Source organism: Pseudophryne corroboree, chromosome 1 (assembly GCF_028390025.1).
Source record: "Pseudophryne corroboree isolate aPseCor3 chromosome 1, aPseCor3.hap2, whole genome shotgun sequence".
In the NCBI taxonomy this organism is placed as follows: domain Eukaryota; kingdom Metazoa; phylum Chordata; class Amphibia; order Anura; family Myobatrachidae; genus Pseudophryne; species Pseudophryne corroboree.
In genome coordinates, this window is record NC_086444.1 from 749568259 (window position 1) to 749856616 (window position 288358).

The following is a 288358-nucleotide window of genomic DNA, read 5'->3' on the forward strand; positions in this document are numbered from 1 at the left end:
ACACACATACTTACCTATGTTCACACGCCGACCTCTGTCCACTTCTCCAAGTAGAATCCACGGTGTACCTGAAAATAAAATTATACTCACCTAAATCCAGTGTAGCTGTCCTGTTCTTTTTTGTAATCCACGTACTTGGCAAAAAAACAAACCGCATACCCGAACCACGCACTGAAAGGGGTCCCATGTTTACACATGGGACCCCTTTCCCCGAATGCTGAGACCCCCTGTGACTCCTGCCACAGAGGGTCCCTTTAGCCAATCAGGGAGCGCCACATCGTGGCACTCTCCTGATTGGCTATGCACGTCCTGAGCTGACCGCGGGTAACCTCACCGCTGACCGCAAAGTTCCCACCATTGAAGATAATGGAGCGGCTGTGCGATGCGCTGTCTGACAGCTCAGACGCGCATAGCCAATCAGGAGAGTGCCACGATGTGGCGCTCCCTGATTGGCTGAAGGGACCCTCTGTGACAGGAGTCACGGGGGGTCTCGGCATTCGGGGAAAGGGGTCCCATGTGTAAACATGGGACCCCTTTCAGTGCGTGGTTCAGGTATGCGGTTTGTTTTTTTGCCAAGTACGTGGATTACAAAAAAGAACAGGACAGCTACACTGGATTTAGGCGAGTATAATTTTATTTTCTGGTACACCGTGGATTCTACTTGGAGAAGTGGACAGAGGTCGGCGTGTGAACATAGGTAAGTATGTGTGTGTGTCGGCATGTATGTAATAAAGTTTTACTTTCACGGTGTGCGTGTCCTGTTTTTATTTGGGTTTTTTTTTTGCAGAAGAACTTCAGGTACCAGCGGGACCGTTTCCCCCTCGCATGCTGGTACTTGTGGTTCTTCAAGTACCAGCTTGCGGGGGAGGCTTGCTGGGACTTGTAGTTCTGCTGCAAAAAACAAAATTCTTTTATTTGTCATAAGACTATCAGCCCCCCATCCTCAGCCCATGGATGGGGGGGACAGCCTCGGGCTTCAACCCTGGCCCTTGGGTGGCTGGAGGGGGGGGACCCCTTGATTTAAGGGGTCCCCACTCCTCGAGGGTAGCCCGGCCAGGGGTGACTAGTTGGGGATTTAATGCCACGGCCGCAGGGACCGATATAAATGTGTCCCCCGGCTGTGGCATTCTCTCTCCAGCTAGTGGAGCCCGGTGCTGGTGTTAAAAATACGGGGGACCCCTACGTCTTTTGTCCCCCATATTTTTTGCACCAGGACCAGACGCAGAGCCCGGTGCTGGTTCTAAAAATACAGGGATCCCCTGTCAATTTTTCCCCTGTATTTTTACAACCAGGACCGGCTCAAAGAGCCCGAGGCTGGTTATGCTTAGGGGGGGGGGACCCCACGCAATTTTGTTTAGGGTCTTTTAACCATTTTTGTGCCGTCTGAAAAGTCGAATCCAGGACGCACTTATCCGTAAATTGGTCCGTTTTTCGACAGCGGGACTGTCGAATCCGTTTTTAATTGAATATGTCGAATTCCGGCACCCGCCGGCCGGGATTTGATGGTCGAATTGTGTTGAATTTAAAAAGGGGCGAAAAACAGCCGCAATTCGTCTGGAATTGCATATACCCCTATATGTCTCTCACAACACCATGCCTCAGTACATACAGTGCTCTCTCCCACAGCGATAGCTACTCGGCGGCTCATTTGCTTAGTGGCTCCACTTCAGCGATTTCTCCCTTTCCCAGTTCTTTCCATCAGACATAGTTGTCCGCCGGGGAGATCCTCAGCCACCCACATACTGTATGCCACTGCCTAACAGCGTTCTCTAGTCCACACTGTGCATGTCAGCATCAACAACACATTGTTCTCCTTCATTGCACCACTACATGTAGACCCCAGTAATGCTTGGACAGAATGGCAACTCATCTCTTAGGGGTATCACACTAAGGTGCATCATTAGTAAAGAATTAAAACATTGCAGGGACCAAGGGGAGACTTTGGATGAAGTAATGCATCCCTAGCAAATCACAGAGTCACTGATATACCCTGATTTTGGAGAGCAATGCTAAAGAAATACAGATGTGTCCACGGTTATCTTGACTAGTTTTCTGCGCCTAGGCACAACATGATTTATTAGCATAAACCTTTCATCTATTGTTCTCAGCTGCAATACAATACAGAGAACAATACAGCAGGGGATTAAGTCATTACAGCAGGGGATTAAGTCCGACTGGCCAGTCTCAGTTAATCCTATTAAAGGTCAAGATAAACGTGGACCCATCTGTAGTAGGACTTATTTTAAGGGCATTTCTTGCTGTGTAGAGGGGCACACGACAACTCACTATGCAAATCCTGCACAAAGGTGCAGTACTTAAGTAATATAAATAATAAATCCTTTACCTTTCAGTACCTATCTCCATTAAAAAGTTGATTTGTACAGTACAGGTATATTAATAATATACAGTTAGCACAATACCACAAGTTGCTTGACAGTACAAGGAGAACTAAGAGAATTGCTGAGAGACTTGAGAGGGAAGTGTTCAAACTCAAATCTAAATGACAGCGTTAAAATAAAGATGATCAGCATTTGTGGGCTACATGCAAATGAGGACAGCATTTGCCCTCCATGTAGAAACAATGTATTTGCACCCTTTGCATTGCAACATGGTTTGTCCATGAACAAAGTTTCTGAAGTGGGTAAGGGCCATTTTTGCATTTAAAATGGTGTCCTTCTTATTAAAACATTCTCAATTAAAAGGCAATTTATGCTTTCCACATATAAAGTGATTCTAGAAAAACGTTCTTGTAATCCTGAAATTGTTATCTGAACACACATACATATTTATCTGAAGCAATTATGTTTAATAATGCACTATTTCTCTATTACCCTACTTGATATTAAATAACATCAATGAATACATTTTATTTAATGTACAGTTTATACAAAGCACAAACTATATTTTATTTCTCAATTTTCCTGCAGATGTGAACGAGGGTATACTGGATCAAGATGTGAATACCTGGATTTATTTTACTTAAAAGAAGACAGAGGACAACTTGTTGTGATTGGCCTGATTGTTGCTATGGTGACACTTATTATTGTCATCATTTCCATATGCATCTGCTCTCAGTAAGATAATTGGTTAATGTGCACTTTATTTTGTATACTTTCGCTTGAATTGGGCAACATCATGAAATGTTTCACTTTATTACTGGCAAATAGTTTTTCAAAAAAATTCTCAGAAATGTTAATTTTTTAAAATAAATTATTATTGTAGGTGAAAGAAAAATTGTTTAAAAGTTATAGAATTATATTTTTTCCAAAAAAAAATCTGCCTTATTGGGATGTAGGGCCAGCCTATGTTCATGTCAGGCTGACCTCTGCAGAGTTATCCCCCATACTGTAGATACCCACTTTAGCATTATCACCCTACCTGTTACATACTGTATACCCATAACCCCAGTAGCCTTATCTCTCTCCCTGTAGCATTATGCAATCCCTCCCTACCCCAGTGCTCAAACATCTCTACGTGACACTATCCAAGGAACCATATATACCCTTATAGAGAGTGCAGTGGAGTATGTGACATGAAGCACAGATCAGTCCCCTCTGAGCAGGAAGTGGTAATCAGAGGGTCTAATGATCAAGCAGCAGCCTGCTCTGAGAGTGCATGGTCAGAACTATGGAGCAAAAGATCTATGGCAGGTGAGGCCGTGCCTCCCCTGCCTACCTTTTCCACACATCTCTGATCAGATCTCACCAAAATCCCAGCAGTATGTATTGCTGCACCTTTGTATAATGCCCAGATGAGCTCTTGGGCTCATGTATTGTGTTTAAATCTGGCTCTGGTACTAGACAGTGCTGCCTCAGCCATTTAACTCACTGCACGTCCCTGAATTATTATGATACACTCCACTTAAGGAAAAATATACACAGTCGAGTCATGTTATTATTATTATGACCACCTTCTACATTTGACGACAGCAGTGCGTAGCCCATGAAGTATATCATGTGTCGTGCGCTGGCTTGGTGGTTATATAAGGTGTGCGATAGGCCAAAGAACTAGTGGTCCTTAGGGGAAATTGAGAAAGAAGAGAAAAAGGAGGGGGGGGGGGGGTCACAGAAGAGTGTAGAAGAATGGGAGAAGATGTGAGGGGAAGACCAAGGGGATAGATGTGAGTCCTTGTTCGATATATGCAAGCATGGGGCAAAGTATAGATAATGCAAGGAGGGCATGAACTGTTACAGTGTAGTGTCGAGAGGGGTGAATGCCCTAAAGAGGGGGCAATGCCTTGTGTAGTCCATCAACTCCATGCAACATGAAGGCAGTGACACATCAAGCAGTCCTACGCACAGTATTGCTTTGGAGTGAGATGGCATCTTCTAAAACACTAGTCACATCTCTCCATGACCTCGTCATGCCCCTTCCACCTAAGAAAACTGATGCTATTATATCATGATGAATTCTCCCTGACCAGTGTTGTGCAGAGTACAGTGAGAAAGATATGTGCTTTCACTTTATTAACAATGACAATGCAAAAAGCACCTTTGGGTGACAGGGCACAGCTCCTGGTGTCCATTGTCCATTTCTAGCACTTCTAAATTTTCAGAGCCAATGTCAATTCCATCATCATTGACAGAGGCCGACCTCCCTGTGATGTGTTGTATGGGGGGTAATTCTGAGTTGACCGCAGCAGGAACTTTGTTAGCAGTTGGGCAAAACCATGTGCACTGCAGGGGAGGCAGATATAACATGTGCAGAGAGAGATAGGTTTGGGTGTGGTGAGTTCAATCGGCAATCTAAATTGCAGTGTAAAAATAAAGCAGCCAGTATTTACCCTGCACAGAAACAAAATAACCCACCCAAATCTAACTCTCTCTGCAGATGTTATATCTGCCCCCCCTGCAGTGCACATGGTTTTGCCCAACTGCTAAAAAATTTCCTGCTGCAATCAACTCTGAATTACCCCCTATGTGTACAGCCACCGGGCCTGCCCACTAAGATATAATAGCTGCAGCCCGGAACTAGAAATGGAATGCTTCTTTCCTTCCCTCTGATAGTCAAGTTTACGGACATTTAACAGAGCAAAAGGAAGCTCAAAATAATGAATAATAATAAAGGTTTGGAATGGGTCCATAGGGGTTTTCAGGATGAGTAAGGTGGTTAGCCCCACACCCCCATGACCAGCTCTCCAGCTAGAAGCTGTATCTTTGGATATTCTCAAAACATTCTTGTACTGCAGAGGTACTGTATGCAATTTAAAATATGCAGATTTGGGAATGCAGCAGGGGCATAACGGAATTGGAACAAATGTTATGCTCCTGCCCCTGATGTCGGAAACGTACATCAACCAAGGAGAATTAGTCATATTTTTTTACTAATTGGCTGCCAGGAACCATTCCCAATTACACAGCATACATACATACATTTGAATTCTCCTCTCCGGGAGAAGTCTGGAGTAAAATGCTGTGATTTGCATTGGATGCAGGAGGGTTGACTACTCTTCCGGGAGTGCAGGGGACTAATTGAACAATCAGGTGTCTCCCGCTGGATCTGGTAGAGTAGGCAGGTATGGTACACAGACACAGTCACCTTACTAAGCAATAATAAAGAGGGTTTCCAACTGATGCTACTGGGCAGCAGTAACTGAAATGGGTGTGCCAATATATTTTGGGTGGCCAACTCTCCATATAAAGCCATACTGCTAACTTGCTGGACACATGTGATCATCCCCATGCTAAACATACTTGGATTTTCTATAAAATGTTAAACAGGCCTATTCAGTGCCTTCACTATCCTTGACATGTTGTAAGAATATGCTAACATATGTTATATGCAAGTCTGGTGCAAAGTGATGAGTGCTCTCATCTGCTGCAGGTGAGAATGGATGCATGTGCCAGTACTGCTCAAATGACAGCTCCCCCAGCCGGCTCCAGTACTGCAGCCAGGGGCAGCAATGGGCAAAGACACCTGCAGCTGTAAGAATCAATAGCTGCAGGTGTTGGAACGGTCAGTGCTACAGACCATTTTTGCATTCCTTGGCATATCTGCGTACTATCTTTTAGATAACAGCACCGATATAGGCAGGATGTACTGCACACGAGAGTCATACATAGGGGTGAAGCGGTATCAGTGCATATAACGTGCGCTAATACCACTTCTCCCCCATATCGGAGGATCATACATTTACCCCTAAGTCCGGTAAGTATGCAGTGATCTCATTCTGTGAGGAGAGAAAAAAAGCTCAGCATCATTCCCAGAGTGCTGGGCATAGGTGTATCTAGAGAGGAGGGCACTTGTACAGACTTAGTGTGTGGGCCCCCTCCTCTCCCGTAGCCAGCAGTGCCATTTTTTTGGAGTCCTGCACATACGCTGTAGATTCTGGCACTCTGCCAGAGTCTCTAGTGCTCAGTGCGCTAGCAGCGGTTGTGCCGGCTATGGGAGAGGAGGGGACACACACACGGTCACCGATGGATGCCGGAAGGTAAGTATAGAACAAATGGGTGCACCCATTATAGATATGCCACTGGTGCTGGGTGCAAAATGTAACACGGGATTTATAGCCCGCTTTCACACAGCATTTGCCGGGTTACACCACCGGGATTTGTACACGGGAACATCCCGGGTTCAACCCGGCTGAGACCCCTTTCAGATTGGCGTCCCCAACCTGGCTTATTGCTGGGTCGATGACGTTGCCGCGCTAGTGCAGAGGTGGCACCAAGCGCTGTATCTTCTTTTAGCATCAACATGGATTACCCATGCACAATATCCCGGGTTGCTGTGCTCTCACGTGCAATAACCTGAGGTATTGCTGGCAGTCTGAAAGGGGTATAAATGTCATACAACAAACTGTATTACATATTGTGCTGTACTAATGAAACATGGACTCCGAACCTAAAGTTATAATGTGTTACCGTGATTTCCAAATATAATGTCACACAGGGAGCCACATGTATATGTGTGTGTGTGTGTGTGTGTGTGGGGGGGGGGGTAGGTTTAGGCTGTGGGGGGGTTAGGCTGCGGGAAGCGGGGTTAGGGCTAGGCTGCGGGTAGGGAAGGCTAGGGTTAGGAGGGGCATTAGGGAAAGGTAAGTATACTTGCCTTTCCCCTGTCCGGATTCCCACCATCGTGATGCCGCGTTCGGTATTCTGAAATTTCATACCCAACCCGTCACAAATACTCCAAGCTTGCTCTTTCTCTGGCTCCATATATGCCCCTGGATGGGGGCAAATCCTACCTCAATCACAGAATGAAAATAAAGCTGACCAGTAGTTGTGTGGAAAAGCTGGCAGTAGTTTCCTACAGTACGTGCCAAATAAAAAAATGAGCATTTGCCTAACGTGAATTGCAAAATGGTATGTTTTATTGCAGATTTGCAATCTTTAGCAGTATTTGCTCCCAACTCTAAATGAAGCTTCGTATACATGTTTATTTATAGTGTTAGAACTATTGTACAGTATATCTGAGTAAATCTTAAAACAACTGTTTTGCCCTGACCATATTTATAACATTTTACATTCACATAAGATTATATAATGTGCGTCATTTTTATAGCATGTGTTATGTAACTGCCCTTAAGTGAGACTCTAAGAGGTATATTTACTAAAGTGCGGGTTTTTAGAATTGGACATGTTGCCCATAGCAACCAATCAGATTCCAGCTATTATCTTCTGGAAGGTGCTAGATAAATGATAAGTAGAATATGATTGGTTGTTATGGGCAATATTTCCACTTCTAAAAACCCGCACCTTAGTGAATATACCCCTTACACTGTAAACACGAGTAATCAACATCTAAATATCTAACTTTAAAAATTATCTATTTATTAACAGTAATTGCAGAACAGCACACAGGAGAAAAATGAAAGCGAAGGAGATGGAAAACCTGAGTAATGATTCCACAAGAAAAATGGAAGAAACCAATTTTGCCTAGAGGTAAACGGAGGAGTCTTTAGGAACTAACTTCTGTTCTTACAATGTTTTAACGGTTCAATTTAGATTGACATTGTTACATTTGATTAATCTTAAAGACAATTTCCATTTGCGAGTGTTGGTCGTGTACAGTAAGTACATGTTAATGCAAAAATGTCTCATGCAGACCACAACACTCATATGCACCTGTCAGGAGGCATATAACTTGGTGCAAAACATGCACTGATGATGATGATGACATCACCAGCCCTTTTTTCATGCACAGAGAGACACCTTTCGGCAGCAGTTGTTCTTTTTAAGCCCCATAATAGTATCCTAGTTCATTTTCTGAACTATAGTTGTGCCTTAGTTAATGTTATTCTCCATGGTAGTGCCCTATTTTATTTTATGACCTTAGTAGTGCCCTAGTTCATTGTAGGGTCGCTAGTACACATTATCCAACACAGTGACCCCAATTCACATTATGACATGCAGTGTCTCCAGTTCATATTATGTCACATTACAGCACCCACAGTTCATATTATGCCACACTACAGTGCCTCCACTTCATATTGTACCACATTTCAGATTCCCAGTTCAGATTATGTAACATTATAATGCCCTCTTTATACCACATTGTAATGAGTAAGTCCAGGGGCATAACTAGGTATATTGTAGGCCCCAAGGCAAAAGTTTGTAAGGGCCCTACATATCACCCAAAGTGGGCCCCTCTCAGCTCTGGGCCCCATAGCAGCTGCACTCCCTGCACCTATGGTAGCAACGCCCTTGTGTAGTAGTACATTATAATTTAAATAGATTCTGTGGAACATAATGAACAATCTGATTACAAATCACACATTTGATCTTAAAATGTGATATTTTTCAGTGTATTTTCAGTGTATATCAATTTATATCAGTTACATTTTTATTCATTCAGTTCTGCTAACAAGATGCATGTACATTTATATTCCTCTTTAATCCGTCTGTGGGACCTTGCGTCATTACCTCTGGGTTAGAATGTGGGCCATGGATGGAGTTTGGCACTAAAATAGTTAAAACCTAAACTCCTCCCCCTCTAACCCCTTCTACCACCTACAGCAGCAACCCAGTCTTATTTTTAATGCCTGTGAGTGAAGGAACACTTTATCACTAGCTTTTAGTTAGGTTGTATTTCTATTATTTCCTATTTTAGCAGATACTAATGCCTTAGTCCCTGTTCATGGGAGACTCAGTGCACTGACAGAGCGGGAGCAACATAGTTTAGAAGGGCTAGTGTGATACTACCTTGTCCCCACTCCACAGTTAGCCTCTGGAGAGTCACCAAGCCAGAAACTGGTCCATGTGGCTCTGCCATTGCCGAACCACAATTCGAGGAGGCACTGGGTCAGGTAGGAGCAATCACAAATCACTTTGATGCTTCTGCAGGCACAACTCTGCTGTTTAAGGACTGTGGCAGTATGAAAATGCCATTTCAAACCCTGTTCTCAAAAGTCCTTGGCAGGCTCTGAGGCTCCAGTGCCATTTTCCACTACAGTGAGCTGCCTCAGCAGACTGGGGGACATGATGCAGGGAGTTTACTTCACCTCAGGGATAGAGATATGCAGTTTGTGGGATTATATCAGTGTCTGTTGATAATAACCTTAGATATACAGTATGTATGTATTTGTCTGTCATAACCTTCTATCCTATATAATAAAAGGCTAATACAGCGCCTCACCTCTATGGGGGGAATTTAAGTGTTTTGCACACCCCGGCCCCAAGCCACCAGGCAAACAGTCTGTACGACCTTCCGGTGGCCTCCAAATCACCCGTAGTGGGAACGACGACGACGACTTGCTCAGGTTCTTGGACGCTTGACTTCAATCTGACCCTGAACATTTGGTGAGCGGCGTTGTGTCCAGATGTGACATTCTTGACCTCGCAGCCAAAATAATTTTGCTGTTACTCCTATTCCACTGGATTTATCCAAAAGGAGGGCTCTCATACAGGCAGTTACCTCTCTTTCAGACTCCGGAGTGATTGTTCCTGTTCAGGTTCACCAACGTGGTCTGGGGTATTATTCCAGCCTTCTTTCTAGTAGACTAGCCATATGACTCCTTCCCACCAGTTCTCAGCTGAAAATGGTTAAACGATTACCGCTCCCTGGAGAAGTATAAGATGGAGTGTGTTTTAATTCCGGATTCTGCGCTGTTGGTCAAAGGTTCACGTCAGGACAGACAGATGTGCCGACTGTCTCTTCAAACTCAGCAGTCCCTACAATGGTAACTACATAGACTAAATCTGACAAAGTGATTCCCTTTCAATTTAGAATTGGATGTATGCCACCATGGATGTCAGCCTGACAGGTTGGGGTCATTCATTCAGAACGGGCATTTTCAGGGACCACCGCAGAATATACTCTCACCATCAGCATCCTGCAGTTGAGGGTGATCTGGAATGCCTTGGTCTAGTCTCCGCAGTCTCTACAATGCCATCCTGTTCGCATTCTGTCGGAATGCCAAAACTGTTTCCTACACCAGCTAACAGGGTGGAGCTCCGAGCTGGTAGGTGATGAAGAAGGTGTCCTACATCCTCCATTGGGTGGGACTTTTGATCCCTTGAATATCGGCTATTTACATTCCTTGAGTGGACAACTGGGAGCCGGAATTCCTTAGCCACCGCACAGTTCATCATGGAGAATGGGAACTTCACAAGGAGGTGTTTCTGGAGCTCGTGGCCATTGTGGGTAAGCTTGATAACCTAACTAATTTGACCCTCCTGGTTGGACAGGAAACTTCCACTGTGTGGCTCTTGATCAAGGGACCCTCAAACAGCTTTGTGGATATCATGATGGCTCCTTGGAGCTTTCACCTGGGGTATCTATTTTTGCTCTATCACTTCTACCCCTTCAGCAGACTTGGCAAGAGGGTTGTCTAGTTAATCTGATTGCTCTGGACTGGCCTCGTCGACAGTGGTATATTCTGCTTCAAGACATGATGGCTAAGGCTCCTTACAGTCTACCTCTTTGGCCAGACCTCCTTGCTTTGATGGCAAGATCCTTAAGGCCCAGATCTTGAAGGTGCAAGGGTTCTCCTGACCAGTGGATCAGACCATGGTTCAAGCTCACAAACTGGTGACTTCCAAAATATATAATTGACTTGGGAAGTTGTACATATCCTGGTGTGAACGTCAACCTCTGCCATAGCAGTCTTTTGCTTGCCATGTGTAACAATACTGACTGAATTTCTTATGTTCTGTGACTTACCTCAGCATATTCTGCAAATATGCATCTGCTCCACATACTAACTGCAGTCTTGATTACTTACTGATTAGCACCTGAATAGCAATTCCTCTGTGTGAGTAATTGCCAAGATCCAGTGTTCAGCAACTGGGTTCTCTGTTCATCACACCCAGCTGGCAGTAAAGTCTGTACATGCTGCTCCTGCATAGCTCTCTCAGCATAATGTGTATAAATTCTAAGTGTGTCTATTCATATTGTCTGCTTCCTGGTGTTTGGGTCTACTAGGCCTCAATTCACATCAGAGCCTAAGCCTGGAGTACTGCTGTGACAAGTCCTGATCAGCTGACTGCAACATCCAATGAATCCATACTGCAAGGTATAAAGGTAACTTCCTGGGATTACCAATTTGTCAGTACAACAGTCTCTATATGGGAAGTAACAGATCTGTACTAAGCTCCTTCATTCCAGTGACTTTGTATGATCCAGTACGTCGCAATTCCATTCCGGCTTCCATTGTTATATGGACTTTGTCTTTCTTCAATGCTGTCAGTGTTAATATTCCGGATCAAGCCCTGTGAACACTCCAGTCCGTTCCGGTTCCATTCTGGATGCTATTATATTTGAACTGTGTCTTTCTTCAATGCCATCAGTGTTAATATTCCGAATCAAACCTGGTGAGCACTCCAGTCCGTTCCTGTTCCATTCCGGATATTATTGTTATTTGAACTGTGTCTGTCTACAATATTATCAGTGTAAAGATTCCGGATCAAGCCCGGTCAGCACTTCAGCCCGTTCCGGTTCTATTCTGGATATTATTGTTATTTGAACTTTGTCTTTCTCAGTCCAATCCGGTTCCATTCCGGTCATCATTTCTGTGGCTAACCTGGTATCTTTTGTCTGCAGAGAATCATGGATGTTGTTCTTTAATAAAAAGTTTAATTTATTATTATATCAATCTGTGGGTTTGTCACTGCTAGAACACCGATTCTTTCAAGTACATGTACCATACCTGGTTAAAGCCTCCTCAATTCATTTATACTCCCTCGGTGTCAGCTCCGTCCACAAACACCTGTCCAAACCAAACCCAATCCTCAGGCGTGACACCATGCCTCTTGTCTTTTCAATAAGATGGATTGACAAAAGGCCTTCACCTTTCATCCCTCAAGGGGCAAGTTTCAGCCCTGTCTGTCCTATTCCAGAGAAGGTTGGCCACCACTCTGGAAATTCAGACCTTTCTTCAAGGTGTCCTTCACATCCAGCCATCATACATGCCACTTGTTCCTCCTTGGGACTTGAACTTGGTGTTGGAGACTCTAGAGTTGCAATACCTCACTTTGAAAGTTGTATTCCTTCTGGCCATTGCATCTGCCAGACAGGTTTCTGAAATGACTGCCCTGTCCTGCAGTCCTCCGCTGCTAATTTTCCTTTTGGATTTGGGTAGTTCTGATGACTAAACCTTCCTTCCTGCCTGGGGTCATGTTCACGTACCATCTCAATCAGGGCATTGTCCTTCTGGCCTTTCCGCAGGATTGGTCATCAGTCAGATCTTCCTTTCAGGCATTAGTCCGTGCTTTATGCATTTATTTAAACTGTACTGTTAGGCGTATGGATTCCTTGTTGGTGTTGATTGATGCCCCCAAGCAAGGTTGCTTAGCATCTAAGAGTACTATTGCTTGGTGAGTCACCTCTACCATCCATCAGGCCTATTTGTCCTCGGATGTTGTGCCTTCACTCCGTTCTCATTCAACTCAGGGCTACGCGGTGGAACAGCTGTTAGTGGCGACCTGGTCACCTATGCACACTATCACTAATTTGTACTGTTTTCATATGTATTTTGCGGGGGATGCCATTTTTGGGCAAACGATTTTGCGTCGGATGCTCCCCCAGCTTGCTTTGGGTATTCCCAAAGATAACGCAGCATACTCCAGATAGATGAAAGGGGAAAATGGCTTTTTTTACTCACCGTAAAATCCCTTCCTTGGAGTCCATCTGGGGGAAGCTGCAATCCCTCCCTTACTTGTCTGGTTTCTTACCAGTTGCTTTTGCCATTTGGCATTTTTTAATTGTCTATAGGTTTATAGTTTTTAGTTTTGTTCTTCCTCCATATAGCTTTGCTTAACGAAAACTGAGGTGCTGCTAGAGATGGGAGGGGATAGAGGGGGAGGAGTTTCATTTTTAACTATTTTAGTGCCAAACTTCATAGCCTACAATCTAACCCAGATGTAATGACGCAGTGTCCCCCAGATGGACTCCGAGGAAGGGATTTTACTGTGAGTAAAAAAAACAAATATTTCCTGTTTACACAGGTAACAATGAAGCTACCTGCAGGCGGGTTAGATGCTGCTGTTACAGAAAAGAATAAGCTCTACCATTGTGTAAAACAGAAAGACTGGCATATGGAAAAGATCAGAAAAATAGCCCATTTGAAAGCTGATACCAGTACCTTCTCTCGGTTTATGTAATCCTACAGAGTCCAGTTATTAATGTGTTATAATATTTATTGATCTATGAAAGAAAGATCTTTCAACTGTCTCAAAGCTTGAAGTCGAATATGCTGCAAAGGCTGTCAGTTTGTCTTAACATAAGACGTGTCAAGTTTTCAGAATGTACGGAGTGTTTCTTACCATATCTGCCACTATCTTTTGCATTCCCCTAAGCTTCAAGTGTCATTGCATTGGTCTTTATTGCAGTTACAGAGGTGTAGCTTAGAACCATGGCGTTTTGAGCATGTGTATGCTATGGTGCCACACCCTCCATTGTGGTGTAGGGGGTAGTAATGATCCTTTGTTGCACAGCACTAGCTTTTGTCAAATGTTTTCCAGCATACCCCCCTACACAAACCAACATGTACCCCCATGCAAACCAACATGTACCCCCATGCACACCAAGATGCCTCCTTCACATAATCTCCACCAAACAACATGTACTCCTTGCACAACATGACCACCCCTTGCACAACAACAGGATAGTACCCCGCACAACAGCATGCTTCGCCTGAACAACAAGATGCCCCCCTGCACATCAACATGACTCTTCCTGCACACCAAACATTCCCTCCTCCTGCACACCACACATACACCTCTCTTGCACACTACACATGCATCCCTCCTGGACCCCACACGTTCCCCTCCTGCACAACATGCCCCCCTCCTGCACACCTCACATACCCTCATCCTGCACAATATACGTTCGCCCTCCTGTACACCACAAATGCACCACTCCTGCACAACAACATGCACCCCTCCTGCCCACCAGCATGCCCCACTGCACACCAGATTAGTCCCCACATTACATTTTTGAATTGCCTGAATTTCCCAGAGTACCCTCAGAAGTTGAACCTGGCTGGAACACCAGCAGCTATCAGCCACCCATGCAGTGACACTGCAGCAGTAACATGACAATCATATTAGCAGCTAGTCTTCTGATTGGGAACTACTACACTAGTTTTCTTCCCCTGCAGTCTGTTATTAACTAGGGAGATCCGGAGTATGAGCTTCACCCATGCTAAACCCCTGTGCAGTTACTACTAGTAAATATAAGTGGCATCCATGGATATAGCAGATGCAGAAAAAGTATTATTTGTCTACCAATATGATATCTCTGCAGACCTCTCATAGATCACTGATGGCAAAAGGCCTCACGGGTCATCCAATCAGATCCTGCTTGTCTGGTAAATAATGTCACCACTGCACAAATACACAAACACAGAAATTGTCACATTGCACTAACAGTGATATCCAGTGTACCAGTGACGTGCAGTGGGGTGAGGCAGAGCCTTTTCTGTCATACTAATGTTTGTGCCAGAGTTTTGACTGTATAAAGTATATGAAAAATACAAATAATTTGTTTGACATATCTTCTTTGCATTATTCTAATCATTGTTATAGCCAAAACTCTAGAGTAAAAAGTCTATGGCAGGTGAGGCAGTGCCTCACTTTTCTTTCTTTTCAGAACATCTCTGATCAAAACTCACCAAATTTCCAGGAGTATATACTGCTGCACCTGTGTATAATGCCCAGATGTACCCTTTGGCTCATATATTGCATGTAAATCTGGCTCTGGGGCTAGCCAGTGCCCCCTGAGCTATTTAGCTCACCGCACGTCCCTGCAGTGTATCCCGCACAACAGCATACCCCCCCCCCCCCCCCTGCACAACAACACGACCCTTCCTGCACTACAATTTACATTTCAGTTTGAACACACCCCACGCAAATCTAAATCTCTGCACGTTACATCTGCCCCATCTGCAGTGCGGCATGATTTTGCCCATTTGCATGCTTTTTTTGTTTGTTCACAAACCTGAATAAGGCCCCTAGTATGCTATTAGTGAAATAAGAAGCAAGATTAGGGAAAATATACACAATCTGGGTAAAAAGGCAAAATACGACTCGCGCAACAATATACTTAATCTACTACTTTATACCTATTCCTTTGAGACAAAAAAATAGAATCTTTACTACTTAGTACACTATCTGCAAATGACATTTGAAAAAAAGTACTCAATCACTACCTGTGCCAGAACTTACAAGTCTGTCAGGCATCTTGCGCCATATGGCACAAAAAGTACACATCTGTATCCGGGACCTGTGAGTTACAATAATTGCTATGTTTTAATGAAATAGTGGTTTTCTATCATGGTTTTCTATGGATTATAGAATATAAAGTCTTGTTTAGCTACTTCCAAAATACCGAAAAGCAATTAGCGCGGAAGGCTTCAACTCTGATTTAGATGAAAGTGGTTACACCGTACAGTAGTAAGTGTGCGATATTTAAGTGAAAATAAGAGAATCTTCAATATAAACTACAGGGCCTGATATAGAGTTGAACGCAAAGCGAGTGTATCTGTGCATGTGTTCATATAAGCATCTCTGTGGATCTGCAGCCTCTTCTGTGCAGCACATACTGTACATCGGCCCGATATCTGCTTGCAGGGAATTCGCACTTTGCATACAGTCGGTTTGTAGAGGGCATGTGTGGGCGTCTAGATGCAAATGCAAATGTCTGGGGATTTCATACAGATTTCTTGTACCAAAGATAAGGTTGGTGCAAGTGAGTGCTGATAGTGATGGTGTCTGCTTTCAGCAGCAGATGTACAGTGGTGACACAGCCACATAGATGCAGCCCACTCTGTATACAGGTGGAATTCCACAGCTATGTTCAAGCAAGCAATGTGCGACTCTGAATCAGCCCCATTGCTTTTAAAATACAGTGCCAAGGTAAATATATTTTAGTATGAATAACAGATAAGCATGCTTCCCAAGTATATTCTGCCTGATTACCATAGCTGAACACAATGTAATCTACATAATCTATAGGCTCCCGAAAATCATGTGGCGCACTCAGACACACAGAAGAATGGGCGAGTCTCCCAGAGATGCCAGCTACTGCCAACCAGCCACCCAGATCGCACTGAATCGAGTTACCCTAGTCACGCCACCCTATTTTACAATGGCAGTAAACTTGCCATTGTACAGTGGAGGTGTGGCCACGATGACATCATGGCACAGTCTCCTTTGCCACATCACGCCCCACCCCATGCCAAGCCACATGGAGGGGGCATCCACAAAATCGGCATCTATGATGTAGCATTTACATTTGCTAGGCAGGTTACATGTAATAAGATATATTGTTAACTTCTGTGTGGCGTTCAGATGCCGATAGTCGTTCTCCCGACACTGGTCGGAATGTCGATGCTGGGATCCTGACGTGGATCAAAATGCTGGAATCCTTAGGGTTAGGCTATGGGGGTGAGAGGGTTAGGATTAGGCTGCGGGGAGGAGGGTTAGGCACCACCATGGATGGTTAGGTTGCGGGGGTGTGGGGGTTGGATGGTTAGGGTCAGGCTGCGGAAAGGGGTGGTCAGGGTTAGAGGGGTAGAAGGGGAGGGTTAGCATACTTACATTCCAGGTGTTGGGATGCCGTTGTCGGTATTCTGACTGCCGGCATCCCAAGCGCCGGGATCTCAATACCATCCTGTACACAGGAGTGACATTGGGGGTCATTCCGAGTTGATCGCAGCCAGCATCTTTTTGCTGCTGCTGCGATCAACGAATCCCCGCCTATGGGGGAGTGTATTTTAGTGTGATCGCTTGTGCAGCCCTGCTATGCTTAAAAAGTTTCCTGCAAAACAAGACCAGCCCTGCAGCTACTTACCCTGTGCGACGGATCCAGCGATGAAGGTCCCGGTCCTGATGTCAGACATCCGCCCTCCGTTCGTCTGGATATGCCTGCGTTCTTCTTACCACTCCCCGAAAACGGGCTCCAACGGTGAGTATCCACCCTGGAATGCTTCTCCGCTGTCAATCTTCCGTCCAGCGCTGCGTCTTTTTTTTTTGCTGGGCGCTCCGTCGCCTGGTGACGTCCGTCGCCAGGCAACGACGCGCATGTGCAATGTGCACTCCGTGCAAGCGCAGTTCCGACCCGTTCGCACCGCAGCGAAGAACCGCTTCATGCGAACGGGTTGGAATGACCCCCATTGATCAGTATCTAAGAAGTTTCTTGTTTTACTTTGCAAATGTGTCAAATGGAGCAAGTAATTTTGCCGTTGTCCCTTGTTTAATTCAGTTTTCAGGTGTGCTATGTAAATTTACACACAAAATAAAGGATCCCTATACCCACAAAGTAGAAAATAATGGATTTATAAATGAGTACAGCATATAAAGTCTTGGAACAGTATAAAGGTTTTGAATCATGTCTATTTTGCATTTCAGGGCAGCTTTTTCCTTTGTAAATTACTAACACATTTACACCCAGTGCCCTATTTAAATCCCAAAACACTATGGCCAGGATCTTATAAGCTGTGGTTAATTACAGTGGCTAATTAGCACAACCAGGCTATCCTTTTAGTCTTGCTGCCGCCACTTATTGGGGGTTTGGTTTGCCTTGGGTGGGCGACACCAAATTCCTGGTAAGTGCATCTAAAGGCAGCGAAAATACATAGGTCCATAGATTTTCGCAGATCCTATGTATTTTTGGACAAGAAACGGGGAGACAATAGGATAGGAATCGGTGAAACCCCACCCCATTTTTGTAAAGCCATCGTGGCTAATAGGATACCGGCCTATATCCACCTATCCCCACAGTGATCTATATTAGGGCAGATGTATCAAAACTATTTTTGTGAACAATTTACAAAAAAGGCACTTTACGCATATTTTTAATGCTAATTTATTTTTAATGCTATGTATTAAACTGTTAATGCACTAGATATTGCAAATCAATGCAATGAAAATTTTCATCCTGTAAAATATAGCCAAATATATTTCAAAATCTTATATTTAAAAAAAAAAAATTATATGAATTTAGAACAGAAAATCATTTTCAAATTTGAGCGCTTTAGTTTTTGGCATCTTATGATGGTGAGTTAGGTAAAATAGCACAGGGAGCATTTTGTGTTGGCACCAGGAGATTAAATGGATTTTCTCCACATGTCAAAATATATGATATACATTGAAAAAAACAAAAAAACTCCACTTATTTACTCTCATTTAATTTTAACACTGTCCTCACCAATTACTTCACCACTCAAATATGTTCACTTGATATCTTTAATGTATTATTTGCCATATCCAGGGGCATCAACAAAATTAATGAAAAATATTTTTCACAAAAAAAAATATACGTTTGACCAATAAGTCTGTTTCTACACAGTTTATTATTGTCCCCAGTTGGTGCCGTAAAATAAATTATGCACCATACCCTTAAATTGTTTCTTAAGAGATAGTTGAAAAAGTGTAAATCATTCTGGCTATAACTGGTTTTCGTGGTCTTATGCTGAGGCCATTTTACATTTTTCTACTTTATTGGAGGAAAATACACTTTTCAAATTGTAATTCATTTGATGCATACAGGTAATATAAACCCTTTTTTATCCTCACAATAAAAAGCAATGAAAAATGTGATTATTATTATGTCTGCCCATTTGATTTCAGAGTATAACTTTATTAATGCTTGAACATTAGATACACAAGTATATCAGCGAGTCTTGTGCTTATTATAACTTACAGGGTAAAAATATTATTAATGCAAATAACTTTCAAAAATAGTTACTGCATTCATTGAAGTAAGGTTAATATAATACTGATTAAAAAGATTTATGTTTCATTGTAATTTCTTTTGGAAGCTTTACCTGTCAGCTACATTTAGGTGGCAATATCTCCTTTGCTATCCACGGACTTTAATGTACTCCAATCTTAGTAGTAGTTAATGACCTATCTGCTTCTAGATTTCATAGCCAGTCATAAATTATCTGGAAAATTTAACTGATTTATAGAATTATATTTTCTATATATATGAGATTTAAAATTCTGAAGTTACTTATTTGAAATTTTAATTTAGAAATGTCAGGAATTTTGTATTCGGCATGATTTTCCAAGCACATCTATGGAAAATCAGTGCTTACATAGAGGTGACATCATTGTGCCTGTTTGCTAAATCTAGCCTGTCCACGTGGCTGGGTAAGGGTCACTTCACTGTCTCTGTGCTTCTTTAATCATAGAGAATGTATCACTTGTTTTGCTCATAGCACTGTAAAAACATGCACACGAGTGTATTACATTAACTGAAAAGTCATAGAGGTCTATTCATCACCCCTTAATTGGTACAAATGAAAATTTAAATTTTTAACCACTTTTGTAGAAATTAAGTTTCAGGGCCATTCATTAACAGTGTAACACATGAGATATCACCAATATCTCCTGGTTACAATTCTCCCCGATAATTTCCACAGCCCCCATACTTTAGTATAGGGAAGTGGATATTATGTAATTGATAAAAGTTCCGAAAAAGCATTTTTTTGGAACTTGTGAATGCTACTGTATGCCATCCTGAGATGGTGTACAGCTCCCGATAGTCATCTCAGGTTCCTCCCCATTTTGTCTCCTTGCTTTCGGGAGTCTTGTCCTTCATTACAGTTACTCCAGGTGCCCCATAGACATGCATCAACTGAGTCCTTCTGTCCTGTATTCACTGCACACTCTGAGCGGGGTGGGGTGTTTGCCATACATTGGCGGCGGAGAGTACAGTCTGTATAGCGTTGACGGTGGGGGCACATGCACTGAGCAGGGGGGTTTTACAGTGACAGGGGGCTGCAGCACTGAGCAGGGGGCTAGACAGCAGCGAAGGAAGATGTTACAAACAGCAGTGGGGCTGACGCTGGGGCGCGGGTTTGGGTACAAACAGCAGCAGTGTAAGGAAATCTTTAAGGACACTACAGCTGTAGGGGAAAACTATCACAATTCCTTATAACTGACTCTGCAAAAAGAGCAGCTTTTCGAAAGTTATACTTTAGTTAATGAGTCATGATCAATGCTTCTGAAATGCTTAATAAACTCGCAGCGAGTCCAAAACTTATTTTTATCATAATGAATAGACCCCATAATGTGTGTGGAGGGGGGTGAGAGGATTGTATGTGTTTCTTTGCAATTGATACCTTCTTTATCCAGTGTCGTAAAAGGCTGCAGTGCGCCCTGTGTCAGGCCCACCCACCCCCAGAGAGCATGTTGTCAGGATGTTGTACCGAGGGTGGGTTGAGCCTCCAGCACAGGAAAATACGGCACTGCCCAGAGCAGACTCAGGGCACATGGGGCGGCTGTACGGGCAGCAGGGAACATGCAGTGAGCGCCCTTTCGACGTTCTGGGCAGCACTGCAACAGTAATATTGTCTGTGCCATCCCAGACATCCTGCTAGACAGATGTTGCTGCTCCCAGGGCCGTGTGCCCTGGAAGATGGTACTACTTCCTCACCTCTAGTTACGGCCCTGTTTTTATCTGTACACATGATGCAGTCATTTACATTGAAGAAGCCAGTGTTCTCGCTGGGATGTGGTCAGGGCACAGAGGTGCAGGGGCAGTATGTTGTGTGCGTGCGCCGAAGGGGATGTGGCGAGCTGGGGGAAGGCATGGCCCCTACCTGCGTCACTAATGGGGGCGGTTCGGCCCCCTCCACATCCCCAATGGGGGCGTGATGTTTCGTCCGCGTCACCAATGGGGGGCATGCCAACCTGTCCTTGTCACTAATGGAGGAGTGTGGGCTTACCCCAAGCTCTCACCTTAATGTGAACAGATGCCGAGCACATGCGCAGTGCATCTATTCATACACTGGCAGCATGGCACTGGCAGGCTGTTTTAGCAGGGCGGCACTAAAGTGTCAGGGAGCGCTTTGCCCTTTAAAAATCTGGCAGGGCGCGGCACCCTGCTAAAACAGCCTAGCGTGAACACTATTCCTAATAAAGTGGCCAGACAGTGTATACACAATTGCTTAAAAATTAGTGTACTTGTGCAAAGTGTCCTGTTCTGTTATTACAGGTACAGATATGTGCTCATACCCTGTGGCTTCAGTCATGCCAAAGAGCCCCTCCCAGTTCCCCAGGTCAAGCATATTTCTCACCCAAAATGTACATCTTATTTTACAAATAAAACTGAGAGCAACAAAACTACTTTGTTAGATAGCACTGATCTGAATCTATGTATGGCTTTTTCTCACACCAAGTTCTGTGGTGCTTCATCTGTGACATTGTGTGTGTGGTTAAGGTCACAGCCCAGCATCTCTATTACATTTTTAGTGGTGTTTTACTGCATATGCAAGCGAATGAGTATAAGATGGTACGCTACACCTCTTGGAGCATCTCAGCCGCTCTGGGCTCTCGGGTTGTTTGGCTTATACATACTAGATGTATGAGGACACAGCTGTAGATTAGGCAAAAATATTATATGCGTTATAGGCAGGCTTGGACTGGCCCACAGGGGTACAGGGGAAACCACCGGTGGGCCCTACTGCCTGGGGGCCCACCTTCTGCTCTAAGGATCAGGTTCAACACTGTGCACTTGACTTCTACATTAGACATATGTTACCTTATACTGGACTATGGTGTATTTTCTACAGTGAATTGTACATTATCAGGCATGCAGCAGCTGAATTTACTGTATATATTTATGAAGGGGCCCAGACGTTGCACTCTCTAATGGTTAGTTAAACCAATGAGGTGGCAGGCCACACCCCCTCTGCAGACTGGCCACACCCCTAACATGGGCCCCTACAACCGCATTTCCCCAGTGGGCCCTACATGCCCCAGTCCAACACTGGTTATAGGTGGGAATTATTAAGTTCACAATCAGATATACTGTAAACTCCTGCATTGCAAATGATTAACTGGCTTTTCTAAAACCACTTTGAAGCATTTAAAATATTCATGAATGATAACTGACAGTAAACCTAGGCTATGAAAATTCATATGACATTAAGAATTTACATGTTAATACATTATAGTATTAATATCAATTGCCTTGATAATTACAGAGTATGTGTAGACACAACATTTAGTCATTGTTTCTTGACTAATATCATGATGATGTTTACGATGATGAAGAAGAAACTATCTTTTTAATATATACCTCTATGGAAAGTCCTTTTTTCTTGAAACATAAAAAAAAGCATTTTAATACAACTTATTATGAAACTCAACATTTTTTTAGAGTAAAGTGACAATCAGTATTGCATTTTATATAGATAACAAACTAGGAATTCGCTTCTAAATGGCCAAAATAAATAACCTAGATATAAATGGACCATGTTCTAGATAAATATTCTAGAGCAGTTAAGAAATACTTGTGGTCATACTGTATATTGCCCTCTTCTCTATTGAGCTCTTGTTGTTTGTTTGCATTTGTATAGTTTTCTATATGCTCTCTATGCCTAACTGTGTATTTAATAAATAATAAAAACCTATATGCATTATTATAAAATATGAACTAAATATTTAAACATGTTTTCAAGCTATCACTTGCCAATATTATTCGTTGTATTAACAATGTAACATATTTTTGTAGAACATATTCAAATATTTGAATAAACATTTTGTTTTTATTAAAATGCCTGTGTTTATTTTTTATTATAGATTTTTTTTTATTAACTACCTTGTGGGGAATACAGTACACAACACATTTCAGTCATATTCATAGAATGGAGAATAAAACATGCTGCTACATAGTGCCATCTAGTGGTGGAAATGATAATGTACTTATACAGTAATACAAAGATAAAATAGTAGGTGTAAATTAATACCCCTTTCACACCTCCAATGCCGGATCCCACCCGGGAATTGGAAACGGGTCCTTTCCGGGTGGGATCCGGCATTGGACGCTGCAGATGGCTTCCCCGACCCGGCAATATGCCGGGCGGGTTGCCATAGTGGGCGGGTGGGAGCCGGCAGCGGGGGCGGAGGCGGCACTGGGAGATGAAATCATCTCAGCGTCGTCTCTCCCTGTTGTAGTGAACGGGTCCTGGGTCGCATCGACCCGGGAGGCCATTTACGCTGCCATTGACCCGGTATTCAACCCGGGAATAACACTGCTTTATTCCCAGGTTGAATTGCCGGGTCGGGCGACCCAGGATTAAATTCGGCTATGGCGCTTTCACACCGCACGCTGACCCATGTCGACCCGGCAATATGCCGGGTCGATACCGGGTTATTTGTGCGGTGTGAAAGGGGTATTACTGTGCTGCTCTTTTCAAAGCTGTCAAGTCTTTGAGGATTTCATCTGCTGGTTTTAAAGGGACAATAATACTATTGTATATACCAGTGGTTCCCAAACTTTTTGGAATCACGGTGCCCTAGAGTATCAGAAATTTACTCATTGCACCCCTTGGCCAAAAGTATCTTATTCAGAAATTTAGAGAGAAATATTAAATTAAGTAAATTGTGTTATATGCCATCCTTCGGTTGACTTATGTGGTGAGGGGCAGGATTTGCTTCTGTTTGTCTACATATTACATGATTGGCAGCTACCGGCACTGTTTTTGCCTGTTACATTGACCATAAATAATTTGAATTCATCCTGGACCACCAATCCAAGGCACCCCTCTAAGTGTTACGAGGCACCTCAAACAGTTTTAGAAGCACTGGTATATAGTATTTTTGCAGCCAAAACAGCTACAGTATATACGCGGTGGCTTTGAAAAGTGGCAATTTATCCTGAAATCTTGAATGTCATAATAAATTATCAGTATACACTAATGTGTTTTAGGCTTTGTCCATATGGCCTGTTTTTTTTGTTGATAATTTTGAATTATCGTCTTCATTTTTGTGCTACTTATGTCCAAAGTGCGCAAAGGTGCTTATAATTACCTGAAAAATGTGTTGATGTCCCCAAATGTACAATACAGTGGTTAATATTATTTTATAAAGGTACTTAGATGACAAAGGGCCTGAAATTACTAAAATGACGCATTTTCTGCGGGCATCCTCAGAAACTGCGAACATCACTGCCTGTCAATCAGGCAGAGGCGTTCGCTGGGCGGCAATGCTCCGTTTCCTAGGCAGAGACGGAGCGTTGCGGGGGCGGAGTCGAGGAAACAGGGGCGGTGTTATTAAAATGGGGGCGTGGGCATGATCGCGGCAGCTGCATGACATCACATGCAGCGGCCGCAATCAGAAAGATGGCAGAGGGCCTCCTGCCGGCAAAGCCATGCTGCGCCGGCAGGAGGCTACCCTAATTCTGCGATCATGCAGGAATTGCGGTGCGATCGCAATTTCTGCTTGATCGGAGGGGGGGGGGGGGCTGCATGTTGGTCGGCCTTGCCCTGCGATGGGCGCCCCCCAGCATGCTAACACAAGGATTGCAAATTCTGCTACTTAGCAGAATTTGCAATACTTACTGAATATGGACAGAAGTGTAGCATTTTATTTTTTTTAGATTTTTTTTATTGAAATTTTACATCAAAGCATACAGGTAGATACCAATCCATCAAGCAGACAATTCTGAAGTTGTATGAATAGATTTTACCAACAGGTAAAAGATCGGGCGCTAACGGTGCTGCACCTCTAATGCTGCTGCTACACCTAATGGGGTAGTCACACCCAACAAATAACAAAGAAAGAAAAACGAACAGTAGCAGCGCTAATATAATAGTAACACATGAAGGATTGAGTGATAAAAACTTCACATTTAATATAATGGCAATTTAGGCCGTAATTAAGAACAAATATACCAAGCTCATAAAACAAATGAATTAAAATAATGAGGGTCTCAAAATTAATTGCCTGTAGTGTAAAGTCCGTTCCTATAGAATAAACTGGATATGCAGATGGGTGAATTAGATGGAAATAGACTGACTGCGCAGTCTGACCAACCAACTTTACCAAACCCGTTAGAGGTGAAGTCCCTTGGATATCTTTGATGTAATTCAAATGTCCAATTGCGGGTTCCTCATTAGATTACGGTGTCCTCCTCCTGGAGGTGATAAGCTGATGGATTTCGAAGACTTTAATCACCACGATTTTTCTGCACCAATTAATGTCCAGTTCTGGTCCGGATATAGGCAATGATGATGTATCAGATGATGACCCAAAAGAGATTTCTAGTTGTACTGGGGAGAAAAAAAAGGGGAGAAACAGAAGTAGGGAGAAGAGAAGAGTGGGGGAGTGTTAGAAAAAAATAATTTATTTGCATCTCTTGAATTACGTTTACATTTGTCCAGGTGTTAATATACAGCCTTTAGCTGGATTTACTCCTAACTCTTAGGGCCCAGTTCTAACCCACACACATATTCACACAAATGGTTGAAATGTTTCAACTGCACATGTGTCTGAGAAGCTAAAAAGTTTCACAGTGCATACGTCCTACGGTATGTATGCACAGAGGAGCAGTAGTGTTTGAGACACATGGGGCAGAGGCGGAACTACCGCCAGTGCAACCAGTGCGTTGCACTGGGGCCCGCCACTGTCCAGGGGCCCAAAGCATGTAATGAGTCAAACTGACTCATTACATGCCGCTGTGTGCTGCGGGCAACCGCTGCCCGCAGCACACAGCCGCCTGTACAGGAGAGGAAAGCAGCGCAGGCAGCGGACACGGGGGAAAGGAGGAGGAGGGAGGTGGGGGAGGGAGCGCAGCAGCGCTTTGTTATAGGTTGAGGTGCTGCTGCTGTCCCTCTCACTGGCGCACGCGTACCCAGAAACCCCCCGATTAACTTAAAAGATTTTTTTCTGATCGCGGGTTACGATCGTAGCTCCGCCCACTCGCGGCATTTTACCCGCGATTCGCGGGCCTGTGGGGAGGGGATGTCATCACTCCAGGCAGGATCCCTAGTGCTGGAGAGAAGATTCAACGGGCTTCCTAGCCCTGCCAATAAGAGCCATAAAAGTAGGTGAATTAATCCATCAAGGCAGCAGTGTACACTGTGGTTGCTAACTTTTGTGTGTGTGTGTGGGGGGGGGGGGGTTAAAATAAGTCTGTGCATTATGGTATAGTTCAGTTATACACCCAGAATATGCACATGTGCACAGATGTTCATTATGCTCAAATCTGCCTATTTGTCCTAGAGCTTGTCACATGGGCCCTGAAACGTTGGTTATTTCATGACACCTCAATATACGATCGATTATTTACAGGGGGCGCGTGTTGTGGCTGGGGGGGGGGGGTTATATATAAAAATAAATTTTGGCGCTCCCCCCACGATTATCCACCCCAGCCCACGCAGGGAGCTCTTACCCCCCCAGATCACTGCGGAGAATCTGATTCAAAACTCTGGCACCGCAGCATGCTGCCCCGTGTCCTCCTGTCCTACCCAACTCTCAGATGCATTACTAGGAGGAGGTGTGGCCATGCTGAGCCTGCTGGGACATCCCGGCCTCCTCCCGGTAATGCTGTCTGCCGTAATGTGTAAAAAGGGGGGCGCTGTCTGCCGTAATGTGTAAAAAGGCATGCTGTCTGCCGTTATGTGTAACAAGGGCACGCTGTCTGCCGTTATGTGTAACAAGGGCACGCTGTCTGCCGTTATGTGTAAAAAGGGGGATGCTGTCTGCCGTAATGGGTAAAAAGGGGTGGTCTTCAGTATGGCGACTGATGGGATCCCGGCGCACAGTATACCGGCGCCGGGATCCCGACAGCCGGCATACCGACACTTATTCTCCCTCGTGGGCGTCCACGACCCCCCTGGAGGGAGAACAAAATAGTGTAGCGCGCCACCGTGCCCGTAGCGTGGCGAGCGCAGCGAGCCCACAAGGGGCTCATTTGCGCTCGCCACACTGTCGGTAAGCCGGCGGTCGGGCTCCCGGCGCCGGTATGCTGGTCGCCGGGAGCCCGACTGCCGGCATATTGTAGTGAACCCGGTAAAAAGGCACGCTGTCTGCCGTTATGTGTAACAAGGGCACGCTGTCTGCAGTTATGTGTAAAAAGGGGACGCTGTCTGCCGTTATGTGTAAAAAGGGGGATGCTGTCTGCCGTTATGTGTAAAAAGGGGGATGCTGTCTGCCGTAATGTGTAAAAAGGGGGATGCTGTCTGCCGTAATGTGTAAAAAGGGGGACGCTGTCTGCCGTAATGTGTAAAAAGGGGGACGCTGTCTGCCGTAATGTGTAAAAAGGGGAATCTGTCCGCCGTAAGGTGTAAAAGGGTCTCTACCTGGTGTAGTGGTGCTACTGTGGGGCGTAATTTGAATAATGGAGACTACTGTGCACCGTTTTATGAATTGGTTTTATTTTGTGGCCACACCCCTTCCCTGTGAAGCCACGCCCCTATGTATTTTTGCGCGAGCCTACGGCACGCACTGCCCCTGTTTTGCATGCAGGGGTGGGGCTCCGATGCTGTTTCTTGCACACGGTGCTAAAATATCTAGTTACGGAACTGTTGCTAGGTATCCATTTCTCTGGCCCTGAGCAGGTACCCCTCACCAGATCCTCTCCAGGGGTGAGGGGGTGGACTTGGATGGGATGAGGAAGGGGGGGGGGGGTGGCCCAAAGCATTTTGTCGTGGGTATATTAACTAATGTTCACTTTTGGATTCGATTTTATGTTCAGTTTAAATTAGAGATGAGCGCCTGAAATTTTTCGGGTTTTGTGTTTTGGTTTTGGGTTCGGTTCCGCGGCCGTGTTTTGGGTTCGAACGCGTTTTGGCAAAACCTCACCGGATTTTTTTTGTCGGATTCGGGTGTGTTTTGGATTCGGGTGTTTTTTTCAAAAAACACTAAAAAACAGCTTAAATCATAGAATTTGGGGGTCATTTTGATCCCAAAGTATTATTAACCTCAAAAACCATAATTTACACTCATTTTCAGTCTATTCTGAATACCTCACACCTCACAATATTATTTTTAGTCCTAAAATTTGCACCGAGGTCGCTGTGTGAGTAAGATAAGCGACCCTAGTGGCCGACACAAACACCGGGCCCATCTAGGAGTGGCACTGCAGTGTCACGCAGGATGTCCCTTCCAAAAAACCCTCCCCAAACAGCACATGACGCAAAGAAAAAAAGAGGCGCAATGAGGTAGCTGACTGTGTGAGTAAGATTAGCGACCCTAGTGGCCGACACAAACACCGGGCCCATCTAGGAGTGGCACTGCAGTGTCACGCAGGATGTCCCTTCCAAAAAACCCTCCCCAATCAGCACATGATGCAAAGAAAAAGAAAAGAAAAAAGAGGTGCAAGATGGAATTGTCCTTGGGCCCTCCCACCCACCCTTATGTTGTATAAACAAAACAGGACATGCACACTTTAACCAACCCATCATTTCAGTGACAGGGTCTGCCACACGACTGTGACTGATATGACGGGTTGGTTTGGACCCCCCCAAAAAAGAAGCAATTAATCACTCCTTGCACAAACTGGCTCTACAGAGGCAAGATGTCCACCTCATCTTCACCCTCCGATATATCACCGTGTACATCCCCCTCCTCACAGATTATCAATTCGTCCCCACTGGAATCCACCATCTCAGCTCCCTGTGTACTTTGTGGAGGCAATTGCTGCTGGTCAATGTCTCCGCGGAGGAATTGATTATAATTCATTTTAATGAACATCATCTTCTCCACATTTTCTGGATGTAACCTCGTACGCCGATTGCTGACAAGGTGAGCGGCGGCACTAAACACTCTTTCGGAGTACACACTTGTGGGAGGGCAACTTAGGTAGAATAAAGCCAGTTTGTGCAAGGGCCTCCAAATTGCCTCTTTTTCCTGCCAGTATAAGTACGGACTGTGTGACGTGCCTACTTGGATGCGGTCACTCATATAATCCTCCACCATTCTATCAATGTTGAGAGAATCATATGCAGTGACAGTAGACGACATGTCCGTAATCGTTGTCAGGTCCTTCAGTCCGGACCAGATGTCAGCATCAGCAGTCGCTCCAGACTGCCCTGCATCACCGCCAGCGGGTGGGCTCGGAATTCTGAGCCTTTTCCTCGCACCCCCAGTTGCGGGAGAATGTGAAGGAGGAGATGTTGACAGGTCGCGTTCCGCTTGACTTGACAATTTTGTCACCAGCAGGTCTTTGCACCCCAGCAGACTTGTGTCTGCCGGAAAGAGAGATCCAAGGTAGGCTTTAAATCTAGGATCGAGCACGGTGGCCAAAATGTAGTGCTCTGATTTCAACAGATTGACCACCCGTGAATCCTTGTTAAGCGAATTAAGGGCTGCATCCACAAGTCCCACATGCCTAGCGGAATCGCTCCCTTTTAGCTCCTTCTTCAATGCCTCCAGCTTCTTCTGCAAAAGCCTGATGAGGGGAATGACCTGACTCAGGCTGGCAGTGTCTGAACTGACTTCACGTGTGGCAAGTTCAAAGGGCATCAGAACCTTGCACAACGTTGAAATCATTCTCCACTGCACTTGAGACAGGTGCATTCCACCTCCTATATCGTGCTCAATTGTATAGGCTTGAATGGCCTTTTGCTGCTCCTCCAACCTCTGAAGCATATAGAGGGTTGAATTCCACCTCGTTACCACTTCTTGCTTCAGATGATGGCAGGGCAGGTTCAGTAGTTTTTGGTGGTGCTCCAGTCTTCTGTACGTGGTGCCTGTACGCCGAAAGTGTCCCGCAATTTTTCTGGCCACCGACAGCATCTCTTGCACGCCCCTGTCGTTTTTTAAATAATTCTGCACCACCAAATTCAAGGTATGTGCAAAACATGGGACGTGCTGGAATTTGCCCATATTTAATGCACACACAATATTGCTGGCGTTGTCCGATGCCACAAATCCACAGGAGAGTCCAATTGGGGTAAGCCATTCCGCGATGATCTTCCTCAGTTGCCGTAAGAGGTTTTCAGCTGTGTGCGTATTCTGGAAAGCGGTGATACAAAGCGTAGCCTGCCTAGGAAAGAGTTGGCGTTTGCGAGATGCTGCTACTGGTGCCGCCGCTGCTGTTCTTGCGGCGGGAGTCCATACATCTACCCAGTGGGCTGTCACAGTCATATAGTCCTGACCCTGCCCTGCTCCACTTGTCCACATGTCCGTGGTTAAGTGGACATTGGGTACAACTGCATTTTTTAGGACACTGGTGAGTCTTTTTCTGACGTCCGTGTACATTCTCGGTATCGCCTGCCTAGAGAAGTGGAACCTAGATGGTATTTGGTAACGGGGGCACACTGCCTCAATAAATTGTCTAGTTCCCTGTGAACTAACGGCGGATACCGGACGCACGTCTAACACCAACATAGTTGTCAAGGCCTCAGTTATCCGCTTTGCAGCAGGATGACTGCTGTGATATTTCATCTTCCTCGCAAAGGACTGTTGAACAGTCAATTGCTTACTGGAAGTAGTACAAGTGGGCTTACGACTTCCCCTCTGGGATGACCATCGACTCCCAGCAGCAACAACAGCAGCGCCAGCAGCAGTAGGCGTTACACGCAAGGATGCATCGGAGGAATGCCAGGCAGGAGAGGACTCGTCAGAATTGCCAGTGACATTGCCTGCAGGACTATTGGCATTCCTGGGGAAGGAGGAAATTGACACTGAGGGAGTTGGTGGGGTGGTTTGCGTGAGCTTGGTTACAAGAGGAAGGGATTTACTGGTCAGTGGACTGCTTCCGCTGTCACCCAAAGTTTTTGAACTTGTCACTGATTTATTATGAATGCGCTGCAGGTGACGTATAAGGGAGGATGTTCCGAGGTGGTTAACGTCCTTACCCCTACTTATTACAGCTTGACAAAGGGAACACACGGCTTGACACCTGTTGTCCGCATTTCTGTTGAAATAGTTCCACACCGAAGAGCTGATTTTTTTGGTATTTTCACCAGGCATGTCAACGGCCATATTCCTCCCACGGACAACAGGTGTCTCCCCGGGTGCCTGACTTAAACAAACCACCTCACCATCAGAATCCTCCTGGTCAATTTCCTCCCCAGCGCCAGCAACACCCATATCCTCCTCATCCTGGTGTACTTCAACACTGACATCTTCAATCTGACTATCAGGAACTGGACTGCGGGTGCTCCTTCCAGCACTTGCAGGGGGCGTGCAAATGGTGGAAGGCGCATGCTCTTCACGTCCAGTGTTGGGAAGGTCAGGCATCGCAACCGACACAATTGGACTCTCCTTGTGGATTTGGGATTTCGAAGAACGCACAGTTCTTTGCGGTGCTACTGCTTTTGCCAGCTTGAGTCTTTTCATTTTTCTAGCGAGAGGCTGAGTTGCTCCATCCTCATGTGAAGCTGAACCACTAGCCATGAACATAGGCCAGGGCCTCAGCCGTTCCTTGCCACTCCGTGTGGTAAATGGCATATTGGCAAGTTTACGCTTCTCCTCCGACAATTTTATTTTAGGTTTTGGAGTCCTTTTTTTACTGATATTTGGTGTTTTGGATTTGACATGCTCTGTACTATGACATTGGGCATCGGCCTTGGCAGACGACGTTGCTGGCATTTCATCGTCTCGGCCATGACTAGTGGCAGCAGCTTCAGCACGAGGTGGAAGTGGATCTTGATCTTTCCCTAATTTTGGAACCTCAACATTTTTGTTCTCCATATTTTAATAGGCACAACTAAAAGGCACCTCAGGTAAACAATGGAGATGGATGGATACTAGTATACAATTATGGACGGACTGCCGAGTGCCGACACAGAGGTAGCTACAGCCGTGAACTACCGTACTGTGTCTGCTGCTAATATAGACTGGTTGATAAAGAGATGTCGTAGTATGTATGTATGAAGAAGAAAGAAAAAAAAACCACGGGTAGGTGGTATACAATTATGGACGGACTGCCGAGTGCCGACACAGAGGTAGCCACAGCCGTGAACTACCGTACTGTACTGTGTCTGCTGCTAATATAGACTGGTTGATAAAGAGATGTAGTAGTATGTATGTATAAAGAAGAAAGAAAAAAAAACCACGGGTAGGTGGTATACAATTATGGATGGACTGCCGAGTGCCGACACAGAGGTAGCTACAGCCGTGAACTACCGTACTGTGTCTGCTGCGACTGGATGATAAATAATGATATAAAAAATATATATATATCACTACTGCAGCCGGACAGGTATATATATTATATAATGACGGACCTGCTGGACACTGTCTGTCAGCAGAATGAGTTTTTTATAGAATAAAAAAAAAAACACCACACAAGTGAAGTCACACGACGAGTGTTTAACTTTTTCAGGCAATCACAATATAGTATACTACTAACTATACTGGTGGTCAGTGTGGTCAGGTCACTGGTCAGTCACACTGGCAGTGGCACTCCTGCAGCAAAAGTGTGCACTGTTTAATTTTAATATAATATGTACTCCTGGCTCCTGCTATAACCTATAACTGGCACTGCAGTAGTGCTCCCCAGTCTCCCCCACAATTATAAGCTGTGTGAGCTGAGCAGTCAGACAGATATATATAATATTATATATAGATAATAGATGATGCAGCACACTGGCCTGAGCCTGAGCAGTGCACACAGATATGGTATGTGACTGACTGAGTCACTGTGTGTATCGCTTTTTTCAGGCAGAGAACGGATATATTAAATAAACTGCACTGTGTGTCTGGTGGTCACTCACTATATAATATATTATGTACTCCTGGCTCCTGCTATAACCTATAACTGGCACTGCAGTAGTGCTCCCCAGTCTCCCCCACAATTATAAGCTGTGTGAGCTGAGCAGTCAGACAGATATATAATATATATAGATGATGCAGCACACTGGCCTGAGCCTGAGCAGTGCACACAGATATGGTATGTGACTGACTGAGTCACTGTGTGTATCGCTTTTTTCAGGCAGAGAACGGATATATTAAATAAACTGCACTGTGTGTCTGGTGGTCACTCACTATATAATATATTATGTACTCCTGGCTCCTGCTATAACCTATAACTGGCACTGCAGTAGTGCTCCCCAGTCTCCCCCACAATTATAAGCTGTGTGAGCTGAGCAGTCAGACAGATATATATAATATTATATATAGATAATAGATGATGCAGCACACTGGCCTGAGCCTGAGCAGTGCACACAGATATGGTATGTGACTGACTGAGTCACTGTGTGTATCGCTTTTTTCAGGCAGAGAACGGATATATTAAATAAACTGCACTGTGTGTCTGGTGGTCACTCACTATATAATATATTATGTACTCCTGGCTCCTGCTATAACCTATAACTGGCACTGCAGTAGTGCTCCCCAGTCTCCCCCACAATTATAAGCTGTGTGAGCTGAGCAGTCAGACAGATATATATAATATTATATATAGATAATAGATGATGCAGCACACTGGCCTGAGCCTGAGCAGTGCACACAGATATGGTATGTGACTGACTGAGTCACTGTGTGTATCGCTTTTTTCAGGCAGAGAACGGATATATTAAATAAACTGCACTGTGTGTCTGGTGGTCACTCACTATATAATATATTATGTACTCCTGGCTCCTGCTATAACCTATAACTGGCACTGCAGTAGTGCTCCCCAGTCTCCCCCACAATTATAAGCTGTGTGAGCTGAGCAGTCAGACAGATATATATAATATTATATATAGATAATAGATGATGCAGCACACTGGCCTGAGCCTGAGCAGTGCACACAGATATGGTATGTGACTGACTGAGTCACTGTGTGTATCGCTTTTTTCAGGCAGAGAACGGATATATTAAATAAACTGCACTGTGTGTCTGGTGGTCACTCACTATATAATATATTATGTACTCCTGGCTCCTGCTATAACCTATAACTGGCACTGCAGTAGTGCTCCCCAGTCTCCCCCACAATTATAAGCTGTGTGAGCTGAGCAGTCAGACAGATATATATAATATTATATATAGATAATAGATGATGCAGCACACTGGCCTGAGCCTGAGCAGTGCACACAGATATGGTATGTGACTGAGTCACTGTGTGCTGTGTATCGCTTTTTTCAGGCAGAGAACGGATTATAAAGTAAACTGCACTGTCCTCACTAGTAAACTCTCTCCACTCAGTCTCTACACTTCTACAGTAACAGTACTCCTCCTAGTCAGCTCCAGTAAATCTCTCTCAGTCTCTTATAATCTAAATGGAGAGGACGCCAGCCACGTCCTCTCCCTATCAATCTCAATGCACGTGTGAAAATGGCGGCGACGCGCGGCTCCTTATATAGAATCCGAGTCTCGCGATAGAATCCGAGCCTCGCGAGAATCCGACAGCGTCATGATGACGTTCGGGCGCGCTCGGGTTAACCGAGCAAGGCGGGAAGATCCGAGTCGCTCGGACCCGTGAAAAAAAACATGAAGTTCTGGCGGGTTCGGATTCAGAGAAACCGAACCCGCTCATCTCTAGTTTAAATTGACTGAAATCAAATCAATTCAAACTTCTTTTTCACTCACCAAATCCCACATTTACTAATATTCGATTTTGTATTAGATTTCAAAATCAAATTCGATGTTGTTCGAATTTGACTAGTGAATTTGTGTTCAGTTTAGGATATCCATTCCAAATCACTTATGAAATCACCTATATAATCGAATGCAAAATCGAAAAAAGTCCTAATTTATCCATATTGGCTCAAATATGTCACATGCAAGAAGTTGCTGTGGTTTCTCTATTTCTGGTTTGTGTACATCTCCGATGGTGGGGCACCTGCACATGTGCGGGACCTGTTCTGTGCATGTGCAGAATGGATCCTGCATCGTCACACACAGTGCACCCTACGCCACAGCCTGTCACTGTTTGGGGGCAGGGAATCTAAAGACGCAGGAGCTGCACTGTGTCCTTCTCTGAATGAGGCCCATAATTGCTACAGCCAGAGAGAACCACATGTTTGGGATCATTTTATTACAGATGTGCGCAGATCCTGAAGTGTTTCTTGAATTCTTTTAAAATTGATAAAAACATCTAAAATCATGTCATTTAGACCTGTTTCATAGAGCCGTTACAGTATTATTATCTGGCCTGATTCATTGACAGACGCCATAGAAATTGCAGCTGTGATTGTACATGTTGAGGATGAGCAAAATTATTTAAAAAACCCAGCAGCCCTGAAAAGTACAGAGATGCCCCGCGGTAATCATCAGCTCGATTAAACCAATGGATGCGCAGCATGGCATCCTGAACAGAGATGCCTATGCATGCTGCTTGAGTACGGATTTGCAGGTGAACCAGACACGCCCCAAAAACGACCACGACACGTCTGCACTTTTGCCACCACTCCCCATCAACGGCCACAAACGCTGCCTGATTATCTGTCAATCACTTTCATGAAGGAAAGCTGCAAGTGTTATCGCTATTAGACTTTGGCGCATGCTCATAATTGCAAAAATATCGGCATAGCATCCATCATCTCTACTCTTCTAATCATCATAATGAAGGCTTAGGGAATAGAATGTTATCTAGAAGCTCAAATCGTCTGTCTGTTATTCGTGTATTATTTTGGGAATTTGTAGTTAAATTTTGGATTTGATTTTCAAGTCGCACTTTAGTAAATCAGTGGATCCTATGTTTGTTTATAAAAGTACCAATGTTTTGACAATAATCGATTTTGAGTGGGATTTAGTTTTATATTCAATTTTATATTTTAATTTGATTTTACCTTTAGTAAATCTCCAAATGCAAAATCGAATGCAAGCTCACCAAAACATAAAATGTAGCCCCAGATCTCAGGAATATATTGTAAATGTACTGGACTTTCCTGGGATGTGCACTTATAGGCGTGTATTGCACAACTGGCGTAATTGCTTACATTAGAGGCCATACTCTGGAGGAGATTCTCCACCTAGCATGGGGCTGGTGCAAGTTTGAATGGTGCGTCCGTTGTTCAGGGTTGGACTGGCCCACAGGAGCACAGGGGAATCCCCTGGTGGGCCCCGCCCCTTTTTTCCGCCCTCGCACCGGGTGTTAATGAGGTGAGTGACGCCTCTACAGGGCAGTATGATGCTGTGAGGTTTACCACAAGTTATTGCAGAGGTTGCAGCACAGACAGAGATCCAGAGAACTGTGGAAGCTGTTACGGTGCAGGGAGCAGCTGTATCTGCAGTGTAGTATAAGGCAGGACACACATTATGCATAAGGTGGTAAAGGCTGCCGCCTAAGGGGGTCATTCCGACCTGATCACACGCTAGGTTTTTTCGCTGCGCTGCAATCAGGTCAAAACTGCGCATGCGTATGCCCCCGAAATGCGCAGGCACGTCGTACGGCTACAAAATGGATCGTTGCTGGGCGATGGATTGTACGAAGAATCCATTCGCGCAGCCGAACGCAAGGAGATTGACAGGAAGAAGGTGTTTCTGGGTGTTAACTGACCATTTTCTGGGAGTGTTTGGAAAAACGCAGGCGTGTCCAAGCGTTTGCAGAGCGGGTGTCTGACGTCAATTCCTGGACCGGACAGGCTGAAGTGATCACAAGGGCTGAGTAAGTTCAGAGCTACTCAGAAACTGCACAAAATGTTTTTGCACAGCTCAGCTGCACATGCGATCGCACACTTGCAAAGCTGAAATACACTCCGCCGTGGGTGGCAACTGTGTGTTCGCACAGCTGCTAAAAACAGCTAGCGAGCGATCAACGCGGAATGACCCGCTAAGGCCCTATGAGCTACCAATATGATGTAAAGTCGTGGCATGCTAGGGGAGGTGGGTGTGGTTTTTAGCTCTGGATCTGAATTTTATTTGATTGAAAAACAGCTAAAATAATATAAATTGGACCTGATTCCTACAGTATTATTAACTTTAATAACATTCATTTCCAGACAATTTTGTCCATCCCGCAGTGCACAAATTGGGTTAATTCAGACCTGATTGCACCTCTACGAATTTGCAGAGGTTCGCGATCAGATAGTCGCCGCCCATCCAGAGTGAAAATCCGTGCCATGCAAGTCTGCGTACGCTGTGCAAAAAGCTTTGCAAACGCCGGTAAGCGGCAAATCCGTTCGCAACTCACTCACCATCTTATGTTTTTTCCAGTCTGTGCAGTCTGTGCGCAGCCCAGAACTTACTCACACAGTGCAAAAGAAACAGGCCAGAGCTGATGTCACATACCCTCACCGAAAACGCTTGGGAACGCCTGCGACACTCCCAGAAAAACGGCCAGATACCAACTCCATATGTTCGCTTCCTGTAAATCAACCTGCGTACGCAGAGCGATCAAAAAAGATGCAGGATTTTTTCATAGTTTGGCCTTGCGCCTGCGCATTGCTATCCATACACATGCGCAGTCGTTCGATAATCAGCCGCTGTGCGATTTTGCACAGCAGCGATCAGATCTGAATTAGGCCCATTGTTTTTAAAAATATTGCTCAAAGGCTGCAGTGAGCTGACTGGCTAAACTAAGCAACAGAACAGCAATACAAACACATGCCAGCTTAAAAGAATATAGCACATCTATAAAACATTATGGCACAGCAGAGGTAGACAGGATGGCGCTTTAATAAACTATTGTATATGACCCCATAGGATGTTTTTTCATTAATCAAGACCTTATAGCCTATAATTAAAGCCCAGTAAAAAATGTATATATAATATGTTACCAATACCAACACACTTCTCCACCCAGCAAATCAGGCCTCAGGCCAATACAAGCGATTCAAGCCATAGCAACAGTAGAGCAACAGGCTAATACATGATATTAATAATTAGTGATGTGCACCGGAAATTTTTCGGGTTTTGTGTTTTGGTTTTGGGTTCGGTTCCGCAGCCGTGTTTTGGGTTCGGACGCGTTTTGGCAAAACCTCACCGGAAATTTTTTGTCGGATTCGGGTGTGTTTTGGATTCGGGTGTTTTTTTCAAATAACACTAAAAAGCAGCTTAAATCATAGAATTTGGGGGTCATTTTGATCCCATAGTATTATTAACCTCAATAACCATAATTTCCACTCATTTTCAGTCTATTCTGAACACCTCACAATATTATTTTTAGTCCTAAAATTTGCACCGAGGTCGCTGGATGGCTAAGCTAAGCGACACAAGTGGCCGACACAAACACCTGGCCCATCTAGGAGTGGCACTGCAGTGTCAGGCAGGATGGCACTTCAAAAAAATAGTCCCCAAACAGCACATGATGCAAAGAAAAAAAGAGGCGCAATGAGGTAGCTGTGTGACTAAGCTAAGCGACCCTAGTGGCCGACACAAACACCTGGCCCATCTAGGAGTGGCACTGCAGTGTCAGACAGGATGGCACTTGAAAAAAATAGTCCCCAAACAGCACATGATGCAAAGAAAAAAAGAGGCGCAATGAGGTAGCTGTGTGACTAACCTCAGCGACCCAAGTGGCCGACACAAACACCTGGTCCATCTAGGAGTGGCACTGCAGTGTCAGACAGGATGGCACTTCAAAAAAATAGTCCCCAAACAGCACATGATGCAAAGAAAAAAAGAGGCGCAATGAGGTAGCTGTGTGACTAAGCTCAGCGACCCAAGTGGCCGACACAAACACCTGGCCCATCTAGGAGTGGCACTGCAGTGTCAGACAGGATGGCACTTGAAAAAAATAGTCCCCAAACAGCACATGATGCAAAGAAAAAAAGAGGCGCAATGAGGTAGCTGTGTTACTAAGCTAAGCGACCCTAGTGGCCGACACAAACACCTGGCCCATCTAGGAGTGGCACTGCAGTGTCAGACAGGATGGCACTTGAAAAAAATAGTCCCCAAACAGCACATGATGCAAAGAAAAAAAGAGGCGCAATGAGGTAGCTGTGTGACTAAGCTCAGCGACCCAAGTGGCCGACACAAACACCTGGCCCATCTAGGAGTGACACTGCAGTGTCAGGCAGGATGGCCCTTCAAAAAAATACTCCCCAAACAGCACATGATGCAAAGAAAAATGAAATAAAAAAGAGGTGCAAGATGGAAATGTCCTTGGGCCCTCCCACCCACTCTTATGTTGTATAAACAGGACATGCACACTTTAACGAACCCATCATTTCAGCGACAGGGTCTGCCACACGACTATGACTGAAATGACTGGTTGGTTTGGGCCCCCACCAAAAAAGAAGCAATCAATCTCTCCTTGCACAAACTGGCTCTACAGAGGCAAGATGTCCACCTCATCATCATCGTCCGATTCATCACCCCTTTCACTGTGTACATCCCCCTCCTCACAGATTATTAATTTGTCCCCACTGGAATCCACCATCTCAGGTCCCCGTGTACTTTCTGGAGGCAATTGCTGCTGGTGAATGTCTCCACGGAGGAATTGATTATAATTCATTTTAAGGAACATCATCTTCTCCACATTTTCTGGAAGTAACCTCGTACGCAGATTGCTGACAAGGTGAGCGGCTGCACTAAACACTCTTTCGGAGTACACACTGGAGGGAGGGCAACTTAGGTAGAATAAAGCCAGTTTCTGCAAGGGCCTCCAAATTGCCTCTTTTTCCTGCCAGTATACGTACGGACTGTCTTGACGTGCCTACTTGGATGCGGTCACTCATATAATCCTCCACCGTTCTTTCAATGGTGAGAGAATCATATGCAGTGACAGTAGACGACATGTCAGTAATCGTTGGCAGGTCCTTCAGTCCGGACCAGATGTCAGCACTCGCTCCAGACTGCCCTGCATCACCGCCAGCGGGTGGGCTCGGAATTCTTAGCCTTTTCCTCGCACCCCCAGTTGCGGGAGAATGTGAAGGAGGAGCTGATGACGGGTCACGTTCCGCTTGACTTGACAATTTTCTCACCAGCAGGTCTTTGAACCCCTGCAGACTTGTGTCTGCCGGAAAGAGAGATACAACGTAGGTTTTAAATCTAGGATCGAGCACGGTGGCCAAAATGTAGTGCTCTGATTTCAACAGATTGACCACCCGTGAATCCTGGTTAAGCGAATGAAGGGCTCCATCCACAAGTACCACATGCCTAGCGGAATCGCTCTGTTTTAGCTCCTCCTTCAATGTCTCCAGCTTCTTCTGCAAAAGCCTGATGAGGGGAATGACCTGACTCAGGCTGGCAGTGTCTGAACTGACTTCACGTGTGGCAAGTTCAAAGGGTTGCAGAACCTTGCACAATGTTGAAATCATTCTCCACTGCGCTTGAGACATGTGCATTCCACCTCCTTTGCCTATATCATGGCCAGATGTATAGGCTTGAATGGCCTTTTGCTGCTCCTCCATCCTCTGAAGCATATAGAGGGTTGAATTCCACCTTGTTACCACCTCTTGCTTCAGATGATGGCAGGTTCAGGTATTTTTGGTGGTGCTCCAGTCTTCTGTACGCGGTGCCTGAACGCCGAAAGTGGCCCGCAATTCTTCGGGCCACCGACAGCATCTCTTGCACGCCCCTGTCGTTTTTTAAATAATTCTGCACCACCAAATTCAAGGTATGTGCAAAACATGGGACGTGCTGGAATTTGCCCAGATGTAATGCACGCACAATATTGCTGGCATTGTCCGATGTCACAAATCCCCAGGAGAGTCCAATTGGGGTAAGCCATTCTGCGATGATCTTCCTCAGTTGCCGTAAGAGGTTTTCAGCTGTGTGCGTATTCTGGAAAGCGGTGATACAAAGCGTAGCCTGCCTAGGAACGAGTTGGCGTTTGCGAGATGCTGCTACTGGTGCCGCCGCTGCTGTTCTTGCTTCGGGAGGCAATACATCTTCCCAGTGGGCTGTCACAGTCATATATTCCTGAGTCTGCTCTGCTCCACTTGTCCACATGTCCGTGGTTAAGTGGACATTGGGTACAACTGCATTTTTTAGGACACTGGTGAGTCTTTTTCTGAGGTCTGTGTACATTTTCGGTATCGCCTGCCTAGAGAAATGGAACCTAGATGGTATTTGGTACCGGGGACACAGTACCTCAATCAAGTCTCTAGTTGGCTCTGAATGAACGATGGATACCGGAACCACGTTTCTCACCGCCCAGGCTGCCATGGCCTCAGTTATCCGCTTTGCAGCAGGATGACTGCTGTGATATTTCATCTTCCTCGCAAAGGACTGTTGGACAGTCAATTGCTTACTGGAAGTAGTACAAGTGGTCTTCTGACTTCCCCTCTGGGATGACGATTGACTCCCAGCAGCAACAACAGCAGCGCCAGCAGCAGTAGGCGTTACACTCAAGGATGCATCGGAGGAATCCCAGGCAGGAGAGGACTCGTCCGACTTGCCAGTGACATGGCCTGCAGGACTATTGGCTTTCCTGTGTAAGGTGGAAATTGACACTGAGGGAGTTGGTGGTGTGGTTTGCAGGAGCTTGGTTACAAGAGGAAGGGATTTAGTGGTCAGTGGACTGCTTCCGCTGTCACCCAAAGTTTTTGAACTTGTCACTGACTTATGATGAATGCGCTGCAGGTGACGTATAAGGGAGGATGTTCCGAGGTGGTTAACGTCCTTACCCCTACTTATTACAGCTTGACAAAGGCAACACACGGCTTGACACCTGTTGTCCGCATTTGTGTTGAAATAATTCCACACCGAAGAGCTGATTTTTTTTGTATTTTGACCAGGCATGTCAAGGGCCATATTCCTCCCACGGACAACAGGTGTCTCCCCGGGTGCCTGACTTAAACAAACCACCTCACCATCAGAATCCTCCTTGTCAATTTCCTCCCCAGCGCCAGCAACACCCATGTCCTCATCCTGGTGTACTTCAACAGTGACATCTTCAATTTGACTATCGGGAACTGGACTGCGGGTGCTCCTTCCAGCACTTGCAGGGGGCGTGCAAATGGTAGAAGGCGCAAGCTCTTCCCGTTCAGTGTTGGGAAGGTCAGGCATCGCAACCGACACAATTGGACTCTCCTTGGGGATTTGTGATTTCGAAGAACGCACAGTTCTTTGCTGTGCTTTTGCCAGCTAAAGTCTTTTCTTTTTTCTAGCGAGAGGATGAGTGCTTCCATCCTCATGTGAAGCTGAACCACTAGCCATGAACATAGGCCAGGGCCTCAGCCGTTCCTTGCCACTCCGTGTCGTAAATGGCATATTGGCAAGTTTACGCTTCTCCTCAGACGCTTTTAATTTTGATTTTTGAGGCATTTTACTGATCTTTTGTGTTTTGGATTTTACATGCTCTGTACTATGACATTGGGCATCGGCCTTGGCAGACGACGTTGATGGCATTTCATCGTCTCGGCCATGACTAGTGGCAGCAGCTTCAGCACGAGGTGGAAGTGGATCTTGATCTTTCCCTATTTTTTTAACCTCCACATTTTTGTTCTCCATATTTTAATGTGCACAACTAAAAGGCACCACAGGTATACAATGTAGATGGATGGATAGTATACTTTATGGATGACGAGTGACGACACAGCGGTAGGTACAGCAGTGGCCTACCGTACTGCTATATACAGTATAATGGACCTGGTGGACACTGTCAGCAGACTGCTAAACTACTAGTATAAAAAAAAAAGAAGCCACCACAGGTATACAATGTAGATGGATGGATAGTATACTTTATGGATGACGAGTGACGACACAGAGGTAGGTACAGCAGTGGCCTACTGTACTGCTAAATACAGTATAATGGACCTGGTGGACACTGTCAGCAGACTGCTAAACTACTAGTATAAAAAAAAAAGCCACCACAGGTATACAATGTAGATGGATGGATAGTATTCTTTATGGATGACGAGTGACGACACAGAGGTAGGTACAGCAGTGGCCTACCGTACTGCTATATACAGTATAATGGACCTGGTGGACACTGTCAGCAGACTGCTAAACTACTAGTATAAAAAAAAAAGCCACCACAGCTATACAATGTAGATGGATGGATAGTATACTTTATGGATGACGAGTGACGACACAGAGGTAGGTACAGCAGTGGCCTACCGTACTGCTATATACAGTATAATGGACCTGGTGGACACTGTCAGCAGACTGCTAAACTACTAGTATAAAAAAAAAGCCACCACAGGTATACAATGTAGATGGATGGATAGTATACTTTATGGATGACGAGTGACGACACAGAGGTAGGTACAGCAGTGGCCTACCGTACTGCTATATACAGTATAATGGACCTGGTGGACACTGTCAGCAGACTGCTAAACTACTAGTATAAAAAAAAAAAGCCACCACAGGTATACAATGTAGATGGATGGATAGTATACTTTATGGATGACGAGTGACGACACAGAGGTAGGTACAGCAGTGGCCTACCGTACTGCTATATACAGTATAATGGACCTGGTGGACACTGTCAGCAAACTGCTAAACTACTAGTATTAAAAAAAAAGCCACAGGAGTGTTTTTCAGGCAGACAAACGTATACTGGTGGTCACTGTCAGCAAAACTCTGCACTGTACTCCTGCTATAGCTGCTCCCCAGTCCCCACAATTAAGCAGTGTGAGCACTTAGCACAGATATATCATGCAGCACACTGAGCACAGATATGGTATGGAGCGTTTTTTTCAGGCAGAGAAGAGAACGGATAAAAAACTGGTGGTCACTATCAGCAAAACTCTGCACTGTACTCCTCCTAACAGCTGCTCCCCAATCCTCCCCACAATAGTAAAATAAACAAGCAAAGCAAAGCAATCAGATCAACTGTAGTGTCTCGTATAAACGGAGAGGACGCCAGCCACGTCCTCTCCCTATTAATCTCAATGCACGTGTGAAAATGGCGGCGACGCGCGGCTGCTTATAGAATCCGAATCTCGCGAGAATCCGACAGCAGGATGATGACGTTCGGGCGCGCTCGGGTTGGCCGAGCAAGGCGGGAGGATCCGAGTCTGCTCGGACCCGTGTAAAAAAAGGTAAAGCTCGGGTGGGTTCGGTTTCTCGGAAACCGAACCCGCTCATCACTATTAATAATGAATGAATAATTAAACTAATCAACAGAACAGCAGCACAAGCACATGGCAGTTTAAAAGAATATCTATTAAACATAGTGGCACATCAGTGGCAGAAAGGATGGCAATTTAATAAACTAGCCCGAAGAGGAAGCCACCCATGGATTTTGTAAGTATGTAATTATTGTATATGTTTTTTTTTGTTTTACAATAAATGTATAAAATCTTCGGTGTGCGACTCCTGTCTTTATTTTAATACATTCTTAACAGGTGCCTGTAGTTTGCCTATAAAGAACAATATTAACTCTTTTATTACTATTATCCCCGCATCCACCGCACCAGTGGGAATAGACTATCAGGACTGGTTGATCCTCAGGAGGGGGGACCCTATTTTATATTTGGGGTCCACACTTTTCGAGGATTTCCAGCCACAGGCTGACCAGTTTGGGTCTGGTTGTCCTTATGGCAGGGGGGGGGGATGGGACTCCATGCTGTGTGTCCCCCTGTTACAGTGTCAGTGCCCCAGGTGGTTCAGCATGGTGCTGGATACTTGAAATCGGGGGGAACCTACTCTGTTTTCTCCACCTATTATACAATATCAGACGAGGCTCAGAGGTCCAGGGCTTGTTATTGTTTGGGGGTGGGGCACTTTTTTCATTATAAATTAACCCTTTATTCTATTTTTTTTACTTTCAGCCCTGCCCACAATGGGGGAGCTGCTTCAGAAAGAGATAGGAATCAGGAAGTAGAATTGTGAGGGATTTATATGCAATCCAAAACCCGGAAAGACAACATTTCCAGGAAAATTGCGTTTTGCTGCAATGAGACCTGAACTTGCTGGAAAGAACGGAGTCATGCCTCGGTTCAACACGTATCCTCCATGTTCGGGTGTTTTTGGATTCCAGCAATCAGAACCGGCACATGTCTAATTTTAAATAATTCATCTTATTTTCAGAGATTTTGTTATATTGATCCATAGATTTCTAGAGATTAGGTATAGACATTCTTGGATGGGCCAATGTTAGAGGAATATCGTCCACAATGATATCTGTTCTCCCCAATTGACACCATTTGATCTTATATCAGCAGTTAATGGGTATCAGTACACTATATTTCCATGTGTCTTTATATACAGTAGATTATTCTTTTGGATGAATATGTGGCCAACCCATTGGTGAATCACATGCCTGCTGAGCAGCAGCAGTCTCTTCTCTCTCCCAACATGATGTACCGCTGCTATACAGCAGCCAGTGGAAGTGGGCAGGTGATTGTACTGATTGCCCCTCCCCTCTGGATCCGCCACTGGGCTAACTCAACATCAGCCCCGTGTTCTTATTTCATCCTCAATATTATGTGATATCTTTAAATATGCAAACCCATAATGCTTTATTGTATATTATATAGTAAAATAAATTCTGACTGAAAGCTATGGTGGAATGTGGGATTCATGCTATTAGCTATGATGACAATGGAAACCTTCATATTTCAGATGTCTCAAATTCTTGGATTTATCTGCCGTGACTTTTACGTTTATTGTTGCTAGAAACTAGTCACTATTTAACTTTCTTGGGTAATATTTAGTTACAGCATATAACAAACCTTTAAGATAAATGAAAACAAAATGCACAGAATTGGTTCAAAAACTTAAAATAAAACACATTTTATGATAAAAATATTTTAAGTTATTAAAAGCTAGAATTTATATGATTGTGTCTATATGTGTACCATAACTCTGATATCCTATATACAATATATGCAGCCATATAGCTACTATATATAATTAATTGAGGAGAGAACACTCACCAGACTTTTTAAAGTTACAATGCTTTAATATTATTGCTGCATAATAAACATGATCAAAGTTTCAGTCCTAAACCAATAAAACATCATTAGGAAAAAATGCACAATAAACCCTCCATAAAAACCATCAATAGTCAAAAGAATTAGTGCTGATGGGTGTGTCTTCCACTGTGGAACGCATTGTGACCACATTACTACTGGTCACATGTATATAGGCAGGGTTGGACTGGCCCACAGGGGTACAAGGGGAGCCCCCGGTGGGCCTCACTGCCTGGCTCCCCACATCCTCCTCTAGGGATCAGGTTCTAGACTGTGCACTTCAGTTATGCATTATACATATTTTACATTATACTACAAAAGACTATGGTGTATTTTCTACAATTCATTTCTGTTATTAACCTGGCACATTATCATGCATGCACTAACAGTATTTACTATATATATTTATAAAGAGGCCCAGACCATGCACTTTCCAATGGGTAGCCAAACCTCTGTAGCAGCTGGCCACACGCCTAAGCATGGGTCCCTACCACGGCTTATTCCCGGTAGGCCCTTCATGTCCCAGTCCAACACTGCTTTCTGTGCTGCAACCTCTGCAACAACTTGTGGTAAACCTCACAGCATCATACTGCGCTGTACCTCCCCACTGCACCGGTTTTGCTTGGCGTTCAGCTATTTGAGATGATTTTCTGAACTTCAAATAAAAGCAATGGCGCTGCTCTCAGACTCATTCCACTGTATATATCTGTAATCCGTGAAACTAGTCACATAAATTGTGTCACAGATTCCAGGCACATGCAGAAGAGACAGAAATAATTGACCTGATACAGTGTTACATGCAAATTCGTATTGTGGACTATGCAGATTGCAGATACTAAGCTCAACACTTCTGCAATCCTGTTAAGAAACCACACCTTAAGGTGTGTACACATGGTGAGATTCGGGCTAACCCCGATTCTCACTATGCGATAGGGCAGGGGTGGGCAATTATTTCAGCTGGGGGGCCGCTTAACACTTCCAGTGAATGTTCGAGGGCCACACACAAGGGCGGGGACTAATATGAATGACAAATATTTGTAGGAGTAAGTCCTAGGCTGCGCAGAGACTGCACAAAGTAGATTTTTGCAGCTCTGCGTACACATACGATTGCACACTTGCACTGGCGAATTTACACTCCTCTTGGGGGCAGCGACTACCCGAACGCAGGACAGCAAAATTTGCAGCACAGTGATCAGGTCTGAATCAGCCCCTTAGTCAGCAGTTGCTGCAAGATGCAAATGCAGCCAACTCAAAATAAGACCCGTTATAGGTCCCAATTCTGACCCGGTCGCTGCTGTGTATTTTCGCACAGCGGGTGATCGGGTCTGAACTGCGCATGCATTGCAGTGCGCAGGCACGTCGGTCCGCCGCGCTGGGGAGCATCAGGCAGTGATGGGATGGTGCGAACAAAGCGATCGCACAGGCGATCGCAAGGTGATTGACAGGAAGAGGCCATTTGTGGGTGGCAACTGACCAGTTTAGAGGAGTGCACGGAAAAACGCAGGAGGGACCAGGTGTTTGGAGGGAGTGTTTCTGACGTCAGCTCCGGCCCCGATCATCGCACTGGAAGAGTAAGTCTTGGGCTGCGCAGAGACTGCACAAACTTCTGTTTCTGCTGCTCTCCAGCACATGTGATCGCTCCCCTGCACAGCGATTACCCCCTCCCCCTGTAGGCGGCGACTACCTGATCGTAGCAGTGCAAAAATCACACCCTAGCGATCAGGTCTGAATTAGACCCATAGTTTTATTTATATATATATATATATATATATATATAAAAACACACACACAATATACATTACACCGCATACGTAGTTTTTTACAGGCAAAATACAAATGTCTAAAAAACACATCCACTAATAAATAGAAATAAAAAAATACTGCTGAAGACAAACAAACAGCATCCTGTGTAATGCTGTTATCAATCGTATTCACAGCTGGTTACTAGCTCCCCCTCTCCTCCTCTTCCCTGAACCCACATAGCAGTCTCAAACCTCCCCTCTCCCTTAAACCCATATAGCAGTCCCTACCACCCTTCCCCCACCCCTGAACCCATATAGCAGTCACTACCCCCTTCACCCCCTCCCCTGAACCTATACAGCAGTCTCTACCCCCCGGGCCCCTTCCCCCCTCCCCTGAACCTATACAGCAGTCTCTACCCCCCTTCCCCCCCTCCCCTGAACCTATACAGCAGTCTCTACCCCCCTCCTCTCCTTCTCCCCCCCCCCCCCCCCCTTCCCGGGACCCATATAGCAGCTTTACCTTTGATGTATTTCTTTCACAGTGGCAGATTATCCACTGCCTTCTGCCAGATCCGCGATCCGCTGCCCTCTGCACGCTCCTGCCGTGGCTCCGCTACGATAGGGGCTAGGTCGGTATCGCAAGCACATAATGACTGTGTTTGTGATACTGGCTATGTGCAATTTTTGCTAAGTTTCAATTTTGACTATCTTTTCTATTAAATAGTCAAAATTGACTTGCCTGCACAGTCTATCTTGGCTTGCAATGCCGACCATGCAGGACCGCGTATCGGCATCGCATCGGGATCGCAAAGTGACTTTCATCTTGTGATCTGCACTAACTTTTCTTACGATTTTGACTATGGGTATATGCAATAGCGGGCGAATTTCAAAAAAAGGCGAATTCCGGAACGTTTTCGCCTCAAAAAATCAATTCGCCTATGCAGTGCAGTACTTTTTCGCAAAAAAACGGACCGTCAAAATTCGCCTTTTCTCAATTCGCCTTTTTCCGCATTCGCCTTTTCTGCAATGGTACAGATGCTGCAATTCGCCTCCAGCATATTCAATTCAAGTTTGGAAATTCGCCTGCAGTGCTTTTAGACAGCAAATTCGCGATTTTCAATCCGCCACACTTTGGAGGGTGAAAACAAATAAAAAAAATTTAAACATGTTTTTTTTTGTGTTTTTTTTTTTTGGAATAGCAGATCTATTTATATTAGAAGGGATTAGGTACTTTTTTTTTTGGGGGGGGGAGGCACAAATATTATTTATATATTTTTTAAAATAATTTTTTTTTTTTTTTTTATTGCTGGAACGGTAAAATCAGGAAAAAAAATGGCGTGGGGTCCCCCCTCCAAAGCATAACCAGCCTCGGGCTCATTGAGCTGGTCCTGGTTCTAAAAATGCGGGGGAAAAATTGACAGGGGATCCCCCGTATTTTTAAAACCAGCACCGGGCTCTGCGCCTGATGCTGGTGCCAAAAATACGGGGGACAAAACGAGTAGGGGTCCCCCGTATTTTTAACACCAGCATCGGGCTCCACTAGCTGGACAGATAATGCCACAGCCGGGGGTCACTTTTATGCCGTGCCCTGCGGCCGTGGCATTAAATATCCAACTAGTCACCACTGGCCGGGGTACCCTGGGGGAGTGGGGACCCCTTCAATCAAGGGGTCCCCCCCCCCCAGCCACCCAAGGGCCAGGGGTGAAGCCCGAGGCTGTCCCCCCCATCCAATGGGCTGCGGATGGGGGGGCTGATAGCCTTTGTGATAAAAAAAAGATATTGTTTTTTCCATTAGTACTACAAGTCCCAGCAAGCCTCCCCCGCAAGCTGGTACTTGGAGAACCACAAGTACCAGCATGCGGGAGAAGAACGGGCCCGCTGGTACCTGTAGTACTACTGGAAAAAAAATACCCAAATAAAAACAGGACACACACACCGTCGACAGTAAAACTTTATTTCATACACCGACACACACATACTTACCTGTGTTGACACGCCGACTGCAACGATCACCGACGATCCGAGGGTACCTGTCAAAAAATTATACTCACCTTCCAGCGTCCAGAGGTCCAGGTCCAGAGGTAAATCCACGTACTTTGTAAAAAAAAAAAACGATCACCGAGCCATACCGGACTAGAAAGGGGTCCAATGTTTTCACATTACACTCCTTTCTCCCGAATGCCGGGACATCACGTGACTCCTGTCACTGATGTCCCTTCAGCCAATCAGGAAGCGCTACTGCCGTGGCGCTCACCTGATTGGTTGGACGCCGTCTGTACTCTGACAGCGCCTCGCAAAGCCGCTCCATTACTTTCAATGGTGGGAACTTAGCGGCTAGCGGTGAGGTCACCCGCCGGTCAGCGGCTGACCGGCGGGTGACCTCACCGCTAGCCGCTAAGTTCCCACCATTGAATATAATGGAGGGAGCTGTGCGATGCGCTGTCACAGCGATCAGCCAATCAGGTGAGCGCAACGAAGTTGCGCTTCCTGATTGGCTTAGAGACCTGTCAGTGACAGCTGTCACTGACAGGTCTTATTCGTGGAAAGGTGTCCCATGTGTCAGCATGGGACCCCTTTCAGTCCGTTTTTGGTGCGGGTAAATGCGTTTTATTTTTTTGCCAAGTACGTGGATTTATCTCTGGACCCTGGTTAAGGTGAGTATATTGAACTTTGCTTTTCAGGTATCCGTGGATTCTACAGGGAGAAGAGGACCGATGTCGGCGTGTGAACATAGGTAAGTATGTGTGTGTCGGTAGTGTGAAATAAAGTTTTACTGTCGACGGTGTGTGTGTCCTGTGGGCTGCGGATGGGGGGGCTGATAGCCTTTGTGATAATAAAAAGATATTGTTTTTTCCATTAGTACTACAAGTCCCAGCAAGCCTCCCCCGCAAGCTGGTACTTGGAGAACCACAAGTACCAGCATGCGGGAGAAGAACGGGCCCGCTGGTACCTGTAGTACTACTGGAAAAAAAATACCCAAATAAAAACAGGACACACACACCGTCGACAGTAAAACTTTATTTCACACCAGGGTCCAGAGATAAATCCACGTACTTGGCAAAAAAATAAAACGCATTTACCCGCACCAAAAACGGACTGAAAGGGGTCCCATGCTGACACATGGGACACCTTTCCACGAATAAGACCTGTCAGTGACAGCTGTCACTGACAGGTCTCTAAGCCAATCAGGAAGCGCAACTTCGTTGCGCTCACCTGATTGGCTGATCGCTGTGACAGCGCATCGCACAGCTCCCTCCATTATATTCAATGGTGGGAACTTAGCGGCTAGCGGTGAGGTCACCCGCCGGTCAGCCGCTGACCGGCGGGTGACCTCACCGCTAGCCGCTAAGTTCCCACCATTGAAAGTAATGGAGCGGCTTTGCGAGGCGCTGTCAGAGTACAGACGGCGTCCAACCAATCAGGTGAGCGCCACGGCAGTAGCGCTTCCTGATTGGCTGAAGGGACATCAGTGACAGGAGTCACGTGATGTCCCGGCATTCGGGAGAAAGGAGTGTAATGTGAAAACATTGGACCCCTTTCTAGTCCGGTATGGCTCGGTGATCGTTTTTTTTTTTTACAAAGTACGTGGATTTACCTCTGGACCTGGACCTCTGGACGCTGGAAGGTGAGTATAATTTTTTGACAGGTACCCTCGGATCGTCGGTGATCGTTGCAGTCGGCGTGTCAACACAGGTAAGTATGTGTGTGTCGGTGTATGAAATAAAGTTTTACTGTCGACGGTGTGTGTGTCCTGTTTTTATTTGGGTATTTTTTTTCCAGTAGTACTACAGGTACCAGCGGGCCCGTTCTTCTCCCGCATGCTGGTACTTGTGGTTCTCCAAGTACCAGCTTGCGGGGGAGGCTTGCTGGGACTTGTAGTACTAATGGAAAAAACAATATCTTTTTTTTATCACAAAGGCTATCAGCCCCCCCATCCGCAGCCCATTGGATGGGGGGGGGGACAGCCTCGGGCTTCACCCCTGGCCCTTGGGTGGCTGGGGGGGGGGACCCCTTGATTGAAGGGGTCCCCACTCCCCCAGGGTACCCCGGCCAGGGGTGACTAGTTGGATATTTGATGCCACGGCCGCAGGGCACGGCATAAAAGTGACCCCCGGCTGTGGCATTATCTGTCCAGCTAGTGGAGCCCGATGCTGGTGTTAAAAATACGGGGGACCCCTACTCTTTTTGTCCCCCGTATTTTTGGCACCAGCATCAGGCGCAGAGCCCGGTGCTGGTTTTAAAAATACGGGGGATCCCTGGCCAATTTTTCCCCTGCATTTTTAGAACCAGGACCAGCTCAAAGAGCCCGAGGCTGGTTATGCTTTGGAGGGGGGACCCCACGCCATTTTTTTTCCGGGTTTTTCACGTTTTTCCCCGTTTTTTAAAATCGCGGCAAAATCCGCCAAATCGGCCGATTTTTGCCCGCGATTCTGGCGAATCCGTTTTTCATTGAATATGGTGAATCCCGGCAGGCACCTGCCGGGATTCACCTGGCGAATTTGGTCGAATTAAAAAACGGCGATAATTGCCGCGAATTCGACCGCAATTGCATATACCCCAAAATTGTAAGACAAATTCTCACCGTGTGTACACACCATTAGAAAAGAAGGGAGGCGGTCAAGATCCCACCGGACGGAATCCCGGCCGGCACAATCCTGACATACTCTCCCTCTGTGGGTGTCCACGACACCCATAGAGGGAGAATATAATAGTGTGCCGAGCGTAGCGAGGCACCGTGCACGCAAGGGGCTGCATTCCACTTGCCACCCCTGTCGGGATTGTGTGGTCGGGATTCCGGCATCGGTATTTCGACCGCCGGGATCCCGTCCAGCGGGATTTAGTACTGATCCCGAAAAGAAATGCCATCCCGATATTCCCCTAGTAAAACTATTTAAGCCTAAATCCGCCAATGGCAACCTAAATTGCAGTGTAAAAATAAAGCTAACATTTGTGGGCTTCATGCAACAGCAGCCAGTATTTGCCCTGCACATCAAAAATATAATCCACCCAAATCTAAGGACGGGATGTACTAAAGTGAAAATGCGGTAAAAACCCTGTCTTCTGGGTTCTTAATGCATTTTTGTATGTACGCCATCCATCCGCCATCCATCCATCCGCCAGGTCTCCACTGCACAGAGGGGGTCATTCCGAGTTGATCTCTCCCTAGCTACTTTTAGCAGCCGTGCAAACGCATAGTCGCCGCCCTCAGGGGAGTGTATTTACGCTTTGCAAGTGTGCGAACGCCTGTGCAGCCGAGCGGGTACAAACACATTTTGTGCAGAACAAGACCAGCCCTGTAGTTACTTATTCTGTGCGATGATTGCAGCGACGAAGGTCCCGGAATTGACGTCAGATACCCGCTCTGCAAATGCCTGGACATGCCTGCGTTTTTCCAAACACTCACTGAAAACGGTCAGTTGACACCCATAAATGCCTTCTTCCTGTCAATCTCCTTGCATCGGCTGTGCGAATGGAATCGTCGCTATAAGCAGTGCAAAACAACAATGCTCTTTGTACCCATACGCTGCGCGTACACATTGCGCCCCATACGCATGCGTAGTTTTGCCATTTTTTTAATGATCGCTACGCAGCGAACATCGGCAGCTAGCGATCAACTCGGAATGACCCCCAGGGTTACTCCAGATTTTGCTGGCGTTACCCTGTAGAAGCCTATGGTGCTTCTTCCGCAATGCAATGTGAAGAGAGTTCCGTGACAGAACCCTCCCAGCATTCCCCGCGGCTGCACTGGTCTGCGCATGCGCACATGGACTCCTGGGTCATAGATGTTAGTACATATGCGATTAGTATCAATGGGGAAAGTGTCCACGATCCTTTGGTACATCCCACCATAAATCTCTCTGCACATAATACATCTGCCCCACATGCAGTGCAACATGGTTTTGCCCAGTTGTGTGCATTTTGTGGTTTACTTACACACATAACATTACCTGTGTACAGTATGTGGACAGAAGATGTATTGGACAAATATATTGCTCTTTGCCTCTAAATGAAAGGCAGATAAAAAATTTTATGTAAACTAATTGCTGTGCCCCCAGTAGCTTTGCCCCCCTGTAACAGTGCTCCCAGTAGCAGTGCCCCCAGTAGTTGTGACCCCTTTTAATTCTGCCCCCAGTAGATGTGCCCCCTGTAGCTGTGCCCCTTTTAGCTGTGCCAGTGCCCCTAGTAGCAGTGCCCCCAGTAGTTGTGACCCCTGTAGTTCTGCCCCCAGTAGCTGTGCCACCAGTAGCTGTGCCCCATGTAGCTGTGTCCCTTGTAGCTGTGCCCCCAGTAGTTGTGCCCCCAGCAGTTGTGACCCCAGTAGTTGTGCCCCCAGCAGTTGTGACCCCAGTAGTTGTGCCCCCAGCAGTTGTGACTCCTGTAGTTCTGACCCCTGTAGCTGTGCCAGTGCCCCCAGTAGGTATGCCCCTTTTAGCTGTGCCAGTGCCCCCAGTAGCGGTGCCCCCAGTAGTTGTGACCCCTGTAGTTCTGCCACCAGTAGCTGTGCCCCATGTAGCTGTGTCCCTTGTAGCTGTGCCCCCAGTAGTTGTGCCCCCTTTAGTTGTGCCCCCAGCAGTTGTGACCCCAGTAGTTGTGCCCCCAGCAGTTGTGACTCCTGTAGTTCTGACCCCTGTAGCTGTGCCAGTGCCCCCAGTAGGTATGCCCCTTTTAGCTGTGCCAGTGCCCCCAGTAGCAGTGCCCCCAGTAGTTGTGACCCCTGTAGTTCTGCCACCAGTAGCTGTGCCCCATGTAGCTGTGTCCCTTGTAGCTGTGCCCCCAGTAGTTGTGCCCCCAGCAGTTGTGCCCCCAGCAGTTGTGACCCCAGTAGTTGTGCCCCCAGCAGTTGTGACTCCTGTAGTTCTGACCCCTGTAGCTGTGCCAGTGCCCCCAGTAGGTGTTCCCCCTGTAGCTGTGCCAGTGCCCCTAGTACCTGTGCCCCCTTTAGCTGTGCCCCTTGTAGCTGTGCCAGTGCCCCCAGTAGTTGTGCCTCCTGTAGCTGTGCCAGTGCCCCCAGTAGTTGTGCCCCCTATAGCTGTGCCAGTGCCCCCAATAGTTGTGCCCCCTGTTGCTGTGCCAGTGCCCCCAGTAGTTGTGCCCCCTGTAGCTGTGCCCCAGTAGCGCCGCACAGTGCACACACACACACAAAAAAACCACACACAATACTTAACGCTCCTGCTGCGCTGCCCTCCGTCTCCTCTCTACTTTAGTCAGTTATGACCTCTAGTGTCAGTCAGCGATGCCGGCCGCATCGGGTGCCCACACAGCTCACGGCGCCTTCTGCAGCCGGGAACAGGAGGGGATTAGTATGCAGCTCTTGCAGCGGCGGCGCCCTCAGGGCACCGGCGCCCCGGGCAAAAAGCCTGCCTGCCCGTGGCAACAGCTGCTACTGATCTCTATATCCAACAGAGGCGTAGCTAGGGTTTTTGGAGCCCAGGGCAAGATGGAAAATGGCGCCCCCCCCCAAAAAAAAACACAGCAAAAGAAGCATGTGCGCGCGGCGAAAACATGGGCGTGGCCACACTCCAGACGGGGTGTGGCCACGCACCAGAAGGGGTGTGGCCACTGAAAATGGCCCACAGTGCCAGTTACATTGCCCCACAGTGCCAGATACATGCCCCACAGTGCCAGATACATGCCCCACAGTGCCAGTTACATTGCCAGATACATTTCCCCACAGTGCCAGTTACATTGCAGGATACATTGCCCCACAGTGCCAGTTACATTGCCCCACAGTGCCAGTTACATTGCCCCACAGTGCCAGATACATGCCCCACAGTGCCAGTTACATTGCCCCACAGTGCCAGATACATTGCCCCACTGTGCCAGATACATGCCCCATTGTGCCACATACATGCCCCACAGTGCCAGATACATGCCCCACTGTGCCAGATACATGCCCCACAGTGCCAGATACATGCCCCACTGTGCCAGATACATTGCCCCACAGTGCCAGATACATTGCCCCACTGTGCCAGATACATGCCCCACTGTGCCAGATACATTGCCCCACAGTGCCAGATACATGCCCCACAGTGCCAGATACATGCCCCACAGTGCCAGATACATTGCCCCACTGTGCCAGATACATTGCCAGATACATTTCCCCACAGTGCCAGTTACATTGCCAGATACATTGCCCCACAGTGCCAGTTACATTGCCCCACAGTGCCAGTTACATTGCCCCACAGTGCCAGATACATGCCCCACAGTGCCAGTTACATTGCCCCACAGTGCCAGATACATTGCCCCACTGTGCCAGATACATGCCCCATTGTGCCACATACATGCCCCACTGTGCTAGATACATGCCCCAAAGTGCCAGTTACATTGCCCCACAGTGCCAGTTACATTGCCCCACAGTGCCAGTTACATTGCCCCACAGTGCCAGTTACATTGCCCCACAGTGCCAGTTACATTGCCCCACAGTGCCAGATACATTGCCCCACTGTGCCAGATACATGCCCCATTGTGCCACATACATGCCCCACTGTGCCAGATGCATGCCCCACTGTGACAGATACATGCCCCACACTGCCAGATACATGCCCTACTGTGCCAGATACATTGCCCCACAGTGCCAGATACATTGCCCCACTGTGCCAGATACATGCCCCACTGTGCCAGATACATTGCCCCACAGTGCCAGATACATGCCCCACAGTTCCAGATACATGCCCCACAGTGCCAGATACATGCCCCACAGTGCCAGATACATTGCCCCACAGTGCCAGTTACATTGCCAGATACATTTCCCCACAGTGCCAGTTACATTGCCAGATACATTGCCCCACAGTGCCAGTTACATTGCCCCACAGTGCCAGATACATTGCCTCACAGTGCCAGATACATGCCCCACAGTGCCAGATACATGCCCCACAGTGCCAGATACATTGCCCCACAGTGCCAGTTACATTGCCAGATACATTTCCCCACAGTGCCAGTTACATTGCCAGATACATTGCCCCACAGTGCCAGTTACATTGCCCCACAGTGCCAGATACATTGCCCCACAGTGCCAGATACATGCACCACAGTGCCAGTTACATTGCCCCACAGTGCCAGTTACATTGCCCCACAGTGCCAGTTACATTGCCCCACAGTGCCAGATACATGCCCCACAGTGCCAGTTACATTGCCCCACAGTGCCAGATACATTGCCCCACTGTGCCAGATACATGCCCCATTGTGCCACATACATGCCCCACAGTGCGAGATACATGCCCCACTGTGCCAGATACATGCCCCACAGTACCAGATACATGCCCCACTGTGCCAGATGCATTGCCCCACAGTGCCAGATACATTGCCCCACTGTGCCAGATACATTGCTCCACAGTGCCAGATACATTGCCCCACAGTGCCAGATACATGCCCCACAGTGCCAGATACATGCCCCACAGTGCCAGATACATTGCCAGATACATTTCCCCACAGTGCCAGTTACATTGCCAGATACATTGCCCCACAGTGCCAGTTACATTGCCCCACAGTGCCAGATACATTGCCCCACAGTGCCAGATACATGCACCACAGTGCCAGATACATTGCCCAACAGTGCCAGATACATGCCCCACTGTGCCAGATACATTGCCCCACAGTGCCAGATACATGCCCCACAGTGCCAGTTACATTGCCCCACAGTGCCAGATACATTGCCCCACTGTGCCAGATACATGCCCCACTGTGCCAGATACATGCCCCACTGTGCCAGATACATGCCCCACTGTGCCCCACTGTGCCAGATACATGCCCCACTGTGCCCCATTGTGCCAGGAACATGCCCCACAGTGCCAGATACATGCCCCACAGTGCCAGATACATTGCCCCACAGTGCCAGTTACATTGCCAGATACATTTCCCCACAGTGCCAGTTACATTGCCAGATACATTGCCCCACAGTGCCAGTTACATTGCCCCACAGTGCCAGCTACATTGCCCCAACAGTGCCAGATACATGCCCCACAGTGCCAGTTACATTGCCCCACAGTGCCAGATACATTGCCCCACTGTGCCAGATACATGCCCCATTGTGCCACATACATGCCCCACAGTGCGAGATACATGCCCCACTGTGCCAGATACATGCCCCACAGTACCAGATACATGCCCCACTGTGCCAGATACATTGCCCCACAGTGCCAGATACATTGCCCCACTGTGCCAGATACATTGCCCCACAGTGCCAGATACATTGCCCCACAGTGCCAGATACATGCCCCACAGTGCCAGATACATGCCCCACAGTGCCAGATACATTGCCCCGCAGTGCCAGTTACATTGCCAGATACATTTCCCCACAGTGCCAGTTACATTGCCAGATACATTGCCCCACAGTGCCAGTTACATTGCCCCACAGTGCCAGAAACATTGCCCCACAGTGCCAGATACATGCCCCACAGTGCCAGATACATTGCCCAACAGTGCCAGATACATGCCCCACTGTGCCAGATACATTGCCCCACAGTGCCAGATACATGCCCCACAGTGCCAGTTACATTGCCCCACAGTGCCAGATACATTGCCCCACTGTGCCAGATACATGCCCCACTGTGCCAGATACATGCCCCACTGTGCCAGATACATGCCCCACTGTGCCCCACTGTGCCAGATACATGCCCCACTGTGCCCCATTGTGCCAGGAACATGCCCCACTGTGCCAGATACATGCCCCACGGTGCGGTGCCCCCCCTCCCTCCCTGGTCACTCACCGCCTGTTGTTGTGTCTGTGAGGGGAGGAGAGCGCAGCGCAGTGCCTCTCCTTCCCCTCACCGCTTCCGGTCTCCGGCGGCTGTGTGGCGCCGGTTCGCCAGCCAATCAGAGCTCGCGGACCGGCAGCCAATCAGGAGCCTGTCCGCAAGCTCTGATTGGCTACCGCCAGAGACCGGACACGCGCAGCGCTGCTAGTGCTCTGGCGGCGGTGAGGGGAGGGAGAGACGCTGCGCTCTCCTCCCCTCACATTTCGGTGTAATGGGGGCGAGTGGGGCATGATGCCCTGGCCGGCGGCGGCGCCCCCCTCTCCTGGGCCTGCCAAGGCGCCCAGGGCACGTGCCCCACTCGCCCTACCCTAGATACACCTCTAATATCCAATAGGGCTCGTGTAAAACAATGCTATAACAGAACAGCATAAGTGTATCTGTTTTATTTATTCATTGTTTATAGCTTTTAAAATGAAAGGGGTATCCAATCAGAGGGGAAGAAACATAAAGGGTGAAAAACGGACGTTTTTCCAGATATATGTAATTTGGTCACCTGTAAAAAAATACATTCTCTCCCGAAAACACACAGGCTCTGTAAAACCTGTGTGTTTTTGGTAAAAACAGCCCAGTTTTCGGGTGAAACGTGGGCTGTTTCCATGGATGTGGTATCGCCTGCCTTAGGCAGGTGAAACAAAATCCCTGATAAACTGCAGCTCACGCCGCCTTATCGGGGCTAATAGGATAGGCCGCAGTGGTACAATTAGCCATGGTAATTAACTGTAGCTATTTAGATACCCACCTTAATGAGAAAAAAATGTAAACCTGAAGTAAAATATTTTTATCCCTACAAATGTTACACAGTGTAGAATAACATGATGTGCTTTTTCATGTCTTATGTTAATTTAGTGACAAGTAAAGAATAATGAAAAATAAAAAATATATTTAGACTATAGTATAAAAATAAAACTAATACCCCTTTTACACTGCCCAAATAACCCGGGTTATTGTCCAGTTGACCTGGGTTGCCCATCAGTAAAGGGTTCCTGGGGAATAACCTGGGTCAGCGCCGAGAAAGGGTTTATTTTTTCAATAAACATTTTCCTTAACAAACTTGCCCACACCGCCTTACTGCCAACTGCACAATAGGTGGAGATATTTCTCTTTTATAGCTTTTCCATGTACTTCTTGAGCTGAGGGCTGAATTCTTCCCATGTAATACTGATAAATACAGTGTAGAGGCGTGGTGAGGAGATGTGGGAGATCATGTGTACAGTACCTCATGTTCTGGCCAAACCATAACCCAAATATATAGCTGATGACTCTGCCGTGTACAGATGTAAATATAGGCCAGTAGGCCACCCTCAGTCTGAAAGTATATATATCTCCTTCTCATGTCGTTACACACGGCCCCTTATCCTATTTATTTTGGTTTCTGCTGCAAATGAGTGTTAATGTGGTCTTGAGGGATTTATGAACGGGTGCTAATTACAGGTATGCTTAATTACACATCATTTATTTCATTGTCAACAGAACATGCAGAGCCAGAGCCAGTGGCGGAAAATGGAACAAATGTATTATTGCTGTTTTTAATTCAGAAAATGTGTTAGATTCCAGGTGCGCTCGCCACAGGTTCTATTCCCACTATATGGATGTCGTGGACACCCACGAGTGGGAATAGTCCCTGTTAGTTGGCATGCCAACTATCAGGATTGTTAGGGGCCGGGATCCTGGTGTCTATATTGTGACTGGGGGTCTCCAGACCGCCGGCCACACAACTACATCCCCATTTTTACTAACAGATCTAAATGTTGCATCCACACTGTACCTAGGAAAATATAAACAGACACATTTTTCATATCTTCTCGCAGTTTTAGGTCCAAAAGAGAACGTTACTGGAGATTATATCAGAAGGCTGCATGTGCGCTGCACAAAGCAACCACAGACTGCACATGTGCTGTACTATGCACACACACCCTGACAGTGGAAGTGTCGCTTTCTCCATCCATGAAATGGGCTCTTCTGGGAGGGGGGGGGGGGGGAGCAACAGGGAGGCTAGTGTGGCATCCCACTCCAGAGTGATGCCCCTGATGGAGACACAGGAAAGGGTGACAAGTTGTGGCCCGATTGTGTCACTTGTAAACTTGATGAACTGTGACAGTCTGGGATTCTACAATTGCAGCCTGGGTGCTAGGCAACCGAGGCTGTGCAAAAGGAAAGCAATCTGGAGGGTGTTGAGACCCAGGAGAATTGGACTGTGCCTGAGGGGAGAGTGGGAAAGCTGAGAAACAGAGATAGGCTGCAGAGGGGGATGTGACGTCAGATGCCAGAGGAGCCTGCAGAGAGAGAGAGAGACTGCACCTGATGGAGCTTGTACACTGAGTGAGATTAAGGCAGAAACCGGTGCTATATGGAGCGAGTATCTCACACCCTGAGATTGACTGCAGATCAAGAGGAGAGAGGAAAGTTACTGCGCAAAGAGGGGAAGCAGAGCGGTGTGATTGTTCCACTCAGTAACCGGGTGACAGTGACCGGAGATGAGGAGACGTGGGCAGCGCGGCACTGCACGGCCAGACAGACTAACTGGTGTGAGGCAGCCTCAGTAGGAGCAGGTCACCGCTACAGCCAGGGGACATGTGAGTTTGGCTAATTTAGCCACTGAGTTCTGGAGTATGCATTACAGTGCGGTGGGGAAATAGTGCCGACTGCAGTCCCTCCCCCGCCAGCGGAACAGCCTAATGACTGGGACAGTCTCATATGCTATATTAAGCAGTAGTGAACGGGTGTAAAGACCCCTGACTCACCTCAGGAGGAGTGTGAAATTATATAAAGGTCCCCATGCCCTGCAGGGGACTCCAAGGCTGGCAGATTATAATAGAGAGAGAGAGACTCTGGTCACTAATGACTGATCAGCCCCTGTACTTAAGACACGAAAGTAAAGCTAAACCACTGCTGTTCTAGTGAAACTGACAATTATTAAGCACTGAGCCTTGTGAAGTGGTCCTTGACACCGCAGCGCCACCTGGTGATAATATTTAATAACAAGACTATACCCCAAAAACAGAAGGGGAATTTAGCAGAAGACTTCCAGATTGGGATCTTTACTGTAATCAGTGATTTATTAGGGCTTCTTCTGGATACCGCCCAAGTTATTACACAAGTTATTGGTGATATTTGTTCAATCTTTGACAATTCCTACACATTGTGTGAACTCCAAAATTACTCAAAGGATTAAAGTTCCAAAATCCTGTGCACAGGTCCAAGTTCAAAACGGGGACATTTCTCATATTATGTGTGCTCGGGTAACCGATGTTAATGTGTATAAAGCAATTAAGTATTGTTGTGATAACTGTTTGATGTCTTGTTTAAAGTTCATCTTTGAAATGTATTAGAGTCATCTAACTATTTGATTTAAGTGAAGTCATAGAGTCGGCTGGGGCTCAGCCCTGTCCTTTAGAGAGTGTAGTTGGGCCCAGCCTAAAGGTCCAGTAGTCCGAGTCACCCGAATGATGACCCTAGGGTGTCTGTGACATCTGCCATCTTATACAGGTAATGGTGGATGGGTGAGATAGAGAAAGTATTAGGCATTGATTGACCATATATAAAGTTTGTGACAAAAAGTTATCACTATCGTGACCATATGTACTAGACTAAACTGCTACTGTGAAAGTGTGTAAACGGTATTACAGGCACTGATCCTCGCATTGAATAAACGTGCATTATTAATTATCATTGCCTTTCATACTCAAGAGGGTGTCACTCTTACCTTCAGACCTCTCCGTGAAGAGAATAAGAGTATCATTGAATAACTGGATTCTGGTAAGAACATTACCACAAGGGATTAACTTGTGAGTACCACAGAATGAACAGGATAACGAATGGGGAAAAGAACATGTCAGTGACAGAGCACGACAAGAGGACACCGACAACGTCACAGTCGGGTACGCCGGGACCAAGAATAACTACAGCAATGGCCAATGTGAATCCCATTACACTCCCATATTACTTTGGAGTACCATGGCTCCCTACATACCCAGGGGATAAGAACAAGAAAGACTCAAGTTCATGGACGGAATTCAGGAACAAGTTACAATCTATATATAGGCTCTATCCCCTGGCTAAACAACAACAAGTCGAAATACTGATCGGCCAACTAAAAGACTCAGCTTTCAGAGAGGTATTATCTTGGCCGTACATCGAGAAAACAGATATCGTCCAAATATTCCAGCGTTTAGCGACAGTATTCGACACAAGCACGTTGGCAGAATTAAAATCCAACTTCTATGCCAGAAAGCAATGCCCCGGGGAATCACTAAGAGACTTTGCCCTAAGCTTACAAGAGGCACTGAAGAAAATACAAGAGATGGACCCTTCAGAAGTGAAAGAGGTGGATGAGATGCTAATCAACCAGTTCATGGAAGGTACAAGCGGAGAAGGAATTGGCGCCCAACTGCGGTTACTGAGGCTCCAACTTCCTAGAGATTCATTTCTAAATTTCAAGGAGACTGCTGTTAAAATTATTGGCCGGCTTTGGCCCAATAAAACTCACTTCCTCGAGATGCCAGGTTACCAAGAAAAGAAGGATGATGAAGACCTCCAAACGCCGACGCGAGAGGCCCCTGAATCAGAACTAGCAGTTGTACAGATGGGACAGAATTCCCAAACCGATTCAGTGAATGACCTGAAAGGTCAAATAGAAGAATTAACCGTAGGGGTATATACCATGAGTCAGGAGCTACAGAGGTTAATGAGATGGATGCCTCCAGAAAGGAATGAGTCCAATTGGAGGGCAGGCCGGAGGGAAGGAAGAAACAATCGGTGGGAACCACCTCCAGGAAGAGGTAGAAGAAACACATTTGACTCATTAGGCCGACCTATAAGCCAAAGATGTAGCCAAAGCGGACACATAGAACAGGATTGCCAACTGTCAGAGCCATTAAATGACCGCTCGGGGAGAACCAACCCTGTAGGACCAACCCCAGAAGATTGGTGTCCCAAATACGTTGGCCGGTGCCCTGTCATCACCATTTGGATTAATGGAACCCCTGTACTCGCCATGCTCGACACAGGATCACAAGTGACCACCATCCAGGCAGGGGCATACTACCAGCATTGGGGCATTATCCCTCCTCCCCCATCATGGCTGTTAGCCAGTAACGGGCTTGATATACAGAGCAGAGGCTACTGCAAACTACACTTCAAGATCGGACAAGTCGAGCTAAGTAATCAAGGATGCCTGATCACTGATGTGGATGATCCGACTATTCCTCCCATCATTGTGGGAATGAATATACTTCAAAGTTGCCCAGCCGAGCTAATTTCAGCCTTGAAGACAGAACTTACTGCAGTACCACTCGATACACAGAGGGCCCTCAGCGTGACGATAAGAACCCTACAGGGACAGCAGCGGTTCTTTAAGCATGATGGAGAAGTGAGTAAAGTGAGGGTTGCTAGCAACAGACCCCTAACGCTTCAAATACAGAAACTGTTGTGTGGGGGAAGGCCAAATGCGGTCCAGAAGGGAAGACCTATGATGTGGTGGCGGAAGCATGTCTGACCACCGTAAGAAATGATATCGCAATTGCACGGGCTGTGATGGGAGGAAGAGTGCCATTAAGGATCCTCAACCCTAACGATTATCCAATCTGACTCTATCGCCATCAAATCATGGCGAGTCTATCCTGGGTGACTTTCCAGGATGTGGTAGAAGTATCCACGGTGACCACCCAGACTCTCACGCAAAAGGCAGAGCCGGCTGAAGTGAAGACTGAATGGTGGCGCGACATTCATATAGGAGACGAGAATACGTCAGTGGAACGTTGCAAAGGCATAATACGCGTAGTCCAGGAGACCACCCGGAGTTTCAGCCAGCATCCCACTGATTTCAGGAAAGTCTGTGACATCCAGCACCTTATTCTGACTGGAGAAGCACCCCCTATTAAAGAACGCCACCGGCCTTTAGCCCCCACGCTATACCAACCTGTGCTGCAGGATGAGATGAAGGCCTCAGGGGAGGTTAGCAAAAGTCACAGCCCTTGGGCTGTGCCTACGGTTCTGGTGTGAGAAAAAGATGGAAGTCTACGCTTCTGCGTAGACTACCGGAAGCTTTACCAGGTTACTCACAAGAATGCGTATCCTTTACCCCGCATTGAAGAGTCACTCACCGCCCTCAATTCAGCTGCCTTTTTTTTTTTACTTTGGACCTAACTAGTGGCAGCAGCTGTTAGAGAAAAGACAGCATTCACCACAACCATGAGCCTGTAAGAATTTCTTTGAATGCCCTTTGGGCTGTGTAATGCCCCAGGAACCTTCCAGAGGGTGATGAAGCATTTTGACATGGTACTCCTTTACCTCGATGATGTAATTAATTACTCTAAAACCTATGAGGAGCATCTGCAACACCTAGGTAATGTATTCCAGCACCTGGCGGGATACGGTCTAAAACAATGGAGTCACCCCTGACCCAGATAAGCTTACTGTTGTCCGAAATTGGCCAGTACCCATGACCGTAAAAGAGATGATAAGTTTCCTCGGATTTGTCGGTTACTACAGGAGGTTCATCCCGAGATTCGCCCAAGTTGCGGCCTCTCTCCACGAATTGCTCCGTGAAGTGCCCTCAGCTTAGCATGGAAAGAAGATACCTGTGGTGTGGACAGAAGCTCAGAAAACTGCATTTGATAAACTGAAGAGCCTGTTGACGGAGGCCCCGATTCTTGCGTATACAGATTATAATAGACTATTTCACCTGTACACTGACGCGAGCAATTGGGGTCTGGGAGCTGTACTGTCACAAAAACAGTGGGGTCAAGAACGCGTCATTGCCTACGCGAGCAGGAGTCTCAAGAGAAATGAATGCAATGACTCCAACTACAGTGCATTTAAACTGAAGTTCTTGGTGCTGGTATGGGCCATAACTGAAAAGTTCAAGGATAATCTGTTAGCGACACCCTTCATAGTTTTCACCGATAATAACCCTCTGGCACACCTGAATACAGCTAACCTCGGTGCATTGGAACAATGGTGGTATTCAAGATTGGCAAACTAAATTTCACGATCAAATATCGAAGTGGCAAAGCCAATGCTAATGCACTATCCAGGTTACCATCGGTAACAGCGCCTGAAGTGGACAAAGAGGAGTGGGAGGAAGTGGAGATCCCTAGGTTCCAAGCCGTAGTGAACTGTTGAAAGAAGACTCCCACCAATATTCTGACCCAGACAGCAAAAAGTGATCAACAACCGCCCTCCGATAGCACTGACTGGGTGCAAATACAGAGTTCTAACCCAGTTCTGAAAAAATTGAAACTCTTATTGATCTTAGGACAGCTGTTGTCAAAATAAGCTAACACTTGACAATTATAGATCTCTATATTTATCAAATCAGGCGCTCCGTTAAAATAACAAGTAAATATAAATTATTGGTCACCTAAAAAATATATATTATAATAAGAAAGCAGCTCCCATATGCGTATTCTGTGGTACTCAAATAAAAAACAAGAATATAGGATAAACAATATCACAAGGGAGCGCTTATATAAAAAATATTTGTCATCGCCAACTTATTATAAAATTAAACATATACTAATACAGTGTATAAAATACAATATATACACTGCTCAAAAAAATAAAGGGAACACTTAAACAACACAATGTAACTCCAAGTCAATCACACTTCTGTGAAATCAAACTGTCCACTTAGGAAGCAACACTGATTGACAATCAATTTCACATGCTGTTGTGCAAATGAAATAGACAACAGGTGGAAATTATAGGCAATTAGCAAGACCCCCACAATAAAGGAGTTGTTCTGCAGGTGGTGACCACAGACCACTTCTCAGCTCCTATGCTTTCTGGCTGATGTTTTGGTCACTTTTGAAAGCTGGCAGTGCTTTTACTCTAGTGGTAGCATGAGACGGAATCTACAAACCACACAAGTGGCACAGGTAGTGCAGCTCATCCAGGATGGCACATCAATGCGAGCTGTGGCAAGAAGGTTTGCTGTGTCTGTCAGCGTAGTGTCCAGAGCATGGAGGCGCTACCAGGAGACAGGCCAGTACATCAGGAATGTGGAGGAGGCCGTAGAAAGGCAACAACCCAGCAGCAGGACCGCTACCTCCGCCTTTGTGCAAGGAGGAACAGGAGGAGCACTGCCAGAGCCCTGCAAAATGACCTCCAGCAAGCCTTTGTCTGCTCAAATGATCAGAAACAGACTCCATGAGGCTGGTATGAGGGCCCGACGTCCACAGGTGGGGGTTGTGCTTACAGCCCAACACCGTGCAGAACATTTGGCATTTGCCAGAGAACACCAAGATTGGCAAATTCGCCACTGGCGCCCTGTGCTCTTCACAGATGAAAGCAGGTTCTCACTGAGCACATGTGACAGACGTGACAGAGTCTGGAGATGCCAAGGAGAACATTCTGCTGCCTGCAACATCCTCCAGCATGACCGGTTTGGCAGTGGTCAGTAATGGTGTGGGGTGGCATTTCTTTGGGTGGGCGCACAGCCCTCCATGTGCTCACCAGAGGTAGCCTGACTGCCATTAGGTACCGAGATGAGATCCTCAGACCTCTTGTGAGACCATATGCTGGTGCGGTTCGCCCTGGGTTCCTCCTAATGCAAGACAATGCTAGACCTCATGTGGCTGGAGTGTGTCAGCAGTTCCTGCAAGATGAAGGCATTGATGCTATGGACTGGCCCGCCCATTCCCCAGACCTGAATCCAATTGAGCACATCTGGGACATCATGTCTCGCTCCATCCACCAACACAGACTGTCCAGGAGTTAGCGGATGCTTTAGTCCAGGTCTGGGAGGAGATCCCTCAGGAGACCATCCGCCACCTCATCAGGAGCATGCCCAGGCATTGTAGGGAGGTTATACAGGCACGTGGAGGCCACACACACTACTGAGCCTCATTTTGACTTGTTTTAAGGACATTACATCAAAGTTGGATCAGCCTGTAGTGTGTTTTTCCACTTTAATTTTGAGTGTGACTCCAAATCCAGACCTCCATGGGTTAATAAATTTGATTTCCATTGATAATTTTTGTGTGATTTTGTTGTCAGTACATTCAACTATGTATATATATATATATATATATATGTGTGTGTGTTATTCACTGCTGATGGTAAACCACACTAACACAGAGGCTGTCCCATTTGTAGAATGCACAGGCTGCAGTAACACAGACTCACCACCAGCGGCCAACAAGAGTCTTCTAAACCAATACAATAGATATCCTGGCCTGCAACAGAACTATAACATAAAATACATGAACAGAAAGTGAACAGGAATGAACCACTGCTTGTGGTTCATAACAGTACCCCCTCCTTAAGGGTGAACTCCGGACACCCCATAAAAGCCAAGGAGAACAGAAACAGAAGAATAACGTAAAATACATAACCAAAATGCAAAACAAGAATGAGCCACTGCCGTGGCTCATAACACTCCAGGGTTAATTTGTTTTGGTGGCCGCGCCGCACATACCTTAGTGGTAGTTTTCCGTAGCCTTCCCCTACCTCCTGTGTTTCCATTTAGTTAGAGTTTCCCCTTGTTCTCGCCACATCTCAGTTTACGCCTTGTCTCAAACTAAGACCGGGGTGCATCGGAGTTGGGCAGACCTAATCCGCCCTTCAAACGCGGATGCCGTGGGCCCAAGCAAACATAGTCTCGCAGGTGTAGACTGATCACGTAGGCGAGACAACGGAGTCAGGGTTCTGTAGGGGTTGCTGCTGAACTCCTGTTCCTACCGCAGCATCACGTTCCTGTACTTGGGGCTCATCCGCCCAGTCTCTGGAGTACCAAGTACAGGGAATGTAATATGGAGTTACTTATTTTTGTTAAATATAGCTCCCTTAGGGCAGCTTCCACAAAGAAAGGACCCCCTGCCGATGTGGGTCTAAAGAAGTAGATACAGAAAGAGATCTCTGTGGAGCGCTCTCATTTGATAGATAATCTAATTTGTTTTTTGGACATGAACCAAGACTGACTTTAATGAAACCTTAATACACATACACCAAAATATAAAAACACTTCTTTTTATTAAAATATAATGACATATTCAAATATATGTTTCTGTAATCATTATAAGAAAACATAAAAACCACTGGAAAACCATATGGTTGTACAATTTTTGTTTATACAATAAAAATAAAATATTTTTGTTTCACCCAAAGCATTTTATCTTATAGCGACTACTTCAGGGGTGTTCTTTTTGGTGTAGAAGGGGAGAAAAAATATGTATATATATTTTAATACATGATCTTTGTAATAAAATTATTGTTCTTATTACAAAAGTTGGAATAACATATAATATATTACATCGTAAATGCTGTAATCCAATATTCAGATTAAAAATATATATGATTTATGTTGTTATATAACAATTGTTATCATTACACATGACAACCTTAACTCTTGTTAAGATAATGGTTGTCTATTGAAGGACTCCATGATTCCTTAATTAATCAATATATTTATGAGGTTGTATTGAATACTTACTCATTTATAGGCAATTATTGATCTTGTTATGGTGCCAGAACCGCTTAGACTAATTTTCCTTCTTAGAAGATGGTTTAATATATAAAACCATATGCAAGGCAAACTATATTACCTAATTGGATAAAAAAAAATAACCAATGTAACGCTTTTAAACAATGATATCACATAATTAGCCCATTTACCCATAGATACTTACTAGAAAACATATTAATAGTAGTCTTAGCTAATTTTCACAGCCCTAATGACAATTCCGGCTGAGTTCTCTATTTATGAAATTCCTAGAGGATAAATTAATAATTAATTAATTATAATGTTATTTCTTAGAACTTTTTTTTAGAAAGAATGAGACTAAATAAATATGAATTACTTACTGAAGCCAAATATTCGATTTTAAATTACAGTCTAGCTGTTATCAAATTGTTTTGGTCTTTTCCTATTTGAATAGAGAAAACATTAATAAAATGTAATATTTTACAATTGTGATATAACAACATACGTCATATATAATATAATATTTTAAATCTGAATATTGGATTACAGCACTTACGATGTAATATATTATATGTTATTCCAACTTTTGTAATAATAAGAACAATAATTTTATTACAAAGATCATGTATTAAAATATATATATACATATTTTTCTCCCCTTCTACACCAAAAAGATCACCCCTGAAGAAGTCGCTTTAAAACGAAATGCGTTGAGTGAAACAAAAATATTTTATTTTTATTGTATGAACAAAAATTGTACAACCATATGGTTTTCCAGTGGTTTTTATGTTTTATTATAATGATTACAGAAACACATATTTGAATATGTCATTTATATTTTAATAAAAAGAAGTGTTTTTATATTTTGGTGTATGTGTATCAAGGGTTCATTAAAGTCAGCCTTGGTTCATATCCAAAAAACAAATTAGATTATCTATCAAACAAAAGCGCTCCACAGAGATCTCTTTATATATATATATATATATATATATATATATATATATATATATATAAATACATACACAAAACCCAATATATAAAAGAAACAATTACTAAAGGCTATGAGGAGAGACATGGGAGTTTACAGATTTTCATTATTGAATCTGTTTGGACTACTAGGCTTGGTAAAAAGTATCCTCAGTATACTGAGGTCCTGATAGCCTAGAGGGCTAATCCCTTGTACCCGTTAGCAGTTAGACCTGTGTTCGAGTCCTGCTACAGACTAGTGTTATTTTATTTTATTAGTAATATAGATACACTTTAATTTTTACAGAGGTCTATACTTTTACTTTTTATTTATATTTAGCACATTAGTTTAGTTTTTTGGGCAGTATGGAACCATAAATAGATTTAGATAAGATTATATAGAATAGCAGACGCTAGACCCGGAACTAATAAAGCTGTAGAGGCAGAGAGAATGGCTACACATTTGGAAAGGGTTGTTGGTTCACCATGGGGTCAATCCTAAAACTCACCTGGCAGTAATGCAGATTGTGCTGACCAGGCGTGATAGTGATTGAGTGCTGGAAGCCTATCATGATCAGTCTGGACATTTTGGCCTACAAAAAAGCTAAACGCCACACTGAGACGACGATTCTGTTGGGTGAACATGAGAGAGGATATCGAGGAGTGGAATTCGAATTGTCCGAATTGTTGGATGAAGAAGAAACCCCCTGCAGATCAGCGAGCAGTGCTACATCCCATAGTGATCCATTATCCACTCGAGTTAGTGGCAATTGATCATGTTAAACTGGAACCTAGCAGGAGTAGCTATCAGTATGCCATCACCATAATTGACCACTACTCCAAATTCGTTGTTGCCCTTCCAGTTAAGGACTTGACTGCATCCACGATCACAGAGCTATTGTGGAGAGCCTTTGTGAGACCGTATGGCTACTCCAAAAACATATTGACAGACCAGGGATCTGCCTTTGAGTCCCGCTTGTTTCAGGAATTGTGTGACCTCTATGGATGTCGAAAATTGTATACGACAACATATCACCCCCAATGCAATGGAGTGTGCGAACGAATAAACCAGTTACTCATCAGCATGCTCCGGTCGATACTCACGGAGGCCAGGCGGGATTGGCTCAATCTTCTTTCGGAAATCACATTTCTGTATAACAATACAGAGCACAGCTCCACTGGGTATACCCCATTCTACCTCCTATTCGGCAGAGGAGGGCGACTACCTGCCGACGTACGACTATCCCTCCCAGAGGAGGTCACTCAAGGATATATGCCGCAGACAGATTGGGTGTTGGAGCACCAGAGGCGCCTCCAGACTACCTATGCTGTTGCCAAACAATGAACAGAACAGGGGCAGAGACATCAAACTGATGATTATAACCACCCTGCAAAGGCTGGTCCTCTCACAATTGGAGAACTGGTATGGAAGAGACAAAACCGTCATGGTAGTAAGCTTGATGGATTGTGGGAAAAGACTCCCTATAAAATTACTGAAATTCCATATCCAGAGAGTGATGTCTATAGAATTGCAAGCCTAGACGACGAGAGATCAATGATTGTTCATCTTAATCAGCTAAAGAAATACTTGTCTAGCCATCAAGAAATGGTGGAGCTGAAGCTCACAAAGGCGGAAAGATCGAGTACACCTAAGTCCCCTGCGATAGTGACCCTATGCCTGAGCTGTTAAATGTGTTCTGGCCGGTGTGGGGGCTGTTACACCGTACGGGCAGGTCTGAAACTGTACCCTGTTCTATACCTGACATTAATAACGGTAATGTGATAAATGTATGTCCCCTTGTACCGAATATGCCAGTTCCTGATGTAACTGAGTCAGTTGATCACAGTGAGTTAATCAGCCCATCGAAGGAGAGACGGACAATTTTCTCTACGCGGGGCCAAATGCCAGCCCGATACAGATGTTGATGTACTTTTATTCATTAACTGTGTGCAGGTCTCTGTGTTGTAAGGCGTGAGGACATGCCTCATTTCAGTGGGGTTAGTGTGGCATCCCACTTCTGAGTGATGCCCCTGATGGAGACACAGGAAAGGGTTACAAGTTGTGGCTCGATTGTGTCACTTGTAAACTAGATGAACTGTGACAGTCTGGGATTCTACAATTGCAGCCTGGGTGCTAGGCAACCGAGGCTGTGCAAAAGGAAAGCAATCTGGAGGGTGTTGAGACCCAGGAGAATTGGACTATGCCTGAGGGGAGAGTGGGAAAGCTGAGAAACAGAGATAGGCTGCAGAGGGGGATGGGACGTCAGATGCCAGAGGAGCCTGCAGAGAGAGAGAGAGACTGCACCTGATGGAGCTTGTACACTGAGTGAGATTGAGACAGAGACCGGTGCTATATGGAGCGAGTATCTCACACCCTGAGATTGACTGCAGATCAAAAGGAGAGAGGAAAGTTACTGTGCAAAGAGGGGAAGCAGAGCGGTGTGATTGTTCCACTCAGTAACCGGGTGACAGTGACCGGAGATGAGGAGACGCGGGCAGCGCGGTGCTATACGGCCAGACAATTATTAAGCACTGAGCCAGGTGAAGTGGTCCTTGACACCGCAGCGCCACCTGGTGATAATATTTAATAACAAGACTATACCCCAAAAGCAGAAGGGGAATTTAGCAGAAGACTACCAGATTGGGATCTTTACTGTAATCAGTGATTTATTAGGGCTTCTTCTGGATACCGCCCAAGTTACTACACTTGGTGATATTTGTTCTATCTTTGACAATTCCTACACATTATGTGAACTCCAAAAGTACTCAAAGGATTAAAGTCCCAAAATCCTGTGCACAGGTCCAATTTCAATACGGGGACATTTTTCATATTATGGGTGCTCGGGTCCCCGATGTTAATGTTTTGTAAAGCAATTAAGTATTGTTTTGATAATGGACTTCCGGTTTCGGTGTGGCTAATTTGAGGCGTTTGTTTTAGCAGCTCCAGTGCCGTTCGCCTTTTCTACCCTGCTAGGGCTTTTTTAAGCCCACCCTACATGACCAGTGACCCTCCTAGGGGCTATAGAGACACCCGGGCACCTCACTGTTGATGCCTCCCGGCGCTCTGGAGCTGAAGTGAGGGGATCCGTGTGCTGTGCAGCGGCCCTCCCCTGCACCCGACTCCGTCAGCTCCACTGGCCTGCTTTGGCTCCCGCCCGGCTCACCCATCTGAACAGGTGACCCTACCTCTCTCCTGAAGCTGCAGCGGCACCCGCTTACCTTGCCGCGGGCGCTCCCAGCACACCGGAGCTCAGCTAAAGGGTGAGCGGCGGCTTCTCCCGCTGCTTTGTTGTGCGGCGGCTTCTCCCGCTGCCATTCTCGCCATCTCCGCTTCCCCGGCTCCATCACCCGGACTGGTGTCCCCCTCGGAGGTTGCAGCAGCTTTAGTTCATCCTGCCACGAACACCCTCCGGTGCTACGGAGCCTGGACCAGGTGATCCTGCCCAGTCCCTCCACTGTGCAGTGATCTGCTCTCCCAGGTGGCCATTCTGTGCACTCTCACTGGTGCGCTTTGAGACTTGGTCTGTAAACAGCTAACTGCATAGCCATTTATTATATAGCCACACTCCCAGGTCTCACTCCCCAGTGCCTCTAATTATAAATATAAGCAAGTGCTGATATTGTTTTTGCTGCTGGAGGTGCTATATCTACTGACAAGCCAAGTGTTTGTGTATTTTTTGTTGGGCACTTGGGGACATTTCCCTTTTTGTTTCCCGCTGTCCTATGGACAGGTATTTAAAGTGGAAGATGCCTGGTAAAAACCCCCGTTCAGACCGCACTGCACCCAACAAAATGGCTGCCGGCCGATTTCTGACGGAGGCATTTCCACCATTGTTCTTCCCCAGCTGTTGCCACCGGTTACTGCCTCCACACCTGCCCTACAGCCTCCAGCTGCTTCTGATAAAGCCCACTGCCTCTCAGTCCCTCCCCCCTCTTCTTCTCTCACTTATGTAGATGTAGTACAGGCTGTGAGGGAGACGGTGCAGCCTATGCTAAAGGAACAGGCTGCGGTAAATGTCACAGACATTAAAAGCCAATGCAAGCAACTAGTCAAATGAGTATTAGCAGTGGAACACACCGTCGGAGAAAATTTCCAGGCTATATCGTCTCTGGAAGATCTCACTACGCAGCTGAAACAATCTGACACGCAAGTGTGGGCTAAACTCGACGACTTGGATAATAGGTCACGAAGAAACAACTTGAGGATAGTGGGCCTCCCAGAATCCCTTAAAGGGCCGGCCTTGTACCTTTTTTTGAGCCAAACCTTGCCTGAATTGCTTGACATTCAAAACGTTTGTTCAGATCTTGTGATAAAGCGGGCTCATCGGACGGGTCAGCTGCGGGATTCTTCCTCCTCTAGGCCGCGTGTTGTCCTATTTAAGTGCTTAAATTATATACACAAAGAATCCATCTGGTCTGCCTCCCGGTGCAAACGGGATCTCTCATGAAATGGTGCAAAGATTCTTATCTTCCAGGACTACTCCCCTGAATTGACACGGCTTCGTAAGGCCTTTACCCCGGTGTGCTTGCAGTTAGTCCAAGACGGAAGGAAATTCGCCCTTCTCTATCCAGCTCATCTGAGGATCTTCAATGGCCCATCCTTTAGGGATTTTTCCCCAGCTAATGATGCAATGGCGTATATAAAGGATCAAGTAAACCCGCTAACAGATGACGATACCTGAAAAGATTGCTTGCCTTTTTACTTTGTTCTGTTGGCTTTTCATATCCATCATCATTTACTGCTCAGGGACTTTCTGTTGTGGATGTGCATGGACTTGGTAAGTTCCCACCTCCTTCCTACCATGTTGCTGTTGGCTCGTTTCTCTTGGTGGGATTTCTTGCAAGTTGTTTGACCCGTTGCATACAGTATTTTTTGTTTTCTGTCCACTTGGCATCGCGCTGCCGTTCTGCTGTTATTTAAAAAAAAAAATTTGTTATAGCAGAATTGCAGTTAACTAATACGAATGTGATGGTCACTGGTTCGTTTCCAGAATGGAATTTTTTACCCTCTTTAGTTTTATAGATAGTGCGGTTTCGGCTGGGAGCTCCGCCTTCCAGACAAACTTGTATTCTGATTTACTTAATTCTGAAGTTGTGTTTCTTACCAATGGTATTGGAGTACTTTTTATACTCCTTTGTCTTTTTGTTTTTCTGTTCTTCCCTTCGCTTTCCCTCCTCCCTTTGTGTCTTTGTGTTTTATATTTAGCGAAGCCAGGATTGAGTATTTATCACCAATGTTATATGCTCCATGACATCGAGTAAGATAGGTTCCTGGAATGTGGGGGGCATCCATTTTCCAATTAAGTGTAAGAAATTGCTCATATATTTAAACAGACTTCATTTAGACCTCGTTTTACTACAGGAAACACACTTACTACTCTCAGAATCCTTAAAACTAGCCACTCTGGGATGGACGGTCCTTGCAGCTGCACCATATTCCTCCAAAGCTAGGGGAGTGGTTGTTCTGGCAAAAAAAAACGGCTCCCTATAGAGGTCCATCACACTGACATTGATCCTGATGGTAGATATGTTATACTTAGCCTCTCCATTTATAATTCTTGGTATACATTTTCAATATTTATGCCCCTAATTCCCACTCTGCTCCATTTTTCCGTATGATAACACATAAACTGGCCCCCTATATGTCTAATTATTTATTTCTGGGGGGTGACTAATATTGTTTCTTCCTCATATATGGATTCCAACTCTTCTGCCCACAGAAGATCACCCCCTAAGATTGGTATTCCTTTTGTTTCTCAACAACTCCGTTCACATCCCAGGAAATTGAGGCTGTTATAAAACACCTTAAACCTGTGAAGTCCCCTGGTCCGGATGAATTCTCGTGAGAGTATTATAAAAATACTTCTCCCAAAACTTATAGACCCATTAGTCTTATTTTTTAATGCCTTACTGAAAGCTCTGGTTATGCCCAAGTATTTTACGGATGCTATTATCCGCTTGCTACCAAAACCGGGCAGGAACCCCTTCTTACCTGGTTCTTACAGACCTATACCTCTACTCAATGTAGATTATAAATTGTTCACAAAGCTTATTGCAGATAGAATCAAATACCTGCTACCGGGTATCATCCATTCAGGCCAGACAGGCTTTATAGTGGGCAGACATTCTTCAACTAACATCCGTAAGGTGATTGCAGCTTCTCTTTGGTTGAGCTCTTCTTCGAATCCTGACGCTGCTTTCTTATTATCACTTGATGCCAAGAAAGCGTTTGATATGGTTTCTTGGGAACATTTATTTAGTACCCTTAACAAATTAAATTTTCCTGATCAACTGATTTCCTTGTTACGTATATTATACACCGATTCCCATTCCCATATTATATGTAACGGTTACCTTTCAGCCCCTATACCCTTAGGCAGAGGCACTAGACAAAGTTGTCCGCTTTCCCCGCTTTTATTTGCTTTGGCCATTGAACCCTTGGTCATTGCTCTCCGCAACCTTCCTGATTTTCAAAGCATTTATATTGCCCACCATTCCCTCAAAATTGCGATGTTTGCGAACGACATACTACTGTTTCTCTCCAATCCCCTTGTCTCTATCCCAACCATTCTTCATTCCATTAATTCATTTGGCCTCTTTTCCAGTTTTAAGATTAATTACGATAAGTCTGACCTCCTCCCACTGACCTCTTCTGCATCCACTCTTCTTACTTCATCCTCTTCCTCTCCTATCCTGTCTATATTTAAGCATGCTCTGTCCAAGTTGAAATACTTGGGTATATTTCTTTAACCCTCCTTATCTAATATTTATGCTCTTAACTTTACTCCTATGTTGCAAACTATAGCTACCCAATTGAATACTTGGGCACCACTCCCCTTATCCATAATGGGGAGGGTTGCAGTTCTAAAAAGTATTGTCTTTCCCAAAATTTCCTGTCCACTCCAGATGTTACCGTATTCCCTGACAAAACAGGACCTCCGTTCTTGTGAAATTTCTTTTGCCAGATTTCTTTGGTCGGGCAAAAAACCAAGGGGCGCTTTGACTAAACTCAAATTACGCAAAAGTGCGGGTGGTCTGGCTGTACCGGATGTTTCCGCTTTTACCAAAGCTGTAGCATTTAGATACATATTTGATTGGCTACTCTCTCGATCTTCCTACTCTAACTATGCAATAGAACAAACACTTTGCGTCCCGTTTGATCTCTGTGCACTGCTTCACACTCCTAAAACTAGCCTCCCTCCTTCTGTCCGTACTAACCCTCTTTTTTGGGATACCTATTTGGCATGGTGGTTGGTCAATAAATCACTTAAAAGAAACCTGGCTCATTCCAAATTTATACCATTTTGTGGTAATCCATGTTTTCCAGCAGCTTTAGACAATATACGGTTCTCTCATTGGCAGCAAAAGCGCATTGCGATAATTAAAGATGTATTTGACCCTGGGGTGTATTAATGTCTTTTTCTGACTTAATTATTAAGTACCAAGTCCCACGCGCTGACTTTTTTATGTATCTTACAATTAAGACATTATTTATTATCCCTATCTCTGGTATGTGACCCATCTCTTGACTTCGACCCTCTTAGACATGTTATTAAAATAGTTAAGCTCTCATCCTATAAGACATCTTATATCTACTGGGATGTTTTAGCTGGATTTGAAATAAAGCTTTGGTCATCGACTGTCAAGAGTTGGGAACAGGATTATCTTTCTCCCACTTCTCACAAGGATTTGACCGGGAATTTTACTAATATCCTCAACGCACTCCATTCGACACAACTCCAGGAAACACATATTAAATTTACACATAGAACCTACATTACGCCAGGCCAACGAAAGCATATGGTCCCTTCAGAATCTGGAAAATGCCTGAAATGCGGGGTTGCTAATGCATTGTTTTTACATTGTTTTTGGACCTGCCCTAAAATAAAGAAATTCTGGTATATGGTATTGTGGTTTATAAATTCCACATTTCAGCTTAAGTTGAGGTTGAACTGCAAAGCCATGCTTGGCCTGATCTTCACCGTCTGGAACATTCCAGTACATAGAAAACATCTTATCCCATTATTATATGTGATTCTAACGCTGGGGAAAAAGTTAATTCTTACCAATTGGATTATCAAAGCCCCTCCTAGACTTGATACATTGCGCACACGCCTTACTCGCACTTTATACTTAGAGCGCCAGTCCACTATACCTAATGTGGAATGCAATGTTATACGCTTTTACAAAAAATGGGACCCGTTTATAGAATCTCTAGACTCTTTTCACCAAAAACATATACTATCTTTATTTGATTCAACTAAATGGTTTATATTACGCTGTATTGCTAATGAACCTTAGTATGTTTAGGTGATTTACAGATATTTGTTTTTGTTCATGTTCCACATTCTCTATTAGGGTTCTATTTTTATGTTAGACAGGGGATGATATCCCTATGTATGCCACCGTCTTTGGCTTCGCTCCCTATGTCCCTCCCCTCCCTTCCACTTTCTTCCCTTCTTAGTTTAGCACCTTTCTTTCCTTTTACTCTTGATTGCTTTTCTTTTTATATGTTGTATTGCTCTATTATTGCACAATCGTTATCCAGGTATATTTACAATTCTGTTTAATGGTATGTCCTCAGGATAAGTCTTATGTCTTTATTTAGGCTGTCCCTTTTAACATTGGAGGCTTTACATTTGCTGTTTTGTTCCTTCCTTAAACAGATGCTAATGTATATCACCTAGACCACAGGTTCTTAAACTCGGCCCTCAGGACCCCACACGGTGCATGTTTTGCAGGTCTCCTCACAGAATCGCAAGTGAAATAATTAGCTCCACCTGTGGACCTTTTAAAATGTGTCTGTGAGTAATTAATACACCTGTGCACTTGCTGGGATACCTGAAAAACATGCACTGTGTGGGGTCCTGAGGACCGAGTTTGAGAACCACTGACCTAGACTATCTTTCTCTCATGGACGGTTATGTTCCTTGTCCCTGATATGCATTTATGTAACATACTGTACCTGTATCTTTGTTATATTTGTTTTCTTTATTATAAAAAAATAAAATAAAAATATATATAAAAAAAGTATTGTTGTGATAACTGATTGATGTCTTGTTTAAAGTTCATCTTTGAAATGCATTAGAGTCATCTATTTAAGTGAAGTCACAGAGTCAGCTGGGGCTCAGCCCTATCCTTTAGAGAGTGTGGTTGGGCCCTGCCTAAGGTCCAGTAGTCCGAGTTACCCGAATGATGACCCTAGGGTGTATGTGACATTTGCTAACTTATACAGGTAATGGTGGATGGGTGAGATAGAGAAAGTATTAGGCATCGATTGACCATATATAAAGTTTGTGACAAAAAGTTATCACTATCGTGACCATATGTACTAGACTAAACTGCTACTGTGAAAGTGTGTAAACGGTATTACAGGCACTGATCATCGCATTGAATAAACGTGCATTGTTAATTATCGTTGTCTTTCATACTCAAGAGGGTGTCACTCATACCTTCAGACCTCTCCGTGAAGAGAATGAGTATCGTTGAATAACTGGATTCTGGTAAGAACATTACCACAAGGGATTAACTCGAGTGTACCACATTAGCATGCGGACATATGGAAGAGATACATCTTGTGGGAGTATAGGGGTGTGTAGCCCAACTTTTGTGCTTGTATGAGACATGCGGACAAAGATATTATGCCTGTTTCACATGGACTTTTGCAACAATACTAATAATTATGGCTGCAAAAAGACAGCCCTGATGCGTGTGGACACTTTTATTAAAAGGTACTGTAGTAAATGCAGCTGCCGTGGCCGTCTGACACTTTGCGTCTCAGAGAGTCAGGCCCACTATTTATATGGATACAAAATAGCATTTTCCACACTTTCATGTCCTATTAATAATCTCATTCAGGAAAATGAAACCTCAGGCGGGATGTAATAGAGTCCGAGTTCACCCAACGCGCGGTATGCCGGCCGAACTCTGACATTTTTTTTAAAGGGGCAATCATTTATAAGGTATGCTTTTGCCCTGTAAATGATTGCCCCTAAAAAAAAGTCAGATGCCTCACAGCGGGCGAACTCAGACTCTATTACATCCTGCCCCATGTTTCTGCACATATTAGGAAAGCTAGGAGAGCCTATCTGAGACTTAGGGTCCCCATACACATATGCTTCTGATGAAGGACCTAGTGTCCAAAAAGCTTTAAGCTGGTGATTAAACCAAAGGGACAGTGCTACAGGACCTATGACTTACCTGAGGAGGAGAAAGGATCCCAGGCTTTTGGACTGTCATTCCCATCCCATCTGGGAGGGTAATATCATGGAGGCTGAGCATTTGTGATCCCATACTGACAGCTCTCTCACTATGCTACAGTACTTGAAGCAAATTCAAAGCCTACATGCTTTTTTGATGTTTATATTGAGTTTAAGGTAATAAAAATTCTGTCATTTGTTCAGACAGTGTTGCACTAGATCCCATTTCTTTTATTTTTGAGATTGGAAATCCACTGGAATTTGTCTATGGAAACATCTATGGTGTGTCGATATGAACTACTCCAATTAAAAAGATTTGGACTTTTCATGGTCTCAACCTTATTAAGTAAGAACTTCTTCAATTTATCATGTGGTTTGCGCCAGTGTGAGGAAAAATATTTTTGTATTCTGTCAATTTTTTGGTGGTAACTTGTGAGGTGCCGCCTGTTTCTCACAGGCTGAATTCTGCTGGTTGCGCAGTCAAAATCACTTTGTGTCTCTATTGAGGTGCTAATTAAGTTACCTGTGGCCAAGCATGGATACATTTAAAACCTAGACCGTTGGGGTGCCTTGAGGACCGCGTGGGAACCTCTGAGGTATGCAGATGACTCTATAGTCCTGATATATACTGTGGGGCTGATTCAGAACTTCTTTTGATGCAGTCGCATTTATGACAGCATAACTCGGTCTAACCTCTCAACATGACCTTTCCAGAAGGGACATAATGCTCTGTTCCTTCTTAATGTATGTATGATTGCCATTAGCTGTGTTGAGCTAGTTAATGGATAAGAAAGTTGTTGCCCCTCCTGGAAAGGGTCATGTTGGGAGGTATGCTCTGTTTCTAATCCTGAGTGATTTAACCCCATAGAGCACATCACCAGTATACAAGGTTTACCTTTGTCACAACTGAGGGCCTGAGCTGACGGGAGGCAGCCTCAGTTGTAGGGGCTGAGATGTACCGGAACCTGGGAGGTTGTATCAGACCCCTGGACATGTAAGTAACATGAATAATAACTGCCCGAAGGCGTGACCACGACAACTTGGATAAAAGTCAATGATGTTTATTATGACAACTCCGCAACACAGCAGCAGTAAAAGAAAACGTAAAAAGTCAGCAAAGAATAAATACAGTTCCTGGGTACTACAGGATGGCAGGAGCCACAGGGCACTGGTAGTGTGAGATAGTTCTTATGATCTTCTAGATGGAAAGTCCTTACCAGGCCCGACTGTAGCAATGGAGATAACCCAGGATTGTGCCAGCTGGTGTTCCAGGAAAAGCTGGGTTGCTGAAGATAAAACAGCTGCTGTGGATACTGGCTGGAACCAGACTGTTGTTAGCACGGAGTGGATACTGGCTGGAACCAGTTAAATAATAAATGAACTTGGGAGCGATGAAATATGAACTGAAATGTAGAACTTGAGAGCGGAGAAATAATAATACCGGTGGAGAGTGGTAAAGTGTAGAAAGGACACCGGCCCTTTAAGGGAAGCTGTACTCTGCTGGAAGCTGAGCTGGAAGCAGGTAATGTTGTAGCTGGAAACAGATGAATCCACAATGGATTGGAGAGTCAGGCTACACCGCAGGTGGAATGCTGGTGCGGGTCTCTATGGTGGAAGTCTTGAGACAGGAGCTGGAACCTGGAAGACAATCACAGGAGAGAGACAAACAGGAACTAGGTTTGACAACCAAAGCACTGACGCCTTCCTTGCTCAGGCACAGTGTATTTATACCTGCAGCAAGGAAGGGATTGGCTAGGCAATTATGCAGATTATCAATACTGAGAACAGATTGGTGGAAATGATCAGCTGACAGAATCCAAGATGGCTGCGCCCATGCAGACACTTGGAGGGAAGTTTAGTTTGTAATCCATGTGGTAATGAAAACAGTAATGGCGGCGCCGGCCACCGGAGACAGGAGGCGCCAGGCTGACAGATGCACATCCAACCACGCGGACACAGCGGAGGCCGCGGCTGACGTAATCGCCACTCAGACACTCTGCATGCAGAAGTTCAGGGACGGCGGCGGAGGCCGCGGGAGACGCCATGCCAGGTGTAATATGGCGTTTACTGTGACAGCGTCCCAGAGTGACAGGAGAGGATACAGGAATGTACACATCAGGATAACAGATGGAATCCGGTCCTGGAGCGCTGAGCCAGCCTTAGGAGGCATCTGATGGGTAAGAAATGGCGTCCAGATACCCGGATCGTGACAGCACCCCCCCCTTTAGGAGTGGCCCCAGGACACTTCTTTGGCTTTTGAGGAAACTTGGAATGGAATCTCCGGACCAAGGCAGGAGCATGGACATCAGAAGCATTGGTCCATGAACGTTCCTCAGGACCATAACCTTTCCAGTCAATAAGATATTGTAGTTGACCGTAACGGTGACGTGAGTCCAGGATCTTGGCCACTTCATACTCAACGCCTCGTTGAGTTTGGACTTTCGGAGTTGGAGGAAGTGAGGAATGAAACCGATTCAAGATCAGCGGTTTCAACAGGGAAACATGGAATGTCCTGGGTATTTTTAAGAAGGGAGGCAACTGGAGTCTGTAAGCAACAGGATTGATGACTTGTTCAATCTTGAAAGGACCGATATAGCGAGGTGCAAACTTCATACTGGGAACTCTTAACCTCAAATTCTTCGTGGATAACCATACCCGATCACCCACCTTGAGAGCAGGAACTGCTCGACGCTTCTTATCCGCAAACTTCTTGTACCTGAACGATGCCTTGAGCAGAGCTGATCGTACGCTCTTCCAGATATTGGCAAACTGATGCAAGGTGATATCCACTGCGGGAACAGAAGTTGCTGGAAGCGGTTGGAACTCAGGGACTTTAGGGTGGAATCCAAAGTTAGTGAAGAATGGTGTTGAAGCAGATGAAGAATGATACTGGTTGTTATGACAGAACTCGGCCCAGGGAAGTAATTGAACCCAGTCATCTTGAGAGGAGGACACATAGATGCGGAGGAAGGCCTCCAAGTCCTGATTCACCCTCTCGGTTTGACCATTGGTCTGAGGATGGTAAGCTGTGGAAAACTTTAGCTTGACTTGGAGGACTTGACATAAACTTCGCCAGAATTTGGCTGTGAATTGAACTCCTCGATCTGAGATAATTTCTTCAGGAAGACCGTGGAGTCGGAAGATCTCTTGTATGAATACTTGAGCCAACTTGGAAGCTGACGGAAGACCGGTGAGAGGAATGAAGTGTGCCATCTTGGTGAACCGGTCAACTACCACCCAGATGGTATTGAACTTGTTGCACATGGGTAAGTCTGTAATGAAATCCATCGACAAGTGGGTCCATGGTCGACGGGGAACGGATAGTGGAACCAGTTGCCCCGCAGGCGACTGGCGGGATACTTTATGTTGGGCACACTTTGGGCAAGATGCAATAAACTCCAAGACGTCCTTTTTCAGAGTTGGCCACCAATAGGACCTAGAGATAAACTCCAGGGTTTTTTGGATACCTGTATGTCCGGCAAAACGGGAAGCATGGGCCCAATGCATGAGCTTCTTCCTTAGCATCGGCTTCACAAAACTTTTCCCTGATGGGGGCGTAGAGTCCATCCCTACCGTGGAGAATGCCAACGGATTTATAATAGGATGCTTGTCTGAAGACTCTGACTCATTTTCTTGCTCCCATGAGCGGGAAAGGGCATCGGCCTTGCGATTCTGAGAGCCCGGACAGAACTGGAGTTTAAAGTCGAACCTGGAAAAGAAAAGTGCCCATCTGGCCTGACGAGGGTTGAGACATTGTGCGCCCTTCAGGTATAAAAGGTTCTTGTGGTCTGTAAGTATGGTGATTGAATGAGAAGCTCCCTCCAACAGATACCTCCACTCTTCTAGAGCGAGCTTGATGGCTAGCAACTCCTGGTCACCAATGGCATAGTTGCGCTCAGCTGGGGAGAACTTCCGGGAGAAGAAACTGCAAGGGTGTAAATGGCCATCTTTAGCCCTCTGAGATAACACCGCTCCTACTCCAACGGAGGAGGCATCCACCTCTAAGATGAAAGGAGAGTCGATGTCAGGCTGTTTCAGAACAGGCGCAGAGATGAACCTTTGTTTTAAAAGATGAAATGCTTGCATGGCTTCTTCAGACCACTTGGACGGGTTAGCACCCTTCTTAGTGAAAGCAGTAATAGGCGCCACAATGGTGGAAAAGTCTCGTATAAACTTTCGGTAATAGTTGGCGAACCCTAAGAACCTCTGGACCCCTTTGAGGGTTAAGGGTACCGGCCAATTTTGGATTGCTTGTAGTTTCTCAGGATCCATCTCTAGTCCGGAACCGGACACAATGTACCCTAGAAACGGAATGGACTTGACTTCAAAAACGCAGTTTTCTAATTTGCAATAGAGATGATTGACACGGAGACGGGACAGAACCTCTTTAACCCAAAAACGATGTTCCTCTAAATCGTTGGCAAAAATGAGGATATCGTCTAGATAGACCACGACATGACGGTATAGAATGTCTCTGAAGATCTCATTGACAAAATGCTGGAAGACAGCTGGAGCATTGCTCAATCCGAAGGGCATGACGAGGTACTCATAATGTCCGTCACGGGTGTTAAAGGCGGTCTTCCACTCGTCACCCTCACGGATCCGGATGAGATTGTATGCACCTCGCAAGTCCAGCTTTGTAAAGATGGTAGCTCCGCTAACTCTGTCAAAGAGCTCAGTAATCAGGGGTAAAGGATAACGGTTCTTGATGGTAATGTCGTTCAAACCTCTGTAGTCGATGCACGGCCGCAGACCACCATCTTTCTTTTTTACAAAAAAGAAGCCTGCGCCGGCTGGAGAAGAAGAAGGTCGAATGAACCCCTTTGCTAGGTTCTCTTTAATATATTCCTCCATAGAATGCGTCTCAGGCAGAGACAACGGATAAGTTCGGCCTCGAGGTGGAACCTTCCCTGGAACGAGATCAATCGGACAGTCCCATTCTCTATGAGGAGGAAGGATATCAGCAGAAGCTTTACTGAACACATCCGTGAAATCTTGATATGGAGGAGGTGGAACATCAGACGACCTGGGGGAGGCCCAGGACCACAGGATGTGTGGCTCTTGGAATCACTAAAAAAGAAATAAGTTCGGAATGAAGAACTCCCACTCTCAGACGAACTGGTAGAGTCCTTAAAGAAATAACTGCATCAAAAATTTTGCTGCCATCCACGGCAGTTAAAGAAATGGACGAAGGAAGTCTCTCGGTGGGTAGGGACCACCGTTTAACATAGGCTTCGGTAATAAAGTTCCCAGCTGCTCCGGAATCAAGGAGGGCAATGACGTTCCGATAACGTTGAGCAACTTGAAGCGAGACTGGGAGATTACAATCTTGAGGAGATGGAGAGGAGATCATTACTCCTAGCCGGCCCTCTCCTTGGCGAGCTAGGATTTGGAGTTTCCCGGACGTTTGGGACAGGCATTAATGGTGTGAGACGGAGCTGCACAATAGAGACAGAGAAACTCGGAGAGACGTCTTCGGCGCTCAGCAGGAGTTAAACGGGAACGGCCAAGTTGCATGGGCTCATCTTTAGATGGTGACAGTTGACGAGGAGGAGGAGCAGAAGATTTTGGAGCAGATGATCTTCCACGCTCAGTTGCTCTCTCTCTGAAACGTAAATCAACTTTCGTGCAGAGTGAGATTAGCTCATCTAACTTAGAAGGTAAGTCTCTGGTAACTAACTCATCTTTAATACGCTCAGATAAGCCATGCCAGAATGCAGCATACAGGGCCTCGTCGTTCCATGCCAGTTCGGATGCCAGGATCTGGAACTGTATCAGATATTGTCCTACAGTACGTGACCCCTGGCGTAAACGGAGAATCTCGGATGAAGCTGAGGTTACCCGGCCTGGCTCGTCGAAGATGCGCCTGAATGTTGACACGAAGGCAGTGTAGGAAGATAGCAGGGTGTCGGACCTCTCCCATAACGGTGATGCCCAATCAAGGGCTGAGCCACTGAGAAGAGAAATAATGTAGGCAATTTTTGTACGGTCACTGGGAAAATTGCCAGGTTGTAGCTCAAACTGAATCTCACACTGGCGTTGGAAGATGAAGACGTGGAGCAGAAATGGGTAAGGTGGGTGAGGTTATAGCTGGAGTCACTGTGGTTGACGCACCAGACGCGCCTGATCCACAAAGAGTTGTCTGAATCCCATCCAGCCGAGTAGAGAGATCCTGGAGACAGCGGATGATGTGGCCCTGTGCAGCCTCCTGATGTTCTAGTCGGGCTGCCAGTTCTTGCATCGGCCTGGCCGCTTGATCCTGGTCTCCGGCTGGATTCATTAGGTCAGTGCTTACTGTCACAACTGAGGGCCTGAGCTGACGGGAGGCAGCCTCAGTTGTAGGGGCTGAGATGTACCGGAACCTGGGAGGTTGTATCAGACCCCTGGACATGTAAGTAACATGAATAATAACTGCCCGAAGGCGTGACCACGACAACTTGGATAAAAGTCAATGATGTTTATTATGACAACTCCGCAACACAGCAGCAGTAAAAGAAAACGTAAAAAGTCAGCAAAGAATAAATACAGTTCCTGGGTACTACAGGATGGCAGGAGCCACAGGGCACTGGTAGTGTGAGATAGTTCTTATGATCTTCTAGATGGAAAGTCCTTACCAGGCCCGACTGTAGCAATGGAGATAACCCAGGATTGTGCCAGCTGGTGTTCCAGGAAAAGCTGGGTTGCTGAAGATAAAACAGCTGCTGTGGATACTGGCTGGAACCAGACTGTTGTTAGCACGGAGTGGATACTGGCTGGAACCAGTTAAATAATAAATGAACTTGGGAGCGATGAAATATGAACTGAAATGTAGAACTTGAGAGCGGAGAAATAATAATACCGGTGGAGAGTGGTAAAGTGTAGAAAGGACACCGGCCCTTTAAGGGAAGCTGTACTCTGCTGGAAGCTGAGCTGGAAGCAGGTAATGTTGTAGCTGGAAACAGATGAATCCACAATGGATTGGAGAGTCAGGCTACACCGCAGGTGGAATGCTGGTGCGGGTCTCTATGGTGGAAGTCTTGAGACAGGAGCTGGAACCTGGAAGACAATCACAGGAGAGAGACAAACAGGAACTAGGTTTGACAACCAAAGCACTGACGCCTTCCTTGCTCAGGCACAGTGTATTTATACCTGCAGCAAGGAAGGGATTGGCTAGGCAATTATGCAGATTATCAATACTGAGAACAGATTGGTGGAAATGATCAGCTGACAGAATCCAAGATGGCTGCGCCCATGCAGACACTTGGAGGGAAGTTTAGTTTGTAATCCATGTGGTAATGAAAACAGTAATGGCGGCGCCGGCCACCGGAGACAGGAGGCGCCAGGCTGACAGATGCACATCCAACCACGCGGACACAGCGGAGGCCGCGGCTGACGTAATCGCCACTCAGACACTCTGCATGCAGAAGTTCAGGGACGGCGGCGGAGGCCGCGGGAGACGCCATGCCAGGTGTAATATGGCGTTTACTGTGACAGCGTCCCAGAGTGACAGGAGAGGATACAGGAATGTACACATCAGGATAACAGATGGAATCCGGTCCTGGAGCGCTGAGCCAGCCTTAGGAGGCATCTGATGGGTAAGAAATGGCGTCCAGATACCCGGATCGTGACAACCTTGCAGTCAGATAGCTGCGATATACACCACTGTTCAGCCTCTCACTATGCTACAGTACTTGAAGCAAATTCAAAGTCTACAGTATAACCGCATTTTACTTTTCAATAAACCTTTCAGAAGCGATGTCTATAGAACGGTGTTTATTCTTTAGTAAAAGTAATCATAAAAGTATGTAAAACGATGAGATGATGTAATACAATTGTGATGAAAATGGTAAACTGTGAATAAAATAATAAGATGCAATTACAATATGCATGTGAAAAGAGCACTCGAGCATATACAGTACATTTGACATGAATATACAAACCTAACTGGTATTACATGTACAAACATAGATTGCAGTGCTACCAATATAGCTAGCATGTCTGGCTAACTAAACAAACCTATGTTGACACAATTAAAGTATTAACTCACCATCTTGTACGATTGCCAGCTACAGTAGGATGGATAGCAATGTGTCTGTGTCCATGTGTGAATAGAAAATGGAAACTCACAGCTCCCTTTACCCAGCATGCATAGCTAGCTAACTATGAGAAGTTAGGAGGTACAAAAGAAACAGACAACTTTGAGATTTTCTGTGCTGACCACTAGAGGGAGTTGGTTATACAGGTCACTGTGACACAGAAACAAATGGAATTAAATAAACTATGCTGGAAGGCATGACAACAACCACAATCAAAGTATACATTGTATCTCAGCGCAACGGTACTAGGGAAATATGTTTAATCTAATAAGAATTAAAGAGTAATAAAAAAAATAAAAAATAAGTATTGTATATATAAAAATGTTTATATATATATATATATATATATATATATATATATACAGGTTGAGTATCCCTTATACAAAATGCTTGGAACCAGAAGTATTTAGGATATCGGATTTTTCCGTATTTTGGAATAATTGCAAACCATAATGAGATGTCATGGCGATGGGCCCTAAGTCTAGGCACAGAATGCATTTGTGTTTCATATACATCTTATACACACAGCCTGAAGGTCATTTTAGCCAATATTTTTAAAAACTTTGTGCATTAAACAAAGTGTGTCTACATTCACATAATTCATTTATGTTTCATATACACCTTATACACACAGCCTGAAGGTCATTTAATACAATATTTTTAATAACTTTGTGTATTAAACAAAGTTTGTGTACATTGAGCCACAGAAAACAAAGGTTTCACTATTTCCCTCTCACTCAAAAAATTCTGTGTTTCTGAATATTCCGTATTTCGGAATATTTGGATATGGGATACTCAACCTGTATATATATATATATATATATATATATATATAGCTCTGGATACGACCGGCACTCCTACAGCAAAGGATAAACACCAGGGTGCCCTCCCGTGGCACTACAAGGCCCAGCAGACAAGGTAAAGTAAAGGGCGGCACTCCAATGGTTTTGGGGAAAAAACAGCTCACTAGGCCAGCTTAGATTCAATCAACGTTTCAGGTGTCTTTATTAGCACCTTTCGTCATGGTCTCTGTCTGATTTTTGTCAATCATGTTACATATGTCACACTATTTGTTGTTTATTAGATTGTGGTATTTTCATACATTTGTCACTACATTGCTGCTGACGTAACCACCAGCACTTAGGGGTGCTTACACCTGTTACCCCGGGACGATTGGGACCGTTTGCGCTTCACTGACAGGAGGACTTCCGCCGAGTGATGCGCGGCTTGCGTTACACGCACCGGAAGTTCCAGCCCCGTGGTGAGCGGCGTGCGTTCCACCGGCGGACGCTTCCTGGTGTATGTGTTGTGGCGGGACCGGTCTCTGTGGGCGGTGTTGGACTCCAGGTGCTGGTGGTGAGTAGAGCGCTGTGAGCACATATATTGTGCACACAGGTGATGCAAGGGTTGCACGGCACGCAGGCACTTTCTGACATGACATTTTGACATTCTGTCTGGTTATTCCCCTGAGGAAGGTTACTTACCGAAAACGGCTGTTTGGGAGTTTGCCAGTGATGAATTATTGCTACATTACGATGAGTATATGCTGTTGTCGATTCATGCTGATGTCTATTCAATTGTTCTAAGATATGAAGTTCAACATGAAGTAAAAAGTTGATTTGAATATTACGCAGAGTGCTGGTTCTGTCTCAGCCTCACCCAGAGGGACGGATATGTGATTCTATTACATTTATCTTAACCTGAAACCTGCCCCTTTTCAATGGAGAGTGTCAGTGCGGCTTCCCGGCACTTTGTTCTGTGAATTTCTCTCTCTCTCTCTCTCTCTCTCTCTCTCTATATATATACTGTATATAAAAAATTTTTATATATACAATACGGGTGCCCATAGGCGACTGACACCATTGTCTCCGGTACTTCCTCCACTGCTGTTAAAGAAATCTCACATTACAGTAGTATACCTTTGAGAAAGAATGGAAGTATTCCAAGCTTCCTTTACTTAAGCACAGGTCAAAATATGTGCCAGCATTATTAGCATAAATTATCTACATTAAAAGTGTACGGGTTTGGATTTACTTAGTACTTAGAGCTGAATTAGCTCAAGTTTGGATTTATCCTGATTTTTCCTAAGCGCCTTGAGTCCTGTTTGGAGAAATAGCGCTATGTAAATACAATTATTATTATTATTATTATTATTATCATTATTATTGGCTATCCAAAACATGTAACAGCTGGATAGTCAATAAGATGCAATTTTGAGATTCGGGTAAATCTGGGTAAATCAAAACCCTCAGATCTCTACTCTACATCAATGCTTTAGTAACAAAGATGAATAACAAAATCCATCCAAATCCTCACTGACTGACTGGATGACCTTGAATCCTGTTAGGTGATGGAAAACCACTTAATAGGAATTAGGGAGTCAAAGGTAAAGACCTGCTTGGCTAGCTTTGTATGATTATGCCTAGGGCTTTAGGGACACATGGGGGGAACGTATTAGGGTGTGAGAATCAGGAAGTGAGAGATTTTGTGAGAGTTCTCCTGGTTTTTTTTAAAGTGTTAATCATTTTTATGGCAAGACCAGGTGATTTTGCCATGTAAATGATTTGCACTTAAACCCCCCCCCAAAAAAAACAAAACAAAAAAAAAACACAGAAGAACTCTCACAAAGGGCCTAATTCAGATCTGATCGCAGCAGCAAATTTGTTATAATGGGCAAAACCATGTGCGCTGCAGGTGGGGCAGATATAACATTTGCAGAGAGATTTAGATTTGGGTGGGTTATATTTAGAAATGAGCGGGTTCGGATGTAAAGCCAGAATTAACGGCAGTTTGGTTTTAGCCGGATGTTTCTTATTGGCTATCCAAAACACGTGACATCCGTGAGCCAATAAGATGCCGTTTTGAGAACCGAGTAAATCCGAGTAAAACCGAACCCGCTCATCTCTAGTTATATTGTTTCTGTGCAGGGTAAATACTGGCTGCTTTTTTTTTTACACTGCAATTTAGATTTCAGTTTGAACACACCCCACTCAAATCTAACTCTCTCTGCACATGTTATATCTGCCTCCCCCTGCAGTGCACATGGTTTTGCCCATTAGCTAACAAATTTGCTGCTGCTATCAGATCTGAATTTGTCCCAAAGTCTCTCACTTTCTGACTCTCACACCCAGAGGCGGATTGGCTATAGGGTCTACAGGGAAGATTCCAGGTGGGCCGACGCCCCCGTGGGGCTTGTTTTGTTTGAGGACATGTGGTCCTTTTTATAGACATAATGAATAAGATGCAAAATAATTTGCATATATGAAAATTACTTTGCCACTTAGCCTGTGATTGCAGATGATCTAGTGTATGCTCTGTGTGCCTGCTTGGCTGACATATAAGATTGAGTGAATATTGGTTGGGATACGGTTGGTGTAATAAGCAAGAAAATATATCTTTCTAAAGAATTACCTGTATATAGTTTCCTAAATTCTGAAGGCATATTATATAATGTGCTCATAATATTTAATTTTATTTCTTTTTAACTTCCCCCTTGATGCTGGACATGCCCACTATCTGGAAAGTCTTGGGGGGAGGGTGCTGCTGCCATGGCCCATGGCTAGACCTTACACCTCTGGTGCTGCCCATGTGGGGCCACTAATACAAATTTTTCCAGGGCCGCTTTTTGTTCCCAATCCGCCCCTGCTCACACCCTATTACATAGTGTGTATGACACTGCTCAAATAGAGTGATCACATTTCCTGAGCCAGGAGGAGAGAGACACAATAATCTGAGGATGGTTATTGCTACATTTCTCACAGACAGGTCCAAGGAAAGAGCCTTGATGGCCTATGGAGAAATCAGGTATATAAGTGTGTGAGATCACAGTAACGGTCCATACACACTAGAAGATATTTTCCATAGATATGAGCGATAACGGCAGTTGTGAATGAGCGAATCGTTCAGATCGTTCTAGTGTGTACACAGCAAATGATGAATGATGGGTGCCATGGTCATTGGAATCTGGTTGTCAGTCACCCATGCATGCAGCTCAGTCCCCTCAATTCCAGCAGAGCAGATCGTTCGTCATTCAGATCATTTGTAAAAAAGCTTATGGGCCCTTCACATTGCGCGATCCGCCGCCGAGCTGCCCGTCGGCGGATATGGCCGACGGGCGACCCGGCGGGGGGGGGGAGGGCAGTGACGGGGGAGTGACGTTTCTTCACTCGCCCCGTCACCCGGTTCCATAGCAGTGCAGGCAAATATGGACGAGATTGTCCATATTGGCTTGCATGCACAGTTGACGGGGCACCAGCGATGAACGAGCGCGAAAGATATGAACGGTATCTCGTTCATTAATGAACGAGACCGTTCATATCTTTCACTCATATCGCCCAGTGTTTAGGGCCTATTAGTGTGTGCACTCAATCTCATTTGCAAGAGAGTTCAAGGGAAATTGCTTATCTTCCACATTATTCATCTTTTACATCTTTCAAGTCTTCTAGTGTGTGTGGGCCTTAACAATGACTTGCAAACGTTTTTAATCTCCAAAAAAAAGGTCAGAAGATTTATATGTAATACAAATAACAAGGGGAGTGCAGGCAGCACCCGGCTGTCATCCGTCCTGAGGGTGTCACCAAAGTGCCGACTCCACCACAGTCAGTGGCGCTAAGAGGAGGAGGGGGGAGTGGGTACTCTTTACCCGGGTCTGTCGGAGGGTCCTTGGTCCCACTCCCCCCCTTCCCCTTTGTAGACCGTGCCAACATGGAGAGAGAGGACACTGCTGCAGCTTCATGTGTTGTACTAGGGAGGCAGCTGCAGCAGTGACCTCTCTCCCTGCTTGATGTGCAGAGGGGTTGAGCGCCACTCTCCCCCGGCAGCCGTCCCTGCCGCCCCCTGCTGCTCACCTGGCGCACCCCCCCCCCTCCACCCATCTGCACAGAAAGTTTATTCTGGCTGGCTACACCTCCTTGCATTGGACATGCCCCCTTAGTTTACCTGGGCCGGCACAGCTGTCAGCGCCCCTGTCCACAATGACAGGAACCGAGTACTGCAGTGTGACACTATCATGCAACACTTGGCTCCTATCACTGAGAAGGAGCTGACAGTGCAGCCACTGTGTCTGGGGGGCAGCCCTACAGCTCCAGAAATGCTGGGCACGCCATCAGAGTCAGGAAATTGGGGACTTGCCATGAGGCCGACCCCTGTAGTGAGGTCAGCGGAGGAATTACTAAATACCATGCTTCCTACCTGCAAAAACCCCGGTACCGCAACTGTTAATGTTATTTAATAGGCTCTTACAAAATAGGCACGCCACTTGAGTGAGGTAATTGGGGACTTCTGCAAGCCCCCTGGGGCACCCTCTACCTGCAAATACCCCGATGCAACCACTATTATTGTTATTTAGTAGGCTCTTAAAGTCATTTTTTTTTTAAACTCATTTTATTGTGTGAAGCACCACAAGCATCAACAATACATAATTCAATATACAATAAAGATGTTACATATGCATGGCAGTAGGCAGACATCCAAATAGCTGGTTATCTCATTACAAGACAAGAGGGACAGAACATAAAAATAAAAGGTCAATAATGTCAATCCATCTATAGTCATGGTGAACAGAATACAGATCGCTACAAATGAAGAAAAGCAAGGAAAAGAATGGGACGGGGGAACTGCACAGGACCAGAGGTGTAGCTAGGTGCCATGGTGCCCAGAGCAAGGGTATGTTTCGGCACCCCCTTCCCCTGTACTGAATTGGGTGCATGTTACAATTGCAAAGAAAACATATTTAAAAATCCTAACTTGGTGACAGGGCCGGATCTAGACTTTGTGGATCTCAGGGCGAAAGTTTTATTTGGCGCCCCTCATGTTCAAAATAAGGACAGTGTGTGCTGAAGGCGCACAGCAAAAATATATGGTGTGGCTTCATGGGGAAGGGGCGTGATCACAGAACAGTACCAATTCAGATTACACCACACAGTATTGTCCGTTATTTACATTACACCACACAGTAGTACCCCTTATACACTTTACGCCACGCAGTAGAGCCTCTTAAACACGTTATGCCACTCAGTAGATCCCCTTATATACATGACGCCACATAGTAGAGCCCCTTATACACATTACACAACTCAGTAGAGCCACTTCTAGATGTTATGCCACAGTAGAGCCCCTTATACATGTTATGCCACATTAGAGCCGCTTATACACATTACACCACAATAGAGCCACTTATACATGTTACACCAAAGAAGAGCAGTTTATACACGTCATGACACAGTAGAGCCATGTATACATGTTACTCTGCTGCTTCTTCTGTAGCAGCTGGGGCAGAGAGGGGTGCTGCAACAGCCGGGGTAGAGAGAGGTGCTGCGGCATCTGAAACAGAAAGAGGTGCTGAAGCAGCTGGGACAGAAAGCAGGACAGAAGTAACGCTCCGGAATGTGCCAGCTGTCTCCTGCTGTCGCTACTGGCATGCCCTGTTCCCTACCTAGTCTCCAAGTCAGTGTGCTCCCTTTTGCTTCTCCTCCTCCTGCTGTGCGGCTGCCTGTACAGCGGCCCACGGTATAGCGGAGGGGGCGGTGGTGAGCAGATGGCGGTGCGCCCTCTAACTTTTTCGGTGTCTGGAGCCCGCTCTCCACCAGAGACACCCTCGCTACACCCCTGCACAGGACAACAAGACCCGATCACTGGAGTCTCCTCAAGGCCAAAAGGGAGTTTAAAATCAAAAGACATGTTATGTACTGAAGGGAAGATCTCCCAAAATTCTCTGTTCTTTATACCACAAGGTATTTTTCAGAGCATCCTCATTTCTACTTTGAAGTTCCCCAAGTAAAAGTGGAAATATAGCTTTCCCTTGTAACAAATTATTGTCAGGTTAAGTGCTCTTTATTCAAAGAAGTTTCTATCCAGTCCATGCTAAAAATATGAACGTTTTCTTTGAAACATCTTAAAGGAAGGAAGAAAAGTCTAAATCCAATTCTGCACAATTACTTTTCCAGCAGTAGTGCTAAATTGCTACAAGCAGTCCTTTGTGTGGTAGATATAATCCCGAATATAGCCAATTCTGCTGTGACTGGGATATAATTGTTTAAGTGAATTGTGAAACTCATAATACATTATTTGTCCGCAGATTTTTTTTAAATAAAAATAAAACACGTTGGTTGCATAAGTATTCAACACCTGTGCTGTGAAAGCTGCAAGCAGGAGTGGATTGGCCACGGGGCTCACAGGGAAGAGTCCCTGTGGGCTGATGTGCACGTGAGGCCTGTTTTGTTTGTTGACATGTGAGGGGTGGTGCTGCTGCCATGGTTATATGGTATACCTCTGGTGCTGCCCATGTGAGGCCACTTCTACCAATTTTTCCAGTGCCACTTTCAGTTCCCAATCCAATCCGCCCCTGAGTAGATACCCACGACACCCAAAGTGTGGGAATAGAACCTGTGGCGAGCGCAACGAGACACCGAGCCTGCTGCATGACGAGCGTAGCAAAGCCGCAATGGCCTTTGCTGCGATCGCCCCCCTGCCAGCCTTCTGCTGCCGGGATCCTGGTGTTAGTATTCCTGGTATCAGTATGCTGACCGCCAGGATCCCAGCAGCCGGCATAACATACCCAACCCTATACAAGTATGTTTATTCTCCTTCAATCTAACCTGCAAAGGAGACCATGGGCCTAATTCAAGGTTGGGTTTCCTCTAATGAGTAAAACCATGTGCACTGCAGTGGGGACAGATATAACATGTGCAGAGAGAGTTAGATTTGGGTGGGATGTGTTCAAACTGAAATCTGAATTGCAGTGTAAAAATAAAGCAGCCAGTATTTACCCTGCACAGAAACAAAATAACCCACCCAAATCTAACTCTCTCTGCACATGTTATATCTGCCACACCTGCAGTGCACATGGTTTTGCCTATTAGAGGAAAATGATTTGTAATTAATTAGGCCCCATGCGCACTAAGAATTCAGTCCCGTATCTGGCAAAATGATAACTCAGGTTTGTATTATTAAGTGTGGGGTAAAGCCATGATGAGGCTGCCAGGTGATGAAACCAAGCACCAGAATCAGAAGCATCGGGAGCTGATGTGACATGTCAATGCTTTTCATTCCTAGGCAAACTTCATTTACTTAATCTGCGTATCAGAGGAAATATGTGTCTGTGACATCCCAGACATGCCCATTTTTTTTATTAAGGCCAGGATCTTGTAGTCCCATACACACTAGACGAAAAAGTAAAAGATCTCACCTAGTGTGTACACTCAATGCCGATAACGCTGCGTGCTTCCGCGCATCGTTAACGACCCCCTCCCTCGTTTGAACATGTACAGACGAGGGAGGTCCTCGCAGATGCAGCATGGGTGTCGTTACCCCTGTTGCACCCTTCCCAGCTGGCATCAGCCAGTGTTTATGCACTGCTGGCACCCTGCCACCGCCATTATCGGTGTCGGCAGGGACTCGTTAGTGTGTATAGGGCTGTAGTGTAGTTAATCCTCACATTAGCTACACTACAGATGAATACAGGTCAATTTATGAGCCATATTTTGTAATTGCTATCAATCCATGATGGCAGATCATTGCCCTAATAATTAGGCTGTCATTCCTTGTGTCGTAATCTCTAAACATGCACATACTGTAACTATGCTGAAGGTAACACAAATTGAGCATTCACTAAACTGAGCATGTTTTTTATTTATTCGTATATATTAAAACAAGACAGGTACATTCCAGCTGTGGGTTCATTCACAAAACCAAGAGCATTTTTTATTAGTTCAAATATCATGACAAACAGGTAACTTCCAGGAGTGGGTGTAGTCATTCATATTTCCAGCTTATGGTGCCAAACGCCTACCTTGTATTTATTTTGCTAATAAAGGAGTGTGCCACTGACTTTAAAACTCGCTGTGAAAGGAATTATTTCTTGAAAGCTTTAAAGAGATACCTACACCACAGCATTTGCACCCAAAAAACTGAATCAAAATTTGTTCTGATTTGATGTCCATAATGGAGAATGTCAGTGGTTCCCAAACTATCCCAGATCACAGCTCCTTTAAGGCTGAATTCAATTGTTATATTGCACCCGATCTCCATCACACACAGAGAGTTCGGGTTTAGCCGTGTAAAGCAGCTAAACTCGTATAAAATAATGGGCGGAATGGGCACCCAAATACAGTAGGTCACTATTCTCATGCTTCAGCTTGTCACCTCATTGGTTAGCGAGCTGAAATGCCGATGCCTGCAGCTGATTGTGCCTGAATAGAGAAACAATTGAATAGTTACGTTGGGCACCTTACTGGCTGCTGGCTCTAAACATAATTTTATTCAGAGATGGACGCGGCAGCTGCATGTGCACGCAGCGGCCGCATCCAAAAGGTCTGCACATGCACAGTGACTATAGTGTGAGTGCGCGACCCTTCACTGTGCGATCGCATCCCGGAAGGATGCGATCACATAGTTATTGACAGGTGACAGGCGTCTGGGGCAGGGATGCAGCGTTGAGGGGGAGGAGGGCTGAAAATGCAGGCGTGTCATGGCCATTTTCGGGGACAGCCGATGACCTCACCTGCGTTTCCTGCGATAGGAAACATGGTGGAGGTGCCCCTGCCTACGCAGGAAGGGAACAAACTCTATTTGATGCTATCACAATTTTTTGCATTGCAGGGCGGCACCACACGGGCGGCCTTGCCCTGTGTTGCTGGATAGCAAAATCTGTGACCATCTCTGAATAACCACCTTAGAGCCTTATTCAGGTTTATTAGCAAATCAAAAAAGCAAGCAACTGGGCAAAACCATGTGCACTGCAGGGGGGGCAGATATAACATGTGCAGAGAGAGTTAGATTTGGGTGGGGTGTGTTCAAACTGAAATCTGAATTGCAGTGTAAAAATAAAGCAGCCAGTATTTACCATGCACAGAAACAATATAACCCACCCAAATCTAACTCTCTCTGCACATGTTACATCTGCCACACCTGCAGTGCAACATGGTTTTGCCCATTTGCTTGCTTTTTTTTTTGCTAACAAACCTGAATAGGGCCCTAAGGTGGTTAGTGTACCCCCTTAGCTTAGTGTATTATCTTCTGTTTAGCAATATCACTTCTGATCAGCATCAACCAGTATTGGATTTATATAACATCAATGATATGATTTTTAGTGAATGTCATTGTAGCCCCTCCAGCTGCATCACTAACAAGGACCTCGTCCCCTCTCTCCCTGGGATCTGCCATACGGTACTAAAAGATGACAAGTAGGAAAAAAATAATCACAATTCTGCAGAGTTGCACAGGAGATCGGATTCTCAGGGGTAAATGTAATAGCCTGCAAGCATACGCGACTTCCCAACAAGTCTGTCAGATGTTTTATGTGGAAATCATTTAAAAGACAAAACCAGGTTGGTATTTGTATCAAGTCCTAGAAAAATTATTCATGTGTCTGTTTTATTGCAACTTATATTAACTGTCTTTTTAGTTAATTTCACTGAAAACTTCTGCGGTGTAAAAAGCAGCTTATAAGATTTGCATTATATTTAAAATCTTTATCTTTAGCACAGTGGGACAATATCCTGAGTTATCTACGGCTGTGAATGAACCATGCGGTTTACTATTTGATCTGCACCTTCTGTATCTGGCTGACTCATTATTAGAACTCTTTCACCTTTCTCAGGTAGTGACAAGCTGAGGAAATTATACTACTGAATCACTACATTTCAGATGCCATGTGACTGATTCATAGCTTTTGAACTTTGACTCCCGCTCCTTCATTACTGTGATAAAATGCCAATTGTGCCCGAAGATATAGTCTACTACAGATCATATCCTTTCTGAAATTGCCACGCTTCACCTGAACATTCCTGCTTCATTTATCATTATGGGTTCTGTGTACCAAGCCTTAGAGAGAGATACATGGACAGAGATAAAGTGCCAGCCAATCAGCTACTAACTGTCAAGTTACATGTTGAGTTTGAGAAATTACAGTTATGAGCTGATTGGCTGGTACTTTATTTCTCTCCACTTTATCACTCACCAAGGCATAGTACATCTGCCACATAACTGAAATGATAACAGTAGCTAAGTTTACTCCCAATTAGTATTGGCAGTGTGTTTTTATCTGATTAACATACATCTGTAGTTTTCTGCTCAAATTTGAGAGATCCACCCATCTGCAAATGAAGTCACAGACTGTTTGCAATTTACTAAATTTAGGCAAATAATGAATTGCCATTGGTGGATCAGCAAAGTTTAATGAGGTCCTGCTGACAGACTTGTGGGACATGCAGCATTATACTGTATGTATTTGTAATTACAGCGGTGCTTATGCTTGTTTTTAGATGTATCTTTTGCACAAGGTATAGAGCTCATGCAAGTGCACACTGATAATGATGATGCTATTAAACCCAGGACATGAATAATTCAGTACAACTGTTTATATGGGCAAATATACGTACGCATTTTAGCTCTGAGCACACGATACACGGTTGGCTTGCATTCAACTCTGCTTCAGCCCCTTACTCTTACTACTTGGGTGCCTCCCTCGATTTGGAGAGGAACAAATATCATTAGAGGAGCACTGTGCAAAAATGTCAACTTGAATTTTGATTATTTTTTTTTAGTGGAAGGTCCGAGGAGTTGGAGCGCTTCTAGTTGTTCCAAAGTGACACGGCATCAGGATCCAACGCCCCCATGTTGCTTGGAGGCATGTCCGTGCCACTCTTTACATCTAAATGTTAGCTAAATTCAGTATGATGCTAAAAATTGATTATGCTGTACATAATTTAACAATAAGTTACTTTTCTGCCTGGACTTTTCATATAGTGGTAATGCAAACAATGAGGAAATTCATATATCTGTATTTACACCAGCAAATGTAGGATATTGCATAACTTACTTACAGTAAGTACCATGTGCCGCTTTCTGTATAGCAAGACAATGGGGGAAATTTACTACAGCTCTGTTTGGAGAAACTGACAGACGAGAGACTACTCTACTGTCTATTAGGTTGGCGGGGTTACCTGACATGAACTAATTTCACAACAGGAGGTCTTCAGGAGCAGTCTGGGTCATTTTCACGTTTTTTTTTATTCCTTTCTACTTCACATAAAAACGAAGAAGATTGTTGGTGTTTACTTATTATCCTGCACTACAGAAAAAAGGGGGCAACACTTATTTTATAATTATAATATTTTATTGGAGCACAATCATTGTGATCATTAAAAACACAATCATTAGAAACTAAATACAAAACAGACAGAAAAATTGTTGTCAGCACTTTAACTAATAGTTGTAATTCTGCGTGTTCTAATAAATAAAAATATTGGGATTTTGTTCATGTTTAGATCAAAAGACTTAAGCCTGCAGCACCCAACATCAAGTGTTGCTTAATGGCGAATGAATGAATGAATGAATTGATCATGATCAGCCAAGCTGTATCAATAGTATACAAATTCTGTAAAATGCAACATTTCTGCTAAATTGTGCTAAATACAGTGTGAAGTAAATAATATGAAATCCTGCACAAAGGCAATTAAAAAAAAAACAACTGCCATAAAATTTGATTCATGCTAAGTTTCGCCTAACAGTATACAAATAGAATATCGAATGTAATCCTGGGGGGAAATCACATCAACATTGGGCGGGTTGGGTGCAAACATTTGCTTATTACAATGTCTTGAACTGGGCAGATTGCAGGCTTTTGTTTTTAGCCAAATTGTAGGCCAGATACAGAAATGTGCCTCATATTGTACAACATGCAAACACAAGATTTAGTTTTTTCATTGGATGCAGTGGCGGAACTAGCGAGCGGTGGGCCCAGGTGCGACAAAATGCTTTGGGCCCCCCTCCCCCCATTCCCATCCAAGTCCACCCCCTCACCCCTGGAGAGGATCTGGTGAGGGGGACCTGCTCAGGGCCAGAGAAATGGATACCTAGCAACAGTGCCGTAACTAGACATTTTAGCACTGTGTGCAAGAAACGGCATCGGAGCCCCACCCCTCCATGCAAAACAGGGGCAGTGCGCGCCGTAGGCGCGCGCAAAATACATAGTGGTGTGGCTTCGTGGGGAATGGGTGTGGCCACAAAATAATACCAATTCCTAAAACGGTGCACAGTAGTCTCCATTATTCAAATGCCGCACAGTAGCACCACTACACCAGGTAGAGACCCTTTTACACCTTACGGCGGACAGATTCCTCTTTTTACACATTACGGCAGTCAGCGTCCCCTTTTTACACATTACGGCAGACAGCGTCCCCTTTTTACACATTACAGCAGACAGCGTGCACTTTTTACACATAACGGCAGACAGAGTCCCCTTTTTACACATAGCGGCAGACAGCGTGCCCTTGTTACACATAGCGGCAGACAGCGTACACTTTTTACACATTACGGCAGACAGCGTGCCCTTGAGACACATTACGGCAGACAGCGTCCCCCTTTTTACACATTACGGTAGGCAGATTCCCCCTTTTTACACATTGCGGCAGGCATATTCCTCCTTTTTACACATTGCGGCAGGCAGATTCCCCATTTTAACACATTGCGGCAGGCAGATTCCCCATTTTTACACATTGCGGCAGGCAGTCCCAAGAAAGACAGAAAGAAAGACAGAAAGAAAGAAAGAAAGAAAGAAAGAAAGAAAGAAAGAAAGAAAGAATTATACTTACCCTCTCCGCTGGCTCAGGCTCCTCGGTGCAGCTTCTGACGATTCCCGGGCAGGAGAGAAGGAGGAGGAGGGAGGTGGAGGAGGGAGCCGCAGCAGCGCTGTGTTATTGGTGGAGGCGCTGCTCCTGCTGCCCCTCTGCTTCACTATAGGCTGTTCTCGGAAGACAGCCTATAGTGAAGCAGAGGGACAGCAGCAGCAGCGCCTCAACCAGTAACAAAGCGCTGCTGCGGCTCCCTCCTCCACCTCCCTCCTCCTCCTTACCCCCGTGCCGCTGCAGTGCGCTCCTCTCCTCTCCGGGCGGCTGTGTGCTGCGGGTAGCGGTTGCCCGCAGCACACAGCGGCATGTAATGAGTCAGTTTGACTCATTACATGCTTTGGGCCCCTGGACAGAGGCGGGCCTCAGTGCAACGCACTGGTTGCACTGGCGGTAGTTCCGCCTCTGATTGGATGAGGTATTTAAATGAGTTTCAAGCAAAGAAGTTTCAGGCACTAGGGATTGCATCAAAAGAAAAAGACGGTATTGCACTATTTTCTACTCTTGTTTTCAAAGTGCTAATTGGAGTTTATGCTGGATGCAATTTTATCCTGATGCACTGATTTCTACACGCAAATTTAAAGCGCCTATCACTGCCAATTGGAGCTGATGTTGGGTACATGCTTATGAGGCTGAATTATCCTGATGCACTAATTTCTACATGCAAATTAAATTTATACATCATGTGAGTGAGACCAAGAAGCAATAAAAGCCTAATCAATTAAAATTGGAATACACTATGTTTTGTGTTCTTTTACTATCTTTTTAGTATCCATTTCCATGGAAGGTTATTTCTGATCTATCTGTCGTGAATGTTACTGGTGTAAGCATATTTAATTATTTATGTGTCTCTAGAAGTGTTAAGTGGCGCCTCATTCGCCCCACATTTTTCTTTTGGTGTATTTTCATTAAGTGGGACCACGGTGAAGGTTTCCTTTGAGGGACGAGGGGCTGACATTTGTTTTGAGCGCAAGAAAGGTCGTTTTTCACTAGGGATTGCATATTTTCATGGACATTCTCAGTTTAGCAAGTGCCCATCCATCCAGTCAGATTGTATGTGAGCATTTGGATATAGAAGTGCACTTCTCGTAATAAAATAAAGACATAAAAAATAGAGATGTGAAATATGAAATACTTTTCAGATTCCTTTGCTCTCATACTAATAAAACATGAAATCAGCATCACTGGAGCATCACTCATATCACCACTCAAAGTAGAAAGAATGCAAACGATGCAGTTAATTAAGGGAGTGGGCTAATAGTGACAATAACTTCAACAATTTTACATATAATTTATAAATAATCCAAATTTACATATAAAAAAAAAGCATAAAAGGTGAATAAATGAATTTAACACAGTTTAATTTAAAAAAAATGTGCTATGTGGGCCGGGCTGGGCAGGGCGGGCATTTGGGGGACGACACATTGAAAAGAAACCACTCCCGGGATTCCAGGGATACTCGGGAGTGGTTTCTTTTCAATGTGTCGTCCCCCGATCATTTTTCAATCCCGATTCCCGTGATTGAAAAAATTGCCCAGGATTGGTCACCCTGGTTCCAATACATTACCAGATTTTCGTTCCAACCAGCCAGATTGGACAATAAATCTTTAGGTGTATGGCCAGCTTTAGGCACTACTAATATTGACCATCTTAGTGGACACTACTATAAATAGACTTTTTATTGTACATTACTTATTATTGATTAAAATCTAACAGGGCATTACCACAGCTGCTTGGGCATAACTGTTACTGATCAACATTTTAGCAGGTATTAGCGGGTCTTATTCAGAAAGGCATCTCATTGGGCATCACTGCCACTGCAGTTAATTGCCCATTACTACTATTAGGCATCTTACTAGGGATTAAAGATACTGATGGTGATCTGAATATAGACATTTGAGGTTCTATTTATCAAGCAGCGAATAGCATATTTTCCACTGGAAAAAGGCTCCTTTGCTGCTCATTCAATTTAACAAAAGGAGATATGTGTATAAGGTGTATTATGAAACATAAATTAATTGTGTGAATGTACACAAACTTTGTTCAATGCATAGAGTGATAAAGCTAAATATTTATCTTATATAATACCCTTTATGAGGTCTAAGAACACTGTACGCTAACTACGTATGAAGTACCATAAGGGTACGCACGTTGCGTAACAATCGCTTAGCCGTGGTCGAGACGCTCAAGCGTTACGTTCGCTCACGGCCAAGAGATCACTGGCAGGCACGCTATTGGCTGCCGACTACCGTAATGATTCGCTATAGCGATGCGACCGCTCGAGACCACGAGGAGATCACCAGCGGCGCAGACGCTCACAATGTTAAACCTTTATATCTAAACCATAAACAGTGTATTATGCAGCAAACCCTTTGTGTAGTGATATGGTGTAAATGCAACACAGTATAACCTTACTAACTTAAAAGCAGTTTGAGCGTCACCGACGCTCTGAGAATACTTAACTCTATAAGAAATACACAGATACCTGGGCTTAGGGTCCAACGCCTAATATATATATATTTTGAATGATATACTTGCAAAAGAATTAATACAAATACAAATCATACACTACAATATAACATAGACTAACTAACCAGGTAACTACACAGTAAATACAATACAATTAAGTTTAAGAGAAAAATGAGAGAAAGAGAAGAGAGAGAAAGATATGGCCCATAATAACAAGAGAGAAACAGTATGATTACGGAGAAAAACTTACGCACAAAGGAAACGATCGCATGCGCCTCTGGACATCCAGCTCCCGATTTTCAGCAATGATAACCGTTGAAGAGTGAGAGCTGGATGTGATCGGCCTTTCTATTTATGCCCCACACACAATGCAATTCAATGGTCCCTACAATCTCATTGTTCATTGGACACAGGAATTCCTCCTCGCATTATAACAAAAGGTCATAGGTTGATTCATACAGGTGGGCTGTGACTATTTCCAACAGCTCAGGTGGGAGGGAAACTGGGTTTCCCGCCGCATGGGTAATAAAGTGCAAATACAGTAAATGTTCATAAACTTCTTATGTCCATAACTATTCGCACGAGCGATTGATCAACTTCAAACCAACACCGGAATATTGCTAATTAAATATTCTTCCGATGGATACTAAACACCACTGTACTACTCCTGTCTGACCCTTTGTATCAAACAATGAGGGATCTCTCTGTCCAGGAACATCCTATATTAACTAAACTTTCAGAATCTATCAAAGGGACCATGATCTACAAAATACATTATATAGTGAAAATATGTAACGATTGAGTCGCACGCTACGATCACATAAACTCTACCGTAAATACGCATACCGTGCGCCTGCGGGTGCCCGCGACTGTGAGTATGCGCACGTACGGGAGAGCGTACGCACGTGCAGCACGGACCTGTGTGAGGTGCAAATATGGTAGTGTGCATAGAGATATTTTTCTGACTTTGTCAGTCCACCCTTTGGCAGTCAACAATAACTGCCACTTCCTGAAAACATTTCAAAAAGAGAAAAATATATGTAGGGGTTAATACATTTACATGGTTGGGTAGGGGAGGAGAGGAGAAGGTAAGAAAAGGGTATGACCTAGTGAGATAGCAGAAGCATGTGTGTATGAGTCCATGTTTGGGGGTCATGTATCATCGTGCCGTACGTGTTTTAAATCAAGCTTCGAGGTATTGCGAAGTATACATTTGAATTCCTTCTTATCCCGTGGTACGGGTCTGTGGATGGGCTGTCAAACTTTACCGAGCTCTTTTCGGCTTTGGTTGTAACAAAATGGGGGAGCACATTTTAGTTGATGATACATGAATGGGGGAATATGTGATTGCTGATATCTGTGCCTGTATTCCCTATACTATGTGTGTAATTACCTGAAGGTTGTAGAGATGAAGAAAAGACATAATTACGGTAAATGCAGTGGTATTCTATGTCAGGTTAATGAACATTCGTCGATTGAGGTCTTGTTAGGTGTCTGTTGAATGCAGTCTTCTTTGTGCTTTTGCCCATTAGGTGCGAGCAAAAGCTGTCAATGTCCATAGATTTACAAAAAATGTTGGGCTAGCGTAATTTTAAAATTTCTAGGGAAACTGGGGATCCATGGCATAGTTCATCAAATCTGTGTATAAGGTTGTCAAAACTTCTTCTTTTAATCCATCTGTTGTCTGTATATCGGCTCATCAAATTCCTCGTCCAAGTGGGTCTTTTTACCTTGGAGGAAAACGGAAAAAACAGGTGAAAGAAACGGACCGTATAATCGCATTTTCATTACATCATTGTTTCTACCGTCGGGTCATAAATCACATCCATTGGAATTACAATTTCCTCACTCCTTAGACTCATTACTCTGGTACGATGTTTGCACTTCATTAAAGCCTGACCGCATCTAAATATCAAACCTATTGATATGACAACACCTAAGATACATAGGAGAAACTTCCCAACATCCATTATAACTCCTTGAGCCCATTCTCCTAAACCGGAGAACCAATTTCGCGGGTTCAACCATGACACCCAACTAGTCAGCTCATTACTCACAGCAGCAAGGGTGAGATTGTGTCTTCTGCGAAATTCCCACTTTAGTTGGAGAATGTCGTCCATCTTTTGGTCTATGACCTCGACCGGGTCCTCGGTGCTATTCGTAATATATGTGCAACATTTCACGCCGTACTGCGTTGCCAGTGTGACACAATATCCGCCTGTTACTGCTGTGAGGTAATTAAGAACCATTCTATGCTGTACCAGTTCTGTTTTGTAAGCTTGAAGTTCCTTTCCAGTATACCTAAACGTGTCATCATACATTTCAGTGATATTATCTAACAAATTTGCAAGCGCAGATATGTATTTATAATTCAGCACTCCTCTAGCAGTGCGAGTGATGTCTAACGTAAGTAGGAACTGAATCCCGGTGGATTCACTGATCATGTCAGAGGCCGGGTGCTCTGTTCTTTCTATCAGGTGCCGTTTAACGATGTGCTCGTAATGAGTATGAGTATAAGGAGTTTGGGCAACACGGTGTATGTCTTTCATTTTGTCATGTGATACAGTCATTACTTCAGGCAATACTTTTCCAATATAACACAATCCTTCAGAGTTTGGGGCAAGCCACTTATACGCCTTTCTCCCGCATATGAAATATGCATCATCGGGGAGAACATATGGGACGGAGTAGGACATAACCATATTACACACCTTCCATGTGAAATCTCCTAACCCTAATTCTTCCATCTGCTTAGTACACGTATCAGGTTGTACGATATGTGCACAGTATCCTGGTGATACCTCTCCAACTCTCGTAATCCTATTTCCTAAGGTATACCTATACCGGAAAGATTTTCCTCTACTGGCTATGTGGCGTATAAGCTCTGTATCTGTAGGCATTCTATCTGCTCTATGCGAAAAGGTCATGGTTTGGTTACTCCATGACACTTCCCAATTTCCCGGCTTTCGGGGATTGGAGATGTTAAAGCATAATAGGGACCTATCCACATGGTATTGGTGGAGCTTCAAACTAGGAGGGCTGGAGATATTAAACCTCCTGTCCACCGGTCTCCCACCACTTAACTCAAGTACCTCCCCTAACGTTAAAGGAAATGGTACTAGCCCTGATTTGCTATGACCTTGAGGTACTTGAGAGCATACCCAACAATCTGTTTTATTTAACACACTACCCACTAAAGAGTGATAGTCACTCAAGGGATGCCGGTCCATATGGATATTAAAACTGGATTGGCATTTCTTAATGCACCCATCCTCCACTACATTGTCACAGAGCCTACAGATACAGTTTTCTTCAGCTAACAATCCATCACAATTCCTTCTGTGGTCAATGCTATCGGATCGTTTTCTGATACTCGCCTTTGCTTGTTGATTATGTTGTTCTCGGAAAACTACGCCTCCATCTCTGTCATCAGAACCCATTCCAGAACCTCTCTCGAACTCCATGGTACTCTCGCCGGAACAGACTGCTCTGGTCAACATCATGGTCAACAGGAAAATCCGGATCACAGTCTCTTGGGGCAAGTCCATCTTGTAGGAGGAAACGGAGAAGAATGAGAAGGGGGAAAAAATAATTTGAGGGAGAAGGGATGGGAAGTTGGAGAAAAACAATAAAAGGGAACAGGGGATCGACAACTGCTTTTGATCTTGTGGTTCTCGATGCTCAGGTGCCGCCTTAGTCCTCCTGGAACAGACACTCCAGTGATACAACCTCTACCGTCTGTTCTTTATCACAGGACTTCTCTGGATCAGCGACCTTCTTACAGTGGGACGAATGAACCCAAGTCTCTCTCTCAGCAACCTTCAATGCTGTAGTGCTAGTCAATAAGACCTGGTATGGTCCTTCCCATCTGTCAATAAGGCAACCTGAGCGTAGAAAATTCCGTATCATTACATAATCCCCAGGTTCAATGTCATGACAATTACTATCTGGTAAATCAGGAATCACTAGCTTCAGATTATCATTTTGATTCCTTAACTGTTTACTCATGTTAATCAAGTATTTTACAGTCACTTCATTGTTACACTTCAAATCATCCTGAGGGTTAATCATAACATGCGGTTGTCGACCAAACAAGATTTCAAAGGGAGACAGATTAAGAGGGGACCTGGGAGTGGTTCTGATGCTGTACAGTACAATGGGTAGAGCTTCTGGCCATGTCAATCCTGTCTCTGCCATAACTTTACTCAGTTTATTTTTAATAGTGCTGTTCACTCTTTCCACTTTCGCACTCGCCTGTGGACGGTATGGAGTGTGCAGCTTGCTGTCAATTCCCATCAACTTACACATTCCTTGAAAGACATCACCTGTAAAATGGGTACCCCTATCACTCTCAATTATTCTAGGGATACCATATCTACATACAAATTCCTGCACAATTTTCTTAGCAGTAAACATAGCGGTATTTGTGGCCGCAGGAAATGCTTCAACCCAATTTGAGAAAACATCTATACAAACAAGTACATATTTCAAATTTCGACAAGGGGGTAATTGAATGAAGTCAATCTGTATTACCTGGAAAGGACCGCCGGCAGGTGGGATATGAGATGGTTCTGTAGGTATTGCTTTTCCGATGTTCTTTCTCAAACAAGTAAGGCATGACATTGCTCTTTTACTCGCATGAGATGAAAATCCTGGGGCACACCAATATGCTCTTACCAACTTGCACATCCCGTCCTTGCCCAGATGAGTCAGCCTGTGGGCTGCCTCAGCTAAACATGGAAGGTATGCTTTGGGGGCCACTGGTTTACCGTGTCCATCCGTCCAGAGTCCTGAGGACTCCTGGCCATATCCTTTTGCCTTCCAGACTGCCTTTTCCTGTATGGAACACAAATTTTGCATCTCACACAACTTCTGTGTGTTGATGGTATTAAATACCATCAATTGTGTGGTGTCTGTCTGTCTGGGGGTAGCAGCTGCTAACTTAGCTGCTTCGTCTGCTCGGCTGTTACCAAGTGATACTGGGTCCTGGCTATATGTGTGTGCTTTACACTTGATAACAGCCACTCTGTCGGGTTCCTGTATCGCGTTTAGAAGCCTTTTTATGTGAGCTGCATGCGCTACCGGTGTACCAGCTGCCGTCATGAAATTTCTGAGGCGCCATAGGGCTCCGAAATCATGGACTACCCCGAATGCGTATCTAGAATCGGTGTAGATATTGGCTGATTTGCCCTTAGCCAATTCACATGCTCTGGTTAGGGCGACCAGTTCAGCAACCTGGGCTGAGTGAGGTGGGCCTAGCGGTTCCGCTTCTATGGTGCCTTGGTCATCTACGACTGCGTATCCAGTACACAAGTCTCCCGAGTCTGACTGTCTATGACAACTACCGTCCGTGTAGAACGTAAGTTCTGCATCTTCCAGTGGGTTGTCACTGATGTCAGGCCTTGCGGTAAAATTTTGGGTCAAATATTCCATACAATCATGAGTGTCTTCCTTTGTATTAAATCCTCCTTCCCCCCCACTCTCATCTTCCACCCTTTGTGCCTGACCAGGCACACCTGGGAGATATGTTGCAGGATTTAATGCACTGCATCTCCTTATGGTGATGTTTACGGGGGCCATTAGTGCCAATTCCCATCTTGTAAACCGCGCTGATGAGACATGTCTGGTTTGGGCAGAATTTAACAAGGCTGACACTGCATGTGGTGTATGAATTGTGAGGTTGTGACCTAGCACGACGTCTTCGCTTTTCGTTACTAGCAATGCTATCGCAGCAACGCTTCGCAAGCATGTGGGGAGGGATCGCGCTACCGTATCTAGCTGAGCGCTGTAGTATGCTACCGGCCTGCTGGCATCACCGTGCTTTTGGGTTAGTACACCTGCCGCGCAACCAGCACTTTCTGTTCCATATAGTTCAAAAGGTTTCCCATAGTCTGGCATACCTAATGCTGGTGCCTGCGTTAGGCACTGTTTAAGTCTCTCAAATGCTGTCTCAGACTCGTCTGTATGCGAAATCCGATCAGGTTTGTTTGAGGAGACCATCTCCTGCAAGGGTAACGCTAGAATGGAAAACCCTGGGATCCAGTTACGGCAATACCCACACATTCCTAAAAATGTTCTGATCTGTTGCTGGGTTTGTGGCAGAGTCATGTCTCTAATTGCTTGAATTCTATCAGCGGTCAGGTGTCTCAGTCCTTGTGTTAGACAGTGTCCCAAATATTTTACCTTAGTTTGGCATAATTGCAACTTGTCTTTGGAAACCTTGTGTCCAGTGTCTGAAAGTTGAAACAGGAGCTGTTTCGTATCCTTCAGGGATGCTTCCAATGAATCAGAACACAGTAGTAGATCATCCACGTACTGTATTAATACTGATCCACTCTCTGGTTGGAAAGACTGTAAACAATCATGCAAAGCCTGGGAAAATATACTTGGACTATCTATGAATCCTTATGGTAATCGAGTCCATGTGTATTGGACTCCTCTGTATGTGAATGCAAACAAATATTGGCTGTCAGGGTGCAGAGGTACCGAAAAGAAAGCGGAGCAGAGGTCAATAACAGTGAAAAATTTCGCAGTGGGAGGGATTTGCATTAGGATGACAGCTGGATTTGGCACTACGGGGAACTGACTCTCAACTATTTTGTTAATCCCCCTTAGATCCTGCACTAGCCGGTAACCCCTCCCCCCACTCTTTTTAACAGGGAAGATGGGACTATTGGCAGTGCTGGACGTTCTTACCAGAATGCCCTGTTGTAGCAAGCGCTCTATTACTGGGTAAACTCCTAACTCCACCTCTGGCTTCAGAGGGTACTGTGGGATTTTTGGAGCTATCCTACCATCTTTTACTTGTACAACTACTGGAGCTACGTTTGCCATTAATCCAGTGTCCTGTCCATCTTTTGTCCAAAGTGACTCTGGTATCTGAGATGTCATTTCTTCTACTTGGGATGGAGTCCTATTTGTCATAATGGTATGTGACATTAATTTTGATGGGGAATCTAACATGTCTCGCACTTCCTGAGCGTGATTCTCAGGTATGTCCAAGAATACACCTTCAGGAGTACAATAAATGACGCACCCCATTTTACACAGTAAGTCTCTTCCCAGGAGATTAGTCGGTGCCGATGCAGCCAGCAAAAAGGAATGCTTGGTATGTAAAGGCCCTACTGTAATCTCGGCTGGTTTGCTAACAGGGTAGTGCTGGACTACTCCCGTTACCCCTATGGCTGGAATTGTCTTACCAGTGGTTCTCATGCCCACTGTCGAATTTATCACTGATTTGGCCGCCCCTGTGTCTACAAGAAAGTTTAATGATTTACCAGCTACATTGATTGCAATTTCTGGTTCACTTCCAAGGCTTGCAATCAATTTTACTGGCTGCAGATTACAGGTATGGCCACACCCCTATTGGGTATGGTGACCTCCCTGAATCCCGCTGGCAGCAACTACTTGTGAGGGAGTTAATTGGGAGCTACCAGAGGCTTGCCAGTCTCTGTTCGGGGGGTATCTTTTTGTTTCCCCTGCATGTGGCTCATAACTCCGTTTCTGCGGACCCTGCTCCCAATGTCGTGTGTCGTGTCGTTGTCTAGGGGGTTGGTAAGATTTTTGTACATTTCTCGATCTACAGTCTCGTGCAAAGTGTCCCTGTTTGTGACAAAAATAACATGTTACCACATTTGACTTACCCACAGGGTTTGGTGATGTTAACACAGGCTGTTTTGTGGTCAGGGCCTGTATACTTACTGCCATTAACTTATCACTTTGTTGTTCCCTGTGTCTGGTGATGTTCCTATCGTGATCAATAGCAGCCTCTCTCAAAGTAGCCACAGACAGACCTCGCCAACATGGTTGTGTGGTCTGTACCCTAGTTTTCAATGACTCTTTTAAACCATCCATCAATACCGATACTGCTACTTCTCGATGGTTTATGTTTGTTTTAATGTCCTCTATGCCTGTGTATTTTGCCATTTCTGATAATGCTCTGTGAAAATACTCTGCAGCTGTTTCTGACTCCTTTTGTCTAATGGAGAATATCTTGTTCCATTTAACTACCGCTGGGAAATACTCTTTTAACTGTAAGCTTATTCTTTTTACATTGTCTTTGTTGTACACATCTGTAAGAGGTACATCCTGATCTAATCCACAGTCAGTTAAAAATTGAGTTGCGTCAACATTGGAGGGTAAACATGCTCTCAGCAATATCTGCCAGTCTTTGTTGTTGGGCTCTACCGTGTTACCTAGGTCTCTGATGTATTTTTGGCTGGCAACTAAGTCTTTTCTAGGGTCAGGGAATTCAGACACTATGGTCCTTAATTCCATTCTGGAAAATGGGCTATACATGGCAATGTTCCTCACAGGGGTGACTCCTGATGTGTCAGTTTTCCCATTTGGAACAGCTATTAACCTAACAGGATTAACTCTAACAACATCACTCTGTGTGGGTTCTACAGCCTGTGGTGAAATGGCTTCAGCATAGTTTATGGTGCCGTACTTACCTGTAGATACGACCTCACCTATCCCTCCGCTAGGGGCCCTTGTTACTAATCTCGTGGGTGGAGCTGTGCCTACTGTGGTCTCTGCTATGGTGGCTGCTAGAGAGAGCGCTGAAATTGTTGCCGATTCGTCTTCTTGATCATACTCCTGAGGAAAGTTCAAAACAGGGTACAACTTGCACGGGTTAATACTTGCATTGGTTAATTGGTTAACATTATCTTTAACATTTACACAGTTGCTAAGTGTTTGTTTGTTATACCTTAGTGCGTCATTCTCCGCAACCAATTTCTCTCCTGGTATGTATGGTGGCGGTGGGGCCGTGGCTATCAGTTTCTTGATAGAGCCAGATCCCGCCGCCTGAGCCAATCCTCTCTGTATGTCACCCTCCTGTTGCCACAACTGCAAATAATCATAATGCTTGATTCGTCTCTTTGCTGATTTAATGAGACATATCCTTCTCCTTAAATTCGTTAACACTTCTGGGCTGAAGCTACCTACTCTGGGGAATTTCTCCCCGTCATGTACTGTCATTCTCTCCCATTCACCACATAACGCTTCTGTGTGACTCCCGTACTTCTCACACATTACGTACCTTGCCGACCCTACTGGTCGGTTTATGGAATCAACCCGAACCGAGGTTGATCGCCCCCTTCCTGAACAACTGGCCCCCATAATTTGCAGGTGTTACGGAACCTTACAAAAAACCAGGATATTCACGATAGGCTGACGGTAAGGTTTACCGAGCACCTTACTCACTCTGCCCACGCCGACCAATACGACCTGATCACACCGATATGGTGCTGGCGTACTCGACCCAGGGCACCTATTAACCTTTGTTTACTGGAACATGTGAGTGTGATCCGCAGAGCATTAACCCTTTCCAGTAAAGGTGAGGTCGTTGGATAATTCCTGAGTGACCAGCGAACTTCCCTTTTTAAAAATAAAAAATTACACAAATCACGTCAGAATGTACAAATAGCGTTTATGACCTTTGGTACGTAAATGGTACTGGTCAGGTTTACTAATGCACACAATTACGTGCGGTACAATCGTTCAGCACATAAGCAACTAATCTTATGTACGGAGCGACCAGTGGAATCGAAAATTGCGGCTGCGAATTCCTTCAGCGAGCTTGTATGGCCTATATGGGTGTTGCACCAACCCTTTTTTGGTGTTGTGCCTGTGGACTGTATAGCGGACTTCCTTGTCTGCTGTACCTAGACCTCCTGGTCTGTTACAGTATGACCTCCTGGTCTGCTACACTCTAATGCTCAAATTTTGTTTAACCAAGGATGCCTCCCTAGCCACCGTGCATGTCACTTACACGTATGTACCTCTGCGAGAACTCGACTTCTTGTGGTTCAACCTGTAAAATTGTATACAACACACTCACTCACCACATGTACACTTTTGCTTCTATTTCTATTTCTGCGCAGAAATTTCTCTTTAGACCAGATGTGTTACAAATTAGGAGAAGGATCTATTAATTTAAATTTCGAATTTAAAATAGATTTGCGCTACTTATCGCCTTGCGTTATTTATCGCTTGTTGCGCTATTTATCGCTTGTTGCGCTATTTAAAAATCAACACTATCGTGTGACTTGAGTTACGTGGGCGTACCCAGACGCTCCGTTGCGTAATTTACGCTGCGTGCGTCGGCCTTTGCGTACGCGAGTCTCTCCCTTTGTTAGAGACACGTGTACACCAGTCTTTGTCCACCGTAACACAACTAACACGTTTTATCAATGTAGATGATCCTCGATCATCTACCGCACACCACACCAATCTCTCCTCTTACCTTTAGGTAGAGTTGCGTGTATTTCTATACCTTAACTGTATTACCTTTACCTTTAACTTATGAAATAGCGGCAAATCTTTCTGAGCACGTTTATCAATTATAAAAAGGCAAACAGGAGAGAGATATACGAAAATACACAAATGAAAAAGAAATGCAGATATATATGTGCGTGCGTGTGTACGCAAGACAGAAAAATAAACAGTTCTAAAAGAAAGACACTATCGTTTTGTTCTTACCTCCGGTCCCGGATTCCTTCAGCACCCTTTACTAAGCGAAGCAGACGCTTATCCCGACAGCACTACGAGGAATATAATCTCCCGCCCTTTGCTGATGGATAATGTCTGCTGTATCTACCTAGTGCAGATATGTGAAGGACGGGCGAGCCGCCAATTGATAAAGCTAAATATTTATCTTATATAATACCCTTTATGAGGTCTAAGAACACTGTACGCTAACTACGTATGAAGTACCGTAAGGGTACGCACGTTGCGTAACAATCGCTTAGCCGTTGTCGAGACGCTCAAGCGTTACGTTCGCTCACGGCCAAGAGATCACTGGCAGGCACGCTATTGGCTGCCGACTACCGTAATGATTCGCTATAGCGATGCGACCGCTCGAGACCACGAGGAGATCACCAGCGGCGCAGACGCTCACAATGTTAAACCTTTATATCTAAACCATAAACAGTGTATTATGCAGCAAACCCTTTGTGTAGTGATATGGTGTAAATGCAACACAGTATAACCTTACTAACTTAAAAGCAGTTTGAGCGTCACTGACGCTCTGAGAATACTTAACTCTATAAGAAATACACAGATACCTGGGCTTAGGGTCCAACGCCTAATATATATATATTTTGAATGATATACTTGCAAAAGAATTAATACAAATACAAATCATACACTACAATATAACATAGACAAACTAACCAGGTAACTACACAGTAAATACAATACAATTAAGTTTAAGAGAAAAATGAGAGAAAGAGAAGAGAGAGAAAGATATGGCCCATAATAACAAGAGAGAAACAGTATGATTACGGAGAAAAACTTACGCACAAAGGAAACGATCGCATGCGCCTCTGGACATCCAGCTCCCGATTTTCAGCAATGATAACCGTTGAAGAGTGAGAGCTGGATGTGATCGGCCTTTCTATTTATGCCCCACACACAATGCAATTCAATGGTCCCTACAATCTCATTGTTCATTGGACACAGGAATTCCTCCTCGCATTATAACAAAAGGTCATAGGTTGATTCATACAGGTGGGCTGTGACTATTTCCAACAGCTCAGGTGGGAGGGAAACTGGGTTTCCCGCCGCATGGGTAATAAAGTGCAAATACAGTAAATGTTCATAAACTTCTTATGTCCATAACTATTCGCACGAGCGATTGATCAACTTCAAACCAACACCGGAATATTGCTAATTAAATATTCTTCCGATGGATACTAAACACCACTGTACTACTCCTGTCTGACCCTTTGTATCAAACAATGAGGGATCTCTCTGTCCAGGAACATCCTATATTAACTAAACTTTCAGAATCTATCAAAGGGACCATGATCTACAAAATACATTATATAGTGAAAATATGTAACGATTGAGTCGCACGCTACGATCACATAAACTCTACCGTAAATACGCATACCGTGCGCCTGCGGGTGCCCGCGACTGTGAGTATGCGCACGTACGGGAGAGCGTACGCACGCGCAGCACGGACCTGTGTGAGGTGCAAATATGGTAGTGTGCATAGAGATATTTTTCTGACTTTGACAAGAGTTATTAAAAATATTGTATAAAATGACCTTCAGGCTGTGTGTATAAGGTGTATATGATGCATAAATGTATTCTGTGCTTAGACTTGGGTCCCGTCGCCATGATGTCTCATTATGGTATGCAATTATTCCAAACTACGGAAAAATCCTATATCCAAAATACCTCTGTTCCCAAGCATTTTGGATATGGGATACTCAACCTGTATTTTATAGTTTATTTGAACAATTATTTAAAATGTATGACTTTAAGCATTATGGTATCATTATAGTTAGCATTGCTTTTTTTTAATAGTATTTTTGTTCCATAGGCAGGGAGCAGTACAGGGGACATCTTGGAGGTGGGAGAGAGAAGTGGTTGTCAGACAGAGGCAGATTTAAGAGGAAGAAGTCAGAGATGTAATGTATGATGAGGAGGAGCTGGTGATGGCTTTACAGGTTAGGATGAATATTTGAATTGTATTCTGTATGTAATATGGAGCCAATGTTGGGATTTTCAGAGTGATGCAATAGCTGTAGAGCAGTGAAAGATGAAAATCAGTCTCGCCAGGTGATTTATGAATATAGAAGGTACAGATGGTAGAAAGGACGGTCAAATAACAAAAGTATGAGCTCCATATGCTCTGAGCAACTCACTGTTAACACGCTGATGTGACTGCTTAAAATCATGCCTCTTTTCTAACAGGAGTATTTGTTCTATTTCAAGATTACACAAATGTCCTGAAGTAATCTGTTCTAGACCTACATGACCTTTGCTAGTAATGGGATACCAGCACCTGATGCGGTTATCAGAGTCTAATGCTGGGTACACACTGATAGATATATCTGCAGATCAATGGATCTGCAGATATATCTATAGGCGGATCGGGCAGTGTGTTGTGCATACACACTGCCCGATCCGTCGTGACTAACGTCACAAGCTGGGCGTGCATTTACATGCGCCCACCCAGTTCAGCTGTCAATCACCGCCGACTGCTGCAGCATGTGTACAGGTGGTTGGCTGACCGCCCGTACACACACAATGATGCATAAGTATATCTGTAGATATATTGGTCATTGTGTGTGCAGCAGGGCCGACGCGATATGTCTGTGAACGATGACTTTCACAGACATATCGTTGGTACACACTGGCCGACGGTCCAGCGATATATCGGTTGTTCAATAGAACGGCCGATATTTTGGCCAGTGTGTACTAGAGATTCCCTGAGAACCGAACCCCCCTGAACTTCATGCTCCGAGCCCGGATCAGAGTTTGACTCGGGACTTCCTGCCAAACTCAGAAACCAGTACGAGGCAAAACATCATCATTCCTCTGTCAGAATCTCACGGGTTTCGGATTCCATATAAACAGACACGCGTTGCCGCCATTTTCACTCTGGACTTGGAGAGTGAGGAAAACAGACCTCTGTCTCTCTCTATGGGTGGTGGCATCGGGTGGGGTGTGTGCTCTGTAGGGGTGCTGCTGCAGTCACTGTGGGGTACCTGTGCTGTGTTAGGAATGCTGTCCTGGCTGTCCCTGGTGTTTCATGTGCTGCAACTATACATGGGTGTTGCTGTCCTGGCTGTCACTGTGTTGTACAGGGTTCAGGGGCACTGTACTCCTGTATGCTGTAAAATATAGGGGTGCTGCTGGCCCTGTGTGTTGTAAAAATTCAGGGGTGCAGTTGTTAAAAATTAACAGCACACTGCTCCTGTATGCTTTAAAATATATGGGTGCTGCTGGCCCTGTTTGCTGTAAAAAATCAAAGGTACAGTTAAAAATGTAAAGCACACTGATGTATGCTGTAAAATATAAGGGTGTTGCTGTTCAAATAACATTACACTGGCCCTGTATGCTATAACAATTCAGGGTTGCAGTTGTTAAAAATTAAAAGCACACGGCTGTATGCTGTAAAATATAGGGGTGCTGCTGGCCCTGTATGTTGTAAAAATTCAGAGGTGCAGTTAAAAATGAAAAACACACTGCTGTATGCTGTAAAATATAGGGGTGCTGCTGGCCCTAAATGTTGTAAAAATTCAGGGGTGCAGTTAAAAATTAAAAGCACACTGCTGTATGCTGTAAAATATAGGGGTGTTGCTGTTCAAATAACATTACGCTGGCCCTGTATGTTGTAAAAATTTAGGGGTGCAGTTAAAAATTAAAAGCACACTGATGTATGCTGTAAAATATAGGGGTGTTGCTGTTCAAATAACATTACACTGTCCCTGTATACTATAATAATTCAGGGGTGCAGTTGTTAAAAATTAAAAGCACACTGTTCCTGTATGCTGTAAAATATTGGGGTGCTGCTGGTCCTGTATGTTGTAATAATTTAGGGGTGCAGTTAAAAATTAACAGCACACTGCTGTATGCTGTAAAATATAGGGGTGTTGCAGTTCAAATAATATTACCCTGGCCCTGTATGTTGTAAAAATTCAGGGGTGCAGTTGTTAAAAATTAAAAGCACACTGTTGTGTGCTGTAAAATATAGAGGTGCTGCTGGTCCTGTATGTTGTAAAAATTCAGAGGTGCAGTGTTAAAAGTTAAAAACACACTACTGTATGCTGTAAAATATAGGGGTGTTGCTGTTCAAATAACATTACACTGGCCCTGTATTTTGTAAACATTCATTGGTGCAGTGAAAATAAATGTACACTGGCCCTGTCTTGTATGCTGTAATTATTCTAGGGTGCAGTTAAAATCAATGTACACTGGCCTTGTCTTGTATGCTGTAATTATTCTAGGGTGCAGTGAAAATCAATGTACACTGTCCCTGTCTTGTATGCTGTAATTATTCTAGGGTGTAGTGAAAATCAATGTACACTGTCCCTGTCTTGTATGCTGTAAAATTACAGGGGTGTTGTGAAATACAGGGGTGCTGGCACTGTCTGCAGTTGCGATGTCTAGGCCATACCTTCACAACACTGTAAAGGAAGAGGAGGCTCCTACCACCATTTGCACGCCCCCTGCAAGTGCTGGTAGGAGCACCACCAGTCCAGTTGCTGATAATGAGATTGAGGGTGTCACTGTAGAAGTACACGAGGATGAGGAGGATATGGGTGTAGCTGGCGCTGAGGAGGAAGTTGACGATGAGGATTCTGATGGTGATGTGGTTTGTTTGAATAAGGCACCAGTGGAGACAGTTGTTGGCCATGGGATGAAAAAGCTCATTGTCATGCCTGGGTAAAATACCAAAAAAGCCACCTCTTCAGTGTGGAATTATTTGTCCACAAATCCGGACAAGAAGTGTCATGCCTTTGTCAATCCATAATAAGTAGGGGTAAGGACATTAACCACCTAGGAACATCCTCCCTTATACGTCACCTAATGCGCATTCAACATAAGTCATTGTCAAGTTCAGAAACTGTGGGTAATAGTGTAAGCAGTCCACTGACACCTAAATTATGTTGAATATTATTTCTTTGTGAGGATGTAAACACTGAAGGGGGGGGGGTTCTGAGGATGAGTACGATATCTTGCCACTGCAGAGCCAGTTTGTGCAAGGAGAGATTAATTGTTTCTTTTTTAGTGGTGGCCCAAACAAACCAATCATTTCAGTCACAGTCGGGTCGCTGAAATTATTGGTTTGTTAAAGTGTGCATGTCCTGTTTATACAACATAAGGGTGGGTGGGAGGGCCCTAGGACAATTCCATCTAGCACCTCTTTTTTTTCTTTGCATTATGTACTCTTAGGGGCCTAGTTTTTAAAACTGCCATCCTGTTTGCCACTGCAGTACCACTCCTAGATGGGCCAGGTGTTTGTGCTGCCCGCTTGTGTCGCTTAGTTAAGTCATCTAGCGACCTCAGTGCACCTCTCTCTTTTTTTTTTTTGCATTATGTGCTCTTTGGAGCATAGTTTTTAAAACTGCCATCCTGTCTGCCACTGCAGTGCCACTCCTAGATGGGCCAGATGTTTGTGCCGCCCATGTGTCGCTTAGCTTAGTCATCCAGCTACCTCATTGCACCTTTTTTTTGCATTTTGTGCTCTTTGGGGCCTAGTTTTTAAAACTGCCATCCTGTCTGCCACTGCAGTGCCACTCCTAGATGGGCCAGGTGTTTGTGCCGCCCACTTATGTCGCTAAGCTTAGTCATCCAGCTACCTCGTTACACCTCTGTATTTCTTTTTCATTTTGTGCTCTTTGGGGCCTAGTTTTTAAAACTACCATCCTGTCTGCCACTGCAGTGCCACTCCTAGATGGGCCAGGTGTTTGTGCCGCCCACTTATGTCGCTAAGCTTAGTCATCCAGCTACCTCGTTACACCTCTGTATTTCTTTTTCATTTTGTGCTCTTTGGGGCCTAGTTTTTAAAACTACCATCCTGTCTGCCACTGCAGTGCCACTCCTAGATGGGCCAGGTGTTTGTGCTGCCCACTTGTGTCACTTAGCTTAGTCATCCAACTACCTCGTTGCACCTCTTTTTTTCCCTTTGCATTATGTGCTCTTTGAGTCCTAGTTTTTTTAAGTTCCAACCTGTCTGCCACTGCAGTGCCACTCCTAGATGGGCCGGGGGTTTATGCCACCCACTTTTGTCGCTTAGATTAGTCATCCAGCTACCTCGTTGCACCTCTTTTTTTTCTTTGCATTATGTGCTCTTTGGGGCCTAGTTTTTAAAACTGCCATCCTGTCTGACACTGCAGTGCCACTCCTAGATGGGCCAGGTGTTTGTGCTGCCCACTTGTGTCACTTAGCTTAGTCATCCAACTACCTCGTTGCACCTCTTTTTTTTCCTTTGCATTATGTGTTATTTGGGGCCTAGTTTTTTTAAGTTCCAACCTGTCTGCCACTGCAGTGCCACTCCTAGATGGGCCAGGTGTTTGTGCCGCCCACTTGTGTCGCTTAGCTTAGTCATCTAGCTACCTCTGTGCAACCTTTTGGCCTAAAAACAATATTGTGAGGTGTTCAGAATTGACTTGAAATGAGTGGAAATAAATGTTATTGAGGTTAATAATAAAATAGGATCAAAATTACCCCCAAATTCTGTGATTTGAGCTGTTTTTATGTTTTTTTCAAAAATCATCCAGATCCAAAACCAAAACCCGAAAGGGTGGTTTTGGCAAAACCAATCCAGATCCAAAACACGATTGGGGATCCAGATCCAAAGCCAAAACACAAAACCTGAAAAGTGTCCGCCGCACATCTCTCGTGTGTACCCAGTTTTATGAATATATAAACAACTTCCTGTGAACAGCACTTTGCCAGCTTATTAAGTTTGTCCTGGTGAACCTGGATGTCTTTGTGTGTTTGATCCCTGGTTCCTGTACTTTAGTGCTATTACTTGAGTACTGAGACAAACTCGCTGTACTTAATGGTACCAAACATATATCTTTTCTCATGACTAAACTGTTTATTAACAACAAAAATGTGGTCATTGCCATGAAAATGGATGTTTTCAGAGGATTGCCACATATTTGATTATTAGGGCTATTTATCAAGGAAATACCACAGCTGATATCAGATACTGAGTTCTATAATGCTTGGCTTAAAGATCACATTAGCCCAATGTAACCTATAGAGCACATTTTTTATGGAGAAGGATCCATTGGATCCATCTGCAGTAATCACTGATCGTATGGCCATGCATATTCAGCTTCTCAGATGGGTCTGAACATGAAAGTAAAGTGATTGTGTACGCAGATTGTTCACTTTTCACCTTAATTTTTGCACTGATTATCGAGCCCCTTGCTGCAATCATTAGGTTCTCTCAGGACATTTGCCGTGCATGAGGGAGGACCTAGAATGCAAGATTTCTTTCTTGACAGACGATATCCTCCTCACCCTATAACAACCCCATACTTCTTTACCTAACCTCTGTAAAGGCCTGTATACATACAGCAATCTTTCCAACTATAAAATCAACTGTTGTTCCGATGCAATGCTCTTAAATGTATGACTGTCAGACTATCCCTTCTAGCTTCATCTTTAAGTGGCAATACAAGAAAATCAAATATGTAGGGTTTCATATTATGTGTTCTTTTGACAGTCTCTATTCAGAAAATGTTGTGGACTATTTTCTAAAATCACATCAGACCTACGTTCCTTGAAATCTCTCCTGGCTGGGCAGAATTATTGGCACTAAAAGTATTATTGTCCCCAAGCCTTACATAACACCACGCTCATTATATTCACCTCTGCTCCCTCTGTGGGATAATCCTGATTCCAACTGGACAATATATCTGGCTGTAGCTGGCAGCTGGCATTTGTTTTGCCCAGAATCCCTCTGCCAGGAGGTCTTTGCTCACCTTTAATGTTTTAAATGCAAGCACCATAAGTTTTCTCATAGATTCTTTAACTTTCTACAGATCAAACACTGCCTTGGTTCCCTTCTAGCTGAGAAGACTTCCAGACATCTCTCTGAATTTGATAGGCCATGTTTTTCAGCCCCCCTATAAGGGGGCTGGATCTGTAAACTATGTAGCATGATGCTAGATATGGTCATGAGGCCCCAAAATATGCATAAAATGGGAAAGGGACATTGGTCCTCCTCCTCCCAATATGGACTACTGGGACATAATTAAAGAGTCTCTTCTAGCTAAATTTCCACCTCCATTATAGAAACACAAAATTTATCTGAGATGGTATTACATGCCAGATAAATTCTCACATTCCACCCCCAACAGTGAGGCTATGGCCATAGACGTACAATCGTCTATCTATGGAATGGTGGACCCATCTCAAAACTCATGCCACTTTGGGATATGACGTCTAAAATCTCCTGACTTTATTACTCCAATGCCCATGACAGTGGCGGAGCTACATTTTTGGGGTCCTGACGCTTGAACTGTTACGGGGACCTCTTCGCAACCAGTAACAATAGGGCAATATCAAGGTTCAAAGGGCCTTTACAGCACACACTGCTCAGTACCACCATAATTACCTTATTATATTCCTCCTTGTCCCAGGCTCCTACTCACCTTTCATTGCTCCCAGTCTCCTTCCTAGGACAGGCCCTCTCAAGTTCCGCCATTCCTGTGAATGTCACAAAGAGAAGTTCTGTAGTCTGTCGGGAACTGTAGTTTACAATGGATAGACTTTTCACGCTATTTACAGAGCGCAAATCACAGAGCTAGACTACAACTCCCAGCGATGTGCATCCAAGCTGTAATAGCTGCTATGCTGTACTAGAAGTCTTGTTGTCATGGCGTTATTGGTGATAAGCTATAACAATACAATACATAGAAGCAAGAGGTGAAATCTGATTTTTGATGTTAAAATGCACAAGCGAGATGAGTGATAATTCTATCACTAAAATAACATTCACCAATAACACACAGCGATTTTGTTGAAAAATTCACTCATTTAAAAAAGTTGCTTTATGGCACCTTTGGGATTAGGGACACTGAAGCCTAAGCTTCATTAGTTTCACAGCACATCCATTCCTGCCCCCTGCTGAATGTTCCTTGGGTTTCCCTTTTATGTTACTCCCTAGACGAGACTGACAACTGACAGATATTCCACTGAGCTCACATACCACTTTTCATAGAAGCCAAATGTCTGATTGTCAAAACCTTGAAACAGCAAAACCCACCCAGAGCTTATTCTCTCACGTCATTAGTAGTGCAAGTAAGGTGGTATGAGCATGTACGGAATACCATTAAATATACCCAACACATTACCACCGGTGCCATTAGCTACACTGCTGATTCACAGCACTTGAAGGTGAAACAGACCCTGCTGGACACCAGTAACAGTGGACCCTTCACAGATTCAGTCCTATTGGCAGGCCCCATCGACCCGCCGGGCCCTAAACGACCGCTTTGGTCGCATAGTAGTAAATCCGCTACTGATCACAGGGACAAGTTCCTTTCTGAGTGCCTGCCCTGCATGTGTATTTTAATATATTCATGTGAATGTTAAATTTATACATGCTGTGAAGGTTTTGGGAGTGGCAGGGTAACAGGGGGAGGCAGCGAGTGACAGGGAGGAGGTAGTGGGTGACCAGGAGAGTCAGTGGGTGGCAGAGGGTGACGGGGAGGCAAAGGGTGGCAGGGAGAGGCAGTGGGAGACTGGGGAGGCATCTGATGACAGGGAGAGGCAGTGGGTCGCAGGGAGAGGCAGAGAGTGGCATTGAGAGAGAGGTTGAGGCAGTGGCTAGCAGGGAGGTGCAGGTGGTGGTAAGGAGAGGCAGAGGGTTACTAGTGGAGGCAGAGGGTGATTGGGATGCCAGAGGGAGACAAGGTGATGGCAGAGTGAGACAGAGGGTGACTAGGGAGAGGCAGTGGTTGACTAGGGAAAGACAGAAGGACTCATAGGGTGACAGGTGGAGGCATAGGGTAGCAGGAGTAGGAAGAGGGTGGTAGTAGGTGACACGTGGATGGCAAAAAGAGGCAAAGGGTAAATAGGGAAAGGCAGAGGGTGACTAGGGAGAGGCAATGGGTGGCAGAGGGTGATGGAGGTTGGCACTGGTAGTCAGAGGGGGACTAGGGAAAGCAAGTGGATGACTAGAGAGAAGCAGAGAGTACCGGGGAGGGTGGTATGGTAAGGTAGTGGTGACGAGGATGGTGGTGGGAGATAGGAGAATGGCAGAAGGTGACAAGGGATAACAGTGGGTGACAGCAGGTTGCCAGAGGATGACTAGAGAGAGGCCGAGGATGACAGTGGAGGTATAGGTTGGCAAGTGGAGGAAGTGGGTGATGGGGATGGCAGTAGGTGACAGCGGATGGCAGAGGGTGACAACGGAGAGGCAGAGGGTTACTACAGGGTGATAGGGGGAGGCACAGGCTCAGAGTCCTGCTCACTGAGAGCTGCCTCGTCTGGGTCTGACCTAGTCAGCTGCTGGCTTCCTGTCTTTTATCTGTAAGTTTCCTACAGCTCAGAAGCCCAAGGACTCGGGAACGCCCTCTCAGCCAGCCGTGTGCCCCCGTCGATATCTGCATGTAGATGAGGGAGCTAGAAGCATAGCCTGCTTGAGGCAACGGCAGCATCACAGCAATACCTCTATGACTGTTTTTACCCAGTTTTGTCTTCTAATTGTGTCTAGTTGTAAAGCGCAATGGAATTTGCTGCGCTATATAAGAAACTATTAATAATAATAGATGATACAGGTGGCGCTAGTGTTACTGATAAGCTGCAGCCACCTCCGTCTTCCTCAGGTCCTGGTGGCTCCCTAGTCTTCCTCCATTTACAGCCCACTCCTTCTGGTACTCACACACGCGGTGTCTGTTGGACAGCATTCATCCCTTCATCAGGTCCAAGTGGCTTCATTTTACAGCACAGTGTATGTTATGTCATGCTATCACCGCTGCTGAAGTGTAGAGTAACCTGGAAGAGGAGCAGGCTCTGTGCATCTTGAAGACAAAATGAGAGGGGGATGGAGGGAAAAGAGAGGTGGGGAAGCTGCTGGAGGAACACATGCGGTGAGCTGCTGGAGTGACAGAGGCAGAGATGTGTATAAGGGGCACTACTGTGTGCAATATGTGTATAAGCAGCACTATTGTGGTCATTATGTGTAAGGGGCACTACTATTGTGGGAATTATGTGTAAGGGGCACTACAACTGTGGGCATTATGTGTAAAAGGCACTGCTACTCTGGGAATTGTGTATAAAGGGCACTACTGTGTGGCATAAAAAATGTATAGAGGGTACCATTGTGTAGTGCATTGTGAATAAAGGGTACTACTAAGTGACGTAATCTGAATAAGAGGCATTACTATGTGGTGTAATATGAATCAGGGGCATTATATGCGGTGTAATGAGAATAACATTGTGCCACTGTGTGGTGTAATTTGAATTAGGGGTACTATTATGGGACCACGCTGCTTCCTTGTGAGATAAATGTACCTTTATAAAGTACGGGAAGTAGTGCACTAATTTACAGTTTGCAGATAGGTGCAGAAAACACTGGCACTGGCTCTGGCTCTGCTTAATGTAGGAAAGGGATGGGGGGGAAGTGGTAGCTGGGTAAATGAGTTCCACCACCTCTGCAGGACCACTTTAAGCCCTGGTCACACCCCACTATGGGGTCGTGACCCACAGTTTAAGAACAGCTGACTTATACCATAAAGCATGATCTTACAGCCATCAGTTCTTATTCAGAGCCACACGTTATGCAATGTTCTTGTAGTTAAGTGATGTTTTGCAACTGTGTGTGCACAAAAATTCCTAAAAGCTCCCATGTAGCATGCATCACACAGAGTGTACGCACAAAGGTGCGGGTATGGGTCATTAGGTCAACCACACTTAGGTCGACAGTCTTTAGGTCGACCACTATTGGTCGACATGCAGTAGGTCGACATGGTCAATAGGTTGACATGTATTAGGTCGACATGGAAAAAGGTCGACATGAGTTTTTTGACTGTTTTTGTGTTGTTTTCTTCGTAAAGTGATGGGGAACCCCAATTAGTGCACCGTATCCTCTCGCATGGCAAGCAAAGGTTACCATTCCCAATTGTAGTCCACGTGGATCGTAAAGTATGAGAAAGTATGAAAAATTTCAAAAAATGAAAAAAAAAGGGAAAAACTCATGTCGGCCTTTTTCCATGTCGACCTAGTACATGTCGACCTATTGACCATGTTGACCTAATGCATGTCGACCAACAGTGGTCAACCTAATGACTGTCGACCTAAGTGCTGTCGACCTAATGACCGTAACCCCAAAGGTGCTGTTGCGATAGAGACGCATAGTACCAGTGATGAGCATTCCTGAGCAGTGAGTGGGAAGTGGCTAGAAATGCACAAGAAAATGGTCTATTTAATGGGCATGTTACGAGAGTGTTGTGGGCATATCTGTGAAAGAGGCTGGGTACACAGGTGCAAAGCTGCAGACATAGGAGGCAGAGAAGGATTAAGGGGGTTGCCCAGGCGGTCAGTACCCCGGGACCCCCCTGTCATAAGGGGCCCCCCAGCCGGAGCTCTGCACCACTCTTTAGGTTGCCGGGGCAGGAGGGATCCACGCTGCTGGGGGAAGAATGCGGTTGTGCATGCGGCTTCCTCCCCCCTCCTCTCGGCAGTGGCAAACGCAGGATTTCTTGAGGGGGGTTTCCAAATGCAGTCCACAGCCTCTCGAAATGAGGAACATTGGAGCATGTGCAGGAGTCTGGGGGAGCAGTAGAAGAACCTAATAACGACCCTGGACATTAACGTAAACGTTGGTCTTTTTTAGTGATGTGCACCGGGACATTTTTCGGGTTTTGTGCTTTGGTTTTGGATTCGGTTCCGCGGCCGTGTTTTGGATTCGGACGCGTTTTGGCAAAACCTCCCTGAAAATTTTTTGTCGGATTCGGGTGTGTTTTGGATTCGGGTGTTTTTTTTACAAAAACCCCTCAAAAACAGCTTAAATCATAGAATTTGGGGGTCATTTTGATCCCATAGTATTATTAACCTCAATAACCATAATTTCCACTCATTTCCAGTCTATTCTGAACACCTCACAATATTATTTTTAGTCCTAAAATTTGCACCGAGGTCGCTGGATGACTAAGCTAAGCGACCCAAGTGGCCGACACAAACACCTGGCCCATCTAGGAGTGGCACTGCAGTGTCAGACAGGATGGCACTTCAAAAAAATAGTCCCCAAACAGCACATGATGCAAAGAAAAAAAGAGGCGCAATGAGGTAGCTGTGTGACTAAGCTAAGCGATCCAAGTGGCCGACACAAACACCTGGCCCATCTAGGAGTGGCACTGCAGTGTCAGACAAGATGGCACTTCAAAAAAATAGTCCCCAAACAGCACATGATGCAAAGGAAAAAAGAGGCGCAATGAGGTAGCTGTGTGACTAAGCTAAGCAACCCAAGTGGCCGACACAAACACCTGGCCCATCTAGGAGTGGCACTGCAGTGTCAGACAGGATGGCACTTCAAAAAAAATAGTCCCCAAACAGCACATGAAGCAAAGAAAAAAAGAGGCGCAATGAGGTAGCTATGTGACTAAGCTAAGCGACCCAAGTGGCCGACACAAACACCTGGCCCATCTAGGAGTGGCACTGCAGTGTCAGACAGGATGGCACTTCAAAAAAAATAGTCCCCAAACAGCACATGATGCAAAGAAAAAAAGAGGCGCAATGAGGTATCTGTGACTAAGCTAAGCGACCCAAGTGGCCGACACAAACACCTGGCCCATCTAGGAGTGGCACTGCAGTGTCAGACAGGATGGCACTTCATAAAAATAGTCCCCAAACAGCACATGAAGCAAAGAAAAAAAGAGGCGCAATGAGGTAGCTGTGTGACTAAGCTAAGCGACCCAAGTGGCTGACACAAACACCTGGCCCATCTAGGAGTGGCACTGCAGTTTTCTAGCGAGAGGATGAGTGCTTCCATCCTCATGTGAAGCTGAACCACTAGCCATGAACATAGGCCAAGGCCTCAGCCGTTCCTTGCCACTCCATGTCGTAAATGGCATATTGGCAAGTTTACGCTTCTCCTCAGACGCTTTTAATTTTGATTTTTGGGTAATTTTACTGAACTTTTGTGTTTTGGATTTTACATGCTCTCTACTATGACATTGGGCCTTGGCAGACCACGTTGATGGCATTTCATCATCTCGGCCATGACTAGTGGCAGCAGCTTTAGCACGAGGTGGAAGTGGATCTTGATCTTTCCCTATTTTACCTTCCACATTTTTGTTCTCCATTTTTTAATGTGTGGAATTATATGCCAGTATCAATAGCAATGGCCTACTACTATATATACTGCGCACAACTGAAATGCACCACAGGTATGGATGGATAGTATACTTGACGACACAGAGGTAGGTAGAGCAGTGGCCTACTGTACCGTACTGCTATATATTATATACTGGTGGTCAGCAAACTGTGCAAAACTGAAATGCACCACAGGTATGGATGGATAGTATACTTGACGACACAGAGGTAGGTAGAGCAGTGGCCTACTGTACCGTACTGCTATATATTATATACTGGTGGTCAGCAAACTGTGCAAAACTGAAATGCACCACAGGTATGGATGGATAGTATACTTGACGACACAAAGGTAAGTAGAGCAGTGGCCTACTGTACCGTACTGCTATATATTATATACTGTTGGTCAGCAAACTGTGCAAAACTGAAATGCACCACAGGTATGGATGGATAGTATACTTGACGACACAGAGGTAGGTAGAGCAGTGGCCTACTGTACCGTACTGCTATATATTATATACTGGTGGTCAGCAAACTGTGCAAAACTGAAATGCACCACAGGTATGGATGGATAGTATACTTGACGACACAGAGGTAGGTAGAGCAGTGGCCTACTGTACCGTACTGCTATATATTATATACTGGTGGTCAGCAAACTGTGCAAAACTGAAATGCACCACAGGTATGGATGGATAGTATACTTGACGACACAGAGGTAGGTAGAGCAGTGGCCTACTGTACCGTACTGCTATATATTATATACTGGTGGTCAGCAAACTGTGCAAAACTGAAATGCACCACAGGTATGGATGGATAGTATACTTGACGACACAGAGGTAGGTAGAGCAGTGGCCTTCTGTACCGTACTCCTATATATTATATACTGGTGGTCAGCAAAATTATGCGCTGTACTCCTACTATATACTACAATGCAGCACAGATATGGAGCGTTTTTCAGGCAGAGAACGTATAATACTGGTGGCCACTGGTCAGCAAAACTCTGCACTGTACTCCTCATATATAATACTGCTGGTCCCCAGTCCCCACAATAAAGCAGTGTGAGCACAGATATATGCAGCACACTGAGCACAGATATGGAGCGTTTTTCAGGCAGACAACGTATACTGGTGGTCACTGGTCAGCAAAACTCTGCACTGTACTCCTCCTATATAATACTGCTGGTCCCCAGTCCCCACAATAAAGCAGTGTGAGCACAGATATATGCAGCACACTGAGCACAGATATGGAGCGTTTTTCAGGCAGACAACGTATACTGGTGGTCACTGGTCAGCAAAACTCTGCACTGTACTCCTCCTATATAATACTGCTGGTCCCCAGTCCCCACAATAAAGCAGTGTGAGCACAGATATATGCAGCACACTGAGCACAGATATGGAGCGTTTTTCAGGCAGACAACGTATAATACTGGTGGTCACTGGTCAGCAAAACTCTGCACTGTACTCCTATAATACTGCTGGTCCCCAGAATAAAGATATTTGCACTGCAGCCCCCTGAAACAAAGTAAGAGGACGCCAGCCACGTCCTCTCACTATCATTTCCAATGCACGAGTGAAAAATGGCGGCGACGCGCGGCTCCTTATATAGAATCCGAATCTCGCGAGAATCCGACGGCGGGATGATGACGTTCGGGCGCGCTCGGGTTAACCGAGCCATACGGGAGAATCCGAGTATGCCTCGGACCCGTGTAAAATGGGTGAAGTTCGGGGGGGTTCGGATTCCGAGGAACCGAACCCGCTCATCACTAGTCTTTTTATACACTGGTTACTGTATGGAATACAGTATTAATATTTAACACTGTAGATGGTCTCTAGTTTAGGCTGTATCAAACATTTAAATAATATAATTAAGTGGTCAGGAAAAGGTTATACAAACCATAATAAAATAAATAGACAAGCATAATAGAACCAGTACTGCACTTTCTAAGCACACATTCTCCCACCTCATGGTAAGGCTCCTGTCTTTTCTTCCTGGTAGCTACTATGGTCCAAAGCACTGATTGAGGACTCAGATCCACACACAGCAAACGTGGTGGAAGTTGCTACCTCTGGGCATGTGCAGCAGCTCTGCTTTGTCCCTTAAACTGCATGATGTGGCGTCAGCTTTCATAATTTTATTATATACCATCACTATTGTTGTCATCATTTTAGCCACTTGCCAAGAGGAGGGGATTTCCAGGCAACCAGAAACCCCCCCTGCATTTGCCTATGCTCGGACAGCACAGTCAGGGACTGAGTCAAGCAATCTCCAGCCTTCGCTGCTGCCAGGGTGGCGGCGGAGGGGCCTCCTGTCTTTTGGGCCCTGAGCCCCCCGAGGGCTTAATCCAGCCCTAATAGGTGGCCATAGTCACATGGAGACTGCAATAGGGCTGGTGCGAGTTTAAATAGTGTGACCAATGGTGGTGTCTAAGGATGCACCAATCTGTAATACTGGGTGTACGGATGCTGAGAATGGGCACTTCTGTCCTTGCACATGCAGCAGCACAGAAGGAAGGATTTTTTGCGTCATTTTTATAAAGTTGAAAACATTTGACTGCCAATATAGACACTGCTGTGTATGCTTCTGAGTCCACCTCTGAATCAAGCCTTTTGAGATGAATCCACGGTTCTGGCTTCCACAATCACTACTTCCTATTGCTGACTATAATATGCTATATTATGTCAGCACATTACGTTATAAATCATAATATCCTATATAATAAAAGGCTAACTCTGCTCCTCACCTCTATGGAGGGAAATCGAAGTGATTTGTGTGCCGGCGGCCACTATATGGTGCCCGACGGAGTTGTGTTGGTCGATTCGGGTGCGCATAGTCGCTGGTGCTGACACCGTCACTATGATGGGCTGGTAGCTAGTAATGGTATATTGTCACAAAGCACAATACCATTTGTTGTAGCAATTTATATATATATATATATATATATATCTCCTCCAGTAACCGGCACTCCGTTATCAGCAGTTATTGCCCCCGGTGCCTTTCCTTGCTGTTATGCAAAAATATACCGTATGGTCAGATGGCACTCCAGAGGGACTTTTCTTAAGAAATAAAGCAGAGACCAGGCTCTCTTTTCTGCGGTAACGTTTCAGTTGTATTCCAACTTTCGTCAGACCCAAAGAAATACATATAAAATACGAACATTTATACCTTACCCTCCACCACATGTAGCATCTTCTCCGGCCCGGTGCGCTGGCAGGGAAAGATGACGTCACCACGCACACACCGTGCGGCGCGCTCCCGCCCGTGTCAGCGTCCCAGTTACCTAGGAGACGCATCAATACAAAACATACAGTGTAACTCATTCTATCATGTAAAATGCATCTACAAATCACGGATATTGTTAGCATATATGGCTCATTATGGCTGACCGTCTTACTATAGAAATATTTACAAAAACATGACTGCATATGTAATTGCATGAATTAATTTTTGCCGGTCTAAATAAAGCAATTTAACAATAATTGCTCATTAAGGCCTCCTGGGGCCAATGTGTTGAGGCGATGAATCCACCTAGCCTCCCGTTGTAATAACAACTTATCTCGATTCCCTCCTCGGATATTCTCCGGCTGTTGGTCTATTATTTTATATTTTAGGCAGGAAAGATTATGTTTCATCTTAGCAAAGTGTCTTGCCACAGGTTGTGCTTGACTTTCACCTGCTAGGGCTGCTCTAATAGCTGACCTATGCATGGCCATGCGTTCCCGAAATTGTCTCACCGTTTTCCCCACGTAATATAATCCGCAAGGACAGCGGATAAAATATATGACATGGGTATGTGTGCAGGTTAGGATCTTATCAATTTTAATATATCTGCCTGTATGCGGATGTGAAAAACCTTGGCCCACTTCCATATAGCTACAGGTAGTGCAGCCTATGCACCTATAACACCCTGGCTTCTTAGTTAAAAACGTTACTGCTGGAACTAATTTGAAGCTTGAAATGTCATTATGTACTAGTGAATCTTTAAGGTTTCTATTCCTGGTGTAACTAGATAGTAGAGATTTTCCTTTAAGAGCAGGCAGATCTTTATCTGTTGACACTACCGGCCAGGCATTTTTCACATGTTTTTTAACCTGTTTACTGGCTATAGACCATCTCTGTACAAATGGAATTTGATCCAATAATGATTTTTTAGTATTATTACCCTGCTGTAATAATTCTTTTCTATTCATGCTTAAAACCAATGTTTTGGTACGCATTAATTCATCCCAATCATAGCCTCTTGATTGAAATCTCAGGGCCATATCGTGAATCTCGGACTCAGTGTTAGCTATATCGTCCGATATTCTATGGACCCTGAGAAACTGTGAGTACGGTAGACTATATTTATTCGAGGGGGGATGGAAACTCGCAGCGTGCAGAAGTGTATTTCTATCTGTTATTTTTTTATACAGATTGGTGTGGATGTTTCCCTCTCTCACCGAGATAGTCACATCCAAATAATTAACCTGGTTAGTACTAGATGTTGCTGTAAATTTAATGTTTACATCTCCAGAGTTAATTTCTACCAACGCTGCGTCAAACTCTTCCTGTGTGCCCTGCCAGATAAGAAACAGATCATCTATATATCTAACAAAAAATAAAATCTTACTGGCAATATCAGGTCTGGAAAAAAATAAATCTTTTTCTACTTCAAACATAAAGCAGTTCGCAAAGGCAGGGGAGACACAACTACCCATTGCGCACCCCTGCCTCTGCTCAAACCACCTACCATCAAATAGGAAGTAGTTTCTTTCCAACGTAAGATACAATAAATCCAGAAAAAACAACAGATATGGTCCATTATACAACATACTTGTAGACAATAGACGTCTGGCCGCCTCCACACCTCTATCGTGAGGGATATTGGTGTAGAGGCTGACCACGTCTAAAGTACACAATAGACAATTAGCAGGCAATTTTGCCAACTGTGCCAACCTGGTAATGAGAGCTGTAGTATCTCTCAAATAGGTTGGCTGGGACTGTATTATAGGCTGAAAGAAGTAATCAAGATACTGGGATACCTTATAAAACACTGAATCCCTAGCTGATATAATAGGACGTCCCGGTGGCACCTGCATGTCCTTATGTATTTTAGGAATAGTATAAAATACTGGTGCCACCGGGTGGTCCTGTACAAGAGCCTCGGACACCGCAGAGGTGATGATGCTGTTTTCTACAGCCTGCTTGAGTATTCCCCTTAATTCCTCATTATATTTTTTAGTGGGATCTCTCTGCAGTTGTCTGTAGACCACAGGATCATTCAATTGCCTGTATGCCTCTTCCCTGTATTGCTGAATGTCCTGCACAACAATGCCCCCTCCCTTATCCGCTGGACGGATTACTATACGCTGATCTGTACTAAGTGTACCAAGGGCTTCTTCTATAATCCGCTGTCCTTGCGGATTATATTACGTGGGGAAAACGGTGAGACAATTTCGGGAACGCATGGCCATGCATAGGTCAGCTATTAGAGCAGCCCTAGCAGGTGAAAGTCAAGCACAACCTGTGGCAAGACACTTTGCTAAGATGAAACATAATCTTTCCTGCCTAAAATTTAAAATAATAGACCAACAGCCGGAGAATATCCGAGGAGGGAATCGAGATAAGTTGTTATTACAACGGGAGGCTAGGTGGATTCATCGCCTCAACACATTGGCCCCAGGAGGCCTTAATGAGCAATTATTGTTAAATTGCTTTATTTAGACCGGCAAAAATTAATTCATGCAATTACATATGCAGTCATGTTTTTGTAAATATTTCTATAGTAAGACGGTCAGCCATAATGAGCCATATATGCTAACAATATCCGTGATTTGTAGATGCATTTTACATGATACAATGAGTTACACTGTATGTTTTGTATTGATGCGTCTCCTAGGTAACTGGGACGCTGACACGGGCGGGAGCGCGCCGCACGGTGTGTGCGTGGTGACGTCATCTTTCCCTGCCAGCGCACCGGGCCGGAGAAGACGCTACATGTGGTGGAGGGTAAGGTATAAATGTTCGTATTTTATATGTATTTCTTTGGGTCTGACGAAAGTTGGAATACAACTGAAACGTTACCGCAGAAAAAAGAGCCTGGTCTCTGCTTTATTTCTTAAGAAAAGTCCCTCTGGAGTGCCATCTGACCATACGGTATATTTTTGCATAACAGCAAGGAAAGGCACCGGGGGCAATAACTGCTGATAACGGAGTGCCGGTTACTGGAGGAGATATATTGTCTGTGAATTCGACGCTGACACCGTGAGTGAGAGCATTGAACACAGAATCAACAGGGCACCGTTCTTCATTATATATTATACCGCTTCAGCCTGACACCCTTTTCCTCACGTTTTGTATTGGGGTGATATTGGAGGTGAATATGTCACGTGGTGGTGAAATTGCGGATACAAGCGGATTCCGGCAGATAGATGTGGCAGCGTGTGAAACATGGTCGTTTTCAGATGCGGATGCTGACACCATTAGATTCAAGGAGGATTTAGCCACGGCTGGTGGCACAGACAGCAATGATCTCCTTTTTACAAAATTACTACGACTGCATAAGAAACAAGTGGACTTTTATATGCATGGGGTCACTTTATCGGACTATCATAGGAACCGACAAATCCCTCGAGGATTTAGAGTCCGGAACACCCCGACCATAGGCAGACATAATGCAGAGTTCTGCCGTAAATGGGTCGGCATTCTAAACAAGTGTAGTTTAGATTTAATCTTATTGGTTATAGAAGAGGCAACTCGTGAGTTGAACCTCCTGAAAGATATGACAACAGCATTTGAAACAAAGTTTGTACCCGTCCTCAATGCGGATGCAGAGAATAAGTGGATGGAGAAACTGGCCGCTCAGGTGGAAACTTACAAACAGGATTTGGTAAAGTTTAAACGACAAAAACTTACCACGGTGCAAAAGGATTACCAGGAAGGAAGAGTATATAATTGGGTGAATAACCCCTCAGGAGGGGGACAACCTAGAAGATATAATAGGTACAGGGCCCGCAGGGGACAATTTTCAGAAACATCCAGCGGTGAAGGTACGTCGCAGAGTGATAATGAGACAGTGAATGGAGCCCGTGGGAGGAAACCCCCTTTAGGGATGAATACCCGTGCTATGTTGGGCCCAAAAAAAGACAGTACACCAGACGGGGCAAGCAGCACCAAAGGATCAACAAAAAAAGTTACCAAACCCAAGAAGACAACAACCTAGTATTTAACTTATCAAAACGTCCGTTAACATCTGATGAACTATCACTGTTAAATAAGGGACTTTCATTCATTCCTGTGACTGCCTTTAACGAATTCCAATGGAAGGTCGATACCTATCAGGTCAACAGGCGATTGAGATTACAGGAACATTTCTCGGGTCGACTGAATACTACAGGAGAGACTAATGTACCCACTAAATTAAGGCCGAAATCCAACTTTGATCCACCGAGTAATAACGCTTCTTTGAGATGTTTCGCTAGAGTACTGGACTCTAAGACTCTAGAGTCTGTAAAACAACATAAGCAGTGTAGCGATAATTTGACGAAGGGTGAAAGAGAAGCCCTTAGTACACTTATTACAGATCAGCGTATAGTAATCCGTCCAGCGGATAAGGGAGGGGGCATTGTTGTGCAGGACATTCAGCAATACAGGGAAGAGGCATACAGGCAATTGAATGATCCTGTGGTCTACAGACAACTGCAGAGAGATCCCACTAAAAAATATAATGAGGAATTAAGGGGAATACTCAAGCAGGCTGTAGAAAACAGCATCATCACCTCTGCGGTGTCCGAGGCTCTTGTACAGGACCACCCGGTGGCACCAGTATTTTATACTATTCCTAAAATACATAAGGACATGCAGGTGCCACCGGGACGTCCTATTATATCAGCTAGGGATTCAGTGTTTTATAAGGTATCCCAGTATCTTGATTACTTCTTTCAGCCTATAATACAGTCCCAGCCAACCTATTTGAGAGATACTACAGCTCTCATTACCAGGTTGGCACAGTTGGCAAAATTGCCTGCTAATTGTCTATTGTGTACTTTAGACGTGGTCAGCCTCTACACCAATATCCCTCACGATAGAGGTGTGGAGGCGGCCAGACGTCTATTGTCTACAAGTATGTTGTATAATGGACCATATCTGTTGTTTTTTCTGGATTTATTGTATCTTACGTTGGAAAGAAACTACTTCCTATTTGATGGTAGGTGGTTTGAGCAGAGGCAGGGGTGCGCAATGGGTAGTTGTGTCTCCCCTGCCTTTGCGAACTGCTTTATGTTTGAAGTAGAAAAAGATTTATTTTTTTCCAGACCTGATATTGCCAGTAAGATTTTATTTTTTTGTTAGATATATAGATGATCTGTTTCTTATCTGGCAGGGCACACAGGAAGAGTTTGACGCAGCGTTGGTAGAAATTAACTCTGGAGATGTAAACATTAAATTTACAGCAACATCTAGTACTAACCAGGTTAATTATTTGGATGTGACTATCTCGGTGAGAGAGGGAAACATCCACACCAATCTGTATAAAAAAATAACAGATAGAAATACACTTCTGCACGCTGCGAGTTTCCATCCCCCCTCGAATAAATATAGTCTACCGTACTCACAGTTTCTCAGGGTCCATAGAATATCGGACGATATAGCTAACACTGAGTCCGAGATTCACGATATGGCCCTGAGATTTCAATCAAGAGGCTATGATTGGGATGAATTAATGCGTACCAAAACATTGGTTTTAAGCATGAATAGAAAAGAATTATTACAGCAGGGTAATAATACTAAAAAATCATTATTGGATCAAATTCCATTTGTACAGAGATGGTCTATAGCCAGTAAACAGGTTAAAAAACATGTGAAAAATGCCTGGCCGGTAGTGTCAACAGATAAAGATCTGCCTGCTCTTAAAGGAAAATCTCTACTATCTAGTTACACCAGGAATAGAAACCTTAAAGATTCACTAGTACATAATGACATTTCAAGCTTCAAATTAGTTCCAGCAGTAACGTTTTTAACTAAGAAGCCAGGGTGTTATAGGTGCATAGGCTGCACTACCTGTAGCTATATGGAAGTGGGCCAAGGTTTTTCACATCCGCATACAGGCAGATATATTAAAATTGATAAGATCCTAACCTGCACACATACCCATGTCATATATTTTATCCGCTGTCCTTGCGGATTATATTACGTGGGGAAAACGGTGAGACAATTTCGGGAACGCATGGCCATGCATAGGTCAGCTATTAGAGCAGCCCTAGCAGGTGAAAGTCAAGCACAACCTGTGGCAAGACACTTTGCTAAGATGAAACATAATCTTTCCTGCCTAAAATATAAAATAATAGACCAACAGCCGGAGAATATCCGAGGAGGGAATCGAGATAAGTTGTTATTACAACGGGAGGCTAGGTGGATTCATCGCCTCAACACATTGGCCCCAGGAGGCCTTAATGAGCAATTATTGTTAAATTGCTTTATTTAGACCGGCAAAAATTAATTCATGCAATTACATATGCAGTCATGTTTTTGTAAATATTTCTATAGTAAGACGGTCAGCCATAATGAGCCATATATGCTAACAATATCCGTGATTTGTAGATGCATTTTACATGATACAATGAGTTACACTGTATGTTTTGTATTGATGCGTCTCCTAGGTAACTGGGACGCTGACACGGGCGGGAGCGCGCCGCACGGTGTGTGCGTGGTGACGTCATCTTTCCCTGCCAGCGCACCGGGCCGGAGAAGACGCTACATGTGGTGGAGGGTAAGGTATAAATGTTCGTATTTTATATGTATTTCTTTGGGTCTGACGAAAGTTGGAATACAACTGAAACGTTACCGCAGAAAAAAGAGCCTGGTCTCTGCTTTATTTCTTAAGAAAAGTCCCTCTGGAGTGCCATCTGACCATACGGTATATATATATATATATATATATATAACCTTTCCAAAGGGGTGGCACTCAGCGGACTTGTTAAAAAAAGACTCCACAGACACTAAGGTCTATATATACTAGTTTCTGTGGAGTCTTTTTTTTTTACAAGTCCGCTTAGTGGCACCCATTTTGAAAGGTTATGTTGGTGTGAGAATACCCAGGAGGACACCGGAGCAAGTGTGAGTTTTTAGTGGAGAGTGCCGACGGTCAGTTCTGTTCTATGTACGTATCAATATAACTGAAACGTTAACAGCAGCCTGTCTCTGGATTCATTATTAATGTAAAGTCCTGCGCGAGTGCCGTTTATTTTTCCTCCATATACTGTATGTGTATATATATATATATATATATATATATATATAAAAAATACAGATTTAGTAAGGAATGCACTCGCCAGTCTTGTTTTTGGTGAAATAAATTTAATCTAACCTCACATCAGCGGCAAATACAGGTACAGAGTACATACCCTGCACCTGTATTTGCCGCTGATGTGAGGTTGGATTACATTTATTTTGCCTATAACAAGACTGGTGAGTGTGTTCCTTACTAAAACTGTATTATTATTATTATAGGGATCCTGCTGGATCAGGTATATCCCTGGATTTATGCACCCCAGCTGATGTGCATACAGTAATCTTGTGAGTGCAACTTCTTTATTATCAATATATATATGCTAAACATGCTAAACATTACCTGTCACTGTCTTGTCATCTTCATAGCTTCTGTTCACATTTTTGTGTTTTCATACAGTTTTCCATTACAGAGTTGGCTAGACTGGTGTCCTTATGATAAACAAAGAACCCTTTAATTTCGTAGGTTTTGCATTCCTTCTGCAAAACAAGATGCCGTACAACACAAAATCTATCAATAGAAAAATAATCCTTAGAACATACTTAATTGATTTCTTCAGTCTCACAGTGCTAAGCCCCATTAAAGAACTTTGTAAGATTTCTTTCAAAAAAGGTTTGTGACGTAAAGATCAAAGATGTTTTGGACTGACATTTTGCTTATATTAGCTTGCAGCTAGCAGCGTTTTGCTTAGAATAGCTAAAAGTTTTTCTTTCTAAGTGAAGGTCATAGAAAAGGTCAGCTGGTTACTTTCGCAAGCACTGGAATTCCATTGTTGCATTTCTTATTATAATTTCTGCAGTCTGCAGGAGCACTGTGCAATGAAGGTACAAAAATGGACCCAGTCATAATATTGCTAACATATGGGCTAAATGGGATGTAATCATGTTACTGGCGGTTGGGATCCCGCCGGTCAGTATACCGACGCCGGAATCCCGACCACTGGAAATCCCGACAGTCGGCATGTCAACTAACAGGGACTATTCCCGGTTTAGACGAAAATTTGTAAGACTCAAGATAACAAGCGCTTATTCAAATAAAAATGTATGTACTCAATAATACGTCCCTGAGGTTTGTAGATGGACTAAATCTAGACATTGCAACGTGGACAACCTTCTTTCTTCTTCTACAGAATACACTCCTCTCAGGCAGATGTTAGCATGAAAAAAAATAATGTATATATGTGTAATAAAGTTTTGATTAAAGACAAGACTCTCCTATTGCCGCACACATTCATCCAGAGAAGACAATATTCGTCCACCGAAGAGGCGCACCCCAACTCGCTTTCCAAGCGGTAGGTTTAAACCCATAAAGGTATCTTTTATCCACCACTGTGTCAGAAAACATCAATTTGATGTTGAACCCCCTTTGCCAGAAGAATACGCGTACCTCACTCACTCAAAAGAGGTTTGATAGAAGCACATAAAGGCTTCTTTTATACTTTAGTGGATGAATATAAGGCGTACCCTACTCACGGGAAAAGTGGTTTTGTTCAAACACATCTGGGTTTCTTTCGAAGACTGAATGTGTAAGTTGTTATCATCATCTCATCCCCGTACACGGTTTATCCCAGAGAGGGCACCAAACAGAATTTCAACCACAATAGGTCCACATAAAAAATATATTTCTTTATTAAAAAACGCCCCACACATTTGGGGTGTGGCACAAGACAACAAAAAATAGGCTATAAAATGTGCAGAGTCTGTACGGTGTTATAGCAGCATGACTCGTGCATCAAAACAGAATCCAAATTTGCAATCGCAAAAACAATGCAATGTTGCAAGGAAAAAAGTTTTTTAAAAAAAGGGAGATAAATGTCAGTTCATACCTAGATGGTATAATGAAAGGTCCACCCTCTCAGCTGGTCTATTCCCACTCGTGGGTGTCCACAACACCCGGCGTGCATGCCCCCTTAGCCAAAACAAAGAGCAGAGGTGTTTTTTTTTTTTATATGAAGACCACCAAGAAATACTTGGGGGTTCTTGTTTCAGCATAAATCCATCTTTCCAAAACGGCAAAAATCAGGATCTGCCTCATAGGCAATACTGCAAATTATAATGGATCTTTAACAGGGACGTGCAGTGAGGTAAATGGCTGAGCAGGCACTGGCTAGTACCAGAGCAAGATTTACACACAATATATGAGCCAAAGGGTATGGGTGTGGATCATAGAGCCGACCACACTTAGGTCGACAGTCATTTGGTCGACCACTATTGGTCGACAGTAACTAGGTCGACACCTGAAATATATTAACATGGTCATTAGGTCGACATGAGCAAGGTCGACATGGAAAAGGTCGACATGAGTTTTTGTTTTTGTTTTTTTGGTGTCATTTTCTTTGTAAAGTGACCAGAAACCCAAATTAGTGCACCATATCTCCTCCCATGGCTCTCTTCGCTCGCCATGCTTCAGGCAAGGTGCCTCGCTCTGCTACCGCTGCGCTCGGCACAGGTTACTGTTCCCAATCATAGTCCGCTTGGATATTAAAGTATGAAAACGTTAAAAAAGTGAAAAACTCATGTCGACCCTTTTCCATGTCGACCTAATGCATGTCGACCAATATTGATCGACCTAATGGCTGTCGACCTAATGAGTGTCGACCTAGAGACCGGATACCAAGGGTACTTGTGGGCGTTATACATAGGTGCACATACTGCTGGAAATTTGGGGAGCTTTGATCAGGGATGTGTGTAAAAGGTAGGCGGGTGTGGACAGTGTTGACTATAAAAATCATTAGAATAATACAAAGAAGATATTTAGAATATATTCTTTGTATTTTTCATATACTTTATATAGTCAAAACTCTGTTTTAAACGTTAGTATGACGGGAAATGCCCTGCCTCACTTGCCTCACCCCACCACACACCACTGATCTTTAACTACAGTATTGCTAAATTTTGCTGCTTTGAATAAAACTGTTACAATTTGAAGGTAAAAAGATATGGTAAACTAAAGGGCCCCATACACTAGACCAATAATGTCCAATTTCAGCCCAATTCGGGCATTCGGCCTGATATATTGGGTGAAATCGGGCATTTTCGGTGTGCTTTTCCCACGATCCGATGCGCGTTCCCACGTGCATCGGATCGGATCCCCCTAGATCCGACATATCACAAGTGCTGCACTCGTTATATGTCGGATCCCGCAGTAAATGGATGGGAAAGTAAAAGATACATCGTATGCAAAAAAAACTGCATACGATGGGGTATATTTACTAACATTCGTAATTTTCGGAAAAAGGTCAAAGTTCAATCACGAATGACATCGACAGTGTAAAATTGCAACTTTTTGAATTGATTACGACTAATTTACTAAGCTGCCGTATTTTGCCTTTTCAGGTTTTCCGATGTCGATGTCATTCGTCTTTTTTTTCTGTTTTTTACGGCAGTGATTTGCAAAACACTGCCGACTTTTTCAAAATGAATCTCGGCCGGATCTGTGTGATCCGTGCTGGGGTTCATTTTTTTTTTTTTTTAAATAAACACTGTAAAACTTTAAAAAAAATTGCGTGGGGTCCCCCCTCCTAAGCATAACCAGCCTCGGGCTCTTTGAGCCGATCCTGGTTGCAGAAATATGGGGAAAAATTGACAGGGGTTCCCCCATATTTAAGCAACCAGCATCGGGCTCTGCGCCTGGTCCTGGTTCCAAAAATACGGGGGACAAAAAGAGTAGGGGTCCCCCGTATTTTTAAAACCAGCACCGGGCTCCACTAGCTGGACAGATAATGCCACAGCCGGGGGTCACTTTTATATAGTGCCCTGCGGCCGTGGCATCAAATATCAAACTAGTCACCCCTGGCCGGGGTACCCTGGGGGAGTGGGGACCCCATCAATCAAGGGGTCCCCCCCCAGCCACCCAAGGGCCAGGGGTGAAGCCCGAGGCTGTCCCCCCCATCCAATTGGCTGCGGATGGGGGGCTGATAGCCTTTTGTGAAAATGAAAAGATATTGTTTTTAGTAGCAGTACTACAAGGCCCAGCAAGCCTCCCCCGCATGCTGGTACTTGGAGAACCACAAGTACCAGCATGCGGCGGAAAAAACGGGCCCGCTGGTACCTGTAGTAGTACTACTACTAAAAAAATACCCAAAAAAAGACAAGACACACACACCTTGAAAGTAAAGATTTATTACATACATCCACACAAACATACATACATACTTACCTTATGTTCACACGCAGGTCGGTCCTCTTCTCCAGTAGAATCCAAGGGGTACCTGTTGAATAAATTATACTCACCAGCTCCAGGGTCCCAGGCTCCTCGTAGCATCCATTTCTAATCCACGTACTTGAATAAAATAAAAAAACGGACACCCGAGCCACGCACTGAAAGGGGACCCATGTTTGCACATGGGCCCCCTTTCCACGAATGCCAGAAACCCACTCTGACTTCTGTCTAAGTGGGTTTCTTCAGCCAATCAGGGAGCGCCACGTTGTAGCACCCTCCTGATCGGCTGTGTGCTCCTGTACTGTCTGACAGGCAGCACGCGGCAGTGTTACAATGTAGCGCCTATGCGCTCCATTGTAACCAATGGTGGGAACTTTCTGCTCAGCGGTGAGGTCAGCATGCGGGGGAGGCTTGCTGGGCCTTGTAGTACTGCTACTAAAAACAATATCTTTTCATTTTCACAAAAGGCTATCAGCCCCCCATCCGCAGCCAATTGGATGGGGGGGACAGCCTCGGGCTTCACCCCTGGCCCTTGGGTGGCTGGGGGGGGGACCCCTTGATTGAAGGGGTCCCCACTCCCCCAGGGTACCCCGGCCAGGGGTGACTAGTTGGATATTTGATGCCACGGCCGCAGGGCACTATATAAAAGTGACCCCCGGCTGTGGCATTATCTGTCCAGCTAGTGGAGCCCGGTGCTGGTTTTAAAAATACGGGGGACCCCTACTCTTTTTGTCCCCCGTATTTTTGGAACCAGGACCAGGCGCAGAGCCCGATGCTGGTTGCTTAAATATGGGGGAACCCCTGTCAATTTTTTCCTCATATTTCTGCAACCAGGATCGGCTCAAAGAGCCCGAGGCTGGTTATGCTTAGGAGGGGGGAACCCACGCAATTTTTTTTAAGAAAATAACCACTTTCCCACCCCTTCCCACTGATATACATGCACGGATCTCATGGATCCCTGCATGCCTATACAATCACGGATTAAAAAAGCAGGTCTGGTTTTTTTTAGCACTTTTTTACGAGTTGTAATTTTTCACGGCAGTGTTTTATTTTTTTTTGCTTTGCACTTCTTAGTAAATGACCGAGATTCATACTTAAACAGCCGCGTTTTGACCGATGGTGTATTCATTCGTAATTATTTTCATGGACTACCCAAAAAATACGAATGCCCTCATCACTGCAGTGATTTGAGTTTAGTAAATTCCCGAGATGACACTTTGAAGAAAAAACGGCATCTCGGTCAAAATCGGGACCTTAGTAAATATACCCCGATATATCTAATACTATCCTGCCAACGGGGAGGCTGCCGGGAGGTTGGAGGAAAATCTTATATGACATGACGGACCGTCATGTCGTATGAGTGTATGGGGCCCTTTAGGCATACAATTTGAAAGCTAGCAAACCTACTAAATTCTTTACTCATCTCTTTATTTCTTAGTGGTCTATCGTATAAGGTGCAAGTTGAGTCCTGTAAGCCATTCTCACTGTGAACTTGCTCTGTGAATTTCGAGGGTTATTCAGTTTTTTTTGTAAAACCATGTTGCACTGCAGGTGAGGTGGGTTATATATTGTATCTGTGCTAGATCCTATGTAATCTGTGCATGGTAAATACTGGCTGCTTCATTTCTTCACTGCAATTTAGATTTCAGTTTGAACACACCCCATCCAAATCCAAATCTTTTTGCACATGTTACATCTGCCCCATCTGAAGCATGGTTTTGCCCACAACTAGCCATCCGTAGCTGCCACTCTACGGAGCAAAAGTAGGCAGTCTGGGTGACCGATGATGCAACGCTCGCTGAATTGTGTCATCTTGACCCCGCCCTCTGCTTAACAATACTGCTAATCGTGGAGGATAATGAGGGGTGTGTATAGTACAAATGCTATTCTCCAATAGGGAAAAGGAAACAACATATTTAACAGAGGGCTTGGCACATGGGCTTTATTGCAAAGAATATCAGATCTCTATTTCATATTGTGTGAATTATTAGAACTTTAATAATTTTTTCCTGGATACTGTTAAATAACCATGCATAGCATTTTCAAGAAACAGTTCTGAAAATGATAATAACAGGTTTATTATTCAGTTCATCATGCAGGTAAGACCTTCTTGTAAAAACACTGGTTAGGTGGCCCTCCTTCCCTTTAAGACTCTGATTAGGCCCATATTTCTGGCCATAGATTGATATATCTTTTTTTTAAATTTAACCATGGAGAGCATTGTTCTTTTGTTGTACTGCAATAATAATACAATAGCCAGAATGTAGTAAGCTGCAGATTTGCGGCAATTTGTGAAGTCTTTGGCCTCCCACCATCACAGGCAGATTACTGTTAACAGCAAAACTGGGGGTAAAAAAGTGTGGGGTCCCCTGAGAATGCTGCTACCAAAAACTAGAATATTAATGTCTGAGCTAAGGACATCCTAACAGGAGGAAATAATGGGCAACTCCTCAACTTGGGCTTTGTAGATGGCTTCAGAAAAAAAAGTATATGAGGCCCAAGGCGCTAGTCAGTTTAGCAGCCGCCCATGAGAAGAGGACCATCAAATCAACTATATACCCAGTGTTTTTCGTGATATCTTTAGAAGGTTTGATAAATGTCCCCTCAAATCCCAAAAGGAAGGCCCACTATATTCCATGTATCATCCCTGAAACAGATGAGACATTAAATCGTCATTGCTATATTGCAACTGGTATACAATGTAGATCAAGGGGTCCACTTCTCCACTCTTCTCTCTGCTTGATACAGCAACCCACTAATTCTTTAATATAATAATATAGATATCGTTCTGTTGTAGCTACTGTACAATACAGAGCTCATTATCTGGTTCCTTAATACATTACAGTTCCTATTTCAGATCTCTGGTAGCTAATGAATAATATAGACTCTATTTGTTAGTGTCTAATGTCTACTCATGGATAGAATATTTTCTGTAGTGGATATAGCCAAGTGCAGAGTATTAGTGTACAGTAAAGGCCACTTACACTGGTGGCTACTGTAGTTGTCATACAGAAGAATGTGTTTAGTTAGTGAGGGATTTGTAGTGGCAGTCTCCCAGACATGGAGTTTTAAGGGCCCCATACACTAGAACGATAATGCCCGATTTCATCCAATTTTGGCCATTCGGGACGATATATCGAATGAAATCGGGCATTTCGGATGTGTTTTACATCCAATCCGATGTGTGTTCCTGTGAGCTTTGGATCGGATCCCCTAGATTGAAAGTGCTGCACTCATGATATGTCGGACCCCGCAGGCATGGCTGTGTCAACGTCCGGGGTCTTTCCGGAATGCTGGGGCCGCAGGGCGGACTTCACGGGCGGCCGGGCAGCGGCGGTGGAGGGCTGCGGCGCTGGGTTCAAGGGTACAGGCAGCAGTAATGGCGTTGAGGGGGTCCGCTCATGGCGGCGGGACGCCGCTGCAGCAGCTCGCTCTCGCTAAGCCGTTGCCTAGGAGACCAGGGGCAGTGAGCAGCATGTTGTCAGAAAAGGTCTGCATTACTGGGCGCCGCCATGTTGGAGACCAAGTTTCTGACATAATTCCTGTTCCTAGTTTTCCAGCCAATCCAGGGAGACTTCTTCCTATAAAAGGGGGCTGGTTTAGTACAGGGATGCCAGTGCTTCAAGTTACAACCCTGCTGTAGGTGCTTTAGCCTGTGCTCCCAGGATTCCTGCTGTATTCTGGTACTTCTAACCCTGCTTTGCCAGTTCTCAGTTGCTGCTGCAGTTTTCCCATTCCTAGCCTGCTGCTGCCCGTGGAGACGCTCTTGGAAAACGCGATTCAGTAAGACCCTTTGGGCACGGATGACCCCGGGTCTCTTGCCTTGTCCTCCAAGCCACAGTCCGCAGATTCTTGCTTCCAGCCAAGTCCTTGAACCACCATTCACAGTCCTCAGCTCGTTATCTCCAGCTTCATCTTTCAAGCCACAGTCTACAGTTCTCAGTCTCCAGTCACGACCCAAACTACCGTCCACAGTTCTCAGCTCCTCTACCGCAGTTTCATCTCATAAGTCGCAGTCCACAGTTCTTGTCTTCAGCCTTGTTTTACTCTCACCCACAGTTCCACAGTTCTTTGTCTACGACCACGTTCTCAAGTCACCGTTCATCAACCTCAGTTTTCTACCTCTGCTCTGTACATAATAAATACTTTTCATTGACTCTCAAACTCCGCCTACATCCTTCATTGCTCTGTATCCCATGCAAAGGAACTATATCCAACCCCCTAATTTTGTTCTTCCCCAGCCTGCTACCTCCTTGGGCAAGTCTCAACTGCCGGATCCCCAAACTTTGCTAGACGTGACAGGTTGGGATCGCACAAGATACATTGTATGCAAAAGGACAGCATACGATGTATCTTATGCGATCCTATCCCCCCGGGAAGCTGCCGGGGTGATCGCCTGCGACATGATGGTCCGACATGTCACAGTAGTGAAGGGGGCCCTTTACAGACAACTTGGTGTTCAACAGGGACTGCGACAACTTCATTGTTAACTTCAGTTCCAAAAGCCTGCAGGTCACAGCCCTCTAATTGCCCTTTTACGTGACTAAGGCTGGGAACACACCTGGCAGATATACCTGCCAACCCAACATCGTGCCAACCGAGCAGCAGAATCAGGTAAGCATATACACTAACAAATCACATCAAACATTGGTGGTCATTCCGAGTTGTTCGCTCGCTAGCTGCTTTTAGCAGAAATGCACGCGCTAGGCCGCCGCCCTCTGGGAGTGTATCTTAGCTTAGTAGAATAGCGAACGAAAGATTAACAGAACTGCTACTAAATAATTCCTTGCAGTTTCTGAGTAGCTCCAGACCTACTCCTAGATTGCGATCAGCTCGGTCCATTTAGTTCCTGGTTTGACGTCACAAACACGCCCTGCGTTCGGCCAGCCACTCCCCCGTTTCTCCAGCCACTCCTGCGTTTTTACCTGGCACGCCTGCGTTTTTTTAGCATACTCCCTGAAAACACCATGTTGCCGCCCAGAAACACCCACTTCCTGTCAATCACACTACGATCACTCGAGCATTGAAAAAACGTTGCTCGAGCTTGAGTAAATCTACTAAGTTTTGTGTTAAATAACTAAGCGCATGCACGCTGCATACCATGCGCATGCGCATTTTCCACCTAATCGCTCCGTTGTGAAAAACGGCAACGAGCGAACAACTCGGAATGACCACCATTGTTTGTTTACACCCGCAGACCTGATAACTTGTACAGCTGAGATATTGCCCAATGTGTACCCAGCATAACTGGGATAGTGGAAGAGACTGACAGACATGGTACAGAATCATGATCCAAGAGAATGGACAGGTGAGCTGAAGGTTGAACTCATTAGCAATGGTTCATAAACAAGGAGACAAGTAAACAAGTCAGGTTTGCAGGCAGAGATGCAATAGACAGGATTGAGGAGGATCTGGTGCACAGGAATACTACATACAGTAGACAGGAAAGCTGGTAGAAGATGAAACTACCTAATACATCTTTTAGTGAAAATGGGATACGTAAAATTCCATTTAAGCTTTGCTCCCCCATGATGTTATATGTCAGCTGACTAATTCCATAAGTTACAGCCTCTAACTGCTTATATGAAATTTTGTGTAGTAATTACCTATACATTTAAAAGCTGGGCTATAGAAATACAAGGCAGCAGTATCTGTTGGGTGCTGTAGTCAAATGCCTGCGGATGATAAGAAGTAAAGAGTCACATCACAGTCCCTTCCAGGTATGAGTATCGTTAATAATAACTCCTGAATAACTCCAGCTGCAATGTAAACATTCTAATAACACTTTGAACTGAGCACTTCGAATCTGAGCAAGTTTAGGTAAAAGACATTCATAAATGTGTAGCACACATCAGAAATGCCAAAATGATAAATGTATTAACTGTGAGAAAGTAACTGAAAATTAATAATGTATTAAATACAGGTTGAGTATCCCATATCCAAATATTCCGAAATACGGAATATTCTGAAATACGGACTTTTTTGAGTGAGAATGAGATAGTGAAACCTTTGTTTTTGATGGCTCAATGTATACAAACTTTGTTTAATACACAAAGTTATTAAAAATATTGTATTAAATGACCTTCAGGCTTTGTGTATAAGGTGTATATGAAACATACATGAATTGTGTGAATGTACACACACTTTGTTTAATGCACAAAGTTATAAAAAATATTGGCTAAAATTACCTTCAGGCTGTGTGTATAAGGTGTATATGTAACATAAATGCATTCTGTGCTTAGACTTAGGTCCCATCGCCATGATATCTCATTATGGTATGCAGTTATTCCAAAATACGGAAAAATCCGATATCCAAAGTACCTCTGGTCCCAAGCATTTTGGAAAAGGGATACTCAACCTGTACAAATAAAAATACCCCACCTAATGGTTTGATCAGAAAGAAATTATAATCTTTCTATCGAAATAATCTGGTTACAAAAATGTATATTATTAACATCAAGTAACAATGGAATTTGCTGCGCTATATAAAAAGACTGTTAATAAATAAATAAATAACACAAATTAATGAATTATTTAGAAACATATTAGAAGAATATTAACACAAAATGTGTTAATATTTGTAAAGAAGGCACAATTAGCAGCACAACAATAGTCAAGTCAAACGTTTTCGATTGAGTGTTGATGTTTGAACAGGTTATGGGCCTAATTCAGACCTGATGGCAAAAGCAAAATCTTTCTCTTATGGGCAAAACCATGGGGGTCATTCAGATCTAATCGCTGCTGTGCGTTTTCGCACAGCGGGCAATCAGATCTGAAGTGTGCATGAGTATGCACCGCACTGTGCCTGCGCGTCGCATGGCTGCAACGGGCATCAGCGTCCTGCGACGGAATGGTGCGTTTGCAAGGAGATTGACAGGAAGAGGCCGTTTGTTGGTGGCAACTGACCGTTTACAGGAGTGTTTGGAAAAACACAGGCGGGATCACGCATTTTCAGGGAGGGTCTCTGACGTCAGCTCCAACCCCGATTAGCCTGCTCTCATCGCACTGGAAGAGTAAGTCCTGGGCTGCACAAAATTAGCTTGTGATTGTGTGCTCAGCAATCAGATCTGAATGACCCCTCATGTGCACTGCAGGAGGTGCAGATATAACATGTGCAGGGACATTTAGATTTGGGTGGGTTATATTGTTTCTGTGCAGGGTAAATACTAGCTGCTTTATTATAACACTGCAATTTAGATTTCAGTTTGAGCACACCCCACCCAAATCTAACTCTCTCTGCACATGTTATATCTGCCCCACCTGCACTGCACATGGTTCTGCCCATTAGAGAAAAATTTTGCTGCTGCAATCAGGTCTGAAATAGGCCTTATGTTCAAATCTCAAACTAGTTTGATGAATCGATTTGAAAGTTTGAAAATTTGAATTTGAAAGTTTTTTGTGAATGGTAAACAGTAAACCTGAAATGCTAAAGCTGACTCTCAAATGGCCAACTTCAAACAGTGTAGTGTTCTCAGTTTGATTTCAAATAAAAACTAAAATAAAAATTAATGAATTATAAATTGAATATACAGTAAATAGTTGTTTAAAAAAAAAAAGTAAAAATAATCTCTAATCTTAAATTCAACGTGTAAAATGAACATTGGATGGAAATGAGCACCTCAGGAAATGACTATAAAGGCAAGCATTTAACACTGATCAGAAGGTGTAAGGAAAAAAAACGTCCATTAGTCCAAATGAGGCCTGCAAAGTCATTTTTAATAATATTGAAACAAAAAATATAAATATTATATATTGTTTTTATTGCTATTATTGTTCTATTGCTTATTAGTAATTTACTATAAGTACTATTTTTGTTTTTTAATTTTTTTAAGCAGTTTCATTTTTCAGTTATTTCTGATTATTTAATCGCTATACTTTATTTACCTTTCCTTGTTTTTTTATCTCATAATTATTTATGTAGAGTTAATTTTACTGGTTCATTATACAGTATTTGGCTATTTATCATTTTATCATTTATCACTTTATTGAATAAACAATCAGCCATTATATTTACTACTGGTATCATTCCTTTATCTTTTCCATCTAGTTCATATTTGCTCATTGCTATTTGCAGTTCCTTTATACCATCCCTTTCCCATTTTGTGCCATCTACCATATTTTTTATTTGACTCTTCCTCCCCATTTATAGTCCACTTAAGCACAAAATAAATACAAAACCTATATCCGTTACGTCACAGGTAATTACCTATAATAAAACCGTTTTGTTCAATACAGCTGTTTTAACAATAATAAGTAATCATTTCCTGTTACACTACTCCAAATTGTACTTTTTACTACTTGTTAACATTTTTGTTTGGCCACTAATCTCATCTTCTCTTTATCCTTCTTTTACTCCAACAACTGAAATGTGCATAACTTTGCATTGCCTGTACTGTGCATGCTTACTACCAAAGCAAGAACAGTGCACATAGACGCAAGATGCGCTATGCAAATGACCATATGTTCAACTCTAGCATCAGCCTCATGGTTTTCTAAAACACATCTGTATAGAAATATACTACTCGGTACAGTACATTAGATTGTACTGTAGATTGTAAGCGTCCTATCTATATGTCTGTCTGTTACTCGGTTTGTTCTATCACTGTTTTCCAATTGTAAAGTGGAATGGAATATGCTGTATTACAGAAGAAACTGTTAATAAATAAATTAATAAATTAATTAATTCATAATAATAATAATAATAATAATAATAATAATAATAATAAATTTACATAACATTTATCTGGAGGGACAAAAATACATCTAGACTACTGAGGAGTTATCTTTGTATCACTGTATCTTTGCATATAATAAATTGTCAACCAGCATTCTTAAACTCTGGATTTTGCAGACGCCTTAGAGACTTTAGAGACATACTGTATAGGCTCTCAAATCAAATTAATTGCAGCCATATCAAATATATAGTTCAGTCTACTTTTCTGATGTTAGAATCAAAACACTCTAATAAATTGAAACAATGTATCTGTGAGGAGGAATCAGTATGATATGCCGACACTTAGGATCCTGGTGTTCAGAAGACCGACGCTGGGATCCCGAAGTTTGCAATGCCGAAAAATAAGAATTTACTTACCGATAATTCTATTTCTCGGAGTCCGTAGTGGATGCTGGGGTTCCTGAAAGGACCATGGGGAATAGCGGCTCCGCAGGAGACAGGGCACAAAAAGTAAAGCTTTAGGATCAGGTGGTGTGCACTGGCTCCTCCCCCTATGACCCTCCTCCAAGCCTCAGTTAGGTACTGTGCCCGGACGAGCGTACACAATAAGGAAGGATTTATGAATCCCGGGTAAGACTCATACCAGCCACACCAATCACACTGTACAACCTGTGATCTGAACCCAGTTAACAGTATGATAACAGCGGAGCCTCTGAAAAGATGGCTCACAACAATAATAACCCGATTTTTGTAACTATGTACAAGTAATGCAGACAATCCGCACTTGGGATGGGCGCCCAGCATCCACTACGGACTCCGAGAAATAGAATTATCGGTAAGTAAATTCTTATTTTCTCTATCGTCCTAGTGGATGCTGGGGTTCCTGAAAGGACCATGGGGATAATACCAAAGCTCCCAAACGGGCGGGAGAGTGCGGATGACTCTGCAGCACCGAATGAGAGAACTCCAGGTCCTCCTTAGCCAGGGTATCAAATTTGTAGGATTTTACAAACGTGTTTGCCCCTGACTAAATAGCCGCTCGGCAAAGTTGTAAAGCCGAGACCCCTCGGGCAGCCGCCCAAGATGAGCCCACCTTCCTTGTGGAATGGGCATTTACATATTTTGGCTGTGGCAGGCCTGCCACAGAATGTGCAAGCTGAATTGTATTACACATCCAACTAGCAATAGTCTGCTTAGAAGCAAGAGCACCCAGTTTTTTGGGTGCATACAGGATAACAGCAAGTCAGTTTTCCTGACTCCAGCCGTCCTGGAAACATATTTTCAGGGCCCTGACAACATCTAGCAACTTGGAGTCCTCCAAGTCCCTAGTAGGTGCAAGGCACCACAATAAGCTGGTTCAGGTGAAACACTGACACCACCTTAGGGAGAGAACTGGGGACGAGTTCGCAGCTCTGCCCTGTCCGAATGGACAAACAGATATGGCTTTTTTGAGAAAAAAACCACCAATTTGACACTCGCCTGGTCCAGGCCAGGGCCAAGAGCATGGTCACTTTTCATGTGAGATGCTTCAAATCCACAGATTTGACTGGTTTTAAACCAATGTGTTTTGAGGAATCCCAGAACTACGTTGAGATCCCACAGTGCCACTGGAGGCACAAAAGGGGGTTGTATATGCAATACTCCCTTGACAAACTTCTGGACTTCAGGAACTGAAGCCAATTCTTTCTGGAAGAAAAATCGACAGGGCCGAAATTTGAACCTTAATGGACCCCAATTTGAGGCCCATAGACACTCCTGTTTGCAAGAAATGCAGGAATCGACCGAGTTGAAATTTCTTCGTGGGGCCTTCCTGGCCTCACACCACGCAACATATTTTCGCCACATGTGGTGATAATGTTGTGCGGTCACCTCCTTTCTGGCTTTGACCAGGGTAGGAATGACCTCTTCCTGAATGCCTTTTCCCTTAGGATCCAGCGTTCCACCGCCATGCCGTCAAACGCAGCTGCGGTAAATCTTGGAACAGACATGGTACTTGTTGAAACAAGTCCCTACTTAGCGGCAGAGACCATAAGTCCTCTGTGAGCATCTCTTGAAGTTCCGGGTACCAAGTCCTTCTTGGCCAATCCGGAGCCATGAGTATAGTTCTTACTCCTCTACGTCTTATAATTCTCAGTACCTTAGGTATGAAAAGCAGAGGATGGAACACATACACCGACTGGTACACCCACGGTGTTACCAGAACGTCCACAGCTATTGCCTGAGGGTCTCTTAACCTGGCGCAATACCTGTCCCGTTTTTTGTTCAGACGGGACGCCATCATGTCCACCTTTGGTAATTCCCAACGGTTTACAATTATGTGGAAAACTTCCCCATGAAGTTCCCACTCTGCCGGGTGGAGGTCGTGCCTACTGAGGAAGTCTGCTTCCCAGTTTCCATTCCCGGAATGAAACACTGCTGACAGTGCTATCACATGATTTTCCGCCCAGCGAAAAGTCCTTGCAGTTTTTGCCACTGCCCTCCTGCTTCTTGTGCCGCCCTGTCTATTTACGTGGGCGACTGCCGTGATGTTTTATCCCACTGGATCAATACCGGCTGACCTTGAAGCAGAGGTCTTGCTAAGCTTAGAGCATTATAAATTTACCCTTAGCTATATTTATGTGGAGAAAAATCTCCAGACTTGATCACACTCCCTGGAAATTTTTTCCTTGTGTGACTGCTCCCCAGCCTCTCGGGCTGGCCTCCGTGGTCACCAACATCCAAAACTGAATGCCGAATCTGCGGCCCTCTAGAAGATGAGCACTCTGTAACCACCACAGGAGAGACACCCTTGTCCTTGGATATAGGGTTATCCGCTGATGCATCTGAAGATGCGATCCGGACCATTTGTCCAGCAGATCCCACTGAAAAGTTCTTGCATGAAATCTGCCGACTGGAATTGCTTCGAAGGAAGTCACCATTTTTTTTACCATGGCCCTTGTGCAATGATGCACTGATTTTAGGAGGTTCCTGACTACCTCGGATAACTCCCTGGCTTTCTCTTCCGGGAGAAACACCTTTTTCTGGACTGTGTCCAGAATCATCCCTAAGCACAGGAGACTTGTTGTCGGGATCAGCTGCGATTTTGGAATATTTAGAATCCACCCCTGCTGTTGTAACAGTATCCGAGATAGTGCTACTCCGACCTCCAACTGTTTCCTGGACTTTGCCCTTATCAGGAGATCGTCCAAGTAAGGGATAATTAAGACGCCTTTTCTTCGAAGAAGAACCATCATTTCGGCCATTACCTTGGTAAAGACCCGGGGTGCCGTAGACAATCCAAACGGCAGCGTCAGAAACTGATAGTGACAGTTCTGTACCACGAACCTGAGGTACCCTTAGTGATAAGGGCAAATTTGGGACATGGAGGTAAGCATCCCTGATGTCTCGGGACACCAGATAGTCCCCTTCTTCCCGGTTCGTTATCACTGCTCTGAGTGACTCCATCTTGATTTGAACCTTTGTAAGTGTTCAAAATTTTTTTAGATTTAGAATAGGTCTCACCTAGCCTTCTGGCTTCAGTACCACAATATAGTGTGGAATAATACCCCTTTTCTTGTTGTAGGAGGGGTAATTTAATTATCACCTGCTGGGAATACAGCTCGTGAATTTTTTCCCATACTGCCTCCTTGTCGGAGGGAGACCTTGGTAAAGCAGACTTCAGGAGCCTGCGCAGGGGAAACGTCTCGACATTCCAAACTGTACCCCTGGAATACTACTTGTAGGATCCAGGGGTCCTGTACGGTCTCAGCGTCATGCTGAGAGCTTGTCAGAAGCGGTGGAACGCTTCTGTTCCTGGGAATGGGCTGCCTGCTGCAGTCTTCTTCCCTTTCCTCTATCCCTGGGCAGATATGACTCTTATAGGGACGAAAGGACTGAAGCTGAAAAGACGGTGTCTTTTTCTGCAGAGATGTGACTTAGGGTAAAAACGGTGGATTTTCCAGCAGTTGCCCTGGCCACCAGGTCCGATGGACCGACCCCAAATAACTCCTCTTCCTTTATACGGCAATACACCTTTGTGCCGTTTGGAATCTGCATCACCTGACCACTGTCGTGTCCATAAACATCTTCTGGCAGATATGGACATCGCACTTACTCTTGATGCCAGAGTGCAAATATCCCTCTGTGCATCTCGCATATATAGAAATACATCCTTTAAATGCTCTATAGTCAATAAAATACTGTCCCTGTCAAGGGTATCAATATTTTTAGTCAGGGAATCCGACCAAGCCACCCCAGCTCTGCACATCCAGGCTGAGGCGATCGCTGGTCGCAGTATAACACCAGTATGTGTGTATATACTTTTTATGATATTTTTCCAGCCTCCTGTCAGCTGGCTCCTTGAGGACGGCCCTATCTATAGACGGTACCGCCACTTGTTCTGATAAGCGTGTGAGCGCCTTATCCACCCTAAGGGGTGTTTCCCAACGCGCCCTAACTTCTGGCGGGAAAGGGTATACCGCCCATATTTTCTATCGGGGGGAACCCACGCATCATCACACACTTCATTTAATTTATCTGATTCAGGAAAAACTACGGTAGTTTTTTCACATCCCACATAATACCCTCTTTTGTGGTACTTGTAGTATCAGAAATATGTAACACCTCCTTCATTGCCCTTAACGTGTGGCCCTAATAAGGAATACGTTTGTTTATTCACCGTCGACACTGGATTCAGTGTCCGTGTCTGTGTCGACCGACTAAAGTAAACGGGCGTTTTAAAACCCCTGACGGTGTTTCTGAGACGTCTGGACCGGTACTAATTGTTTGTCGGCCGTCTCATGTCGTCAACCGACCTTGCAGCGTGTTGACATTATCACGTAATTCCCTAAATAAGCCATCCATTCCGGTGTCGACTCCCTAGAGAGTGACATCACCATTACAGGCAATTGCTCCGCCTCCTCACCAACATCGTCCTCATACATGTCGACACACACGTACCGACACACAGCACACACACAGGGAATGCTCTGATAGAGGACAGGACCCACTAGCCCTTTGGAGAGACAGAGGGAGAGTTTGCCAGCACACACCAAAAACGCTATAATTATATAGGGACAACCTTATATAAGTGTTTTCCCTTATAGCATCTTTTATATATTTCTAACGCCAAATTAGTGCCCCCCCTCTCTGTTTTAACCCTGTTTCTGTAGTGCAGTGCAGGGGAGAGCCTGGGAGCCTTCCCTCCAGCCTTTCTGTGAGGGAAAATGGCGCTGTGTGCTGAGGAGATAGGCCCCGCCCCTTTTTCGGCGGCCTCGTCTCCCGCTCTTAACGGATTCTGGCAGGGGTTAAATATCTCCATATAGCCCCCGGAGGCTATATGTGAGGTATTTTTAGCCAAAAAAGGTTTTCATTTGCCTCCCAGGGCGCCCCCCTCCCAGCGCCCTGCACCCTCAGTGACTGCCGTGTGAAGTGTGCTGAGAGGAAAATGGCGCACAGCTGCAGTGCTGTGCGCTACCTTAAGAAGACTGAGGAGTCTTCTGCCGCCGATTCTGGACCTCTTCTCGTTTCAGCATCTGCAAGGGGGCCGGCGGCGAGGCTCCGGTGACCATCCAGGCTGTACCTGTGATCGTCCCTCTGGAGCTAATGTCCAGTAGCCAAGAAGCCAATCCATCCTGCACGCAGGTGAGTTCACTTCTTCTCCCCTAAGTCCCTCGTTGCAGTGATCCTGTTGCCAGCAGGACTCACTGTAAAATAAAAAACCTAAGCTAAACTTTTCTAAGCAGCTCTTTAGGAGAGCCACCTAGATTGCACCCTTCTCGGCCGGGCACAAAAATCTAACTGAGGCTTGGAGGAGGGTCATAGGGGGAGGAGCCAGTGCACACCACCTGATCCTAAAGCTTTACTTTTTGTGCCCTGTCTCCTGCGGAGCCGCTATTCCCCATGGTCCTTTCAGGAACCCCAGCATCCACTAGGACGATAGAGAAAAGGGGAGTTGGGGCTGTTCTTCACTCTCCCCTACTCTCTAACCCTCCCTTTTCACAGCCTATTCCTAACCTCCTCCTAGTGGGCTTAACCCTAACCTCCTTGCGACGGTGCCTAAAGTTAACCCCCCTCCATGCAGCCATACTTAAATTTCCCTCCCCCGCAGCCTAACCTTAACCTTCCCACTGGGTGCCTAACCCTAAGACCTCCTTCCCGACAGACTAACTCTAACCTCCCTCTCCCCCCTTCCCCGCAGCCTAACCCTAACCAGCTAAAGTAATCTGCCTACCCTGGCCCTAAACCTAACCCAGGCACTATACTTAGATTAGTCGGGATGCTGACTATCAGGATTCAGACGTCAGTGTCCTGACCAGTTTGGGATTCCGGCGCTGGCATTGTGGCAGCTGCCGGTATTCCAACAGCCGACAAATTAACCACATTGCTGAGAATATATGGGGTCCGCAAATCACTCAGACACAGTAGCACTATGCTGGGACCGACTCCTGGCTGACTGGCATTGATCACTGTTGGACAATAGGGAGCAGTGGTGTAACTACTGTGGATACAGGGGGTACAGCTGCTATGGGGACCATGCTGCTTACAGGGCTGCTGCTCTCCCTGCACCCTGTCACGAGGTGCTTCCAAGGCCGGTCTTTCCCCCTTCACCCCACCTGCCAAACAGAACGGCTGCGGCCCATAGCACCCCCCGGGCTGCAGCCGTGGTAGATGCAGCAGGGTCCCCACCCTGTAGCAAACTTTGTCCCAGCCTGACCGGGTACTGGCAGCAGGGCCGTGCTGCAATTTATGGGTATTTAGAAAGCAGGGCCTAATGTCATGAAGTGCCCACCCCCATCAGAGACCTGCACTGTGTTATAGTCAGATAGTGCTCACTCCCCTTCCCTCCCTCTCTCTCCCCCGACTCTCCATGACACTCTCTCTCCTACTCCTCTATCTCCCTGACACCATCTCTCTCTCCACCCCTGACACCGTATCTCTCTCTCTGACACTGTCTATCTAGCTGCCCTCCCTCTCTCCCTGACACTGTCTTTCTCTCCCACCAACACTGTTTCTCTTACACACTCTCTCTCAATCTCTTCCTGACTCGCTCTCCCTCTCTGACACTGCATCCCTCTCCCTGACACTGTCTCATTCTCTCTCCCTGACACTGTCTTTCTCTGTAGCACTGTCTCTCCTTTCTCTCTTCCTGACACTGTCTCTCTCTAACACTTTCTCCCTCACTGATACTGTCTCTCTTCCTTCCATTCTCTCTGACAGTCTCTCTCTAACTCCCTCTCTCTCCCTGATACTGTCTCTCTTCCTCCCTCTCTCTCTGACACTGTCTCTCTCACCCTCCCGCTCTCTCTCCCTGGCACTGTCTCACTCTCTCTTTCTCTTTGGCACTATCTCTCTCTCCCTCTATTCATGACACTGTTTCTCTCCCTCTCTCTCTTTCCCTGGCACTCTCTCTCTCCCTGACACTGTCTCTCCCTCTCCCTCTATCCTTGATATTGTGTTTCTCTCTTTCCCTCCCTTCTTGACACTGTCTTTCACTCCCTCTCTTCTTAACACTGTCTCTCTGACACTGTCTCTCTGCCCCTGACACTGTTTCTCCCTACATCTCTCTCCCTGACACTGTTTTTCACTCTGGCATTTCTCTCTCTCTCTCCTCTCTCTCTTCCCGGCACTCTCTCTCTCACTCCCTCTTTCTCTCACTTTGATATTGTCTTTCTCCCTTCCTCTCTCGCTGACACTGTCTCTCTCCCCCTCCCTCTTTTTCTCCCTTGCATTGTCTCACTTTCTCTTTCTTTCTCCCTGGCACTGTCTCTCTCCCTCTATCCTTGAAACTATCTCTCTCCCCTCTCTCTCTCTACTTGACACTGTCTCTATCTCTCTCCCTGACATTGTCTCTCTCTCTCTCCCTCTCTCCATTACACTATCTTTCTCTCCCTTTCCCTCTATCCTTGACACTGTCTCTCACTCTCTCCTTCACACTGTCTCTCTCTTCCTCTCTCCTCTCTCTCCCTCTCTGATGCTCTCTCCCCCTGACACTGTCTCTCTCTACCTCCCTCTCCCTGACATGGTCTCTCTCTCTCTCTCTCTCTCTCTCTGACACTGTCTCTTTCTCTGACTTTGTCTCTCTCTCCTTGAACACTGTCTCTCCCTCTCTCCCTTTCTCCTTGACACTGTCTCTCTCTCTCCCTCTGTCTCTCTGACATTGTCTCTCTCTCTCCCTGACACTCTCTCTCTCCCTGACACTGTCTCTCTAACAACCTATATCTCTCCCAAATAATCTCTCTCTCTCCCCCTCTCATCCCTTTCTCTCCTTTTCTTCCTGACACCCTCTCTCCCTCTTGCTCCTCTTTCTCATTCCCTCTTTCTGCAGCTGGGTATACTGTGCACCAACAGGCTAAAGCTTTAGACTGTCACAGAATGCATTGCGGGGCCTCCTCTATAACCCTGCCTCCAGGCACTGTGAGTTCAGTTTTAGAGTTGGTACCTACATGAAGCAGGTCACTTAACAGTGGGGGCTGCGCTAGGCAACCCTAAAAAAAAGCTTTTTAGAAGACCTCTAGGGCTGCAGCACTTTATATGTCAGTGTGACATACTGTGCTGTGGCTCCATCACCTCCTCAGCGGCGTCGCATACTTAGGGGAAAAGGCGCTTGACCTGTAGTCCCTCCCCCAGCTCCGGGCACCATCTACTGCTGGTGTTCCCGCCCTGGAGCTACCTCACACTCTCCCTCACTCCCTGACTGAGACTCTGGGCGCCATCTTCTCACAGTAGCTGCGACTGGTCTCCGGGATTGCAGGGCAAGGTCTCCTCTGTAAATCCGCCTGATTCATCAGCGCTGTGATTTTACAATCACTTAAGTATTCTACATGTCATTTTAAGACATTGTTAGTTAAGAACAAGTGTACCACTACCAGAATATTTTGTATGAGTACTCTGATATATACATCCGGTCTCGGACCGTGCATTGTTTTATATATATACACTGCTCAAAAAAATAAAGGGAACACTAAAATAACACATCCTATATCTGAATGAATGAAATATTCATATTAAATACTTTGTTCTTTACATAGTTGAATGTGCTGACAACAAAATCACACAAAAATTATCAATGGAAATCAAATTTATTAACCCATGGAGGTCTGGAATTGGAGTCACACTCAAAATTAAAATGGAAAAACACACTACAGGCTGATCCAACTTTGATGTAATGTCCTTAAAACAAGTCAAAATGAGGCTCAGTAGTGTGTGTGGCCTCCACGTGCCTGTATGACCTCCCTACAATGCCTGGGCATGCTCCTGATGAGGTGGCGGATGGTCTCCTGAGGGATCTCCTCCCAGACCTGGACTAAAGCATCTGCCAACTCCTGGACAGTCTGTGGTGCAACGTGGCTTTGGTGGATGGAGCGAGACATGATGTCCCAGATGTGCTCAATTGGATTTAGGTCTGAGGAACGGGCAGGCCAGTCCATAGCATCAATGCCTTCGTCTTGCAGGAACTGCTGACACACTCCAGCCACATGAGGTCTAGCATTGTCTTGCATTAGGAGGAACCCAGGGCCAACCGCACCAGCATATGGTCTCACAAGGGGTCTGAGGATCTCATCTCGGTACCTAATGGCAGTCAGGCTACCTCTGGTGAGCACATGGAGGGCTGTGCGGCCCCCCAAAGAAATGCCACCCCACACCATTACTGACCCACTGCCAAACCGGTCATGCTGGAGGATGTTGCAGGCAGCAGAACGTTCTCCTTGGCGTCTCCAGACTCTGTCACATGTGCTCAGTGAGAACCTGCTTTCATCTGTGAAGAGCACAGGGCGCCAGTGGCGAATTTGCCAATCTTGGTGTTTTCTGGCAAATGCCAAACACAACCCCCACCTGTGGATGTCGGGCCCTCATACCACCCTCATGGAGTCTGTTTCTGATCGTTTGAGTAGACACATGCACATTTGTGGCTTGCTGGAGGTCATTTTGCAGGGCTCTGGCAGTGCTCCTCCTGTTCCTCCTTGCACAAAGGCGGAGGTAGCGGTCCTGCTGCTGGGTTGTTGCCCTCTTACGGCCTCCTCCACATCTCCTGATGTACTGGACTGTCTCCTGGTAGCGCCTCCATGCTCTGGACACTACGCTGACAGACACAGCAAAACTTCTTGCCACAGCTCACATTGATGTGCCATCCTGGATGAGCTGCACTATCTGAGCCACTTGTGTGGGTTGTAGACATCCGTCTCATGCTACCACTAGAGTGAAAGCACCGCCAGCTTTCAAAAGTGACCAAAACATCAGCCAGAAAGCATAGGAGCTGATAAGTGGTCTGTGGTCACCACCTGCAGAACAACTCCTTTATTGGGGGTGTCTTGCTAATTGCCTATAATTTCCACCTGTTGTCTATTCCATTTGCACAACAGCATGTGAAATTGATTGTCAATCAGTGTTGCTTCCTAAGTGGACAGTTTGATTTCACAGAAGTGTGATTGACTTGGAGTTACATTATGTTGTTTAAGTGTTCCCTTTATTTTTTTGAGCAGTATATATATATATTTATTTGGAGAGAAATAAGACCTTTCTCGCGCTAGAAATGTAAAGAGCTGCACCTTAGGGAAAATACCCCCTGTTAGATGGGGTATGATATTACGGACAATATGGAAAAAAGTTTCCCCAGGGAGCTGATATCGTTCTTTGGTATGCACAAGTTTTGTTTGTATAATAAAACAATCTTAAAAAAGAATTTTTTTATTTTAAAATACAGTAAATAAAACTGTTTACAATTTGCCCAAGATAACAATAAATGATGTTTGTACAGACAATAATTGTGTTGGTAGTTCAAACAACATCAAGAGTGATCTTCCTTGAAGAAATGTCAGAAAACAATGTTTTAATCCAACGCGTTTCGTCCTACAGACTTCATCAGGGGTGTATTATAATCAAAGAATCACAATATGGACATACATCTTATCGTGTCTTCAAAAGGCAAATAAACAATACTTAAAATGGTATCGGACCAAATTTCACCATATGGAATATCAATTTGAATTAGAAGTGACCCATTTTAGCGATTTTCCACTGGGCAAAGCCCGGTTTGAAATTACATAAGTAATTTTGAATCAATTAGATTGAATTAAGCCCATAAAGCAGCTAGTCACTGGATATCGTCCAAGTGTCAATTTGAACAAAGCAGACCACTGCAATAGTGCCAATTAGATTAAATTAAGCCCATAGAGCAGCTAATCACTGGATATCTTCCAAGTGTCAATTTGAACAAAGCAGACCACTGCAATAGTGCCTCTCATCATACAGCAGCTAGGAGTGTTACTTACTGATGAGAGGCACTATTGCAGTACACACACACACATAGGATACATATACACACATAGGATACATACACACAGCACATACACACACACATAGGATACATACACACAGCACATGATACACAAAGGATATACATACACACAGCACATGATACACTCATAGGATACATGCACACAGCACATGATACACTCATAGGATACATGCACACAACACATGATACACACGGGAGACATACACACAGCACATGATAAACACATAGGATACATGCGCACAGCACATAATACACACATAGGATACATGCACACAACACATGATACACACGGGAGACATACACACAGCACATGATAAACACATAGGATACATGCGCACAGCACATAATACACACATAGGATACATGCACACAGCACATGATACACACATAGGATACATACACACAGCACATGATACACACATAGGATACATACACACAGCACATGATGCACACATAGGATACATACACACAGCACATGATGCACACATAGGATACACACACACAGCACATGATACACACATAGGATACATACACACAGCATATGATACACACATAGGATACATACACACAGCAAACGATACACACATAGGATACATACACACAGCACATGATACACACATAGGATACATGCACACAGCACATGATACACACATAGGATACATACACACAGCAAACGATACACACATAGGATACATACACACAGCACATGATACACACATAGGATACATACACACAGCACATGATGCACACATAGGATACATACACACAGAACATGATACACACATAGGATACATACACACAGCATATGATACACACAGCAAACGATACACACATAGGATACATACACACTAAACATGATACACACATAGGATACATGCACACAGCACATGATACACACATAGGATACATACACACAGCACATGATACACACATAGGATACATACACACAGCACATGATGCACACATAGGATACATACACACAGCACATGATACACACATAGGATACATACACACAGCACATGATACACACATAGGATACATACACATAGCATATGATACACACATAGGATACATACACACAGCACATGATACACACATAGGATACATACACACAGCACATGATGCACACATAGGATACATACACACAGCACATGATACACACATAGGATACATACACACAGCATATGATACACACAGCAAACGATACACACATATGATACATACACACAGCACATGAAACACACATAGGATACATGCACACAACACATGATACACACATAGGATACATACACACAGCACACAATACACACATAGGATACATACACACAGCACATGATACACACATAGGATACATGCACACAGCACATGATACACACATAGGATACATGCACACAGCACATGATACACACATAGGATACATACACACAGCAAACGATACACACATAGGATACATACACACAGCACATGATACACACATAGGATACATACACACAGCACATGATACACACATAGGATACATACACACAGCACATGATACACACATAGGATACATACACACAGCACATGATACACACATAGGATACATGCACACAGCACATGATACACACATAGAATACATACACACAGCAAACGATACACACATAGGATACATGAACACAGCACATGATACACACACAGGATAAAAGCACACAGCACCTGATACACACGTAGCTTGTAAACACATTGCACACTCCCTCCCCAAACACCAGGGCAGTGAGTTCCTCACCCGGCCAAGTAAGCCCCCCCCCCCCCCCCCCTCCGCACTTAAAACATATACCTGTGCTCAGCTGCAGTACAGTACACTGCAAACGTTTCCATGCTGCCTCAACCGGCTGGCCAGCTCTGTCACATGGGAGGTCTGCGTGGGAGGAGCTGCAGCTTCCTCTGCAGCTACTGTTGCTGCCCGTACATTCAGCCAGCCTGCCTCCGTCCTCTCCTCAGTTAGTGGAGGCAGCTGCCGCCAGCCGCACCCAGTGTCGGACTGGGGCTTGAAGGGCCCACCGGGGGAATGCAGTGATAGGGGCCCATACTTAGGGGTTTGGTCAGCCTACAAATGGGATGTGACCAACCCCCACAGAGGCTTGAAATGCACTATAGACTTGTGCAGTGTAATGCAACATATCTACCATGTATAATACTAGTGCACAGTCTGGAACCAGATCCCTAGAGGAAGGAGTGGGCCCCCAGGCAGTGGGGCCCACCGGTGGTTTCCCCTGTACCCCTGTGGGCCAGTCCGACACTGGCCGCACCGCACAGTCTCTTTGCGGCTATGATGACTGTCAGCTGAGATGATGGATCGGTGTGCAGGAGGGGGGGGTGGTGTTTCTAGGTACTCGGAACCCCCCCCTGTGTGCGCGTATGCTATTTGGGGAAGATCTGAATAAGATTGTGACTGACTTAGTGGCTGCTAAGACTGCATTTCTCCATAAAACTGATCCTTCTGCACAGAAGGCAAAGAGTACCACTTTTTGTTCCTTTCGACCTCAAGGGAAAGCAAAAGGTCAGACATACCCAAGACAAGCTCGTGCTCCCAAAACCACTAAGCCCAAAACAAAACAATCCTGGTCCGCCCGTCAGCCTGCTTCCAAACAAGACAAGCCTGCTGCATAACGGGGCGGGCCTCCCCCTGGGGGATCCCAGGATGGGAGGCCGACTTCTGCAGTTCACCCAGGTCTACTTAAAGACCACTTCAGACGCATGGGTGCAAGAAGTCGTCTCTCACGGGTACGCAGTCTCTTTCAAGAGACATCCCCCTTTGCCAGTTCTGCACGACTTTTGTTCCTTTGGACCCGTTGAAGGTGCAAGCTCTACACCTGGTTGTGCATTCACTCCTGGATACAGGAGTGGTAGTGCTGGTACCCCCAGAGAGGCAGAAGATACAACTCGATCCTGTTTCTAGTCCCGAAACCCAGGGGGTCTTTCCGGCCTATACTCTGATCAAATTTGTGATCAAATCACTGATCAAATTTGTGAGAGTGTCCAAGTTCCGTATGGAAACGCTGCGCTTGATTGTACTGGCCATGGAACCTGGAGATTATATGGTATCCCTGGATATACAAGATGCTTATCTGCATATACCTATTGCCATATCTCATCTGCAATATCTGCGGTTTGCTATTGGCAACCTTCACTATCAGTTCCAGGCTCTGCCGTTTGGACTGGCCATGGCCCCTCGGATCTTCACCAAGGTTATGGCTGTGATGACGGCTCATCTGCGTCGTCAGGACGACTTCCTGATCCTGGTGAACTCTCAAGATGTCCTCCTCAGTCATCTGCAACTGACGGTACGCTTCCTACAAGCCCACGGGTGGCTAGTCAACTGGAAGAAGTCCTGCACCTGCTCGGAGAATGGTGCACCTGGGGGCACTGTTGGACACACATTGCCAAAGACTGTTTCTGCCTCCAGAGAAAGTTTTGAAACTTCAGGACAGGATCAGATACTTCCTCTCTCGGCGATGCAAGTACTAGGCCTCATGGTGTCGGCTTTGGACATGGTAGAGTACGCTCAATTTCATTCCAGCCCTCTATAAAGGTTAATCCTTTCCAACTGGGATGGCCTCATTGGATCAGGTTTCAAATGATCTCCTGGACTCCGGAGGTGCATCTGTCACTGAGCTGGTGGCTAAAGGACCAGCAGTTAAGCAGGGACCGTCCCTTCTGAATCCCCAACTGGGTACTACTGACTACGGATGCCAGTCTGAGGGGTTGGGGCGCGGTGCTGGAGCATCACTTTCTCCAGGGTCAGTGGACCAAGAAGGAATCTTTCCTCCTGATAAATATTCTGGAATTGCAGGCAGTGTTCAATGCTTTGACTCTTGCCCTGCCTCTGATACAGAACAGGCTTGTTCAAGTACAATTAGACAACACCACCACGGTGGCATACATAAACCATCAAGACGGCACTCGAAGCCGCATGGCAATGTTGGAAGTGTCAAAAATCCTGTGTTGGGCGTAACGCCATCTGCCAACAGTATCGGCAGTGTGCATTCCGGGAGTCCTCAACTGGGAAGCGGATTTCCTCAGTTGTCAGGATGTACACGCCAGAGAGTGGAGTCTTCATCGGGAAGTCTTTCAACTCCTAGTGGACAAGTGGGGTCTGCCAGATGTACAGTAGACCTGATGGCATCCCGACATAATCACAAAGTTCCGGTCTTCAGATCAAGAACAAGGGATCCTCAAGCACCGTTCGTGGATGCACTGGCAATTCCATGGAACTTTCGGCTGCGTGTTTCCTCCAGAGTTACTTCTGCCCAGGGTACTACAGAAGTTCAAGCAAGAAGGAGGAATACTACTTCTAGTCGCTCAAGCGTGGCCCAGATGGCATTGGTTCTCAGACCTTCAGGGTCTGTTGATAGAGCGTCCTCTTCTACTTCCTCAACGCCCAGACCTCCTCGTTCAGGGCCTTTGTTTCTACCCAGACATGGCCAGACTGGCTTTGATGGTGTGGCTCTTGAAGCTGCACTCCTGAGGGCCAAAGGTTTCTCTGAGGTGGTTATCCAAACTATGCTAAAGGCCTGCAAACCGGCTTCTGCACTGATTTATTATGGGGTCTGGAATTCTTACTTCACCTGGTGTGCTGCTAAGAATTACGATGCTTCCAAGTTAAGTACTTCCAGACTTCTGGCTTTTTTGCAGCAAGGCCTGGATCTGGGACTTTGTCTGGCCTCAGGTTCACATTTCTGCCTGTCGGTGTGGCTTCAGTGAAAAATTGCTTCTATTCCTGACGTTCATACATTCACATACTGCGGATTCAGACTCCCTATGTCCCTCTGGAGCCTTTCAGGTTTTTGCTATGGAGCCCAAAAAGTTGTAGTTATGCCCATGATAGGGAGTAAATAAAAAGGACAATGGTACCTTAAATGACACAACCTTTGAGTACCCCTGTGGTTTAAGAAAACAAAAGGAAGCTCTAATGCTAACAGGAATAACCCACATACAGTGTATCAGGTAACATACATGTGCATATATTACCAATATTAACGCTGGTTTACACACAGTATGGGGCTGAGCAGGGACATGCTATGGGTAATGAACAAATACACTTACTGAATGTAGATAGTTATATAGGGGGACATGGGGATAAACAGTACATATTATTTGATGTGGGAAATGAGTCACAGTCCTCTCACTTCCTCACAGTATCGTACAGAACTCTTTCTGGCTGATGGTAGCCTCCAACAGCCCCCAATGTATAAAAACAGCATGTGCACAAAAAAAAGTCTTGTATCCAAAATACTACAGTAGCAGCCCAATGAAGCAATGATGCTGCTGCTTATAGAGAGAACCGTATTAAGCCAGCTCTGAGTTGTCACAAGATAAGTGACAGCAAAATCCGGATGTTTTTTAGTATACACCAAGTGAGATTTATAAATAACTATACGGTGCACAAAAAGAATCAAGCATATTCCTACTTAAAAAAGTTTTAAACCCACTATAACTCAGAAAGCTCTCTCATATCAACGCCCCCTTTATGGCTAAATGGCTAGTAACCCTTGCATCAAAAGTCTCCCGCTTTAACATTAACTCTAATTGACCCTGACCTGAGGTATACAATCCTCCCCTTATTTAGTGCTTTTAATTGTTTGAAGCACTTTTATGCAGGTACTGTATGCAGAGAGATGGAATAAATATTAGTGATGTGCACTGGGCATTTTTCGGATTTTGTGTTTTGGTTTTGGATTCGGTTCCGCGGCCGTGTTTTGGATTCGGACGCGTTTTGGTAAAACCTCCCTGAAATTTTTTTGTCGGATTCGGGTGTGTTTTGGATTCGGGTGTTTTTTTTACAAAACCCCCTCAAAAACAGCTTAAATCATAGAATTTGGGGGTCATTTTGATCCCATAGTATTATTAACCTCAATAACCATAATTTCCACTCATTTTCAGTCTATTCTGAACACCTCACAATATTATTTTTAGTCCTCAAATTTGCACCGAGGTCGCTGGATGACTAAGCTAAGCGACCCAAGTGGCCGACACAAACACCTGGCCCATCTAGGAGTGGCACTGCAGTGTCAGACAGGATGGCACTTCAAAAAAAATAGTCCCCAAACAGCACATGTTGCAAAGAAAAAAAGAGGCGCAATGAGGTAGCTGTGTGACTAAGCTAAGCGACCCAAGTGGCCGACACAAACACCTGGCCCATATAGGAGTGGCACTGCAGTGTCAGACAGGATGGCACTTCAAAAAAATAGTACCCAAACAGCACATGATGCAAAGAAAAAAAGAGGTGCACCAAGGTCGCTGGATGGCTAAGCTAAGCGACACAAGTGGCCGACACAAACACCTGGCCCATCTAGGAGTGGCACTGCAGTGTCAGGCAGGATGGCACTTCAAAAAAATAGTCCCCAAACAGCACATGATGCAAAGAAAAATGAAAGAAAAAAGAGGTGCAAGATGGAATTGTCCTTGGGCCCCTCCCACCCACCCTTATGTTGTATAAACAGGACATGCACACTTTAACAAACCCATCATTTCAGCGACAGGGTCTGCCACACAACTGTGACTGAAATGACTGGTTGGTTTGGGCCCCCACCAAAAAAGAAGCAATCAATCTCTCCTTGCACAAACTGGCTCTACAGAGGCAAGATGTCCACCTCCTCCTCATCGTCAGATTCCTCACCCCTTTCACTGTGTACATCCCCCTCCTCACAGATTATTAATTCGTCTCCACTGGAATCCACCATCTCAGGTCCCTGTGTACTTTCTGGAGGCAATTGCTGGTGAATGTCTCCACGGAGGAATTGATTATAATTCATTTTGATGAACATCATCTTCTACACATTTTCTGGAAGTAACCTCGTACGCCGATTGCTGACAAGGTGAGCGGCTGCACTAAACACTCTTTCGGAGTACACACTGGAGGGGGGGCAACTTAGGTAAAATAAAGCCAGTTTCTGCAAGGGCCTCCAAATTGCCTCTTTTTCCTGCCAGTATACGCACGGACTGTCTGACGTGCCTACTTGGATGCGGTCACTCATATAATCCTCCACCATTCTTTCAATGGTGAGAGAATCATATGCAGTGACAGTAGACGACATGTCAGTAATCGTTGGCAGGTCCTTCAGTCCGGACCAGATGTCAGCATTCGCTCCCAGACTGCCCTGCACCACCGCCAGCGGGTGGGCTCGGAATTCTTAGCCTTTTCCTCGCACCCCCAGTTGCGGGAGAATGTGAAGGAGGAGCTGTTGACGGGTCACGTTCCGCTTGACTTGACAATTTTCTCACCAGCAGGTCTTTGAACCTCTGCAGACTTGTGTCTGCCAGAAAGAGAGATACAACGTAGGTTTTAAATCTAGGATCGAGCACGGTGGCCAAAATGTAGTGCTCTGATTTCAACAGATTGACCACCCGTGAATCCTTGTTAAGCGAATTAAGGGCTCCATCCACAAGTCCCACATGCCTAGCGGAATCGCTCTGTTTTAGCTCCTCCTTCAATGTCTCCAGCTTCTTCTGCAAAAGCCTGATGAGGGGAATGACCTGACTCAGGCTGGCAGTGTCTGAACTGACTTCACGTGTGGCAAGTTCAAAGGGTTGCAGAACCTTGCACAACATTGAAATCATTCTCCACTGCGCTTGAGTCAGGTGCATTCCCCCTCCTTTGCCTATATCGTGGGCAGATGTATAGGCTTGAATGGCCTTTTGCTGCTCCTCCATCCTCTGAAGCATATAGAGGGTTGAATTCCACCTCGTTACCACCTCTTGCTTCAGATGATGGCAGGGCAGGTTCAGGACTGTTTGCTGGTGCTCCGTTCTTCGGCACGCGGTGGCTGAATGCCGAAAGTGGCCCGCAATTCTTCGGGCCACCGACAGCATCTCTTGCACGCCCCTGTCGTTTTTTAAATAATTCTGCACCACCAAATTCAATGTACAAAACATGGGACGTGCTGGAATTTGCCCAGATGTAATGCACGCACAATATTGCTGGCGTTGTCCGATGTCACAAATCCCCAGGAGAGTCCATTTGGGGTAAGTCATTCTGCGATGATGTTCCTCAGTTTCCGTAAGAGGTTGTCAGCTGTGTGCCTCTTCTGGAAAGCGGTGATACAAAGCATAGCCTGCCTAGGAACGAGTTGGCATTTGCGAGATGCTGCTACTGGTGCCGCCGCTGCTGTTCTTGTTGCGGGAGGCAATACATCTACCCAGTGGGCTGTAACAGTCATATAGTACTGAGTCTGCCCTGCTCCACTTGTCCACATGTCCGTGGTTAAGTGGACATTGGGTACAACTGCATTTTTTAGGACACTGGTGACTCTTTTTCTGAGGTCTGTGTACATTTTCGGTATCGCCTGCCTAGAGAAATGGAACCTAGATGGTATTTGGTACCGGGGACACAGTACCTCAATCAAGTCTGTAGTTGCCTGTGAATTAACGGTGGATAACGGAAACACGTTTCTCACCGCCCAGGCTGCCAAGGCCTGAGTTATCCGCTTTGCAGCAGGATGACTGCTGTGATATTTCATCTTCCTCGCAAAGGACTGTTGGACAGTCAATTGCTTACTGGAAGTAGTGCAAGTGGTCTTCCGACTTCCCCTCTGGGATGACAATCGACTCCCAGAAGCAACAACAGCAGCGCCAGCAGCAGTATGCGTTACACTCAAGGATGCATCGGAGGAATCCCAGGCAGGAGAGGACTCGTCAGACTTGACAGTGACATGGCCTGCAGGACTATTGGCTTTCCTGTGTAGGGAGGAAATTGACACTGAGGGAGTTGTTGGTGTGGTTTGCAGGAGCTTGGTTACAAGAGGAAGGGATTTAGTGGTCAGTGGACTGCTTCCGCTGTCATCCAAAGTTTTTGAACTTGTCACTGACTTATGATGAATGCGCTGCAGGTGACGTATAAGGGAGGATGTTCCGAGGTGGTTAACGTCCTTGCCCCTACTTATTACAGCTTGACAAAGGCAACACACGGATTGACACCTGTTGTCCGCATTTGTGTTAAAATAATTCCACACCGAAGAGGTGATTTTTTTTGTAATTTGACCAGGCATGTCAATGGCCATATTCGTCCCACGGACAACAGGTGTCTCCCCGGGTGCCTGACTTAAACAAACCACCTCACCATCAGAATCCTCCTTGTCAATTTCCTCATCAGCGCCAGCAACACCCATATCCTCATCCTGGTGTACTTCAACAGTGACATCTTCAATTGGACTATCAGGAACTGGACTGCGGGTGCTCCTTCCAGCACTTGCAGGGGGCGTGCAAATGGTGGAAGGCGCCACCTCTTCCCGTCCAGTGTTGGGAAGGTCAGGCATCGCAGCCGACACAATTGGACTCTCCTTGGGGATTTGTGATTTAGAAGAACGCACAGTTCTTTGCTGTGCTTTTGCCAGCTTAAGTCTTTTCATTTTTCTAGCGAGAGGATGAGTGCTTCCATCCTCATGTGAAGCTGAACCACTAGCCATGAACATAGGCCAGGGCCTTAGCCGTTCCTTGCCACTCCGTGTCGTAAATGGCATATTGGCAAGTTTACGCTTCTCCTCAGACGCTTTTAATTTTGATTTTTGGGTCATTTTACTGAACTTTTGTGTTTTGGATTTTACATGCTCTCTACTATGACATTGGGCATCGGCCTTGGCAGACGACGTTGATGGCATTTCATCGTCTCGGCCATGACTAGTGGCCGCAGCTTCAGCACGAGGTGGAAGTGGATCTTGATCTTTCCCTATTTTACCCTCCACATTATTGTTCTCCATTTTTTAATGTGTGGAATTATATGCCAGTATCAATAGCAATGGCCTACTACTATATATTTACTGCGCACAACTGAAATGCACCACAGGTATGGATGGATAGTATACTTGACGACACAGAGGTAGGTAGAGCAGTGGCCTACTGTACCATACCGCTATATATTATATACTGGTGGTCAGCAAACTGTGCAAAACTGAAATGCACCACAGGTATGGATGGATAGTATACTTGACGACACAGAGGTAGGTAGAGCAGTGGCCTTCTGTACCGTACTGCTATATATTATATACTGGTGGTCAGCAAACTGTGCAAAACTGAAATGCACCACAGGTATGGATGGATAGTATACTTGACGACACAGAGGTAGGTAGAGCAGTGGCCTACTGTACCGTACTGCTATATATTATATACTGGTGGTCAGCAAACTGCAAAACTGAAATGCACCACAGGTATGGATGGATAGTATACTTGACGACACAGAGGTAGGTAGAGCAGTGGCCTACTGTACCGTACTGCTATATATTATATACTGGTGGTCAGCAAACTGTGCAAAACTGAAATTCACCACAGGTATGGATGGATAGTATACTTGACGACGCAGAGGTAGGTAGAACAGTGGCCTACTGTACCGTACTGCTATATATTATATACTGGTGGTCAGCAAACTGTGCAAAACTGAAATGCACCACAGGTATGGATGGATAGTATACTTGACGACACAGAGGTAGGTAGAGCAGTGGCCTACTGTACCGTACTGCTGTATATTATATACTGGTGGTCAGCAAACTGTGCAAAACTGAAATGCACCACAGGTATGGATGGATAGTATACTTGACGACACAGAGGTAGGTAGAGCAGTGGCCTTCTGTACCGTACTCCTATATATTATATACTGGTGGTCAGCAAAATTATGCACTGTACTCCTACTATATACTACAATGCAGCACAGATATGGAGCGTTTTTCAGGCAGAGAACGTATAATACTGGTGGTCACTGGTCAGCAAAACTCTGCACTGTACTCCTCATATATAATACTGCTGGTCCCCAGTCCCCACAATAAAGCAGTGTGAGCACAGATATATGCAGCACACTGAGCACAGATATGGAGCGTTTTTCAGGCAGAGAACATATAATACTGGTGGTCACTGGTCAGCAAAACTCTGCACTGTACTCCTCCTATATAATACTGCTGGTCCTGAGTCCCCACAATAAAGCAGTGTGAGCACAGATATATGCAGCACACTGAGCACAGATATGGAGCGTTTTGCAGGCAGAGAACGTATAATACTGGTGGTCACTGGTCAGCAAAACTCCACACTGTACTCCTCCTATATAATTCTGCTGGTCCCCAGTCCCCACAATAAACAGTGTGAGCACAGATATATGCAGCACACTGAGCACAGATATGGAGCATTTTTCAGGCAGAAAACGTATACTGGTGGTCACTGGTCAGCAAAACTCTGCACTGTACTCCTCCTATATAATACTACTGGTCCCCAGTCCCCACAATAAAGCAGTGTGAGCACAGATATATGCAGCACACTGAGCACAGATATGGAGCATTTTTCAGGCAGACAACGTATACTGGTGGTCACTGGTCAGCAAAACTCTGCACTGTACTCCTCCTATATAATACTGCTGGTCCCCAGTCCCCACAATAAAGCAGTGTGAGCACAGATATATGCAGCACACTGAGCACAGATATGGAGCGTTTTTCAGGCAGACAACGTATAATACTGGTGGTCACTGGTCAGCAAAACTCTGCACTGTACTCCTCCTATAATACTGCTGGTACCCAGGATAAAGATATTTGCACTGCAGCCCCCTGAAACAAAGTGATAGGACGCCAGCCACATCCTCTCACTATCATTTCCAATGCACGAGTGAAAAATGGCGGCTCCTTATATAGACGCTCCTTATATAGACGCGCGGCTCCTTATATAGAATCCGAATCTCGCGAGAATCCGACAGCGGGATGATGACTTTCGGGCGCGCTCGGGTTAACCGAGCAAGGCGGGAGGATGCGAGTCTGCCTCGGACCCGTGTAAAAAGGGTGAAGTTCGGGGGGGTTCGGATTCCGAGGAACCGAACCCGCTCATCACTAATAAGTATCAATATGCTATCAGCTCTGAAGACAGTTCACTGCTAGCTCTAAACTGGCACAATCGGCAAGTCCTTGCATTGTAGAAATGGCCATAAACAGCTCCTCATAATAAGGAATTTCATCTCCACACTTGTATCCTCTTTCCATATCAATGTGTCGAAAGAGTGATTCTCATGTTCACGCATCACACAAACTACGCACACCCACCCACCCAACTCTTTAAGGAGCAGTCTCATTCAGCTAAACTCACCACCAGGCCCAGATTAAGGTTTATGGGGGCCTAAATTGTGAACTGTTGTTGATGGTGATACCTAATCCCCCACCAGATTCTCACACAGCTCAAGAACTAACTCGGTACTTAATGGTTCCTAGTGTCTCTGTGACACGTCCCAGTGAAAACCATACAGCACATAGAAGATTCAGTTGTTATTGCATGCTGTCTGGTGTTTACCTCCTTTGATCGTTTGGCCATCTGTGGTCAGGTGCACTATATATTTACATTTAGCGAGGTGTAGTCGTGGTGTAAAGGACAGAGGGGGTAATTCCAAGTTGATCGCAGTAGGTAATTTTTTAGCAGTTGGGCAAAACCTTGTGCACTACAGGGGAGGCAGATATAACATGTGCAGAGAGAGTTAGATTTAGGTGTGGTGTGTTCAATCTGCAGTCTAATTTGCAGTGTAACAATAAAGCAGCCAGTATTTACTCTGCACAGAAACACTATAACCCACCCAAATCTAACTCTTTCTGCAAATGTTATATCTGCCCCCCCTGCAGTGCACATGGTTTTGCCCAACTGCTAAAAAATTTCGTGCTGCGATCAACTTGGAATTACCCCCAGAGTGTGATTCCTGATTAGTAAAAAAAAAAAAAAATACCAAACACTGAGCAACATCACCAAACAGGTAATTTCAACTTAAAACTTGTCATTTATTTTGTACTATCTGGACATGGCTACTAATAACAGATGCACAGACTAAATTCTTAAAGCTACAGTATGTGTGCAAATGCAACTTAGGAGACAAAATTCCAGAGCTAATTCCGATAATGACAAGGGATAACATGGATATTGTGGCAATTACAGAGTCATGGTGCAATGAGAATCATGACTGGGACATAGCTATACCAGGATACAATTTATTTAGGAAGGATAGAATGGGAAGAATAAGAGGAAGGGTAGCAATGTATGTGAAAAAAAGCATAAATGCTACTTTAATACAAAAAATTGAAGACAAAACTGAGGCCCTTTGGGTCACCATAGAAGCCGGGAAGAAGGACATTATTTGCATTGGGGTGATCTATAGCCACCAGGCTAGGGGCAGGAATTGGACAGGAACCTATTGTTGGACATCACTAAAATGGCTTTAAAGGGAGAAGTCATAATCATGGGAGACTTTAATTTACCTGATGTTAATTGGGAGGGGTCTTTTGCAAGTTCAGCTACAAGTGGCAAATTTCTAAATTCCTTACAGGGAGCTTCTCTCAAGCAATTGGTGAGGGAGCCCACTCACAAAGACTCAATATTAGATTTCATTCTTACAAATGGTGACAGGATATCAGACATATGTGGGTGAGCACCTGAGATCCAGTTATCATCAAGCAGTATGGTTTAGTATAAAGACAGGATCCAACTCCTGTCACACAAAAACAAGGGTGTTGGATTTTAGAAATGCTGACTTTGCAAAAACAAGGAGATGTTTAAGTGATTCATTGGCAGACTGGAGGGACTTCGAAGGAGTGCAGGAGAGGTGGGAAAAACTAAAAAGTGCAATACTAAGGGCAACAGACCTTTGTATCAAAAGGTGGCTTTTAGGAAATACAAACAGACTCAAAATAATAATGACAAAGAGGTGTATCTTGACAGACGGAAGGATGCTAAGAAAGTGATCAGACGTGCAAAAGCAGAAGCTGAGGAGAAAATGGCCCAGTCAGTAGATCAAGGTGGCAACTTTTTTAAGTAGTGAAAAAAGAAAATCAAATGGAGGAATAATAAGACTTAAGACAGAGGGGTATATTTACTAAAATTCGTATTTTTCCGAATGAGGTTAAAGTTCAAACACGAATGACATCGAAAGTGTAAATTTGCAACTTTTTGAATTTATTACAACTAATTTACTAAGCTGTCGTATTCTGCATTTTCGTATTTACCGATGTCGATGTCATTCGTATTTTTTGGCAGTGTTTTACGGGAGTGAATTGTAAAACACTGCCGACTTTAACACAATGAATCTCGGCCGGATCTGTGAGATCCGTGCTGGGCTTCATTGTGCACCTTTCGTAAAAAATAAAACATTGTTAAAAAATTTTTTTTAAATGCGTGGGGTCCCCCCTCCTAAGCAAAACCAGCCTCGGGCTCTTTGAGCCGGTCCTGGTTGAAAAAATATGGGGAAAAAAGTGACAGGGGTTCCCCCATATTTAAGCAACCAGCACCGGGCTCTGCGCCTGGTCCTGGTTCCAAAAATATGGGGGACAAAAAGCGTAGGGGTCCCCCGTATTTCTGAAACCAGCACCAGGCTCCACTAGCCAGATACATAATGCCACAGCCGGGGGACACTTTTATATTGGTCCCTGCGGCCCTGGCATTACATACCCAACTAGTCACCCCTGGCCGGGATACCCTGGAGGAGTGGGGACCCCTTCAATCAAGGGGTCCCCCCCTCCAGCCACCCAAGGGCCAGGGGTGAAGCCCGAGGCTGTCCCCCCCATCCAAGGGTGGCGGATGGGGGGCTGATAGCCTTTTTGTCAAAATTTGAATATTGTTTTTAGTAGCAGTACTACAAGTTCCAGCAAGCCTCCCCCGCAAGCTGGTACTTGGAGAACCACAAGTACGAGCATGCGGAGGAAAACCGGGCCCGCTGGTACCTGTAGTACTACTACTAAAAAAATACCCCAATAAAAACAGGAGACACACACCTTGAAAGAAAAAGTTAATTACATACATCCACACCTCCAAACATACATACTTACCTATGTTCACACGAGGGTCGGTCCTCATCTCCATGTAGAATCCATGGGGTACCTGTTGGAAAAATTATACTCACATAATCCAGTGTAGATCGGTCCTCTTCTGTTCTATTTGTAATCCACGTACTTTGCAAAATAAAAAAACGGACACCCGACCACGCACTGAAAGGGGCCCCATGTTTTCACATGGGACCCCTTTTCCTGACTGCCAGGAACCCCCCCTGACTTCTGTCTAAGAGGGTTCCTTCAGCCAATCAGGGAGCGCCACGTCGTGGCACCCTCCTGATTGGCTGTGTGCTCCTGTAGTGTCTGTCAGGCAGCACATGGCAGTGATACAATGTAGCGCCTATGCGCTCCATTGTAACCAATGGTGGGAACTTTGTGGTCAGCGGTTGACCGAAAGTAACCTCACCGCTGACCTCAAAGTTCCCACCATTGGTTACAATGGAGCGCATAGGCGCTACATTGTATCACTGCCGTGTGCTGCCTGACAGACACTACAGGAGCACACAGCCAATCAGGAGGGTGCCACGACGTGGCGCTCCCTGATTGGCTGAAGGAACCCTATTAGACAGAAGTCAGGGGGGGTTCCTGCCAGTCGGGGAAAGGGGTCCCATGTGAAAACATGGGGCCCCTTTCAGTGCGTGGTCGGGTGTCCGTTTTTTTATTTTGCAAAGTACGTGGATTACAAATAGAACAGAAGAGGACCGATCTACACTGGATTATGTGAGTATAATTTTTCCAACAGGTACCCCATGGATTCTACATGGAGAAGAGGACCAACCCTCGTGTGAACATAGGTAAGTATGTATGTTTGGAGGTGTGGATGTATGTAATAAACTTTTACTTTCAAGGTGTGTGTCTCCTGTTTTTATTGGGGTATTTTTTTAGTAGTAGTACTACTACAGGTACCAGCGGGCCCGGTTTTCCTCCGCATGCTCGTACTTGTGGTTCTCCAAGTACCAGCTTGCGGGGGAGGCTTGCTGGGACTTGTAGTACTGCTACTAAAAACAATATTCAAATTTTGACAAAAAGGCTATCAGCCCCCCATCCGCCACCCTTGGATGGGGGGACAGCCTCGGGCTTCACCCCTGGCCCTTGGGTGGCTGGAGGGGGGGGGGACCCCTTGATTGAAGGGGTCCCCACTCCTCCAGGGTACCCCGGCCAGGGGTGACTAGTTGGGTATGTAATGCCAGGGCCGCAGGGACCAATATAAAAGTGTCCCCCGGCTGTGGCATTATGTATCTGGCTAGTGGAGCCCGGTGCTGGTTTCAGAAATACGGGGGACCCCTACGCTTTTTGTCCCCCGTATTTTTGGAACCAGGACCAGGCGCAGAGCCCGGTGCTGGTTGCTTAAATATGGGGGAACCCCTGTCACTTTTTTCCCCATATTTTTTCAACCAGGACCGGCTCAAAGTGCCCGAGGCTGGTTTTGCTTAGGAAGGGGGACCCTACACATTTTTTTTCAACAAATTTAACACTTTCCCACCCCTTCCCACTGATAAACATGCACGGATCTCATGGATCCGTGCATGCCTATCAGAACACGGTAAAAAAAATGCAGGTCTGTTTTATTTTAGCACTTTTTTACGATTTGTATTTTTTCACGGCAGTGTTTGGCTATTGCCGGCAGTGTTTGTGAATTACACTTTTTAGTAAATTACCGAGTTCTACCAAATTACAGGCGTATTTGACTGATGGTGTATTCATTCGTAATTTTTTTCTTTGAGTTCCAAACAAATACGAATGCCCTCATCACTGCCGTGATTTGAGTTTAGTAAATTCCCGAGATGACACTTTGAAGAAAAAACACCATCTCGGTCAAAATCGGGACCTTAGAAAATATACCCCAGAGAGTGAGCAATTGGTGGAGGGAGACAAGGCAATAGCAGATCACCTAAATAATTATTTTTGCTCAGTATTTACTACAGAAGGAGAAGGGAAGGGGCCACAGTTAAGTTGCAAGGACATTCATAAAATAAGGTAGATGAAAGTACATTTACAGAGGAGAAGGTCCTAGCGGAACTTTCAAAACTAAAAGTGGATAAATCAATGGGGCCAGATGGGATACACAAAGGATACTAAAAGAGCTAAAAGATGTGCTGGTGACACATTTAACAGAATTATTTAACCAGTCACTAAATGCAGGTGCCATTCCAGAGGACTGGAAAAGAGCAAAGGTAGTTCCACTGCACAAAAGTTGAAGCAAGGAAGAAGCAAGTAACTACAGACCAGTAAGGTTTAAATCAGTAGTAGGGAAAGTAATGGAAAAACTATTAAAAGAAAGAGTTGTGGAATATCTTAAATCACACAACTTACAGGATCCAAAACAGCATGGATTTATTGGTGGGAGATCATGCCAAACAAATCTTATTGACTTTTTTGACTCTGTGACGAAAATAATAGATCAAGGGGGAGCTGTAGATGTAGCATATCTAGACTTTAGTAAGGCATTTGACACTGTCCCACATTGCAGACTGCTAAATAAACTTGAAAGCATAGGGATGAATTATAAAACAGTTAAATGGATAAGAACCTGGTTGCAGGATAGGAAACAGTTTGTAGTAAATGGAGTGCAATCTATGGAGGGAAATGTTACCAGTGGAGAACCCCAGGGATCTGTACTTGGACCAGTTCTCTTTAATATCTTTGTTGGTGACATTGCAAATGGTATTGAAGGGAAAGTATGCCTTTTTGCAGAAGATACAAAGATATGCAACAGGGTAGACACACCGGGAGGGTTAAAACAAATGATTGATGACCTAGGTAGGCTTGAGAAATGGTCAAGAACGTGGCAACTACAGTTTAATGCTAAAAAAATGCTAAATCATGTACTTGGGTCTCAAAAACCCAAAGGCTAAATATAGTATCAAGGGTACTATAATGGAAACTACTGAGGAGGTAAGGGATTTAGGATTCACTATTTCAAGTGACTTAAAGGCAGGAAAGCAATGCAACAACGCAATGAGAAAGGCAAGTCAGATGTTTGGTTGCATAGGGAGAGGAATCAGTAGCAGGAAAAAATAAGTAATAATGCCACTGTATAGGTCATTGGTACGGCACCATCTGGAATACTGTGTCCAGTTCTGGAGACCATGGGGTTTATTTACTAAAATTTTGAGTTTGTCCGATTTTAGTTTTTTTTTTCAAAGTGGCAACACGAGAATTTACTAAGCAGAAATCTCAGCAGTGTTTGGGCTATTCGTAATGGTTTTGATGGCAAAGTTCAGAAATACGAATGAATAGACCATCGGTCAAACGCGGCTGTTCATACAACACGGGAATTTACTATTCATTCGTATTTGGGTGTTAGTCTCTGAATGCTCAATTGCGGGTGTATTTTTTTGCAATTCGTTAAAAAAAGCAGCAAAAAAATAGACCTGCTGTTTCCAGGCGAGTTTGGATAATCATGCATGGATCAGTGAGATCCGTGCATGGTTATCTATGGGAAAGGGTCTGTTTAGTGTAAAAATTTAATTTTTTTTGCGTGGGGTCCCCCCCCTAAGCATAACCAGCCTTGGGCTCTTTGAGCCGGTCCTGGTTGTAAAAATACAGGGGGGAAAAATGACAGGGGTTCCCCCATATTTAAACAACCAGCACCGGGATCTGCGCCTGGTCCTGGTGCCAAAAATACGGGGGACAAAAAGTGTAGGGGTCCCCCATATTTTTTACACCAGCACCAGGCTCCACTAGTCAGAGAGATAATGCCACAGCCGGGGGACACTTTTATATTGGTCCCTGCAGCCCTGGCATTAAATCCCCAACTAGTTACCCATGGCCAGGGTACCCTGGAGGAGTGGGGACCCCTTAAATCAAGGGGTCCCCCCTCCAGCCACCCAAGGACCAGGGGTGAAGCCCGAGGCTGTCCCCCCCATCCGTGGGCGGTGGATGGGAGGCTGATAGTCTTTTGTGTAAAAATCGAATATTGTTTTTTGTAGCAGAACTACAAGTCCCAGCAAGCCTCCCCCGCAAGCTGGTACTTGGAGAACCACAAGTACTAGCATGTGGGGAAAAAACATGCCCGCTGGTACCTGTAGTTCTACTACAAAAAATATACCCAAATAAAAACAAAACACACACACCTTGAAAGTAAAATTTTATTAAACATACATGCACACTTACATACATACATACTTACCTATGTTGACACGAAGCACTGGGTCCTCTTCTCCAGTAGAATCCCGGGGTACCTGTAAATAAAATGATACTTACAAAGAATCCGGGGTAGATCGGTCCTCTTCTTATAAGTTATAATCCAGGGACTGGTATAAATAAAAAAATTAAAAACCCGATCCACGCACTGAAAGGGGTCCCGTGTTTACACATGGAACCCCTTTCCCCGGCTGGAAGGACCCCCCCGTGACTCCTGTTGAGGACCGCGAGTAACCTCAACCGCTGACCGCAAAGTTCCCACCATTGGATACAATGGAGCGCCTATGCGCTACATTGTATCTCTGCCGTGCGCAGCCTGACTGACAGCTCAGGAGCGCACAGCCAATCAGGAGAGTGCCACGACGTGGCGCTCCCTGATTGGCTGAAGGGACCCTCTTTGACAGGAGTCACGGGGGGTCCCGGCAGTCGGGGAAAGGGGTCCCATGTGTAAACATGGGGCCCCTTTCAGTGTGTGGTTCGGGTTTTTCAGTTTGTTTTTTTGCCAAGTACGTGGATTACAACTAGAAGAGGACCGATCTACACTGGATTGTGTGAGTATAATTTTATTCACAGGTACCCCGTGGATTCTACATGGAGAAGTGGACCGACCCTCGTGTGAACATAGGTAAGTATGTATGTATGTATGTAGGTGTGCATGTATGTAATAAAGTTTTACTATCACGGTGTGTGTGTTCTGTGTTTTGTTTTTAGTATTTTTTTGTAGTAGTACTACAGGTACCAGCAGGCCAGTTTTTCCACTGCATGCTGGTACTTGTGGTTCTCCAAGTACTAGCTTGTGGGGAAGGCTTGCTGGGACTTGTAGTACTGCTACAAAAAACAATATTCTTTTTTTTACACTTGGCTATCAGCCCCCCATCCGCCGCCCTTGGATGGGGGGGACAGCCTCGGGCTTCACCCCTGGCCCTTGGGTGGCTGGCGGGGGGGACCCCTTGATTTAAGGGGTCCCCACTCCTCCAGGGTACCCCGGCCAGGGGTGACTAGTTAGTGATTTAATGCCAGGGCGGCAGGGACCTATATAAAAGTGTCCCCCGGCTGTGGCATTATCTCTCTGACTAGTTGAGCCCGGTGCTGGTTGATCAAATATAGGGGAACCCCTGTCAATTTTCCCCCCATATTTTTTCAACCAGGACCGGCTCAAAGAGTCCGAAGCTGGTTTTGCTTAGGAGGGGGGACTCCACGCATTTTTTTTCTAGATTTTTAACACTTTAATTTTTTTTAAACGTGCACAATGTAGCCCTGCACGGATCTCACAGATCCGGCCGAGATTCATTGTGTTAATGTCGGCAGTGTTTTACTATTCACTCCCGTAAAACACTGTCCGAAATTACGAATGACATCGACATCGGAAAAAACGAAAATGCAGAGTACGACAGCTTAGTAAATGTGGCGTAAAAAATTCAAAAAGCTGCAAATTCACACATTCGATGTCATTCGAGTTTGAACTTTAACCTCATTCAGAAAAATACGATTTTTTTGTAAATATACCCCCTGCTGTGCAACATGGTTTTGCTCAGCTACTTGCTTTTTTTGGTTTGCTTCCACATTTGAATAACCCCAGGCCCCATAGTTTTATAATGTGATCTGTTGTATCGCACAAGAATTTATTGAATAAATATCAATTTTATCTCTACATGACACACCTAAATTATTAATATGTTATACAGTACCTATTATTTATAACGAATTGACTTTAATACTGAAACCCACATATTTTCCTTTAAATATAGTTCCAGAATATTTTTGATACTTCTAATTGAGCAGCTGGCAGGACATTCTTTAGCTTTCCTGGCAGTAGAAAACAATGTGTGTGTATGTGAGAAAGGTGGGTACAAGATCAGTGGTTATTAAAAATCATGTGGAAATTTCACACTGATATGAAAAGGAATAATGAAGGGTGTCTGTGTGTACTCACTGTTGTAATCTGATTGTATCCTGAAGTGTTATCAACCAATATACACATAATGAAAACATTGTAAGTCATAATAAAATAACCGTATCCAAGGACTGATGATAAGTAGATTTTGTCCTGTATACTATTGCCAAACAGGGCCGGACTGCCCATCTGCAAATGCCAGAAGGGCCAATGAGCAGGTGGGCCAGTCCGGTCACAGAGAAGCCGGGAAGGCCACGCTTAGCACAGCTCAGCTCCCGGCTCTCTGTTTGTGCCCCCCGCTGTCTGAAAATGGGGGCTTGCCACGAGTCCCCCCCCCCCCGTGCACCATCTTTGCATGCCCACCGCCCCCCGTACGTACTGTGCAGATCAATAAAAATTGGGGCATGCACCCCTTCGCCGAGTGCACGCGCATGAAGATGCCAGGGCTGAATTCTGGCCCCAGTCCGTACCTGGTACCAAAGATAGTGTTTACTCACTGAATGTTGAACTCATTCAAGTAATGAAATAATAATATGACTGAAATAACAAAATGATATAGAATTCTTGTTCTTTTATTTAGTTTCAATTATATAGGGGCTGCTGTATTAAGCTTTGAAAAGAGTGGAGAAGTCAGGGCCTGATCAACAAATAGGCTGATCAGGCTGCAGCCTGGAGCGCTGAGTCCTGGGGTAGCCGGCAGCGCCGGCACCAGGGCCAGATTTCCCACAAGGCAAGCTCACCTGCGGACTCACCGGAAAATTTCTCACCCTGTTTCCGTTCCCAGAGGAGCGCTACGGGTGCGGTAGATGTCATGTGCATCATGACGTCACGCGCTGTACCTCCCCTTGCTCCCAGAGCCTGCAGACACAGAGGGGGGAGGCCAGGTAGTGACAGCGTCTGCTGACGCGCCCAGCCCCAGCAAGCTCCAGCCCGGCCAGCCCCAGCACTGCAGCCACCAGCCTGTAAGACTGACCGGGCCCAGTGTCACTACTGCAGCACAAAGGCAAATGCTGCTATCATGTTTGTGAATGTATATATGTATATATTATATATATATATATATATATATACACATATGTGTGCTTGTGTCTGTATAAGTATCTATGTGTGCTGCGTGTGTATGTATATATATATATATATATATATATATATATATATATTTTAGGGATGAGCGGGTTCGAATCTCAGTGATCCAAACTCCCCCGAACTTCATACTCCGAGCCGGGAACAGAGTCTGGCTCGGGATTTCTCGCCAGACTCAGATCCCAGAACGAGACAAGATGTAAGCATTCCGCTGTCGGATTCTTGTGGGTTTTGGATTCTACATAAGGAGCGGTGTGTCGCCGCCATTTTCACTCCGGACTTGTAGAGTGAGGGAGACAGACCTCTGTCTGTGGGTGGTGGCATACAGGGGTGCTGCTGTCCTGTGCTCTTCTGGGGTAGTGTTCCTATGCTGGTGTACTGTGCTGTTAGGGGTGCTGCTGTCCTGTGCTGTACAGGGTTGGTGTTCTGGGGTATCCTATGCAGTCCTGTGCTGTACAGGGGCACTGTGTGCTGTAATAATTAAGGGGTGCTGTGGCCCTGTCCTGTATGCTGTAAAAATACAGGGGTGTTGTAAAAATAAAGGAACACTGGCCTGTCCAGTATGCTGTAAAAATACAGGGGTGTTGTAAAAATAAAGGAACACTGGTCCTGTCCTGTATGCTGTAAAAATACAGGGGTGTTGTAAAAATAAAGGAACACTGGCCCTGTCCTGTATGCTGTAAAAATTCAGGGGTGTTGTAAAAATAAAGAAAGACTGGCCCTGTCCTGTAAAATACAGGGGTGTTGTAAAAATAAAGGAACACTGGCCCTGTCCTGTGTGCTATAAAAATACTGGGGTGTTGTAAAAATAAAGGAACACTGGCCCTGTCCTGTATGCTGTAAAAATACTGGGGTGTTGTAAAAATACAGGGGTTCTGGTCCTGTACTGTATGCTGTAAAAATACAGGCGTGTTGTAAAAATAAAGGAGCACTGGCCCTGTCCTGTATGCTGTAAAAATACAGGGGTGTTGTAAAAATAAAGGAACACTGGCCCTGTCCTGTATGCTGTAAAAATACAGGCATGTTGTAAAAATAAAGGAACACTGGCCTTGTCCTGTATGCTGTAAAAATACAGGGGTGTTGTAAAAATAAAGTAACACTGGCCCTGTCCTGTATGCTGTAAAAATACAGGGGTGTTGTAAAAATAAAGGGACACTGGTCCTGTCCTGTATGCTGTAAAAATGCAGGGGTGTTGTAAAAGAAAGGAACACTGGCCCTGTCCTGTATCCTGTAAAAATAAAGGGTTGTAAAGCACAGGAAAACAACTGTGCGTTCAGACTCAGAGATATCACAAATCCCCAAGGAGAGACCAAGTGTGTCCGCGGTTGCGATGTCCAGGCCTGACCTTCCAAAGACTGTATGGGAAGAGGAGGCTCCTATCACCATTTGCACGCCCTCTGCAAGTGCTGGGAGGAGTAATGGCAGTCCAGTTGCTGATATTGACATTGAGGATGTCACTGTAGAAGTACATGAGGATGAGGAGGATATGGGTGTTGCTGGCGCTGAGGAGGAAGTTGACGAGGATTCTGATAGTGATGTGGTTTGTTTGAATAAGGCACCAGTGGAAACCGTTGTTGTCCATGGGATAAAAAAGTCCATTGTCATGCCTGGGACACTGCAATGCTTTTGCACCCATGCGGGGGGCAGAGCCTGATATGCGGGGCGGACCCCCGCATGTAAGAGTAAGTGATCGTAGATGTGCTAAATTTAGCACATCTACGATCAAATCTGAATTACCCACAATGCCCCTTAGTCATCAATTATTTGCTTGTAGTAGGTCTCTAAAATAGCTTTTATGTTATCATGCAGATTTGGAATCTGTTGCTAGGTGATACATGATAGATCTGTCTCAGATGACATCTGGCTTTGGGCCTGATTCTGAGTCACATGAAAAAGCAAACACAGTAGTGTCTACTGACATACACCACCTGCGAGTTTATGCAAATAGCCTACAAACACCATACCCATTTTCCGATTCCTTTTGGGGCTGAACATACTATTGGAAGTAATACTGACTTGGCTTTGTAAAGGTCAACTTACATTTTTGCTGGGACAGTCTTTGGGGTTATACCTCTCTGCTCGTTGTCAGGGGTCTGCTCAATGTTAGGGGTTTTCTGTGTGTCCACAGTCTTTCCAGGAGCCCATGGCAAGCAGCCCTGGCACTTCTGGGTAGCGCTCACTGCACATGCACCTTTTCCTGTACACTGGAGTGCCAATCTGGCCTCTAGTGTTCGTCCCTGGTGTATTAGACACTGAGCCAAGCATGTTCTTCCAATACATGTGTGATTGGGTGCAGGAGGGTGCGGGAAACAGAGGCATCCCAGGCACCATAACAGCTTTATTCATTCCACTCATGGTAATTATGCCATGGCTTATATTCCATCAGCAGTAGTACCATCAAATTATGAACCAGCCCTAAGGCAGGTGCAGTTCTCCATCTGCACAGGGCCTCAGTCAGAGCCATTTGATTTGACACATCCACAACACTCCCACTGAATGGCCCATTGATTTGACACATCCGCAACACTCTCACTGAATGGTCCATTTTTGTGCAGTGGCAAATGCAAGATTCACTCGTGATTTCATGTGTGTGCGCGTGTGTATACAATATATATTAGTGATGAGCGGATTCGGTTTTACTCGGTTTTACTCGGTTCTCAAAACGGCATCTTATTGGCTCACGGATGTCACGTGTTTTGGATAGCCAATAAGATGCCGTTTTGAGAACCGAGTAAAACCGAGTAAAACCGAGTAAAACCGAATCCGCTCATCACTAATATATATATATATATATATTGTAACAAGGTCAGGGGAACAGGTGCCATCTCCTGATGGCGAAGGAGAGGTCACATAAGTCTGTTGGTTGGTATAACTGGCCTCAACCAGTTTCATTGTGCAGCAAAACAGAAGTAAACGTCAAAACAAAATACCTTGTAAGTTGGCACTAGCTAAACACAAGATAATCCTAACTCACTAAAAAAAAGAAATTCAAGGAAATGTTTACCAGGCAAGGCTCCCTGATTTTCAGCAGCAGATTTCTCTCTCACAGAGACTCCATAGTATCTCCTTTTTCCCCAGGCAGAGAGATGATCAGGCTGACAGCCTTTTTAACGCACACCTACAGGCAGTACCATCCGGGCAGTATGGATGGTGTAATGGTTAGCTTTACTGCCTCACAGCACTGAGGTCATGGGTTCGATTCCCACCATGGCCCCAATTGTGTGGAGTTTGTATATTCCCCCCGTACTTGCAGGGGTTTCCTCTGGGTACTCCGGTTTCCTCCCACACTCCAAAAACATAATGGTAGGTTAATTGGATCCCAACAAAAAAATTAACCCTAGCGTGAAAGTGCGTGCATGTACATGTGGTAGGGAATATAGATTGTAAGCTTCACTGGGGCAGGTACTGATATGAATGGGCAAATATTCTCGTTGTGGAATATGTGTGTGCTTTATAAATAACTGATAATAATAATAATAACCTACAGCTGAAATCCCTTATTATCTGTCTGTGAGGCTAACAGTCCAAAGATCTGAACTGGGCCTAAGTGGGTGGAGACCTGCCCTCTCTTCTCACATCCAACTCCTGGACCCCTTATCCAGTTCTTGCCAAAAGCCAAAAACTCTCAGCAGATCCAACACAGTATTCCTGGCGTTTTAACACACATAGGTAAGAAACTGGGTGCAAAGATACCTGCCTTTCACCACTATTCCAGTGATCTTGTCACAATATGTATATATATATAATTATATACACACACACACACACACACACACACACACACACACACACACACACACACTAGACATACAATACATTGCAGTGTAAAAATAAAGCAGCCAGTATTTACCTTGCACAGAGATAATATAACCCACCCAAATCTAACTCTCTCTGCACATGTTACATCTGCCCCACCTGCAGTGTAATATGGTTTTGCCCAATTACTAATTTTCTGGTTTGCTAACAACTCTGAATCACCTCTACAGTGCAGAAGTCAGAAAAAAACAAAAAACAGGGTAGGCTTTCCTCCAATTATAAAAACATTCAGGCATGAGATAAGTCATTGTGATATTACAGTGATATCCACCGGAAGGGATTCCCCTGGGGAAAACATACATGGCCCAACCTGTCCTTAAGGAGCAAAGCCAAGGAGCAAAGCCACAGTAGGAATTAGAATAACAATGGAGATCTTGACTTAGTGAGAATCGAGCTTACTCATGCTGTATGTTGTAGATACCTAGACCACATAAAAAGTTTAAAACTTGCGGTTTTCTTTTTTTGCAAAATCTGAACAAATCTATTAACCTGATGTTCGTCATTAGATAATGCTACGCTGAGCTGAACTGCTGCACTTTGCTCTGAGATTTCAGAACAGCAAGTTAAACATGTACAAACCTGGTTTACTTTAGTACAGTAACTGACAGGACTTCCCACCTGCTAGATGGAGCTAATTACATATACAAAGACGTACTGTAAATCATTTCATCTATAGAAGTTGTGAGTGAGGTACAGTAGCTGTACACTGAACTAACTGGTGACAACTTCAGAATAATACTCACCTGTGTAACATTACAATGTAAGTATGAACAATTACTTAACATGACCTGAACACAGAAACATATGTCGAAATTGCAAGAACCATGTTCACGGCACAATTCGCAATGTGTAATAAAATGAGACTTGTAATGTAAGAAATATCTCCATCCTAATATTGATAAAAATAGAATTCTAACTTGTTTTAAAAAGTGTAAACATCTGTCAGTTCTAGGAATTGAACCTAAGTTCAAGGGTATGCTAAGCATTGATAATACCAGTAGCCCAAAGCAGCCATGCAAGTCAAGCGGTGCACAGCTGCTGTGACATTGCGACGTCACTGATTGTAATGATTTATTTTCTTACTTTGCTGTGACTGTGGGCCTAATTCAGACCTGATCACTGTGCTGCAAATTTGCAGAGGTCTGCGATCAGATAGTCGCCGTCAAGGGAGAGTGAAAACCCACCCCGTGCAAGTGTGCGAATGCAAGTGTACGCCGTGCGAAATAAAAAATTCAGCCAGACAGCGGACATCTGCATCACGCCTGCGCATTGTGGTGCATATGCATGCGCAGTCATTGGATAATCGTCCGCTGTGCGATTTCGTACAACAGCGATCAGGTCTGAATCAGGCCTAGTGTATGGTAGTTGTTCATTGTCATTTTCAGTTGGACAAAAGACACAGTCAGCTCAATGCAAAAATACCTTTTTCTGTGCTGATATTAAGGAGGGATGTAATGGAGTCTGAGTTCACCTAACGTACAGGATGCAGGCCGAACACGGAATTTTTTTTAAAGGGGCAGACATTTGCAAGGCATGACTATGCCTTGTAAATGATTGCCCCTTTAAAAAAAATTCATAGTTCGGCAGGCATCCCGCACGTTGGGTGAACTCGGTCTCCATTAAATCACATCCATGTTATTACTGTAAGTGATTGTGAGCACCCCAGCAATATATAGTGTAAACAGTGGCCCTCATTCCGATTTGTTCGCTCGCTAGCTGCTTTTAGCAGCATTGCACACGCTAAGCCGCCGCCCTCTGGGAGTGTATCTTAGCTTAGCAGAATTGCGAACGAAAGATTTGCAAAATTGCGAATAGAAATTTCTTAGCAGTTTCTGAGTAGCTCGACACTTACTCTGCCACTGCGATCAGTTCAGTCAGTTTCGTTCCTGGTTTGACGTCGCAAACACACCCAGCGTTCGCCCAGGCACTCCCCCGTTTCTCCAGCTACTCCCGCGTTTTTCCCAGAAACGGCAGCGTTTTTCACACACACCCATAAAACGTCCAGTTTCCGCCCAGAAACACCCACTTCCTGTCAATCACATTACGATCACCAGAACGAAGAAAAAACCTCGTAATGCAGTGAGTAAAATACCTAACTTTTGAGTAAAATAACTAAGCGCATGCGCTCTGCGAACCATGCGCATGCGCCACAAGCGACTAATCGCAATATAGAGAAAATCGGCAACGAGCGAACAACTCGGAATGAGGGCCAGTATCTGCTTGTTTGCTTGCGTCAAAAGATCCAGTCAGCTCTTCATACAATCACACATTTTTCTGTCCTGAGACAAAGTGATCATTTCATAAAGCACCCTTAAGCGCCCACTGTTCATTTGTAAGGCATACTATTATTGTGTCACTGCCACCTATCACTGTTGAAATTGCAAGGACCATGTGCATGGCACAAGTCACAGTGTGTAATAAAATGCAATTTGTAATCTAAAAAATATCTCCAGCACAATATTAATAACAATAGATTTCTAAACTGTTTTTTAAAAAGTGTAATCATCTGTCATTTCAGGAAATCAAACCCAAGTTCAAGGGCATGCTTAGCATTGATGATACCAATAGACCAAGACTGCCACATAAGTCAAGCTGTGCACACCTGCAATGATATAGTGATGTCACTGATTGTAATGCTTTTTTTTTTACTTTGCTGTGACTGTGTATGGTAGTTTCTTACTGTCATTTTCAGTTAACCAAAAGTATTGGTGTTTGTTTGCTCACAAAAATGCATGGTCATAATGCCTTGGAACCCACCAACCCCACCATTCATTTGTAGAGCATGTTATTACTGTATCCTCACCACTCCAGTGATTTCATAGCCCACCATGCAGTATTCCTGTATTAAAAAGAGAACTTAACTGTATTTACATTGTAAAACTTTACAGTATAGTCCAAGACTGGCCCGCTTGTCAGGGCTTGCTACTGTACAGTATTCTGTAGTGCCACATTCATCTGCTGCTATTGTATTCAGCACTGTAGTTTTCATTAGTAGAGCAATCACCGTCCAGTGGTGAAGTTGTGTATTGCATGCTGTGTTTCTTCTTGCGCCTTAGTAACCCTTACCACACTTTACCGCACTATATTTATGCCACAAATAAGACACATGTACAGATGGAATGTGGTTAAATTACCGTCTGTCGGGATCCAGACATTCAGGATACCTACGCCGGAATCCTGAGACCCAGTGAAATGCCAGCAGACGGAATCCCAACAGAAGCCCAGAATTCCCACTCAGGGGGTGGAACACGCCACCGCTTGAGGGGGGATATATAATAGTGTGGTGAGCAAATCTCGCAAACTGGGCCTGATGCATGGTGAGAGCAGCAAGCCTGCGAGTGGACTCGCTGCGCTTGCTGCTGGCATTCCGGCTATCGGGATTCCGGCGTTGGTCTCCTAACTGCCAGGATCCCGTCAGCCGGCATATCATACCAAACCCATACAGTATGGAGAAACTACAGCAAGGATGAGATTGGCTACATCTGTACAGGTAACAAATATGAAAAAAAAACACATAAAAAATCTAATAAAAAATGACAATCAATGTCAATGATCATCACACCTACTGTCAGTCTCAGGTTTTGAGCTTGTGATGGGCTGTGGTAGGTTGTGGTGGGCTGTTGTGGCATCCTCTATGTGGCTGCTTGGCATTGGTGGCTAGTGCAGATAGAGGGAGCATTGACAGTCCTCTCCTCTCTCTCAGAATCACAGAGCAATCGATGCCAGCAAACCCTTGAATGCAGTGTCAGGCTATCAGAAAGAGAGACAGTCACAAGCAGTAAGAGAGGACCAGTCAGTGGTGCTGATGGATAGGCAATGGCAGGCATAGGTGAGACTGACAGGTCAGTGCAGTCTCACTTAGTATAGCAGCAGTGGCCATTGTCACAGCGGTAGATGTGTCCCTTACTGCTTTGTGCTATACGCTGTTGCGTGTCCTGTGTAATTGGAGGGAGGGTATTACCAGCCACAGCAGCATGCTGGGTTTTACTGGCCGCAGCAGCATGCTAGAAAGGGGGCCGGCATTATCGGCCATGGCAGCATGCTGCTAGGGTAGCTAAGTGTTACCAGCTGTGGCAGCATGTTGCGGGGGCCAAACCTCCCCGACCTCTAGAATTGTGGGGCCCTTGGGTAACTGCCCATTCAGCCGATACGAAGAGACAACCCTGCCCACCTCCCACAAATGATCACTGCCTGTCAGTCAATCTGAGTACCACCTCCCACCTCCCACAAATGCCACTGCCATCGCAAGACCATCAGGATGCATGAGCGGTGGGACTCAAATGCTTGCACAACAATAATCGCTCGACTGTGCAAGCATTGTGAACACTTTGTGTCTACAGTACCTCTAAATCAGGCCCTGCATGATTACATTGTTGCTGTAAGAATCTAGGACTGGATAGTCTCTGCTATCTACTAAAGATGTCTCACTGGCACTTTTGCATGTTCTGGATACCCCAGCTACATCTTTAGCTACACCACTGGCATCATTCTAACTCTTATTTGCCAACATACTGGCCATCCCCTCCTATTTGCTGACTTGCTGGCCATCCCTTCCAGGAGGCAGCAGCCAATTGGGAGGTCATGGCATTGTGAAGCATCCAGGTGAGTGGTGCAGGGAGAGTGGTACCTTGATCCCGGGAATTTGTGGGGAAATGTGGGGGGGTGGGGCAACAATGATGTGATTAGGCACAAATTGCATCTTAAAGCCATTATGACAATCAAATTGCACTAGGTGCACAAGCATGTATACTAGCACTAAAAAGGTTTGTCTTGATAATGTTTAAAGCATACATGCCGACTTTCTGGCTGCTCCCTCCGGGAGGGAGCAGCCAGTTCGGCTCAACAGGAGGGATGGGTCTCCTGAAAAGGGGGCTGGCCATGGGCGCGGAGACACGAATGCATCATCGTGGCTGCACCCCCGCTATACACCAGCATTACGTGCATTGTACAACGGGGGGCTGGGCCGCGATGATGAAGTTTAACGCGAATCGCGTCATCGCCCCTCCCACACTTCCACTAGTGTCCAGCGGCTGTGGGAGTGAGCAAGGGACAGTGCGGGTGTGCGGGGAGTGCAAGATGGATGCGGGAGGCTTGCCTACTTTTCCGGGTGGCCGGAAAGGCCACCCAATTTACGAGAGCCTCCCGGCCATTCCAAGAGTGTGGCAAGTATGGTTTAAAGTAAATAAAAGTTGCAGTACCCTATTTGTACACAATAGAATAATGTAGTACCATGTCAAATACAGACTAATAGTGTCTTGATAATTATCATAATGAAAATATTTAGGATTTTTTTTGAGACTTTTTATTGATGCCGGATATATGCTTAGGAGGCCGGCATTCAGAATTCATATGATACTGCCAAGCTGAAATTGCTGTGAGATGACTATTCCCAGGGCTGTCTTATCAGCATTGTAGGTCCTAGGCAAGCAATGCACTTCCCTACACAATCATTCATTGGAATAAATAAATAAAAATAAATTAATAACTTACTGTATACCTCCTGCGGTCCAGCACCATCTCTGAACATGCTCAATGTCTCTCAACATGTTTCATATAGTGAATGGCTGTCTGCACTCTGATCATGTTGATATCTATTCCCTGTTTGGCTGCAGGCTGTAAGGCAGGTAGAGAGGCCCAGCTCACCCCTGCTCGGAGGTCCCCAGAATTGTGGGGCCCCGGACAGCTGCTCAGTGTGCCTATATGTTAAGATGGCATTGATTATACTCTCTGCTTTATCCAGTAATGCCCTTTTCACTCCCCAAAAGCTTGGTTGAGTGGAGGTTTTTGTTTTGGGGGAACAGGACTGCAACATACAGTGCACTGATCAGTACAAATAGAATGTATGCATGAGAGGCCTGAGTACCTATTACAAATGGATTTCTGAGCAATTATTGAGCACAATGTAGCAATGCTCTTAAGGGTCATAAGACTCAACAACATTGGGCCCTAATACAAGACATTACTAGTTTATATTTTATTTCACTGACAAAGACTGTGTTTCTGTAAACATAGTGTATTTTATGATTACTAGAGATGAGCGGGTTCGGTTCCTCGGAATCCGAACCCGCCCGAACTTCATTTTTTTTTTACACGGGGCCGAGCGACTCGGATCTTCCCGCCTTGCTCGGTTAACCCGAGCGCGCCCGAACGTCATCATCCCGCTGTCGGATTCTCGCGAGGCTCGGATTCTATCGCGAGACTCGGATTCTATATAAGGAGCCGCGCGTCGCCGCCATTTTCACACGTGCATTGAGATTCATAGGGAGAGGACGTGGCTGGCGTCCTCTCCGTTTATAGAGAAGAGAGTGAGACTAGAGTAGAGAGAGACACAGTAGTAATTTTGGGGAGCATTAGGAGGAGTACTACTACTTGCTGAAGTGATAGATAGATAGTGTGACTGTATAATGTATATCTGACTTGTGGGGGAGACACTGACAGTGGGGAGCAGTTAGAGTCTGAGAGCAGGACTCAGGAGTACATATAACGTACAGTGCACACTTTTGCTGCCAGAGTGCCACACTGCCATTGTGACCACACTGACCACCAGTATAATATATATTGTGATTGTCTGCTTAGGAGTACTACTTGCAAGTTGCTGATAGTGTGACCAGTGACCTGACCACCAGTTTAATAATCACCACCAGTTTAATATATATATATATATATAGTCTTGGAAGATCCTGCACTCTCATCAAAAGTAATAACGACGGCGGGTGCTCCTAATGACCAGAGAGGCCACCAATATACCACAACAACCACCTAGGTGGAAGGTGCACTCACGCCCAGAAATTAGTCTCTGAAGTCACTTGTAAATTCAGTATATTTTTATTCGGGTTCACTGTTGATGCCGTATTTCATCGACGTTTCGGTCCTTATGCGGACCTTTATCAAGATTGGCACTTAAATCACCTATACAATCAGAAACAGTTACAATTAATATGTATAAGAACCCAGATTTATTCAACACCAACACCACCAGTGCCTCCCAGGCCCTGAAGACTGTCACAAAAACCAGAAAACGTATTAAAAAGCTGTTTTTTTATATATGTAAAAAAGAGATACTTGGAAATAATCCACGTGTGATGAAAGAGACACCTCCACCATTAGGACTATCTGTTTAGATAGGCAAATGATTACCTGGACGGCAAGCCAGATCACTCAGATGTGTGGAATGGCCTTCAAAGTTGGCAACATGCCTGATCACATAATGAAGTTAAAAAGCCTATAACGTAGGGGAAGCTGCAAGGCGTAGTCACCTATTAGATAAATAACAGAGTAACTACACCATAAGAAAATACACTAACAACGTCATTTTGGAAAAGATCATACCTAGTTACATGTAGAAATAGCTCATGGCAGCTTGTGGGCTCTGTACATGTGTCAGACACTCAGTCTGTAAGGAGGCACAACAGGAAAAAATAATCACCAACCGTAATCATGTGTCAGAAGGGAGCTGCAGGAGAACCATACTCACTGCTCAAGTGTCCAGAGCCAAATGGAAGCTGCATAAAGTTCAGCCTCAGCTGAGCACTATTTAAGGATCAACCACAGGAAGTGCCAATTAAGGAGATTAGTGTAAACCCAGTCTCTCATTAACTGATCACCTCTCAGATAACTAACTCAGACCAACTGGGAAAAAAGTTACAGGGTTCACAGGACAGGCAGTGGCTATCGCTAACGCACGGCTACTTAAATGAGTGTATTTTAACGATTTGGAAGGGCAACTGCCGGAGACGCGTCTTTTGCGTTCCACCGACCGGAACACCATGCGTTCCATTCCGCGGAAGAGGCGCTGGCCGGAAGTCTCTGCGTTCCACTCGCGGAAAGAACCGTAATTAGGCTTATCCACTGGCTAATGTTTAAAGGAGGTGTACAACCTAGAGGGGGGTGTTCTCAGAGAATGAACACTCCCCCAGGTGGAATCATCAATGTACAGGTTCACTCATAGCTCACAGGGACTCGGAGGTATACCGGAGGTCTCCTCACGTATAATCCTGGATTAACCTATGTGTAGCCTGTCAATCACCACAGAAGAAAAAGAGTGCAAATGTAAATAATGATCCATAATATGAAATGTCAAAAATGTCAAAAATGACATAAGAGGGCACCAGATCAAATGACCACAACTCACCCTACGCATACAAACTAACATATATCTGATCAACAAAGGCAAATTGAATACTGATGTGAGTGTAATATCTTTATAGTAATACATTGGTATAATGTAGTAAAAGATTTTAAATAATAAAAGGGAATAGTGGGTGGTGTGGTCATTGAAATTGGTGGACCCTCGTGACTAGTATAGGACCTGGGAAGGCTCCGGGAAACAACAGAAAAATATATATAAAAAACATAAGCAAGGACGTATAAATAACTGTCCTTACTTTCTTAATCTATATACATAAAAAGAACATACAAAAATGAAAAAAATAAAACATAGAACATATAAAACACAAATCGAAACCCAGCCTGTATGTGCTGATTGTATCACAGTGCCCTATGTCCCTGAAACATACAAAGTGTGTTCCAAGGTATCCAATCAACTATGGCAAAATAAAATTCTAAAGAAAAATATTAAGGGGGTTGGCCTCATTGAGGCCCTTTGGTGACACTGTATTGAGTTTGTGTATCCAAAAGCTTTCCTTCTGTTTAAGTAACAAGGTGCGATCGCCTCCACTAACAGGTGGCGGCACCCAGTCAATCAGCTGACACTTCAGGGCAGATACTTGATGGCTAACTGACAAAAAGTGCCGTGCTACCGGTTTGTCAGAAAAGCCCACATTGAGGGCCGTGTGTATGGATGACCGATGGTTTGCCATCCTGTCGCGAAAGGGACGCGCGGTTAGTCCGACATAACATAACCCACATGGGCACTTTAGAAGGTAGACGACATGATCCAGTCGACAGTGGAGATGATATCTGATAAAGATTTTTTTCCTGTGTGTGGGTGATACAAAAAAGGACCAGTGATCATAGATCTGCACGTTGTGCACCCCCCGCAGGAAAAACTGCCAGGTTTGGCTTGCATAAGCTGGATTTGAGATGTGTTCTGTTCAGGGAAAATCGTGGGTCTCATTAGTAATTGCTTTAGGTTGGCCCCTCGTTTGTATGCAACCATAGGAGCAGGTGTTTTAAGAAAAGGCAAACTGTTGTCGGTGGCTATTATTGGCCAATGTTTCCGTAGGGCCTTTCTGGTTGCACTTGTGGAACCATCATACTGAGTGGAACAAATCATCCGATTGTTACGAATGGGGTTTTTAACCTGTTGTCCATGAAAAATGCTGTTCGCTTTATTGAGACAGCGAGTAAGTACACTGCTAGTGTACCCTCGCTCCAGAAAGCGAGAAGTGATCTCGTTACATTGTTGATCTTTGAGTGCTGCGTTGGAATTGATCCTCATGGCTCTGAGGTACTGGGATATGGGCAATCCTTCTTTGAGGGCTGGGGGATGATGGCTGCTAGCATGCAAGGTCAGATTGCGGTCAGTGGGTTTACGGTACAACGAGGTGTCCAGTCGGTCACCATTTCTGGTGATACTGACATCCAGGAAAGTGATGTTAGTGGCCGATACTGTGTATGTGAACTTGATAGGATTATCCAAAGCATTCAATTGGTTCACCATGTCAAGAAACTCAGACTCGGTGCCCTCCCACAGCAAGAAGACGTCATCAATGTACCGTTTAAAGAAGGCAATCTTGTGCCCATACCTAGGTAACAGGTACGTATGTTCATAGTGCGCCATGAACAGATTAGCGTAGGCGGGGGCCAAATTCGACCCCATCGCGGTTCCGGCGATTTGAAGAAAATAATCATTTTTATACATAAAGTGGTTGCACGTAAGAACCAATGAGGTCAGTTCCAACACAAACTCAGTGGGGTAATCTTTGCAGGGGCTGTTGGAAAGAAATTGACGTATAACATCCAAACCTAAGTGGTGTGGTATAACGGTATAAAGGGACCCCACATCCATAGTGGCCAGAAGAGTGCCTTCACTAAGATGGGTAAATGTCCGTAGATGTGTGAGGAAATCCCCAGTGTCCTTTAAATAGCTATCAGTTTTTAATACCAAAGGCTGTAGGATACTGTCAATAAAGACAGCAATTGGCTGTAACAGAGAGCCTTCCGCGGCAATAATGGGTCTGCCGGGAGGGTGAACTAATGTCTTATGAATTTTGGGCAGAGTGTATAGGATGGGACACCTGGGTGAATTGATGGTCAAATATTTTAATGTGTCTTCACTTATGTAGCCCTGCTCAAAACCTAACTTCAGAAATTGATCGATTTTAGATTTAATTTTAGGAACCGGATTGGTGGTTAATTTCTGATAGGTCATGTCATCTGCTAATTGTCGGTTGATCTCCATGTCATAGTCAGTCCAATCTTGGACGACTATTGCTCCTCCCTTATCCGCCGGGCGGATGACTATATGGGGAGATTCTCCCCATATAGTCATCCGCCCGGCGGATAAGGGAGGAGCAATAGTCGTCCAAGATTGGACTGACTATGACATGGAGATCAACCGACAATTAGCAGATGACATGACCTATCAGAAATTAACCACCAATCCGGTTCCTAAAATTAAATCTAAAATCGATCAATTTCTGAAGTTAGGTTAAAATATTTGACCATCAATTCACCCAGGTGTCCCATCCTATACACTCTGCCCAAAATTCATAAGACATTAGTTCACCCTCCCGGCAGACCCATTATTGCCGCGGAAGGCTCTCTGTTACAGCCAATTGCTGTCTTTATTGACAGTATCCTACAGCCTTTGGTATTAAAAACTGATAGCTATTTAAAGGACACTGGGGATTTCCTCACACATCTACGGACATTTACCCATCTTAGTGAAGGCACTCTTCTGGCCACTATGGATGTGGGGTCCCTTTATACCGTTATACCACACCACTTAGGTTTGGATGTTATACGTCAATTTCTTTCCAACAGCCCCTGCAAAGATTACCCCACTGAGTTTGTGTTGGAACTGACCTCATTGGTTCTTACGTGCAACCACTTTATGTATAAAAATGATTATTTTCTTCAAATCGCCGGAACCGCGATGGGGTCGAATTTGGCCCCCGCCTACGCTAATCTGTTCATGGCGCACTATGAACATACGTACCTGTTACCTAGGTATGGGCACAAGATTGCCTTCTTTAAACGGTACATTGATGACGTCTTCTTGCTGTGGGAGGGCACCGAGTCTGAGTTTCTTGACATGGTGAACCAATTGAATGCTTTGGATAATCCTATCAAGTTCACATACACAGTATCGGCCACTAACATCACTTTCCTGGATGTCAGTATCACCAGAAATGGTGACCGACTGGACACCTCGTTGTACCGTAAACCCACTGACCGCAATCTGACCTTGCATGCTAGCAGCCATCATCCCCCAGCCCTCAAAGAAGGATTGCCCATATCCCAGTACCTCAGAGCCATGAGGATCAATTCCAACGCAGCACTCAAAGATCAACAATGTAACGAGATCACTTCTCGCTTTCTGGAGCGAGGGTACACTAGCAGTGTACTTACTCGCTGTCTCAATAAAGCGAACAGCATTTTTCATGGACAACAGGTTAAAAACCCCATTCGTAACAATCGGATGATTTGTTCCACTCAGTATGATGGTTCCACAAGTGCAACCAGAAAGGCCCTACGGAAACATTGGCCAATAATAGCCACCGACAACAGTTTGCCTTTTCTTAAAACACCTGCTCCTATGGTTGCATACAAACGAGGGGCCAACCTAAAGCAATTACTAATGAGACCCACGATTTTCCCTGAACAGAACACATCTCAAATCCAGCTTATGCAAGCCAAACCTGGCAGTTTTTCCTGCGGGGGGTGCACAACGTGCAGATCTATGATCACTGGTCCTTTTTTGTATCACCCACACACAGGGAAAAAAATCTTTATCAGATATCATCTCCACTGTCGACTGGATCATGTCGTCTACCTTCTAAAGTGCCCATGTGGGTTATGTTATGTCGGACTAACCGCGCGTCCCTTTCGCGACAGGATGGCAAACCATCGGTCATCCATACACACGGCCCTCAATGTGGGCTTTTCTGACAAACCGGTAGCACGGCACTTTTTGTCAGTTAGACATCAAGTATCTGCCCTGAAGTGTCAGCTGATTGACTGGGTGCCGCCACCTGTTAGTGGAGGCGATCGCACCTTGTTACTTAAACAGAAGGAAAGCTTTTGGATACACAAACTCAATACAGTGTCACCAAAGGGCCTCAATGAGGCCAACCCCCTTAATATTTTTCTTTAGAATTTTATTTTGCCATAGTTGATTGGATACCTTGGAACACACTTTGTATGTTTCAGGGACATAGGGCACTGTGATACAATCAGCACATACAGGCTGGGTTTCGATTTGTGTTTTATATGTTCTATGTTTTATTTTTTTCATTTTTGTATGTTCTTTTTATGTATATAGATTAAGAAAGTAAGGACAGTTATTTATACGTCCTTGCTTATGTTTTTTATATATATTTTTCTGTTGTTTCCCGGAGCCTTCCCAGGTCCTATACTAGTCACGAGGGTCCACCAATTTCAATGACCACACCACCCACTATTCCCTTTTATTATTTAAAATCTTTTACTACATTATACCAATGTATTACTATAAAGATATTACACTCACATCAGTATTCAATTTGCCTTTGTTGATCAGATATATGTTAGTTTGTATGCGTAGGGTGAGTTGTGGTCATTTGATCTGGTGCCCTCTTATGTCATTTTTGACATTTTTGACATTTCATATTATGGATCATTATTTACATTTGCACTCTTTTTCTTCTGTGGTGATTGACAGGCTACACATAGGTTAATCCAGGATTATACGTGAGGAGACCTCCGGTATACCTCCGAGTCCCTGTGAGCTATGAGTGAACCTGTACATTGATGATTCCACCTGGGGGAGTGTTCATTCTCTGAGAACACCCCCCTCTAGGTTGTACACCTCCTTTAAACATTAGCCAGTGGATAAGCCTAATTACGGTTCTTTCCGCGAGTGGAACGCAGAGACTTCCGGCCAGCGCCTCTTCCGCGGAATGGAACGCATGGTGTTCCGGTCGGTGGAACGCAAAAGACGCGTCTCCGGCAGTTGCCCTTCCAAATCGTTAAAATACACTCATTTAAGTAGCCGTGCGTTAGCGATAGCCACTGCCTGTCCTGTGAACCCTGTAACTTTTTTCCCAGTTGGTCTGAGTTAGTTATCTGAGAGGTGATCAGTTAATGAGAGACTGGGTTTACACTAATCTCCTTAATTGGCACTTCCTGTGGTTGATCCTTAAATAGTGCTCAGCTGAGGCTGAACTTTATGCAGCTTCCATTTGGCTCTGGACACTTGAGCAGTGAGTATGGTTCTCCTGCAGCTCCCTTCTGACACATGATTACGGTTGGTGATTATTTTTTCCTGTTGTGCCTCCTTACAGACTGAGTGTCTGACACATGTACAGAGCCCACAAGCTGCCATGAGCTATTTCTACATGTAACTAGGTATGATCTTTTCCAAAATGACGTTGTTAGTGTATTTTCTTATGGTGTAGTTACTCTGTTATTTATCTAATAGGTGACTACGCCTTGCAGCTTCCCCTACGTTATAGGCTTTTTAACTTCATTATGTGATCAGGCATGTTGCCAACTTTGAAGGCCATTCCACACATCTGAGTGATCTGGCTTGCCGTCCAGGTAATCATTTGCCTATCTAAACAGATAGTCCTAATGGTGGAGGTGTCTCTTTCATCACACGTGGATTATTTCCAAGTATCTCTTTTTTACATATATAAAAAAACAGCTTTTTAATACGTTTTCTGGTTTTTGTGACAGTCTTCAGGGCCTGGGAGGCACTGGTGGTGTTGGTGTTGAATAAATCTGGGTTCTTATACATATTAATTGTAACTGTTTCTGATTGTATAGGTGATTTAAGTGCCAATCTTGATAAAGGTCCGCATAAGGACCGAAACGTCGATGAAATACGGCATCAACAGTGAACCCGAATAAAAATATACTGAATTTACAAGTGACTTCAGAGACTAATTTCTGGGCGTGAGTGCACCTTCCACCTAGGTGGTTGTTGTGGTATATATATATATATATATAATTGTATATAATATATATATAATATTGTATACCACCTACCCGTTTTTTTTTCTTTCTTCTTCTTTATACATACTACTATAGTAGCTTACTGTAGCAGTCTGCGGTGCTGCTGAGCTGACAGTGTCCAGCAGGTCCGTCATCAGTCATTACATAATAAATATATATACCTGTCCGGCTGCAGTACTAGTGATATTATATATATATATATATATTGATTTCATCTCATTATCATCCAGTCTATATTAGCAGCAGACACAGTACGGTAGTCCACGGCTGTAGCCACCTCTGTGTCGGCAGTCGCTCGTCAATCCATAATTGTATACCACCTACCCGTGGTTTTTTTTTTTTCTTTCTTCTTTATACATACTACTATAGTAGCTTACTGTAGCAGTCTGCGGTGCTGCTGAGCTGACAGTGTCCAGCAGGTCCGTCATCAGTCATTACATAATAAATATATCTACCTGTCCGGCTGCAGTACTAGTGTGATATTATATATATATATATATATTGATTTCATCTCATTATCATTCAGTCTATATTAGCAGCAGACACAGTACGGTAGTCCACGGCTGTAGCTACCTCTGTGTCGGCAGTCGCTCGTCCATCCATAATTGTATACCACCTACCCGTGGTTTTTTTTTTTCTTTCTTCTTTATACATACTACTATAGTAGCTTACTGTAGCAGTCTGCGGTGCTGCTGAGCTGACAGTGTCCAGCAGGTCCGTCATCAGTCATTACATAATAAATATATCTACCTGTCCGGCTGCAGTACTAGTGTGATATTATATATATATATATTGATTTCATCTCATTATCATCCAGTCTATATTAGCAGCAGACACAGTACGGTAGTCCACGGCTGTAGCTACCTCTGTGTCGGCAGTCGCTCGTCCATCCATAATTGTATACCACCTACCCGTGGTTTTTTTTTTCTTTCTTCTTTATACATACTACTATAGTAGCTTACTGTAGCAGTCTGCGGTGCTGCTGAGCTGACAGTGTCCAGCAGGTCCGTCATCAGTCATTACATAATAAATATATCTACCTGTCCGGCTGCAGTACTAGTGTGATATTATATATATATATATTGATTTAATCTCATTATCATCCAGTCTATATTAGCAGCAGACACAGTACGGTAGTCCACGGCTGTAGCTACCTCTGTGTCGGCAGTCGCTCGTCCATCCATAATTGTATACCACCTACCCGTGGTTTTTTTTTTTCTTTCTTCTTTATACATACTACTATAGTAGCTTACTGTAGCAGTCTGCGGTGCTGCTGAGCTGACAGTGTCCAGCAGGTCCGTCATCAGTCATTACATAATAAATATATCTACCTGTCCGGCTGCAGTACTAGTGTGATATTATATATATATATATATTGATTTCATCTCATTATCATCCAGTCTATATTAGCAGCAGACACAGTACGGTAGTCCACGGCTGTAGCTACCTCTGTGTCGGCAGTCGCTCGTCCATCCATAATTGTATACCACCTACCCGTGGTTTTTTTTTTATTTCTTCTTTATACATACTACTATAGTAGCTTACTGTAGCAGTCTGCGGTGCTGCTGAGCTGACAGTGTCCAGCAGGTCCGTCATCAGTCATTACATAATAAATATATCTACCTGTCCGGCTGCAGTACTAGTGTGATATTATATATATATATATATTGATTTCATCTCATTATCATCCAGTCTATATTAGCAGCAGACACAGTACGGTAGTCCACGGCTGTAGCTACCTCTGTGTCGGCAGTCGCTCGTCCATCCATAAGTATACTAGTATCCATCCATCTCCATTGTTTACCTGAGGTGCCTTTTAGTTGTGCCTATTAAAATATGGAGAACAAAAATGTTGAGGTTCCAAAATTAGGGAAAGATCAAGATCCACTTCCACCTCGTGCTGAAGCTGCTGCCACTAGTCATGGCCGAGACGATGAAATGCCAGCAACGTCGTCTGCCAAGGCCGATGCCCAATGTCATAGTACAGAGCATGTAAAATCCAAAACACCAAATATCAGTAAAAAAGGACTCCAAAATCTAAAATAAAATTGTCGGAGGAGAAGCGTAAACTTGCCAATATGCCATTTACCACACGGAGTGGCAAGGAACGGCTGAGGCCCTGGCCTATGTTCATGGCTAGTGGTTCAGCTTCACATGAGGATGGAAGCACTCAGCCTCTCGCTAGAAAAATGAAAAGACTCAAGCTGGCAAAAGCACCGCAAAGAACTGTGCGTTCTTCGAAATCCCAAATCCACAAGGAGAGTCCAATTGTGTCGGTTGCGATGCCTGACCTTCCCAACACTGGACGTGAAGAGCATGCGCCTTCCACCATTTGCACGCCCCCTGCAAGTGCTGGAAGGAGCACCCGCAGTCCAGTTCCTGATAGTCAGATTGAAGATGTCAGTGTTGAAGTACACCAGGATGAGGAGGATATGGGTGTTGCTGGCGCTGGGGAGGAAATTGACAAGGAGGATTCTGATGGTGAGGTGGTTTGTTTAAGTCAGGCACCCGGGGAGACACCTGTTGTCCGTGGGAGGAATATGGCCGTTGACATGCCTGGTGAAAATACCAAAAAAATCAGCTCTTCGGTGTGGAAGTATTTCAACAGAAATGCGGACAACATTTGTCAAGCCGTGTGTTGCCTTTGTCAAGCTGTAATAAGTAGGAGTAAGGACGTTAACCACCTCGGAACATCCTCCCTTATACGTCACCTGCAGCGCATTCATAATAAGTCAGTGACAAGTTAAAAAACTTTGGGCGACAGCGGAAGCAGTCCACTGACCAGTAAATCCCTTCCTCTTGTAACCAAGCTCACGCAAACCACCCCACCAACTCCCTCAGTGTCAATTTCCTCCTTCCCCAGGAATGCCAATAGTCCTGCAGGCCATGTCACTGGCAATTCTGACGATTCCTCTCCTGCCTGGGATTCCTCCGATGCATCCTTGCGTGTAACGCCTACTACTGCTGGCGCTGCTGTTGTTGCTGCTGGGAGTCGATGGTTATCCCAGAGGGGAAATCGTAAGACCACTTTTACTACTTCCGCCAAGCAATTGACTGTCCAACAGTCCTTTGCGAGGAAGATGAAATATCACAGCAGTCATCCTGCTGCAAAGCGGATAACTGAGGCCTTGGCATCCTGGGTGGTGAGAAACGTGGTTCCGGTATCCATCATTACTGCAGAGCCAACTAGAGACTTGTTGGAGGTACTGTGTCCCCGGTACCAAATACCATCTAGGTTCCATTTCTCTAGGCAGGCGATACCGAAAATGTACACAGACCTCAGAAAAAGAGTCACCAGTGTCCTAAAAAATGCAGCTGTACCCAATGTCCACTTAACCACGGACATGTGGACAAGTGGAGCAGGGCAGGGTCAGGACTATATGACTGTGACAGCCCACTGGGTAGATGTATGGACTCCCGCCGCAAGAACAGCAGCGGCGGCACCAGTAGCAGCATCTCGCAAACGCCAACTCTTTCCTAGGCAGGCTACGCTTTGTATCACCGGTTTCCAGAATACGCACACAGCTGAAAACCTCTTACGGCAACTGAGGAAGATCATCGCGGAATGGCTTACCCCAATTGGACTCTCCTGTGGATTTGTGGCATCGGACAACGCCAGCAATATTGTGTGTGCATTAAATCTGGGCAAATTCCAGCACGTCCCATGTTTTGCACATACCTTGAATTTGGTGGTGCAGAATTTTTTAAAAAACGACAGGGGCGTGCAAGAGATGCTGTCGGTGGCCAGAAGAATTGCGGGACACTTTCGGCGTACAGGCACCACGTACAGAAGACTGGAGCAACACCAAAAACGCCTGAACCTGCCCTGCCATCATCTGAAGCAAGAAGTGGTAACGAGGTGGAATTCAACCCTATATATGCTTCAGAGGTTGGAGGAGCAGCAAAAGGCCATTCAAGCCTATACAATTCAGCACGATATAGGAGGTGGAATGCACCTGTCTCAAGCGCAGTGGAGAATGATTTCAACGTTGTGCAAGGTTCTGCTGCCCTTTGAACTTGCCACACGTGAAGTCAGTTCAGACACTGCCAGCCTGAGTCAGGTCATTCCCCTCATCAGGCTTTTGCAGAAGAAGCTGGAGACATTGAAGGAGGAGCTAACACGGAGCGATTCCGCTAGGCATGTGGGACTTGTGGATGGAGCCCTTAATTCGCTTAACAAGGATTCACGGGTGGTCAATCTGTTGAAATCAGAGCACTACATTTTGGCCACCGTGCTCGATCCTAGATTTAAAACCTACCTTGGATCTCTCTTTCCGGCAGACACAAGTCTGCTGGGGTTCAAAGACCTGCTGGTGAGAAAATTGTCAAGTCAAGCGGAACGCGACCTGTCAACATCTCCTCCTTCACATTCTCCCGCAACTGGGGGTGCGAGGAAAAGGCTCAGAATTCCGAGCCCACCCGCTGGCGGTGATGCAGGGCAGTCTGGAGCGACTGCTGATGCTGACATCTGGTCCGGACTGAAGGACCTGTCAACGATTACGGACATGTCGTCTACTGTCACTGCATATGATTCTCTCCCCATTGAAAGAATGGTGGAGGATTATATGAGTGACCGCATCCAAGTAGGCACGTCACACAGTCCGTACTTATACTGGCAGGAAAAAGAGGCAATTTGGAGGCCCTTGCACAAACTGGCTTTATTCTACCTAAGTTGCCCTCCCACAAGTGTGTACTCCGAAAGAGTGTTTAGTGCCGCCGCTCACCTTGTCAGCAATCGGCGTACGAGGTTACTTCCAGAAAATGTGGAGAAGATGATGTTCATTAAAATGAATTATAATCAATTCCTCCGTGGAGACATTGACCAGCAGCAATTGCCTCCACAAAGTACACAGGGAGCTGAGATGGTGGATTCCAGTGGGGACGAATTGATAATCTGTGAGGAGGGGGATGTACACGGTGATATATCGGAGGATGATGATGAGGTGGACATCTTGCCTCTGTAGAGCCAGTTTGTGCAAGGAGAGATTAATTGCTTCTTTTTTGGTGGGGGTCCAAACCAACCCGTCATTTCAGTCACAGTCGTGTGGCAGACCCTGTCACTGAAATGATGGGTTGGTTAAAGTGTGCATGTCCTGTTTATACAACATAAGGGTGGGTGGGAGGGCCCAAGGACAATTCCATCTTGCACCTCTTTTTTCTTTAATTTTTCTTTGCGTCATGTGCTGTTTGGGGAGTGTTTTTTGGAAGGGCCATCCTGCGTGACACTGCAGTGCCACTCCTAGATGGGCCAGGTGTTTGTGTCGGCCACTAGGGTCGCTTATCTTACTCACACAGCTACCTCATTGCGCCTCTTTTTTTCTTTGCGTCATGTGCTGTTTGGGGAGTGTTTTTTGGAAGGGCCATCCTGCGTGACACTGCAGTGCCACTCCTAGATGGGCCCGGTGTTTGTGTCGGCCACTAGGGTCGCTTATCTTACTCACACAGCTACCTCATTGCGCCTCTTTTTTTCTTTGCGTCATGTGCTGTTTGGGGAGTGTTTTTTGGAAGGGCCATCCTGCGTGACACTGCAGTGCCACTCCTAGATGGGCCCGGTGTTTGTGTCGGCCACTAGGGTCGCTTATCTTACTCACACAGCTACCTCATTGCGCCTCTTTTTTTCTTTGCGTCATGTGCTGTTTGGGGAGTGTTTTTTGGAAGGGCCATCCTGCGTGACACTGCAGTGCCACTCCTAGATGGGCCCGGTGTTTGTGTCGGCCACTAGGGTCGCTTATCTTACTCACACAGCTACCTCATTGCGCCTCTTTTTTTCTTTGCGTCATGTGCTGTTTGGGGAGTGTTTTTTGGAAGGGCCATCCTGCGTGACACTGCAATGCCACTCCTAGATGGGCCCGGTGTTTGTGTCGGCCACTAGGGTCGCTTATCTTACTCACACAGCTACCTCATTGCGCCTCTTTTTTTCTTTGCGTCATGTGCTGTTTGGGGAGTGTTTTTTGGAAGGGCCATCCTGCGTGACACTGCAGTGACACTCCTAGATGGGCCAGGTGTTTGTGTCGGCCACTAGGGTCGCTTAGCTTACTCACACAGCTACCTCATTGCGCCTCTTTTTTTCTTTGCGTCATGTGCTGTTTGGGGAGTGTTTTTTGGAAGGGCCATCCTGCGTGACACTGCAGTGCCACTCCTAGATGGGCCCGGTGTTTGTGTCGGCCACTAGGGTCGCTTATCTTACTCACACAGCTACCTCATTGCGCCTCTTTTTTTCTTTGCGTCATGTGCTGTTTGGGGAGTGTTTTTTGGAAGGGCCATCCTGCGTGACACTGCAGTGCCACTCCTAGATGGGCCCGGTGTTTGTGTCGGCCACTAGGGTCGCTTAGCTTAGTCATCCAGCGACCTCGGTGCAAATTTTAGGACTAAAAATAATATTGTGAGGTGTGAGGTATTCAGAATAGACTGAAAATGAGTGGAAATTGTGGTTTTTGAGGTTAATAATACTTTGGGATCAAAATGACCCCCAAATTCTATGATTTAAGCTGTTTTTTAGTGTTTTTTGAAAAAAACACCCGAATCCAAAACACACCCGAATCCGACAAAAAAAATTTGGTGAGGTTTTGCCAAAACGCGGTCGAACCCAAAACACGGCCGCGGAACCGAACCCAAAACCAAAACACAAAACCCGAAAAATTTCAAGTGCACATCTCTATTACCATCTATTATGTGAGAAGGAAGATTACCATATGCATGCATTAAGTCATTTTTCAGATGGCTGGCTGAAATTATTTCCTAAAGAATCATCACTTGTGTATTTATTCCTAATGATTATGAGGTATATATGGACAGACATCTGCATCTAATATGATAACACATCCTTACTGTATGCATGTCCACCCGTCATGAAATACGGAAATGCAAGTTAATGATATACAAAAGATATGGGGGGTCATTCCGAGTTGTTCGCTCGCAAGCTGCTTTTAGCAGCTTTGCACACGCTAAGCCGCCGCCTACTGGGAGTGAATCTTAGCTTATCAAAATTGCAAACGAAAGATTCGCAATATTGCGAAAAGACTTCTCTGTGCAGTTTCTGAGTAGCTCGAGACTTACTCTTCCAGTGCGATCAATTCAGTGCTTGTCGTTCCTGGTTTGACGTCACAAACACACCCAGCATTCGCCCAGACACTCCTCCGTTTCTCCAGCCACTCCCGCGTTTTTCCCAGAAACGGCAGCGTTTTTTCACACACTCCCATAAAACGGACAGTTTCCGCCCAGAAACACCCACTTCCTGTCAATCACATTACGATCACCAGAACGAAGAAAAAAACTTGTAATGCAGTGAGTAAAATTCCTAACTGCATAGCAAATTTACTTGGCGCAGTCGCACTGCGGACATTGCGCATGCGCATTAGCGATTAATCGCTCCGTTGCAAGAAAAAAATAACGAGCTAACAACTCGGAATGACCCCCATGGATACATGCACAGGGCATATGCATTTTTAGTGCGTATGTGTAGTATTGAAATGCTTGAGCAAAAGAAAAAAATGACATAAATACAACTCTAAGGGCCTAATTCAAGGTTGATTGCAAAAGCAAAACCTTCCTGTAGTTGGCAAAAACATGTGCAGTGCAGGTGTGGCAGATGTAACATGTGCAGAAAGATTTAGATTTGGGTGGGTTATATTGTTTCTGTGCAGGCTAAATACTGGCTGCTTTATTTTTACACTGCAATTTAGATTTCAGTTTGAGGACATCCCACCCAAATCTAATGGGCCCTACACACTGGCCGACATCAGTGCACAATATGAACGATCTCGTTCATTAATGAACGAGATAACGTTCATATCGTGCTGTGTGGAGGCACCAGCGATGAACGATGTGCGGCCCCGCGCTCGTTCATCGCTGGTGCCATGTCGGCTGTGCATGCAGGCCAATATGGGCGAGATCGTCCATATATGCCTGCAAGTCTACGGTGTCGGGTGACGGGGGGAGTGAAGAAACTTCACTCCCCCCGTCACTGCCCCCGCCGCCGGGTCGCCCGTCGGCCATATCGGCTGTCGGGCACCTCGGTGGCCAATCGCCAAATGTGTAGGGCCTATTACTCTCTCCGCACATGTTATATCTGCCCCACCTGCAGTGCACATGGTTTTGCCCATTAGAGGAAGATTTTACTTTTGCTATCAACCCTTAATTAGGCCCTAAGTTAGATGCTATTTCAATAATGACAAATGCTCATTTTCTGCTCCATTGTTATCTATTAATTGAATTTTACCTACAGAAGAAAATTATTTTATAACTTGGTCTGTTTGCATTAGTGTTTTGTCTACAACAGGATATCCTTCTAGGCAACATAAAGACAATGGGGGTAATTCCAAGTTGATCGCAGCAGGATTTTTCATAGCAACTGGGCAAAACCATGTGCACTGCAGGGGAGGCAGATATAACATGTGCAGAAAGAGTTAGATTTGGGTGGGTTATATTGTTTCTGTGCAGGGTAAATACTGGCTGCTTTATTTTTACACTGCAAATTAGATTGCAGATTGAACACACCACACCCAAATCTAACTCTTTCTGCACATGTTATATCTGCCTCCCCTGCAGTGCACATGGTTTTGCCCAGTTGCTATCAAAAATCCTGCTGCGATCAACTTGGAATTACCCCCAATGTAAAGGCGACACCTTTCGCAAGTAAACTATCTTCTCCCGTGCTTTAGCAAATTGACATATTATGTTACTCATTTTATACATGGCTATGACCCAGACAGACATTCAGTGACAGTAATGATGACACATACTCAGCAGTATAAATAAGGGAGGAGGAAAGCGTGCACAGTGAGCAGCTGTTATGCCACAGCTTGTTTTACAAACATGGAAAACTATAAGAAATCACATGTGGTTTAACGGTTGATTCTATATCGGAGTGGGAGAAGGGACCTTCTGACGTACCTAGGGGAGGAGACCCGTCACCAGGGGGAGGAGCTACGGGCGAAGAGGGTACCCGAAAAGTAAACCCTCGCGGGCTTGCTTCGCTCACCACGCTTTGGGCTCGGTGGCGAGCGAAGCGGAGCTGAGTTGGTTATGGAAATGTTAGAAATCAATTCTAAAAACACTTTTCAAGCACATTTTGACACTTTAACTGAAATAAAAAAAATTGATCTATAAAATTGCTTCACATACTGTACATGTCATTTTTACATTATTTTCCTTTGGAGATGTGTATTAGAGGCATAGGAATGTACTAAATCGCACAAGCAGATCCAGATGAATCCATGCCTATATTCTGTGATTAATTGCAAGTGTATCTGCACAAAATGTTATGTTTGCGCCCCTGCACCCTTTATATATTCAACTTGTGACCCTTACCCCCCCTTTAAATATTTAACTTGTGTCCCCCGTTCTTTCTTATATAATATATAATGCAAGTCAGAAGGTGCAGAAGGAAAACGCACCTCTGCAGAATCCCTGATCCTAACTGACTGCGCATGTAATTACACCTGCAGCTGTGAAGGCTCCGCATAAGCTGCATAAGTTACAAAGCGGACCACAGTGTAAAGGTAATACACTTGTCTTACTTCACCACTAGCACTGCTGGGCTGTGCCCTGACTTGCTCCACTGTCAGCGAACCCTGCCGTCGGTAACAGCAGTGCACACACACACTGCTCAGAGTTGCAAAGATGAGGTGACAGGAGGGGCAGGTCAGGGAGGGGAGGAGACCACCTACTTTCTCGCTTTAGCCCGTGGCTAGCCGCAGCGCACCGCTACTAGTCCTGCTGACTTATCCACTGGTTGAGGGCACCCTGTGGGCCCCGGTGCATTGCACTTGCTGCTCGCAGTGGCGAATTTAAGGGTCAGGCCGCCCCTATGCACAAATGATTGCTCCACCCCACACACACACACATAACCTATTTTAAAATGAGGGGGTACAACGGGATTAGGAGTGGGAATCAAGGGTAAAATGGGAGTTGTTGTGTGAATCAGGGGGTCAGGATGGGATTAGTAGTGGAAAGTTCGGGCAAAATGGGAGTAGTAGAACAGAGGGCAGGATGGCACATCAGGGGGAACAGGCTAGGAGTAGTAGTTGTGGGGAGCAGGATGGAAGTAGCAGCGAGCAGCAGGGGGCAGGCTAAGAATAGTAGTGGGAAGTAGGGGGCAGGTTAAGAGTAGTCAAAGGGAAGTAGGGGACAGGCTGGGAATAGTATTAGTGAGGATCAGGGGGCAGGATGTGGCTAGTAGTGGGAAGCAGGGAGTAGTGGCAGGAAGAAGTGGGCCTGGAATCCTGCACTGACACTACCATAGGGAGCCAGCAATGCAGCCAGCTCCTTTCCCCCAACCACCCACTGCACACCCCACAGCACTGCTGTCACTGACCTTATGCAGCTCTGGGTGGTTCCTCATTCCGTGTTCAAGCTGTCACACTTCCAGGGTCTGGCTGGCAAATTTAATTGCAGGTGATCTCCACAGTGGCACACTCTTCTCACACACCACTAACACACAAACAGGAGGGGGCACGCACAATTAACACACACACTATAGGAGACACACACAACTGACACACAGGAGGGGAGATGGTCATGCACACAAGTGTTGGGTACATGGACACACTGCAGGGGGCACACATTCACACAGGAGGGGGGGACACAGTCACACAGGAGTGGGGGGGACACAGTCACGCAGGAATGGGTGACAGTCACACAGGAGGGGGGCCATAGTCACACAGGAATGGGGGACACAGTGTCACACAGGAGTGGGGGACACAGTCACGCAGGAGGGGGGCCATAGTCACACAGGAGGGGGCCCATAGTCACACAGGAATGGGGGACACAGTGTCACACAGGAGTGGGGGACACACAGTCACACAGGAGTCGGGGACACAGTCACACAGGAGTCGGGGACACAGTCACACAGGAGGGGGGGAGGACACAGTCACACAGGAGGGGCGGAGAACACAGTCACACAGGGGGGGGGACACAATCACGCAGGAATGGGTGACAGTCACACAGGAGGGGGGCCATAGTCCCACAGGAGTGGGGGACACAGTCACACAGGAGGGGGGCCATAGTCACACAGGAGGGGGGCCATAGTCACACAGGAATGGGGGACACAGTGTCACATAGGAGTGGGGGACACACAGTCACACAGGAGTCGGGGACACAGTCACACAGGAGTCGGGGACACAGTCACACAGGAGGGGCGGAGGACAAAGTCACACAGGGGGGGGACACAGTCACGCAGGAATGGGTAACAGTCACACAGGAGGGGGGCCATAGTCCCACAGGAGTGGGGGACACAGTCACACAGGAGGGGGGCCATAGTCACACAGGAGGGGGGCCATAGTCACACAGGAATGGGGGACACAGCGTCACACAGGAGTGGGGGACACACAGTCACACAGGAGTCGGGGACACAGTCACACAAGAGGGGGGGAGGACACAGTCACACAGGAGGGGCGGAGGACACAGTCACACGGGGGGGGACAGTCACGCAGGAATGGGTGACAGTCACACAGGAGGGGGGCCATAGTCACACAGGAGTGGGGGACACAGCGTCACACAGGAGTGGGGGACACACAGTCACACAGGAGTCGGGGACACAGTCACACAAGAGGGGGGGAGGACACAGTCACACAGGAGGGGCGGAGGACACAGTCACACGGGGGGGGGGGGACAGTCACGCAGGAATGGGTGACAGTCACACAGGAGGGGGGCCATAGTCACACAGGAGTGGGGGACACACAGTCACACAGGAGGGGGGCCATAGTCACACAGGAATGGGGGACACAGTGTCACACAGGAGTGGGGGACACACAGTCACACAGGAGTCGGGGACACACAGTCACACAGGAGTCAGGGACACAGTCACACAGCAGGGGGGGAGGACACAGTCACACAGGAGGGGCGTAGGACACAGTCACACAGGAGGGGCGGAGGACACAGTCACAGAGGAGGGGGGGGCACACAGCCATGCAGGAATGGGTGACAGTCACACAGGAGGGGGGCCATAGTCACACAGGAGTGGGGGACACACAGTCACACAGGAGTGGGGGACACAGTCACACAGGATCGGGGGGGGGGGGGGACAGTCACATAGGAGGGGGGAGGACACAGTCACACAGGAGGGGGGAGGACACAGACACACAGGAGGCGGGGACACAGTCACACAGGAGGGGGGGAGGACACAGTCACACTTGGGTAGGGAAAGTAGTACACATTGTTAGGGCAGATAATGGCACACGCACACACACACACACACACACACACACACACACACACACACACACACACACACACACACACACACACACACACACACACACACACACACAGTGATAAAGGGGGAAAACAAATGCAAAGACAGACAGTATGTGACAGATATATGGGGGGGGGGGGGGGGGGGGGGGGCAGTGAGAAGCAGTCAGAGAAAAATGTATGAGTAGAAAGAGTCAGGTGTAGGCAGGGGAGGTGCAGATGTGGAGATCTGTCACTTTCTAGGAACCTCAGATGCTGCTGGTCACACCTCCTGTACTGGTGCAGTGACAGTCCCTATCAGAGGCAGAGCAGCATGCATTGTGCAGGGCAAGCAGGAGTCAGTCACATGCACATCTGTGCATGTGTTATCCAGAACAGCCAATGGGAGAGAGCAGGGGCGGAGTCACTTGCCGGACAGCTGAAGTGAAGCCTCTGCTTAAGCCTACAGGACACGGCAGCAGGTAACCTCTACCTACTTACCCACTACCCACCAGCAACCCGCGTCTCCCTCCACCATCAAACTACAACCTCCCTTCCCATCAAAGCAGCTGCAGTGGTGATCCTGGGCTGAACTTCACCAACACACACACCTACCTCAGCCTGGTGGTCGAGTGTGGCTCCGCCCCTTTTGTCTGTGTGACCACGCCCCATTTTCAACCGTGTAGCTCCGCCCCCTTTTCAGTGATCACTGTCACTGGAGGAGGGGGGGTAGGGGGAGGCCTCAAGTTGCTGGCGCTGCTGCTTGTCATACAGTGACAGGCACAGCAGCCGGCAGCAGAGTGGATAGGGCGGCGCAGCAGCAGGGATGCAAAGCAGGAAGAGCGCCTCTCCAGCCAGGCGCCGACCGGCTTTGCATCCGTTTGCGGAGTGGGTAGCGCCGGCCCTGCCCCTATTGAATAGGCCACCAGCCCTGGAAGTGGCAGGCCCAGAGAAGCCAGTGCTGGGGGGATCAGTGGTGCTGGGAGCACGAGAAGGTCCTGCAAAGGAATTAAAAAGATTAAATAAATACCCTTGTAATGGGGACTAAATACTACCCACACTAATCTAAAACACTAGTGCACGTGCTTATAAAACCATGCTAGCTGACTGAATTACATTAACTTTACAATGTAAGCATGGATAGTGAAATCTCTTTTCAGGGCCCTTTAAAAAAATACAACAACACTATTTCACATATCAATTTAAAGATGGTCGCAGTCTCTTAAACCTTGATGTTGTTGTGTCCACTTTGATTAATGTCATAGCTGCAGGCCTTAATATGCCACAATTGTATTTTAAGGAAGGCTATATGGGTACCCACTTTCCTTACATATGGCTGCAGAACCGTGGAATGTGTGTGTTTTTTTTTAAACCACACTTACCAGCCACCCCTGTGTCCATCTCTTGCAGCCGCCTTTTCGATGTAGCTCTACGCTGGTGTACAGCAGCTGTGGAGGGAAAACAAATCTTTAATCAAGTGTGAAAGGTACTCCTATGACCAAAAAACACACTTGACACTGTTTTAGCTTGTTACACTTAAAAGGTAACATTTTTCCGTTAACTTACCAGGACAAGGTGGGGATGCTGGACAGTCCATGGACCCGATTCAGTAAGGATTCCAAATTCTGCTAAGTAGCAGAATATGCAATCCTTTTGATTGCATGCAGGGGGCCGCCCATTGTAGGGCAAGGCCACCCAGCATGCTATCCACCACCCCCCACCACCCCGAGGCCACGCTGAAATTGCAGTCGCACCGCAATTTCAGCGTGATCGCTAAAAATAGGGTAGCCTCCTGCCGGCGCAACCTGGCTGCAACCTCAGGAGGCCCGCCGCCATCTTTGTGATTGAAGCAGCTGCATGTGACATCACACAACTGCCCCGATCATGCCCATGCCATGCCCCCTGTTCAACTGCCATTGCCCCCCATTTCTATGAATGACAGGCAGAGGGGTTTGAATTTACTGTGGGATGCCTGTATCCTCTTTGTAATTATTGTGGTTGGATCGCATTTCGTAAATTTGAAAAAGGAGAACGTGTCATGAGGCCTATCCCAACCACTAGAGCCCACATTTAGCTGAGGCCATGCCCCTTTTTTGAACTAATAAATTGTTGGGAGGTATGCATTTAATAGCGTTTATTTATTTTTTGTTTATGGATTCTTATAAGGAATCATATGTTTATATGTTTACCTGCAGTTTAGTGATACCACACTTTGGTGAATTTTCCTTAATATTTAAAGCTACCAACATAGGGGGTTATTCAGGGTTGTTAGCAAACCCAAAAAGTTAGCAATTGGGCATGTTGTATTGCAGCCCCCAGAGACTGGCAATACAACCATGTTGTATTGCAGGTGGGGCAGATGTAACATGTGCAGAGAGAATTAAAGTGCATACACACTAGAAGATTTTGAGCTCAAAGTTGCTCACTTATGGCGTTTTAAGCTACTTTGAGCTCAAAATCTCTTAGTGTGTATGGCCGGGCGATGAGCGATGAGTGCTAATGCGCACTCCAGCATAATCCCTGGCCGCCACCATCCGTCGGACAGTTTTACCGGGCGAGTGAACCACTTTCCACAGTACCTGTGAAAATCGCTGGGCCGGGTGAAAATCGCTCAGTGCGTATGGACTGTGAGATTTTCCGGTCAGCGATTTTCACATCATCGCTCAGCATACACACTGGGCAAAAATGCCCAGTATGTATGCACCTTCTTAATTGGGTGGGTTATATTGTTTCTGTGCATGGTAAATACTGCCTGCTTTATTTTTACACTGCAATTTAGATTTCAGTTTGAACACACCGCACCCAAATCTAACTCTCTCTCTGCACATGTTACATCTGCCCCCCCTACAGTACAACATGGGGCCTAATTCAGATCTGATCGTAGATGTGCTTAATTTGGCACATCTATGATCAGTTTCTCTGATATGCACGGGGACGCCCAGCACAGGGCTAGTCCGCCCCACATGTCAGGTCTTACCACCCCCCCCCCCCCCGCAAGGTGCACAGCGGCGATGCTTTCACACCCGGCGAGTAGCTCCCTGCCAGCACAGCTCCTGCAGCTACCGCATCAGTCCGAATACGCCTGCATTGTCCGCAAGCGCACACCACAAAGAATTCAGACTGCGATCGCTGCCGCTGCAGCGGTCCAGTCTGAATTACCCCAATGATTTTGCCCAATTGCTAACTGTTGTGATTTGCCAACAACTCAAAATAACCCCGATAATATGTATTTTTTTTTACATTGAAAATGATACCAGTTAAGCTATGTAGAAAGTAAACTTATATTACCTGTCAATTCAATAAACGCACTAATCAAAGATCAGACCAGAGGATTGTTAGTAGATATATACTATAATAAATATGCTTTATTTTAAAAAAATATTCTTATAGTTATATATCAGTTATACTAAGTTTTATTTATCAGATTAAAAAAACATTTGTAGTTTAAGGCACAGTTGACAAGAAGGTGTATCTGACATGAATGAACCAATTATATGGTATTGCTTAACAAGTAAAGGTGTGCTGGTATTAAGGAATATCTTTAAAGAAATGTTAGTTTTTATGTCTCCGGTTGAGTCATAAATCCCAGTTGCAACATCAACAAAAGCTGCAAGTACTAAGCAATCAGGCGAAAGGTACAAATTCCCTACAAACCACAAACTGGATTACATCCAAGACACAAGTAGGAAATGCCATACATGGCAACAGCTTCTGGCAGTCGCTCTCCTTCGTGACAAGCAGAGCAGCTGCTTGTTGGCGGTGGCTTTTGAAGTGTTGTGTTTTAGATAATGGATCATTTCATAGTATGTATATTGGCCTCTTAAGTCTTTACCTGTTATCTGTTCCACACATGTGAGACAAATACTGTATATATGACTCCACTACTGCATGTGTACTGCTGTCGTTTTATCCTAATTAGTGATGTGCACCTGAAATTTTTCGGGTTTTGTGTTTTGGTTTTGGGTTCGGTTCCGCGGCCGTGTTTTGGGTTCGAACGCGTTTTGGCAAAACCTCACCGAATTTTTTTTGTCGGATTCGGGTGTGTTTTGGATTCGGGTGTTTTTTTCAAAAAACCCTAAAAAACAGCTTAAATCATAGAATTTGTGGGTCATTTTGATCCCATAGTATTATTAACCTCAATAACCATAATTTCCACTCATTTCCAGTCTATTCTGAACACCTCACACCTCACAATATTATTTTTAGTCCTAAAATTTGCACCGAGGTCGCTGGATGGCTAAGCTAAGCGACACAAGTGGCCGAAACAAACACCTGGCCCATCTAGGAGTGTCACTGCAGTGTCACGCAGGATGGCCCTTCCAAAAAATACTCCCCAAACAGCACATGACGCAAAGAAAAAAAGAGGCGCAATGAGGTAGCTGTGTGACGACTAAGCTAAGCGACCCTAGTGGCCGACACAAACACCTGGCCCATCTAGGAGTGGCACTGCAGTGTCAGGCAGGATGGCACTTAAAAAAATAGTCCCCAAACAGCACATGATGCAAAGAAAAAAAGAGCTGCACCAAAGTCGTTGTGTGACTAAGCTAAGCGACCCAAGTGGCCGACACAAACACCTGGCCCATCTAGGAGTGGCACTGCAGTGTCACGCAGGATTGCCCTTCCAAAAAATACTCCCCAAACAGCACATGACGCAAAGAAAAAAAGAGGCGCAATGAGGTAGCTGTGTGACGACTAAGCTAAGCGACCCTAGTGGCCGATACAAACACCTGGCCCATCTAGGAGTGGCACTGCAATGTCAGACAGGATGGCACTTTAAAAAATAGTCCCCAAACAGCACATGATGCAAAGAAAAAAAGAGCTGCACCAAAGTCGTTGTGTGACTAAGCTAAGCGACCCAAGTGGCCGACACAAACACCTGGCCCATCTAGGAGTGGCACTGCAGTGTCAGGCAGGATGGCACTTAAAAAAATAGTCCCCAAACAGCACATGATGCAAAGAAAAAAAGAGCTGCACCAAAGTCGTTGTGTGACTAAGCTAAGCGACCCAAGTGGCCGACACAAACACCTGGCCCATCTAGGAGTGGCACTGCAGTGTCACGCAGGATTGCCCTTCCAAAAAATACTCCCCAAACAGCACATGACGCAAAGAAAAAAAGAGGCGCAATGAGGTAGCTGTGTGACGACTAAGCTAAGCGACCCTAGTGGCCGATACAAACACCTGGCCCATCTAGGAGTGGCACTGCAGTGTCAGACAGGATGGCACTTTAAAAAATAGTCCCCAAACAGCACATGATGCAAAGAAAAAAAGAGCTGCACCAAAGTCGTTGTGTGACTAAGCTAAGCGACCCAAGTGGCCGACACAAACACCTGGCCCATCTAGGAGTGTCACTGCAGTGTCACGCAGGATGGCCCTTCCAAAAAATACTCCCCAAACAGCACATGACGCAGAGAAAAAAAGAGGCGCAATGAGGTAGCTGGGTGACGACTATGCTGAGCGACCCTAGTGGCCGACACAAACACCTGGCCCATCTAGGAGTGGCACTGCAGTGTCACGCAGGATGGCCCTTCCAAAAAATACTCCCCAAACAGCACATGATGCAAAGAAAAAAAGAGGCGCAATGAGGTAGCTGTGTGACGACTAAGCTAAGCGACCCTAGTGGCCGACACAAACACCTGGCCCATCTAGGAGTGGCACTGCAGTGTCACGCAGGATGGCCCTTCCAAAAAATACTCCCCAAACAGCACATGACGCAAAGAAAAAAAGAGGCGCAAGCTCTTCCCGTCCAGTGTTGGGAAGGTCAGGCATCGCAACCGACACAATTGGACTCTCCTTTGGGATTTGTGATTTCGAAGAACGCACAGTTTTTTGCTGTGCTTTTGCCGCAAGTCTTTTCTTTTTTCTAGCGAGAGGATGAGTGCTTCCATCCTCATGTGAAGCTGAACCACTAGCCATGAACATAGGCCAGGGCCTCAGCCGTTCCTTGCCACTCCGTGTCGTAAATGGCATATTGGCAAGATTACGCTTCTCCTCAGACGCTTTTAATTTTGATTTTTGGGTAATTTTTTTACTGATCTTTTGTGTTTTGGATTTTACATGCTCTGTACTATGACATTGGGCATCGGCCTTGGCAGACAACGTTGATGGCATTTCATCGTCTCGGCCATGACTAGTGGCAGCAGCTTCAGCACGAGGTGGAAGTGGATCTTGATCTTTCCCTATTTTTTTAACCTCCACATTTTTGTTCTCCATATTTTAATGCGCACAACTAAAAGCCACCACAGGTATACAATGTAGATGGATGGATAGTATAGTATTATATTACTTATGGAGGATGAGTGCACTGACGACACAGAGGTAGGTACAGCCGTGGCCTACCGTACTGCTTATATATATAATATACTGTATATAACGGACCTGGTGGACACTATCAGCAGACTGCTAAACTAGTATGAAGAAAAAAAAAACCACCACAGGCAGGTATACAATAATGTAGATGGATGGATAGTAAGTATAGTATTATATTACTTATGGACGACGAGTGCACTGACGACACAGAGGTAGGTACAGCCGTGGCCTACCGTACTGCTTATATATATAATATACTGTATATAACGGACCTGGTGGACACTGTCAGCAGACTGCTAAACTAGTATGAAGAAAAAAAACCGCACCACAGGTAGGTATACAATATAATGTAGATGGATGGATAGTAAGTATAGTATTATATTACTTATGGACGACGAGTGCACTGACGACACAGAGGTAGGTACAGCCGTGGCCTACCGTACTGCTTATATATATAATATACTGTATATAACGGACCTGGTGGACACTGTCAGCAGACTGCTAAACTAGTATGAAGAAAAAAAAACCCACCACAGGTAGGTATACAATACAATGTAGATGGATGGATAGTAAGTATATTATTATATTACTTATGGAGGACGAGTGCACTGATGACACAGAGGTAGGTACAGCCGTGACCTACCGTACTGCTTATATATATAATATACTGTATATAACGGACCTGGTGGACACTGTCAGCAGACTGCTAAACTAGTATGAAAAAAAAACAACCCACCACAGGTAGGTATACAATACAATGTAGATGGATGGATAGTAAGTATAGTATTATATTACTTATGGAGGACGAGTGCACTGACGACACAGAGGTAGGTACAGCCGTGGCCTACCGTACTGCTTATATATATAATATACTGTATATAACGGACCTGGTGGACACTGTCAGCAGACTGCTAAACTAGTATGAAGAAAAAAAAAACCCACCACAGGTAGGTATACAATACAATGTAGATGGATGGATAGTAAGTATAGTATTATATTACTTATGGACGACGAGTGCACTGACGACACAGAGGTAGGTACAGCCGTGGCCTACCGTACTGCTTATTTATATAATATACTGTATATAACGGACCTGGTGGACACTGTCAGCAGACTGCTAAACTAGTATGAAGAAAAAAAAACCCACCACAGGTAGGTATACAATACAATGTAGATGGATGGATAGTAAGTATAGTATTATATTACTTATGGACGACGAGTGCACTGACGACACAGAGGTAGGTACAGCCGTGGCCTACCGTACTGCTTATATATATAATATACTGTATATAACGGACCTGGTGGACACTGTCAGCAGACTGCTAAACTAGTATGAAGAAAAAAAAAAAGCCACCACAGGAGTGTTTTTCAGGCAGACAAACGTATACTGGACTGGTGGTCACTGTCAGCAAAACTGTGCACTGTACTCCTGCTATAACTGCTCCCCAGTCCCCACAATTAGGCAGATTGAGCAGTGCACTCAGCACAGATATATCATGCAGCAGTGCAGCACACTGAGCACAGATATGGTGGAGCGTTTTTTTTAAGGCAGAGAAAAAAAGGATTAAACTAACTCACTGGTGGTAAACCCTGCACTGTACTCCCTAACAGCTGCTCCCCGTCCCCAATCCTCCCCACAATTTATAACTAACTAAGTTCTACTATAACGGAGAGGACGCCAGCCACGTCCTCTCCCTATCAATCTCAATGCACGTGTGAAAATGGCGGCGACGCGCGGCTCCTTATATAGAATCCGAATCTCGCGAGAATCCGACAGCGGGATGATGACGTTCGGGCGCGCTCGGGTTAACCGAGCAAGGCGGGAGGATCCGAGTCGCTCGGACCCGTGTAAAAAAAAGGTGAAGTTCGGGCGGGTCGGATCCCGAGGATCCGAACCCGCTCATCACTAATCCTAATATGTAATAATTTAAGTAACCTGGGCATTTAAAGGAAACCGTAGGAAGTCTAATTTGTCAGGATATGGAATGTGGATGACAAAAATACAACAGCCTCAGAAAGGAGAGAAGACACATACAGTGCATTAAAGATACAAACTCTGAACAGAAAAATTAACAAACCTACTAAAAGCTGTAAAAAGGGTAGTGTAGGTGCTGTTGCTAGGCAGTGGCGTCAGAAGGGGGGTGAGGACCGCACCCAGGTGTCACCCGCGAAGTGGGCGACACTAAAATGCCGGTTTCTCCACAGTGACAGGAGCCAGGTGCTGCAGTGTAAAATTCTCCTGCAGCACACGGCTCCTGTCATAGCGGAGGAGTCGACACTGCACACAGGCCAGTCTCTGGGGGCAGTAAGCATCTCAGGGGATGCTGGACACACCTCCTGGAGTGACGAAATCGGGGGGCAGCCTGTAAAGCTTGTCTGTATTTCTCGATGTGCCACGCCCCCTTCCGTGATAGACCACGCAGTTTTTTTGGGCACGCCTGGGGGGCCGCACCGCGTGTCACCAGTACTAGTGACACCTCTGTTGCTATGTAGCCTATTCCCTACAAAAAGAAGATTATAAATTCCTGCAAACTAACTAGGGTTTGTTAATTGCGATGCTAGCCTGCCCACCTATCAACAGTTGGTTACCTAGTGCACTGCATACTATGCGACCCCAGAGGGATTGCCCCTTTACTGGGGATCCTTCAATGTTGGAATCCTTCATAACCACTGTGATCCACACCCTAATAGTGGAGTCTCTGTGTATTAGGTAAGAGGAAAGGCAAGCCACAAGACAAAGGCTAGTGGGAGGGATACATCACGCATTACATTTTGAATGTGATACATCCCGCCACTGATTGCATGCATAGTGGCGTTTAGTAACGCCGGGTGCATGTAGATTTAAGCAAAGGACAATAAAAGCTGTCCTTTGTGGTGTGGGGACTTCTGGGTTTATGACCTGGGAGTCCTATTGCGCATGGACACAGAATATGCCTGGTCCCCTCCACCATGCCCTTTCCCCTCCCCCATTCCTGCCACCATAATATTTACCTGTTTAGGTGCAGAGATCTCCTCTCTTGATCAGTTCCCTCTCTGTCGCAAAAGTGACAGCCAATGACGGGAAGTAAACCAGGAGGGGTGCTTAGCGCTCCTATCTCATCTCATATCCATCTCATGACATTAAATCACAGATTACAATATAGTTTTGTATTCTAATCAATGAAGATTATTTAAATCTAATAGAACACAGCAACTGTTATGGTGTTAAAACGACAGGAAATATTGATTGTGATTCTGACAACTGCATTCTGACATTTGTTAATAGATATTATGGCTAATTCTGAGTGGCTGTGTGTGTGCGATGTCTCGGAAAGCTGTTCTGAGTGGCTGTGTGAGTGCAATGTCTCGGAAAGCTGATTTACTACCTTATGCTATTGCAAGGTTCTATACAACTAATGCGAGGATTGCTGCGTCTCATAGCCGCTCTACCCACAGTTTCTCTGACGTCCTAGTGGATGCTGGGAACTCCGTAAGGACCATGGGGAATAGACGGGCTCCGCAGGAGACTGGGCACTCTAAAAGAAAGATTAGGTACTATCTGGTGTGCACTGGCTCCTCCCTCTATGCCCCTCCTCCAGACCTCAGTCAGATTTCTGTGCCCGGCCGAGCTGGATGCACACTAGGGGCTCTCCTGAGCTCCTAGAAAGAAAGTATATGTTAGGTTTTTTATTTTACAGTGAGACCTGCTGGCAACAGGCTCACTGCAACGAGGGACTAAGGGGAGAAGAAGCGAACCTACCTGCTTGCAGCTAGCTTGGGCTTCTTAGGCTACTGGACACCATTAGCTCCAGAGGGATCGACCGCAGGACCCGTCCTTGGTGTTCGTTCCCGGAGCCGCGCCGCCGTCACCCTTACAGAGCCAGAAGCATGAAGATGGTCCGGAAAATCGGCGGCAGAAGACTTCAGTCTTCACCAAGGTAGCGCACAGCACTGCAGCTGTGCGCCATTGCTCCTCATACACACCTCACACTCCGGTCACTGAGGGTGCAGGGCGCTGGGGGGGGGGGGGCGCCCTGAGCAGCAATAAAAACACCTTGGCTGGCAAATATATCACAATATATAGCCCCAGAGGCTATATATGTGATAATTACCCCTGCCAGAATCCATAAAAAAGCGGGAGAAAAGTCCGCGAAAAAGGGGCGGAGCTATCTCCCTCGGCACACTGGCGCCATTTTCTCTTCACAGTGTAGCTGGAAGACAGCTCCCCAGGCTCTCCCCTGTAGTTTTCAGGCTCAAAGGGTTAAAAAGAGAGGGGGGGCACTAAATTTAGGCGCAATATTGTTTATACAAGCAGCTATTGGGGAAAATTCACTCAGTGATAGTGTTTATCCCTACATTATATAGCGCTCTGGTGTGTGCTGGCATACTCTCTCTCTGTCTCCCCAAAGGGCTGTGTGGGGTCCTGTCCTCAGTCAGAGCATTCCCTGTGTGTGTGCGGTGTGTCGGTACGGCTGTGTCGACATGTTGGATGAGGAGGCTTATGTGGAGGCGGAGCAGATGCCGATAAATGGGATGTCGCCCCCTGTGGGGCCGACACCAGAGTGGATGGATAGGTGGAAGGTATTAACCGACAGTGTCAACTCCTTACATAAAAGGCTGGATGACGTAACAGCTGTGGGACAGCCGGCTTCTCAGCCCGCGCCTGCCCAGGCTTCTCAAAGGCCATCAGGGGCTCAAAAAAACGCCCGTTACCTCAGATGGCAGACACAGATGTCGACACGGAGTCTGACTCCAGTGTCGACGAGGTTGAGACATATGCACAATCCACTAGGAACATCCGTTGCATGATCTCGGCAATAAAAATTGTGTTACACATTTCTGACATTAACCCAAGTACCACATGAAAGGGGTTTTATGTTTGGGGAGAAAAAGCAGCCGGTGTTTTGTTCCCCCATCAGATGAGTGAATGAAGTGTGTGAAGAAGCGTGGGTTCCCCCGATAAGAAACTGGTCATTTCAAAAAAATTACTGCTGGCGTACCCTTTCCCGCCAGAGGATAGGTCACGTTGGGAGATATCCCCTATGGTGGATAAGGCGCTCACACGTTTGTCATAAAAGGTGGCACTGCCGTCTTAGGATACGGCCACTTTGAAGGAGCCTGCTGATAAAAAGCAGGAGGCTATCCTGAAGTCTGTATATACACACTCAGGTATTATACTGAGACCTGCAATTGCCTCAGCATGAATAGTGCTGCTGCAGCAGGGTCTGATACCCTGTCAGATAATATTAATACCCTAGACAGGGAGAATATGGTGCTAACATAGAGCATATTAAAGACGTAGTCTTATATATGAGGGATGCACAGAGGGATATTTGCCGGCTGGCGTCCAGAATTAATGCAAGGTCCATTCTGCCAGGAGGGTATTAGAGACCCGGCAGTGGACAGGTGATGTTGACTTTAAAAGGCACATGGAGATTATGCCTTATAAGGGTGAGGAATTGTTTGGGGATGGTCTCTGGGACCTTGTATCCACAGCAACAGCTGGGAAGAAAAATTTCTACCTCAGGTTTCCTCACACCCTAAGAAAGCACTGTATTATCGGGTACAGTCCTTTCGGCTTCAGAAAAGCAAGGGGGCCAAAGGCGCTTCCTTTCTGCACAAGGGAAGAAGGAAAAAGCTGCACAGACAGCCAGTTCCCAGGATCAAAAATCCTCCCCCGCTTCCTCTGAGTCCACAGCATGACGCTGGGGCTCCACAGACAGGTGCGGTGGGGGCGCGTCTCGGGAACTTCAGGGACCAGTGGGCTTGTCCACAGGTGAATCACTGGGTTCTGCAAGTAGTATCACAGGGATACAAGCTGGAGTTCGAGGCGACTCCCCTTCGCCGTTACCTCACATCAGCCTTGCCTGCTGCCCTCGGATATAGGGAGTTAGTACTGGCGGCAATTCACAAGCTGTACTTCCAGCAGGTGAAATCAAGGTACCCCTCCTTCAACAAGGCCGGGGTTACTATTCCAAAAATGTTGTGGTACCGAAACCAGACGGTTCGGTGAGACCCATTCTAAAATTGAAATCCTTGAACACTTAAATACGAAGGTTCAAGTTCAAAATGGAATCGCTCAGGGTGATTATTGCAAGCCTGGAGAATTTCAGGGTATCACTGGACATCAAGGATGCTTACCTGCATGTCCCTATTTACCCTCCTCACCAGGAGTACCTCAAAATTGTGGTACAGAATTGTCATTACCAATTCCAGACGTTGCCGTTGGTCTGTCCCCGACACCGAGGGTATTTACCAAGGTAATGGCCGAAAGAATTATCCAGTACTTGGACAATCTCCTTATAAAGGCGAGGTCCAGGGAGCAGTTGTTTGTCAGAGTAGCACTATCTCGGGAAGTGCTACAACAGCACGGCTGGATTCTGAATATTCCAAAGTCGCAGCTGGTTCCTACGACGCATCTACTGTTCCTGGGGATGGTTCTGGACACAGAACAGAAAAAAGTGTTTCTCCCGCAGGAGAAAGCCAAGGAGCTGTCATCTCTAGTCAGAGGCCTCCTGAAACCAAAACAGGTGTCGGTGCATCACTGCACGCGAGTCCTGGAAAAAATGGTAGCTTCCTACGAAGCAGTTCCATTCGGCAGGTTCCATGCAAGAACTTTTCAGTGGGACCTCTTGGACGGGATCGCATCTTCAGATGCATCGGCTGATAACCCTGTCTCCAAGGACCGGGGTGTCTCTGCTGTGGTGGCTGCAGAGTGCTCATCTTCTAGAGGGCCGCAGATTCGGCATACAGGACTGGGTCCTGGTGATCACGGATGCCAGCCTTCGAGGCTGGGGGGCAGTCACACTGGGAAAAAAATTTCCAAGGACTTTGGTCAAGTCAGGAGTCGTCCCTACACATAAATATTCTGGAACTGAGGGCCATTTACAATGCCCTAAGTCAGGCAAGACCTCTGCTTCAAAACCAGCCTGTACTGATCCAATCAGACAACATCACGGCAGTCGCCCATGTAAACCGACAGGGCGGCACAAGAAGCAGGATGGCGTGGCAGAAGCCACAAGGATTCTCCGATGGGCGGAAAATCACGTCTTAGCACTGTCAGCAGTGTTCATTCCGGGAGTGGACAACTGGGAAGCAGACTTCCTCAGCAGACACGACCTACACCCGGGAGAGTGGGGACTTCATCCAGAAGTCTTCAAACTGTTGGTAAACCGTTGGGAAAGGCCACAGGTGGACATGATGGCATCCCGCCTCAACAAAAAGCTAAAGAGATATTGCGCCAGGTCAAGGGACCCTCAGGCGATAGCTGTGGACGCTCTAGTGACACCGTGGGTGTACCAGTCGGTTTATGTGTTCCCTCCTCTGCCTCTCATACCAAAGGTACTGAGAATAATAAAAAGGCGAGGAGTAAGAACGATACTCATGGTTCCGGATTGGCCAAGAAGAGCTTGGTACCCAGAACTTCAAGAAATGATCTCAGAGGACCCATGGCCTCTACCGCTCAGACAGGATCTGTTACAGCAGGGGCCCTGTCTGTTCCAAGACTTCCCGCGGCTGCGTTTGACGGCATGGCGGTTGAATTCCGGATCCTAAAGAAAAAGGGCATTCCGGAGGAAGTCATTCCTACGCTGATAAAAGCCAGGAAAGAAGTAACCGCAAACCATTATCACCGTATTTGGCAACAAATATGTTGCGTGGTGTGAGGCCAGGAAGGCCCCTACAGAGGAATTTCAGCTGGGTCGTTTTCTGCACTTCCTACAGTCGGGAGTGACTATGGGCCTAAAAATTGGGTTCCATTAAGGTCCAGATTTCGGCTCTGTCGATTTTCTTCCAGAAAGAACTGGCTTCACTGCCTGAAGTTCAGACATTTGTAAAGGGAGTGCTACATATTCAGCCCCTTTTGTGCCTCCTTTGGCACCTTGGGATCTCAACGTGGTGTTGAGTTTCCTGAAATCACATTGGTTTGAGCCACTTAAAACTGTGGATCTGAAATATCTCACGTGGAAAAAAGTGGTCATGTTATTGGCCTTGGCTTCGGCCAGGCGTGTGTCAGAATTGGCGGCTTTGTCATGTAAAAGCCCTTATCTGATTTTCCATATGGATAGGGCAGAATTGAGGACTCGTCCCCAGTTTCTCCCTAAGGTGGTATCAGCTTTTCACTTGAACCAACCTATTGTAGTGCCTGCGGCTACTAGGGGCTTGGAAGATTCCAAGTTACTGGACGTAGTCAGGGCCTTGAAAATTTATGTTTCCAGGACGGCTGGAGTCAGGAAAACTGACTCGCTTTTTATCCTGTAGGCACCCAACAAACTAGGTGCTCCTGCTTCTGAGCAGACTATTGCTCGCTGGATTTGTAGCACAATTCAGCTGGCGCATTCTGCGGCTGGATTGCCGCATCCTAAATCAGTAAAAGCCCATTCCACAAGGAAAGTGGGCTCATCTTGGGCGGCTGCCCGAGGGGTCTCGGCTTTACAACTTTGCCGAGCTGCAACTTGGTCAGGGGCAAACACGTTTGCTAAATTCTACAAATTTGATACCCTGGCTGAGGAGGACCTTGAGTTCTCTCATTCGGTGCTGCAGAGTCATCCGCACTCTCCTGCCCGTTTGGGAGCTTTGGTATAATCCCCATGGTCCTTACGGAGTTCCCAGCATCCACTAGGACGTCAGAGAAAATAAGATTTTACTCACCGGTGAATCTATTTCTCGTAGTCCGTAGTGGATGCTGGGCGCCCATCCCAAGTGCGGATTGTCTGCAATACTTGTATATAGTTATTGCTTAACTAAAGGGTTATTGTTGAGCCATCTGTTGAGAGGCTCAGTTATATTTCATACTGTTAACTGGGTATAGTATCACGAGTTATACGGTGTGATTGGTGTGGCTGGTATGAGTCTTACCCGGGATTCAAAATCCTTCCTTATTGTGTCAGCTCTTCCGGGCACAGTATCCTAACTGAGGTCTGGAGGAGGGGCATAGAGGGAGGAGCCAGTGCACACCAGATAGTACCTAATCTTTCCTTTAGAGTGCCCAGTCTTCCTGCGGAGCCCGTCTATTCCCCATGGTCCTTACGGAGTTCCCAGCATCCACTACGGACTACGAGAAATAGATTTACCGGTGAGTAAAATCTTATTTTTTCCATTCAATGCTTTAACCATCGCCATTAGTACCAGCAATTGATCAGCCCCATGCTAGATGAAAGATATCCGTCTCTGTACACATGACTTGCACTGAACTTTATCTCCATGCCCATGAGAATGCCACAAGACCAAACAGTTTCATGTGATCGCATTGTTTCTGCCCAGTTCCTGCCCTGAAATGTCCATTTTATTCACATCTAGATCCAGGACAGATCCGCCTAAGTCAATATTGGCTGGAAATTTGTAAAAAAAAGTCTACATTCACTTCTGCACATGCGCTGTTTGCTGACACTTGCTATTTCTTTGAGAGATAAGAGATCCACCTGTCTCATAATCAGGGCAACAAGAGAAAATTTCGCCGCACAGGCACTTTCAATAGAGAAAATGTATAAAAGGTTACCATACCAATTATCGAAGACAAAATTATCTATTTAGCTGGTGGTGGTGCTTCCACAGAGTGAACTAAAACCTGAGAAAAGATGAGTGCTTGACCACCAAAACAGTCCTATTTGCTGCCCCCTTGGGCATCTCCCTTTTCTCCTGACTCATAATCAGCCCTATCGTTAGGTAAAATATCAGAATAGGATGTCTTTGCTTTGCACGAAGACCTTATTAAAAGGAATCATTTTCAAGTGATATATATCTGGATGTTCTTCTAACCTAGTGATTACTTGAGGATTCTCATGTGATATAATATGCGAAAGCCAGTTTAAGCATTCACAGGGCGAGTGCTTGCTCTAGGCAGTTGCCTAAGGTGCTGGGACCTGGGAGGGCACTGTTAAAGCCACCTTACCTTACTTACTGCTTGTGGTGACCATGGATCTTGTCAGAGGTGGATTGGAATGGAAAACCAGCCCAGGAAATTTATTGAAGCAGCCCTAAAGGGAGGTGGGATCTGTTGAGGGGGGTGGGATTGTACACAATTGCTGCCTTCCTTGTGTCTTTTGCGGCGGTTGGGTCTGGGACCAGGGGCAGATTGGGAACTAAAAGTGGCCCTGTAACATTTTTGTAGAAGTGGCCCGACATGGGCAGCACAAGAGGTATAACATACCGTGTAGCCATGGCAGTATCACTGGATGGCAGAGTTGCGGTACAGCAGAGATGGAATAACAGAATGAATGGGGACAATGCAGTGTATTGAGTGCGGTGGGATGCCTTTCATGTGTGTGTGTGTGTGTGTGTGTGTGTGTGTGTGTGGGGTGGGGGGGGGGGGGGGGGCACATGACAACACACAAAACAGGTCCCACAGACACATCGGCCTACCAGAAATCTTCCTGGTGAGCTCTATGGCCAATCTGCCCCTGGATTTTGTAATCTGTAGCTGCCATCCCTGCACACCTTCTTTTCACTTGGTCTGTATGGCTGGCCAATAACTAACAACAATCATGCCTGGCACAGCAGACAGAGAGGAACTCACCCCCTTCTTTTCCAAACAGTCAATCATACTGGAGGTTCCAACACCCAGATTATATTAGGACAGTAATTAGATCGGCAAATTCACTTTTTTAACAGCAGCTGTTAACGTTTGTCATCATGAGTTGATTAATCAGTACTTTGGAATGGGTGCTAGGAGTGGGGTGGTTACTGCCTTATGACAGGGTAGATTAATGGATACTTGGAGATTGAACCGATTAAAGGATTCTTCAAGTGAAATTAGCTCTGTGGGGGTGGGGAATAATAGGTGCTAAGTGGGGTTTAATGGGCACGGGTTGATTATAATGGGTGCTATGTGTTTATGTATTAATAGGTGCTGGGCATGTATGTATTAATGGGTGCAGTGTTTGTATGTATAGTATTAATAGGTGCAGGGTATGTATGTATCAATAGGTGTGGAGTGTGTATGTATTAATGGGTCCTGGGTGGAGAGAAAATTAATATGTAATTAATGGAGATTGTGTGAAGCTTTGCCTAGGGTGTCTAGAAACTCCCCTTGTGTTCTTCTGTGCGATGGAGTGAGCAAAACCTGCGACATCCACTTTCCTTATATGTGCATTGCTCTAGAGCAGTGGTTCTCAAACTCGGTCCTCAGGACCCCACACAGTGCATGTTTTGCAGGTAACCCAGCAGGTGCACAGGTGTATTAATTACTCACTGACACATTTTAAAAGGTCCACAGGTGGAGCAAAACATGCACTGTGTGGGGTCCTGAGGACCGAATTTGAGAACCTGTGCTCTAGAGCACTGGTAGATTTGATCGCCTCACCATTGGTGTACCATCAGACGAACATAGACTACTCGAGCAGGTGCAGCTTTCTTTAAAAATGGCCACTGTGACTGCAGTGCTCTGAAAGAGATCGCATCCGCATGCCGAAACATGCCCATGACAGTCCCATGACACCACGGGTGAAGTTTCACACCACCTTTTTTCCGATGACACTTCCCAGTCTCCATTGTGACATGCCCAGGGATGGCAGGTACCATCTCTTGGCGTGATTTTGTACATAACTGTGTACACCATTGCACTCACAGCTCACACATGCACAGAAAGGCTTTCCTAGTCTTGCCACGTATACGCGCAGCGCAAATAATAGCTTGATTGCGCAAACATCAGCAATGCGTGCACTTCTGAATCAGGACCAAAATGTGTTGTTCCCTTTTCTGTTGTTCAAGCATACACTCAGATTTACCCACAACAACACTCCTGTCAGATCTACAGTATGCCTTGTTGGGAACCCGTTGTCTATTGTCTACATTATTTAATTGTATTTATTTCTGATATGCATATTTTAATATTATGATTCTTACATAAAATAAGAAAAAGTACAATTGTACTACAGAGTGTCCGCTTTTGATTTATTTCTTGTAGATCACTTTGCTGGGGAATAAGAGGCTAAAGCAGTATGAAATCACAGATCTGAGTGAAGGTGAGTGTCTCTACAGTCTGGATAACGGTAATATATATTGAATGCATTATTTTTGCAAACATGTAAAGACACTTAACTTACATGCAGATTCTGCTGACTTGTGTAACTAGCAACTGTAATGTGCTTAATCCCATTAACAGTCATAGATACCAAATGACAATATTATAATTGTTCTTTCCATTAAATTTGTTTAATATTTGAAGTTACCGTAGCTTTCCCTGCATATTTGAACTAATGACTTTGTTATAGGAAGAGAAGGTAAATGAATGACACATTACCATGCATGCCCTGTCTATGATCTAAGCTACAGTAGTGCCAAGTCTAATTTGTGCGTGACCAGAGGAAGTGGGATACAGGACAGTCTGATGTTGTTACATCTTGTTGAAGAGCTTAAACAATTATTGAAATGTTTTTTCAAACATGATGAATACTTAATGCAACACAAAGCATGATGAAACCACAGTTTCTAAGCTGCTGTACATTGCAGCTCCATTACATCACCCTGCTTCATGTTCAATCGTGATGAGTACCTTGCCCACACGATTACACACTGTTATTTGAAAGCTGACTCTCCTTCAACACTATTATGAGTTTGTAGCGATTGTTAATTATTTAATTAGCCTGTACTGAATATGCTTATCAGAACAGTTGCAAACGTAGATTACAAAGGTCAAAATTAACTCATGAAAAATGCATATGTAGAGATGTGCCCTGTGGGCACATCTGTGGTGCTGTCCCTAGCTGCGGACAGCGCTGGGGCAGCTTGTCTGTCCCCAGCGCTGAGTGTGCGGCGGCGGGTGTCTGGTGCAGGGATCGGATGTTTCCCTGCACCAGTCTGTCGGCGGCGGGGAGCGACGCGGCGGCGCTTTAAACTTGGCGCCGCTCGGGCCGCCAATCAGAAGCGCCGCCCGCGGCTTTTTGAATCCGGCGCCTCCAGCGAGCCAATCGCGGCTCGCGGGGCGCCGGCCAATCACAGAGGGGAGCGGCGAGCCAATCGGTGCTCGCCACGTCATAGGCCCCGCCCCCGGCGTCTGACGTCAGACGCCGGGCGGGAGCCTGAAGAAAAGACCGCGCGCGGGGGCGCGAAGAGGAGAGACGCCGCGCGGAGGAGCCGGAAGAACTGGTCGCGGTGGTCGGAGTTCGGGTGGCCGCGGAAGAGGCCGGAAGACGCCCAGCGGCCGGAGGATGTCCAGCGGCGGCTGGACGCGGCGAGGCGACGGCGGCGCCGCTGGCCAGGACGGGCCAGCGGCCGAAGATTGAAGGAGAGCGCCGGAGAGGTCACCAGGGGTGGGAAGCGAAGAGCTGACGAAGCTCCCCCCTGGTGCCTCTTCCAGCGGGTCAGGTAGGCCCTTTTTAGGTGCCCCTGTACCCGCTCCTCCCTAGACCACCGGGTGTTCGGGCATTAGGCCCGTGGGCAGAGTCAGGCCCTCTCGGCCTGTGGGCATTCAGTCGGGCCCTCCCGGCCCGTGGGCACAAGCGTGGTCGGCTCTCTGGGACCAAGGCCACATGCAGCCGGGGTTCCACCCGGCCCGTGGCCCAAGTACCCAGACCCGACCACATTGATAGGGGGTTTGGGCATTAGGCCCAAGCCACCTCAAAGCGCCACAGTAGGCGGGCACTAGGCCCGGGGGTAGTTCAGGCATTAGGCCTGTGGGGACGTTAGAGGGCATTAGGCCCTAGTGTATTTTGGTCAATAGGTACATATAAGGTGACCCTGGGCACAAGGCCCAGGTCACCCAACGGGCAGCAAGTTAGGCGGGCGCTAGGCCCGTGGGCGAAGTCAGGCCTCCGGCCTGTGTGAAGTTAGGCGGGCGCTAGGCCCAGTGAATCAGTGTTTCCCCGAGGTGAGTACAGGTGGCCCTGGGCGCTAGGCCCAGGCCACCCTGAGGTGTTAAGTAGGCAGGCCCGCTCGGCCTGAGCCCCTAAGGAGAGAGAGTACGGTAGGTGGGTGAGTTGTGCGGCCCCCACTACTGGGTGTTCTGAGTCGGGTAGATAAAGGGACCGTACCGTCGCTTGCATTGTGTATCGTGATGTATGTTACCGTGCGGGGCGATGTGTGAGCTCATTAAGTGTGTTAGTTTTGTTGCACCACACCCACAGAGCTAGTTTGAGGGCTCTGCCGTTGTAGTTAGTATAGGGTGTGACACTAGGTTAGAGTTAGGCCCTGCACGGCTGTTTGCTTGTTTGTTTATCTCCTTACAGGGACTTGTAAGAGAAGAAGACGTTCGCAGTGCGGAACTGACGGTGAGTAACATCTGTGTGCGTTTGTCCCTTGTCTGTCCCCGAGCGCCGGAATCGGGATTGCTCACGGACGTGAGAATCCTTTTCATCACACTACGTGCGAGAGCGCGAGTGTGTGAAAGCTGGGTGGCTGAGGCTTTGTGCCAGTGATGACCTTTCACCCAACCGGTGAAGGTCGCGGTCACCCCTGGGGTATCCCCTGTTCCAGTGGAAGAAGGGTCGATACCCCCCCTTAAGGTAAACCTTTCTCTCCTCAGCTCGGTCGTCGGTCAGCTCCGAGAGGGAATCGCCGTGTCCGGATCCGACTGAAGATTTCCAGGTCCGTTGGAGGTTCCGGTACCTGAAGGTGAGAGAGAGCGGCGCTTGGTGAGTACAGAGTCTACACCTGCACGGCAGCAGGCACCACACGCACAGCAGCCGCACCTCTCACACATACATGCATATAAAATAAAAAATGTATACAATATGTATTTCCTGACCATATTGGACTAAGCCATTGTTGAAGGGTAGTGAGATGTTGTACAAGGTAAGTGTACATTAAACGTCAATGTCTCTCTCCATCAAAATTTTCTCTGTTCTCATCCTTTTTGGGGTTTTCTTTATTTGTTTTTAAATGTGTGCCCATTACAACACAATCGGCTACATAGTCTTAACTGGAATTATATGACACTTCTAGTGATGTCTCACCAAAGTTTCCTCCTAAACATGCCACTGATCCTTGATGAATTTCAAAGGATTAATAACTCCAAGTTTCAACATGTGGCTATATTTAAAATTCCTATGTGTCCTGATCATGCAAATGTCCCAATTCTTTTGAAACTGAAAGAGGACCTTAAAGTGTGGCAGACGTAAAATATATTGTAACTCAGTAGAAGTGTATTATCAATAATGACTCTGCTGTCAAAATGTTGTACCATTACACGTGTATGACTTTGGTGTATAGATGTCTCCGACTCTGTGCGGGTGTCACCCGGCTGCGTCCCCCCCCCCCCACCCCGCACCCTCCTTGTGACACCACTGGTCAGAGTTATTGGTGACTGGAGCGGTGTTGTGCTGAAAACGCTGAGGTTTTATGTAGTTCCTTCTCATAGAGGTGGAAGGACTTAGGGGGTCATTCCGAGTTGATCGCAGCCAGCAACTTTTTGCTGCTGCTGCGATCAACTTATCCCGCCTATGGGGGAGTGTATTTTAGCATAGCAGGGCTGCGATCGTTTGTGCAGCCCTGCTATGCCTAAAAATTTTCCTGCAAAAGAAGACCAGCCCTACAGCTACTTACCCTGTGCGACGGATCCAGCGATGAAGGTCCCGGTCCTGACGTCAGACATCTGCCCTCTGTTCGCCTGGACACTCCTGCGTTCTTCTTACCACTCCCCGAAAATGTCCTCCAATGGTGAGTATCTGCCCCGGACCACCTCTCCGCTGTCAATCTTCTTTCCGTCCAGCGCTGCGTCTTTTCTTCTCGCTAGGCGCTCCGTTGCCTGGCAACGTCTGTCGCTGGGCAAAGGTGTGTGTGTGCAATGCGCAAGCCGCGCATGCGCAGTTCTGACCCGTTCGCACCACAGCGAACAACCAACCCCCTTAATGTGCAGAAGATGCAGGAAGATGCAGTGACTAGCACTAGGTAGTTGAGGAAACCCAGAGCAGGGGGCAGAGTCTTACCCCACCAGTGGTCTTCTCCAGGGAACCCCCGCAAGGTGATTTGGGTTTCGCTGCACCCGGTGGCCCGGTCACGGCCCACATGACTGGGCCTCTGGGCTAGAACTAGAAACAGGGACTGCAGGTAACTGTATTATCGGACTGGAACCGTTGGTATCTGTAACCGATGGTATCTGTATTATCGGACTAAAACCGATGGTATCTGTAACCAATGATATCTTCATTATTGCACTGGAACCAATGGTATCTGTAACCGATGGTATCTGTATTATCGGACTGGAACCGATGGCATCTGTAACCAATTGTATCTGTATTATCAGACTGGAACCGATGGTATCTGTAACCGATGGCATCTGTATTATTAGACTGGAACCAATGGTATCTGTAAACAATGGTATCTGTATTATCAGACTGAAACCAATGGTGACTGTAATAAGACCGTAGTGCTGACTGGGCTGGATCCGGAATGATGACACTGGAGTGCTGACCAGGCTCGATCCAGAATGATGACACAGGAGTGCTGACCAAGCTGGATCAGGAATTATGACACTTGATGATCCCTTGGAAATGCAGATGTCAATGCAGGTAGCAAATTGAGAAGCTCAGAAAATGCAGGTACTGTGCAGTAGCATCTTCAAATCTCACACACAGAGCTGTGTGACTTATGGCACTGCCAACCTGAACACAGAGCAGCAGGAAGCTTTAAACTCCTTTGTGACACAGGATTGGCTGGAAGTGTCAGCTGATACTCAGTCTGCATGGAATTGGTCAGAGACTGGTCAGCTGACACTAAACAAGATGGTGTTGTCCATGCTGCCCGGCTGGCTGGAGCATCGCACACAGAGGACCCAGCCCCAATCGCTGTGACTATTGCGGCTGTGCGAAGAGCACGCCGCCAAACTGCCAGAGCACACCAGACCCTCACAAGCGGCCTCACAGGTAGGAAATGGGGGATGGCCTTACCAGCATCTCCTGGGGCCATGACAGCACGTTTCCAGTCTGCTTCCCTGTAAGGGTAACAGAGGACATTGAAATAGGTATATAATATCATTTATATAGAGTTAAAAGAAACCTGGAATAGAAAATGGTTAAAACCAAACCTCCCTCAGGGGGGACTTAGTTTCTGTGATATCTACATATTTGCATGGTTTGCTGGCAGGACTAGTATGGCTGTGACTTACACTACTGTTCCCCATCCACGTTTTCCAGAAATGAACCTAAACCTCTTATTATTCAAATCTTGGCTTTATTCCAACCAATTCTGCTCTGCTGAAATACTCATTTGTAGTACTAACACAAACGTCAGTTCCCCTGACATAGGTATCATCATAGGCATGCGCATGGGGGGGTGCCTGGTGCACACTGGTACCCCCTAATGTCCGACATCACCCACATGCAGGGCCGACAGTCGGGATTTTTGTCCTGGGCCCTGACAGACAAGGTGGCCCAGGTGGCAGCGGAGTACATGGGCGGGCAGTAATGAGAGTGACAAGCTCGCCGGCGGCATTTCAAATGAAGCGCCAGCTGCCAGCCAATCGGAACTCTCATTCCGGCAGCTAATCAGTAGCAGCGGCTCTGGATTGGCTGCTGGACCGCGGTCAGTGCCTGACGGCCAGCGCCGCATTTGAAATGCCGCCGGCGAGCCTGTCACTCTCATTACTGCCCGCTACTGCTACACACTACTGTACAGCGCTGTAATGCCGGATTACATAACGGCTCCCTGCCCTGACTGCCACGGCTCCTGGCCTCACTGCCTGCCAGCTCACATGAAGGTGAGAGAGGCTACCAGTGAACAGAGGGGAGAGAGGGGAGGATGCTGATTGACACAGAACAAGATGCAGGCTGAAAAGATGAATGCGGGAGGCTGATAGACAGAGTGATTGAGGAGGGGGGGGCAGGCAGAGAGGCACAGAGTAAAGGTGGGCAGGCTGAGAGGCACAGAGTGGAGACAGGCTGAAAGACACAGAGTGAAGGGGAATCAGGCTGAGAGGCACAGAGTGAAAGGGTAGCTGGCTGAGAGGCACAGGGTGAAGGGGGTCATGCTGAGAGGCACAGAGTGAAAGGGTAGCTGGCTGAGAGGCACAGAGTGAAGGGGACAGGCTGAGAGGCACAGAGTGAAGGGGAGCAGGCTGAAGGTACAAAGTGAAGGGTGGAAGGCTGAGAGGCACAAAGTTAAGGGTGGGAGGCTGACAGGAACAGAGTGAAGGGTGGGAGGCTGAGAGGCACAGAGAAAAGGGTGGGAGGCTGAGAGACAGAGTGAAGGGTGGGAGGCTAAGAGACACAAAGTGAAGGGGGGTGGGCTGAGAGACACAGTGTGAAGGGGTAGCTGGCTGAGAGGCACAGAGTGAAAGGGAGCAGGCTGAGAGGCACAGAGTGAAGGGGAGCAGGCTGAAGGTACAAAGTGAAGGGTGGAAGGCTAAGAGGCACAAAGTTAAGTGTGGGAAGCTGACAGGAACAGAGTGAAGGGTGGGAGGCCGAGAGGCACAGAGAAATGGGTGGGAGGCTGAGAGACACAGAGTGAATGTTGGGAGGCTAAGAGGCACAGAGTGAAGGGGGGAAGGCTCAGAGACACAGAGCGAAGGGGTAGCTCGCTGAGAGGCACAGAGTGAACGGGCATGCTGAGAAGCACAGAGTGAAGGGTGGGAGACAGAGGCACAGAGTGAATAGGGGGAGGCTGAGAGGCACAGAGTGAAGAGGGGGAGGCTGAGAGGCACAGAATGAAGAGTGAGAAGCTGAGAGGCACAGAGTGAAGGGTGGGAGGCTGAGAGACACAAAGCGAGGGGGATAGTGAGAGATGCAGACGGGAGATGGTGTGGCAGAAAGACGCAGACAGGAGATGATGGTGTGGCTGAGAGACGCGAAGGCGGGATGATGGTGTGTCTGAGAGATGCAGGTGGGAGGATTATGGTGTGGCTGAGAGACGTGTGGGGAGAGATGATGCTGTGGCTGAAAGACGCGGGAAGGAGATGATGGTGTGGCTGAGAGAAGCAGACGGGAGATGATGGTGCGCATCACTCATTTGGTAACGATAAATAATTTTACTGTAAAGCTGCTTGTGATATACTGTAAATGTTACTCTTTTCTTTTTCAATTTTGTTATGTTGATAAGGCTTTTTCAGTGTACTGTATATTATGCGGTTCTGGCTACATAAATATCTTTTTTATGTGGAACTTGTTATTTCAATGTATTTTATGTGGATCTGGCTATTTCAATGTAATTTATGTGAATCTATATATATATATTTATGTGAATATATATATATATATATATATATATATATATATAATGTGTGTGTGTGTGTGTGTGTGTGTGTGTGTGTGTGTGTGTGTGTGTGTGTGTGAATCGATGTGGCTTTCCAAATATATATATCCACAGCTACACCCGGGGGGTAATGTCTATTTTGTCAGTCCCGGTTCCCACAATTCCTGATGGCAGCCCTGCCCACACATCAGGTCTGCAGCTGCAGCAGTCATAATACTGTATGAATGAGCCGGCCGCCACCAAAAGATGTGTCGAGGAAGCAGCCTCCCATAGCACTCATTCCCCCTTCTTAACCTTGTTCACATGCCAATGCCTGCATTCTGGTATTGACGTAGTCAGGGTGGATCCTACGTACCCATCCCATTTAGTGCTCATCCTATTTTTGGCACTTATGCTCTCCCACTTGCACCCAATAGGTGGTGCTAGCTATGCCCAATAGGTGGTGCTAGACACGCCCCTCCGGCGTTGCACACCCTAATAAAATGTGCTGCGCACTCCTATGGGTATCGTACTGTAAGACACAAATTTGTATTTCTAGCAATTTCCTGAACTTTCACAATGCTTATCTTACTGTATCTCTGTTCTCTACATGGCTGATACGGGGGTACCAGGGCTAAAGAATCAGGATCAGTCCAACTTGTGTTTATATGTCATCTTTAGGTTCAGTTATGTGGTGAGGGACAAGATTTGTTTCTGTTTGGCCACATATTTTATGACTGACAGCCACCAGCACTGGTTTTGCCCATTATATTGACTAATAATAATAATAATAATAATAAATAATTAGAATTGGTCCTGGATCACCAATCCAAGGTACCCCTGCACGTGTCCAGAGGCACCCCACCACACAGTTTGAGAACCACTGGTCTAACTGATAAGACCTGCACAGCATAAAAGTAGACATCCATTTACATAACCACCAAAGAGAAATTTCACAAAATTGTACTCATAGATTATTTTTGTATATACTGTACATAGAACAACTTTTTCCCAATACTTTGATTTCTCGGATGTCAAGCTGATGATATGTTGCTTAGAGATGAGCGGGTTCGGTTCCTCTGAATCCGAACCCGCCCGAACTTCATGTTTTTTTACACGGGTCCGAGCGACTCGGATCTTCCCGCCTTGCTCGGTTAACCCGAGCGCGCCCGAACGTCATCATCACGCTGTCGGATTCTCGCGAGGCTCGGATTCTATCGCGAGACTCGGATTCTATATAAGGAGCCGCGCGTCGCCGCCATTTTCACACGTGCATTGAGATTGATAGGGAGAGGACGTGGCTGGCGTCCTCTCCGTTTAGAAATAGATAGGAGAGTGAGAGTGAGACACTTCATTTACTGGAGCTTAGGAGGAGTACTCAGAGAGTGCAGAATTTTGCTGATAGTAGTTAGTTAGTTATACTAGTGACTGACCAGTGAGACCACCAGTGCAGTTTTATTATTATTTAATATAATCCGTTCTCTGCCTGAAAAAAACGATACACAGTGACTCAGTCACATACCATATCTGTGCTCAGCCCAGTGTGCTGCATCATCTATGTATAATATCTGACTGTGCTCACACAGCTTAATTGTGGGGGAGACTGGGGAGCAGTTATAGGTTATAGCAGGAGCCAGGAGTACATATTAAACAGTGCACACTTTTGCTGCCAGAGTGCCACTGCCAGTGTGACTGACCAGTGACCTGACCACACTGACCACCAGTATATTGTGATTGTCTGCCTGAAAAAGTTAAACACTCGTCGTGTGACTTGTGTGGTGTTTTTTTATTCTATAAAAAACTCATTCTGCTGACAGACAGTGTCCAGCAGGTCCGTCATTATATAATATATACCTGTCCAGCTGCAGTAGTGATATATATCTATTTTTTATATCATTATTTATCATCCAGTCTATACTAGCAGCAGACACAGTACGGTAGTTCACGGCTGTAGCTACCTCTGTGTCGGCACTCGGCAGTCCATTCATAATTGTATACCACCTACCCGTGGTTTTTTTTTTCTTTCTTCTTTATACATACTACATCTCATTATCATCCAATCTATATTAGCAGCAGACACAGTACGGTAGTCCACGGCTGTAGCTATCTCTGTGTCGGCACTCGGCAGTCCATCCATAATTGTATACCACCACCTACCCGTGGTTTTTTTTCTCTTTCTTCTTTATACATACTACATCTCATTATCATCCAGTCTATATTAGCAGCAGACACAGTACGGTAGTCCACGGCTGTAGCTACCTCTGTGTCGGCACTCGGCAGTCCATCCATAATTGTATACCACCTACCCGTGGTTTTTTTTTCTTTCTTCTTTATACATACTACATCTCATTATCAACCAGTCTATATTAGCAGCAGACACAGTACGGTAGTCCACGGCTGTAGCTACCTCTGTGTCGGCACTCGGCAGTCCATCCATAATTGTATACCACCTACCCGTGGTTTTTTTTTCTTTCTTCTTTATACATACTACATCTCATTATCATCCAGTCTATATTAGCAGCAGACACAGTACGGTAGTCCACGGCTGTAGCTACCTCTGTGTCGGCACTCGGCAGTCCATCCATAATTGTATACCACCTACCCGAGGTTTTTTTTTCTTTCTTCTTTATACATACTACATCTCATTATCATCCAGTCTATATTAGCAGCAGACACAGTACGGTAGTCCACGGCTGTAGCTACCTCTGTGTCGGCACTCGGCAGTCCATCCATAATTGTATACCACCTACCCGTGGTTTTTTTTTCTTTCTTCTTTATACATACTACATCTCATTATCATCCAGTCTATATTAGCAGCAGACACAGTACGGTAGTCCACGGCTGTAGCTACCTCTGTGTCGGCACTCGGCAGTCCATCCATAATTGTATACCACCTACCCGTGGTTTTTTTTTTCTTTCTTCTTTATACATACTACATCTCATTATCAACCAGTCTATATTAGCAGCAGACACAGTACGGTAGTCCACGGCTGTAGCTACCTCTGTGTCGGCACTCGGCAGTCCATCCATAATTGTATACCACCTACCCGTGTTTTTTTTTTCTTTCTTCTTTATACATACTACATCTCATTATCAACCAGTCTATATTAGCAGCAGACACAGTACGGTAGTCCACGGCTGTAGCTACCTCTGTGTCGGCACTCGGCAGTCCATCCATAATTGTATAACCACCTACCCGTGGTTTTTTTTTTCTTCTTTATACATACTACATCTCATTATCAACCAGTCTATATTAGCAGCAGACACAGTACGGTAGTCCACGGCTGTAGCTACCTCTGTGTCGGCACTCGGCAGTCCATCCATAATTGTATACCACCTACCCGTGGTTTTTTCTTTCTTTCTTCTTTATACATACTACATCTCATTATCAACCAGTCTATATTAGCAGCAGACACAGTACGGTAGTCCACGGCTGTAGCTACCTCTGTGTCGGCACTCGGCAGTCCATCCATAATTGTATACCACCTACCCGTGGTTTTTTTTTTCTTTCTTCTTTATACATACTACATCTCATTATCATCCAGTCTATATTAGCAGCAGACACAGTACGGTAGTCCACGGCTGTAGCTACCTCTGTGTCGGCACTCGGCAGTCCATCCATAATTGTATACTAGTATCCATCCATCTCCATTGTTTACCTGAGGTGCCTTTTAGTTGTGCCTATTAAAATATGGAGAACAAAAATGTTGAGGTTCCAAAATTAGGGAAAGATCAAGATCCACTTCCACCTCGTGCTGAAGCTGCTGCCACTAGTCATGGCCGAGACGATGAAATGCCAGCAACGTCGTCTGCCAAGGCCGATGCCCAATGTCATAGTACAGAGCATGTCAAATCCAAAACACCAAATATCAGTAAAAAAAGGACTCCAAAACCTAAAATAAAATTGTCGGAGGAGAAGCGTAAACTTGCCAATATGCCATTTACCACACGGAGTGGCAAGGAACGGCTGAGGCCCTGGCCTATGTTCATGGCTAGTGGTTCAGCTTCACATGAGGATGGAAGCACTCAGCCTCTCGCTAGAAAAATGAAAAGACTCAAGCTGGCAAAAGCAGTAGCACCGCAAAGAACTGTGCGTTCTTCGAAATCCCAAATCCACAAGGAGAGTCCAATTGTGTCGGTTGCGATGCCTGACCTTCCCAACACTGGACGTGAAGAGCATGCGCCTTCCACCATTTGCACACCCCCTGCAAGTGCTGGAAGGAGCACCCGCAGTCCAGTTCCTGATAGTCAGATTGAAGATGTCAGTGTTGAAGTACACCAGGATGAGGAGGATATGGGTGTTGCTGGCGCTGGGGAGGAAATTGACCAGGAGGATTCTGATGGTGAGGTGGTTTGTTTAAGTCAGGCACCCGGGGAGACACCTGTTGTCCGTGGGAGGAATATGGCCGTTGACATGCCTGGTGAAAATACAAAAAAAATCAGCTCTTCGGTGTGGAAGTATTTCACCAGAAATGCGGACAACATTTGTCAAGCCGTGTGTTGCCTTTGTCAAGCTGTAATAAGTAGGGGTAAGGACGTTAACCACCTCGGAACATCCTCCCTTATACGTCACCTGCAGCGCATTCATAATAAGTCAGTGACAAGTTCAAAAACTTTGGACGACAGCGGAAGCAGTCCACTGACCAGTAAATCCCTTCCTCTTGTAACCAAGCTCACGCAAACCACCCCACCAACTCCCTCAGTGTCAACTTCCTCCTTCCCCAGGAATGCCAATAGTCCTGCAGGCCATGTCACTGGCAATTCTGATGATTCCTCTCCTGCCTGGGATTCCTCCGATGCATCCTTGCGTGTAACGCCTACTGCTGCTGGCGCTGCTGTTGTTGCTGCTGGGAGTCGATGGTCATCCCAGAGGGGAAGTCGTAAGCCCACTTGTACTACTTCCAGTAAGCAATTGACTGTTCAACAGTCCTTTGCGAGGAAGATGAAATATCACAGCAGTCATCCTGCTGCAAAGCGGATAACTGAGGCCTTGACAACTATGTTGGTGTTAGACGTGCGTCCGGTATCCGCCGTTAGTTCACAGGGAACTAGACAATTTATTGAGGCAGTGTGCCCCCGTTAGCAAATACCATCTAGGTTCCACTTCTCTAGGCAGGCGATACCGAGAATGTACACGGACGTCAGAAAAAGACTCACCAGTGTCCTAAAAAATGCAGTTGTACCCAATGTCCACTTAACCACGGACATGTGGACAAGTGGAGCAGGGCAGGGTCAGGACTATATGACTGTGACAGCCCACTGGGTAGATGTATGGACTCCCGCCGCAAGAACAGCAGCGGCGGCACCAGTAGCAGCATCTCGCAAACGCCAACTCTTTCCTAGGCAGGCTACGCTTTGTATCACCGGTTTCCAGAATACGCACACAGCTGAAAACCTCTTACGGCAACTGAGGAAGATCATCGCGGAATGGCTTACCCCAATTGGACTCTCCTGTGGATTTGTGGCATCGGACAACGCCAGCAATATTGTGTGTGCATTAAATATGGGCAAATTCCAGCACGTCCCATGTTTTGCACATACCTTGAATTTGGTGGTGCAGAATTATTTAAAAAACGAGAGGGGCGTGCAAGAGATGCTGTCGGTGGCCAGAAGAATTGCGGGACACTTTCGGCGTACAGGCACCACGTACAGAAGACTGGAGCACCACCAAAAACTACTGAACCTGCCCTGCCATCATCTGAAGCAAGAAGTGGTAACGAGGTGGAATTCAACCCTCTATATGCTTCAGAGGTTGGAGGAGCAGCAAAAGGCCATTCAAGCCTATACAATTGAGCACGATATAGGAGGTGGAATGCACCTGTCTCAAGCGCAGTGGAGAATGATTTCAACGTTGTGCAAGGTTCTGATGCCCTTTGAACTTGCCACACGTGAAGTCAGTTCAGACACTGCCAGCCTGAGTCAGGTCATTCCCCTCATCAGGCTTTTGCAGAAGAAGCTGGAGACATTGAAGGAGGAGCTAACACGGAGCGATTCCGCTAGGCATGTGGGACTTGTGGATGGAGCCCTTAATTCGCTTAACAAGGATTCACGGGTGGTCAATCTGTTGAAATCAGAGCACTACATTTTGGCCACCGTGCTCGATCCTAGATTTAAAGCCTACCTTGGATCTCTCTTTCCGGCAGACACAAGTCTGCTGGGGTTGAAAGACCTGCTGGTGAGAAAATTGTCAAGTCAAGCGGAACGCGACCTGTCAACATCTCCTCCTTCACATTCTCCCGCAACTGGGGGTGCGAGGAAAAGGCTCAGAATTCCGAGCCCACCCGCTGGCGGTGATGCAGGGCAGTCTGGAGCGACTGCTGATGCTGACATCTGGTCCGGACTGAAGGACCTGACAACGATTACGGACATGTCGTCTACTGTCACTGCATATGATTCTCTCAACATTGAAAGAATGGTGGAGGATTATATGAGTGACCGCATCCAAGTAGGCACGTCACACAGTCCGTACTTATACTGGCAGGAAAAAGAGGCAATTTGGAGGCCCTTGCACAAACTGGCTTTATTCTACCTAAGTTGCCCTCCCACAAGTGTGTACTCCGAAAGAGTGTTTAGTGCCGCCGCTCACCTTGTCAGCAATCGGCGTACGAGGTTACATCCAGAAAATGTGGAGAAGATGATGTTCATTAAAATGAATTATAATCAATTCCTCCGCGGAGACATTGACCAGCAGCAATTGCCTCCACAAAGTACACAGGGAGCTGAGATGGTGGATTCCAGTGGGGACAAATTGATAATCTGTGAGGAGGGGGATGTACACGGTGATATATCGGAGGATGATGATGAGGTGGACATCTTGCCTCTGTAGAGCCAGTTTGTGCAAGGAGAGATTAATTGCTTCTTTTTTGGTGGGGGTCCAAACCAACCCGTCATATCAGTCACAGTCGTGTGGCAGACCCTGTCACTGAAATGATGGGTTGGTTAAAGTGTGCATGTCCTGTTTATACAACATAAGGGTGGGTGGGAGGGCCCAAGGACAATTCCATCTTGCACCTCTTTTTTCTTTAATTTTTCTTTGCGTCATGTGCTGTTTGGGGAGTGTTTTTTGGAAGGGCCATCCTGCGTGACACTGCAGTGCCACTCCTAGATGGGCCCGGTGTTTGTGTCGGCCACTAGGGTCGCTTATCTTACTCACACAGCTACCTCATTGCGCCTCTTTTTTTCTTTGCGTCATGTGCTGTTTGGGGAGGGTTTTTTGGAAGGGACATCCTGCGTGACACTGCAGTGCCACTCCTAGATGGGCCCGGTGTTTGTGTCGGCCACTAGGGTCGCTTATCTTACTCACACAGCTACCTCATTGCGCCTCTTTTTTTCTTTGCGTCATGTGCTGTTTGGGTAGGGTTTTTTGGAAGGGACATCCTGCGTGACACTGCAGTGCCACTCCTAGATGGGCCCGGTGTTTGTGTCGGCCACTAGGGTCGCTTATCTTACTCACACAGCTACCTCATTGCGCCTCTTTTTTTCTTTGCGTCATGTGCTGTTTGGGGAGGGTTTTTTGGAAGGGACATCCTGCGTGACACTGCAGTGCCACTCCTAGATGGGCCCGGTGTTTGTGTCGGCCACTAGGGTCGCTTATCTTACTCACACAGCTACCTCATTGCGCCTCTTTTTTTCTTTGCGTCATGTGCTGTTTGGGGAGGGTTTTTTGGAAGGGACATCCTGCGTGACACTGCAGTGCCACTCCTAGATGGGCCCGGTGTTTGTGTCGGCCACTAGGGTCGCTTATCTTACTCACACAGCTACCTCATTGCGCCTCTTTTTTTCTTTGCGTCATGTGCTGTTTGGGGAGGGTTTTTTGGAAGGGACATCCTGCGTGACACTGCAGTGCCACTCCTAGATGGGCCCGGTGTTTGTGTCGGCCACTAGGGTCGCTTAGCTTAGTCATCCAGCGACCTCGGTGCAAATTTTAGGACTAAAAATAATATTGTGAGGTGTGAGGTATTCAGAATAGACTGAAAATGAGTGGAAATGATGGTTTTTGAGGTTAATAATACTTTGGGATCAAAATGACCCCCAAATTCTATGATTTAAGCTGTTTTTTTAGGTTTTTTGGAAAAAAACACCCGAATCCAAAACACACCCGAATCCGACAAAAAAAATTCGGTTAGGTTTTGCCAAAACGCGGTCGAACCCAAAACACGGCCGCGGAACCGAACCCAAAACCAAAACACAAAACCCGAAAAATTTCCGGCGCTCATCTCTAATGTTGCTGGTGTTTCACCCAACCACTGTTATGTTCTGAGTGCTGGAGATGGGTTCTGAAATCAGACTTCAGGGATGATGATTTACAGAGTAGCAATGGGACTGTTCTTACTGAAAGTACAGTACCTCAAGGGTAAAGTGAACTGGACAAAATGCAGAGTCATAATTGAGGGGCTGGGGGAAGGACACTTGTCCTGGGTGCTGGATTTGAGGGGGCGCACCTGCAATAGCAGATTTCCATTTAATAAATCTCTGTCTCTCGCTGAACACGTCTGTCTAGGTGCTGCTCTGTCTCATGTCTCTCCGCCCTGCAGTTATTATTATTATTATTATCATCCTTTATTTATATGGTGCCACATGGGATCCGCAGTACCCAATTCCAGATTGATCAAATAAGCAAAACATGAAGACAGTGACTTACAGTTCAATACAATATAGGACAAGTACAGGGTATATAAACATAGCTGCATCAGTAGACAGCATTGAAATAAGTATCAGGGTGGCAGAAAACCGAAGGATTTGGGGCCATCAAAGGGAATATTGAAAAGAAGATTAAGTAAGAGACGTAAAAGCACATGAGGGAAGAGGACCCTGCTCCTGAGAGCTTACATTCTAAAGGGGAGGGGCACACAGACAGGAGTGACACAGATGGGGTAGAAAGTGAGCGTGGGCCACAGAAGGCTTATGATGAGAGATGGCTGGGTTTGGTGAAGAAGTGGGTCTTGAGAGCCCGCTTGAAGTTTTGTAGAGAGGTGGAGAGTCTGAGGGGGGGAGGTAGAGAATTCCAGAAAAAGGGAGCAGAATGTGTAAAATCTTGTAGGTAGGAGTGGGAGGAGGTAATCAGTAGGCAGGAGAGGCGGTGTGCATTAGCAGGGCAAAGAGGATAGCCGGGAGTGTAAAGGGAGATAAGGTCAGATGTAACTGGTAGAGGAGTGAGTGAGGGATTTGTAAGTGTGTGAGAAGCTTGAAATGGATTCTGAAGGGGAAAGGGAGCCAGTGAAGGGCTAGTAAGAGAGGTGAGGTGGATGTAGTGCGTTTGGTGAGGAAGTTACATCCTGCAGTCTCTGTTTGGTCGTGGCACCTAGGGCCCCCCACACTGCTGTAAATGCACTGACCTGTTACACTTTGAACCAACACATGCCACGTACTTGCCCCGGAGAGCAGCAGCAGCAGCAGAGTGCAGTCTCCCGACAGTTATCATACCCTTCACGCAATCACCAGGGCACGGAGGATGAGTTTCCGGTCAAGGGTGGAAGTGGCCTAGATCTGGATACGCAACCCTGGTGCTGCTGCTGCACAGGGAGCAGGCCTTTGTCGCACTCAGCGGGAAGAGTTGCCAGGCAGCCAGTGATCCTATGTCATGTCGTCGGCGGCAGCCATGGTCCACTACTAGAAGAAGAACTGGAAATTGTGGACAAGGAAGATGACAACATCTTCCGCAGCTAGGAGCTCCATGAGAATGAGAGGTGGCTCCCATGTGTGATGTAGCGGCAGTGCCCCATGATTTGTGTGTGTCCCATGTGAGTAGGCACTGGGTGCCCATAATGCTGCCTGTCTACCTGTTGTCAGTGGTATTAACTGATGGACAATAGGACTAGACTGTAACCTCCACACAGCAGGATATACCCAGAACCATAAACTGGGGGAACCGGGGGGGGGGGGGGGGGGGGGGGAACCTACCATGGTCTGGGCCACTGCCATTACCCAACCACAGCCAGAGGGTTGCTGGCATTGGGGAGGAGCGTTTAGGTGTTGGGGAGAGGGGGTCCTGGCATTGGGGAGAGCATTTAGGTATTTAGTGGGTGCCTCTAGGCTAGCAACCTTCAAGCCAATTATTTATTTTGGGGGGGCAAATTACTGCATCGCCCCTGGTGACAAAATCCTAGTTTCAACCCTGCAAAATCTATAGAGAGCATAAGATTCTAACAAACAAGATGATGATGAGTGGCTCCTTCAGTCATACAGTAAATTTTGTAATCTGGTATCTGATCAGTGTTGGACTGCGACATGAAGGGCCCACAGGGGCATGCAATGGTAGGCGGCATTAAGGGTATATCGTTACCTTATATATGCTATTTAATACTTGTTTTAACCTATTTTGCTGATTTATACAGCAACATTTTTTTCCTTACATTGTTAATTAATAATTTCTCTGACGTCCTAGTGGATGCTGGGAACTCCGAAAGGACCATGGGGAATAGCGGCTCCGCAGGAGACTGGGCACAACTAAAGAAAGCTTTTAGGTCACCTGGTGTGCACTGGCTCCTCCCACTATGACCTTCCTCCAAGCCTCAGTTAGATTTTGTGCCCGGCCGAGGTTGGATGCACACTAGGGGCTCTCCTGAGCTTCTAAAAAGAAAGTATATAATTAGGTTTTTTATTTTACAGTGAGACCTGCTGGCAACAGGCTCACTACAGCGAGGGACTAAGGGGAGAAGAAGCGAACCTACCTGCTTGCAGCTAGCTTGGGCTTCTTAGGCTACTGGATACCATTAGCTCCAGAGGGATCGACCGCATGGAACTGGCCTTGGTGTTCGGTCCCGGAGCCGCGCCGCCGTCCCACTTACAGAGCCAGAAGCAAGAAGAGGTCCGGAAAATCGGCGGCAGAAGACATCAGTCTTCACCAAGGTAGCGCACAGCACTGCAGCTGTGCGCCATTGCTCCTCATACACACTTCACACTCCGGTCACTGAGGGTGCAGGGCGCTAGGGGGGGGCGCCCTGAGCAGCAATAAAAACACCTTGGCTGGCAAAAATACCACAATATATAGCCCCAGAGGCTATATATGTGATAATTACCCCTGCCAGAATCCATAAAAAAGCGGGAGGAAAGTCTGCGAAAAAGGGGCGGAGCTATCTCCTTCAGCACACTGGCGCCATTTCTCCCTCACAGCTCCGCTGGAAGGAAGCTCCCTGGCTCTCCCCTGCAGTCTACACTACAGAAAAGGGTAAAAAAGAGAGGGGGGGGGGGGGGGCACTAAATTTAGGCGCAGTATATATAACAGCAGCTATAGGGGACATAATTCAGTTAGTCCCTGCATTATATAGCGCTCTGGTGTGTGCTGGCATACTCTCACTCTGTCTCCCCAAAGGGCTTTTGTGGGTCCTGTCCTCTGTTAGAGCATTCCCTGTGTGTGTGCGGTGTGTCGGTACGGCTGTGTCGACATGTTTGATGAGGATAATGATGTGGAGGCGGAGCAGATGCCTATAGAAGGGATGTCACCCCCTGCGGGGCAAGACACCTGAGTGGATGGACTTATGGAAGGAATTGCGTGCACGTGTCGACTCCTTACACAAAAAATTTGACGACATGCCAAATGCGGGACAGCCGGCTTCTCAGCTCGTGCCTGTCCAGGCGTCTCAAAGGCCATCGGGGGCTCTAAAACGCCCGCTACCTCAGATGGCAGATGCGGATGTCGACACGGATATTGACCCAGTGTCGACGACGATGAGTCTAGTCTAATGTCCACTAAGGCCATTCGTTGCATGATTGAAGCAATGAAAGAGGTGTTACAAATTTCTGATATAAACCCAGGTACCACTAAAAAGGGTATTATGTTTGGGGAGAAAAAACTACCCGTAGTTTTTCCCCCATCAGAAGAATTAAATGAAGTGTGTGAAGAAGCGTGGGCTTTCCCTGATAAAAGATTGGTAATCTCTAAGAAGTTACTAATGGCGTTCCCTTTCCCGCCAGAGGATAGGTCACGTTGGGAGACACCCCCTAGGGTGGATAACGCGCTCACACGTTTGTCTAAAAAGGTGGCACTACCGTCTCCGGATACGGCCGCCCTCAAGGAACCTGCTGATAGAAAGCAGGAGGCGATCCTGAAGTCTGTATATACACACTCAGGCATTATACTTAGACCAGCTATTGCGTCAGCATGGATGTGCAGTGCTGCCGCTGCGTGGTCAGATTCCCTGTCAGAATATATTGACACCCTAGACAGGGACACTATTCTGCTAACCATAGAGCATATAAAAGACTCAGTCTTATACATGAGAGATGCACAGAGGAAGATCTGCCGGCTGGCATCTAAAATAAGTGCATTGTCCATTTCTGCTAGGAGAGGCTTATGGACTCGCCAGTGGACAGGGGATGCAGATTCAAAAAGGCACATGGAAGTTTTGCCTTATAAGGGTGAGGAGTTATTTGGGGATGGTCTCTCGGACCTAGTTTCCACAGCAACTGCTGGGAAGTCAGCATTTTTACCCCATGTTCCCTCACAGCCTAAAAAGGCGCCGTTTTATCAGGTACAGTCCTTTCGGACTCAGAAAAACAGGCGTGGAAAAGGCGGGTCTTTTCTGTCCAGAGGCAGAGGTAGGGGAAAAAGGCTGCAACAAACAGCAGGTTCCCAGGAGCAAAATTCCTCCCCCGCTTCTTCCAAGTCCGCCGCATGACGGTGGGGCTCCACAGGCGGAGCCAGGTACGGTGGGGGGCCGCCTCAAAAAATTTCAGCGATCAGTGGGCTCGCTCACAGGTGGATCCCTGGATCCTGCAAATAGTATCTCAAGGGTACAAACTGGAATTCGAGGCATCTCCACCCCACCAGTTCCTAAAATCTGCCTTGCTGATTACTCCTTCAGACAGGGAGGCTGTGCTAGCGGCAATTCACAAGCTGTATTCCCAGCAGGTGATAATCAAGGTGCCCCTACTTCAACAAGGACGGGGTTACTATTCCACACTGTTTGTGGTACCGAAACCGGACGGTTCGGTGAGACCCATTTTAAATTTGAAATCCTTGAACACATACATAAAAAAATTCAAGTTCAAGATGGAATCGCTCAGGGCGGTTATTGCAAGCCTGGACGAGGGGGATTACATGGTATCCCTGGACATCAAGGATGCTTACCTGCATGTCCCCATTTACTATCCTCACCAGGAGTACCTCAGATTTGTGGTACAGGATTGCCATTACCAATTCCTGACGCTGCCGTTTGGACTCTCCATGGCACCGAGGGTGTTTACCAAGGTAATGGCGGAAATGATGATACTCCTTCGAAGAAAGGGAGTTTTAATTATCCTGTACTTGGACGATCTCCTAATAAAGGCGAGGTCCAAGGAGCAGTTGTTGGTGGGAGTAGCACTATCTCAGGAGGTGCTACACCAGCACGGTTGGATTCTGAATATTCCAAAATCACAGCTGGTTCCGACGACACGTCTACTGTTCCTGGGTATGATTCTGGATACAGTCCAGAAAAAAGTGTTTCTCCCGGAGGAGAAAGCCAAGGAGCTGTCATCTCTAGTCAGAGACCTCCTGAAACCAAAACAGGTATCGGTGCATCACTGCACGCGGGTCCTGGGAAAGATGGTGGCTTCTTACGAAGCAATTCCTTTCGGCAGGTTCCATGCCAGAATCTTTCAGTGGGACCTGTTGGACCAATGGTCCGGATCGCATCTTCAGATGCATCGCCTAATAACCCTGTCTCCAAGAACCAGGGTGTCTCTGCTGTGGTGGCTGCAGAGTGCTCATCTTCTAGAGGGCCGCAGATTCGGCATACAGGACTGGGTCCTGGTGACCACGGATGCCAGCCTTCGAGGCTGGGGGGCAGTCACACAGGGAAGAAACTTCCAAGGACTATGGTCGAGTCAGGAGACTTCCCTACACATAAATATTCTGGAACTAAGGGCCATTTACAATGCCCTAAGTCTGGCAAAATCCCTGCTTCTACACCAGCCGGTACTGATCCAGTCAGACAACATCACGGCAGTCGCCCATGTAAATCGACAGGGCGGCACAAGAAGCAGGATGGCAATGGCAGAAGCCACAAGGATTCTCCGATGGGCGGAAAATCACGTACTAGCACTGTCAGCAGTGTTCATTCCGGGAGTGGACAACTGGGAAGCAGACTTTCTCAGCAGGCACGACCTCCACCCGGGAGAGTGGGGACTTCATCCAGAAGTCTTCACGCTGATTGTAAATCGATGGGAACGGCCACAGGTGGACATGATGGCGTCCCGCCTAAACAAAAAACTAGAGAGATATTGCGCCAGGTCAAGGGACCCTCAGGCGATAGCTGTGGACGCTCTAGTGACACCGTGGGTGTACCAGTCAGTTTATGTGTTCCCTCCTCTGCCTCTCATACCAAGGGTACTGAGAATAATAAGAAAACGAGGAGTAAGAACAATACTCGTGGTTCCGGATTGGCCAAGACGAGCGTGGTACCCGGAACTTCAAGAGATGATCTCAGAGGACCCATGGCCTCTGCCGCTCAGACAGGACCTGCTGCAGCAGGGGCCCTGTCTGTTCCAAGACTTACCGCGGCTGCGTTTGACGGCATGGCGGTTGAACGCCGGATCCTGAAGGAAAAGGGCATTCCGGAGGAAGTCATTCCTACGCTGATTAAAGCCAGGAAAGATGTAACTGCAAAGCATTATCACCGCATATGGCGGAAATATGTTGCTTGGTGTGAGGCCAAAAAGGCCCCAACAGAGGAATTTCCACTAGGTCGATTTCTGCATTTCCTACAAGCAGGAGTGACTATGGGCCTAAAATTAGGCTCCATTAAGGTACAGATATCGACTCTGTCGATTTTCTTCCAGAAAGAACTAGCTTCACTACCTGAAGTTCAGACGTTTGTGAAAGGAGTGCTGCATATTCAGCCCCCGTTTGTGCCTCCAGTGGCACCTTGGGATCTCAACATGGTGTTGAGTTTCTTAAAATCACATTGGTTTGAGCCACTTAAAACCGTGGATCTAAAATATCTCACGTGGAAAGTGGTCATGTTATTGGCCTTGGCTTCAGCCAGGCGTGTGTCAGAATTGGCAGCTTTGTCATGTAAAAGCCCTTATCTGATTTTCCATATAGATAGGGCGGAATTGGGGACTCGTCCCCAGTTTCTCCCTAAGGTGGTATCAGCTTTTCACTTGAACCAACCTATTGTGGTGCCTGCGGCTACTAGGGACTTGGAGGATTCCAAGTTACTGGACGTAGTCAGGGCCTTGAAAATTTATGTTTCCAGGACGGCTAGAGTCAGGAAAACTGACTCGCTATTTATCCTGTATGCACCCAACAAACTGGGTGCTCCTGCTTCTAAACAGACTATTGCTCGCTGGATTTGTAGCACAATTCAGCTGGCGCATTCTGCGGCTGGACTGCCGCATCCTAAATCAGTAAAAGCCCATTCCACAAGGAAGGTGGGCTCATCTTGGGCGGCTGCCCGTGGGGTCTCTGCTTTACAACTTTGCCGAGCTGCTACTTGGTCAGGGGCAAACACGTTTGCAAAATTCTACAAATTTGATACCCTGGCTGAGGAGGAGCTTGAGTTCTCTCATTCGGTGCTGCAGAGTCATCCGCACTCTCCCGCCCGTTTGGGAGCTTTGGTATAATCCCCATGGTCCTTTCGGAGTTCCCAGCATCCACTAGGACGTCAGAGAAAATAAGATTTTACTCACAGGTAAATCTATTTCTCGTAGTCCGTAGTGGATGCTGGGCGCCCATCCCAAGTGCGGATTGTCTGCAATACTTGTACATAGTTATTGTTAACTAAAGGGTTATTGTTGAGCCATCTGTTGAGAGGCTCAGTTGTTTTCATACTGTTAAACTGGGTATAGTATCACGAGTTATACGGTGTGATTGGTGTGGCTGGTAGGAGTCTTACCCGGGATTCAAAATCCTTCCTTATTATGTCAGCTCGTCCGGGCACAGTGTCCTAACTGAGGCTTGGAGGAGGGTCATAGTGGGAGGAGCCAGTGCACACCAGGTGACCTAAAAGCTTTCTTTAGTTGTGCCCAGTCTCCTGCGGAGCCGCTATTCCCCATGGTCCTTTCGGAGTTCCCAGCATCCACTACGGACTACGAGAAATAGATTTACCGGTGAGTAAAATCTTATTTTTTTCCTTACATTATTCATTTCGTCTGTAGAGTATATTAAAAGTTAAGTTTTAATGTTTCATATACATTCTATGGTTTCATAACTTTACTATTCAGTCAATTTAAATAAAGTGTGCCCCAGAGAGACATACCAAACAGTCTTTCTTTTTGCTTCTTTGCAAAACAACCTCCAAATAGTTTCTTCTGAAATAATGTCCGGGAGCACCGCCAACCCTGTTCTGCCCCAAAAGCTTTTTTAGGCGAAGTTGGCAGCTATATATTGGTCAAAATTCTTACTTTAATGGTATTATAATTGTGTATTAAGTAATGTACAATCTGGTCCAGTGCAGACTCCAAAAACCCCCCCACCCAGTATGGCATTAAGGGTACACTCAAGGGTGATGGCACTAAGCTAAAGAGGTCACTAGCTGATTGAAGGGGTGTGACAGAGAGTTGCTGTGACCGCTATATAATACAGGGAGCATCACTATACCTGCTATATAATACAGAGGGCATTGCAGTGCCTGCCATATAATACAGAGAGCATCACTGTGACTACCATATAATGTAGAGAGCATCGTAGTAACCGCTATATAATGCTGAGAACATCACAGTGATTGCCATATAATAATGAGACAACTGCAGTACCTGTCATATAATGCAGAGTGTGTCATAGTGATTGCTAGATAATGCAGATTGTCGCAGTGTGTCACTGCAACTGCAAGATAATCCAGAGTACCATTATGGACCCACATATAACATAGATAATTAGAATACACCCTCCACACACAATAAAACCTCTCTACACACATTAATACACAACAGTTTTAAAACATCCCCCATCCAGAAAAGAACAAATACACCCCTCCTCATTACATAACTTTACATAACTTTAACACATGTTCACACCTCCACTGGCACTTACCAGTACAGAAGGAGGCTCTGCCTTGCCCTGCACCTGCAGAGCTCTAGGGAACAGGAACAGAATACAGAGACATCACGGGAATCAGGATAGACTGATAAAAGTGTGTAGACTCAGGTGAGGGTGTGGGGTCTTGGTCAGGGACAGGAGGGGGTAGATTAAAATAACCAGACAGGGTAGAGAGGGTGGAGACTCTGGGTGAGGGGATGGAGTCATGGCCATGGACAGGAGGGAGAAGATTCACTAGATGAATAGAGTCTTTACAGAGTGACAGACATGGTAGAGCAGGAGGGGACAGAGACTCTGAGTCTCAGGCAGGGAGGGGGAGAGCTTATAGAGCAGCTGTCTTACTACAAGATGGGACTGGATATCTCATTTGTCACTCCTGGAGCTGTCCTGACAGTACTCAGTTGCTGTGAAGGGAGGTACCTAGCTTATGGGGTAAATGTAATAGGTTGCAAGAAGCCAGAGGTGCGGGAGTTTGTGCGTGAATGCCCGCATTTTTAAAGTGCCAATCATTTATCTTTAAATTATTGCCACTTTAGAAATACGTATTTTTAAAGCGCCAATCATTTACAATGCAAAACCATTTTGGTTTTGCCTTGTAAATGATTACCTCATTAAAAATATGGGCATTCTCGCACAAAGGGGGTCATTCCGAGTTGTTCGCTCGCAAGTGAATTTTAGCAGATTTGCTCATGCTAAGCCGCCGCCTACTGGGAGTGAATCTTAGCATCTTAAAATTGCGAACGATGTATTCGCAATATTGCGATTACACACCTCGTAGCAGTTTCTGAGTAGCTTCAGACTTACTCGGCATCTGCGATCATTTCACTGCTTGTCGTTCCTGGTTTGACGTCACAAACACACCCAGCGTTCGCCCAGACACTCCCCCGTTTCTCCAGCCACTCCTGCGTTTTTTCCGGAAACGGTAGCGTTTTTTCCCACACGCCCATAAAACGGCCTGTTTCCGCCCAGTAACACCCATTTCCTGTCAATCACATTACGATCGCCAGAACGATGAAAATGCCGTGAGTAAAATTCCTAAGTGCATAGCAAATTTACTTGGCGCAGTCGCAGTGCGGACATTGCGCATGCGCATTAAGCGGAAAATCGCTGCGATGCGAAGATTTTTACCGAGCGAACAACTCGGAATGACCCTCAAAGTCCCGCACCTCTGACTTCTTGCAACCTATTACATTTACCCCTATGGGGGATATTCAATTAGTGCAGAGGGAAAACTGGCTTCCCAGCACTTGTAGAATATATCTCCATGCGCCAGCAGAACAGTTAATGCTGCATCCATGTGCAGTGTAAACTCGGCCAAGCCGGTGAATAACCGTATTCCAAATCCTGTATCGGACCTGGGATTTTGGTGTAAAAGGGTACTGGCGTATCTATAATGGGCGCAGTGTGTGCGGTGCACATGAACCCCTGAGTCCAGAGGGGGCCTCCACCGCACACGCTGCACCTATTTTTAAAATACTTACACCTCCCGTGGTGACGTCAGCAGCGCTGTAGAATCACTGGGAAAATGGCGCAGTGTTCTGCGCATGAGCAGTAGAGAAACCACTGGGAAAATTGCTGCATGCCATTTTCCCAGTGATCTGCGCATGCGCAGTAGAGTCTGAGCCCTCTAGAGCCCGAAGGGGGGCCTGAACGGAGGAGGTAGCACACGGGCCTCCTCCTCTCTTAATGCACCCCTATAAAAGGGGTAATACTTGGGTGCATAATTTAGAGGCATGTCACTTACACCAAATGCATTAAGTCCAACATGTTTAAAACATTTATAAAACAAATAGTATATGTATTGTACTTAATTTATTTGATATGCAAAAATTACTCCTTGGTTATCCTATAAAGAGCATCATAACTAGCTCTGTAGCATGCATTTTCTCTTACGTCCTAGAGGATGCTGGGGACTCCGTAAGGACCATGGGGTATAGACGGGCTCCGCAGGAGACATGGGCACCTATAAAGAACTTTTAGTATGGGTGTGCACTGGCTCCTCCCTCTATGCCCCTCCTCCAGACCTCAGTTAGATCCTGTGCCCAGAGGAGAAGGGTGCACTGCAGACAGCTCTCCTGAGTTTTCTGTGGAAAAAATAATTTTGTTAGGTTTTTTATTTTCAGGGAGCACTGCTGGCAACAGGCTCCCTGCATCGTGGGACTGAGGGGAGAGGAGCAGACCTACTTAAATGATAGGCTCTGCTTCTTAGGCTACTGGACACCATTAGCTCCAGAGGGAGTCGGAACACAGGTCTCACCCTGGGGTTCGTCCCGGAGCCGCGCCGCCGTCCTCCTCACAGAGCCGAAAGATAGAAGCCAGGTGAGTATGAGAAGCAAGAAGACGTCAAAGGCGGCAGAAGACTTCAGATCTTCATGAGGTAAAGCGCGCAGCGGTAAGCTGCGCGCCATTGCTCCCACACACAGACACACAGAAAGCACTGATGGGTGCAGGGCGCAGGGGGGGAGCGCCCTGGGCAGCAATAAACCTCGTTTTTGGGCAAAAAAGATCACATTAGGCTGCGGAGGCAGCAAATAGATGATCCCCCGCCATTTTATTAGAATTGAAGAGGGACCGAAGCCCGCCGCTGGAGGGAGCGGAGCTTGATCCCTCAGCACTAACAGCGCCATTTTCTCCACAGAGGCTGCAGAGAACGCCGGCTCCCCGGACTCTCCCCTGCTGAACACTTCAGAGGGCTGAAAAAGAGGAGGGGGGCACATTGGAGCGCAGTGAGTGGGAAGATTGGCATTATATAATAATATAAAAGCGCTGTCTGGATTTTCCAGTGTCAGTTTGGCGCTGGGTGTGTGCTGGCATACTCTCTCTCTGTCTCTCCTAAGGGCCTGGTTGGGGATTTGTCCCCTTATAGGTATATCCCTGTGTGTGTGGGGTGTCGGTACGTGCGTGTCGGCATGTCTGAAGCGGAAGGCTTCTCCAAAGAGGAGGTGGAGCAGATGAGTGGTGTGTCCCCGTCGGTAGTGCCAACTCAGGAATGGATGGACATGTGGCATATGTTGAATGCAAATGTGGCATCTTTACATTAGAGGCTAGATAAAGCTGAATCCAGGGAGGCATCAGGGGGTCAATCCTCGGATTGGACCGACTCACAGGGCCTGTCGGGGTCTCAAAAGCGTCCCTTGTCACTAATTGTGGACACAGATACTGACACGGACTCTGATTCCAGTGTCGACTATGATGAAGCTAGATTGCACCCTAAGGTGACAAAGAGTATTCAGTGTATGATTATTGCAATAAGAGATGTGTTGCATATTGCTGATGAACCCTCTGTTCCAGACACGAGGGTACATATGTTTAAGGGAAAGAAACAGATAATAAACCTTCCCCCATCTCATGAACTTAACGAGTTATTTGAAAAAGCTTGGGATACTCCAGATAAGAGGCTGCAGACTCCCAAAAGAATTAATATGGCATACCCTTTCCCTACACAGGACAGGGTACGTTGGGAATCCTCTCCCACTGTGGACAAGGCTTTAACACGCCTGTCCAAGAAAGTGGCGCTGCCGTCTCCAGACACAGCGGCCCTCAAGGACCCTGCGGACCGCAGGCAGGAGACTACATTAAAGTCTATTTATTCACATACTGGTGTTTTACTCAGACCGGCAATTGCGTCGGCATGGGTATGTAGCGCAGTTGCAGGTTGGACAGATACCCTGTCGGCTGACCTTGATACCCTAGATAGGGATGCTATTTTGTTAACTCTAGCCCATATTAAAGACGCAGTCTTGTATATGAGAGACGCTCAAAGGGACATTGGGTTGCTGGGTTCCAGAGCCAATGCCATGGCTATTTCAACGAGACTATCCTTATGGACCCGCTAATGGACGGGTGATGCGGATTCGAAAAAGCATATGGAGGTTTTACCCTATAAGGGTGACGTGTTGTTTGGGGATGGGCTCGCGGACCTGGTTTCCACAGCTACCGCGGGTAAATCTACCTTTTTAGCTTTTATTCCCCAACAGCAAAAGAAAACTCCACAATATCACATGCAGTCCTTTTGGTCGCAAAAGTCCAGAAGAGGTCGGGGATCCTCCTTCCTTGCCAGAGGTAAGGGTAGAGGAAAGAGAACACCTGCTTCGGCTGGTGCCCAGGAACAGAAGTCCTCCCCGGCTTCTACAAAACCCACTGCATGACGCTGGGGCTCCCCTGCGGGAGTCCGCACCAGTGGGGGCACGCCTTCGACTCTTCAGCCAGGTCTGAGTCAGGTCAGACGTGAATCCTTGGGCGTTGGAAATAGTTTCCCAAGGCTACAAACTGGAATTCGAAGAGGTGCCCCCATGCCGATTTTTCAAGTCGGCCTTACCAACTTCTACCCCAGAGCGGGATGTAGTGTTAGCTGCAATTCAAAAGCTGTGTCAACAGCAAGTAATTATCAGGGTTCCCCTGAACCAACAGGGAAAAGGGTACTATTCGACCCTCGTTGTGGTGCCGAAGCCGGATGGTTCGGTCAGACCCATTTAAAATCTAAAATCCCTAAACCTGTACTTGAAAAGATTCAAATTCAAGATGGAATCGCTCTGAGCGGTTATAGCCAGCCTGGAGGGGGGGGGGGGGATTTTATGGTGTCACTGGACATAAAGGATGCTTACCTTCATGTCCCCATATATACCTCTCATCAGGAGTACCTGAGATTCGCTGTACAGGATTGTCATTACCAGTTTCAGACATTGCCGTTTGGGCTTTCCACGGCCCCAAGGATTTTCACCAAGATAATGGCGGAAATGATGGTGGTCCTGCGCAAGCAAGGAGTCACAATTATCCCATACTTAGATGATCTCCTGATAAAGGCGAGATCAAAAGAGCAATTGCTGAGAAACGTGTCACTCTCTCTGAGAGTACTCCAGCAACACGGTTGGATTCTCAATCTAACGAAGTCACAGTTGATTCCAACAACTCGACTAGCGTTCCTAGGTATGATACTGGACACGGAACAAAAGAAGGTTTTTCTCCCGTTGGAAAAAGCCCAGGCCCTCCAGAACATGGTCAGAGACCTGCTAAAGCCAAAAAGAGTGTCAGTTCATCAATGCACTCGTGTTCTGGGGAAAATGGTGGCAGCCTACGAGGCCATCCCCTTCGGCAGGTTCCATGCGAGGACGTTTCAATGGGACCTTCTGGACAAATGGTCCGGGTCCCATCTACAATTACATCAAAAGATAACACTGTCCCCCAGGGCCAGGGTGTCTCTTCTATGGTGGCTGCAAAGTGCTCACCTCCTAGAGGGTCGCAGATTCGGCATTCAGGACTGGGTTCTGGTAACCACGGACGCGAGCCTCCGAGGATGGGGAGCAGTCAACCAAGGAAGAAATTTTCAAGGACTATGGACAAGCCAAGAGTCCTGCCTGCACATCAACGTGTTGGAATTAAGGGCCATATACGACGGCCTTCGACAAGAGTAGAATATTCTTCGAAACCTATCGGTGCTGATTCAATCGAACAATGTCACAGCAGTGGCTCATGTGAACCGCCGAGGCGGGACAAGGAGCAGAGTCGCGATAACAGAAGCCACCAGGATTCTTCGCTGGGCGGAAAATCACGTATGCGCTCTGTCAGCTGTCTTCATTCCGGGTGTGGACAACTGGGAGGCAGACTTCCTCAGCAGACACGATCTCCATCCAGGAGAGTGGGGACTTCATCAAGAGTCTTTGCAGAGATAACGGGTCTTTGGGGAGTTCCTCAAATAGACATGATGGCGTCACGCCTCAACAAGAAGCTTCGGAGGTATTGTGCCAGGTCCCGGGACCCTCAGGCAATAGCAGTAGACGCTCTGGTAACGCCATGGGTGTTCCAATCGGTCTACGTGTTTCCTCCTCTTTCTCTCATCATAAAGGTGTTGAGGATCATAAGGCAAAAAAGAGTACAGACAATACTCATTGTTCCAGACTGGCCTCGAAGGGCCTGGTACTCAGATCTTCAGGAGATGCTCACAGAAGATCCTTGGCCTCTTCCTCTAAGGGAGGACCTGTTGCAGCAGGGGCCCTGCATGTTCCAAGACTTACCGCGGTTACGTTTGACGGCATGGCGGTTGAACGCCGGATCCTAGCTGAGAAGGGTATTCCGGAAGAGGTCATACCTACTCTAATAAAGGCTAGGAAGGAGGTGACGGCAAAACATTATCACCGTACCTGGCGGAAATATGTCTCTTGGTGTGAAACCAAGAATGCTACTACGGAAGATTTCCATTTGGGTCGTTTTCTCCACTTCCTACAGACAGGAGTGGATATGGGCCTAAAATTAGGCTCTGTTAAGGTACAGATTTCGGCTCTGTCGATATTCTTTCAGAAGGAATTGGCTTCTCTTCCAGAAGTCCAGACTTTTGTATAGGGAGTGCTGCACATCCAGCCTCCTTTTGTGCCCCCAGTGGCACCATGGGACCTGAACGTGGTGTTGCAGTTCCCAAAATCACACTGGTTTGAACCCCTTAACACGGTTGAGTTGAAATTTCTCACCTGGAAGGTGGTCATGTTATTGGCTTTGGCATCTGCAAGGCGGGTGTCAGAATTAGCGGCCTTGTCTCACAAGAGCCCCTACTTGATTTTTCATGTTGATAGAGCGGAATTGAGGACTCGTCCTCAATTTTTACACAAGGTGGTTTCTTCATTCCAACCTATTGTGGTGCCTGTGGCTAGGAGTGACTTGGAGGATTCCAGGTCCCTGGATGTAGTCAGGGCCTTAAAGATTTATGTAGCCAGAACGGCTACAATAAGGAAAACAGAGGCTCTGTTTGTTCTGTATGCAGCCAACAAGATTGGCGCTCCTGCTTCAAAGCAGACTATTGCTTGCTGGATCTGTAACACGATTCAGCAGGCGTATGTTACGGCTGGATTGCCGTTACCACATTCAGTAAAGGCCCATTCCACTAGGAAGGTGGGCTCTTCTTGGGCGGCTTCCCGAGCAGCGACTTGGTCGGGGTCAAACACTTTTGCTAAATTCTACAAGTTTGATACCCTGGCTGATGAGGACCTAGCATTTGCTCAGTCGGTGTTGCAGAGTCATCCGCACTCTACCGCCCGATTGGGAGCTTTGGTATGAACCCCATGGTCCTTACGGAGTTCCCAGTATCCTCTAGGACGTAAGAGAAAATAAGATTTTAAACCTACCGGTAAATCTATTTCTCCTAGTCCGTAGAGGATGCTGGGCGCCTGTCCCAGTGCGGAAAATCTGCAAGACTTGTATATGGTTATTGCTTACATAAGGGTTATGTTACAGTTGGAATCGGTCGTGGACCGTTGCTGTTGTTTGTTCATACTGTTAACTGGTTATGTGTATTCCAGGTTATATTGTATGATTGGTGTGGGCTGGTATGAATCTTGCCCTTAGATTTACAAAATCCTTTCCTCGTACTGTCCATCTCCTCTGGGCACAGTTCTCTAGCTGAGGTCTGGAGGAGGGGCATAGAGGGAGGAGCCAGTGCACACCCATACTAAAAGTTATTTATAGGTGCCCATGTCTCCTGCGGAGCCCGTCTATACCCCATGGTCCTTACGGAGTCCCCAGCATCCTCTACGGACTACGAGAAATAGATTTACCGGTAGGTTTAAAATCTTATTTTTATTGTTTGGCAAAGAGATATTGGTATAGTATTTATATAGTGTTCAGGGGTATTCTTGATTCCCTTATAAGAATTCTGTTAGGGATTTTCTATGAGTGTAGGGCTGTTCTTTGTACTTGATATTCCATCAAGTTAAAGATCAATATTTTCACACCATAGGCACATACAATCCGGACAGAAGGCATGGCCTCAGGTTGGAGGAGTGGCCTCAGGTGGGAGGAGGCATGGCCTCTGAGTGTCCTTGGCCTCACGGCACAGACCAATTTTTGGCATTTTGAGGGCATGCTCAGCATTCCCCATTCAGCTAGGCAGTCGAAGGCTCTCCTCCCTGCATGGTATACATGCTCTGCGCTGCAGAGCAAAGTAGTGGGAGATCAAAGGTTCTCTCAACCTCCCCATTTGTGGGACACTGCGGCCCGCAAGTGGGACACTGCGGCCCGCAAGTGGGACACTGTGGCCCGCAAGTGGAACATCGGGACAGTGTCTGAATCGGGACAGTTGTGAGATATATTTAAGGCTGGTATTCATTAAACCCCAATGCTAGTGCTTATCAGGTATTTCCTAGTAAACTATGTTTTTTTCTACACTCACGGCTGCAAAAATACACAAGTCTGTGGCTTTTCACAAATCTTAAGTATTTTTACGAGATAACGGTACATTTTTCAAGCGCAACAAACAGGAATCTAATTGGATAATTAGAAAAAAAAACTTTGACATAAAAACTATTGCAAAAAACTAATTGGATACCCCTCTAAACCTGAGACCACTGCATTAGTCAGAATGATTAGCAGCTGAAACAGGGATCAGTGCAAAACAGGACATTTCATTTTTATTATTTCCCTAATTTGTAATTAAAAAGGGGACTGAGAGCCCCTACCAATTGCACCATGGTCAAAAAATGAGCATGTACAGTAAACAGCCAATGGGATTGCCAGTATTTTGGATGCAGGTGGCAAACAGCAACAGTAATAACTGCTAAACACGGATTCCAGTTTCTAGTTGGTGGTTGAACCTGATGACAAAATAGGATTGAAAATTCTTCACTGTCTACAATAGTAGATCATGTTTGACTATATGTTTATGTATAATGCGTTCTCTATGGAATGCAACAAAGGGAGCTTTAAAGATTACCATAAGAGCTTTAAGAAATGGTATTAACATTGATTTTTAATACAGATATTTATACATTTTGGAAAAAACAGAAAAATATTTTATCCTAAATTGATTTGAAACCACTGGATTTCAATTAATAATTTAATAAATATAATGTACTGTGTGCTCATTAAACTGTTATATTTACACCATAGTTGCCTACCCTCCCTCATTCTGCAGGAGACTCCCTGAAATAGTAGCAATCTCCCTCACTGCCTGAATAGTCCAGCAATCTCCCTCATTGTACCTTACCCCCATTATGTAGCTGTTACATTCTTGGGGGGGATAAATTAGACATACATACTGTACATTCAAAGGAGCTCATCAGTGTCATTTCCCTGCATTGGTTATAAGGCACAATGATCCCTATGGCTACATGTATTTTAAATAAGGGTTCTCATGGCCACTTACAGTATATGGAACCTCTTGTAAAACACAAAACACAAACAAATCCTGAAAAATATCAATATCTTTTCTTCAACAAGTAGATCTTACAAACTTTGGGGCTCGTTTACATTTGGATGTAAGTCATTTTCATGACACGCCTCTTAGATGTATCAGTACATGTCCACACTGATAGATGTTACTTTCACATCTCCCTGAAATAGGGATGTGCACCGGAAATTTTTCGGGTTTTGGATTTGGTTCCGCGGCCGTGTTTTGGATTCGGATGCGTTTTGGAAAAACCTCCCTGAAATTTTTTTGTCGGATTCGGGTGTGTTTTGGATTCGTTTTTTTTTTTACAAAAAACCCTAAAAAAACAGCTTAAATCATAGAATTTGGGGGTCATTTTGATCCCATAGTATTATTAACCTCAATAACCATAATTTCCACTCATTTCCAGTCTATTCTGAACACCTCACACCTCACAATATTATTTTCAGTCAAAAAATTTGCACCGAGGTCGCTGGATGACTAAGCTAAGCGACACAAGTGGCCGACACAAACACCTGGCCCATCTAGGAGTGGCACTGCAGTGTCAGACAGGATGGGCGATTTAAAAAATAGTTCCCAAACAGCACATGATGCAAAGAAATAAAGAGGCGCACCAAGGTCGCTGTGTGACTAAGCAAAGCGACCCAAGTGGCCGACACAAACACCTGGCCCATCTAGGAGTGGCACTGCAGTGTCAGACAGGATGGCCGATTTAAAAAATAGTCCCCAAACAGCACATGATGCAAAGAAAAAAAGAGGTGTACCAAGGTCACTGGATGGCTAAGCTAAGCGACCCAAGTGGCCGACACAAACACCTGGCCCATCTAGGAGTGGCACTGCAGTGTCAGACAGGATGGCCGATTTAAAAAATAGTCCCCAAACAGCACATGATGCAAAGGAAAAAAGAGGTGCACCAAGGTCGCTGGATGGCTAAGCTAAGCGACCCAAGTGGCCGACACAAACACCTGGCCCACCTAGGAGTGGCACTGCAGTTTTCTAGCGAGAGGATGAGTGCTTCCATCCTCATGTGAATCTGAACCACTAGCAATGAAAATAGGCCAGGGCCTCAGCCGTTCCTTGCTACTCCGTGTCGTAAATGGCATATTGGCTAGTTTACGCTTCACATCAGATGCTTTTGATTTTTGGGTAATTTTACTGAACCTTTGTAGTATACTTGACGACACAGAGGTAGAGCAATAGACTACTGTACCGTACTGCTATATATATACTGCTGGTCAGCAAAATTCTGCACTGTCCTCCTATTATATAATACTGCGCACAACTAAAATGCACCACAGGTATGGATGGATAGTATACTTGACGACACAGAGGTAGGTAGAGCAATTGACTACTGTACCGTACTGCTATATATTATATACTGGTGGTCAGCAAAATTCTGCACTGTCCTCCTACTATATAATACTGCGCACAACTAAAATGCACCACAGGTATGGATGGATAGTATACTTGACGACACAGAGGTAGGTAGAGCAGTGGACTACTGTACCGTACTGCTATATATTATATACTGGTGGTCAGCAAAATTCTGCACTGTCCTCCTACTATATAATACTGCGCACAACTAAAATGCACCACAGGTATGGATGGATAGTATACTTGACGACACAGAGGTAGGTAGAGCAGTGGCCTACTGTACCGTACTGCTATATATTATATACTGGTGGTCAGCAAACTTCTGCATTGTCCTCCTACTATATAATACTGCGCACAACTAAAATGCACCACAGGTATGGATGGATAGTATACTTGACGACACAGAGGTAGGTAGAGCAGTTGCCTACTGTACCGTACTGCTATGTATTATATACTGGTGGTCAGTAAAATTCTGCACTGTCCTCCTACTATATAATACTGCGCACAACTAAAATGCACCACAGGTATGGATGGATATTATACTTGACGACACAGAGGTAGGTAGAGCAATGGCCTACTGTACCGTACTGCTATATATTATATACTGGTGGTCAGCAAAATTCTGCACTGTCCTCCTACTATATATACTGCGCACAACTAAAATGCACCACAGGTATGGATGGATAGTATACTTGACGACACAGAGGTAGGTAGAGCAGTGGACTACTATACCGTACTGCTATATAATACTGATGGTCACTGGTCAGCAAAATTCTGCACTTTCCTCCTATACTACAATGCAGCACAGATATGGAGCGTTTTTCAGGCAGAGAACGTAGATATTTTCAGCACACTTAGCACAGATATTTGCAAGCACACTGAGCACAGATATTTGCAGCACACTGAACACAGAAACTGAGAGAACGCTGCACGTCCTCTCCCTATCATCTCGAATGCACGAGTGAAAATGGCGGCGACGCGCGGCTCCTTATATAGAATATGAATCTCGCGAGAATCCGACAGCGGGATGATGACGTTCGGGCGCGCTCGGGTTAACCGAGCAAGGCGGGAAGATCCGAGGCTGCCTCGGAACCATGTAAAATGGGTGAAGTTCGGGGGGGGTTCGGATTCCGAGAAACCGAACCCGCTCATCACTACCCTGAAATGCTTTTTCAAATGTAGACAAGTGTGATTTACACAACATACACTAGAAACATAGTGTTATTGCTTTATAATGTCAATAGGTGGCACCAAATGTAAATACTTAAACGTAAGCAAACATCTACATTCAGCACAGGATCAACCCTTGACAAATACTTCTCTATGAATTACACATACCCATACTCCTATTAGGGGGGAAATAATTATCCCTATTTCTATATTTCCATTATATATAATTTGCATGTGTTACTGTTTATTTCCTGAGTGATAATAATGAGAAACAATTAGGCGTGTTCTGATTATTGTGCTGAATGTAGATGTGGTTGATCCTAGATTCAAGTGGCCTAAGGGACCTTTTACATCAGGGGGAGGAGCCATGACACAAGGGGGAGGAGCTAGGCCAGCGGGGATAGTTCCTCTACTATCCACGCCACCAATTACTACCTTTAGTAATCAGGTGGCGAGCAAAGCGAGCCACAGAGCCCGGAAGGGTACTTTCGGGTACCCTGTTCGGACGTAGCTCCTCCCCCTGGTGACGTGTCTCCTCCCCTCGTGACGTCAGAAGGTCCCTTCTCCCACTCCGATTTAGAACCAACCATTTATCAAGGGGCATACACACTCAGCGACTTCCCACTTAATTTATGATTGCCATCACCTGTGTTAAACTAGTTAATTGATAAGAAAGGTGTTCCACCTAGAGATGTGCACCGGAAATTTTTCGGGTTTTGTGTTTTGGTTTTGGAGTCGGTTCCGCGGCCGTGTTTTGGATTCGGACGCGTTTTGGCAAAACCTCCCTGAAATTTTTTTGTCGGATTCGGGTGTGTTTTGGATTCAGGTGTTTTGTTACAAAAACCCCTCAAAAACAGCTTAAATCATAGAATTTGGGGGTCATTTTGATCCCATAGTATTATTAACCTCAATAACCATAATTTCCACTCATTTCCAGTCTATTCTGAACACCTCACAATATTATTTTTAGTCCTAAAATTTGCACCGAGGTCGCTGGATGGCTAAGCTAAGCGACCCAAGTGGCCGACACAAACACCTGGCCCATCTAGGAGTGGCACTGCAGTGTCAGACAGGATGGCAGATTAAAAAAATAGTCCCCAAACAGCACATGATGCAAAGAAAAAAAGAGGTGTACCAAGGTCGCTCTGTGACTAACCTAAGCGAACCAAGTGATCGACACAAACACCTGGCCCTTCTAGGAGTGGCACTGCAGTGTCAGACAGGATGGCAGATTAAAAAAATAGTCCCCAAACAGCACATGATGCAAAGAAAAAAAGAGGTGCACCAAGGTCGCTGTGTGACTAATCTAAGCGACCCAAGAGGCCGACACAAACTCCTGGCCCATCTAGGAGTGGCACTGCAGTGTCAGACAGGATGGCAGATTTAAAAAATAGTCCCCAAACAGCACATGATGCAAAGAAAAAAAGGGGTGCTCCAAGGTCGCTGTGTGACTAAGCTAAGAGACCCAAGTGGCCGACACAAACACCTGGCCCATCTAGGAGTGGCACTGCAGTGTCAGACAGGATGGCAGATTAAAAAAATAGTCCCCAAACAGCACATGATGCAATGAAAAAAAGAGGTGCACCAAGGTCGCTGTGTGACTAAGCTAAGCGACCCAAGTGCTATAGGAAAAGTGAAAATCCTTAAGGGCGCTTCTTGTTTACCGTAAGCCGCCTTCTAAATCTAAAAATGGACCTATCCCAAGAGGTCCACGAATTTGGACAGTAAAAATAGTGTTGTGGACTAGATGGCGCTAACGTTCATGCAAGAGTGGAAATGGTGAGGGAATAAAAATACTTAGCTATGCTCTGTGTATCCCCGCAGTTGACCGGAAAGGCTCTACGTTCGGGTCCCCGATGGAACGTTTAGACCACGGACAGAGGGATAGAGATAAAAACACACAATGTGTAGTATTGTTACATGCAAAATGGTATAAAACTTCACCAATCTCATCCGGCGTACCTCACTTACAATGTGAGTCGTCAGATGATAAATATAAAGGTATCTTTTTGCGTAAATGATAAATATTTCTTCACATGAACACACCTCACTTACATAAAGGCAGGTGTTTGTACTCATATAAAGGTATCTTTCTCGATCATAGCCACTTTTTCACAAAGAGATGGTAATGAAATCAAAAAATGTTGGTACGTAATCAGCGTACCTAACACTCACTGTGACAGCTATATGTCTCCTCGCATCATGGTTTCTTTAAAAAGGCTCCATCCAGAGAAGGTAAAAGAATGTGAATTTATTCAAAGATATAAAACTAAATAAAAAGGCTTGAATTAGCGTAAAAGTCAGATTCCGAGGGAGGTGAATACCGTCTTGGAACATGAAAGTGGCCAACTTATGTAGGTCCCAAATATACAAATAAGACAAGGTCTTACCTTCCCTCGGAGTGGGATGAGAAGTCCGCTGACGCAATATCCCCTCTTAGCCAACGCGTTTCGAGTCGGAGGACTCTTTTTCAAGAGGTGCACCAAGGTCGCTGTGTGACTAAGCTAAGCGACCCAAGTGGCCGACACAAACACCTGGCCCATCTAGGAGTGGCACTGCAGTGTCAGACAGGATGGCAGATTTAAAAAATAGTCCCCAAACAGCACATGATGCAAAGAGAAAAAGAGGTGTACCAAGGTCGCTGTGTGACTAAGTAAGCGACGCAAGTGGCCGACACAAACACCTGGCCCATCTAGGAGTAGCACTGCAGTGTCAGGCAGGATGGCAGATTAAAAAAATAGTCCCCAAACAGCACATGATGCAAAGAAAAAAAGAGGTGCACCAAGGTCGCTGTGTGACTAAGCTATGCGACCGAAGTGGCCGACACAAACACCTGGCCCATCTAGGAGTGGCACTGCAGTGTCAGACAGGATGGCAGATTAAAAAAGTAGTCCCCAAACAGGCACATGATGCAAATAAAAAAAGGGGTGCAATGAGGTAGCTGTGTGACTAAGCTAAGCGACCCAAGTGGCCGAAACAAACACCTGGCCCATCTAGGAGTGGCACTGCAGTTTTCTAGCGAGAGGATGAGTGCTTCCATCCTCAGGTGAATCTGAACCACTAGCCATGAACATAGGCCAGGGCCTCAGCCGTTCCTTGCCACTCCGTATCGTAAATAGCATATTGGCAAGTTTACGCTTCTCAGCAGATGCTTTTAATTTAGATTTTTGGTTCATTTTACTGAACTTTTGTTTTTTGGATTTTACATGCTCTCTACTATGACATTGGGCATCGGCCTTGGCAGACAATGTTGATGGCATTTCATCGTCTCGGCCATGACTAGTGGCAGCAGCTTCAGCACGAGGTGGAAGTGGATCTTGATCTTTCCCTATTTTACCCTCCACATTTTTGTTCTCCATTTTTTAATGTGTGGAATTATATGCCAGTAATATATCAATAGCAATGGCCTACTGTACCGTACTGCTATATATTATATACTGGTGGTCAGCAAAATTATGCACTGTCCTCCTACTATATATACTGCGCACAACAACTAAAATGCACCACAGGTATGGATGGATAGTATACTTGACGATACAGAGGTAGGTAGAGCAGTGGCCTACTGTACCGTACTGCTATATATTATATACTTGTGGTCAGCAAAAATCTGCACTGTCCTCCTACTATATATACTGCACACAACAACTAAAATGCACCATAGGTATGGATGGATAGTATACTTGACGACACAGAGGTAGGTAGAGCAGTGGCCTACTGTACCGTACTGCTATATATTATATACTGGTGGTCAGCAAAATTCTGCACTGTCCTCCTACTATATAATACTGCGCACAACAACTAAAATGCACCACAGGTATGGATGAATAGTATACTTGACGACACAGAGGTAGGTACAGCAATGGCCTACTGTACCGTACTGCTATATTTTATCTACTGGTGGTCAGCAAAATTATGCACTGTCCTCCTACTATATATACTGCGCACAACAACTGAAATGCACCACAGGTGTGGATGGATAGTATACTTGACGAAACAGAGGTAAGTAGAGCAGTGGCCTACTGTACCGTACTGCTATATATTATACACTGGTTGTCAGCAAAATTATGCACTGTACTCCTACTATATATATTGCGCACAACTAAAATGCACCACAGGTATGGATGGATAGTATACTTGACAACACAGAGGTAGGTAGAGCAGTGGCCTACTGTACCGTACTGCTATATATTATATACTGGTGGTCAGCAAAATTCTGCACTGTCCTCCTACTATATATACTGCGCACAACAACTAAAATGCACCACAGGTATGGATGGATAGTGTACTTGATGACGCAGAGGTAGGTAGAGCAGTGGCCTACTGTACTGTACTGCTATATATTATATACTGGTGGTCAGCAAAATTCTGCACTGTCCTCCTACTATATATACTGCACACAACAACTAAAATGCACCACAGGTATGGATGGATAGTATACTTGACGACACAGAGGTAGGTAGAGCAGTGGCCTACTGTACCATACTACTGGTGGTCAGCAAAATTATGCACTGTCCTCCTACTATATATACTGCGCACAACAACTAAAATGCACCACACGTATGGATGGATAGTATACTTGATGACACAGAGGTAGGTAGAGCAATGGCCTACTGTACCGTACTGCTATATATTATATACTGGTGGTCAGCAAAATTATGCACTGTCCTCCTACTATATATGCTGCGCACAACAACTAAAATGCACCACAGGTATGGATGGATAGTATACTTGACGACACAGAGGTAGGTAGAGCAGTGGCCTACTGTCCCGTACTGCTATATATTATATACTGGTGGTCAGCAAAATTATGCGCTGTACTCCTACTATATATACTGTGCACAACTAAAATGCACCACAGGTATGGATGGATAGTATACTTGACGACTCAGAGGTAGGTAGAGCAGTGGCCTACTGTACCGTACTGCTATATATTATATACTGGTGGTCAGCAAAATTATGCACTGTCCTTCTACTATATATACTGCGCACAACAACTAAAATGCACCACAGGTATGGATGGATAGTATACTTGACGACACAGAGGTAGGTAGAGCAGTGGACTACTGTACCGTACTGCTATATATTATATACTGGTGGTCAGCAAAATTATGCACTGTCCTCCTACTATATATACTGCACACAACAACTAAAATGCACCACAGGTATGGATGGATAGTATACTTGACGACACAGAGGTAGGTAGAGCAGTGGCCTACTATACCGTACTGCTATATATTATATACTGGTGGTCAGCAAAATTCTGCACTGTCCTACTATATATACTGCGCACAACAACTAAAATGCACCACAGGTATGGATGAATAGTATACTTGACGACACAGAGGTAGGTAGAGCAGTGGCCTACTGTACCGTACTGCTATATATTATATACTGGTGGTCAGCAGAATTATGCACTTTCCTCTTACTATATATACTGTGCACAACAACTAAAATGCACCACAGGTATGGATGGATAGTATACTTGACGACACAGAGGTAGGTAGAGCAGTGGCCTACTGTACCGTACTGCTGTATATTATATACTGGTGGTCAGCAAAATTCTGCACTGTCCTTCTACTATATATACTGCGCACAACAACTAAAATGCACCACAGGTATGGATGGATAGTATACTTGACGACACAGAGGTAGGTAGAGCAGTGGCCTACTGTACCGTACTGCTATATATTATATACTGGTGGTCAGCAAAATTATGCACTTTCCTCCTACTATGTATACTGCGCACAACAACTAAAATGCACCACAGGTATGGATGGATAGTATACTTGACGACACAGAGGTAGGTAGAGCAGTGGCCTACTGTACTGTACTGCTATATATTATATACTGGTGATCAGCAAAATTCTGCACTGTCCTCCTACTATATAAACTGCGCACTACAATTAAAATGCACCATAGGTATGGATGGATAGTATACTTGATGACACAGAGTTAGGTAGAGCAGTGGCCTACTGTACCGTACTGCTATATATTATATACTGGTGGTCAGCAAAATTATGCACTGTACTCCTACTGTATATACTGCGCACAACTAAAATGCACCACAGTTATGGATGGATAGTATATTTGACGACACAGAGGTAGGTAGAGCAGTGGCCTACTGTCCCGTACTGCTATATATTATATACTGGTGGTCAGCAAAATTCTGCACTGTCCTCCTACTATATATACTGCGCACAACAACTAAAATGCACCACAGGTATGGATGGATAGTGTACTTGATGACGCAGAGGTAGGTAGAGCAGTGGCCTACTGTACTGTACTGCTATATATTATATACTGGTGGTCAGCAAAATTCTGCACTGTCCTCCTACTATATATACTGCACACAACAACTAAAATGCACCACAGGTATGGATGGGTAGTATACTTGACGACACAGAGGTAGGTAGAGCAGTGGCCTACTGTACCATACTACTGGTGGTCAGCAAAATTATGCACTGTCCTCCTACTATATATACTGCGCACAACAACTAAAATGCACCACACATATGGATGGATAGTATACTTGATGACACAGAGGTAGGTAGAGCAATGGCCTACTGTACCGTACTGCTATATATTATATACTGGTGGTCAGAAAAATTATGCACTGTCCTCCTACTATATATGCTGCGCACAACAACTAAAATGCACCACAGGTATGGATGGATAGTATACTTGACGACACAGAGGTAGGTAGAGCAGTGGACTACTGTACCGTACTGCTATATATTATATACTGGTGGTCAGCAAAATTCTGCACTGTCCTCCTACTATATATACTGCGCACAACAACTGAAATGCACCACAGGTGTGGATGGATAGTATACTTGACGAAACAGAGGTAAGTAGAGCAGTGGCCTACTGTACCGTACTGCTATATATTATACACTGGTTGTCAGCAAAATTATGCACTGTACTCCTACTATATATATTGCGCACAACTAAAATGCACCACAGGTATGGATGGATAGTATACTTGACAACACAGAGGTAGGTAGAGCAGTGGCCTACTGTACCGTACTGCTATATATTATATACTGGTGGTCAGCAAAATTCTGCACTGTCCTCCTACTATATATACTGCGCACAACAACTAAAATGCACCATAGGTATGGATGGATAGTATACTTGACGACACAGAGGTAGGTAGAGCAGTGGCCTACTGTACCGTACTGCTATATATTATATACTGGTGGTCAGCAAAATTCTGCACTGTCCTCCTACTATATAATACTGCGCACAACAACTAAAATGCACCACAGGTATGGATGAATAGTATACTTGACGACACAGAGGTAGGTACAGCAATGGCCTACTGTACCGTACTGCTATATTTTATATACTGGTGGTCAGCAAAATTATGCACTGTCCTCCTACTATATATACTGCGCACAACAACTGAAATGCACCACAGGTGTGGATGGATAGTATACTTGACGAAACAGAGGTAAGTAGAGCAGTGGCCTACTGTACCGTACTGCTATATATTATACACTGGTTGTCAGCAAAATTATGCACTGTACTCCTACTATATATATTGCGCACAACTAAAATGCACCACAGGTATGGATGGATAGTATACTTGACAACACAGAGGTAGGTAGAGCAGTGGCCTACTGTACCGTACTGCTATATATTATATACTGGTGGTCAGCAAAATTCTGCACTGTCCTCCTACTATATATACTGCGCACAACAACTAAAATGCACCACAGGTATGGATGGATAGTGTACTTGATGACGCAGAGGTAGGTAGAGCAGTGGCCTACTGTACTGTACTGCTATATATTATATACTGGTGGTCAGCAAAATTCTGCACTGTCCTCCTACTATATATACTGCACACAACAACTAAAATGCACCACAGGTATGGATGGATAGTATACTTGACGACACAGAGGTAGGTAGAGCAGTGGCCTACTGTACCATACTACTGGTGGTCAGCAAAATTATGCACTGTCCTCCTACTATATATACTGCGCACAACAACTAAAATGCACCACACGTATGGATGGATAGTATACTTGATGACACAGAGGTAGGTAGAGCAATGGCCTACTGTACCGTACTGCTATATATTATATACTGGTGGTCAGCAAAATTATGCACTGTCCTCCTACTATATATGCTGCGCACAACAACTAAAATGCACCACAGGTATGGATGGATAGTATACTTGACGACACAGAGGTAGGTAGAGCAGTGGCCTACTGTCCCGTACTGCTATATATTATATACTGGTGGTCAGCAAAATTATGCGCTGTACTCCTACTATATATACTGTGCACAACTAAAATGCACCACAGGTATGGATGGATAGTATACTTGACGACTCAGAGGTAGGTAGAGCAGTGGCCTACTGTACCGTACTGCTATATATTATATACTGGTGGTCAGCAAAATTATGCACTGTCCTCCTACTATATATACTGCGCACAACAACTAAAATGCACCACAGGTATGGATGGATAGTATACTTGACGACACAGAGGTAGGTAGAGCAGTGGACTACTGTACCGTACTGCTATATATTATATACTGGTGGTCAGCAAAATTCTGCACTGTCCTCCTACTATATATACTGCACACAACAACTAAAATGCACCACAGGTATGGATGGATAGTATACTTGACGACACAGAGGTAGGTAGAGCAGTGGCCTACTATACCGTACTGCTATATATTATATACTGGTGGTCAGCAAAATTCTGCACTGTCCTACTATATATACTGCGCACAACAACTAAAATGCACCACAGGTATGGATGAATAGTATACTTGACGACACAGAGGTAGGTAGAGCAGTGGCCTACTGTACCGTACTGCTATATATTATATACTGGTGGTCAGCAGAATTATGCACTTTCCTCTTACTATATATACTGTGCACAACAACTAAAATGCACCACAGGTATGGATGGATAGTATACTTGACGACACAGAGGTAGGTAGAGCAGTGGCCTACTGTACCGTACTGCTGTATATTATATACTGGTGGTCAGCAAAATTCTGCACTGTCCTTCTACTATATATACTGCGCACAACAACTAAAATGCACCACAGGTATGGATGGATAGTATACTTGACGACACAGAGGTAGGTAGAGCAGTGGCCTACTGTACCGTACTGCTATATATTATATACTGGTGGTCAGCAAAATTATGCACTTTCCTCCTACTATGTATACTGCGCACAACAACTAAAATGCACCACAGGTATGGATGGATAGTATACTTGACGACACAGAGGTAGGTAGAGCAGTGGCCTACTGTACTGTACTGCTATATATTATATACTGGTGATCTGCAAAATTCTGCACTGTCCTCCTACTATATAAACTGCGCACTACAATTAAAATGCACCATAGGTATGGATGGATAGTATACTTGATGACACAGAGGTAGGTAGAGCAGTGGCCTACTGTACCGTACTGCTATATATTATATACTGGTGGTCAGCAAAATTATGCACTGTACTCCTACTGTATATACTGCGCACAACTAAAATGCACCACAGTTATGGATGGATAGTATATTTGACGACACAGAGGTAGGTAGAGCAGTGGCCTACTGTCCCGTACTGCTATATATTATATACTGGTGGTCAGCAAAATTCTGCACTGTCCTCCCACTATATATACTACGCACAACAACTAAAATGCACCACAGGTATGGATGGATAGTGTACTTGATGATGCAGAGGTAGGTAGAGCAGTGGCCTACTGTACTGTACTGCTATATATTATATACTGGTGGTCAGCAAAATTCTGCACTGTCCTCCTACTATATATACTGCACACAACAACTAAAATGCACCACAGGTATGGATGGGTAGTATACTTGACGACACAGAGGTAGGTAGAGCAGTGGCCTACTGTACCATACTACTGGTGGTCAGCAAAATTATGCACTGTCCTCCTACTATATATACTGCGCACAACAACTAAAATGCACCACACGTATGGATGGATAGTATACTTGATGACACAGAGGTAGGTAGAGCAATGGCCTACTGTACCGTACTGCTATATATTATATACTGGTGGTCAGAAAAATTATGCACTGTCCTCCTACTATATATGCTGCGCACAACAACTAAAATGCACCACAGGTATGGATGGATAGTATACTTGACGACACAGAGGTAGGTAGAGCAGTGGACTACTGTACCGTACTGCTATATATTATATACTGGTGGTCAGCAAAATTCTGCACTGTCCTCCTACTATATATACTGCACACAACAACTAAAATGCACCACAGGTATGGATGGATAGTATACTTGACGACACAGAGGTAGGTAGAGCAGTGGCCTACTATACCGTACTGCTATATATTATATACTGGTGGTCAGCAAAATTCTGCACTGTCCTACTATATATACTGCGCACAACAACTAAAATGCACCACAGGTATGGATGAATAGTATACTTGACGACACAGAGGTAGGTAGAGCAGTGGCCTACTGTACCGTACTGCTATATATTATATACTGGTGGTCAGCAGAATTATGCACTTTCCTCTTACTATATATACTGTGCACAACAACTAAAATGCACCACAGGTATGGATGGATAGTATACTTGACGACACAGAGGTAGGTAGAGCAGTGGCCTACTGTACCGTACTGCTGTATATTATATACTGGTGGTCAGCAAAATTCTGCACTGTCCTTCTACTATATATACTGCGCACAACAACTAAAATGCACCACAGGTATGGATGGATAGTATACTTGACGACACAGAGGTAGGTAGAGCAGTGGCCTACTGTACCGTACTGCTATATATTATATACTGGTGGTCAGCAAAATTATGCACTTTCCTCCTACTATGTATACTGCGCACAACAACTAAAATGCACCACAGGTATGGATGGATAGTATACTTGACGACACAGAGGTAGGTAGAGCAGTGGCCTACTGTACTGTACTGCTATATATTATATACTGGTGATCAGCAAAATTCTGCACTGTCCTCCTACTATATAAACTGCGCACTACAATTAAAATGCACCATAGGTATGGATGGATAGTATACTTGATGACACAGAGGTAGGTAGAGCAGTGGCCTACTGTACCGTACTGCTATATATTATATACTGGTGGTCAGCAAAATTATGCACTGTACTCCTACTGTATATACTGCGCACAACTAAAATGCACCACAGTTATGGATGGATAGTATATTTGACGACACAGAGGTAGGTAGAGCAGTGGCCTACTGTCCCGTACTGCTATATATTATATACTGGTGGTCAGCAAAATTCTGCACTGTCCTCCTACTATATATACTGCGCACAACAACTAAAATGCACCACAGGTATGGATGGATAGTATACTTGATGACACAGAGGTAGGTAGAGCAGTGGCCTACTGTACCGTACTGCTATATATTGTATACTGGTGGTCAGTAAAATTCTGCACTGTCCTACTATATATACTGCGCACAACAACTAAAATGAACCACAGTTATGGATGGATAGTATACTTGACGACACAGAGGTAGGTAGAGCAGAGGACTACTGTACCGTACTGATATAATACTGGTGGTCACTGGTCAGCAAAATTCTGCACTGTCCTCCTACTATATACTACACTGCAGCACAGATATGGAGCGTTTTTCAGGCAGAGAACGTATAATACTGGTGGTCACTGGTCAGCAAAACTCTGCACTGTCCTCCTACTATATAATACTGGTGGTCCCCAGTCCCCACAATAAAGCACACTGAGCACAGGTATTTGCAACACACTGAGCACAGATATGGAGCGTTTTTCAGGCAGAGAACGTAGAAATTTTCAGCACACTGAGCACAGATATTTGCAAGCACACTGAGCACAGATATGTGCAGCACACTGAGCACAGATATTTGCAGCACACTGAACACAACTGAGAGAACGCTGCACGTCCTCTCCCTATCATCTCCAATGCACGAGTGAAAATGGCGGTGACGCGCGGCTCCTTATATAGAATTCGAATCTTGCGAGAATACGACAGTGGGATGATGACGTCCGGACGCGCTCGGGTTAACCGAGCAAGGCGGGAAGATCCGAGTCTGCCTCGAAACCGTGTAAAATGGGTGAAGTTCGGGGGGGGGGGGTGTTCGGATTCCGAGGAACCGAACCCGCTCATCTCTAGTTTCACCACAGGTGACTGCAATCTTTAATTAAGAGGGGAGTCCAAGAACAGAGCATTTTGTCCCACCCGGAATGGGTCATGTTGGGAGGTATGTATCTGTATTCAGTGGCGTTAGAACATTTTTAGGTTGGGGCGCAAGACATCATTTAATTTTGGCACCCCTAAATTGCTGAATGTCTCCCCCCAGGGGCAGCTGGACTTACCCACCACACCACCTACCTGACATATATAAATATAGCTTTATATTTATATAGACATCTCTTTCTATATATCTATCTAGGGGAAAGGAGGGGACTGCTGCAAGAGAGGGAGAGAAAGGATGAAAGGGGAACTGAGAGGGAAGAGGGGAGGAACATCATAGTTGCCTACCCTCCCGCATTCTGCAGGAGACTCCCTGAAATAGTAGCAATCTTCCTGACTCCTTGAATAGACCAGCAATCTCCCTGATTGCACCTTATCCCCATTATGTAGCTGTCACATCCTTGGGGGGGAAAAGAAATCAGAGATACATACATTCAAATGGGCTCATCAGTGCCATTTCCCTGCATTTGTTATAAGGCACAATGAATGATCCCCATGGCTACATGCATGTTAAATAAGGTTCTTGTGGCCACTGTCAATATATGGAACCTCTTGCAAAAACACAATACATGAACATACAGTATATTCTGAAAAATATCAGAGTCTTTTCTTCAATAAGTAGATCTTACTAACTTTGGGTCCCATTTACATTTGGATGTAAGTCATGTAAGAAATTTCTTCTTTCCCCTCTATCTGCGTTTGCAGAACCATATATCTGCTCATCCATTGCCAGACTTGGGCATGAAGGGCCCACCAGGGAGGCAGTGGTAGGGGTCCATGCTTAAGGGGCAACCACCACAGAGGCTTTTTCCAACCATAGCCTGCAAACAACATGGATACTACAGTCATACCTTCCATCTTTTCATATAGGCACATGCGCACGGCATCTATTCAGTGATCACCGGCTGCTTTGCAGAGCAGCGGTGATCACAGGCTTTCCCGACCTGCACACAGGAGAGTTGGGAGGTATGCTACAGTCCATCGTCTGTTCATCCATGTTTCTGCACTACCACATAACTGACCCTGTAATAGATTAACAATCTGTAATTGAGTGCATTATCTGAAACCTGACATTAGAAAATGAGGCAGTTGGACCCACCGGAGATTTCTTCTACATCCCAGTGGGCCAGTCCAACCCTGTGCTCAACCTGTTGGTAACACACAAAGGAATAAGCGGGAAGCAATCAGTTTGCCGGATGTCGGGATCCTGGGGTCAGGATACCAATGCCGGAATCCTGACAGCCAGCAATGCCACCGTCCGGAATACCTGCTCTCAGGGGCTATTCCCACACGTGGGTGTTCACGACACCCATAGAGTGGGAATAGATCCTGTGGTAAGGGGACTCGTAGCGTTCGCCCTGCTGCCGGCATTCTGGCGGGCAGGATGTCGCTGTCAGGATACTGACAGCCAGCATCCCGTCAGCCGGGAATACATATGTATTCCGAATAAGCAGCTGAGAGAGCTTGTGAAGTAATGCAGGTATTTGCCTGGACTTTATTAATAGTATGAACAGTTAAGCATGCGCAGTTATGCAACTACAAATATAAATAACATAATAATAGAGGTATTCTGTTGAAGCCAGTGTACCATTAAAGAGTACTTAGTTACTTACAGTACATTTACACAATGAGAGTGATCTATTAAAGTTTTGTTTACTTTTATGCACATGTAAAATGTGCCACACACTCTAAACAGAAATTACGTTAATATTTTATCTTGAAGGGGGCTCCTGGATAACACTATCAAATACAGAGACCCGGATAGAGGATTATGCAAGGTAGTAGTCACCTGTTACCCTACCCCTATGACGAGGTAAGTTCCTTTCCAGTAGACATTTTCCCTTCAACTCCTGCTGCTGTCACATATTTGTGACACACACACATACCGTAACTTTTTGCAGTTTTCATATGCTCTGGTGTTATGCTGACAGTAGGAATACATTATAAGTGTTTTTTTAACCTTTATTTTAATTTATAGCGCTCAGAGTAGTATAGGCACAATGATGATGTGCATCATTAATGATTAAGGGACCTATTTATAATTACATATCCGCAGGCTATTCCCTGAAATCAGTTGTATTTGGGGGAGTGGGGGGTGTACTCGCAAATATTAAGTACAATATACCCCAGATGTACTATGGAGGGATCACATTAGATATTGCCTATATTTCCTGTGGTCCCACAATTCTTGTCCACAGATGCAGTCCCAATGGGTTTCTATGGGCGCTACCAGATTTACCATGCAGATTTATCAAGCATTATCCAGTAGTAGCCTATGGGCTACTATTTTGCAGAAATGACCAGGAGAAGGATCTTCCCGCATCCACCCTGGAAATGACCGCTGCATGTGCGGAACGGCCCTGGCTCATGATATAGAAGCGAGATGATTGCTTTTGAGATCATGTCACTTCTCCTCACAATGCAGGGATGGGCTCCTTTTGGATCCCCTCTCCCCGAATGTGATTGTTACTACTGCCCTGCATATGTAAACTTTTCATTGCACGAATAGTGGCAATATGATTGTAATGGGTGTGGTATGTTAGGTAGACTAAACTTGGGTCGACAGTGCCTAGGTCGACCACTATTGGTCAACAGTAAGTAGGTCGACATGGTTTCTATGTCGAGAGGGACTCTATATCGACATGTACTAGGTCGACATGAGTTTTTTTTTTACTTTTTTTGGTGTCGTTTTCTGCGTACAGTGACCGGGAACCCCAATTAGTGCACCGTGTCCCCTTGCATGGCTCGCCGGGCAAGGTGCCTCGCTCCACTACCGCTGCGCTCAGCACAGGTTACCGTTCCCAATTGTAGTCCACGTGGATCGTAAAGTATGAAAAAGTTCAACAAATTAATAAGAAAAACTAATGTCGACCTTTTGTCATGTCGACCTAGAGTCCCTGTCGACATAGAAACCATGTTGACCTACTTACTGTCAACCTAAAGACCGGATCCCGATTGTAATTATCGGCTCTAAAATTCGATAATTAGTGAATATGTCACAAAGACTCATCAATTGTTAATGTTGTAACTACTCTAAAAGTATTTATTCACCACTACTATATTAGCTGCTGTAAACAGCCTCCAAAGTGTAAAATGATTTAAAAAAAATCAGGGTAAACGTAGTAACTTTTAAAATATTTGATATTGTCAGGCATGGCAATATGCCCATTTGGATGGTCTGACAATTTCTGTTTGCATCCAGCATGCATGCAGTTGTGCAGTAGTCTCTGCCTAGTCAAAAAGAACCAAACTCTCCAATTCATATCATTTGGAAGTTTCGCTCCTCTGTCACTAAACTGCATTTTCAGCCAGTAAGTCATCTGACATTCTGTTCTGAATCATTTACTGACTTTTATGTCTTCCTTTGAGAAACTGTGAGAAAAATGAGAGTTTAACGAGTTTCAGAGACAATAATCATGTGCTTGTTGAGATAGGACACAATTGTGCAAGTTACTGTAGCACCCTGTATTGTTTGGGTGTCTAAAGGTGGGTACACACTAGTAGATATATCTGCAGATCAATCGATCTACAGCTATATCTATGGACGGATCGGGCAGTGTGTTGAGCATACACACTGCCCGATCCGTCGGTACATACGCCCGCCCAGTTCAGCTGTCAATCACCGCCGGCTGCAGCAGCATGTGTACGGGCGGACGGCCGACCGGCGTACACACACAGCGACGCGCCAATATATCGGTAGATATATTAGGCCGTCGGCTGTGCTGCGGGGCCGACGCGATATGTCTGTGAAGACGGAGTTCACAGACGTATCGGCCGTACACACTGGCCGATGGACCCGCGATATATCGGCCGTTCAAGAGAACGGACGATATATCGGCCAGTGTGTACGGGCCTTAATTTGCCTGTATTTTCATCTTGATAAAGGCTATGAGGCTGATTCTGAGTTGGGAGAAATGCAAAAGTAACTTTGCACGGATTCGGTATGATTTACCGGTGGCCGGGATGCCAGCTGTCAATATACCGACAACGGCATCCCGGCCGCCCGATTGCCGGCTTTGGGGCAAGTGCAAAGTTTCCCGTTGCAGGCTTCCTGCACTTGCCATGCCGCAGGCTCGGTGGCTCACTGTGATCTATTCCCACTCTATGGGTGTCGTGGACACCGATGAGTGGGAATAGACCTGGTGCACCGGTATTCCAGCTGGCGGCATTGCCGGCTTGCGGGATTCCAGCGTCGGTATCCTGACTGTCGGGATCCCGACAACCGGCAAATTAAACAGATCCTCTCTGCACCTTGGCAAGAGCATGCTGCACTGCAGGTAGGGCAGATCTATTATGTGAAGAGAGATTTAGGTATGTCCTAACTTAAACCTAAATAGCAGTGTAAAAATAATAAGATTTTACTCACCGGTAAATCTATTTCTCGTAGTCCGTAGTGGATGCTGGGACTCCGTAAGGACCATGGGGATTAGCGGCTCCGCAGGAGACTGGGCACAACTAAAGAAAGCTTTAGGACTACCTGGTGTGCACTGGCTCCTCCCACTAAGACCCTCCTCCAGACCTCAGTTAGGATACTGTGCCCGGAAGAGCTGACACAAATAGGAAGGATTTTGAATCCCGGGTAAGACTCATACCAGCCACACCAATCACACCGTATAACTCGTGATACTATACCCAGTTAACAGTATGAAATATAACTGAGCCTCTCAACAGATGGCTCAACAATAACCCTTTAGTTAGGCAATAACTATAAACAAGTATTGCAGACAATCCGCACTTGGGATGGGCGCCCAGCATCCACTACGGACTACGAGAAATAGATTTACAGGTGAGTAAAATCTTATTTTCTCTGACGTCCTAAGTGGATGCTGGGACTCCGTAAGGACCATGGGGATTATACCAAAGCTCCCAAACGGGCGGGAGAGTGCGGATGACTCTGCAGCACCGAATGAGCAAACTCTAGGTCCTCCTCAGCCAGGGTATCAAACTTGTAGACTGTTGCAAAAATGTTTGAACCCGACCAAGTAACAGCTCGGCAAAGTTGTAAAGCCGAGACCCCTCGGGCAGCCGCCCAAGAAGAGCCCACTTTCCTCGTGGAATGGGCTTTTACAGATTTAGGGTGCGGCAGTCCAACATATACTTTTCAGGGCCCTGACTACGTCCAGTAACTTGGAATCCTCCAAGTCCCAAGTAGCCGCAGGCACCACAATAGGTTGGTTCACATGAAAAACTGATACCACCTTAGGAAGGAATTGGGAACGAGTCCTCAATTCCGCCTTATCCATATAAAATACAGATAAGGGCTTTTGTATGACAAAGCCGCCAATTCTGATACACGCCTGGCCGACGCCACGGCCCACAGCATGACCACTTTCCACGTGAGGTATTGTAGCTCCACGGATTTAAGTGGCTCAACCCAATGCGACTTCAGGAAATCCAACACCACGTTGAGATCCCACGGTGCCACTTGAGGCACAAACGGGGGCTGACTATGCAGCACTCCCTTAACAAAAGTCCGAACTTCAGGCAGTGAAGCCAGTTCTATTTTGGAAGAAAATCGATAGAGCCGAAATCTGGACCTTCATGGAACCCAATTTTAGGCCCATAGTCACCTCTGACTGTAGGAAGTGCAGAAATCGACCTAGCTGAAATTTCTCCTTTGGGGCCTTCCTGGCCTCACAGCACGCAACATATTTCCACCATATGCGGTGATAATTGTTTGCGTTCACTTCTTTCCTAGCTTTAAATAGCGTAGGGATAACTTCCTCCGGAATGCCCTTTTCCTTCAGGATCCGGCGTTCAACCGCCATGCCGTCAAACGCAGCCGCGGTACGTCTTGGAACAGACAGGCCCCCTGCTGCAGCAGGTCCTGTCTGAGCGGCAGAGGCCATGGGTCCTCTGAGATCATTTCTTGGAGTTCTGGTTACCAAGCTCTTCTTGGCCAACCCGGAACAATGAGTATAGTTCTTACTCCTCTCCTTCTTATTATTCTCATTACCCTGGGTAAGAGAGGCAGAGAAGGGAACACATACACCGACTGGTACACCCACGGTGTTACCAGAGCGTCCACAGCTATCGCCTGAGGGTCCCTTGACCTGGCGCAATATCTTTGTAGCTTTTTGTTGAGGCGGGACGCCATCATGTCCACCTGTGGCCTTTCCCAACGGTGTACAATCATTTGGAAGACTTCTGGATGAAGTCCCCACTCTCCCGGGTGGAGGTCGTGTCTTCTGAGAAAGTCTGCTTCTCAGTTGTCCACTCCGGGAATGAACACTGCTGACAGTGCTAACACATGATTTTCCGCCCATCGGAGAATCCTTGTGGCTTCTGCCATCGCCATCCTGCTTCTTGTGCCGCCCTGTCGGTTTACATGAGCGACCGTCGTGATGTTGTCTGACTGGATCAGCACCGGCCGGTGTTGAAGCAGGGGTCTAGCCTGACTTAGGGCATTGTAAATGGCCCTTAGTTCCAGAATATTTATGTGTAGGGAAGTCTCCTGACTTTTCCATAGCCTTGGAAGTTTCTTCCCTGTGTGACTGCCCCCAGCCTCGAAGGCTGGCATCCTTGGTCACCAGGACCCAGTCCTGTATGCCGAATCTGCGGCCCCCTAGAAGATGAGCACTCTGCAGCCACCACAACAGCGACACCCTGGCCCTTGGAGACAGGGTTATCCGCCGATGCATCTGAAGATGCGACCCGGACCACTTGTCCAACAGATCCCACTGGAAAATCCTTGCATGGGACCTGGCGAATGGAATTTCTTCGTAAGAAGCTACCATCCTTCCCAGGGCTCGCGTGCATTGATGCACCGACACCTGTATAAGTATTAGGAGGTCTCTGTCTAGAGACGACAACTCCTTGGATTTCTCCTCCGGGAGAAACCCTTTTTATCCTGTTCTGTGTCCAGAACCATACCCAGGAACAGTAGACGCGTCGTAGGAACCAGCTGCGACTTTGGAATATTCAGAATCCAGCCGTGCTGTTGTAGCACTTCCCGAGATAGTGCTACTCCGCCGAACAACTGCTCCCTGGACCTCGCCTTTATAAGTACGGGATAATTATTTCGGCCATTACCTTGGTAAATACCTCGGTGCCGGGGACAGACCAACGG

General features: G+C 45.6%; 1 protein-coding gene and 2 long non-coding RNA genes across 3 annotated transcripts in view; 2 read left to right on the plus strand and 1 right to left on the minus strand.

The window, feature by feature from the left end:
• Nucleotides 1-16867, plus strand: part of BTC (betacellulin) — a 220491-nt gene extending 203624 nt beyond the window's left edge. Inside the window, exons 4-6 of the mRNA XM_063916815.1 lie at nt 2928-3074; nt 7779-7880; nt 13383-16867. Of these exons, the coding sequence (XP_063772885.1) occupies nt 2928-3074; nt 7779-7878 (247 nt within the window). The 3' untranslated portion in view covers nt 7879-7880; nt 13383-16867. The remainder of the gene's footprint in view (nt 1-2927; nt 3075-7778; nt 7881-13382) is intronic.
• A 7755-nt stretch (nt 16868-24622) lies between these two features.
• Nucleotides 24623-214119, minus strand: LOC134942936 (uncharacterized). Its single transcript, XR_010181423.1, has 5 exons — nt 213173-214119; nt 148651-148719; nt 139226-139362; nt 122961-123015; nt 24623-25441 (listed from the first exon to the last, which is right to left on the minus strand). It is a non-coding gene; the product is annotated as an uncharacterized LOC134942936 (long non-coding RNA).
• LOC134942825 (uncharacterized) lies at nt 202012-202748 on the plus strand. Its single transcript, XR_010181422.1, has 3 exons — nt 202012-202248; nt 202322-202440; nt 202669-202748. It is a non-coding gene; the product is annotated as an uncharacterized LOC134942825 (long non-coding RNA).
• Nucleotides 214120-288358: the final 74239 nt, after the last annotated feature.